We start from the raw sequence: 261,481 nt of genomic DNA, 5'->3' as shown, positions 1-261,481 counted from the left end.
ATTTTTTTATTTTTAATAGAGACAGGGTTTCACCACGTTAGTCAAGCTGGTCTGGAACTCCTGGCTTCATGATCCGCCTGCCTCGGCCTCCCGAAGTCCTGGGATTACAGGTGGCATTCATTTTTTTTTTTTTTTTTTTGAGGCGGAGTCTCGCTCTGTCGCCCAGGCTGGAGTGCAGTGGCGCAATCTCGGCTCACTGCAAGCTCCGCCTCCCGGGTTTACGCCATTCTCCTGCCTCAGCCTCCCGAGTAGCTGGGACTACAGGCGCCGCCACTACGCCCGGTTAATTTTTTGTATTTTTAGTAGAGACGGGGTTTCACTGTGTTAGCCAGGATGGTCTCGATCTCCTGACCTCGTGATCCGCCCGTCTCGGCCTCCCAAAGTGCTGGGATTACAGGCTTGAGCCACCGCGCCCGGCCAGGTGGCATTCATTTTTAATGTCCCTCTAGCACACTCAGACTCTCCCTCTGTATTTTGAGATGTCGATTTTGCTGATTTTTCACCTAAGAGTTCTTCCTGTGGCATGTGAATTTAGGGCTATCAAGCTGAAAATTGCCTAGGACAGTGAAACAGGTTATCAAGAAATTGGAAGTTTAGGCCAGGTACCGTGGCTCAGGCCTGTAATCCCAGCACTTTGGGAGGCTGAGGCGGGTGGATCACAAGGTCAGGACTTCCAGACCAGCCTGGCCAACATGGTGAAACCCTGTCACTATTAAAAATACAAAAATTAGCAGCCAGGCGCGGTGGCTCACGCCTGTAATCTCAGCACATGGGGAGGCCGAGGTGGGTGGATCACTTGAGGTCTGGAGCTCGAGACCAGCCTGGCCAAGATGGTGAAACCCTGTCTCCACTAAAAATACAAAAATTAGCCGGGTGTGGTGGCGTGCACCTGTAATCCCAGCTGCCCAGGAGGCTGAGGCAGGAGAATCTCTTGAACCCAAGAAGTGGAGGTTGCAGTGAGCTGAGATTATGCCACTGCACTCCAGCCTGGGTGACAGAGTGAGACTCCATCTCAAAAAAAAAAAAAAAAAAAAAAGATTGAAAGAAAGAAATTGGAAGTTTAAAATAGTAAGAACAAAAGGGTCTTAGGCATCTTCTGTGTGTCTAATACAACTGTGAATCTATGAGTCATGTGTACAATGTTTCACTACCAAAAATATATAAAAGGGTTTTAATTAATTCGGTTAAAGGAAAAAAAGCACTTAAATACTGTATCAGGAAAATATAAACTTTTTTTGAGGCAGAGTCTCGCTCTGTCACCCGGGCTGGAGTGCAGTGGCGCAGTCTCTGCTCACTGCAAGCTCGGCCGCCCGGGTTCACGCCATTCTCCATTTTTTTTTGAGACGGAGTCTCGCTGCCGCCCAGGCTGGAGTGTAGTGGCCGGATCTCAGCTCACTGCAAGCTCCGCCTCCCGGGTTCACGCCATTCTCCTGCCTCAGCCTCCTGAGTAGCTGGGACTACAGGCACCCGGCTAGTTTTTTGTATTTTTCAGTAGAGACAGGGTTTCCCTGTGTTAGCCAGGATGGTCTTGATCTCCTGACCTCGTGATCCGCCCGTCTTGGCCTCCCAAAATGCTGGGATTACAGGTGTGAGCCACCGTGCCCGGCCTATCACAGTTTTCTTAAGTAATCTAGGTGAACTATTTTTAAAAGTTAATCAGGTAAATATAATGGAATATATACCTGTAAATAAGCTTGTAATAATTTCAAATCAAAAGTTATATTAAATAATAGACACCCATTAAATGTCTAGGTCATTTCTAATTTTCCTTAAAAACAATTATATTTTAGGAAAAAATGTTTCTTAAAAAATGTTCTTATGAAAAGGAAACAGGCCAGGCGCAGTGGTTCAAGCCTGTAATCTCAGCAGGTTGGGAGGCCGAGGCAGGTGGATCACTTGAGTTCAGGAGTTCCAGATCAGCCTGGCCAACATGATGAAACCCCATGTCTACTAAAAATACAGAAATTATCCAGGCATGGTGACATGCCTGTAATTACATGCCTGTAATCCTAGTGGTACTTTGGTAGGCCAAGCTGGGTGGATTGCTTGAGCACAGGAGTTTGAGACCAGCCTGGGCAACATAGTGAGTTGTCTTTAAAAAACAAATATATGGCCAGGCGCGGTGGCTCACGCCTGTAATCCCAGCACTTTGGGAGGCCGAGGCAGGTGGATCACGAGGTCAGGAGATTGAGACCATCCTGGCTAACATGGTGAAACCCCATCTACTGAAAATACGAAAATTAGTCGGGCGTGGTGGCGGGCGCCTGTAGTCCCAGCTACTCAGGAGGCTGAGGCAGGAGAATGTAGAACCCAGGGCGGAGCTTGTTGAGTGAGCAGAGACTGTGCCGCTGCACTCCAGCCTGGGTGACAGAGCGAGACTGTCTCAAAATAAAATAAAATAAAAAAAATTACAGATGTAAAGATAGTTTATAAGGGAGGAATTATTTTTATTTTTTATTTTTATTGGCGGTCGCTCTGTCGCCCAGGCTGGAGTGCAGTGGGCAGCGATGCCGGCTCACTGCAAGCTCCGCCTCCGGGTTTGCAGCCATTCTCCTGCCTCAGCCTCGAGTAGCTGGGACTGCAGAAGCCATCCTGCGCCCGGCTAATTTTTTGTATATTTTTAGTAGAAGCCGGGGTTTCACTGTGTTAGCTGGGATGGTCTCGATCTCCTGACCTGCGTGATCCATGCATCTCGGCCTCCCAAAGTGCTGGGATTACAGGCTTGAGCCACCAGCGCCCGGCTTGGAGGTATTTTTAGTAGGAAAAGTTAAAAGGAAAATAATTTCATATGGGAAAGAATCTTGTATGCTAAATTTTTGTTCTAAAATGGCTGGTTATTTTGGAAAGAGGGATGTTCAGGATAAAACAGGAAGACCAAGTATATTATAAATGGTTTGTGTAAGTTGTGATAAAGTTTGTAAAAAGATTTATATATACACATATATGTATATTTTAGACGGAGTCGTACCCTGTTGTCTGGGCTGGAGTGCAGTGGTGCAATCTCGGCTCACTGCAAGCTTTGCTTCCTGGGTTCATGCCATTCTCCTGCCTCAGCCTCCCGAGTAGCTGGGACTATAGGCGCCTGCCACCACAACTGGCTAATTTTTTGTATTTTTAGTAGAGACGGGGTTTCTCCATGTTGGCCAGGCTGGTCTTGAACTACTGACCTCAGGTGATCCACCCGCCTTGGCCTTCCAAAGTGCTGAGATTACAGGTGTGAGCCACCACGCCCAGCATTACAAATTTTTTTATTTTTTTTATTTTTATTTTTTTAGATAGAGTCTCGTTCTGTCACCCAGGCTGAAGTGCAGTGGTGTGATCTCGGTTCACTCAAACCTCCTCCTCCCGGGTTCAAGCGATTCTCCTGGCTTAGCCTCCCAAGTAGCCGGGATCACAGACGCACACCACCATGCCTGGCTACTTTTTGTATTTTTAGTAGAGACGAGGTTTTGTCATGTTGGTCAGGCTGGTCTAGAACTCCTGACCTCAAGTGATCTGACTGCCTCGGCCTCCCAAAGTGCTGGGATTACAGGCGTCAGCCACCATGCCTGGCCTGAAAAGTATACCTTATGGTCACGATGATTACAATTTAATAGATTTGTTTATAAAAGTTTAGAGATTTAATTGACCTTATGCTGTCTTTATCATTTGAGAAATTCTCTCAAAGAATAAAGGTTTCTACATTTTTTTTTTTTTTTTGAAATCTTTTGAGTTATTTCAGCACCATAAGAAAGGTAAAAACAGGAAAAAAATAAGAAAATAAAAAAAGAGGAATCTGTGAGTTACCACTGTGGCTAAGTGACTTATTTTTCAGTGTCCTGTGATCCTACTTAGTGATAGCAACTGTTTTAAACTTTTTATATTTGACAAACTTTCCAAAATCAAATTCTTTCTTCAGTCCTCATTAATTTTTATTTTTCTTTTTTTTGTGATGGAGTCTCACTCTGTTGCCCTGGCTGGAGTGCAGTGGGCAATCTCGGCTCACTGCAACCTCCACCTCCTGGGTTCAAGTGATTCTCCTGCCTCAGCCTCCCGAGCAGCTGGGACTACAGGTGCCTGCCACCACACCCGGCTAATTTTTATTTATTTTTTCTTTTTGAGACAGAGTCTTGCTGTGTCGCCCAGGCTGGAGTGCAGTGGCAAGATCTCAGCTCACTTGAACTTCCGCCTCCCAGGTTCACGCCATTCTCCTGTCAGCCTCCCGAGTAGCTGGGACTACAGGCGCCCGCTACCATACCTGGCTAATTTTTGTGTATATTTTAGTAGAGACAGGGATTCACTGTGTTAGCCAGGATGGTCTTGATCTCATGACCTTGTGATCCATCCACCTCAGCCTCCCAAAGTGCTGGGATTACAGGCGTGAGCCACCGTGCCTGGCAATTTTTTGATATTACATCCCCTGATGTCCAAAAAGAGATATATGGCTTATTTGGTATAACGAAATCATACAGGAAGCATTTTTAAATGTGAAATGGTGTTTTTCTTGGGATTATATTTATAAATGTGTTGTTAGTGTGTGTTCCAAAATTGTATGTCTGTGATTCTGATGTCTTAGTATATGGGATTAGCAGTAGTTATGATTATTATGTAAAATTATTGTGTGCCACATAAGTAACCAAATTTGCTTGCCAATTATGTCTTTTTTTCTTTTTTTCTTTTTTCTGAGACAGAGTCTTGCTCTATGGCCCAGGCTGGAGTGCAGTGGTGCAATCTTGGCTCACTGCAACCTCTGCCTCCTGGATTCAAGCGATTCTCGTACCTCAGCCTCCAGAGTAGTTGAACTGAAGGTGCATGCTACCACGGCCAGCTAATTTTTGTATTTTTAGTAGAGACAGGTTTTTTTTTTTGAAACAGAGTTTTGCTTTTGTTGCCCAGGCTTGGAGTGCAATGGCACGATCTTGGCTCACTGCAACCTCTACCTTCTGGGTTCAAGCAGATCTCCTGCCTCAGCCTCTCAAGTAGCTGGGATTACAGGCATGCACCACCATGCCTGGTTAATTTTGTATTTAGTAGAGACAGGGTTTCACCATGTTGATGAGGCTGGTCTCGAACTCCTGACCTAAAGTGATCCACCCACCTCAGCCTCCCAGAGTGCTGGGATTATAGGTGTGAGCCACTGTGCCCAGCCAAGACAGGGTTTTGCCATGTTAGCCAGGGTGGTCTCAAACTCCTGACCTCAAGTTATCTGCCTGCCTTGGCCTCCCAAAGTGCTGGGATTACAGGCATGAGCCACTGTGCCCGGCCTCAATTATGTCTTTTTTTTTTTTTTTTTTTTTTTTTTCAGGCGGTCTCGCTCTGCGCCCAGGCTGGAGTGCAGTGGCCAGATCTCCCGGCTCCCTGCAAGCTCAGCCTCCCGAGGGTTATACCATTCTCCTGCCTCAGCCTCTCCCGAGTAGCTGGGACCACGAAGCCCGCCACCTCGCCCGGCTAGTTTTGTATTTTAGTAGAGGCGAGGGTTTCACGTGTTAGCCAGGATGGTGCGATCTCTCTGGCCTGTTGATCGCCGTCTCGGCCTCCCAAAGTGCTGGGATTACAGGCTTGAGCCACCGCGCCCGGCCTTTTTTTTTTGAGGCGGTCTTGCTCTGTCGCCCAGGCTGGAGTGCAGTGGCAATCTCGGCTCACTGCAAGCTCCGCCTCGAGTTCCAGCCATTCTCCTGCCTCAGCCTCGGTAGCTGGGACTACGAGAGCGTCGCCACTGCGCCCGGCTAATTTTTTCTATTTTTAGTAGAGGCCGGGGTTTCACCATGGTCTCGATCTCCTGACCTTAATGATCCATGCCTCGGCCTCCCAAAGTGCTGGGATTACAGTGAGCCACCTTGACCTCAATTATGTCTTTAACTGTGGCTAAGATTTTGTCATCCACAATTGTTGTTTTACTCTGATCCTTTTATAGAAATTTAGTTTATAGTCAGCTATAGAACTCCAAGGTACTCTTCAATATAAGTTTCTGATCACTTTAGAGATTGTGCCATTAGAATAGAGTGAAAACTTCCAAGACTCTCATTGACAGCTGCTATATTCATGAAAATTGTTCATCCAGTATTGGGCAAAAGAGTTAATTTTGGACTAAACTAATATAAGACTGAAATAATCTTTTACATTTTTTGCTTAAAAACATTACTGATCCTGGCGGTGGCTCAAGCCTGTAATCCAACTTGGAAAGCGGTGGTGAGATCCACAGCGTCAAGACCGAACCATCTAACTATGGTGAAACCGTCTCTATAAAATACAAAACAGCGGTAGGTATTATGTAATCCTTTCTTCTTAATTTCGGGAAGTGACTTCAATCGAATCGCCACTGCACTCCAACTAGAGGAATGACCTAGCGGATCGATCTCCACTTTTTTTTTTTTTTCTGATCCCTTTCTGTTCTTTCCAAGAACAAAGAAACTTAGCTTTGAGCTATTTGCAGCTTTAGCAATTGGGTAAGTACACTCCTGTGAAAAATTTGGAACATATATATATATTTTTAAAATTTTGCTTGAGTAGCATATCTCTTTCTGATTTCTCCAAAAATTGGGAACTATTTGTGAGCACTATTTAAAAAAAAAAAAAAAGTTTTCCTCTCCCTTCCCCTATCTGTATTCTAATGTCAATAGAATTATGTGCACAAGTGCAGTACAATCTGTTTTCTCTTGTAATAGGACATAATTAGAGACCCTGCATATTTCACCGAGGCTTTGACTGGAATGGTACGCTTTCACATATAAACAGGCTGCTTTAAGCAATCCAAGTTGACTTATAGAGCCCATAAAAGCCCTTGGGAAAACTGGCTTCATACTGTATCCGCCCGGCAGGTTCTTCTTGCCCAGATGGAGTCAGTTGATCAAGGTAGGGAAACTGCAATAGAGAAAGGGTTTAATTCACACGGACAAGTGATTATTACTGAAATCAGTCTCCCCAAGAACTCAGGGACAGGTTTTCCAAAGGTCGTTTGGGGGAAAGGGTATGGTAGCCGGGCAGTGGTGCTTGCTGCTGGCTGGTTGTGGTGCTTGCTGCTGGCTGGTTGTGGTGCTTGCTGCTGGCCGGTTGGGGGGGCCATCGTAAGGTGAGACAGGACCCTCCTTTGCTGAGTCACTTCTGGGTGGGACTCTAGGAGTAGTTGGCAGGTCCAGAGAAGCCATCATCAGCCAGTGGGTCCTGTTGGAACCCTAGGTACGAGACATGCAAAAAACCCTTGAGAGATATTGCAAAAGGCCAGTCTTAGGTTCCAATAGCATTGTGATCTGCAGGACCTCTGGAATAATGGCTGACAATTGTTGATGTCTACATCTTAGCAGAATTCAGGCTCCTTTCCTCTCCCTAGCCTGGTGGCCCCTCATTAGTTTTACAAATACAGTTGAGTTTTGGGGAGGGGCTATTATCATTTAAACTATAAACATCTCCCAAAGTTAGCCCAAGAATAACTGAAGGCAGCTTGAAAGCTAAAGGTCAAAGGGGGTTTGGCTAGATCATATCTTCCCCAACTGGCATAATTTTCTCAATGATATAATTTTTGTGCCCAGTCACAACACCCGCATTTTCTTATTTCTTTTTTTCTTTTTTGAGACGGAGTCTCTCTCTGTTGCCCAGGCTGGAGTGCAGTGGTGCAATCTCAGTTCACTGCAAGCTCCGCCTCCCAGGTTCATGCCATTCTCCTGCCTCAGCCTCCCAAGTAGCTGGGACTACAGGCACCCGCCACCATGCCTGGCTAATTTTTTGTATTTTTAGTAGAGACGGGGTTTCACTGTGTTAGCCAGGATGGTCCCAATCTCCTGACCTCGTGATCTGCCCGCCTTGGCCTCCCAAAGTGTTGGGATTACAGGCGTGAGCCACTGCGCCCGGCCAACACCCCCATTTTCTATACCACACTGAACTCCCCCATTTTCTACATGCTGATCAAAACCAATCTGAATGGAGTCTAGGTCTGGCTGTGGGCTGTTGGGAACAGGGCCCCAAACCTGGCCACAAACTGGCCCCAAAAGTGGCCATAAACAAAATCACAAAATTTCTGCAGCACTGTGACATGCTCATGATGGCCATGATGCCCATGCTGGAAGGCTATCCGTCTACTGGAATGAGGCTCATCCAGGGAGGAAAACCGCTCAGAGGCGTTCCTGAACTTAGCATGAGCGATCTGTGCCTTAAGGACGTGCTCCTGCTGCAGATAACTAGCCAGACCCATCCCTTTATTTTGGCCTATCCTTTTATTTCCTGTAAGAAATGCTTTTAGTTAATCTATAATCTATAGAAACAATGCTCATCACTGACTTGCTGTCAATAAATATGTGGGTAAATCTTTGTTCGAGGCTTTCAGCTCTGAAGGCCGTGAGACCCCTGATTTCCCACTCTACACCCTGTATTTCTGTGTGTGTGTCTTTAATTCCTCTAGTGCCGCTGGGTTAGGGTCTCCACGACCGAGCTGGTCTCAGCAGTGGGCAGTGGTTTAGGCCCTGCTTGCTCAACTGGATTTCAACAGTGAAGCCAGATTAGTGGACATGCTGGCTGCCCCTGATCCTGGACCTGGACCAACGGCACTTCCTAAACGTTCCACGTCGACTTTTCTTTCTCCACCTTCCAGGGCTGGGTTGTGAGATTGAAGAGGAAGGTGCCTGTGAGAATGGCTTCTATCAGCTTCAGAGGTCAGGTCTTCCATGAGTGAGGGAGGTATCTACTTTGCAGCACCTTGTTAGGGAATGCTGACATAGCTACCTCTTCCCGCCCAGAAGCTAAGCTTAAATGCCACCCCTCAACGGAGCTTCTCTCCTGTCTTTCACTTGCTGCTGCTTATTTCTGTCACAGAACTTGACAGCATCGACATCAGCGCTTGTTTCCTTCAGTCTCCCGGAGTCCCCATGTCCTGAACACAGAGGAGGCACCCAAATGCGTGCTGAAGCCCACAACCCTGGACCAAGTGACCTGACCCTCACCTGGAGGACCTTCACCTGCTTCACCTCTCACCTGGAGGACCCTCTGACTTGGAGGACCCCTCACCTGGGGGACCCTCACCTGGGGGACCCTCTCACCTGGAGGACCCTCACCTGGAGGACCCTCACCTGGAGGACTCTGACCTGGGGGACCCTCTGACCTGGAGGACCCCTCACCTGGGGGAACCTCTTACATGGGGGACCCCTCACCTGGGGGACCCTCTGACCTGGAGGACCCCTCACCTGGGGGACCCTCTCACCTGGGACCCTCACCTGGAGGACCCTCCACCTGGAGGACTCTGACCTGGAGGACCTAACCTGGGGCCCTCTCACCTGGAGACCACTCTCACCTGGGGGACTCTCACGACCTGGAGGACCCCTCACCTGGGGGACCCTCACCTGGAGGACCCCTCACCTGGGGGACCCTCTCACCTGGAGGACCCTCACCTGGAGGACTCTGACCTGGAGGACCCCTAACCTGGGGGACCCTCTCACCTGGAAGACCCTCTCACCTGGGGGACTCTCTGACCTGGAGGACCCCTCACCTGGGGGACCCTCTCACCTGGAGGACCCCTCACCTGGGGACCCTCTCACCTGGAGGACTCTGACCTGGAGGACCCCCTCACCTGGGGGACCCTCTGACCTGGAGGACCCTCACCTGGAGGACCCCCTCACCTGGAGAACCCTCTCACCTGGAGGACTCTGACCTGGAGGACCCCCTCACCTGGAGAACCCTCTTACCTGGAGAACCCCTAACCTGGGGGACCCTCTCACCTGGAGGACCCCCTCACCTGGGGGAACCTCTGACCTGGAGGACCCTCACCTGGAGGACCCCTCACCTGGGGGACCCTCTCACCTGGAGGACCCTCTTACCTGGGGGACCCCATCTCACCTGGAAGACCTTCATCTGAATAATCGCCGTGGCCTCCCACTACGGCGCAGCCGGGTCGGGTGCCCAGGCTTCACCCTAAAATAAGGCCCGAACTGCAGCAGTCGGAGCGGGTCCCTGGGGCTGAGCGCCTAGGGCGGACCCGCGGGAGCGTCTCTTGGTAACCGTTGGTAAGGAGAGGAAGCCCGGAAAGGAGCTTTCGCGCACGCGCCGCGGGGCCGTCCGGTCTGCGCCTGCGCGCACAGGAGGCGTGGCCAGCGCTGGGCATGGCGGAGCCAGACCTAGAGTCGGAGCAGATCCGCCTGAAGTGTATTCGTAAGGAGGGCTTCTTCACGGTGCCTCCGGAACACAGGGTGCGCGGGGGGCCACCCGGGCAGCTCTGCGCGCTTCTCTAGCGGCACTGCTTGGCCGGAACTGGGGAGTCTCGTGTCGCGCTGCCGCGCCGAAGCTTCCGGCACGGGCAGGAGCGACAGTCCCAGCGTTCCCCGCGGCGCGGGCGGAGGGCGGGGCGGGCTCGGGACTCGGACGGGCAGTCCCCGGAGATCTCGGGGGGCCGGGGCGGGCTCGGGGATGCCTCGCGCCCGCAGAGAGACGGGCCCGCGCCGTGGGAAGAGCAGGCTCCGGGCTCCAGCTCAGCGCCCGGGCCGGGCTTTGCAGGCTGAGCCGCGAGCCGCTTGCTTCTGGGAAAAATTTACTCGCGCGACGAGTTGGGGCTTGAAGGCTCCCGCTGGGGTTGGGCTGCATCGAGCGGGCTCCGGTGCTGCCTGGCGGCTTCACGCGAGCCCTGGCGCGCGGCCCTTGCAGAGGTGCCGGTGCCTCTGTCTGCAGAGACCAGGAGGGAGCCTCGGGGCGTTGGGCGATGTCGCCCAGGTGCACGGCTGGTGGGGGCGGACAGGCTTGAACTTTGGCCGCTGGTTTGTGTTTTAACTGCTGGCTGGTGCTCTGAGAGGACAAGCCACGTGTTCAGTAAGAATCATTAACAGATCGTGGCTGGATGACAACAGGAGCCACACTTGGCTCATTCAGACGCGCAGCAGGCGCTCACCGCGTTGAGTTCCGTGCTGGACTCGGGTGAAGTAGTGATTTGGCCTTACCCTTTTTTTTTTGAGACAGAGTCTCGCGCTCTCGCCCAGGCTAGAATGTAGTGGCATGATCAGGGCTCGGTGCATCGTCAGCCTCCTGGGCTCAAGTGATTTTCCCGCCTTGGCCTCCCAAAGTGCTGGAATTACAGGCGTGAGCCACCGCATCCGGCCTGGCATGGCCTTTCTTTGAGTTCAGGAAATGTGACAAGGATTTGGACACCCAGAAATAAGAAGGGTGTGGAGAAGAGCACAAGCAGAGGATGTGAGAAGGGGGATTAAGGCAGGAAAGGGAGGTTGAGGCTAGGCCATCAGTGAGTGCCAGGCCAGATGCTTCTGACTCGGTCTCCAGGTGTCAGGAAAGAATCAGAATGAGAACAAAGGCCAGCCAGTGGCTCACACCTGTAATCTCAGCAGTCTGGGAGGCTGAAGTGGGAGGATTGCTTGAGCCCAGGTTTGAGACTGAGGGTTAAGAGAAGGGAAGCCGGGAAATGGGGCCGTGAGGTTTCAAACTTTGGTACATGTGCTTTTTTCTTTTTTTTTTTTTGGAGACGGAGTCGCTCTGTCACCCAGGCTTGAGTGCAGTGACGCAGTCTTGGCTCACTTCAAGCTGCACCTCCCGGGTTCACGCCATTCTCCTGCCTCAGCCTCCCGGGTAGCTGGAACTGCAGGTGCCTGTCACCACGCCCGGCTACTTTTTTATATTTTTAATAGAGTTAATGGGGTTTCACCATGTTCGTCAGGATGGTCTCCATCTCCGGACCTCGTGATCTGCCCGCCTCGGCCTCCCAAAGTGCTGGGATTACAGGCATGAGCCATGTCCCCCCCGCCTACATGTGCTTCTTAGATCCATGGAGAACGGCACAGACTCTACTAGGACAGAGACCCCGAAATACAGGGCCTGAAGATGATGCCTTTCTTCACTCTCCCCTGACATTCTGGAGAGAAGCAGTTGTTTTGCACAGGTGGGCCAGGCGTTCTGGTTCAGTTTGTCTTCCCGTCACTGAGGCGAGGAGAGGTGAACGCTTCCTTTCACCTGGAAGTCACAGTCCCTTCAGCTCACATCCCAAGGCCACATGCCACTGGGTAGCGTTTCATATCTTACAGGAGGTAGTGACATAGGGATGCTGGGACAGCAGCCTCTGCCGCAGATGTAGTTTTGAACATGGGATTGAAAGGGAGTATCTGAGTGGCCGCCTCTGATATTTCTTGCAAAGCATTGGCCCAGTATCGTCACCACCTTTTCTCATCAGAAAAACCCAAGAGGCGAGGCACGGTAGCTCACGCTTGTAATCCGAGCACTCTGGGAGGCCGAGGCGGGTGAATCAGTGTCAGGCCTCTGAGCCCAAGTCAAGCCATTGCATCCCGTGACTTGCACCTATACGCCCAGATGGCCTGAAGTAACTGAAAAATCACAAAAGAAGTGAAAATGGCTGGTCCTTGCCCTAAGTGATGACATTACCTTGTGAAATTCCCTTTCCTGGCTCATCCTGGCTGAAAAGCTCCCCCACTGAGCGCCTTGTGACCCCCACTCCTGCCCACCAGAGAACAACCCCTTTTCTACTGTAATTTACCTACCCAAATCCTATAAAACGGCCCCACCCTTATCTCCCTTCGCTGACTCTTTTCGGACTCAGCCCGCCCGCACCCAGGTGATTAAAAAGCTTTATTGCTCGCACAAAGCCTGTTTGGTGGTCTCTTCACACGGACGTGCATGACAATCAGGAGATCGAGACCATCCTGGCCAACATGGTGAAACCCCGTCTCTACTAAAAATAGAAAATTGGCCGGTTGTGGCACGTGCCTGTGGTCCCAGCTACTCAGGAGGCTGATGCTGGAGAATCACTTGAACCCGGGAGGTGGAGCTTACAGTGAACCAAGATCTTGCCACTGCACTCCAGCCTGGGCAACAGAGCGAGACTCAGTCTCAAAAAAAGAAAAAAGTCCGGGCGTGGTGGCTCCCGCCTGTAATCCCAGCACCTTGGGAGGCTGAGGCGGGCGGATCATGAGGTCAGGGGAGATTGAGACCATCCTGGCTAACACAGTGAAACCCCGTCTCTAGTAAAAATACAAAAAAAAAAAAAATTAGCTGGGCAGGGTGGTGGGTGTCTGTAGTCCTAGCTCCTCGGGAGGCTGAGGCAGGAGAATGGCGGGAACCCGGGAGGAGGAGCTTGCGGTGAACCAAGATCACGCCACTGCACTCCAGCCTGGGTGACAGAGTGAGACTCGGTCTCAAAAAAAAAAAAAAAAAACCGGCCCGAGCATGTGGTTGCCTTTCTGCTTGGTGAGCAAGACGTGAGTGGGCTCCCTGGTACAAATTCTATTTGAAATTTCCTCAGTTGTTCCATCAGCTGCCAGATTTCCACACTGGCAACACCGTTCTTTTTCAGCTGGGACGATGCCGCAGTGTGAAGGAGTTTGAGAAGCTGAACCGCATTGGAGAGGGTACCTACGGCATTGTGTGTGAGTGGCCAAGGCCAGAGCGTGTAGCCGCAGCTCGTGGCTGTGACAGTGTGGGATGAGACTGTCGAAGCAGCAGCTGCGTTGGGCTGGATGGGACTCAGACCCTGTACTCTAAACCAGGGCAGAAACTTGTTCGCAACTTTAATTCCTGGTGTAGTCATCACAAACGTTACACCATTTCTGGATAAATGGAAGCGTCCAGTTGCTAATGCCCATAAACCAAATGTGTCACGCAGAGTAGAGAGAACTGTCAGAGAAATCAAATACAGAACTTTCCAGAAGCGGCAGGAGCTGGACACGATGCTCATGTCTATAACCTCAGCAACTCTGGAGGGGTCACCTGAGCCCAGGTGGTTTTTCTTGTTTGTTTGTTTTTGAGATGGGTTTTGCTCTGTTGCCCAGGCTGGAGTGCAGTGGCATCACCACAGCTCACTGCAGCCTCGACCTCCCAGGCTCAAGTGATCCTCCCACCTCAGCCTCCTGAGTATCTGGGACCACAAGAGTACAGAATCACACCCGGCTGATTTTTTTATTTTTGGTAGAGATGGGATCTCCCTATGTTGCCCGGGCTGGTCTTGAACTTCTGGGCTCAAATGATCCTCCTGCCTCAGCCTCCCAAAGCACTGGGATTACAGGTGTGAGCCACTGTACCCGGCGAAGCCTAGGAGTTTGAGACTGCAGTGAGCTGTGATTGTGCCACCGCACCCCAGCCTTGGCAACAGAGGGAGACCCTGTCTCAAAAAAACCAAAACCACCACACACAACTGAAGCTCATAACAGCTGTGAAATTGGCGTAGATCATTCTGGAAGCTGCACACATTGGCACAGTGTTGTGTAGAGCCATCTTCACACAAAATAAGGTTCACTTTTTCTACATAGAGTACCTTACTTGCTTTTAGGACATTACAAGAGCTCAAAGCTGTGATCTGCGTGCCGAGGAGGCGCACAGGGAGAGCCTGGAGCCACAGAACTGAGTGGCTGGAGGCCAGGGTCCAGCACAGAGCAAAGCTGGGCACCCCCTGCGCAGTTCGAATGAGGAAACCCCCCCAGGGAGCAGGTGTCTCGGGCTGCAGGCGTTGCACAGAGTGAGGATTGAGTGTCACGGGCAGGAGGTTGTCAGAGGAGAGAACGGGGACCCCTGTGGCTCACGGAGAGGTTCCTGTGCAGCACTAGGGGGCCCACGAGGGGCATCGAGATGGACGTCGTCACCGACGCGTTTCCATTGCAGATCGGGCCCGGGACACCCAGACAGATGAGATCGTCGCGCTGAAGAAGGTACGGATGGACAAGGAGAAGGATGGTGAGCAGGAAGATGGGGTGCTGGGACCCCACGCTGGGAGAAGGCAGAAAGGTGTGACAAGGAGGAGGATGGTGAGCAGGAAGATGGGGTGCTGGGACCCCACGCTGGGAGGAGGCAGAAAGGTGTGACAAGGAGGAGGATGGTGAGCAGGAGGATGGGGTGCTGGGACCCCACACTGGGAGGAGGCAGAAAGGTGTGAGTTACCTGAAGTTTCCTCAGAGCGACTGCACGGTGGCTGTAGGGGGCCATCCTCTGGGCGGGTTCTGGCGTGGCCCAGCGCGTCACCCCCAGGTCCACACGCGGCCTCAGCTGTCTGCCGGGAGGGCTCTGCGGTCTCCATCCCCTCCTCCCCCTCCTGTCTGGTGAGCCCCCCTCCCTGCAGGCTCAGCTCTGCTGTCCCCTCCACCCCCAGCACCTGCCTGTGTAGGCAGGGCCCTGCCACGCCCCAGACGGATGTCCATGGTGGCTAGAGGTGCTGATGCGTATTTGGTCAAGAAAGAGTTAAAAGTGCTTATTGGGGTCGCCCTGATCCTCCCTGAGGTGGGGACAGCTGCAGCGACTGGCATCAGGTGTCCATGAAGCCCCGGGAGTGGCTGGGGTCGGGGCGTCCCCGTCATCACTGGGGTGGGGCTCGCTGAGGCCGCCTCCCTCCCCAGGCATCCCCATCAGCAGCCTGCGGGAGATCACACTGCTGCTCCGCCTGCGTCACCCCAACATCGTGGAGCTGAAGGAGGTGGTTGTGGGGAACCACCTGGAGAGGTACGCGGTCTCCTGCTCTGTGCATCGGGCCCCAGGGAGCATGTATCTTGGGCTAGAGGTGTCGCACAGAGTGAGGACTGAGTGTCACTGGGCATGAGGTTGTCAGAGAAGAGATGGCCCCACCTCACTGCCTGGCCCAGCCCGTTGTCAGAGGCGGACACAGGTTGTCCTGCCCATGTCCCCTCCTGCAGCAGGGGAGGGTCCACTTTGACCCCTTAGAAGGCCGGAGGGTGGTATGCATCTTCTGTTTCTTCTAGCATCTTCCTGGTGATGGGTTACTGTGAGCAGGACCTGGCCAGCCTCCTGGAGAATATGCCAACACCCTTCTCGGAGGCCCAGGTGCGTGGCAGAGGGCCTGGGGTGGGGGAATGGGCTTCATTGGCCCTTGTGGTGCACATTTATAACAAAACAGGGCCACCTGGGGATTTGCAGAGCTGCTGCTGCCTCTGCCTCCGCCTCCCAGTGTGTCAGTGAGCTTCAGTGAGGTAGAATTCCTGTGGTGGGGGCATCTGGTGGGAGCATGCGGCCCCGGGGCCGAGAGCCTTGCGAGGGCACTGGTTTCCTGGGCTGTTGTGACTGCCAGTCCTGCTGGCCACTGTGGGTGTGGCAGGGCCGGGCCGGGCTTCCCTGCAGGCTCAGCCTGACTGGCACCTCTGACCCTCTACACAGGTCAAGTGCATCGTGCTGCAGGTGCTCCGGGGCCTCCAGTATCTGCACAGGAACTTCATCATCCACAGGTGGGTGACAGCTTGCCAGAGTCGGAAGCACAGATTCCGCTGAGGCCTGACTTTGCTGCCTCCTATGGAAAGTTACTAAAAGCTCAAGGGTTCCCAGCTGCAGCAGCTGCCCACTGCCCACTCCATTTGTGTTTTATTCTGTTTTTTTTTTTTTTTTTTTTTTTGAGGCGGAGTCTTGCTCGGTAGCCCGGGCTGGAGTGCAGTGGCCGGATCTCAGCTCACTGCAAGCTCCGCCTCCCGGGTTTACGCCATTCTTCTGCCTCAGCCTCCCAAGTAGCTGGGACTACAGGCGCCCGCCACCTCGCCCGGCTAGTTTTTTGTATTTTTAGTAGAGACGGGGTTTCACGGTGTTAGCCAGGATGGTCTCGATCTCCTGACCTCGTGATCCGCCCGTCTCGGCCTCCCAAAGTGCTGGGATTACAGGCTTGAGCCACCGCGCCCGGCCCTGTGTTTTATTCTGAAACAGAGAAGGGGTCTCTCTGTGTTGCCCAGGCTGGTCTCAAACACCTGGGCTCAAGTGATCCACCCACCTCGGCCTCCCAAAGTGCTGGGATTACAGGTGGGAGCCACCGTGCCTGGTCATGCACTCCCATTTTTAAAAGGCTCAAACATTAAGAGCATGTATGGGTTCATGAAAAAAAAAATAATAAAGATACTAGGCCAGGCGCGGTGGCTCATGCCTGTAATCCCAGCACTTTGAGAGGCCGAGGCGGGCGGATCACGAGGTCAGGAGATTGAGACCATCCTGGCTAACACGGTGAAACCCCGTCTCTACTAAAAATAAAAAAAAAAATTAGCTGGGCTTGGTGGCGGGTGCCTGTAGTCCCAGCCGCTCAGGAGGCTGAGGCAGGAGAATGGCGTGAACCCAGGAGGTGGAGCTTGCAGTGAGCCGAGATCGCGCCATTGCACTCCAGCCTGGGCAACAGTACGAGACTCTGTCTCAAAAAAAAAAAAAAAAAAAGATACTAAAAAGCCCAAACATGAGGAAATGTGCAGGAAGTCTATGGACATCGGTGCTGTGGGAGAGGTCTTATCCCCCGGTGGCCCTCGCCCTCTGGTGTGGGCATCAGTGCCGTGGGGGAGGTCTCATCCCCCCGGTGACCCTCGCCCTCTGGGAACCACCTGCCACTGTTTTTCTATCACAGGGACCTGAAGGTTTCCAACTTGCTCATGACTGACAAGGGCTGTGTGAAGACAGGTGGGTGCAACTTGTGCCAGGCCCTGTCCCTAGATTGTCAGCTCTCACTTGGTGACACACACTCCCCTTTCTGCTACAGCGGATTTCGGCTTGGCCCGGGCCTATGGCGTCCCAGTAAAGCCAATGACCCCTAAGGTGGTCACTCTCTGGTAAGTCCTTCTGAAGCGTGGTGGCCCCTGGGGACCAGGCCTGCCTGGTGGAGGGCTCCTTGCGACGTCAGGCTGAAGCTGCAAATGGCCTTGGGAATGTTAAGCTGTAGGGTTTGTGCAAACTCATAAACGCTGGGTCTAGGACAGCCTCCAGGACACAGCAGGGCTGTCCCACAAAATGGTGAGAGCCGGGCTCAGTGGCGTCAAGGGACCTGCCTAGCTGAGACACACCTCGCCCTGAGAGCCAGAAACGCACTGCGGCCGGGAAACCGTCTCTGGAGAGAAGGCCGCTTCCAGACTGAAGGATGGGCAGCTTGCATGCTTTCCCTGGTTCTTCCTCTTGGATACTTTCAGCCAGACAGGGTCATGCTTAGCAAGGGCTGAACATCAGAGTTGGTCAGACACAGGTCAGGACGCCACATGTCGTGTCGTCCCCATCTGAGAACAGGTTGGTGGTGGCTGGTGTGGCTGTGTGCTGAGGGTCTGTGGTCCCTGCGACTCTCAGGACGCCGCTGCACGTGCCGCCACCGGCAGCCGTTGCTGTGTGCGCCATCTAGATCTGCAGGGCTTGGGGCAGAGGGTGGTCCCAGTTGGGACAGGTTTCCAGGTCACCACAGGCTCTCAGGGAGGCTGTGTCCTGTGGAGGCCTGGGCTGGGGGAGAGGAGCCGGCCGTACTGAGGTGGGTGCCGCTTTGTGCAGGTACCGAGCCCCCGAACTGCTGTTGGGAACCACCACGCAGACCACCAGCATCGACATGTGGTGAGGAGTGGTTACTACTCCCGGGTCCTCTGGAAGGGCTGGGACGGGAGCTGGGGCACCTGGTTCCTGAGCTCAGCCTCAGGGAGGGGCAGGACTGCAGTGGGGTCTTTGCCAGCCTCCCACTCCCAGGGAGGTGGGCCTGAGCCTGGGAACCCAGGAGGAGGTGTGAGAACTTAGCTTGCTGTGGAGCACAGAGGTCTGCAGGAGGCACGCCTGCCCCTGCCCTTGTCACCCCGGGAGGCCTGCGGGGCCCGCGTGGGGAGCCAGTGGTCCCTGCCTATCCTTCAGTGTCCCTGACCCAGCGTGCCTCGCGCTGGCGGGGTCAGCAGAGGTCTGGCCGCAGTGAGGTCCGCTGTTCTCCGCAGGGCCGTGGGTTGCATCCTGGCCGAGCTGCTGGCCCACAAGCCCCTTCTCCCTGGCACTTCTGAGATCCACCAGATCGACTTGATCGTGCAGCTGCTGGGGACGCCCAGTGAGAACATCTGGCCGGTGGGTGTCCTGGGCAGACCCGCAGCCCCCTGCCCGTGCCCATGCCCTCAGCGCCTCAGCTCCTGCCTCCCATAGGGCTTTTCCAAGCTGCCGCTGGTCGGCCAGTACAGTCTCCGGAAGCAGCCCTACAACAACCTGAAGCACAAGTTCCCGTGGCTCTCGGAGGCCGGTCTGCGTCTGCTGCACTTCCTGTTCATGTACGACCCTAAGAAAAGGTGCTGTCTCTGCCCAGGGGGCAGGGCCCCCACCACCCGCACTGTTGAGACCGTTTCCCAGAGCCCAGCCTCACTGCGGCGGAGAGGCCGCTCCCCAGGGACAGCCGCTCAGCGGTTTCTGGCCACCAGGCTTCCTTTGAGAACTTCAATCACAGCTGCTCAGCTGGGTGGGAGATGAGGAAGCCGGACTCACGAGTCGCACTAATGCAGGCTGCCTCCTCCAGGGCGACGGCCGGGGACTGCCTGGAGAGCTCCTACTTCAAGGAGAAGCCCCTACGTGAGTGTCCAGGGTTCCTCAGACTCGCTCTGCGGGGAGCAAAAACGGCTGGGAGCCCGTTTCGCCGGGGGTGGGTGGTGGAGAATTGGCCTGGTGCCCTCACTGACGGCACCCCCTTTCTAGGGTAAGAGGACAGGGGCATGTGGAGGCGCAGACAGCCGAGGGCCAGGTCCAGAGGCAGAGCTGGACTCAGACCTGGGCCTGCTTCCCCTCTCTGGGGCCCTGCCCCGCCCAGCACTGAGCCGCCCTTCTCCCTGCAGCCTGTGAGCCAGAGCTCATGCCCACCTTTCCCCACCACCGCAACAAGCGGGCCGCCCCGGCCACCTCCGAAGGCCAGAGCAAGCGCTGTAAGCCCTGACGGTGGGCCTGGCATACGCCTGTATTCCCACACCATGTCTTCCGGGCGGCGGTGTCCGTGAAGGGTGCTAGGAGCTGACGAGGTGCCTGGGACCCAGCTCATCCCCTTGACTGACTTCCTCCATTGACTTCCTCCCACTGTCTGCCCTGAACCCACTACTGCCCCCAAAAACAGGCAGGGCATGGATGCAGGGTGACACGGGGGCACCCTGGAAGGGCGGGTCTGGTGGCCCCATCCATGGCCGCAGGGGTCCTGCTGTGTTGGAAACATGGGACCACTGAGGGGTCTCGTGCGGCTCTCCTCGCTGTACTGGAAGCACGGGACCACTGCTTCTTGGGAGGAGTGGCGGCTGCAGTCCCCCCACCGTCTTCGAGTTGTGGTGGACGCTGGCCTGGGATCAGCGGGCCCAGAAGACCTTTGTATCCCCCCTCAGTTGCCCAGGGTGCCCTGTGCATGAGTCGGCTGTGGTGACCCCAGGTGGGCCTGGCAGGACTCCAGATGAGGACAGGAGGGACAAGGTGTGGGGTGGGAGCCACAATTGAGGATGCCCCAAGACCACCGAGAGCCCTGGGCTGGGGGCTGAGCTATATCTCTGCTCCCCACGGGGGCCCCAACGAGGGGTCATGGCTCAGATGCTGAGCAAAACTGTAGGCTCTTGTTGGATAAAAGCTTTCTTAACAGACATGGTTTCACCAGCGTTTAATGTGCTCTGATGCTGACCATCCCTCTGTGTGCTGGGGAGGAAGGGGGTGGGGAGGAGGGTAGGGAGAGCAGGCTCAGCTTCCAGTGGATGTACCCTGCCCCCTCCCTCGCCAGAGCCGAGGTTAGGGCAGAGCCATCTTCTCTCCAGCCTGTGGGCTGCACCCAAGGGGAGGGGAGGGGCATCGTTACCACTGGACTGACCAAGACCCAGCCGCCTGGGTGTCCTGCCTACAGCCCCTCCGCCCAGCAGCAGGGACGCTCAGGCCTTCCCAGCCGTCTACTGCTGCCTGTTCCTGCAGCTCTCGGGCACCTCCACATCTGGTTTGAGGTCAGGTCCTTTCCTGTCTGTGGGCCCAGCTGCTGAGCCACCCAAGGGGAGGGCTGGGGTCCCTGAAGCCAGGTCAGCCATGCACCCAGCAGAGCTTGGTGGGGGGACCTCAGTGTCACCAACAGGCCCTTGAGGACACCCGTGTGGAGAATCCCTGGGACACATGGAGGACCAAGTCCTGAGCCCCATACTGCAGGGAGCGGGCCCGGAGCCGCAGGCCTTGGGGCACAGGGTCCTTCTCAGAGACAGGTTCAGGCACTGGCTGGAACAGGCTGGACCCCTCTGCCCAGCACATGTGGACATCTGGGTTCCGAGGGCGGGGAAATGTGGAAAGGCTCCTGCGGGCCAGCTTAGGCCTGCTGCCCTTGGAGCTTTCCATGGACAGAGTCCCACCTCCAGCAGGGGTTGGCCTGGACTCTTCAACCCCCTGCTGTGCCCAGAACTCCCCCAGGGACAAGGCGACCAGAGGCCCAGACCCCTCGCCAGCAAAGAGAAAAGCACCACGGGAGCTGTCTCCCAAGAGCCCTTGACCTGGGGCCCCACTGGCCTAGGGCCGGGCCCCGGGACTACTGTAGAGCAGAGTGTCCATCTGTGCACGCTGCAGCCACAAGCGCCGCTGGGCGTCGCCAAGCAGCACACGCAGCGAGTGGCCCGGGCGGCAGGCGGGCAGGGCTGCACAGTGGGCAGCATGCAGCTGGCGACAGGTGTCACAGCAGAGGGTGGGCAGGGCACCAGGGGACAGGCAGCTGTGTGCCTGGTAGCCTGGGGGCTCAGAGACAGACCTGTAGGCTGAGGCCGGTACCCCCTCTGCCCGAATACGCCTCGGGCTGGCCCCTGCAGAGCTTTCAGGGGTGGCCAGGTCCCCAGGCCTACTCAGCTCACGGCGCAGAGAGACGAAGGAGAAGGCGGAGGGTTCTGGTTCTAGCCCCTCCTCCAAGGCCCCATAGGGTGGGCTGCTGGCCTGTGGCAGCTCCTCAGCTGGGGGCTCCCAGGCCCGGCCCCCAGTGCCCCACAGTTTGGCACTCTGCTCCCACAGTGGCGGCCTGTAGGCCACCTCTGCCGAGGGCGAGTCAGGGCCTGGTGACGGCTCCCCATACAGGCTGGCATCCTCCGACCCCTCGTCCTCCTGCAGGTCCCGATATAAGTCCAGTGGGGCCCTGTAAGCAGCAGGGGAGCCTCGGGGGGGCAGGGGTGGAGGCTCCTCATCCTGGGCCAGCCGCTGCTGCAGCCAGGCCACACAGGAGGCCACGTCCCCGCTGGCACGCCGTGCCTGCAGCAGCTCCTCAGCTGGTAGTACACTGGTGCCCAGCTGGGCCAGCACCTCGCCCAGGATCTCACACTCCAGCCGGAGAGCGAAGCAGCCCAGGGCCACCTGCACCAGCTGGCAGGCGGGGGGCAGGGCGGTCACCATGAGCCGGTGGCTGTCCCTGCGCACGTAGCCCATCTTCTGGAAGCTCTTCAGGAGGAGGTCGTCTGAGAGCACACCCTTCAGCACGTGCACGTAGCCCCCGGAGAATGTCTGCAGGGGAGCAGCCCGGTCAGTGCTGCCCACCCTCCCATAGGCCGGACCCTAGGATACAGTGGGTCCGGGATCTGTCGGCTCAGGCCTTGGCAGCTTCTGATGCTCAGGCCCAACCCCGGAGACTAGGCTTAGTCAGTCTGGGCCAGGCCCAAACACGAGAATTTGTTGTTGTTGTTGTTGTTTTTTGAGACAGAGTCTCAAAAGTGCAGACCACTGGTGCACTGTCTGGAGTGCAGTGGTGTAATCTCAGCTCACTACAACCTCTGCCTCCCAGGTTCAAGCAATCCTCCTGCCTCGGCCTCCCGAGTAGCTGGGATTACAGGTGCACACCACCACGCCCCGCTAATTTTTGTATATTTAGTAGAGACGAGGTTTCACCATGTTGACCAGGAAGGTCTTAATCTCTTAACCTCATGATCCGCCCGCCTTGGCCTCCCAAGTGCTGGAATTACAGGTGTGAGCCACCACGCCCGGCCGAATTTCTTAAAATTTAATGGAAAAAACAACTAATACATTAACCTGGCTCACGAATCAGAACAAACTAAAGAGCTTACTGAGCAATTCCACTGTTCTGGGTTCCCACTACTCCCTTCACCCGTGGAGATGGCCTAATCTAGTTTTGAATGTATTTGCCCATACAGATTTTGTTTGCCCCTCTTATAAGGTAGCCCACCCCCGTTTTTTTTCACCTCTTTTCTTTGTAAGGTTTCTAACAAAAGCTAGACAGGTAGCCTCTTAAATGTGTTGTTCTGAACTTTGTTCTTTTCCATTATATTCTAGAAGATCAGGACGGAAGCTGTAGCATTCATTTCCCCACTGTGTAGTATTCCACCACGGGGGTGTAGCATCTGTTTTCAGAGCCCTACAGAGGCTGTCCGTGCACTGGGCTGACAGCCATGGGATAGCAGAAGGGTGAGTGCTTTCTTTTTTTTCTTCTTTGAGACGAAGTCTCGCTGTCACCAGGCTAGAGTGCAATGGCACAATCTTGGCTCACTGCAACCTCCACCTCCCAGGTTCAAGTGATTCTCCTGCCTCAGCCTCCTGAGTAGCTGGGGTTACAGGCGTGAGCCACCGCGCCCGGCTAATTTTTGTATTTTTTAATAGAGATGGGGTTTCACCATGTTGGTTAGGCTGGTCTCGAACCCCTGACCTCATGATCCGCCCACCTCGGCCTCCCAAAGTGCTGGGATTACAGGCGTGAGCCACCGCGCTCGGCCAAGGGTGAGTGCTTTCTAGCTTACAGTTAAGTGAAGAACTAAAGGAACCTCAGGACAATCACTGCGAGCGTCTCCTGACTAAGATTCCCTAACTCAGGCACTCCCAGCATCTAATGGCATGACACGGCCCATGTGTGGAGCACCCAGGGCCTGCAGCACTCAGCTCGGGGCTTCGATTCATTCCTCTGGCCCCATGAACTGGACTGTTCTTGTGTCCCTGTCTCAGGGGAGGAAAGGGGCTGAGATTAGCTAACTTGGCCAAGGCCTCGCGGCCAGGAGGCAGCAGGACTAGGTCCAAACCAGGGCTGCCCAGCACTGAAGCCGGTTATTCCCCTGCCCTGCCCCGCTGGGAGGCCTCAAGGGCGGGCCTGTCCGTCTCTCTCATGAATGAGAGTCCTGGCCCCTCCGACCAGCAGGTGTCCCCGGGGAGCCGCGGAGAGACGGCCGCTGCCATGGCAACCGGCGGAGGCGTAGCTCGCCCACGTGCGCCGTAACGTCATCGGCTTCCTACTCTTCCGAATTAGCTCAGAGCTCCCGGCGGCCCTGCCCCCTCCTGCCGCCAGGAGCTCACCTAGAGGGGCCAGGCCAGCCCTAGGGCACAGCCTCCAGCCCTGGGCACAGCCTCCGGCCCCAGGCCGAGGAGTTCACTAGGTCTGTGCCAGCCCTGAGACTTCACAGGGATGCACCCATCTGCTGTCCTCCTCTGCAAATGGGATTGGCCCATATCCTAGAGGAACTAGGATGACCACGGGACCTCAAGTCCCTTCTGTGTCCCTTTCCTAATATTTCCATGGCAACTGGGGCCGCGAGGCCTCTTAGGGAAGACACTGACGCAATCTCTCAGGGCAGGACCCCGTAGGCAGCACCCAGCCTGCCCTCGCCCACCCCATGATCTCAGCCCTAGGAGTGGGTGCCCCCACACGCCCACGACCCCTCAGCGCTCGGAGCCTTGAGAAGGCCACCGGGCACTGAGGATACCTCTCCCCCGAAAGGCGTGGTCCCCCATAGTCGACGGCCCCGCGACCCGCAGGCCAGGACGAGGGGCAAGCTCCTCCTGACCTGGCGCCTACCTTGATGGTGGTGAACTCCTTCCTCCAGGGCAGCAGGTACAGGTGCACCGCGGCGAGTTCCAGCAGCTCGAAGGCGCGGGCCAGGCCGCGTAGCGCGGGCGCCAGGTCGGCGCGGCCCCACAGCCCGTCGGTGAGCAGCGCCAGCGCGTCGTCCTGCAGCGCCCCGTGCAGGTCGAAGTCCTCCACCAGGATCTGCCAGAGCACCGCGCGCAGCGAGGGGTCCCCGCACACGCCCGCGCGGCCCCGTCGCAGCTCGCGCTCCAGGCACAGGCGGTAGTCCTCGGACAGCGAGCTGCTGCCCATCCTGCGGGGGGCGGGGGTCAGGGACCTACGGCCGCGCCCCGCCAGCCGCTCTCTCCCCGAGCCCCCACCCAGCGTCCCCAGGACCCCTCGAGCCTGGAGACCCCGCCCCCACCGGCTGGGCGCCCCCGGTACCTTGGGCACCCCCTACCCTGGAGACCTCGGCCCCATCAGCTGTCCGCCCACCCAGCGATCCAGGTCCCTCCAGCCGGGCGCCCCCGCACCTCCAGCCCCTCCCTCCAGCCTGGGTACCTCGGCCTTCCAGGGGCGCCCCCGGTTATCGACCGCACCCTTCTCTAGACACGCGCTTCCGCCCGTTGAGCCCTCTCCCGACCAGAGCCCCTTCGCCCGGCAGACAGAGCTGCGGACCCCGCGGGTGACGGCGCTACCTGTCTGTCCCCAGCGCTCTCCAGCCGCCGCCGCTCAGTTCGGGCCTCCCCGCGCGCCGCGCGCTTCCGCCGGGAGCCGGCTCCGCCCGGGGCCCGCGGCCGTGACGCTAGGGGCGGGGCTTGGCACAGGCCCCGCCTCTGGCTAATGCCGGAGGGGCGGGGCCTGTGCGCCTGGGCGGGGCCTGGTGGAAGCAAGGGAGGAGGAGGCGTCCCGCCCGGCCGAGCACCTGCGCGAGGCACCCCGAGAGCCTGCTGTCACCGCGTCGCCCGTCCCCTTACGGGACCGATATCGTTCACGACGCCCCTGGGTCGAGGGCTGCGGGCTCATGGCAGGCGCTCAGTGAACGTTGTGCCTGGGCCGCTCCTCCCCACGAGACGGGGACCCAGCCCCGGGCGCCTCGGCCGCGAGGAAGCAGGTGCGCGGGCTCGTGCCCTGTGGGGCGGAGCCGCGGGCATTACCTGACGGGGATTGGCTGGATCCTGGGAAGAGCCGTCCTGTGGGGCGGGGCCACCTGCACTACCTGGCGGGGATTGGCCGGACCCGGGGGCGGGCCTCCCCTGTCGGGCGGGGCCATCCCCTTGCGGGAGGGGCCCGCGGCGCGGAAGGTGGGCGCAAGCACAAGCCTTTCAGCCTCGTCTGAAACAGCAGCCTCAGGTGGGTGCGGGGACCTCAGATTCTATTTCTGCTGGCTCCGCTTCCCGGCCTCCTCCTGCACTTGCCCTCTGCCGCCCTTAAGAGCATCGTCTGGGCGGGTCTCTGAGGCAGGGCGAAGCCGCCCCCTCTCTAAGCTAAAAGCTGACCTGGGCCCCGGATCCATCCAGGCTAAATCTGGGCCACGACTTGCCGGGGACGTTTTCTTCGCTCGGGTTCCTCTGTTCTGTGCTAAAGGCACTTTCTCGCATTGCCCAGAAGTAGAGGAGGATGAGGGAGACCCTTGGAGGTCCCAGCCGAGACCCCCCCCACCCCACACCCCCGCTTTGGACAGGCTCTGCTCCTTCACGTCTGTGTCCCTCACCTCTCCAGGCCACCAAAACGAAGACCCAAGTTTGTTGAAACTTTCTCTGGGCCTGGGCGGCGAGGTACCCGCTTTTTCTTAGAATTTTTATTTGGCAGTTAGTTCCCTGCTGGCATCTTAGAAATATTGTGATCGTGGCGCGGTGGCTCATGCCTGTAATCTCAGCACTTTGAGAGGCCGAGGCAGGCAGATCACCTGAGGTCGGGAGTTCGAGACCAGCCTGGCCAACATGGCGAAACCCCGTCTCTATTAAAAATACAAAAATTAGCCAGGCGTGGTGGCTCATGTCTGTTATCCCAGCTACTTGGGAGGCTGAGGCAGGAGACTTACTTGAACCTGGGAGGCGGAGGTTGTGGTTGTAGTGAGCCAAGATCGCGCCACTACACTCCAGCGTGGGCGACAGAAGGAGACTCCGTCTGCAAAAAAAAAAAAAAAAATTGTAATGGAGTCGGTGGATCTCCCTATGTAGGTGGCCACCTCTGGACAGGGAGTTCTTTTACTTACAGTTTACTGAACCCAGCCTTGGTGTCCAGTGCCACCATGAGTCCACACCAGTTCTCGGGGCAGCTAACTTCGTAAGCCTCAACTCCTTTATTTTATTCTTCTTCTGATGTGGAGGAGGGTGGAGGTAACTGCCCTACCTTCGTCCTCCCTGAATTTGGTGGCACCAGCCCATTCATCAGCAGTGGGCCTAGCTCTCCTCCCATGGGCCTGGGCCGGTTTTTGCACCTGCCTCAACCCATGGAATAGAGCTGGAGTGAATTCCAAGGCTAGATCATAAACACGTCACACCCCGGCCTTGTGTTGAGATACTTAGCCTCTGATATGGTTTGGCTGTGTCCACACCCAAAATCTCATCTTGAATTGTAATCCCACAAGTCACGGGCAGGACCAGGTGGAGATAATTAAATCATGGGGGCAGCTTCCTCCATGCTGTTCTCGTGATAGTGAAAGGAACGAGATCTGATGGTTTTATGAGGGGTTCTCCCCTTTGCTTGGCACTCGTCTCTCCCGTCGCTCTGTGAGGAGACGTCTCCTGCCATGATTGTGAGTTTCCTGCGGCCTCCCCAGCCATGCGGAACTGTGAGTCAATTAAACCTTTTTTCTTTATAAATTACCCAGCCTCAGGCAGCTGTTTACAGCGGCATGAGGACAGACTAACACATACCCTCAGAACCCAGCCACGAGAGTGAGAAGGCCACAGCCGTGTGCGGAGGTTTTGGGCTGCAAACTTCCACCTGCAAATTCACATTCACCTGGAGCCTATTCCTGGGACTTTTTTGGAATAGTTTTTCCAGACAGAATCAAGATAAGATGAGGTTGTTCTGGGTTGGCATGGCCTCTAAATCCAATATGACTGGTGTCCTTATGAGAAGAGGGAAACTTAGATATGAACGCACTGGAGAGAAGACCGCCTAAAGACAGAGGCAGAGTGGGACGAGGGAGCGTGAGCTAAGGTAACACAAGCTATGTTAGAGCCAGCAGAAGCTGGAGGCAAAAGGAATTCTACCCTAAAGCCTCCAGAGGGAGTCAGCCCTGCTGACAGCTTGATTTTGACTTCAGGCCTGTAAAATGGTGAGAGAGAACATTTCTGCCGTTGTAAGGCACCCATTTTGTGGTCGTTTCGGCAGCCGCTGGAGACCCATCCAGTCCTCAGGTCGTTGTTCTGACAGCCCTGAGGTCCCAGCCGACAGTTGGCACCAACTATAGACAGCAGGTACCCTGGTGACCTACTTTAACATCATCACCTCTGTAGACAGCCTGTCTCCAAACACAGTCCCATTGAGGTCCTGGGGGTTCAGATCTCAACACTGGAATTTAGGGAGACATGATTCTGTCGCCCAGGCTGGAGTGCAGGCGCGATCTTGGCTCACTGCAAGCTCCGCCTCCCGGGTTCACACCATTCTCCTGCCTCAGCCTCCCGAGTAGCTGTAGCTGGGACTACAGGCGCCTGCCACCATGACCCGCTAATGTTTTATTTTCAGTAGAGACATGGTTTTACCTTGTTAGCCAGGATGGTCTCGATCTCCTGACCTCGTGATCCGCCCACCTTGGCCTCCCAAAGTGCTGGGATTACAGGTGTGAGCTACGATGCCTGGCCAGCTTCTGCTGTTTTTCTAATTGGGGCTCTTAGTTTTTTCTTTATTTGTAGGATTTCTAAAAGGAATTATATTATTAATTCCTGTCTGATGGGGGAGCCGCAAGCTCAGAGAGGGCAAAGTTGCACAGCAAGCAGCAGCACCTGAACACGTCTGCCAGCTCTCAGTGCCAGGGAGACAGCCGAGCCGGGACGTTCCCGGCCCCCAAAGTGCCGGCTCTCAGTGCCAGGGAGACAGCTGAGCCGGGACGTTCCCGGCCCCCAAAGTGCTCAGGCTGCAGGTGTGGCCCGATGCCAAACCAGCAGGTGCTCCCACGCCAGGATTTGTTCAAGACAGAGCTCATCTCCACCATTCCATGAAGCAGGCTTTAAAATCCCATCTTCTAGACACCCAACACTGAGGCCGGAGCAGGGACCCTACCCAAGCTCCAAGGCACCATGGCCAGCTGGGGTTCACATCGAGGGCTAGGACAGATGCTCCAGCTCTGCCCCCACCCAGAGACACTTCTTCTGTCTCCCCATGGGGTCCTCGGGGGTAAACCAGCCACTCCTGAGGGTGCAAGCACAGAGCATCTCAGCGACGTCCACAGCTACTGCTTTTAAGACTGTTTCCGAGGACAGCGACACTGCCCCACAGCCAGCTCCTGGTAGCATCGAGGGCTGGGACCTCCACCCCACCAGCCCTGCCACCTGCCTCCTCATGTCATCTCAAGCTGCTGGCGGTGCCTTTCTTGAGGAACACTACATCCTGATCTGCCCACACCCCCCTGGCAGATGCTGTTCACGGCGGCCTTCTGTGCACCTCAGAGCATTTGTGTCCCCATGCACAGAACGGTGATGATTCCCAAGACCCTCGGGTGACTGCTCTGGGCTTAGGTCCCCAGTGATGACCTAGGACCCCAGCCTCACCTCCCTCCTTCCCACCCACTGATGCCCTGCGGAGCTCTCCTGTCCAAGAGGGTGAAGCCCACACCTGCCTGGCCAGGAACAGCCCCAAGAGGATCCTGCTTCTATCCAGAGGGTCTTGGAGGCTGACAGATGCTCAAGAGGTGGGGCCAGGCTTGGTTTGGGGCTGGGCTGTGGCTCCTTCCCCCACATCCTCAGTGGCCTCTGCCGTGGGCAGCAGGGGTGGTTGTGCTGCCTGGCCAGTGGGGTGGGGATTCAGGGAGCCACACGGCAAAGCACAGCAGTGACCTCTTTATTTCAGGCTGGGTGGGGGCAGCATGTGACAGTTAAAGAGGGCTGACCCTTGGGCTGCACGGACCTGGAGAAGATGCCCAGGGTCCCGGAATGTTCACGGCCCACAGACAAGGTGAGCAAGGGGCAGGGAATGTCCTGGGCTCAGAGCCCTGGACCTCGCAGGGATGTCCCTGCCCATCAGCAAACAGCACAGCCTCCCACCAGGTGCACCCTAGGCACCAGCCGGCCCTTGTTCCTGATCCAGACAAGAAACTAGTTCATGGGGCTACAACTCCCCTTCTAGGGGTCACAGGGGACAGAAACTGGACTGCCGTCTCCACCGCTGGCTGGCTCAGGGACCCCTCTTCCCTGACGCTCCCCAGGAGCTGCCCCAGTGAGGCTCTGAGCAAACCCAGCCAGATGCTCATCACTGAGCCCGCACCCACCGGAGCCCGCAGCTTCCCTTCTCGGGGCCTCTCTGAGGCCTGCACAGGTGAGCAGGTTCCTCCTGTAGCTGATTCAGCCCCACTCTATTGGGGCAGAGGTGCCAACCCCAAGCTCCAGGGTTAGATGTGAGGTGGGGAAGGGGCAAGAGCTGGAGAGTACACCACAGTGGACAAGCCCCCGCCGTGTGCAGAGCAGCGTGAGGCTCCAGAATGGTCCTCAGTAGACCCCGTGGCTCTAGGTGCAGGAGAGATGGCCCTGGGAGGCGAGGCCGGGCCCTGCAGGGGCCCTGGGGTCTGGCTCTACTACTTGGCCAGGCCTCCCTGGGGCAGCAGCTCCACGTAGCTCAGGGCACTCTGCAGTGATGTCAGGCAGTAGCCCTCCTCTCCGATTAGGTACCTGCACGGATGGCAGGGGCAGCCGGTGTCATCTGGAGGAACAGAGGGACACCCCCGGCCCTCCAGATGGCAGTGTCTGCCCTCCCAGTTCAGGATCTGGGTGCTGAGGGTGCGCAGGTGGGGCTGTCAGGGCGGCTGGGCTAGAGGGGGCCTTTCCCAGCCACTCTGTGCTTGTCCTTGGACGGCAGAGCCAGGGATGCCCCTCGATCCCCTGACCGTTGCCTCCCCAGGCAGATGTTGCTTGGGGCAGCCCCCAGCTCCTGCTGTTGGGGAGAGGCTGAGCTAAGCGAAGGCATGGGACATGTGGCAGCAGGCACTCTGCACAGGTAGACCCACAGGGGCTGTCCAAAGGCGTGGCTGTGACGGAGCCACACGCTGCCCTCCCAGATGCCACTGACAACCACCGTTTAGGTTGAGGGATGAGGTCCCTGCTCTTCCCACAGAGACCCCCGCCCTGCCCCCGCCGGGCTCTACCCCTCATGGATGAACTCCTCCAGGGCCGCGCACTCTGACACCAGCTGAGGGAGGCCGCTCCTTAGCACCACGAAGGACAGGATGGGCAGCAGGTCGTCGGCACCACTGTGGGGAGGGCACAGTGGCCGTGGTTTGGGGCCAGGGGCCTCTCACTCCACAAACCCAGCAGCTGTGGAGCCATCCTGGCCGTGCTGGCCGCAATCTCTGTGCCCTCCTGTCCCGAGGCACAGGAAGCCCCCTGGGTGTGGTGAGGCTGTCCCTAAACTGCACTGCGGAGCCAGGGCTGGGCCCACACGGCCCCTCCTGCTTGTACAGTGCAGCTGGCTGGCACGAGGCTAAGGGGCAGGAAGACAGTCCCTCCCGTGACCATTGCCTTTCTATGGCCCTTCCTCCCTGGCCACACCTCACCCTCCTGGGACTCACATGGCAGCTGCAGCGATGGGCTGGGGCCCGGCCTGGGGCCCGGCCTGGGGTGTGGCCTCCGGCGTGGGGCAGTAGTCTTCTGCGCAGACACAGATGAGCCGCAGGGTCCGCACTGCGCCACAGGCAAGGTTTCAGGGGCAGCCTGAGCCACCCCTTATACCTCGCCCACCCACCTGCCCACATCCTGGTGTGCAGGGCTGGGAAGAGCTGGGGTGACCCTGGGGACACTGCTGAGACTGGGAAGAGCTGCGGTGACCCTGGGGACACTGCTCAGACTCCACTTTTGTCCTGGTCTCCCCCCTCCCCACCGGCACGTGACAAGAGAAGCTCAGTGGTGAAGACACAGGCTCCAGGTCACCTACTGGGATGGGAGCCTGCCCCTCCCCCTGCTGACCTATGCACTCCAGCTTCTTCTGGGGGCAGCTCTCCAGGACCAGCAGTCCAAGCTCCTGGGCCGCGGCGCAGTAGGGGTAGCCAGTGGCCCCCTTGGCCTCAGGGTTCTGGGGGAGGAGCTTGGTGGGGATGCCAATGGCGGTGGGGGGTGCATTCCTGTAGAGCTCCATGCTCCTGCTCAGGGCAGCCTCCCGGGCTCGGTGCACACTCCTGGGGCAGAGAGAGACCAGGCTAAGCTGCCCCAGGGACCTTGCCCCGGGGACAGAAGCAGGGCTGTGGCTGGAGCTCAGGTCTGGAGAAAACTGACGATGTATCCCAAGCAAAGAGCCCCAGTGTTCGCAAGACGCCAGGCACGGGAGGGTGCCCACAGTCCTACCTGCAAACTGGAAGCGCCTGAGGATGGCCTCATGGAAAGCCACAGGCTAGGGGGCATTGAGGGGAGCAGACAGTGCCAGGGAGCAGGGCAGGCCTCCTGGGAGACACCAGGCCACACGGTTGTACGGCTGGACCCATACCTGTACAGGGCCAGCAGCAGAGGCCACAGCGGGGAGAAAAAGGGCTCCTCAATGCATGCCAGGCAGCGGTCCTTGGAGGCAGCTGTGTTTAGGCCTTCAAAGGCCAGAAGGGTCAGCGAGAGCAGCCTGTCTGCTGGGAACAGAGCCAGACACGTCCACATAGGTTCCTCCCCTGCCGGGTCAAGTGGCTCTAAGCCATGGGGCCTTCTTCCGCCCAAGTAAGCTCTCTGAGAGGCAGACCAACTGGCAGTGTCCAGGAGCAGAGGGGAGAGCGCCCTGTCTGGTCCTCTTTCCACCGCCTTCAAGCCTCCTGCACCCACCCCTGACCCTCCTGGCCCAGGGCAGGGAGTCTGGGACCAGAAACTGTCACCTACGGCTGCTGCCCTGTTGGGCCAGCAGCCTGAGAAAACACTGGAGAATGATCCCTTTCTCAAAAGGGCCTTTACCCAAAACCGCAGGGACCAGGGGAGACTTTAGAATCAACCCCTGTGGGTGGGGACCCTGGCCAAGTTCCTCAGTGTGTGGGCAGCACAGCGAGATCGCTGCCGGGGAGGCTGTCGGGCCGCCCTCACTGGTTCTTAGAAAACTCTAGGCCGGGCCGGGCGCGGTGGCTCAAGCCTGTAATCCTAGCACTTTGGGAGGCCGAGACGGGCGGATCACAAGGTCAGGAGATCGAGACCATCCTGGCTAACACGGTGAAACCCCGTCTCTACTAAAAAGTACAAAAAACTAGCCGGGCGAGGTGGCGAGCGCCTGTAGTCCCAGCTACTCGGGAGGCTGAGCCAGGAGAATGGCGTAAACCCGGGAGGCGGAGCTTGCAGTGAGCAGAGATCCGGCCACTGCACTCCAGCCTGGGTGACAGAGCGAGACTCCGTCTCAAAAAAAAATCGGGAGTCACCATAAAAAAAAACTCTAGGCCGGGCGCGGTGGCTCACGCCTGTAATCCCAGCACTTTGGGAGGCCGAGGTGGGCAGATCACCTGAGGTCATGAGTTTGAGAACAGCTTGACCAACATGGTGAAACCCCGTCGCTACCAGTCTATTTCCAAAATGAGAAGGGCTGAGGCATAGGCTGGGTGGACATGAGTCTGATCAGAGGCTCTGATCGACAGACCCTTTCCCAAACAAGCTTGAAATGGACCAGCAAGCAGGGGTGAAGAGCTGCGGCCGCTCTCCCAGTGAGGGCCTGGCCTCACCGATGGCGTTGTGGATCTCCTCCACCGCGCTCTTCAGCTGCTGCAGCTGGGGCTCCGGCTGCACCCCACGGCCCTGGCCCTGCCGCTCAGACGTCCCCAGGAACTGCTCCAGGTCCTCGAATGAGCTGTCCTTGTCCGGCAATCCAGATGCGGTGTCCCCCAGGGGCGAGGGAGGCCCCACGGGGCCGGGCTGGAGTGGGGGCGTGGGGGGGCAGTCCTGGGGCCGCGGGGCCGCCATGGGCTCGGGCGGGGACAGCATGCAATGGAGGCTCTGCGAGGGCCGCAGCCGTCGGCTTCCGGGGTTGGGGGTCTGGGGGCAGCAGCCCGGGGCTGGCGCGGCTGCTCTGCTCACGGCGGGGTACAGGGCGCTGTACACGGCGCACTGCAGCCGCCTCAGGAGCTGCGCGATCGGGTGGTCGGGGAGGCTGCGGGAGAGGAGGGCGTGAGAACGCGGCCAGCCCCGGCCGCCCCGTGGCATCCACAGGCGCTGCGCTACGCCCGGTTTCAGAGAAGTGACTCGCGTTACCTCCTGACAGTGAATGTTGGAAAGTCTGCCCCCGCCCGCGCTGGGGAGGTTAGAGAAGCCGAGAAACGCCCTCGGCGCAAAGGGAGCTGCGGTGTCCACGTGGCCGGGGCACAGGGTCCCTGGGTCAGTCCAGCCCTCTCCGGCACCTGGCACCAGGGAGAGGCGCCCAAGGCCGGTGCGCAGGGGCTCTGCGGGGCCTGAAGGCCCAGCTACCTGAGCAGGTGTGAGACCAGGCTGGTCACGAGAGACAGGTCCCCCGGGCTCCTCTTGAGCTTGGCCTTCCAGTGCTTCGGCCAGTCCTATGGGACAAGTGGCCTTGAAGGAAAGCACGGTGGGTCCGCCACGACCGGACGCGCCTCACCTCCCACCAATGCCGACCCCTAGAGACTGTGGGAGCCCGTCCCGGGTGCAGGAAACCCAGCGCCAGCGACCCGCCCCCGCCCCCACCCACACCTGAGGGAGACCTTAGGTGAACCTGGCCCTGCTCCCTTGCTGGGACCCTCCCACGCTGGGACCCTCCCACGCGACCCCTGGTCCGGCCCCCTCGCTAAACCCCGCCTCCACGCAGCCCTGGCCCCGCCCCTCGCTGGGCCCTCCCACTCTACTCTGGCCCCGCCCCCTCGCTGAGCCCTCCCACTCTGCTCTGGCCCCGCCCCCTCGCCGGGCCCTCCCACTCGGCTCTGGCCCCGCCCCCTCACTGGGCCCTCCCACTCGGCTCTGGCCCCGCCCCCTCGCCGGGATCCTCCTACAAAGCCTGGGCCGGAGGGGGACGCACGTGGTCCTGCTCGTACTCCAGGACGGCGGCGTAAAGGGCCCGCTGCTCCCGTTCCTCCGGGGTCAAGGCGACCTGGCTGCAAAACCTCCTGGGGAGAAAGGCACGTGGTGGGTCCCCGGGCCAGGCCCTCCCCAAAGCCGCCCCAGGGGCGGGCAGGAATCCCACCTGTTGGCGGCCTCCTGGAGCCGCAGCCGGCGCTCCTCCATCTTTCTCTGGAGCTGGGTGCAGAGTCAAGGGGCCGAGCGTCGGATCTGAGCGGGCCCTCGGTTCCCAACCCCGTCCCACACCCCGAGAGGCCGAGACGTCACAGGGACCGCCCCCCTCAATGAGGAGCTGTCCCCAGGTGAGGCTTCTGGGGCAGAAGGCAGCCTGCGCTCCAGCCAGGAGGGCCGAGCCAGAGAGCCTGGGGGATGGGGGTGAGGACCTTCCCCTGAGGCCATGCCTCTGCAAAGCGGGAAGCCCCTCAGCCCTGTACCCCGACCCTGGAACCTCTGCCCCCCTCGCTGTCCCCTTCTCTGCCCTTGGCTCAAAGCCACACCGAGTTTCCCCTCGGGTGGTCAGAAAGGGTGCTGTCTCCTCCCGGGCTTTGGCGATCACTAGGTTCTCCATCATCTGCCGCTGTAGAGAGAGGGTCTGGGCGGGGAAGGAGGGAGTAAGACCGACGCCCCACACACACCGCGCCGACGCACCCCCAGGCCCTCTGTAGCCCCCACTCACCAGGGATGTCTTCTGCATGGCCTGGCTGGGGTCTAGCCGGGCCATTCGGGCCTCATAGGCAGCCTTCAGCTTCTGATTCTGCAGGGAGGCCTCCTCCAGTGGCGTCAGCTCTCTGGAAATGTGACAGAGCTGCTGTCTAGACCTCTAGACCCCAGGAAGCCCAGTGGTGTCTGGCCACCAGAGGAGCCTCTCTCATCCTCCCGGATTGCTCTGAGGCCAGGAGGTGAGGAGGAAGAGGAGGGGAGCTATCTGGCCTGGGCTGCAACATCTGCCCCTTCTTGCTTCCTCTTCCAAAACCCAGATTTTGGCCAGGTGCAGTGGCTCCTGCCTGTAATCCCAGCACTTTAGGAGGCTGAGGCCAGGCGGATCACCTGAGGTCAGGAGTTCGAGACCAGCCTGGCCAACATGGTGAAAGCCCATCTCCACTAAAAATACAAAAATTAGCTGGGCTTGATGGTGCACACTTGTAATCTCATCTACTCGGGAGGCTGAGGCAGAACTGCTTGATCCCGGGAGGCGAGGTTGCAGTGAACCGAAATCTGGCCGCTGCACTTGAGCCGGGGTGATAGAGCGAGATTCTGTCTCAAAAAACCAAAACCAAAACAAAAAACGTTAAAAACAACAACAACAACAAAAAAAAACAGGTTTTGGTATTGCCAGGACTTTTGGCTTTTCAAGAGAAGCTGGACCACTGGACTTCTATGGAGATCAGTTATATGTGTTTGGCAACAGCATGAATCTTGTTAAAGCATGCTTGTGCAACAACCCGAGGGCTGGATGACTTTGAATGTGGCCCAACACAAATTCCTAAACTTCCTTAAAACATCACTGGGGGCCGGGCACAGTGGCTCACGCCTGTAATCCCAGCACTTTGGGAGGACAAGGCGGGCAGATCACGAGGTCAGGAGATTGAGACTATCCTGGCTAACATGTTGAAACCCAGTCTCTATTAAAAATACCAAAAATTGGCCGGGCGTGGTAGCATGTGCCTGCATGCCAGCCTGGATGACAGAGACTGTGTCTCAAAAAAAAAACCCAAAAAAACAAAAAAAACCTGTTTTTTTGCAATTTTTTTTGTTTGTTTTTTTGAGACAGAGTCTCATTCTGTTGCTCAGGTTGGAGTGCAGTGGCACAATCTCGGCTCACTGAAACCTCCGCCTCCTGGGTTCAAGTGATTCTCCTGCCTCAGCTTCCCAAGTAGCTGGGATTACAGGTGTGTGCCACCATGCCCAGCTAATTTTTATAGTTTTTAGTAAAGATGGGGGGTTTCATCATGTTGGCCAGGCTGATCTCGAACTCGTGACCTCAGGTAATTCGCCTGCCTTGGCTTTCCAAAGTGCTGGGATTACAGGCATGAGCCACTGAGCCCGGCCTTGCAATTTTTTTTTAAACTCATCGGCTATCGTTAGTGTTAATGTATTTTATGTGTGGCCTAAGACAGTTCTTCCAGCGCGGTCCAGGGAAGGTAACAGATTGGACACCCCTGCTTTAAAGGCACTATATGGGTCAAACGGCTAGAACAGTCTGTGACCCGTGAAAGGAAGAAGTGTTCTACCTCCTTTAGACAGTTCCTAACAGCCACTCCACCTTGAAAGCTTCCGTCCCTCTTACTTTCCTACTGTCAGGGACAGTAGAGGGTGGTGGTGGGGACAAGGAGGAGGAAAGACAGAGCCTGGCTCCTGGCCACCCTGCCCTGAAGCCACACTTGCAGAAACGAGGTGACTGGGAAGCCAGGCGCCACCACAGCAGGGACAGAGTGGGCCCTTCTTGTCTCTCCCACTTGGGATTCATTGGGCTTTTTGCATTTGTGTCTGTATTTTTCATCATGATGTTCTAGACAACTGTCTGCCATTCTAACGTCTAATAATGCCTCTCTCCCATTTTCTTTCTGGAACTCCAGTGAACACGTTAGGCTTCCATCTCTCTCTTTTTGTGTGTGTGTGACATAGTCTCACTCTGTCACCCAGGCTGGAGTGCACTGGTATGATCTAGGTTCATGGCAACCTCCACCTCCTGGGTTCAAGCGATTCTCCTGCCTCAGCCTCCCTAGTAGCTGGGACTACAGGCACCCGCCACCACGCGCGGCTAATTTTTTTTTTTTTTTTTTTTTTGAGACAGAATCTCGCTCTGTCGCCCAGGCTGGGAGTGCAGTGGCCGGATCTCCAGCTCACTGCAAGCTCCATACTCCGGGTTTAGGCCACTCTCCTGCCTCAGCCTCCCGAGTAGCTGGGACTACAGAAGCCCATCCCACCTTGCCGGCTAGTTTTTGTATTTTTTTTTAGTAGAGACAGGGGTTTCTTTTTTTTTTTTTTTTTTTTTTTTTTGAGACTTAGTCTATCGGCTGTGTCGCCCAGGCTGGAGTGCGGTGGCGGGATCTCAGCTCACTGCCAGCTCCCACGCCTCCCGGGTTCACGCCATTCTCCTGCCTCAGCCTCCCGGTAGCTGGGACCACGAAGCCCGCCACTTCGCTTGACTAGTTTTTGTATTTTTAGTAGAGGCGGGGTTTCACCGTGTTAGCCAGGATGGTCTCGATCTCTGACCTCGTGATCCGCCCGTCGGCCTCCCAGATGCTGGGATTACAGGCTTGAGCCACAGCCCGGCAGGCGGGGGTTTCACCCGTGTTAGCCAAGATGGTCTCGATCTCCTGACCTGCGTGATCCGCCCATCTCGGCCTCCCAAAGTGCTGGGATTACAGGCTTGAGCCACCGCGCCCAGCCTTGTATTTTTAGTAGAGACGGGGTTTCACCATATTGGCCAGGCTGGTCTCGAACTCCTGACCTTGTGATCCGCCTGCCTTGGCCTCCCAAAGTGCTGGGATTACAGGCGTAAGCCACCGCGCCCAGCTCCATCTCTTGTTTTCTGTCTTTAATTTTTGTTTCTGTGATTCATTCTGGATATCTTTTGACCTTTTTTCCAATACATGAATTTGCTCTTCAGCTATGTCTGCTATGCTATTATAAACTTGTCTGCTCACTTTTGTACGTATGCATGTACTTAGACATATATATGTAATTTATTCTTGTTCCCAGCTAATTTTTTTTTTTATTAGAGTCTCGTTTTGTTGCCCAGGCTGGAGTGCACTGGCACCATTACGGCTGCACCCTCAACCTGTCAGGCTCAAGTGAGCCTCCCACCCTCCCACCTCAGCCTCCCTAGTAGCTGGGACTACAGGGGCACACCACTATGCCTAATTTTTTTTTCTTTTTTTTTTTTTTTGAGATGGTGTTTTGCTCTTGTTGCCCAGGCTGGAATGCAATGGCGTGATCTCGGCTCACTGCAACCTCCACCTTCCAGACTCAAGTGATTCCCCTGACTCAGTCTCCCAAGTAGCTGGGATTACAGGTGCACGCCACCACAGCCAGCTAATTTTTGTATTTTTAGTAAAGACAGGGTTTCCCCATGTTGGCCAAGCTGGTCAGGAACTCCTGACCTCAGGTGATCTGCTCGCCTCGGCCTCCCACAGTGCTGGGATTACAGGCGTGAGCCACCGTGCCCAGCCTGCATTTGGCTGTATCAGGCAAGAGGATATTCCCATTCCGGGACCCATTTAAAAAAATTCACTGTGATCACCTCATCTTCCTCAGCCTCAAAAACCCAATCCCAGGCTCAGCCCAACTCCCGTCTTGCCCATCTTACTTCTTAGAGCTTTGTGATTCTGCCCCCTGAAGCTTCTGGAAGATCTCGGGTGGCAGAAAAGGAGAGAGCTTCCCTCCCTCGTCGGAGTAGACGCGGCGGTGTCTGCCGGCAGGCTGGGGGATGGGAGCAGCGGCAGGCATGGTTGCCTTCAGGCGTGTTTTCCCTGCAAGCCATTGGCAGCCAGAGGTCAAGCGGTGGGCTCACATCCCACAGAGGAGATGCAGGCTTGGGGGATGCCCCAGGAGAGCCGCCTACTGCAGGAGACCCACCAAGCTTGGTGGCCGTTGACTGGGCCCTCTCCAGACACTGCTGTGCTAGCTTCAGCATCTTGGAGGTGTCCGGGGGCACAGTCTCCCTAGCTTCTGGAGGAGGGACAAGAAGGCTGGTCACAGTTGGCTCTATCACCGTTACCTATTGCTGAGATAAAATGAGGCAATGGAAAAGCCAGGCAAGCCCACTGCCCCCGGGCAAGCCCACTGCCCCCTCATCCCCCACTGCCCCCCATGGACCCTGGGCAAGCCCACTGCCCCTTCCACTCCCCACTGACACCGGGCAAGCCGACTATCCCTCATGGACTCCAGGCAAGCCCCCTGCCCCACCGTGGACCCCGGGCAAGCCCCCCCACCCACTCATCTCTAATCATCTGCCCTGGTTTTGCCTCCTGAGCCTGCTAAGTCTGTGTGTCCCTCATCAAGGCCTGTCAGAGCCTAGACCCTAAATGGGAAGTGGCTGTTTTACAGAGACAAGGATGTGCTGAGGGGAACTGTCTCACCCGTCTCCCACTGGCTGTGTCCCTAAAGTCCTGCCTTCCTGTAGGCTTGGCATGGAGCACCTCTGCATGTGACCACGGGCCTGCTCACGCAACCCTTCTGCACACGTGGGAGCTGCCTCTGTGACTCACCCCTGGACCCACTGCCCCAGCGCCTGACCCACCTCCCTGCTGCCTTTCACAGAAAACTTCTCACAGACTCCCATTTTCTTATCTGGCCCTGATTTCGGAAACTGCCCTTACCCATCCCCACCTTGCCAGATATGGTGGGCCACAGGCGCTCCTCTGTCTTCTGGGACTTTGCTCTCCCCAGGGGATCCTCTGCCACTCCTCCACCCAACTCCTCAATCTTGGAGCGCCAGAGCTCAGCTGAGCTCACTGGCTCCCTAGGGAGCTGGGGCAACTGTTAGCTCCACCTGACCTCTGTGCTCCTATGTCCAGTGGCTGGTGGCCCCCTCAAAGTTAATGTGTTCGTCATGGAACTTTCTGTTCCCCCCCTCGCCAGTCTGCTCCTGTCACCATGTGCCTCCTGCAAGTCTGTTCTGTTCCACCCTCAGGACACATCTCCAGACCGTTTACTGCTCCCGTCCTGGGTGGTCCGGCCACTGCCATCTTCAGTCCTCACCTGAGGCTCCGCTTCCAGGCTGGTCTCTCCCTCAAAGCCTCTTCAAGTTTCCCTTCACACCAGAACAGCCCCAGTTCCACCCAAGGCATGCACACAGCCCCACCCCACCCACTCCTATTTCAGGGCCTTTGCACACCCCACTGTTGGAATGCTGCCCCACCTCTGTGCCACTCACTGGACCCAGTGTCTTGCCACACCCCAATCTCCATCCTCTTACCCACAACACTCATCCCTTCCTGCCACTATATCACACTGAGTCAGGCTGGAAGGATACAGGAGACCCCCCTGAAGCCTGGCACTCATCAATGGCTAGGCTGCCCACAATTTTTTTTTTTTTTTTGAGATGGAGTTTGGCTCCATCGCCCAGGCTGGAGTGCAGTGGTGTGATCTTGGCTCACTGCAAGCTCTGCCTCCCAGGTTCACGCCATTCTCCTGCCTCAGCCTCCCGAGTAGCTGGGACAACAGGCGCCTGCCACCACACCCAGCTTTTTTGCATTTTTAGTACAGACAGGGTTTGACCGTGTTAGCCAGGATGGTCTCGATCTCTTGACCTTGTGATCCGCCTGCCTCGGCCTACCAAAGTAGTAGGATTACAGGCGTGAGCCACCACGCCCGGCCTAGGCTGCCCACAATTTGTCCAGCGTGAGGGAGCAGCAGGCCTTAGCCATGACTTTTTTTTTTTTTTTTTTTTTGAGGAGTTTCGCTCTTGTTGCCCAGGCTGGAGTACAATGGGGTGATCTCTTGGCTCACTGCAGCCTACGCCTCCTGGGTTCAAGTGATTCTTCTGCCTCACGCTCCCGAGTAGCTGTGATTACAGGTGCCCGCCACCACGGCCAGCTACTTTTTGTATTTTTAGTAGAGACGGGGCTTCGCCACGTTGGCCAGGTTGGTCTCGAACTCCTGACCTCAGGTGATCCGCCCGCCTCTGCTTCCCACAGTGGTGGGATTACAGGCATGAGCCACCACGCCCGGCCGGCTGAGCCGTACCTTTAGTGGTTTCCACTTCTTCCAGTAACGCCTGGGAGATATAGTGGATGGTCCTCAGGTATTCTGTGTATGCCTCCTGTGTCCAGGAAAGAGAACAGTGGGGTCAGGCCTGTGGAGGGAAGTGACTCCATCATTCCTTCCGGGTCCCCTTGTGGGATAAGCAAGGAACACCCACCACCTGCTTATCTCTGAGATACACCAGAGACATTGAGCCTGCAGTGGTTGGCTGCAGCCGGAACACGGTTTTCTGCCTGGGGCACAGGCAGCATCACTGCTCTGCAGACTTGGAAAACACATCAGAACCTGAGAGAGAGAGAGAGCCAGGGACAAGCTGGACCTCACTTTCTCCTCTCACTGCCTTTCTCTCCAGCACAGGAACTGATGTTCTCATTCAGTGGGCCTGGGGAAGTGACCTCAGCAGTTTGCTGTCATTTTTCACTCTGTGTGGCGTTTCCTTCTTGTGCAACTCAAGGGTGATTCACTCAGTGGCTTAAAAAAATACTTCCTGAGAGGATAAAGGGAGTGATACTGGAAGTTTTCAAATCACTTCCCGGCTTAAGTTCTGAGAAATCCCTTTCCCAGAACCCCTGAGTTACGTATTCCCAGTGTACACAGGAGCCTAGAACATGTGAATGTTACGTTTCAAGGCCGTGTGACCCCTCTGACAAGGTGCAGGTCATCGGAACCACAGTATGGTGGTTTGTTTTGTTGAGACAGAGTCTCACTCTGTCGCCCAGATTGGAGGACAGTGGCAGGATCTCGAGTCACTGCAACCTCCGCCTCCCGGATTCAAGTGATTCCCCTACTCAGCGTCCCAAGTAGCTAGGATTACAGGTGTGCACTGCCACGCCTGGCTAATTTTTGTATTCTTAGTAGAGACGGGGTTTCACCGCGTTGGCCAGGTTGGTCTGGAACGCCTGACCTCAGGTGATCCGCCGCCTAGGCCTCCTAAAGTGTTAGGATTACAGGCGTGAGCGACCGCGCCCAGCAATATGGTGTGTTTGTTTTATCCCTAGCTGTTAAGTTACCTATCTTTAAGTCTACGCCTCAGAGAAAAAGACAAAATACAATCCAGGCAGGATTTCTGACTTGTGGGGGCACCTGCTGCCCTAAAAACCAACTTGGGGAAAGCGGCAGATTCAGGAACGAGGCCTCTCCTAGGCACAGGCAGGCTCCTTCCCTCCGTGGGCAGCCGGGCGTGGCTGAGCCGGCTTCTCTACCTGGTCGCCAACCTTAGATTCGGCCCCATCTCAGAAACGGGCCACACCCCTCCGGCCTGCTTTTCCTTCCTAAGGCGACTGCAAAGTCTCACAAACGAGCGGGCATGTGGCCTTCTCTGGATTCCGTCCCCTGTGGCAACCGGATTAAATCTACCATCTCTGCCCAGAAAAGTGCACGAACGCATGGACCTGCTCGTCACACGGGTTTTGGAAGGTGGCCTGGGGACTCTCCCGCTGCATCTCCTCAACAGCTGGAGCCCAGGCTCTCATGCGCCGGCTCAGCGAGCGGACTGCAAAGCCGAGGCCGGCAGGATCTGAGCTGTCCAAGGTCACTGCACGCCCGGCTGCGCCCCGCCCCCGTCCTCGCCCGGGAACCGCGGGGGGTCCCCGTTGGCGCCTGCCCCCGCGTCCCCAGCCCGAGCCGGCCCAGTCCTCGCCCTCCCGGGGCGGGGGTCCCTCCAGGGGCCACCCTCGGCGGCCAAGCCCCGCCCCCGCCCCGCCTCACCCGGGGCCGGTTGCCGGTGTCCAGCTCGATGGCCCCGTTGGCCAACTTCATGGCGCTCTGCAGCGGCTTCACCGTGCCGTCCCCGGCCGCAGCGGCCATGGCGCCGGGCGGGGGAGGCGGCGGCGGTAGCCGAGGGGCGGGGCGGGCGCCTGGGAGCCCGGAACGCAGCCGGCGCGGGTGCGGGAGCCGCCCGAGCAGCGGACCGCCGGAAGGGACGCGGCCGCACTTCCGGCGACGGGCCCCCTCCGCGCGTACTTCGGGCCCCACGGGTGTTAGTGGCGGGGGTGGCAGAGCTAGGGCGGGTTGTCGCGACGGGGCCGGGCCCCTTCGCCGTCTCTAGATGGGGCTGGCGGGAAGGGCCCCTCACGGAGTTGCCAAGGGCGTCTAACCGCGGCAGCCAGGCCCCTGTCTACGTGAGACCCCGGCCCCCGTCCCCTCTGCAGCCCGCCCGCCACCTGCGCGCCGCGTGGCCTCCGCCGGCGCCTGCCCGCCCCGCGCCTCCGTCTCTCACGGTAAGAGGCGGGGAGGGCCGCGTCGCCTCTCCCTGGAGGGCTCGTCGTGAGGTCTCGGCGAGCCCCTCCGCCCAGCGCCCCGCCCCAGGCCAGCGCTCCATTGGCGGCAGCGGCGGGCACGGCCGCCCTCGGGCCGGAGAGGGGAGCGGGGACGAGCGGGGGCGCTGGCACCGCGCGTGGAACCTCGGCCGCGGGGTCCCGTCCCTGGCCCCTGGCCCGCCCCGCCCGCCTCGCTTTGCTTCTCGCTCCGCCCCTCGCCCGCCCCGCCTCCCTTCCAGCGCGCCGAGCGGAGCCGAACGCCGGGTCCTCCAGGAACCTCGAGCCGGGCCGAGCGGGGCCGGGCAGCACCCGCGGGGTTCTGCTGGCGTCCTCCGCTGCCATGAAGCGGGACCGGCTGGGCCGCTTCCTGTCCCCTGGGGCGGCCCGGCAGCGCGGGGCCTCGGGCGGCGGCGGCGGCCGTGCTCGGGGCCGCCCTTCCCTCAGCGGCGGGTCGAGGGTGGACGGGGCGACGGCGCGGCGCGCCTGGGGCCCGGTTGGGCACTGCGGGGACGCGGGTGAGGACGGCGTGGACGAGGCAGGTGGGTCCACGGCCCGGGCGTGGCGGGCGGGGGTCGCGGCGGGGGCTGCGCGTGGGCGGAGCTGCACGGACGCCCGGAAGCGGCGCGGCCTCCCCTCCACCCGGCCGAGCGCGCAGCGGACTCGGGTCTGCGTCTGGATAGGCGCTGGGCGGCCGGCTCGGTTTTCCCCGCGCTCCGTGGCGCTGGCGTCGCCGGCCCGGCCTCCCCGGCCGCGGGCTCGGTCAGAAGGGACCCGGCGTGAGGAGCGCTGTCACCGCGGGCAGGTCGCCCTTGGGCGCCCGCGCGTGGGAATCGCCCTCTCCGGCTTCGTGTTCTCCGGGAGCAGGAAAGGAGGCGGCACCTGCACTTGCAGACAGGAAACCGCGGCGTTTCCTGGAGGGCGCAGCGCCGTCCCCGGGTCTCGCGGTCGCTGGGAGGAGGGTGCAGTTCCAGGTTTCACTCGTGAAGCTGTTTCGCTGGGAGGCTTTCAGAGGCCTTTGAAATTTGAAAGATTTCTTGGACCAGCGGCCGCATCCCCCACAGGGCGGCTTGTCCCGCCTAGAGCCGCGCGCCCGAGCCGCTTGCTGTGTCCGGGGGCCGCGCGGAGGGCGATGCAGGCGCTGCCCTCGAACCTGGAGTCCGGGACGCCCCGGGCTCGGGAGCCTCCGCCTTTGCTGGCTGCTAACACCTTCTGCCGCTCTGTGCAGGAGCAGGCCGGGCTCTCGCCATGGGTCACTGTCGCCTCTGCCACGGGAAGTTTTCCTCGAGAAGCCTGCGCGGCATCTCTGAGAGGGCGCCTGGAGCGAGCGTGGAGAGGCCGTCCGCAGAGGAGCGCGTGCTCGTCAGGGACTTCCAGCGCCTGCTGGGGGTGGCTGTCCGCCAGGACCCCACTTTATCTCAGTTTGTCTGCAAGAGCTGCCACGCCCAGTTCTACCAGTGCCACAGCCTCCTCAGGTCCTTCCTGCAGAGGGTCAACGTCTCCCCGACGGGTCGCCGGAAGCCTTGTGCAAAGTACGCCCTAGTCTGTTGAGGGCACGTTCAGGCTGTCAGCACTGCAGTGTGACGGGTGCTGAGAAGGGACAGGGCATGCCTTGGCGGCAGCCTCTGGGTGGCGGGAATGGGCCATGCCCAGGCTCGGTGTGAATAGCCCTGGGATTGGTGTGGAGAGACGAACTGGGAGGAGCTGGGGTGAGGGAAGAGAAGGTTACCTATGGGGACCGCTGAGGTTTGAGACCTTGAGAGGGTCCTGTACCACACGCGCTGTGAACCTGCGCCTGCTTGTCCTGCTCATGGCCACACTGATCCTTTGCAGGGTCGGTGCCCAGCTCCCAACAGGGGCAGAGGAGGGAGCCTGTCTGGGTGAGTCCTCCCCCGGTGGAGGGTGGGCTGGGTGCCCACCAGCGGTGGAGCTGACATCTCTGTTGACTCTCTGCAGTGGATCTGATCACATCAAGCCCCCAGTGCTTGCACGGCTTGGTGGGATGGGTGCACGGACACGCGGCCAGCTGCAGGGCCCTGCCCCACCTTCAGAGGACACTGTCCTCTGAGTACTGCGGCGTCATCCAGGCCGTGTGGGGCTGCGACCAGGGCCACGACTACACCATGGACACCAGCTCCAGCTGCAAAGCCTTCTTGCTGGACAGTGCGCTGGCGGTCAAGTGGCCATGGGACAAGGAGACGGCGCCACGGCTGCCCCAGCACCGAGGGTGGAACCCTGGGGACGCCCCTCAGACCTCCCAGGGTAAAGGGACAGGGACCCCAGTTGGGGCTGAGACCAAGATTCTGCCCAGCACGGATGAGGCCCAGCCTCCTTCGGACAGCGACGCGGTGGGGCCTAGGTCGGGCTTCCCACCTCAGCCAAGCCTGCCCCTCTGCGGGGCCCCAGGTAGGAGGCACCTCTTGCTGGTGCTAGACCAGGATCTGTGCTCCTCAGCCCGGCAGGGTTTTTGGCAGAAAGTGGATGTCTCCACTGCTCTAGGTGGTGGCCGGAGCGTGGTGTGAGAAGGAACAGAGCTTGGGGCTTCGGCCTGCGGCTGCTCACCACAGCCAGAGAGCAGGGAGGGGTGGCCGGCCTGTCTCAGCCTCTTGCTCTGTGAGCAGGGCGTTGTTCCAGCAGTTTCTGTGGCTCATCAGCCATCTAGTCTTCCTCTAAGCTTGTGCTTGGGGCTGAGGGGACTGAGGAAGAAAAGAATGGAGCCTTGTCTGTGGACGTGGGAGAAGAGAATGGCCATTGCCTCTGTGGCTGCTGCCCTGGGCCAGCTGCAGGTCATTTCCTGGCGCTCAGCCAGCCGCCTGGTGACACCCTGGCGTGGGCCAGTGTGGCGCAGCTTTCTCTGCTGACAGGCTGAGGGGAACACAAGGCCCTTGTTTGGGCCCCAGAACCCTTAGCACTGTGGGCTGGTGCAGCTGCTTTTGGATGTTGTGTTAGGAGGGCTGGGGCCAGTTTCCCTCCGGCCTCTTGTCGTGCGTGTGCTCTGCATACCTGTCCCCACCTGGGCACTCAGCTCCCACCTTGAGTTCTCAGGGGAGCTTCCAGAAAACGTAGCTACCTGTTATCCTAGACTTTGGGAGGCTGAGGTGGGCGGATCACTTGAGGTCCGGAGATCAAGACTAGCCTGGCCAACATAGCAAAACCCCATCACTAATAAAAATACAAAAACTAGCTAGGCATGGTGGTGGGCACCTGTAATCCCAGGTACTCTGGAGGCTGAGGCATGAGAATCACTTGAGCCTGGGAGGCAGAGGTTGCAGTGAGCCGACATCGCACTGCTGTACTCCAGCCTGGGCGACAGAGCAAGACTCCGTCTCAAACAAAAACTCAGCTACCCAGATAGTTCAGAAAGATACGGGTGCACAGATGAGACAGTGTGGTTTGGGGGCCTTGGGTAGGAACAGGATTGTGAGTGTCACGTCTTAGAGCTGCTTGGTTTTTAAACCTGTATGCAGTATGTTGACAACAATACTACCTCTTTACCTATCTGTGTATGTATTTTTGTGACAGTCTCGTTCTGTAGCCCAGGTTGGAGTGCAGTGGCGCGATCTTGGTTCACTGCTACCTCTGCCTCCCGGGTCTTGGTTCAAGCATTTCTCCTGCCTCAGCCTGCCGAGTATCTGGGACTACAGGCACGCATCACCACGCCCAGCTAATTTTTGTATTTTTAATAGAGACGGGGTTTCACCAAGTTGGCCAGGCTGGTCTCGAACTCCTGACCTTGTGATCCACCTGCCTCGGCCTCCCAGAGTGCTGGGATTACAGGTGTGAGTCACTGCGCCCGGCCAAGAACAATACTGTTTAAAGCTTATTTTAGGCTAGGTGCAATGGCTCACGCCTGTAATTCCAGCACTCTGGGAGGCTGAGGCGGGCGGATTGTGAGGTCAGGAGATTGAGACCAGCCTGGCTAACATGGTGAAACCCTGTCTCTACTAAAAATAACAAAAAACTAGCCGGGGGCGCGGTGGCTCAAGCCTGTAATCCCAGCACTTTGGGAGGCCGAGGCGGGCGGATCACAAGGTCAGGAGATCGAGACCACAGTGAAACCCCGTCTCTACTAAAAATACAAAAAACTAGCCGGGCGTGGTGGCGGGCGCCTGTAGTCCTAGCTACCCTGGAGGCTGAGGCAGGAGAATGGCGTGAACCCTGGAGGCGGAGCTTGCAGTGAGCCAAGATCGCACCACTGCACTCCAGCCTGGGTGACAGAGCGAGATTCCGTCTCAAAAAAAAAAAAATTAGCTGGGCGTGGTGATGGGCACCTGTAGTCCCAGCTACTCGGGAGGCTGAGGCAGGAGAATCGCTTGACCCTGGGTGGCGGAGATTACAGTGAGCTGAGATCCTGCCACTGCACTCCAGCCTGGGCGACAGAGCAAGACTCCATCTCAAAAAAAAAAAAAAAAGAAACTGACTTTAAGTAGAGATGGAGTCTCACTGTTTTGTCCAGGCTGGTCTTGAATTTCTGGCTTCAAGTGATTCTCCTGCCTTGGCCTCCCAAAAGCCTGGGATCATAGGCATAAACCACCAGGCCTGGCCGAGAGAACAGTAATAGTATTTATTTATGGAGTCTTGCTCTGTTCCCCAGACTAGAGTGCAGCGGCACGATCTCAGCTCACTGCAACCTCTGCCTCCTGGGTTCAAGTGATTCTCCTACCTCAGCCTAATAAGTAGCTGAGACTACAGGCTCGTGCCACTACACCAGTTAATTTTTTGTATTTTTGTTTTTAGTTTTTTTTTTTTTTGAGACGAAGTTTCACTCTGTTGCCCAGGCTGGAGTGCAGTGGCGCGATATCAGTGAGCCGCAACCTCCGCCTCCCAGGGTCAAGCGGTTCTCCTGCCTCAGCCTCCTGAGTAGCTGGGATTACAGGCACCCACCACCATGCCTGGCTAATTTTGTATGTTTTAGAAGAGATGGGGTTTCTCGAGAACATGGTGGTCAGGCTGGTCTTGAACTCTCGACTTCAGGTGATCCGCCCGCCCCAGCCTCCCAAAGTGCTGGGATTACAGGCATGAGTTACCACGCCCGGCCCAATTTTTTGTATTTTTAGTGGAGACAGGGTTTCACCGTGTTAGCCAGGTTGGTCTCGATTCTCCTGACCTTGTGATCCGCCCGCATCGGCCTCCCGAAGTGCTGGGATTACAGGCGTGAGCCACCGTGCCCGGCCCAGTAATTGTTTAAATGTCTCAGAACATCCACCAAGTCCAGGCTGTCCTAGAATGACTGGATTGGAGTCTGTGAAGGACTGGGCTTTCTGGTTCTGCTGTTCCTGAGGTTCTGATGCTTGTTGCTGCCTGTGTGTTTCTGGACGTCGGGCTGGCGGGACAGGATCGGAGGCCGCGTAGCACTCTTGGCAGGGATGGGGCCGAGGTGGGGGAAACTTGCGGGTCAGGGACCCCAGGCTCCCTTCTGGTCATCAGTAGTGGAGTCGTACCTCCTGGCAGGTGAGACCTTTCTGTGCTCCACGTTGGTGACAGGACCTTGTTCTTTGTTTCTCAGGGCAGTTGGGTGAGAAGCAGGTCCCATCTTCAACCTCGGATGATCGGGTAAAAGACGAGTTCAGTGACCTTTCTGAGGGGTGAGAGAAGAGTGGGTTTAAATAGCCTAACATTTCTCCTTCAAAAACCAAACAGCCATCGTAGGGCCAGCTGCCCGTGCCCTGGTACCGAACTAAGCCGTCACAGGGGCCGGCTGTCTGTCCCTGGCTGGGACGCGCCTCCTCTCGAGGTGGGAGGAGAGGAGGGCTGGGGAGCTTCTGAGGCTTCTTGTCTCTGATTGGTGGTTTCCTGGGAGCCAGAGGGCACCCCCAGACCTGAGGCAGCTCCAGAGGGAGCTCGATAGGGTTTCTGACCTGGAGCAGCCTAGAAGTGAGTTTGTTGAACCACTCTGTGGCTGGGTCCTTTGTTTCTGCTGCTGTTTTCTCTTTTAGGGCTATGGTTTTGTGTTCACTCCAGCTGTTTCTGGAGTAGAGGAAGCCTGACTTTAGCCCTTGACTATGACACTGTTCTGACTTGAAGCAGAGGCTCCGTGAGGAGGTGTTGGAGGAGGACAGTCCTCAGAAGGGACCCCATCAGTGTCTGCAAACTCCCTGGGCCACCCCTGCCTCTCAGCCAAGCGCCACTCAGGGCAGTTGTGCCAGGCTGGGGTTTGCACCATTTCCACCCTCTCCTGTCAACCTTGGCTGCAACACAGACGCACCTCATCCAAATGAGGACAGCCCAGTTTGGGGGGCAATCCCAGTGGGGTGTCCAGTGATGAAATCGGGCAGGTGCCAGGAGGCACCTGGGCTGGCTAAGGCTGTCCTCAAGACCACCAGGAGACGAAACCACAGCTCAGGTTTCAGCATAAAGGCCACAGTCTTTTTTTTTTTTCTTTTCGTTTTGTGAACTTTGTTTTTAGACTGAGCCTCACTCTGTTGCCCGGGCTGGAGTGCAGTGGCGCCGTCTCAGCTCACTGCGACCTGCACCTTCCGCTTTCAAGCGATTCTCCCGCGTCAGCCTCCCGAGTAGCTGGGATTACAGGTGCCCCCCACCACGCCCAGCTAATTTTTGTATTTTTAGTAGAGACAGGGTTTCTCGGTATTGGCCAGGCTGGTCTTGAACTCCTGACCTCAGGTGATCCACCTGCCTCAGCCTCCCAAAGTGCTGGGATTACAGGTTGAGCCACCACACCCAGCCACTTGCATCAACTTAGAAGTGGCTCGTGGCAAACCCATCAGCTGCATAGGGGTTCGCAGTTACGGGGTGAGGTGGTTGATTTTTCAAAGTCTGCTTAGCAGGAAGCCACCTTTGAGAGCCTCCACCCCTTCTGGGCTGCTGTGGAAAGTGCTCTTTCCAAGTCCAGTGTCCTGGTGCCCGGAGCACATGGCTTGTGGGGGTTGCTGGCTTGTGAGCCTGGTCGGTCCTTTGCATTCGGAAATGAGATTGGAAATTTGGGGATTTTAGATTTAAGACATTTTCAGAAGAACTCGAACGTGGGACGTGGGGGTCCGTGTGCTAATCTTTAGGCAGGGGTGTTGTTGGAACTGTTACTGCCCAGGCCCAGGGCTTTGCTGAAGATTCTCTCTTCATTCCTAGAGACGTCTTGAGTGAAGACGAAAACGACAAGAAGCAAAACGCCCAGTCTTCGGATGAGTCCTTTGAGCCTTACCCAGAAAGGAAGTAAGTGGGCAGCCCGGGATCTGCTGGAGGCATCCGCTGGGTGACCTAGACACCCGCCTGTGCCCCAGGGGGTCTCACTCCCCGCTGTGCGTACCCTCCTGGTGGTCTCAGCGCTGTGAAATGACCAGCAGGCCGGGGTAGGGCTGCCTCAGCGTCCCAGCAGTGGACGGCAGGTGTCTGTTGACAAAACCCAGCCTCATTTGAGAACGAGGCTCTTAGGTCCCTTCTGCCAGTCCTGCTCTGGGTTCACACCCCAGTGTCCCCCCTGGAATTCCCCAACCCATCGCTTCTGCTTTGTGTGCATCCTGAGGCCCAAGGACCCAGCTCTGTCATCCTCACAGTTATGACCCCATCACTGACGTCCACGGCCAGGCAGCCACGGTCCACTTCCTTGTGGAGTCACTTCTGTGGCCTTGTTTTGACTTTGTTTTTAGGGATTTATGTTTTCTCTCTGGTTAGAACACAGGCCTTGGTGGTGAGGGCTGGTTTTCACTTGTGCTGTCTTCTTTGCAACCCTGTGCCCAGGAGTACCCAGAACACTGCCAGGTAGTTGGCGACTGACCCGGTCCCTGTCCCTGAGCATTTCAGTCCAGAACAAAGGTCCAGAGGGCCGGCGGCTCTGAGTACCACAGTCAGCCGCTGGAACCCTGCAGTGCAGACTGAGAGGTCAACTGCCTTTTTCATTGAAGTTCTGATGCTGTTAAGTTCTGAAAAGAGGAACAGGAGCAGAGGAGGAGGCCGGAGAGGGGCTGCAGGGGCCTCAGCATGAACAGAAAACTGGTCAGGCCCAGAAAAGGTGCCCGGGGGTCCATACCCTCAGGTTTGTTCCCAGGAATCATGGCTGGGGTGCCGCCCGAGGCTGCTGATGAGAAGCCCCCACTCCCTGTGACCCCCCCGGGTTGAGTCCAAATCCCAGGACACCTGAGAATGTTTCTGTGCCTTGCTGCCCAGAGGGTCTGGGGATGCTGGTGAGAGGAGGGCTGGGAGCTGGGATGGGAGGGGCCAGGTGAGCCTTTTCCAGAGAGGCAGATTCAGGAGGGGAGGGTCCTCTCTGCTGGGCTCCTGCTGCTGTGACAGGGACAGCACATCAGACTGTGTCTCTAGTTCCTCTGGACCCCAGGAGTGCAGACAAAGACGTGCTTTGGGACAGAGACACAGGAGACATGTTTTCAGAGGCCTCTAGTTAAAGGGGTGACTTTAGTGGGACCCGCGGCGTAGGAGGCAGGACTGGGTGGTAGCAAGCATGGCCTCCTGACTGCGGCAAGTGCCAGGGGCACTTGGTTCCTCAGCTGCTACAGTGAGACCCCCCTGAGAACCCAGAAGGGCCTCTGCACAGCCCCCAGCCCATGTGCTGCCTCGCAGTCTTCTTGACTCGACCTTCGCGTTCTAGCAGGCAAGCTCGCCTGCACCCTCAGCTGGGGGCAATGATGTGTTAATGAGGGGTCAGTGGTTCCAGCCAGAGGTGAAGACCAGGGCCTGCGCCCTCGTGGGGAAAGAACTGACAAGCAGCAGTGAGGCCTGAGCCCAGCCCACCCCGTCCGCAAGGATCCCCGTCCCAGACACAAGGGCACAGAGACTGCGGGTGCTCCGAAGCCGCCTGTGCTGAGGAAGAGAGCGGTCAGTGTGGGAACCGTATGGCCAGCCACTCCACAAACAAGGGGCCACCCAATCCAGGCAGGCAGGGCAGGTGGCCAGATCATGAAAACCAGTTATCAGGGACAGGGAGAGAAGGTGCAGCCTGTGCAAAGTCAACACAGTTCTTTTCAATGATTTTTTTTTTTTTTTTTGAGACGGCGTCTCGCTCTGTCGCCCAGGCTGGAGTGCAGTGGCGCGATCTCAGCTCACTGCAAGGTCCACCTCCCGGGTTCAAGTGATTCTCCTGCCTCAGCCTCCTGAGTAGCTGGGATTACAGGCATGCATCACCATACCCAGCTAAGTTTTATATTTCTAATAGAGACGGGGTTTCCCCATGTTGGCCAGGCTGGTCTCAAGCTCCTGACCTCAGGTGATCCGCCCACTTCAGCCTCCCAAAGTGCTGGGATTACAGATGTGAGCCCCTGTGCCCAGCCTCAGTGCACTCTTTAAAGAGAAGGGCAGTTAGCGACAGGGTCTCATGCTCTTGCCCAGGCCGGGGTGCATTGGTACGATCATGGCTGATGGCAGCCTTGTGCGCTCAAGCGAGCCTCTCACCTCAGCCTCCCAGAGTGCTGGGATTGCCAGTGTGAGCCACTGGACTTGGCAGCGTAAATTACTTTTTTCATGCTTTTGCATATGGATTTTTCTTTTAATTTCCTTTTTGGATTGTTCATTGATAATACAAAGAAACATAATTGGGTTTTGTGTATGGATTTTACACTCTGCAGCTTTGCTGAAATCATTTATTCGGGTTTTTGTGTATGTGGATCTTTAGGGTTTTCTACACACAAGGTCATGTCATTTGTGAATAGGGAGAATTTTTCTGTTTTCCTTGCCCAGTTACTCTGGCCAGGGCCTCCAGTGCTGTGCTGAGAACAGTGGTGAGAACCCGTGTCTTCCTCGTCCTGGAGGAAGAGCTTTGTCTTTCACGATCGAGTGTGGCATGTGCTGTGGGTTTCACGTCGAAGCTTTATCATGGTGAAGTTCCCTTCTTTTCCTGAGGGATTTCCTTCCCTATCCTCATCTGGATCCAAAAAGGAACCACAAGTGTGTCTCTCCTCTAAGTCTCCAATAGACACACACTGGACGCTGCTGCATTTGCTGGTCCCTCAGGGACTTGCCAGACCAACTAAAATGCGCAACCCCAAAGTTCTGGAGGACAAGGTCTCCTGCCCACCATGGTCCCAGTCAGCAGCTCCAGGAACACAGGCTGGGCTCCCTGCAGCGGGGGCAGGGCTGAGGAATGCGGGGATGGCAGCTGCTCACCTTGTGCTTCCGGGGGAAACAGCACCTGTTCCTCCAAAGCCCAGGCTGGGGCTTGAGCTTGGAATCAAGCTGTCCTGGTTTCAGCGAGTGGATTCTGAGCGTTTTCCTAGCGTTTAAGGTCATTTTGATGAAGGGGTAGCCCCTTTGTTCTGCCATCTTTCCTGATATCTCCAGTGTTGGGTTTTATGTGTAGCACAGGATGAAGCTTCAGTTCTCAGAACTCACCCCTGCTGTGCCTGCGCCTTGCCCTCTGCTGTGTTCGCCTCTGAGGCCTCCTGTCCAGAGTTGCTCTGGCTGTGGTGGCTTCAGGTAGATTTTGAGGGTCAGTCAGCACAGAAGCAACTCAGGAAAGCTTCAGAAACATGTCTCCTGTTAGAGACAAGAAACCTTTTTCAGATGGAGATCGGAAACCACTGAATCTGGGAACCTCTTTTTTTCAGGGTCTCTGGTAAGAAGAGCGAAAGCAAGGAAGCCAAGAAGTCTGAAGAACCAAGAATTCGGAAGAAGCCGGGACCCAAGCCCGGGTGGAAGAAGAAGCTTCGTTGTGAGAGGTGAGGCCTGGAGCTCGAGGCTCGCCCTGCCTGTCGGGGCCGGGCTCCATGCGTGCTCTTTGTTGCAGGGAGGAGCTTCCCACCATCTACAAGTGTCCTTACCAGGGCTGCACAGCCGTGTACCGAGGCGCTGACGGCATGAAGGTGAGCACGGGCTGTGCCGGACCAGGCCCCGCAGCTGTCCGTGTGAGCCTGGGGCCGGCACCGGGTGTTTCCGCAGAGCCTGACGCAGACTTGTGCCCAAGGTGACCGGGGACCTGGGGTAGATGTGGGGCCAGACTTTCACTTGAGACACCCCCTGGGGGTCTAGAAGTGTCTTGGAGTGAAGCTGTGGAGGAACCAGTGGTGGAGCTGGAGGAGCTGGATCTGCCTTCCTTCCAGGGGCGTCAGCTGCCACCCGCTGAGGGTGCGTGCCGCTCGGCCCGGGTGAGGCTCTGCGGGTCTCTCACTGAGTCTCTCCTGCAGAAGCACATCAAGGAGCACCACGAGGAGGTCCGGGAGCGGCCCTGCCCCCACCCTGGCTGCAACAAGGTTTTCATGATCGACCGCTACCTGCAGCGGCACGTGAAGCTCATCCACACAGGTACTGCCGTCGTCAGCGTCACCCGCGCGGTGACAGCCAGGGGCACGTGACCTGCTTTCCTGTCTTCCTGATACCCATCCCCACCCCAGGAGTTGGGGATCGCGTGCAGGTGGCTGATAGGGCCTCGGGTACTCACAGTCGTGTAGGTGGAGGAAGGCTAGAGGAGGCATCAGTGTCCCAGGAGTTGGGGGTCGCGTGCAGGTGGCTGATGGGGCCTCACAGTCGTGTAGGTGGAGGAGGCTAGAGCAGGCGTCAGTGTGAATCTGCCCTTCCCTGTGATGGGAGGGATTCCTGACTTCCCCAGGATCTAGGCAGTTTGTCAAGACCGATCGCCAAGCAATCTTGGTGTCCCTTTGCAAATTGGTCACTTTAGTTTTTAATTTTTTCGGAGACGAAGTCTTGCTCTGTTGCCCAGGCTGGAGTGCAGTGGCACCATCTTGGCTCACCCCAACTTCCGTCTCCCGGGTTCAAGTGACTCTTCTGCCTCAGCCTCCGGAGTAGCTGGGATTATAGGCACCTGCAACCACGCCTGCTAATTTTTGTAATTTTTGGCAGAGAAAGGGTTTCACCATGTTGGCCAAGCCAATCTCTTAACTCCTGGCCTCAAGTGATCCACCTACCTCGGCCTCCCAAAGTACGGAGATTACAGGTGTGAGCACCACACCCAGCCCAAACAAGTGTCTCTTAAAAGGTGGAAGGCATGAAGGCACGCCAACTCTGGGGCGCTGCCCGTGTGGACAGGCGGGAGGCATGTGTGGTTCTGCTGCTTCACGTGTGTGTAGCTCGTCTCATTAAGACCGGAGGTGGGCCGGGCGCGGTGGCTCACGCCTGTAATCCCAGCAATTTGGGAGGCCGAGATGGGCGGATCACGAGGTCAGGAGATCGAGACCAGCCTGGCTAACACGGTGAAACCCCGTCTCTACTAAGAAATACAAAAACTAGCCGGGCAAGGTGGCGGGCGCCTGTAGTCCCAGCTACTCGGGAGGCTGAGGCCGGAGAATGGCGGGAACCCGGGAGGCGGAGCTTGCAGTGAGCTGAGATCTGGCCACTCACTCCAGCCTGGGCGACAGAGCGAGACTCCGTCTCAAAAAAAAAAAAAAAAGACCGGAGGTGGATGGGGGAGTTGTGACTGAGGGTGCTGTCTCTGTCCCCGTCTTATTTTTCACAATTCCTATAATGTACAAGTTACTTTTATAATCCAACAATGATATGTTTTCAAAATGACAAACTTGGCTGGGCACGGTGGCTCTCACTGTAATCCCAGCACTTTGGGAGGCCAAGGTGGGTGGATCACCTTGAGGTCAGCAGTTCGAGACCAGCCTGGCCAACATGGTAAAACGCCATCTTTACTAAAAATGCAAAAATTAGCTGGGCGTGGTGGCGCATGCCTGCAGGCACAGCTACTTGGGAAGCTGAGGTGGGAGAACTGCTTGAACCCAGGAGGTGGAGGTTGCAATGAGCTGAGATCACACCACTGCACTCCAGCCTGGGCAACAGGGAGACACTGTCTCAAAAAAAAAAAAAAAACTTGTTTGAACTATGTGGACCCACGTATACGTGGTCAGGGACTCGAATCCCTGGTATTCAGAGGGCTGCCTTTTCATAAGTGCAGGTTCTGTAGGGTCTCTGCAGGGCTAACTTTGGGACTTGAGTATGAGCAGATTTTGGTAAGGGTTGGGGTGCGGGGGGAACCAGCTGAGGACAACTGTATATTGATCCTTAAATAGTTTTCCTTGGTTTTGAACTTATTACAGAATAAGAATTATTTATTCTTATTTGAATTTACTACAGAAAGTCTTTTTTCATTAGGATTGATTTTTACTGCTGGATCATCTCCTGACATGCGGGTTATTTTGTTGTTTTTTTGGGTTCTCCCACATCTCTCCTGATGGCAGCAGTTCCTTGTGTTTGGTTCTTCAGACTCTGCATCTGTCCACTCACTGATGGTCATAACCAGCAGTTCCTTAAAAACCTGAAATCAGGCCGGGTGCAGTGGCTCACGCCTGTAATCCCAGCACTTTGGAGGCTGAGGCAGTAGGATTGCTTGAGGCCAGGAGTTTGAGACCAGCCTGGGCAACATAGTAAGACTGTCTCTACCAAAGATATTTTTTTAAATTTAGTGATTGAGACAGAGTCTGACTGTTATTGCCCAGGCTGGAGTGCAGTGGCGCGATCTTGGCTCACTGTAACCTCCGCCTCCCTAGTTCAAGTGATTCTCCTGCCTCAGCCTCCCGAGTAGCTGGGACTACAGGCATCCGCTGCCACGCTGGGTTTTTTTTTTTTTTTTTTTTTTAACGGAGTCTCGCTCCGTCGCCCAGGTTGGAGTGCAGCGGCACAATCTCAGCTCACTGCAAGCTCCGCTTCCCGAGTTAAAGCCATTCTCCTGCCTCAGCCTCCTGAGTAGCTGGGACTGCAGGCACCTGCCACCACGCCCGGCTAATTTTTCGTATTTTCACTAGAGATGGGGTTTCACCATGTTAGTCAGGATGGTCTCGATCTCCTGACCTCGTGATCCGCCTGCCTTGGCCTCCCAAAGTGTTGGGATTACAGGCGTGAGCCACCTTGACGCCCAGGTAATTTTTATATTTTTAGTAGAGAGGCGGGTTTTGCTGTGTTGGCCAGGCCAGTCTCGAGTTCCTGACCTCAGGTGATTTGCCCGCCTCAGCCTCCCAAAGTGCTGGGATTACAGGCATGAGCCACCATTCCCAGCCCCATTTTTTTTTTTTTTTTTTGAGACAGTGTGTTGCCCAGGCTGGAGTGCAGTGGTACAGTCTCGGCTGACTGCAACCTCCGCCTCCTGGGTTCATGCAGTTCTCCTGCCTCTGCCTCCGGAGTAGCTTGGATTACAGGCACCCGCCACCTCGCCCATCTAATTTTTGTATTTTTAGTATAGATGGGGTTTCACTATGTGGGCCAGGCTGGTCTTGAACTGATGTCATGATCCGCCTGCCTTGGCTTCCCAAAGTGCTGGGAGTGAGCTGTGAGCCACTGCCCCAGCCCCCCATGGTGGAGCACACCTGTGGCCCCAGCTACTTGAGCGGTCGAGGCAGGAGGATCACTTAAGCCTGGGAGTTCCAGGCTGTGGTGAGCCATGATTGTACCATTGCACTCCAACCTGGGCAACAGAACAAGACCGTCTCAAAAAAAGAAAAGTTGCTCGAACCTGGGAGGTGGAGGTTCCAGTGAGCTGAGATTGGGCTATTGCAGTCCAGCCTGGGGAACAGACCAAGACTCACGTCTCAAAAAAAAAACAACAACAGGGTAGAGTAAAATGTCAAGGTAGAGTTTCCCTCTGCAGGGAAAAGTCTGTCTTGTGAAGTGTTTTGGGGCTGGACAGCTGTGGAGGCAGCACAGGGAGAATGGGTCTGACTAGAAAGTGGTATCTCTTTGTTCAAGGGGGCAAGAAAGGTTTCCAGAGCGAGTACAGCCTTGCATAACCCCCAGCCCTTGGGTATGGACCCCTCTCATATGGAGATGAATTCTAGAGAACAGCCATAGCTGTGACAGTCAGTGATCTGTACAGCCTTAGTGATACGGCGTCCTTTAATAATTTGTAGGCCAGGCACAGTGGCTCATGCGTGTAATCCCAGCACTTGGGGAGACCGAGGCAGGCGGATCACGAGGTCAGGAGTTCAAGACCAGCCTGGCCAATATGGTGAAACCCCATCTCTACTAAAAATACAAAAATCAGCTGGGCATGGTGGCGGGCACCTGTAGTCCCAGCTACTCGGGAGGCGGAGGTTGCAGTGAGCCGAGACTGTGCCACTGCACTGCAGCCTGGGTAACAGAGCAAGACTTCATCTCAAAAAAAAAAATTTGTGTTTAAGGAAATAGATTTCTGAAGTTTCTTTAAAAATCATCGTCACATGCACATGGCTGATGAAGCCATATGATAGTATATCAAGCGGTTTAGAGATCTTAATAAATGAGGCCCTCAGAGGCCCCTTGCTTGGGCCCACTGTATGGTGTGCGGAAACTTCTTCCTGGCTGTGATGTTTTACATTCCCGTCGGCGTCCCCCCGGGAGGTTGGAGCATCAGGGCCTGGACTCACTGGACTCTCCTCTCGCAGAGGTGCGGAACTACATCTGTGACGAGTGTGGACAAACCTTCAAGCAGCGGAAGCACCTTCTCGTCCACCAGATGCGACATTCAGGAGCCAAGCCTTTGCAGTAAGTGTGAGCCAGGCCCTCCCCAGGGCTGTGGCTGGCCCACGCAGCTTCTTACCTGCCTCTGTCCCCCAGGTGTGAGGTCTGTGGGTTCCAGTGCAGGCAGCGGGCGTCCCTCAAGTACCACATGACCAAACACAAGGCTGAGACTGAGCTGGACTTTGCCTGTGACCAGTGTGGCCGGCGGTTCGAGAAGGCCCACAACCTCAACGTACACATGTCCATGGTGCACCCGCTGACACAGACCCAGGACAAGGCCCTGCCCCTGGAGGCAGAGCCACCACCCGGGCCACCGAGCCCCTCTGTGACCACAGAGGACCAGGCGGTGAAGCCAGAACCCACCTGAGGACGGCAGTGGGGATGAGCACCTCTAGCAGCCTGGACTCTGCAATGGCCGTGTCAGCCTCACCCTTCGTGCGCACCTGCATGGGTGCGCACCTGCCTGCCCTCAGTGTACAGCTCAAGTAGCCTCCCCTCTGCTCTGGGACCAGTGGTTTATTTTCCTACAAACACTGAGTGACTTGGGGCCAGACAGTTTATAAACAATTGATTCCTTTTCCCCACTAAAGCAATCGAGGAGATTTGTAATCCACTTTTTAGTGCAACAAGAGCTCCATGTTATGCTTGTAATAAATTATTTACAAAGGAGCTGGGCTGGTGTGCAGTGGCAGGTCCTCTCAGAAGAGATGAGGCTCCTGGTACAGGTCAGCGTCAGGAGCAGCCTGCTGCCGGCTCCGGAGGGCAGTGCTCACCTCTGGGTCGCAGTCCCCACGATCAGCCAGCAGCTGTGAGAGAGGAGCAGGTCCTCAGCCCATGCCGTCCACTGGGCCTCAGACCACAGGGAAGGGGCTCTGGCAGAAACAGTGTCGTCGCATTGCCAGCCGGGCGGGCACGTGGCCCAGGCAGCTGTGATTTGTCACATCCCCCACGTGGCCCAAGGTGGGTGTCTTGACGTTACCTCTGCTATGTGTGAGAAGCTCTTTTTCGGGCACCGAGGTATTAACTGCAGCAGAAAAAGACGAGCTTTTGTTATCAATTCCACAGGGTTGCCCTAGAGAGAAAACAGGCAAAGTCACAGGTTAGAAGACACTGAAACAGGGCTGGTGTGTCCCCCCCATCTGCATTCTGTGTTGGAACGTTCTCTGGCAGAAGGAGCCTCAGGCTGCGGGGAGCTCCCCTGGAGATGGGACTGGCCCTTGCACCTGCCTGACCCTGGAGCTCCAGGCTCCTGCTGGCTGGAGGTGAAACTGTGCTTGTGTCCCCAGCCACGAAGAGCTGGACCAGCCTCAGGTACATGTCAACAGCAACATGCAGGAAGGCCTCTTCCCTGATGGCCGCGTCGTCGTGGAAGTAGGAGAGAAGACTAGAAGTAAAGACATGGTGACGAGTGGCTACAGACTGCTGGAAAGGTAGCAGGTGATGCCAAGGGATGCTGCTCATCTGTGCGTCAGAGGCACAGGCAACCCTTCCCCTCCGGTGGGAGAGCCAGAGCTGCTAAGACGGGGGTCTGGGAAACACTGACCATGCACGGCTGTGCCCTGCTCCCTGAGCAGCCTGTAGGTGAAGGTACCTGTAGAACGTGAAGGGCAGCAGCCTGGTATGCTGATCCGGGGCCACGCGGAGGAGGAGTCGCCCCAGCCTGAGGTCTGCAATACCAAGAGGTGGCTCAGGCAACTCTGGACGTCTCTGCCTATGTTACCAGTGCTGGGGGACACCCCTGGGGGTTGGGACGTGTACCCTGGGAGGCCTGGCTGTGGGGGTGGTGCGGGGCAAACAGCCTGAGCCAAGGATACCTGGGCACCCGTCAGCAGCTGGGAGAGGAAGGGGGTGTGGGGCAGAGAGAGGCAGTCCCCATGATAGGCCATTGGTCCTGGGGTTGACCAGTGACCCAGTAAATTATCTTACACGTTTGTACTTAAAATCTGTCCCAACTGAAACGGAGCTTATAAACTTAGCAGAAAGATAGTCATGAAAATGAATGAGTGAACCTCAAGGAGGGCACGTTCTTAACCATTTGAAAGTTGCGTCTGAAAAGAGCAGCCCTCTGCATCCGCGCCTCAGCAGTGTTTCTCACCACTCTCTGTCAACTGGAAGAGCGCCAGCCAGGATATCTTCCTCTTCTCTAAACACTCGAGGACTGCAGCACAAACATCTAAAGCCTTCGATGGGTCCGTGGCACTCTGTAAACCGCAGGAGAGCAGCCCTGAGAATGGCCGACCTGCTGTGCTCCCGCGAGTAGGAGGGCACAGTCCTCAGCACACAAGGCATTTCTTCTTTGCTTACTGAAAGTCTTAAAACTGGTGACAACCGGCCGGGCGCGGTGGCTCAAGCCTGTAATCCCAGCACTTTGGGAGGCCGAGACGGGCGGATCACGAGGTCAGGAGATCGAGACCATCCTGGCGAACACGGTGAAACCCTGTCTCTGCTAAAAAATACAAAAAACTAGCCGGGCGAGGTGGCGGGCGCCTGTGGTCCCAGCTACTCGGGAGGCTGAGGCAGGAGAATGGCGTAAGCCCGGGAGGCGGAGCTTGCAGTAAGCCGAGATCGCGCCGCTGCACTCCAGCCTGGGCGAGAGCGAGACTCTGTCTCAAAAAAAAAAAAAAAAAAAACTGGTGACAACCTATGGAAGATAACACTGGGCCTCTGGCCAGAAGAGGCTCAGGTAGGAGGCCAGGGACTTCAAGCACCCACACCAAGGCTGCTGCACCACGTCCTGAAATAAGGCATTGAAAGAAAGGCCCTGCCGGGCGCGGTGGCTCAGCCTGTAATCCCAGCACTCTGGGAGGCTGAGACGGGCGGATCACGAGGTCAGGAGATCGAGACCAGCCTGGCCAACACGGTGAAACCCCGTCTCTACTAAAAATACAAACAAATCTAGCCGGGCGAGGTGGCGGGCGCCTGTAGTCCCAGCTACTCGGGAGGCTGAGGCAGGAGAATGGTGTGAACCCGGGAGGCGGAGCTTGCAGTGAGCCGAGATCGCAGCACTGCCACTACGCTCCAGCCCGGGCGACTGAGAAGACTCTGTCTCAAAAAAAAAAGGCCCACAGGCTGGATGCAGTGGCTCATGCCTGTAATCCCAACCCTTTGGGAGGCCGAGGTGGGCGGATCGCTGAGGCCAGTTCAAGACCAGCCTGGCAATATGGTGAAACCCCATCTCTAAAAATACAAAAATTAGCCGGGCGTGGTGGCGCACGCCTATAATCCCAGCTACTTAGGAGGCTGGTGCAGGAGAATCGCTTGAACCCAGGAGGCAGAGGTTGCAGTGAGCCGAGATCACACCACTGCACTCCAGCCTGTACAACAGAGCGAGACTCCCATCTCAAAAAAAAAAAAAAGCTCACGGTGTGGGAGTTCTCACACTTCCGCAAACACAAGGAGCTCCTGAGCCACTCTGGAAACCCTGACTTGGAAACTGGCTGCCCGGTTCCCCCTGCCTGGCCACAGTGGGAGAGGACACCTTGGCTGGTAAGGTCTGACTTACATTTGAGGTCAGATGTGACGAGAGCAGGCCCATCAAGGAGAAGAAGAAAAGGAAAACCAATAGCTGCAAATAAAAATGTGCACTTCTTACTACATTAAAATTACCTGTGCTCTGTCATTCTAAATAAGGCCGAAACGTTCCTCTTTAATTGAAATTTTTTACATCTAGGCCATAAATCCTTTAAGTGGATCTTAGAAAACTTTCCAATCACTTTTAGAGAGACAGCTTGATTGAGAATTAATTACTGCTGGCTGGGTCATTTCATACTTGCCTTTAAACAAAGCTAGAAACAGTTTGAAAAAGTAACAAGAGCCAGAAAGAAGACTGCTGCAGTCTCCTTGGCTGTGTGCAGTCCCAACTCACCATCATCTCCCTGCAAGGCCTCCTGTCAGAAGTGTTTGTAAAATCCTTGAAGATAAACCCACAGGCTCCATCCTAATCCAGGGCTTGACTGTGGACACTGTCCTCTCCACACACTAGGGCCTTAAGGCCCTGGAGCCACTAAAATCCCTTCTAACAAAACTACACAAGAAACCTGAAGACACATCCAGAAGAATCCCTGTAGGGTTGTTATAATCACCAAAACCCTGGGCACTGCTGTTGGCACAGCTTTCAGCTGGTGTAAGTCGTGTGCTGACATGGCACCTATGCGTTGAGGATCTCAGGCTGGGCACAGGTTCTCGGGCTGCAGCTCTCCTGTGGGATGCTTGTTTCCGTGCCTGTTCTATACACACCGCCCTGGGCTCCCTGCACAGAGGGCTGTGGGTGTCACTGGTCTTGTGGGGGCTGTCAGGCTTCCCAGGGTGCAGCAACCAGGTGGGTCTTAGCCCAGCGTGGTCCCTGGCTGGGAACTCAGAGCAGCCTCCTCTCCCACTCCTTTCCCCATGCCTGTGGCTGCAGACAGTCGCGTCCTTGCTGCCTCTTGTCCCCAGCACCCCAGCTCTGAGCTGTCTCACTGCAAGCTTATCTGGGGCTGTCCCTCGGCAAGTGAATCGAGGCTACTGCAGCATGAACGCAGAAGGCACCACTTGAAGCTGACAGTTTTTACACTGGGCTGTGATGAGGACAAAACTAAGCTGAAGAAAAGCACTTCAAGCCTGGGCAACATAGTCAGACCCCCATCTCTGTTTTACTTTCTATTTATTTATTTATTTTTTTGAGCCGGAGTCTCACTCTGTCGCCCAGGCTGGAGTGCAGTGGCGGGATCTCGGCTCACTGCAAGCTCTGCCTCCCAGGTTCACGCCATTCTCCTGCCTCAGCCTCCCGAGTAGCTGGGACTACAGGCGCCGCCACCACATCCGGCTAATTTTTTTTTTGTATTTTTAGTAGAGACGGGGTTTCACCGTGTTAGCCAGGATGGTCTTGATCTCCTGACCTCGTGATCCGCCCGCCTCAGCCTCCCACAGTGCTGGGATTACAGGCGAGAGCCACCGCGCCCGGCCTACTTTTTAAAATTATTTTTTTTGAGACAAGAGTCTCGCTCTGTCACCCAGACTGCAGGGCAGTGGCATGATCTCGGCTCACTGGAGCCTCTGCCTACCGGGTTCAAGCGATTCTCCTGCCTCAGTCTCCTGAGTAACTTTACAGGCTATGGGATTACAAGCATGCACCACCACACCGGCCTAATTTTTGTATATTTTGTAGAGATAGGGTTTTACCATGTTGCCCAAGCTGGTCTCGAACTCATGACGTCGTGATCCACCTGCCTCAGACTCCCAAAGTGTTGGAATTAGAGGCATGAGCCACCGTGCCCGGACTAGAGACCCCCATCTCAGAAAAAATTATAAAATTAGCCGGGCATGGTGGCACACACCTGTAGTCCCAGCTACTCCACAGGCTGAGGTAGGAGGATGGCCTGAGCCCAGGAGAACGAGGCTGCAGCGAGCTGTGATTACACCACTGCACTCCAGCCTGGGCGACAGAGTGAGACCCTGTCTCAAATACATACAACCATTTAAAAAAGTGGAATTATTATTACTAGTAAACTTGAGAGTCAAAGTCTTACTCCAAGCCTCATATTTGTCTTTAGAAAAACGCAGCTCATCAGGCAGGCCCAGAGAAGCTGCACGGATTGAAACCAAGCTTGCGAGAAAAGAGTCAGTAAAAGAATTTCCTGTCTTGCCTCCTCTCTCTCGCAGTCCAGCTTCGTTAGCTGCTTCCTGACGTTTTCTTCCCTGACTTGTTGAATCGCAAAGTGCAGTGCAGCAGCTGAGAGCCAGGCCGGGTTAGGTGCCGGGGAGGCGGCATCAGGGGAGAGGAAACTGGGACAGAGAAAACGGGGTCAGTGCAGGGCCTTACAGCCAAGTCCTTATTCCCACCTGTCGCCTTTGGGGCTTGCCTTTCCATCAGAGGACACAGAGGGCTTCAGGACCATCAGAAACTAGGTCTGCATCCCCCAGCACCCCCAGGTCCACTGAGAGTCTGGGCAGGTGCTGGTACTGCCCCTAGCGCATCCTGGCGTTCTGAGAGCTCCTGCTGACAGGAGGCAGCCAGCCGGGTCCTGTCCACCTTGCCCTGTGCTCTTGGGCCCCAGCTGCGTAAGTTTTGGAAGAAGAGGACTTATTTCCCTCAGTTCTCCCTGCCTGGCCCTGTGACTGGATCAGGCAATTCCCTCCCAGAACGGAGAACAAAGGACTACCTGGGTAGCTGGGATTACAGGCGCCCACCACAAGAACTCGGTTCTTTTCTCCCTGCTCACACAACACGCTGCCCACACCACTTTCCTCAAGCAAGCCAGGGTGTTTAGGAGATGACCTCGAGCAGGTCCTAAAGTGCATCTGGGCAGGCACACCCCGTCCTCACCACCCACACGTACTCGCTGGCAAACTGCCGGCCTTCTTGCAGCTTCTGCAGTTCCCGGGGCAGTGGGCTCTGGCAGTGTCTCCTCCACTGGCAGAGCAGCACAGGCTCCAGGCTCGGCCACCACAACTAGAGAGAGAGCAGGACACAGATGAGGGGGGCTGGGGTGGACACACGTCCGCTGCCACAGCTATGACAAGCCCACAGCGCTCCTACAGGCCACCACGGGCCCACACTCACCCTGCGCTCTGGAACTCCAAAGCCAGTATCTTTACCTCAGTTAAGGCTCAAAGCAGTTCCATGAGGCATTATTACCCACACTCATGGAAGACGTGGAATTTGCAGAAGGAAGAGCCTGGCCTAACGAAACAGTGAAGGGACCACACTGCCCCTGAGCTGGGAATGCCTGGTCCTTCGATGTCCTCAGCTGAGAGCTGGCGTTCTAAACACGGAAGAGTTCATTTATCGTGAATTCCACTAACTGAGCTACAACTTGGTGCAAATGCAGCTTGGGGAGCTCCTTGGGGAACATGCTGTGCTGCGGGAGAAAAAGGCCCTCGTGTCCCTGATAACTGAGAAGGGAGGGCGACAGCTGTGGTCTTCAGGACTAAGTGAGCCGTCACGGAAGTGAGGGAAATGCTGCCCCCACCACTCCCGGGACCCTGGGCTGTTAGGGGAGCCTGCTGAGCTCTGGCGGGAGCTGAGGTGAAGTCTCTGCTGTGAAGTCCCACGAAAGCGTAGTCGGGCGCCAGTGGGCCACGGTTATGCTCTCGTGAGGGGCACAGGCAGCCGCCGTACAGCCTCCAGCCAATTCGTAACCCAAGACAGTGAACAAACAAGCCCTGCACCCTGTGGACACGAAGGTGCCGTGGGGTCTGAGCGGGGTCCACAGGGGAAAAGTCCTGAGGGTGCCCATGGCCAGGGCGGTGGGGGCGGGGACAGTTCTAGGAACTCAGGACATGCAGCCCCCATCTGCCGCGAGCTGGCATCTTTAACTGTGGCCTCCATGTCTCCCGACGCATTTTCTCTGAGATGGTAACACCCCGATGGAGAAGTGCTGCAGAGACGCCAGAGGCAGCCGTGGAGTCTCCCGCTCATCCCCAAAACAAAACTCCCGACAAGACAGCTGGCCTACCAGAGCAGAGGTCAAAATTAAGGGGCATTTTGTCTGGCACTTGGCCAATATGAAGTCGACCATCAGGGAGGGGTCTCTGCTCCGCAGACAGGCGTTCAGGAGGCCCTGCAGGAGAGAACGCACCAGGAGGTCGGCGGTTTGCGAGGACCCACAACCAGCGGAGTGCAGGAACTCGCAGGAAGCTGACAGGAGGACCCACCCCCAGCATTCTGAGAAGGCCATGGGAGGGGCTGAGGGAGCAGCTTACCCTGAAGAAGTGGGCAGTGATGTCCTGTGTCAGGGCACCTCCGTGGGAACAGAAGTTTCTCTGCAAGAGAGTTCAAGGCAGGTAAGAAAAGGCTACGGGAAGAGAGGCGAGACCAGCGTGCAGAGTGGCTGCTGTGCAGATTCTGTTGTGAGAAAAACACTCACTAAGGCTTGGCGTGGCCACCATGGATGGTGCTCCTGGCTGACCGGGCCTGGAGCCCTGGCTGTGCGGTCCTGAAACTTAACGGCTTCCCTGGGCAGCCAGATCCTGCAGCTCAGCAGCTCTGGCCCAAACAGTCTTGTAGGCTCCAGGAAGAAGCCAGGGAGGCACAAGCGGCCACAGGGAAGGGGACGCACCCGAAGCCCAGATCTGTGGTGAGGATGACACTAATACCACGGCCCGACCATCCTCTGGCTCCTCTATCCTTCACTAACCAAGTGCCGTCCATGGTGTTTTCCTGTCTGTCGGCTGTCACGTGCCATTCTGAGAGCTTTCCGAAAAACAGCCTTTCGTAAGAATTCAGAGGAAACCATAGTGATTTTCTTTTTTTTTTTTTTTTTTTTTTTTTGAGAGGGAGTCTGGCTCTGTCGCCCAGGCTGGAGTGCAGTGGCCGGATCTCAGCTCACTGCAAGCTCCGCCTCCTGGGTTCACGCCATTCTCCCGCCTCAGCCTCCCGAGTAGCTGGGACCACAGGCGCCCGCCACCTTGCCCGGCTAATTTTTTGTATTTTTTAGTAGAGACGGGGTTTCACCGTGTTAGCCAGCATGGTCTTGATCTCCTGACCTCATGATCCGCCCATCTCGGCCTCCCAAAGTGCTGGGATTACAGGCTTGAGCCACCGCGCCCGGCCTAGTGATTTTCTTAAAGCTTTTGCTAGTCTCATGTCCTCTGCTCTCCTTGTCACATTTTAAAGTGCTACACAAGGCCGGGCACGGTGGCTCGTACCTGTAATCCCAGCACTTTGGGAAGAAGCCAAGGTGGGTGGATCACGAGGTCGAGTTCGAGACCAGCCTGACCAACATGGTGAAACTTCATCTCTATTAAAAATGCAAAAATTAGCCGGGTGTGGTGGCGGGCACCTGTAGTCCCAGCTACTCAGGAGGCTGAGGCAGGAGAATTGCTTGAACCCAGGAAGCGGAGATTGCGGTGAGCTGAGATTGCGCCGCTGCACTCCAGCCCAGGCAACAGAGCAAGACTCTGTCTCAAAAAAAATTTCTTCTTAAATAAATAAATAAAAATATAAAATGCTCCAGAGCTGGCATGGAACCTGAATTCCATCTCTCACATTTGTGCATTCAAAAACAAGCATCTGTCTCCCCTGCTCTGACCAACTGGGTCCCTGACACTGACCCATCCCCATAGCAAGGGCCACTTCGTTTTTTTGAGACAGTCTCGCTGTCACCCAGGCTGGAGTGCAGTGGCACTGGCTCGGTGCAACGTCTGCCTCCTGGGCTCAATTAATCCTCCTGACCCAGCCTCTCAAGTAGGTGGGACTACAGGCATGCGCCACCATGCCCAGCTAATTTTTCTATTTTTTGTAGAAACAGGGTTTTGCTGTGTTGCCCAGGCTAGTCCTGAACTCTTGGGCTCACGTGATCCCCCCGCCTTCCCAAAGTGCTGAGATTACAGGCGTAAGCCACTGTGCCCGGCTACTGGTTAACATCATTCTGCAACTCACACTGGGCAGTGTCTAAAACGGAAGACAATGGGGCTGCCTGTCAGGCAACAGCAGTAGTCAGATCACAAGGCTTTTTCACACGTGAAGCATGTTGAGATTAGAAATAAATGAACTGAGGTGCGTGGCACACAAAATGGTCTGTACGATTCCATGCGTCAAAATTATTAAAACTTGAGGGAAACTGAAGGAACTCAAACTTTGGAGAAGGCAACCTACAGCTGGTTTGGTGACGTGCTGGCCGCCGTCCTGGCTGTGGGTAGGGGCCCTCCCTCACACGGCATTCCAGACATTGTTCCCTATTTGACTTTGAACCCTTTCTTCAGTCATTTGCACGGTGAATTCAGGATACGCATGGAGGCTGCAAGAGCTGCTGCCAGTGCCACAGGCACCGACAGATCAGATGGACACATGCACACGGGGCACCTACCATCTCAGAGTTGACCAAGTGGAAGAACTGCTTGCATCTGGCAGTGATGGGCTGTTCGGCCTGGAAGCTGCTGCCGCAGAGGACAGACGAAGGCAGGCGGAGGAGGATCCTGGAAAGAAGGGGCTGTATCTGTGGCAACCGCACAGCGAGTAGCAACCACACCCTGAAACCCAAGGCCACTGTTGGAACCGGAGCCGTGGCCTGTGTCCTTCTGTCCCATCCAAAGCCTGCACTCTGAGCCCAACTCCCCTGTACCGTGCTTGGCCCACTGCACTCAAAACGTGTTACCAAACAACTTTTAACAGTTACATAATAACCAAGTGGATGATGCGCCAGTCTGTCTAGTGAAGCAATTCCCTACGACTGTAAAAGTAAATGACTTCGATTTAATGACTTCACGCTTATTATAAATGCAGCTGCCATGGGCATTTCTGAACAGTTTTCCCTACTTTGACAGGAGCTCCTTCTGCGACGTCCCTCCACATCTGAGCAGGAAGGTTTTTTGTTGTTGCTGAGACAGAGTCTCACTCCGTCGCCCAGGCTGGAGTGCAATGGCACGATCTCGGCTCACTGAAACCTCTGCCTCCCACGTTCAAGCAATTCTCCTGCCTCAGTCTCCAGAGTAGCTGGGATTACAGGCGTCCGCCACCACACCCAGCTAATTTTTGTATTTTTAGTAGAGACAGTGTTTCGCCATGTTGGTCAGGCTGGTCTCAAACTCCTGACCTCAGGTGATCCACCCACCTCAGCCTCCCAAACTGCTGGGATTACAGGCGTGAACCACCTCGCTCAGCCGGAAGGTTTTAATCAGAAGTACTTTAAACCCTCTGGATCCTCTCCGTGGCAAGTGCTACAGAGAGGGACAGGCTTGGGATGGGGACACACAGACAAGTAAGTCATGGGAAAGGAACTCGCTACAAAGAAACTCTAGGACCGTCATGAGATGTTGCCCTGCCCAGGTGGTAGTAGGTATTACCGTTTGTACATGAGCAGCTCCCTCTGTCTCTGAAGGCTGGCAGCCACGTTCCAACCGCTCGTCAGAGCCTGGAGTCGTCGGCCAAAAATCCCAAAGAGGAAGTGCCCCTGGGAAGGGGTGTGGCCGAGAGGCACCGAGGGGTCCTGCTGCAGCTCCAGGTCAGCTACCATCTCCTGGAAAAGAGGAGGATGCTGGCACAGGAAGGCCTCGGGGCTCACTGCCCAGCCAGTCGGGTACCCTGACGGGGGGTGGCGCGGTGTCAGGGAAAGGTCTCCACAGGGGACAGGGCAAGAAGGAACAAGTGGGGCAAACTATTTCAACTGGAAATCACTTTGAAATTGAAATTGTAAATATAGAACAGTGCAGGCCGGGTGCTGTGGCTTACGTCTGTAATGCCAGCACTTTGGGAGGCTGAGGCAGGCAGATCCCTTGAGCCCAGGAGTTAGAGTACTGCTTTTCAATTAAGAAAAACAGCCGGGTGCTGTGGATCAAGCCTGTAATCCCAGCACTTTGGGAGGCCGAGGCAGGCGGATCATGAGGTCAGGAGACAGACCATCCTAACACGGTGAAACCGTCTCTACTAAAAATACAAAAAATTAGCTGGGCGTGGTGGTGGGTGCTTGTAGTCCCAGCTACTCGGGAGGCTGAGGGAGGAGAATGGCTTGAACCTGGGAGGCAGAGCTTGCAGTGAGCTGAGATCACACCACTGCACTCCAGCCTGGGCGACAGAGCAAGACTCCATCTCAAAAAATAAAACTAAAAGAAAAAACAAAAAAAAGACCAGATATGGTGGCACATGCCTGTAATTCGGCACTTTGGGAGGCCAAGACAGGTGGATCACCTGAGGTCAGGAGTTCAAGCCCAGCCTGGCCAACAAAATTAGCCATATAAAAATTAGCTGGATGTGGTGGCAGGTGCCTGTAATCCCAGCTAATCAGGAGGCAGAGGCAGGAGAATCGCTTGAACCCAGGAGGTGGAGGTTGCAGTGAGCCAAGATCCCACCACTGCACTCTAGCCTGGGTGACAGAGCAAGAGTCTGTCTCAAAAAACAAACCAACCAACCAAAAAAACCAGCACAAGGACACCCATGTGCCCTCCACCCAGATTAACCTCAGGCTAACATTTTACCCCACACATCATTTTTGCCTCACAAGTCTTTTTTTTTCCTTTTTTTGAGACAGTCTCAGTCCGGTTGCCCAGGCTGGAGGGCAGCAGTGCAATCCTGACCTCTCGAGCTCAGTTGATTCTCCTAAGTCAGTCTCCCGAGCAGCTGGGACTGTAGGTACACACCACCAAGCAGCTGGGACTGTAGGTACACACCACCATGCTCAACTACTTTTTTGTATTTTTAGTAGAGACAGGGTTTCACCATGTTGGCCAAGCTGGTCTTCAGCCCCTGACCTCAAGTGATCTACCCGCCTCAGCCTCCCAAAGTGCTGGGATTACAGTCCCAAAGTGCTGGGATTACAGGCACAAGCCACTGTGCCCGGCCGGCTGTGTTTTTTTTTTTTGAGGTGGAGTCTCGCTCCGTCGCCCAGGCTGAAGTGCAGTGGCCGGATCTCAGCTCACTGCAAGCTCCGCCTCCCGGGTTCACGCCATTCTCCGGCCTCAGCCTCCCGAGTAGCTGGGACTACAGGCGCCCGCCACTTCGCCTGGCTAGGTTTTTGTATTTTTTAGTAGAGACGGGGTTTCACCGTGTTAGGCAGGATGGTCTCGATCTCCTGACCTCGTGATCTACCTGTCTCGGCCTCCCAAAGTGCTGGGATTACAGGCTTGAGCCACTGCGCCCGGCCCGGCTGTGTTTTTTAAAGAAGAATAAAGATCAGGTGCAGTGGCTCATGCCCATAATCCAACAATTTTGGAGACTGAGATGGGTGGTTCATTTGGGCCCAGGAGTTCGAGACCAGCCTGGGCAACATGGCAAAACCCCAGGAAGTCAAGGCTGCAGTGAGCAATGAGCGCACCACTGTACTCTAGCCTGGGAGAAACAGCAAGACCGTGTCCCAATAATAATAATAATAATAATAATAATAATAATAATAATGATTAGAAGGAGCCAGGTGGGTCTAGGGAAAGCATCTGGCTAAGGAGTTAGGAGGCCCCAGTGCTGGGGGAGGGGAAGACAGGGGCCTGGCACAGAAGACACATGGGTGGCCAGCACCAGTAAACACCTGTTGACTGACAGTGAACACACACAGGTACATGCTGTCTACCTGTATAGATCTCAAGTGATCCACCAGCCTCGGCCTCCCAAAGTACTGGGATTACAAGCATGAGCCACGACGCCTAGACTATAATAAACATCTTAATAGGATGCAGCCTAAATGAAGTGAACGCACTGAGTTGTGGCATCCTCAAACTCACCTGCAATCTGGAAATAATGTCCTCATTTCCTGTGCGGCCACCAAAGACCAAATCGGAATTCTCTGAGTGGTCATAACTCCTTGAGCTGAAAACAAAATACAATAAAATCTTCCTCAGTATCGCCTAATAGTGCTGGAGTTCCCAGTTCTCCTCCTGCCTCCCGAGTTGAGTGATGGCTGTGCTTTTCTGACAGTGTGACCTCACATTAGTCGACAATAAACAACAAAAACTGCCACAAAATACTACCAACCCCAACCCAGGAAATACAAAAATTATGTACCATGACCAGGGGGGTTTATCCCAAGAATGCAAGGAGAGCTTAACATCCCCAAATCAATATAATGCAGTTATCAATAAAATAAAAAGCAAAAACCACAGGATTACCTTAACAGATGCAGAAAAAGCACTTGATGGAATTTAACATCCCTTTGTGATAAAAACACTCAATAAACTAGGAACAGAAGGGGATCTTCTCAATCTGGTACCTGGCATGTATGAAAAACCCACAGCTAACATCAAATTTAATGAGGAAAGACTGAAAGCTTTTCTTCTAAGATCAGGGGCAACAAGGATGTGCTCTCTACACTCAAAGCAGTGTCGCTGCCTCTACTCAACACTGCACTGGGGCCGGGCGCGGTGGCTCACACCTGTAATCCCAGCACTTTGGGAGGCCGAGGCGGGCGGATCATCTGAGGTCAGGAGATCAAGACCATCCTGGCCAACATGGTGAAACCCCTTCTCTACTAAAAATACAAAAATTAGGCCGGGCACAGTGGCTCACACCTGTAATCCCAGCACTTTGGGAGGCTGAAGCAGGCGGATCACCTAAGCTCTGGAGTTCAAGACCAGCCTGGCCAACGTGACGAAACCCTATCTCTACTAAAAATACAAAAAATTAGATGGGTGTGTTAGCAGGCACTAGTAATCCCAGCTACTCGGGAAGCTGAGGCAGGAGAATTGCCTGAACCCGTAAGGCAGAGGTTGTAGAGAGCTGAGATCCTGCCATGGCACTCCAGCCTGGGAGACAGAGTGAAACTCTGTCTCAAAAACAAACAAACAAACAAAAATTAGCAGCCAGGCGTGGCAGCGGGTGCCTGTAATCCCAGCTACTGGGGAGGCTGAGGCAGGAGAATCGCTTGAACCCGAGAGGCGGAGGTTGCAGTGAGCCGAGATCACACCACCACACTCCAGCCTGGGTGCCAGAGCAAGACTCCGTCTCAGAAAAAACAAAAAACACTGCCCTGGGAGTTCAAGCCGGGGCAATTCAACACGAAAAAGGAAAGCATCCAGATGGGAAAGGAAAAAGTTAAACTATCTCTGTTCACGGATTATATGATCTTCCTTTTGTTTTTTTTGTTTGAGACTGAGTTTCACTCTTGTCGCCCAGGCTGGAGTGGCAGTGGCATGATCTCGACTCACTGCAACTTCTGCCCACTGAGTTCAAGTGATTCTCCTGCCTCAGCCTCCCAAGTAACGGATTACAGGAGCCCATCACCGGCCCGGCTAATTTTTGTATTTTTAGTAGAGATGCGGTTTCACCATGTTGACCATGCTGGTCTCCAACTCCTGACCTCAGGTGATCGCTCACCTCACCCTCCCAAAGTGCTGGGATTACAGGCGTGAGCCACCGTGGGTGGCCCAAAATGTTTTTTGATCCATCAAAATGGATCAAAATCCTAAAGAGCTAAACTAAAAACAGATGATCTGAACTTTATAAAAATTTAACACCTTTGTGCATTGAAGGATACGATCAAGAGTGTGAAGAGAATTAACAGAATGGGAGAATATATTTACATATCATATATTTGATAAGAACTTTATCTAAAATATATAAAGAACTCATACAACTCAGTAAGATAAATACAGTCATGAACTGCTTAATGACAAGGATCCATTCTGAGAAACACATCTTTAGGTGGTTTCCTCACGTGAACATCAAAGTGCACCGACACAGACCAGAGCCCTCCGCACACCGAGGCCACACGGCACGGCCTGCTGCACAGACCTAGACAGCAGACCCCCCGGACGCCTAGGCCACATGGCATGGCCCGCTGCACAGACTTAGCAGACCCCCTTGCGCGCCCTAGGTCATGGCATGGCCGGCTGCAGACCTGAACCAGCAGACCCCCGCTTAGCCCACAGGTCACATGGCATCAGCCCAGCTGCACCAGACCTAGACAGCAGACCCCCGCACACCTAAGGCCACATGGCCCACTGCACAGACCCTAGACAGGCGGGCCCCCCATACCTAGGTCACATGGCATGGCCCTGCACAGACCCTGAACAGCAGACCCCGCCTTGCGCCTAGGCCACATATGGCATGGCCACTGCTGGGCAACCCAGACCCCGGACGCCTGACCCACCACGGCCTGACCTGCTGCACGGACCTGCGGCAGACCCCCGGACCAGCCTAGGCCACATGGCATGGCCACTGCACAGGCTTGTGACCCCAGACTGGGCCGTGGCCCAGCTGCACAGACCTAGACAGCAGACCCCCAGCACACCCTGGGTCCACATGGCCCACTGCACAGACCCTAGACAGCAGACCCCCACTTTTACAGGCCTGGCATGGCCAGCTTTCACACAGACTTAGCAGACCCCCGCACACCTAGGCCACATGGCATGGCCCACTGCACAGACTTAGCAGACCCCGGACGCCTGACCCATGGCATGGCCGCTGCCACAGACCTGACAGCAGACCCCAGCACACCTAGATTCACACAGCATGGCCGCTGCACAGACCTCGACAACCAGACCCCCGCACACCCTGGGTCACATGGCGCTGGCCGCTCACCAGACCTAGACAGCAGACCCCTTTTAGGTCACACATGGCATGGCCCACTGCACAGACCCTGAACAGCAGAGCCCAGCACACACCTAGGTCTGGCGCTGCAGACCTGAACAGCAGACCCCCGCACACCTAGGCCACACGGCATGGCCCGCTGCACAGACTTAGCAGACCCCCGCACACCTAGGCCACACGGCATGGCCCACTGCACAGACCTAGACAGCAGACCCCCCGCACACCTAGGTCACATGGCATGGCCCGCTGCGCCCAGGTTATGAACCGGCACAGCATGGAACTGTACTGAATACTGCAACTGGAACACAACAGTATTTGTGCATCTAAACATAGAAAAGGTACAGTAAAAACACAACTTAAAAAAAAAGTGACAAAACAACTATGGCTTTATGGGATTAGTGTCATATATGTGGCTCGTTGTTAACCAAAACACTGTTATGCAGTACATGAATGTAACCCAGTTTTCAAATGGGCTGAGGATATGAATAGATATTTCTCCAAAGAAAATCTACAAATGGCCAATAAGAAAATAGAAAGATGCTCAAAATCACTACCCATCAGGGAAGTACAAATCAAAACCACAATGAAATAGCACTTACTACCCACTAGGATGACCACCAACAAGTCCGGCCTAGCACAGAGGCTCACACCTGTAATCCCAGTACACTGGGAGGCCGAGGCGGGCAGATCACCTGAGGTCAGGAGTTCGAGACCAGTCTGGCCAACATTGTGAAACCCCATCTCTACTAAAATTACAAATTAGCCACCAGGGCCGGGCACAGTGGCTCAAGCCTGTAATCCCAGCACTTTGGGAGGCCGAGACAGGCAGATCATGAGGTCTGGAGATGGAGACCATCCTGGCTAACACGGTGAAACCCCGTCTCTACTAAAAAAATACAAAAAACTAGCTGGGCGAGGTGGCGGGCGCCTGTAGTCCCAGCTACTTGGGAGGCTGAGGCAGGAGAATGGCCTAAACTCGGGAGGCGGAGCTTGCAGTGAGCTGAGATCCGGCCACTGCACTCCAGCCTGGGCAACAGAGCCAGACTCCGTCTCAAAAAAAAAAACAAACAACAAATTAGCCACCAGGTGAGGTGGTGCCTGTAGTCCCAGCTACTTGAGGGGCTGAAGCAGGAGGATCACTTGAGCCCAGGAGGTCGAGGCTGCAGTGGGCTGAGATCTCGCCACTGTATCCCAGCCTGGGTGACAAAGTAAGACCCTGTTTCAAAATAAATATATCAGACAAAGTAAGACTCTGTCTCAAACAAACGAAGTAAATGGATAAACAAAATATGGCTGATCCTTCTGTTCTGCAGTGAGCAGCTCTGTGCAAACCTACCCATAAAGGCTGGGGAAGTTGGGAAGCTGGAGAAAGAGGCTGAACAATCCAGTTTCTCAGACAGAAATGTTTAAGGGCTTACAGACAGAAGCCATGTCTTGGGCAGCCTAGAGAGATGATGCATCCCTGCAATGTTACCCCCAGGCGGGGCTTCTATACCACAGGGAAGGATTATTGAAGTCAACCCCTCAGGGAAAAGCAAGAATGCTCTGTGAATCTAACCGCTGGATTTAAGGTGGAAAATTTGTTTTTTTTGTTTTGAGATGGGGTCGGTCACCCAGGCTGGAATGTAGTGGTGTTATCACAGCTCACTGCAACCTCTGCCTTTCAGGCTCAAGCAGTCCCACCTCAGCCTCATGAGTAGCTGGGACCACAGGCACGCATCACCATGCCTAATTTTTTTTTTTGTGGAGATAGGGTTTCACCAGGCTGGTCTCGAGCTCCTGAGCTCAGATGATCTGCCTGCCTTGGCCTGTCAGTGCTGAGATTACAGGCATGAGCCACTGCGCCCGGCCTCAAGGTTGTTTTGACCTAAGAGTGGGATTTAAGGTAACAGCAGATAAATGGGAAATCTCAGGAGGCATTCTTGGAGTAGGGTTAACGGGAAGTCACCCACGATAGAGGTGCGTCAGCTTCCACACCTTCTGTGAGTGTCAGTCGGCCATAAGAAGGAAGGGTGTGCTAATATGTGCTACAACACGGATGAGCCTCAGAAACATTCTGCTCAGCCAAGGAAGCCAGACACAAAGGGCCACATACTATGTGATTCTGTTTATATTAAATATGCAAAAAAGGCAAATCCATGAACAGAAAATGGATTCCTGGTTGCCACAGGCAGGGGACATGGAGGGAAGGTGCATACACACTTGCCATCTGTACTGAATGCTGAAGCTGTAACACAATAGTTTGGAGCTGCAGGCAAGAGCCGCTGGGAGCGAAGCCTGGACAGCCCCAGGTCCACTCCGTCCATCCTTCTGGTCCACACGCAACACCTCAGGAACTGCTCTGTCCTGAGAATCCCTCTCAGATGGAGAGAGGCCCAGTATCTGCTAGGCCATTTGTGCCGTGCTTCACACTTGCTCACCTTGAATACCAGGTGACAGAACAGGAAAACGTTGTTGCCATTTTTTTTTTTTTGAGACAGGTCTTGCTCTGTCGCCCAGTCGGCTCACTGCAACCTCTGCCTCCTGGGTTCAAGCAATCCTGCTGCCTCAGCCTCCCAAGTAGCTGTGCCTACAGGCGCACGCCACCACGCCCAGCTAATTTTTGTATTTTTAGTAGAGATGGGGTTTTACCATGTTGGGCAGGCTGGGTCTCGAACTCCTAACCTCAGGGGATCCACCCACCTCAGCCTCCCAAAGTGCTGGGATTACAGGTGTGAGCCACCACGCCCGGCCCAAAGTTGTTGCACTTAACAAGTCTATACACATAAAGAAACAACCGATTAAGGAAGCTTGCCTTTATTTTGTACTGACTTAGATTTGCCATGTGATATGCTCGAGTGTACTTTGCATAACACAATTGGAGTGAGAGAAAAATGTATTCTTAGAGCTGCCATGATTTCAAGTAAGGCCTCATTGGTGTGTGACGGTTAACACTGAGTGTCGGCTGGACTGGGTTGAAGGATGCAAAATGTTGATCCTGGGTGTGTGTCTGTGAGGGTGTTACCAAAGGAGATTCATATTTGGGTTTGGGCTGGGAAAGGCAGACCCACCCTTAATCTGGGTGGGCACCATCTAATCGGCGGCCAGCAAAGCCAAAAACTCCCCTTTGTATATATCCTATTAGTTCTGTTCCTCTAGGGAACCCTAATACGGTGTGTGCTGCTAACCTTTGGTGGAAATCCATCAGAGCGTTGACAAGAATGGTACACGCAGCCTCCAGGTCTCCGTCACAGCCTCCTGAAGCAGAGGACTTAGGGAGAAAGTGCTCATAGATCGCCCACTGGTGGAAGTCCTGCCTGGAACAGCAAACACTGACATCAATTCTGAGAAATGCTTCGCGACCAGCAGTTCCCCATAACCAGGGAGTAGGCCCACAGTAAGGAACACACAGCACTAGTGAGAGCTGGGTTGAGACTGGCAGCTCGGGACCTCGGAATAGGAATGAGACCTCACTGTCTGCAGGGTGGGGTGCCTGGGACTGTGGGAAAGGCCTGGTCTCAGGAGTGGCCTTTGTGAACCGCCCCCCTTCCACTGATCAAAGGCCACTCAGGATGACATCCTCCTGGGTAACTGCTGGCCACATAGCGGATGAGCTTGGTGAACAGAACAGGTAAGCACAAAAATGTAGGCTGTAAAGTCACCTGAGGGCACCTGAGCTACTCACAGGCCCACCGGCAGGGGATGGTGAAGCAACCTGCGTCCAGACTGTGGGCTCTGTGCATATGGACAGGAAAGGGCTCAAGGACACACTCACTCAAAACTGTGGTGGCTACACCTATAATCCCAGCACTGTGGGAGGAGGCCAAGGTGGGAGAATCGCTTGCGCCCAGGAGTTTGACATCAGCATGACCAACATAGGGAGACCCCATTCCTACCGAAAATAAAAAATTAGCTGGGCATAGTGGTGCCCGCCTGTGGTCCCAGCTACTGAGGAGGCTGAGGCAGGCGGATCGCTTGAGCTCTGGAGAGGGAGGTTGCAGTGAGCCATGACTGCAACACTGCACGCCAGCCTGGCCAACAGGGTGAGACCTTGTCTCAAACAAACAAACAAATCTGCAGTGCGCAGAACCATCAATACTGCAATCCATTTACACAGAAAGAGCCAAAACCAGGAAAATGCAACCATGCAAATGTGAGTGCTAAGGGGTGTGTGCTCTACCCACACTGTCTGGAACTGGCACAGAATGTATCTAAGTATCACTTAAGTAATTGAGAAAAGAAAGAAAATCCCAGGAACACATCTCAACACGACTTCCACGTAGCAGTGACCTGAGTGGTAAGGAGAGGTCCTCACGACCCCACGTAGCAGACCAGTCCCTCCCTCTGACCTCCTTAGATTCCACCCCAGAGAGGAGCCAGGAGGAGAAACGGGAGTGTGTGGAGGAAGCACCTGCAGAGCGGGCTTGGCACAAACCCCGAACCATCGGCACCCATTTTGCCACAGGCAGCAGCGAGTTGTTGTTTTTGTGGCCCCCGTTTTCCTTTTCCTATTACTTCTATTGGTTTCATCCAGAATCTGATGCCAGGATCCAGGCGCAGGAGACAGTGCTGCATGTGCCTGGAGGGCCCCTGACGGCCAGAAGGACGAGGAACACAGGGTGGCTGATGCCAACCCTCTCCTGAGTCTGGGTGTGGCAGGCACCCCGAGGCTCATGTACCCAGCAGGATGCTCCCTGTCTGCAGTGACCACATTCCCCTCTCCCTGACCTCCACCCTAAACTCCACAGCCTCAAACCCAAGGGCCCTCTGGGCTCCCTACTCCTATGTCCAGAACAGCACAACTGACCTCTCCAATGGTCTCAGTCATCAGCCCTGGGACCTAGGGGGGTTCAGTGTTTCATTTACCCACTTCCTGGTGCCCCCATGTCAAGGCCAGCACCTCTCCTCAAAGTCTGCACCACCTGCTCCACACCAGCCTCTTCTCCTCCCTGGTCATTTCCTCTCACACGGCCCTGTCTGGTATCTCCAGAGCTCATTCCTACCTTTAATCTACTTCTGTGTCTACCTGCGTGTTGCCAGGGCCAGGACGCAGGTGTACAGCTCCTGGAGAGCAGCCACAGCCCAGCCAGGGCAGGGTGAAGTCTAAGTGGGTGCCCTCAATGTGCCACATCTGCCCTCGATACACAGGTGCCATATGAGCAGCCTTGTCTCTTTCCCTCTATACTCGCTGCTTCTAGAACACTCTAGAAGTGTCTACCACATGGTAGGAGCTCAGTAAATGTTTCTTAAATAAAGGAATAACAATTGAAATTGGGCACCCCTCCCGGGTGCCCCCACCACGTGGAAACTTTACGTTCAATTTTGCTTTAATAAATCTTGACACCAAAAAAACAAACAAACAAAAAAACAATTAAAATTGTGCTCAAAGATTAACAGTTAAACAAAACATTAAATTGAGGATAAAATGTCAAAACATAGGCTTTAAGACAGTGTAGAAAACTGTAACACTTTAAAGGGAAGCTCCTTTTTCTTTTGAGATTGGATCTCACTCTGCTGCCTAGGCTAAAGTGCAGTGGTGTGATCTCAGCTTGCCGCACCCTCTGCCTTCCAGGCTCAAGCAGTGTTCCTGCTCTGCCTCCCAGCTGGCTGTGATGACTGGCATGTGCCGCATGCCCAGCTGATTCCTTTTCTATTTTTTGTAGAGATGGAGTTTCCCTGTGTTGCCCAGGCTGACCTCAAACTCCTGGATTCAAGAGATCCTCCTGCCTCAGTCTCCCAAAGTGCTGGGATTATAGGTGTGAGCCATCACGCCCGGCCAGGGTAGCTCTTTTCAACACATACCGTTCAGTATTTGAAAGAGCATCAGCTTCAGGTTTAATTTCCAGCTCCAGGTGTAACCAGTCTTGGTAAGTTAACTGAGAGAAAGGGAGCAGTTCAATACAATGAGGACAGAACACACAATCCACCGCAGGTTTATAAAACAGTTTGTCATTTCATCTCATACGCAGCCCTCCGTGTCCCTGTGTTATAATGAAATTGCAGCTGAGAGTTCTACAGGAAAGAAACTTTAGTTTTGTCAAGAATTGTTTCTTACAAGATTTCCCTAGCACAAAGATGTTAGCGCTGTAATCCTTTATTTCCAAGTATAAAAGGGCTATTTTAGTCTGGGCAACATAGTAAGACCCCATCTCATTTAAAAATTGCCTGGGTACGGTGGCTCAAGCCTGTAATCCCAGCACTTTGGGAGGCTGAGGCCAGCAAATTGCTTGAGCCTAGGCAACATGGCAAGACCCCGTCTCTATAAAAGATTTAAAAATCCGCCAGGCATGGTGGCACGTGTGTGTGGTCCCAGCCTCTTGGGAGGCTGGGGCGGGAGGATCGCTTGAGCCCAGGAGGTCAAGGCTGCAGTAAGCAACAGAGTGAGATCTATAAAAAGGAAAAAAAAAAAAGAAAAAAGAAAACAACAACATTCTACAGCTATTCACAGTAGCATACCTTCATTTATTTTTGGAAACAGGGTCTGCTGCCCAGGCTGGAGTGTGTGCAGTGATACAATCGTAGCTCGTGGCTGGCTCTGCCTCCTGGACTCCAGCATCCTCCCCCTCAGCCTCTCAGATGGCTGGGACTGCAGGTGCACATCACCATGACCCAGTAAGTTTTTTAAAAACATTTTTAGTAGGCCAAGCGCGGTGGTTCATACCTGTAATCCCAGCACTTTGGGAGGCTGAGGCAGGCGGATCATGAGGTCAGGAGATCGAGACCATCCTGGCTAACACGGTGAAACCCCATCTCCACTAAAAATACTAAAAATTAGCTGGGCATGGTGGCGGGCGCCTGTAGACCAAGCTACTTGAGAGGCTGAGGCAGGAGAATGGCGTGAACCCGGGAGGCGGAGCTTGCAGTGAGCTGAGATTGCGCCACAGCACTCCAGCCTGGGCGACAGAGTGAGACTCTGTCTCAAAAAATAAAATAAAATAAAATTTTAGTAGAGACAAGGTCTCACTATGTTGACCAGGTTGGTTTTGAACTGAGCTCAGGTGATCCTTCCGCCTCGGTTTACCAAAGTGCTGGGATTGTAGGCATGAGCCATGGCGCCCGACTTGTGTTAACATGTTTCCTGTTTGTAAATCTTAAAACAGTTCCAAGAATCAACAGGGACTAATTTCAATATGTTGATTTGTGGACTAATCTCCAAACCTCACATTGCAGGAAAAGCAGCAACACTCCTGCCGCGCACTCCTATCTGGGTAAAGGCCGAAGCTGCCGAGCTCCGCACAGGGACACCCACAGATGCGGCACAGCCAAGGGAGCAATGCAGGAAGATTCCCTCCGAGCTGCTGGTGGGCACAGAGCTATTCACTGCCTCCTTTTCTTTTTCTACTGTGCCTGGTCATCATTCCTCACATCAAAACACAGCATCATACTTACTTTTGTGTAGCTAACATAGTTAACAATAAAAAAAGCAGAAAAAGTAGTACAATAACCTTGAGGCTTTTGTACTACTAACCTAGAGACGCCACTCAGCGTCTCTAGGCTCACTCCTGTGCGCCTGGCGGGCGCCTGTAGTCCCAACTACTGGAGAGGCTGAGGTACGAGAATCGCTTGAACCTGCAGAGGCTGCAGTGAGCCAAGACTGCACCACTGAACACAGCCAGACGTTGTCTCAAAGAACATTATCACTAAAAATAAAAAAAAGAAGTTTGTGTTGGGAGAAACTCAGAAAGTATAGCAGGGTTTCTCTGTATTTATTAATTTATTTTTTTGAGTCAGGGTCTCGCTGTGTCATCCAGGCAGGACTAGAGTAGCGTGATCTTGGCTCACTGCAACCTCCACCTCCCAGGCTCAAGTGATTCTCCTGCCTCAGCCTCCCAAGCAGCTAGAACTACAGGTGCACACCACTGCGCCCAGCTAATTTTTGCCTTTTTTGTAGAGATGGGGTTTCACCATGCTGCCTGGGCTGGTCTCAAACTCCTGAGTTCAGGTGATCCACCTGCCTTGGCCTCCCACAGTGCTGGGATCACAGGTGTGAGCACCGTGCCCAGTCTCTGTGGCACGTGAGGCCACAATGATGTCAGTCAAGGTTCCAATCAAACCACCTAGGTGCTGCTGTTCTTGCCTCTGAGGAGACAGTCTGCACACACAGGATGTGGCACGATGCAGGGGAAGGAACGGTGACCTACATGAACATCTTCCTCTTTCAACAGCTCTCGGAAGGTTCTGTGTGTCCAGAGAGAGAGGGCAGCTCTCTGCCAGTCTGCGGAAGGAAGGTACAAGGGTCTCCAGGAAAGGCTGGCTGCGTCCTCTTGAGAAAGAGGCTGTCGGGCCTCTGAGAACAATCTGAACACAAGGAACTGAAACTGAAACAGACAGTGTCGTGCAAGTTTCACTGGGAGCGGCTGAGCCGATGCTCAGGTGGAAACAGACCAGCAACAGCCAAGCCACACACACAGCCCCACGTTCAGGGGGCCTCAGTCCAGCCCCTGGGAGGGGGCAACACACAGCCCCACGTTCAGGGGGCCTCAGTCCAGCCCCTGGGAGGGGGCAACACACAGCCCCACGTTCAGGGGGCCTCAGTCCAGCTCCTGGGAGGGTGTAGAGCCCCTCAGTGGTCATGGCTGTGCACAGCACTCCAGGGAAGAGACGTTCCTGCCATCTGACTGTTTCCTTGAGCTAAATGTCTGGAAGCAGAACTGCAGGAACAAAACTGCCTCCCAGGGGTAGGGCTGGTTTGGTCCTGGGTCGTGAAACCGCCCATCTCTAGGCCTTTACCAGGAATGGCGTTGCCACCAAAAGCGCACACCACTGGACAAGCGAGACACACTATCGGTGCTGCGTGACCTGTCCATCTCTGCCTCTAAGGAGACGAGAGCCTCCCATGTTTACAACCAGACTGCTCCAAGGACGGGACCGTGTCCATCTCTGCCCCTGAGGAGACGAGAGCCTCCCATGTTTATAACCAGACTGCCGTCCCTGCCCAGCGCGCTGGGTGGGGACCATGCTGCCCTCTCCTAAGCTCCAACACCATGTTTTCTTTAAAAACTTGGCACCAGAGGCAAAGTTCCTCAGAGGAAATAACTGGAAATATGTGCACCCTGGATCCTCAGGGGCTGCTCCCAGATTCTGACTTAATTTATCTGGAAAGGGGCCAGGAATCTGTAGTTTCAAAAGCTTCTCAGGTGATTCCCATGTGAAGTCTGCAGTTGAAAACCACTATTTATTTATTTATTTATTTGAGGCGGAGTCTCACTCTGTCGCCCAGGCTGGAGGGCAGTAGTGCAATCTCAGCTCACTGGCAAGCTCCGCCTCCCGGGTTCACGCCATTCTCCTGCCTGAGCCTTCCAAGTAGCTGGGATTACAGGCGTGCGCCACCACACCCAGCTAATTTTTGTATTTTTAGTAGAGATGGGGTTTCACCATGTCAGTCAGGTTGATCTCAATCTCTCGACCTGATGATCCACCCACGTTGGCCTCCCAAAGTGTTGGGATTACAAGTGTGAGCCACCGAGCCTAGCCTAAAAACCACTATTTTATACTTGAGGCGTTCATTAAAATCCTATAAAAGGACAACACTGGTTTCAGTGTCATTTCACCTTTGCTTTTGACATTCAGGGTTTCCAATGCTCATCTTTAAATTCCTTTGTCTGGGCCGGGCACGGTGGCTCATGCCTGTAATCCTAGCACTTTGGGAGGCCAAGGTGGGCAGATCACTTGAGGTCAGGAGTTTGAAACCAGTCTGGCCAACATGGTGAAACTGTCACTACTAAAAAATATACAAAACAATTAGCCGGGCGTGGTGGCAGGTGCCTGTAATTCCACCCACTTGGGAAGCTGAGGCAGGAGAACTGCTTGAACTTGGGAATTGGAGGCTGCAGTGAGCCGAGATCGCACCACTGCACTACAGCCTGGGCTACAGAGCGACACTCCATCTTTAAAAAAAAAAAAAAAAAAAAATTCCTTTTTCTGAACAATGTAAGGAACATTTACTAGACGAGACGAATGAGTATTCTTCTTTCCAGAGAAAGATACTTTTTATGAATACTGATCTTTTAATTCATCTTTCCTATAAATACCAACATCTATTTCCTTACAACTACAGACGTGTAGCTGTCCTCATACAATTTCACTTTACACTCACAGAACAGAAGAAAAGGCAGCGCTCAGCAGTCAGGCTGCCCAAGCAGACAGTAGAGGTGGCCACAACAGCCAGCCTGACGCAGGAGCTGCCCTGAGATGGGCATGAGGCGGCAGCAGACCTCGGCCTTCCGGTCTGAAAGCTGCGTAAACCTGAAACGTACAGCAGAATGGAAAAATAGGAAATGACTGAACCCACCTTTTTAATAAGGCCTGGAGATAAGCAGCTGCGCAAAATATCTCGTGACTGGGAAGAAAACTTGCACAGAGAGTACGAAATTGCCGCTGTACAAAATCTGAAAACAGAAATTATAACATGTAAATGTTATCCATACAAAATAAGGGATGAAGGAAAAAGTTACTTTCAACTTCACAAAACTGAGTTTAGTGCATTCTAAACTGGATGACCTGAGCATTGGTCCTTGGTTTTTTGGTTTGTTTGTTTTGAGACTGAGTCTCGCTCTGTTGCTCAGGCTGGAGTGCAATGGCACCACCTGGGCTCACTGCAATCTCTGCCTCTGGGTTCAAGTGATTTTCCTGCCTCAGCCTCTCAGGTAGATGGGATCACAGGCTCTCCCACCGTGCCCAACTAATTTTTTCGTTGTTGCTGTTATTGTTTTTTGTTTTTTTGAGACGGAGTCTCGCTTTGTTGCCAGGCCAGAGTGGAGCGGCGTGATTTCGGCTCACTGCAAGCTCTGCCTCCCAGCTTCAAGCAATTCTCCTGCCTCAGCCTCCCGAGTAGCTGGGACTACAGGCACCCGCCACCATGCCCAGCTAATTTTTTGTATTTTTAGTAGAGATGGGGTTTCACTGTGTTAGCCAAGATGGTCTTGATCTCCTGACTTCGCGATCCGCCCACCTTGGCTTCCCAAAGTGCTGGGATTACAGACATGAGTCACCGCACCCAGTCAATTTTTAGATTTTTTTAGTAGAGACGGGGTTTCACCATGTTGGCCAGGCTGGTCTCGAACTCCTGACCTCAAGTGATCTGCCCACCTCAGCCTCTCAAAGTGCTGGGATTATAGCGTTAGCCACTGTGCCTGGCCCAATCTTTGGTTTATTTTTTCTTTGATACAGGGCCTTACTCTGATGCCCACGCTGGAGTGCAGTGGCACAATCACAGCTCAGGGGATCACTTAAACCCAGAAGTTCAGGACCAGCTTGGGCAACATAGTGAGACCCTATCTCTCACTAGCTGGGTGTGCGGGTATGTGCCTGTGGTTTCAGCTACTAGGAGGCTGAGGCGGGAGGATCACTTCAGCCTGGGGGACTCAGCAAGAAATGTCTCATTTACTCAACATACGTACCTACAGTAATACCCATGTGAAAAATTCTCACTTGTAACCAAGAACGTCAGAGAGATTCCATGAGGCAGCGGAGATAATGCTTCTGTTTTTCAGATGCATATCTGAGCTGGGCGTGACGCTCACGCCTGTAACCCTAACACTTTGGAAGTCCAAGGTGGGCAGATCACCCGAGGTCAGGAGTTTAAGACCAGCCTGGCCAACATGGCAAAATCCCATCTCTACTAAAAATACATAAACTAGCTGGGTATGGTGGTGCACACCTGTAGTCTCAGCTACTCAAGAAGCTGAGGCACAAGAACTGCTTGAACCCGGGAGGCGGAGGTTGCAGTGAGCCAAGATCATGCTACTGCATTCTAGCCTAGACGATAGAGTGAGACTCTGTCTCAAAAAAAAAAAAAAAAAAAAAACTAAAAACACCAAATATATATTTCATTCTCCCTTTCTTATGCAAAAAGTAGCATCTGAGACAGAGTTCAGTATTTTGCTTTCTTCACTTGGATATATATCCTGAGGCATCTCTGTGTTCCTGAAAGGGGATGGCCCTGTCTCCCCCAAGTCACCTAGACGCCTCCCTCCTCACCAGCTCCCAACTTCTCCATCGGCCGTGTGCCTCTCATGCCAATACCCAGCACTCAGTGTTTGGGGCCTGGGGTGAGTGGGGACTATTTGGTGGGGCCAAGCGCCTGGGAGGGGCTCTGAACCCCCGGAGTACCCACTGCCTGCTCCCCATGGCCCACGTCTAAGGGTGTGGGATCCACACAGCTGCCATCTGACTTCCTCTCCTTGCTCCACGTACATTTCTTGAGCCTCTTCTAAGTTCTCTGTTGTTCAGACCCTGTCATAATGCCAGCTCTCCCCTTTCCTCACAGGGTCTCCGGCATCACAACAGGGCTTCTGTCCCAACCTCGGCTTCCTCTGCCCAAGAGACCCAGGAGCTGCAAGCCAAGCTCCAGAGAGCAATGACCACTGGAGTCTCCCAGCCTTCTGTCCTGGCCTCTGCCTCTGCGTGGCAGCTGCAGGGGTGCCCGTCCTGGCCTCTGCCTCTGCGTGGCAGCTGCAGGGGTGCCGTCCTGGCCTCTGCCTCTGCGTGGCAGCTGCAGGGGTGCCGTCCTGGCCTCTGCCTCTGCGTGGCAGCTGCAGGGTTCGTCCTGGCCTCTGCCTCTGCGTGGCAGCTGCAGGGAGCCCTTGAGGCCCTGAGCAGACCATTCTCGACCACAGGGTCCTTCCTCACCTCAGCACATGGCCCCATCTGCTGAGCCCTAGAGACATAGCCTGAAGTGTACATGTACACACTGGGAAACTGCTCACCACGGGGTGCCGAAGAACCTGACCAGAGGAAGCTGGTCCAACCAAGGGCCAGACAACCCCAAGACAAAACAAAGCAGCTCTCACCAGGACATCAAAGAATGCTTAACGATGTAGACAGTTACTATCTACTATTAATTTCAGCAGTTTAGTATAGTATGATCTCATTTTTATGAACAAAGAAACAAATGCATACATATTATAAACATATGACAGATAAAATTCTGGAAGGATATACACCAAAATGCTAAAAAGTGGTTATCTTTGGGTGGTATGTCTGCATGTCTGTCTCTTCAATTTTATCAAACGAACATGCATCACTTTTCTAGAGAGAGGAGAGAAGACACAACTGTGGAAGAACAGCTCACTTCAGGCAGAAGAGCAAGGAATCCCTCGTCCTACAGGTCAGGAGGCTGTCAAAGAGCGCAGGGACAGGAAGGCCAGCATCAGGGGCAGGAGGACCCACATCCACCTCCGGGAGTGCAGACCTGGACTCACCCAGGTGCACGGCCAGGGCAGCCAATCCCAGCACATGTGGGGCACTCAGGCTTGGGCCCTGCAACGAGAACGAGGGTGGCAGAGCAGACTGCCCTCTTCCCAGCTGGAATTTTCCAAGGCACTGAAGACAAGCCGGGAAGCAGCAGCCTGGCCCTCAGAGTGGGCCCCCAAGGGTGGCCCTGTGAAGCAGAGCCTCACCTGGTGATGGAGCAGCTGGCAGAGCCGGGTGAGCACTGCAGGGAGCACACGTCCACACATGGTCCTCATGAAGAGGGTAGCCCAGGGGCCCTGCCTGCAGGGACAGCCGCAAAACCATCAGTACTGGCCATTCAGTCCTGCACATCCCTACAACAGCTAACCCAGGCACCAGCGGCCCAAGAAACAGCCAAGTTGTTCCCCAAAATAACGGTCTTTCTGGAAGACAACCCATCTTCTGCAGCGCTTCCCGACTTCTGCCGCGACCTATTTGATGAAACTCAGCCTCGCCGCGTGCTCCCGCGGAGACGAGTTCATGCATCCCTGGCCTGCAGCCTTGGCCAGCAGGAGGCGGCACCCAGGGGAGCCCCACCACCCAGGAAGCCGCCTGCGCCTTCACCTCTCCGGGGGAGCGACACTGGAGGCTGCCATCAGGTTCTGACAGAAAGACGTCAGCAGGAGGTCCACAGCCTGTGGAGACACGGTTCTTGTGAGCGCAGCATCCCGGGGACGGGAGCAGCAGGAAGGAAGCCGGCCAGTTCTCCCGCCACAGACATCGCAATTCCGCTTTGCAAACAGAACTCCAAAATAGGCTTATGTTTGGAGGGCACATTACCATGCAAACTGGTATCCAGGCCCCCATTCCCCAATCCTGGGAACAGCAGCCCTCATGTAATTGCCAATCACAAAATTCTATAGCAGCGGGCAGGGTTGGCAAACCTTGTGTGTAAGGCACCAGAAAAATATCTTAGGTTCTGGGGCCACAAACAGCCTCTTTTGCATGTTCTAAAGAGGCAGCTGAGCCCAAGCTGGTCAACAGGATGAAACCCATCTTTTTTTTTTTTTTTTTTTTTGAGACGGAGTCTTGCTCTATCACCCAGGCTGGAGTGCAGTGGCCGGATCTCAGCTCACTGCAAGCTCCGCCTCCCGGGTTCACGCCATTCTCCTGCCTCAGCCTCCCGAGTAGCTGGGACTACAGGCGTCCACCACATCGCCCAGCTAGTTTTTTGTTATTTTTTAGTAGAGACGGGGTTTCGCCATGTTAGCCAGGATGGTCTCGATCTCCTGACCTCGTGATCCACCCGTCTCGGCCTCCCAAAGTGCTGGGATTGCAGGCTTGAGCCACCGCGCCCGGCCGAAACCCATCTTTACTAAAAATACAAAAATCAGCTGGGCATAGTGGTATGCACCTGTAATCCCAGCTACCCAGGAAGCTGAGGCAGGAGAACTGCTTGAGCCCAGGAGGTGGAGGTTGCAGTGAGCCGAGATCACGCCACTGCACTCCAGCCTGGGCAACAGAGCAAGACTCAGTCTCCAAAAAAAAGCCAAGCGCAGTGGCTCATGCCTATAATCCCAACACTCTGAGAGGCCGAGGCAGACAGATCACTTGACCTCAGGACTTCTACACCAGTCGAGGCAACACAGAGAAACCCCATCTGTACAAAAAATGCAAAAATTAGCCAGGTGTGGTGATGCACGCCTTTAGTCCCAGCTACTTGGGAGGCTGAGACAACAGGATCACTTGAGCCCAGGGGGTCGAGGCTGCAGTGAGCCATGATTGTACCACTGCACTCCAGCCTGGGCAACAAAGCAAGACCCTGTCTCCAAAATTAAATAAATAAATAAAATGTAAAAGGAGCTCTTCATACACAAACAGACTAGGGTGGCTGACCCTGGTAGACTGCTGCCTGGCCCTGAACACCTGATACCACACTAACTGAGCAAGTCAAACAGAAAATGAGAGAAGGCTCCTTGAGTCTAATGCTTCTGCCTAATGGAAAATGGTGAAGACCCCCTGCTTTGTTCTGAGCCCCCACACCTACCGTGTATTCCCGTGGCTCCAGTCTCGGCGCGTTGATGCTGAGCTGAATCTTTGATATCTCAGCGCTGCTGTCATCCTCATTGTGGCCCAGGGCAGCCCTCAGTCTTTCAGAAATCACTGCCACCTGTGCCGATATAACTGCAAATGGAGAAACTAGTTAGGGATGATGGGAACCCTGAGAGGAGGGAGGCAGCTGTGGCCTAGAGAGCTCCGCCTCCCATCAAGTGCGATTCCACGGACCCTGCTGGCTGCACACATCCCCCAGTCGCCCTGCAGGTGGCTTGCAGTCCTTGTGGTGGAGCATGTGTCATGGCAAACGCGGCAGAAGCCATCCACTACCTTCTGATCAGCTGAGAGGGGGACATGTTCGTTCACCAACATGAACCTCCACTTTCTATGCTCCCCATCTGAAATCCCATGCCAGCCCTCCAGACACCACGTCTGTCTAAGCACGTGCCGGAGGCTCCATGTTGGCCCAGGGTAATGGGCCACACACAGCCCAACTCCATCATTTGAAGGTGAACACCGCTTTGCTTTTAGAAACAGGACTCACCTGACATTTATCAACCTCTTGCTTAAGCCCTGGAACTTTTCCTCAATGTCCCCCACACTCTGCACAAGCACATCACTGAAAGGCTACACTTAGGAATTGGTGCACTTGGTCTGAGTAAAGACTATCGAGGCACTGCAGCCCCAGCCAGTTCTAACAGTTTTGTGAACATTGCCTCCACGCAGAGCTTGCAGTGAGCCGAGATCGTGCCACCGCACTCCACCCTGGGCGACAGAGCGAGACTCCATCTCAAAAAAAAAAAAAATGCCGGGCACGGTGGCTCACGCCTGCAATCCCAGCACTTTGGGAGGCCGAGATGGGCGGATCACGAGGTCAGGAGATCGAGACCATCCTGGCTAACACAGTGAAACCCCGTCTCTACTAAAAATACAAAAATTAGCCAGGCGCGGTGGCGGGCGCCTGTAGTCCCAGCTACTCGGGAGGCTGAGGCAGGAGAATGGCGTGAACCCGGGATGAGTGGAGACTGCGCCACTGCACTCCAGCCTGGGCGACAGAGCGAGACTCTGTCTCAAAAAAAAAAAAAAAAAAAAAAAATATATATATATATATATATATATAGCCTCCATGTAGGCTGGGCACAGTGGCTCACACTGAAATCCCAGCACTTTGGAAGGCCAAGACGAGTGGATCACCTGAGGTCAGGAGTTTGAGACCAGCCTGGCCAACATAGTAAAACCCGTCTCTACTAAAAAATACAAAAAATGAGCCAGGCATGGGGGCAGGGGCCTGTAATCCCAGCTACTTGGGAGGCTGAGGCAGGAGAATTGCTTGAACCCGGAAGACGGAGGTTGCAGTGAGCCAAGATTGCGCCACTGCACTCTAGCCTGGGCAACAAGCATGAGACTCTGTCTCAAAAAAAAAAATTGCCTCCATGAGCTTCTCTCAGTTCAAATGAAATCAATTCATAATAAAAATCTATGCAAGTTACTCAATTAAAAATATGGCTTGCGGGCCGGGCGCGGTGGCTCACGTCTGTAATCCCAGCACTTTGGGAGGCTGAGGTGGGTGGATCACGAGGTCAGGAGATCGAGACCATCCTGGCCAACACGGTGAAACCCCGTCTACTAAAAATACAAGAAAATTAGCCGGCCGTTGTGGCAGCGCCTGTAGTCCCAGCTACTCGGGAGGCTGATGCAGGAGAATGGCAAGAACCAGAGAGGCAGAGTTTGCAGTGAGCCAAGATGGCTCCACTGCACTCCAGCCTGGGCGACAGAGTGAGAGTCTGTCTCAAAAAAAAAGAAAAAATAAACTGCATGTTCTCAATCCATGATGAACATTTCACAGAAAACTGTCACACGGAAGCAGGATCACAGGGCAGAGAGCCCGTGTGTCCATGTGACGTCTACCCTGGCAGTTAGGATACGGGAAAACACATATCCTAGCCACTGCAGTTTCTTCTCCATCATCATCCGTCCTACTCAGATGCAACTAGCAGAATGTTCATCTTCTGCCAAGGGTCTGTGACGGCCTGAGTAGGACTAGCCTTCCACCTTGTCTCAAAAAAGGTTCCACACCCACCAGCCCCGGGTCAGTCTTCACAACCAAATACTGGACTACTAGCCTGACATCACTACGGGGAAAATGGCCCAGCCACAGAGCCCTAACCACGGGCTGTGCACACGAGGCACAGCGTAAGCCCCCATCCGTCCTCACCGTCACTCTGGCTGGGGTCTGTCATGGAGGCTCTGAGCTCTCCCAGTGCAGCCGTGAGCTGTTCCAGGGGCTCCTCAGCAGAGCTGGGTTCTGCCCTCACTCCCAGGGCTGCATCTGTGAGAAGAAGGAGGAGACCAGATGCAAAGACACTCAACAGGACTCTTCACTGCAAAAACAGAAACTTCACACAGTCAAATACAGAGCTGTGCACTTCCAAGCTGCTGTGTGTGGCAGACAGAGTGACTGGGAGTCTCTGAGGAGGTAAATGCTGTGTTCTCCCTGATGCTAGATGCCACCACATTGGAAATTACATGTATAAACAAGTTTAATAAAAAATTACATTTATAAACAAGTTTAAGAAAAAAAGTGGTTCTGTGTGCACCATTAATACCACTCCACCACTGTGAAAAGCATACACATCGAGGAAAACAAGGAGGGTTGGGGGCTGGAGAGGGTGGGGACAGGATCACGGATAGGTGACCATTTAGTCCCCTGGTTCCTCAATCCCCTTTTTTTTTTTGAGACAGACTCTTCCTCTGTCGCCAGGCTGGAGTGCAGTGCGCGATCTCGGCTCACTGCAACCTCTGCCTCCCGGGTTCAAGCCATCCTCTTGCCTCAGCCTCCCGAGTAGCTGGGTAATATTACAAGCACGTGCCACCATGTCCAGCTAATTTTTTGTGTTTTTAGTAAAGGCGGGATTTCACCATGTTGGCCAAGACGGTCTCCATCTCCTGACCTCATGATCTGCCTCAAAGTGCTGAGATTACAGGCATGAGCCACTGTGCCTGGCCGCCACTTTCAATATAAAAAGGAAGATACACGGCATGTGTTTTTACAGTAAAAAACCTTCACGTTCTGGGCTTGCTGGAGAAGACACAAGCATGACAATGCACTGCTATGCAGTCACACCCAAAATGAAACCAGAAATCATAGGCTCTAGAGCCTGTGCATAAGCCCTATCAGACAAACCATTAGAAACCACCTGGAAGCCACCAGAAGCTAAGAACAAGTGGAACCCAGGGGAAGGAGAACACCTCTTAGGAGAAGCAGACGCCTCACAGCGCAGGGTACACTGCCCTGCGGCCCCTGTAGCATCCCCCGGCACGACTGAGAGCGGTTTCAATGCTGGTAAAAACGGGGAGGGGTCGGACGGGCACCGTGGCTCACGCCTGTAATCCCAGCACTCTGGGAGGCCGAGACAGGGGAATCACAAGGTCAGGCGATCAAGACCATCCTGGCTAACACGGTGAAACCCCGTTTCTACTGAAAACACAAAACACTAGCCGGGCGAGGTGGCGGGCGCCCGTAGTCCCAGCTACTTGGGAGGCTGAGGCAGGAGAACGGTGTGAACCCGGGAGGCGGAGCTTGCAGTGAGCAGGGATCGTGCAACTGCACTCCAGCCTGGGCGACTGAGCGAGACTCCGTCTGAAATAACCAACCAACCAAAAAAAAAAAAAAAAAAAATGGGGGTGGGTCAGGGACCTTTGTTCTTTGCCCATTGAAGTTTCCTGGGTCTCTATGGCTGCTGGAAATTTTCTAAGCTTATTGAAAAAAGGAGCTTTGGCAAACAGAACTTAAAACAGGCCTGTAGCTCATTACAAGAGTCTCATCCAGCCTCCCCGGCCCTGCAGGTGGAAGGGGAGCTAGAAGAACACACAGGGGGCCGGGCACGGTGGCTCACGCCTGTAATCCCAGCACTTTGAGAGGCCGAGGCAGGCGGATCACTTGAGGTCAGTTCGCGACCAGCTTGTCCAACTTGGCGAAATCCCGCCTCTACTAAAAATACAAAAACTAGCAAGGCGCAGTAATGCGCGCCTATAATCCCCGCTATTAGGGAGGCTGAGGCAGGAGAACTGCTTGAACCCAGGGGGCGGAGGTTTCAGCGAGCCGAGATTACTCCGCTGCAGTCCACAGGCCACAGAGCGAGACTCTGTCAAAAAAAAGAAAAAAAAAAGCCCACACGGACACAGCAGCCTCAGATCTAGGCCTTCAGCGCCGAGCGGCTCCCACAGGCAGGTGCTGGCTTCTGCTGGAGACAAAGCCACACTGCAAGAAAAACCAGCCTCGTGATGGCGCCTCCCACTGCTGCCCGTGCAGCCTTCACGGATTCCCAGTGAGGGCCTGGATCTGACCCACAGCTGCACCGCTGCTCCCCAGAGGCCAGAGCCTGCCTTCTGCTCCTACCCGAACTGCGCAACAGAAAAGTGCTGCGTGACTCTCCCCGCAACAGGCTGGAGCCGGCGCTGCGGGCCCCGCGGTGGCCGCCGAGAGCGCACCCGAGTCTGAAGCCCAAACACACCTCCGCGCGGCCCACGGAAAGACGACGAACGACAAAGTGGGGCTGCGCAGGACACACACTCCTTTCCAGAAGGTGCTAAGGGATTCTTCAGGACCCCCAGGTAAGAGCCTGAGCCACGGCTGGCCCTGGGCGTCAGCATGGTGGGCGGACCCTGTACCCACAGCAGCAGCCCGAGCCGGCACAGCCACCCCGCAGCTCACTCGGGCTTTGCTGCACGAGAGACGCTCAAGGTCAGGAAAACGGAAAAGCACGAGTCCCAGCGGGGCAAGCGGCCCAGGAACTCACCTTCCGGCTTCTCTTCAGCAGCGGAGCAGGCCTGGCAGTAGGTGGAGTACAGAGATGGGGGGATTTTATCTGCTCTGGACCACAGGAAAACAATAAAACCAAGTCAGCTATGGCTTAAACTAATTCAAGATTACAATCCCCAAACCTATTATAAAATAAAAACATATTAAATTTAAATAAATTATAAATACTGTGTACACTGAGTCTATGTTTAGAAAAGATTAAAAAATATATAGATTTAAATAGCACTGTTTCAAAATATGTCGTATTAATCACCTATTAATATCTAAAGCGCTAGACCACAAAATACCACCGGTGATTATCCCTGCCAGTGAAATTATAAATTATATCTATTTCTCCCATTCAATTTTTGGTGATTTCCAAATTCGAAACATGAATCTTTGTTAATTTTAATGAATAATACTAAGAAAAATGTTTAGTTCATGTCATTAAAAATAGGCAAAATTGGGCCAGGCGTGGTGGCTCCTGCCTGTAATCCTGGCACTTTGGGAGGCTGAGGCAGGCAGATCACCTGAGGTTGGGAGTTTGAGACCATTCTGGCCAGCATGGCAAAACCCCGTCTCAACTAAAAATACGAAAATTAGCTGGGTGTGGTGGTGCACGCCTGTAATCCCAGCTACTGGGGAGGCTGACGCAGGAGGATCGCTTGAACACGGGAGGCGGAGGTTGCGGTGAGCCGAGATAACACCATTGTACTCCAGCCTGGGCAACAAGAGCAAAACTCCGTCTCAAATAAATATATATATATACATATATATAAATTGGCCAGGCGCGGCTGCTCACACCTGTAATCCCAGCACTTTGGGAGGCTGAGGCAGGTGGACCCCAAGGTCAGGAGATCGAGACCATCCTGGCCAACATGGCGAAACCCCATCTCTACTAAAAATACAAAAATTAGCTGAGTGTGGTGGCGTGCGCCTGTGATCCCAGCTACTCAGGAGGCTGAGGCAGGACAATCACTTGAAACCAGGAGGTGGAGGCTGCAGTGAGCCAAAATTGTGCCACTGTACTCCAGCCTGGGCAACAAAAGAGACTGTCTTTAAAAAAAAAAAAAAAAGACACAGCACCAGACTGCTTTGCATCCAAGATTTATCAAACCTTAAAACACTGAATTCCTCTACCAAACAAAATGTTTCAGAGATCACAAAAAGGAAAGCTGCTCGATTCACTGTATGAGGCAATAAGACCCTGATGTTGAAGCAGCCAAGATGCTACAGGGGAATCACACTGATGCAAAAACACGCAAAATACCAAAGCCAGTAGTTTATTTATTTATTGTTATTTATTTATTTACTTTTGAGATGGAGTCTCGCTCTGTTGCCCAGCCTAGAGTGCAGTGGTGCGATCTCAGCTCACTGTAAGCTCCGCCTCCCGAGCCTGGGTTCACACCATTCTCCTGCCTCAGCCTCGTAAGTAGCTGGGACTACAGGAGCCCACCACCATGCCCGGCTAATTTTTTTATTTTTAGTAGAGATGGGGTTTCACCGTGTTAGCCAGACTGGTCTTGAACTCCTGACCTCAGGTGATCTGCCTGCCTCAGCCTCTTGAAGTGCTGGGATTTACAGGCGTGAGTCACCGCGCCCGGCCAGTCAGTAGTTTGTAAAACAAAAAATTATTACCAAGCAGGAGATATTTCAGGAATACAAGGATATTCCAACAGTAGGAACAAATAAACGTAATCAATCACATTCACAGATTAAAGGAGAAAAGCATGATCATCTTAAAAAGAGGGAGAAAGCATTAATTCAGCCCTGAGTGGTGGCTCACTCCTGTAATCCCAGCACTTTGAGAGGCCAAGGCGGGCGGATCACTTGAGGTCAGGAGTTAAAGACCAGCCTGTCCAACACAGCGAAACTCCACTAAAACACAAGAACTGGCCAGGTGTGTTGACGGGGCCCCTGTAATCCCAGCTACTCGGGAGGCTGAAGCACAAGAATCATTTGAACCTGGGACGCAGAGGTTTCAATGAGCCAAGATGGTGCTGGTGCGACTGCACTCCAGCCTGGGCAACAGAGCGAGACTCTCAAAAAAAAAAAAAAAAAGAAAAGAAAAAAGGGTCAGGCACGGTGGCTCATGCCTGTAATCCCAGCACTTTGGGAGGCTGAGGCGGACCGATCATGAGGTCAGGAGATTGAGACCATCCTGGTTAACACAGTGAAACCCTGTCTCTACTAAAAATACAAAAACAAAATTAGCTGGGTGTGGTGGTGGGCGCCTGTAGTCCTAGCTACTCGGGAGGCTGATGCAGGAGAATGGCAAGAACCCGGGAAGCGGAGCTTGCAGTGAGCCAAGATTGCACCCCAGCACTCCAGACTGGGTGACAGAGCGAGACTCTGACTCAAAACAACAACAACAACAACAACAGGCATGAGTTCATGCTAAAAATCCTTAGCAAATTAAGAGGGAACTTTCTTAACAGATAAGGGTAAGCCAGGTACAGCGGCTCCTATTTGTAATCCCAGCACTTTGGGAAGTTGAAGCAGGAGGATTATTTGAGGCTAAGAGAGAGAGATAAGCCTGGGCAACGCAGCAAAAATCCATGTCCTCAAAACATTTAAAAAATGGCTGGGCGTGGTGGAGCACGCTTCCAGACCCAGCTACTGGGGAGGCAGAGGGGAAGGACTGTTGAAGCCCAGGAGGTCAAGGCTGTAGTGAGCCATGACTGTACCGCTGTGTTCCAGCCTGGGTGACAGAGTGGGACCCTGTCTCAAAACAATTCAAAGAAATGATCCCAGAGAATAAACTTATTTTAAGATTAAAGACATGATTTTTGCAGGGCATGGTGGCTCACGCTTGTAATCCCAGCACTTTGGGAGGCCGAGGCGGGTAGATCACAAGGTCGGGAGTTTGAGACCAGTCTGGCTGACATAGTGAAACCCCGTCTCTACTAAAAATACAAAAATACAAAAAAAGAAAAAGAAAAAAAGGCTCTTTCTCTTTTTGATCTTTTTTTTTTTTTTTTTTTGAGACAGAGTCTTGCTCTGTCACCCAGGCTGAGTACAGCGGTGCAATCTTGGCTCACTGCAAGCTCCGCCTCCCGGGTTCACGCCATTCTCCTGCCTCAGCCTCCAGAGTGGCTGGGACCACAGGCGCCCGCCACCATGCCCGGCTAATTTTTTTGTATTTTTAGTGGAGACGGGGTTTCACCGTGTTAGCCAGGATGGTCTGGATCTCCTGACTTCGTGATCCGCCCGCCTCCGCCTCCCAAAGTGCTGGGATTACAGGCGTGAGCCACCGTGCCCGGCCTCTTTTTGATCTTCTTATAGGTCCCAGAACTTTAAAAATTTTGCTGGAATATAGGACTTATACTTTCCTATTTCTTCCAAGAAATAAGAAGATACTTTTGTGATAGCAACCAACTTTCTAGATAGCAGCCTGCAATGTAAGTGACCCAGGGATACCTTATTATTCTAAACAAGAACTTCTAGGTCTACCCTAAAGGTGTGCAGCATGAGGCTTTCCCAGAGCTCTCTTTGATTTTCCTTCAGTTCTCCTCTTTGCACAATCATTATGTACTGAAACATTTTCTTTCTTTTTTTTTTTTTTTTTTGAGACGGAGTCTCGCTCTGCCGCCCAGGCTGGAGTGCAGGGGCCGGATCTCGGCTCACTGCAAGCTCTGCCTCCCGGGTTCACGCCATTCTCCTGCCTCAGCCTCCCGAGTAGCTGGGACTACAGGCGCCCGCCACGTCGCCCAGCTAGTTTTTTGTATTTTTTAGTAGAGACGGGGTTTCACCGTGTTAGCCAGGATGGTCTCGATCTCCCGACCTCGTGATCCGCCCGTCTCGGCCTCCCAAAGTGCTGGGATTACAGGCTTGAGCCACCGCGCCCAGCCCGAAACATTTTCTTTCACTGAAGAATGACACAGCCGGGCACGGTGGCTCATGCCTGTAATCCCAGCACTCTGGGAGGCCGAGCTGGGTGGATCATCTTCTGAGGTCAGGAGTTCAAGACCAGCCTGGCCAACATGGCAAAACCCCGTCTCCACTAAAAATACAGCAATTACCAGGGCGTGGTAGTGCACACCTGTAATCCCAGCTACTCAGGAGGCTGAGGCAGGAGAATTGCTCCAACCCAGGAGGCAGAGCTTGCAGTGAGCCAAGATCGTGCAATTGCACTCCAGCCTGGGCTACAAAGTGAGACTCCATCTAAAAACAAACAAAAAAAATTAGCCAGGCACAGGCTTGTAATCCCAGCTACTCAGGAGGCTGAGGCAGGAGAATCGCTTGAACCTAAGAGGTGGAGGTTGCAGTGAGCCGAGATCTCGCCTCTGTACTCCAAGCCTGGGTGACAGAGCGAGTCTCCGTCTTAAAAAAAATAGTAACCAACTAATTTTGGAGCCAATATTTTATATCAAATTTCTCTACAGAAGAGCCACAAATCTTCGCATTGTCAGAAGAAACCTGGAAGCACAGCTGTCCCCTTCCAGCCGTGGCTGCATACCTCTTCAGAGACTCTATAAACGCCACACGGGAGTCAGGGACTTTGGGGAGCTGTGGGAAGAGAAGAGCCCTGTGAGAGGCTGACAAGCAAAGTCCTTGCTTTCTACACAACTGGTCATGAACTCATGGAGACGCATACTGACCACTCGAGGTGTGAGCAGGGCAGGGAGGAAGTGGGACACGTAGTAAGGCCTCCTGAATATGCTGCAAAACAGAGAAGCAGACAGTGCATAGGTGAGTGCAGCGAAAAGGCAATTCCCACAGACAGTGACTGGTGTTTCAGAGAGTGGACCGCGAGGGCTTATTCCAAAGCCACGATGCATTATGAAGCCTTCTTGCGCACAGTTCTGAGACAAGGCATGTGTGGGGCAGGACCACATTCCGCCTGCTCCCCGGGCATGAACGTGGAGCCTGGATCAATCTGAGGCCATGAGGACCATGTAAGGTCCATTTGGGGCAATTTCCTTGGAGCTAATTTCAAAACGCTGGGAGCTGCAATCAGCTCATCCACACGGGTAACCACCGGAATTCCAGATGTTTTGGGATCACAACAAATTGAATAAAGCTGTGCTATTCAGCTCTCTATTACTGACTCCATATTGGTCACGAAGAAGGCATTGATAAAAAAAAATCATCAGGGCCCCACTGTCTTCCCTCCCAGTGCAAGCACTTCCTGTCAGCTGTTTCAGCATTGGGGGGCATCACCTGCTTTTACAGAGGAAAACATGTTTCGTGGCAAATGTATAGCTCTTGACCTCAGCCCGTATCCCCTCACGGCAGGATCCTCGATGTGACATTTACAGCCCTGACTCCTGTCTCTCCATGAATAGACAGTGGCCAACCTGCCCCATGTGGCTCTGAGCAGACCTGGGACACACTCAGAAGAGCCCCAAGACACTGACAGGCATCAGAGCGGAGTCTGCACACATTGCAGCCACCAGCGGCCCTTTGGGCAGCCCAGCCTACCTGGCCTCCATGACGGTAACTGGGATTTTCCCCGTATGCTCAAACACCATGACGGCCTTTTCAACATCCTGAAGAGCTTGGCTGTGGGGCTGGTTCCCACACAGGGAGGAAGGGAAAAAGAACAGAGGACTTTAAAGAAAAGAAAGTGAGCAGTGAAGGCCACACTCAACCTGTGCTTCCTTGATGCAAAGACTCTGTACAAATTAAAGGTAAAGGCCCACATGGTGTGTCCACAGCAGGGACCCTGGAGCACTCCACAATGTCCCAAAATACCAGCAAGACAGGGGAAGGAACAACACTGCCGCTTCCACACACACAAAGCTCAGACCCGGCGATGTGCAGCGCTCATCAAGACAGCTCAGCTCTGCTGAGAGCCTGCCGTGAGCCTCTTTCATGCCTCTAGGAGACTAAAGAGTTGAAAGTAAAGATTTCGGCCGGGCGCAGTGGCTCATGCCTGTAATCCCAGCACTTTGGGAGGCAGAGGCGGGTGGATCATGAGGTCAGGAGATCGAGACAATCCTGGCTAACACAGTGAAACCCCATCTCTACTAAAAACACAAAAAATCAGCCGGGCGTGGTGGTAGGCACCTGTAGTCCCAGCTACTTGGGGGGCTGAGACAGGAGAATGGCGTGCACCTGGGAGGCGGAGCTTACAGTGAGCCGAGATTGGGCCACTGCACTCCAGCCTGGGCGACAGAGCAAGACTCCGACTCCAAAGAAAAAAAGTTCACTTTTCTGTGATTCAGAGAAAAACATGAGCAACCACCTCTCCATTCAACTCCACATGAACCAAGGTCTCCTGAAAGGACAAATTTACTGCAGCGTGAGGTGCTTCATTCCCACACACAGTAACTCTTTCCACACACACAAGGTGGGACAAGGCAAAACAAAGGCCCCCAGAGCCTAGTCCCCAGCTGTGCCCAAGGCAAGACTAGACGTAAAAGCTCAAGCTCAACTCAAGAGTCAAAGGAAACTGGACTTTGCATGGTGGGCGTGACTGGCTGAGACCCTGCAGGGCTCAAGCAACGTTACCTCAGTAATGTCCCCAGCTGATGACAAATCCTCATAGAGTCCCATGCTTTCTATAGAAACCTTCAGAGAAGAGACAGAATGAGAACAAGAAAACAAAGCAGTTTCTGCCGGGACAGGTGTGAGGAGTGGGCACGGAGGGGCAGCTTGCCTTGAGGTCGGCCAGCCGTGTCTTGGCCAATGAGATGTAGTCTGTGAGGAGGGAGCGGTACTTGCTGGGAACGAGGGGAGGGTGGAGAATGTGCACCTGAGGATAGATGGCAGAGTGCAGCACCATTAGTCTGGGAACTGCCTGGACTCCAGGGAGGCCACAATTCACTTCCAACATCCACAGTGCTGAGTAGAGAAACACGGCCCTTTACAGACTTACGAGTATGCAAAGCAAACCATTAGTAAAATTAAAACACAAGCCAGGTGCAGTGGCTCATTCCTGTAATCCCAGCACTTTGGGAGGCCAAGATGGGCGGATCACGAGGTCAGGAGATTGAGACCATCCTGGCTAACATGGTGAAACCCCATCTCTACTAAAAATACAAAAAATTAGCCAGGCGTGGTGGCGGGTGCCTGTAGTCCCAGCTACTCAGGAGGCTGAGGCAAGAGAAAGGCGTGAACCGGGGAGGCGGAGCTTGCAATGAGCCGAGATCATGCCACTGCACTCCAGTCTAGGCGACACAGCGAGACTCTGTATGCTTCCCCAGGTGAAAAACAAAGAAATTCTAATGTAGTTGGTCCTCCAAGTCCTGGGTGGCTCACTGGGGAAACCAGGGATGTACAATCCTAGCAGCAGCAGGAACTGGCTGGCCCACCTGCAGCTCCACGCCTTTGGCTTCCTGGTCAAAGGGGACAGAGGAGACACTGCATTTTTTTTTTTTTTTGGAGAGGGAGTTTTGCTGTTGTTGCCCAGGCTGGAGTGCAGTGGCGCGGTCTCGGCTGCAACCTCCACCTCCCCAGTTCAAGCGATTCTCCTGCCTCAGCCTCCAAGTAGGTGGGATTACAGGCATGTGCCACCACACCAGGCTAATTTTGTATTTTTAGTAGAGATGGGGTTTCTCCATGTTGGTCAGGCTGGTGTCGAACTCCTGACCTCAAGTGATCTGCCCTCCTCAGCCTCCAAAAGTGCTGGGATTACAGGTGTGAGCCACCACGCCCGGCCAATTTTCTTAAAAGATGAGGGTCAGGCTGGGCACAGTGGCTCATGCCTGTAATCCCAGCACTTTGGGAGGCCAAGGCAGAAGGATCACTTGAGCTCAGTTCAAGACCAGCCTGGGCAACATAGCAAGTACTCCATTTGTACTAAGAAAAAGAAAAAACACCAGCCAGGTTTGCTGGTGTGCGCCTAGAGTCCCAACTACTCAGGAGGCTGAGGTGGGAGAATTGCTTGACCTGGGAGGTGTAGGCTACAGTGAGTTATGATGGCAACACTGCACTCCAGCCTGGGCAACAGAGTGAGACTGTCTCAAAAAAAAAAAAAAAAAAAAAAAAAGCCAAAATGAGTCCCTAACACCTCACTGCAGTACAGCTTCCTCCTCCTGCATCATTGGGCGCTGAGAATGCCTCTCCACGTCACCACTCAGACCTGCTCGCTGTTTTGAGGGAGGAAGGGAAAAAGAACAGAGGACTTTAAAGAGAAGAAAATGAGCAGTGAAGGCCACACCCAACTGTGTTGAGCGGGTCTATCTACCCACCTCCTTGGCCTAGAGGAGAAAAGAGTTTCTGAGAGTTTGCCATTACTGGCACACATGCCCTCACTTTGTGTCCACACGGATACCCCCAGCTGCAATGTTTGTGTTGTTTCACCATAAACTGCTTGGGGAAGGGGAGGGGCCTGGCTGAGAGGCTCAGAGCAGATCTGCAGGAGGCTCTTGGGGAGGCCAAGGCAGTCCTCAGATTGAGTAGGTGAGCAGAAGCACCAGAAATCATGGATATGGCAGCCAGCTTCTCACCTGCAGGTACCGGGGGGACTCAAAAGGCACGAGGTCTGACAAGAACGTAAACAGGAAGACCAGTGCCTTCTTGCTGCAGCCATGGTAGCCTCGCGTGCTCCCAAAGGAGGCCTGTGTGGAGAGAAGAGCGTGAAGCCCAGGACAGCCAGGCGCGGCTGCACCACCTAGGCAGTGTCTGGGCTGCTTCTCTAGTCTGTCTCCTGAACAGAAAGGAAAAAAGAGAAACAACCAAAAGTCACTGTGGCTCACACATTTACAGATGGCATGGCTGTGCTTTGATTAAACAGAAGATCTAAAAGTTATTCAAAGAAAAGCAGTTAAAAATAATTAGCTATAACAAACACTGATGGTATCCTTTTGGGATCCTTGGGGTACAATTTGTTAAATGCCCTAAGAAGTGTTTATGCACAGCAAACAAACTGATTTTGTGGGATGAAGCCGCTTCTGAACACACTTTAACTTCTAACCTCATCCATCAGTGGACAGATCACTGCAAGAGAGGTGCATAAGGAAAACAGGCCAAGGAGGGCCACCCCTCAGACAGTGACACTGCAAGACCCCAGCAGAGCAAGCATGGAACATGAGCAAACCCTTCCAGGAACGAAGGGGGCTGCAGCAAGGTCCTGGGGGCTGCAGTCAGTCAGGGAGGGAAGGAAGATTTTAAATGGGCATGGCCCTGAACGCATCACAAGTGAACCTGCAGAGAGAATGTGTACCTCTGTGAAAACGGAGCCACTTACTGCAAAACCGCACGAGCTCCTGCTGCCCTGGCCCCGGGTGAGAGCACAGGAGATCCTGGTGGCCCCGTGAGAGCACAGGAGATCCTGGTGGCCCCGTGTGAGAGCACAGGAGATCCTGGTGGCCCCGTGTGAGAGCACAGGAGATCCTGGTGGCCCCGTGTGAGCACAGGAGATCCTGGTGGCCCCGTGTGAGCGCACAGGAGATCCTGGTGAAAGCTCAGCGAGTTAATATCCATCAGGAAACCTGAACTGCAACTGGAACTGAAGGCTCACCTTGGTCTTTCTGAAAGCGTGCAACATTGTGTACTTTTTTTTTTTTTTTTTTTTTGGAGACAGAGTCTGGCTCTGTTGCTCAGGCTGGAGTGCAGTGGCGGAATCTTGACTCACTGCAACATCTGCCCCCCAGATTTGAGGGATTCTCCTGCCTCCCTAGTAGCTGAGATTACAGGCATTTGCCACCACTCCCAGCTTTTTTTTTTTTCTTTTTGAGAGACAGTCTCGCTCTGTCACCCAGGCTGCAGTGCAGTGGTGCAGTCAGGGCTCACTGCAACCTGCACCTCCCGGGTTCAAGCGATTCTCCTGCCTCAGCCTCCTGAGTAGCTGGATTATAGGCACCCACCACCACACCCAGTTAAATTTTGTATTTTTGGTACAGACGGGGTTTTGCCATGTTGCTAAGGGTGGTCTCGAACTACTGGGCTCAAGCGATCTGCCTGCCTCATCCTCCTACAGTGCTGGGATTTGCCCTCAAAAGTAAAAAGTAAAACAGATGTTCAGGCCAGGTTCGGTGGCTCATGCCTGTAATCCCAGCACTTTGCGAGGCTAAGTGGAGCGGATCACGAAATCAAGAGATCAAGACCATCCTGGCCAACATGGTGAAACCCCATCTCTACTAAAATTACAAAAATTAGCCAGGTGTGGTGGTGTGCACCTGTAGTCCCAGCTGCTTGGGAGGTTGAGGCAGGAGAATCACTGGAACCCAGGAGGCGGGAGTTGCAGTGAGTCGAGAACACGCCACTTCACTCCAGCCTGGTGACAGAGAGGGACTCCATCTCAAAAACAAAACAAAACAAAAACAAATGTTCAAAGACTGAATATGCATATATACATTTATCAAAACTCATATAACTGTCGGGACATGGTGGTTCAGGCCTGTAATCCCAGTGCTTTGGAGGTTGAGGTGGGGGGATCGCTTAAGGCCAGGAATCCAAGACCAGCCTGGGCAACACAGTATGATGTATTTACAAAAAAAAAAGTTTTTTAATTTGCTGAGTGTGGCGGCACACACCTGTAGTCCCAGTGACTCTGGAAGCTGAGGCAGGAGGACTGCTTGACCCCAGGAAGTCAAGGCTGCAGTGAGCTATGATCATGCCACTGTACTCCAGCCTGGGCAACAGAGCAACACCCAGTCTCTTAAAACACAAAAAGAAACAAACAAAAAACCTCATTCAATGGTACACTTACATTGGATACATTTTATTATTTCATTTCAACTATATTTTGATAAAGTTGATTTGAAAAGGTAAAAGAAAAAGCAAACAAAACGAAAACAAAAAAAAAAAGCCAACAAAACGAAAACAAAAAGAAAAAGCAAATAAAACCAAAACAGCACCATCAACACAGCACTCCAGAGTGTCCTCTCCCAACGGTCGCCGTGGGAACCGAGGAACGAGAGACCCTGGGAGACCCATGAACTTGTGACCTGAGCACCAGGTGGACCCAACTGTCGCCGTGGGAACCGAGGAACGAGAGACCCTGGGATACCCATGAACTCGTGACCTGAACACCAGGTGGACTCTGGCACAAATCTCTCAGCACCTCACTAAGGACAGAGCAAATGCCTCTCCTCTTAGTTTAGTGGAAGCCCCAGGCCAACTCGGCAGAGCTGGGGAGAGCCTGAGGGCAGGTGAGAAAGAACTTTAAGGAATAAAAATGAGCTGATGCCGCACCAATCCCCACCTTCTCCCAACACGAACAGATGCAGCTCAGCCTGCTGTGCAGCCTCACCTCCTCAGAAGGCCCCAGGGAGGAGCAGGCACTAGCAGTCATGATGGCTATGCAGGCATGTGGCTCTTTAAAATTTCAGGGAGCTGAGACTCCTACAAAGAGGCAACTACTTCACCAAGGTGGTGATGGCCGGCAAACTGAATCCTTTTTTTTTTTTTTTTGAGACAGAGCCTTGCTCTGTCTCACAGGCTGGAGTGTAAGTAATGCAATTCCAGCTCATCGCAGCCTCAACCACCTAGCCTCAAGCAATCATCCTGCCTCAGCCCGTAAGCAGCTGGGACCAGAGGTGCTTACCATCACACCCAGCTAATTGTTACATTCTGTAGAGACGGAGGTGTTACTGTGCTACCCAGGCTGATCTTGAACTCCTGGGCTCAAGCAATCGTCCTGCCTAGGCCTCCCAAAGTGCTGAGATTACAGGCATGAGCCACTGTACCTGGTCCGAACCCAAAACTTCTACAAAAAATACAAATATGAGCCGGGCGTGGTAGCGCACGCCTGTAATCCCAGCTACTCAGGAGTTTAAGGCAGGAGAATTGCTTAAAACTGGGGGGTGGAGGTTGCAGTGAGCCGAGAAGGTGAGCTTTCTGCACCACTGCACTCCAGCCTCGGTGACACAGGAAGGCTCCGCGTCAAAAAAAAAAAAAAAAAAAAGGGAAAATAAGAGACACTGTATAATGTGCAAAAAGCAATAGCCACGTCTGTGTCCCCCTTTCCTGATTTCAGTAATTTTCTTCTTTTTCTTTTTGGGATGAAGTCTCCTTCTGTCACCCAGGCTGGAGTACAGTGGTGCAATTACAGCTCACTGCAGTCTTGATCTCCCAGGCTCAAGTAATCCTCACATCTCAGCCTCCTGAGTAACTAGGACCACAGGTATCTGCGACCACACCTGCATAGTTTTCTTTGGTTTTTTGTGTGTGTTTTTGGTGTTTCTTGGTGGAGATGAGGTCTCCCTGTGGTGTCCAGGCTTGACCTCACTAATTTTCTTATAAAAGACAGTAGGAGGCTCCATCAAGTAAGTGAGACAGAAACCAGGGGAAGGGGCCAAGGCCCCAACAGGGAGAATCCAGGCCCTTCAGCACACACAGAGGAAGATCTGCTGAGGCCACTTGGCAAAGTTGACAGCAAGATTGTTCACTCTCATGACAGAGTTAGGTAGGGACAGCATGGTCTCCACTCCCAGGCCTTCTGGGAAGATCAGGTGTTAGGTAGCCGAGTGGCAGGTCACTTACCTTGAACCAGTCTGCATATGACTGGAACGCAGAGGGGCCCTCCAGTGCTGCCTGGCGCACAACCAGGAACGCAGTGACCATGCTGTCCAGCTGGCAGCTCTCGAATGCCTGGGCCATCAAACGCGCCACCCAGTCTAGTTAAGAACCATGACATAGTCACAGCAAGGCAAGGGCAGCCAGCAGAAAGACAATGTGAGCTGTGCTGGGTGATCAGGTATTCCAGTAGGAGAATGTGCATACCCAAACACCAAGTTTTAAAAGACTAGACAGCAATCACAGCATGTCAAGCACAAACCACTAGAGACTTGAATGAAGCAGCAGTGCACACTCTGGCCTGTCAGAGCAGCAGTCAGTGCTTATGGAAGTGTCCAACGAAGACCGTTCCATGGACATGAGGCACTACAGGTTCCGGGCAGGTAGGGAAGGGCTTCACTGAGAGGCTCACCCACAGTCAGCTGGGACTCTGCTGACACCAGTGCTCAAATCGCACCCCCACACACTCTGACCAGCACCACCGGGCTCTCGTGAAGGCTCACCTTCAAGTAGCTGCTGCGCTTCTGGAAAGCAGACAACCAGTGCAGATACAAAGGAGAGCACTCGCTGCCAGTGAACCTCTTGCGTTTCCAGAACTTCTTGCAAATGGCCAACCAACTCCTCTGGACTCAGCATCACAAAGAGCTGAAATAAAAGTGTCCGCTCCCTTCAATATCAAAGCAAACCAGTGTGGGACAGATGACCCCTCACCTCCCTCCCAGCCGGTAGCCACCGCAGCCCCCTCACTTCCCACTGCAAAGGTAACACGTGGAGCTGTGACAGCTCACACAGTGACATCTCTCCCCTCACAGTGGCGTCTCTCCCCTCACTGTGCTCAGCACTGGTTGGAGAGAATCCTCCTTATCTCAAGGAGGAGGTGCTCAGCCCAACTGACAAGTTCAGTCTCCTGAACCGATGGTGGCCTCAATGAGGACAGCCATGTCTCACTAGACATCCCTGAACCTCCCGATGTGCCGTCCGCGGCAGGCAGCATGACACGGACTCGGCAGATCTTAATCCCCCACCACGAGCTCGGCAGCAGGTCTCATACCACCTCCACTCACCCTGCGGTACAGTGCGGTGAGCAGAGGGTGCGTCCGCGCAAAGCTCCACTCTCTCTGCATCTGAACAGCATCAGATGCTGCATGGGGAGAAAGAGACAAAAACTTCAAGTCAGAGATCAAGAAGCTGTGGGTTTTGTTTTTGGACAGGGTCTCACTATCACCCAGGCTGGAGTGCAGTGCTCACCACAGCCTCAACCTCCCTGGCTCAAGCCATCCACCTGCCTCAGTCTCCCAAGTAGCTGCGACCACAGGCGTGTGCCACCATAACCCAGATACTTTTTGTATTTTTTTGAAATTTTTTGAGATGGAGTCTCGCTGTGTCGCACAAGCTGGAGTACAGTGTCACAATCTCCACTCACTGCAAGCTCCACCTCCTGGGTCCAAGTGATTCTCCTGCCTCAGCCCCCCGAGTATCTGGGACTACAGGCGCCTGCCGCCACACCCTGCTAATTTTTGTATTTTTAGTAGAGACGGGGTTTCATTATGTTGGCCAGGCTGGTCTCGAACTCCTGACCTCATGATCCGCCCGCCTCGGCCTCCCAAAGTGCTGGGATTACAGGCATGAGCCACTGCTCCTGGTCAAAAAGTTGTATTTCAAAGCTTCAGTGTGAAAACAGATATTAATATGTACTTTTTCAATTATTAAAGTTCACCATCTCCCTGTTTGTTGCCTATTTGTTCTATCATCAATTCTGTTTATCAAGCCCAGTCAGTTACTTGTAATGCTTTGTCATATTCACAATCAATATTTCCCAACGGACCAACTGCATTTCAACCTTCCTGCTTCTAAACTGTCAATAAGGCCAGGAACGGCAGCTCACGCCTGTAATCCCAGCACTTTGGGAGGCCAAGGTGGGTGGATCACGAGGCCTAGACCAGCCTGGCCAAGATGGTGAAACCCTGTCTCTACTCAAAATACAAAAAGAAGCCGGGCATGGTGGCAGGCACCTCTAATTCCAGCTACTCGGGAGGTTCGGGCAGGGAACTGCTTGAACCCGGGAGGCGGAGGTTGCAGTGAGCCAAGATCGCGCCACCACGCTCCAGCCTGGGTGACAGAGCAAGACTCTGTCTCAAAAGCAAAAAAATTGAATACATAAAATAAAATAAACTGTCAATAAACCAATCATGGTGGGGATAAAATAACTGTCAACAACCCAATTATGGTGGGGATGCTGTTCAAAGGAAGCTCAGCTCAGCCAAGTGATGACAAAGCCCCGAGCACCTCACAGCACCTGTCGGGAGCCATCCATGCATCCCTCGTCCTCCCCCCGTCACCCACTTCCTGCCTGAGCATCTACCCTGGGGATATGCCAGACACAGAGAAAGCTCAAAGTGTCCATCTTGGCCCCACTCGTAAGAGTGGAATCTCAGAAACAGTCTGTCATACATGGGTGACAGGACACCCACTGGGCAGACAATGCCCGGGCCATCAAACGCGACACCCAGTCTAGTTGAGAACCATCACACAGTCCCAGCAAGGCAAGGGCAGCCAGCAGAAAGATAATGTGAGTTGTGCTGGGTGATCAGGTATTCCAGCAGAAGGTGCATACCCAAACACCAAGTTTTAAAAGACTAGACAGCAGCTGGGCACAGTGGCTCATGCCTGTAATCCCAGCACTTTGGGAGGCCGAGGCGGGTGGATTACCTGAGGTCAGGAGTTCAAGACCAGCGTGGCCAACATGGTCAAATCCCTCTCTACTAAAAATACAAAATTTAGCCAGGCATGGTGGCACACGCCTGTAATCCCAGCTACTTGGGAGGCTGAACCAGGAGAACGTTTGAACCCGGGAGGTGGAGGCTGCAGTGAGCCGAGATCACACCACTGCACTCCAGCCTGTGCAACAGAGCGAAACTCCGTCTCCAATAAAGAAGTAAATAAAAAGATACTTCTATTTTAGGCTGGGTGCGGTGGCTCACGCCTGTAATGCCAACACCTCAACACTTTGGGAGGCCGAGCTGGGCGGAGCACCTGAGGTCAGGAATTTGAGACCAGCCTGTCCAACATGGTGAACGGCCACCTCTACTAAAAATACAAAAAATTAGTCGGGTATGGTGGCTGGTGCCTGTAGTCCCAGCTACTTGGGAGGGTGAGATACGAGAATTGCTTGAACCTGGGAGGCGGAGATTGCAGTGAGCTGAGATTGTGTCACTGCACCCCAGCCTGGGCAAGTGAGTAAGACTCCGACTCAAAAAAAAAAAAAAAAAAAAGAGGTATTTCTATTTTAGTGACAATTATTTTGTCCACTCATAGTTCTGAATTTTCTTATAAGAATCTGTTCCTTTCAGATGAAAGGATATTCAGTAACAATCTCAGGCACCTCAGGACCCAATCTCTGCTTGAGGTCCCAGAGCTCCTGGCGTCTCCCGTCAGCGTCACCAAGGCAACAGAGCAACAGCAATCCCCAAACTGGGCAGCAACTGAGCAGCCTCCGCTCGGGGCCCACCTTTCAGCAGAGGGCTGTGAGTGAGTATCTGAGTCAACGTGTGACTGAAGAACCTCTTCGGAGAAGCTGTGGAGATGACACCGCCGAGCATGTGTCCACTGAACACGCCGAACCTGCCAATGCAGCAGAAAGAGGGTTCAGGAAAGGGAGGGTGCCCTGCACGCCACTCATCGATCCCAGCACAAACCGTGGCTCAGGCTCGCCCCTTCTTTTTCTTTTTTTTTTTTTTTTTTGAGACAGAGTCTCGCTCTGTGGCCCAGGCTGGAGTGCAGTGGCCAGATCTCAGCTCACTGCAAGCTCCGCCTCCCAGGTTCATGCCATTCTCCTGCCTCAGCCTCCCGAGTAGCTGGGACTACAGGCGCCCGCCACCTCGCCCGGCTAGTTTTTTGTATTTTTTAGTAGAGACGGGGTTTCACCGTGTCAGCCAGGATGGTCTCGATCTCCTGACCTCGTGATCCGCCTGTCTCGGCCTCCCAAAGTGCTGGGATTACAGGCTTGAGCCACCGCGCCCGGCCCTTTTTTTTTTTTTTAAACAGGGTTTCCCTCTGTCGGAGTTTCCCTCTGTCACCCAGGCTGGAGTGCAGTGGTGCGATCTCGCCTCACTGCAAGCTCCGCCTCCAGGGTTCACACCATTCTCCTGCCTCAGTCTCCTGAGTAGCTGGGACTACAGGCGCCTGCTACCACGCCCAGCTAATTTTTTATTTTTGTATTTTTAGTAGAGACGGGGTTTCACATGTTAGCCAGGATGGTCTTGATTTCCTGACCTCATGATCTGCCCGCCTCGGCCTCCCCAAGTGCTGGGATTACAGGCGTGAGCCACTGCGCCTGGCCCAGGCTCGCCCTTTCTTTAAGGAAGGAAGGGGCTTTCTTGGCCAGGCCACTATAACCATGGATGTGAAACTGAATCCAAGGAGGTGGCAATTCAACGATAAAGGAGACAAGGCAATGGCGAAGCCCACGGAGCAGAGCAGCGGAGGCAAGCAGAAGGAAACAGGTTGGGAAGGGCAGGCTGCACCGCACCCAGGAGTGGAGCAGCAGGAGCCAACCCCATGGGGCCTCAGCGGCACTCTCTGCGAAACAGAACTCCCCCAGAGGGTCGTGCCAAGCCTGCGAGAAGAAGAGCCCAGCACACCAGGGCCTCAAACACTGCAGTCACAACAGGGGCTGAGGCCAGCTCTGTCCATGAAGATGAGGAAGGAATGGAAGGGACTACGGTTTCCTGGGCCATCTGTGTGAGAGAACAGGACGTTCTAGGGGGGAATGGGGTCACAGAGCCAGGTGGCAAGGGCACTTGAGGTCTATTAGCCTGCCATATCCCAGTAGGCCCATACAGACCACCAAAGCCCAGCCCAGACCCCCTGAGGCTTTACAACCTGCAACCAGCAAGGGGTACTTTATGCCGACTCCCCAGGTAAGAAAATCAAGGGTCCAGCCGGGCGCGGTGGCTCACAATCCCAGCACTTTAGGAGGCCCAGGTGGGTGTATCACTTGAGGTCACGAGTTCGAGACCAGCCTGACCAATACAATGAAACCCCGTGTCTACTAAAAAATACAAAATACAAAATTACAGGCTCGTGCTAGGTATGGTGATGCACACCTGTAATCCCAGCTACTCAGGAGGCTGAGGCAGGAGAATCGATTGAACCTGGGAGGCAGAGGTTGCGGTGAGCAGAGATCACACCATTGCATTCGAGCCTGGTTAATAAGAGCAAAACTCTGTCTCAAAAATAAATAAATTATTGGCAACTAATTACAAAATTTAAAAAGCAGCAGGTCAGTGGTTGTTATCTGCCGCTCAGGACGTCAGTGTGAGTAATCTTATCATGCAGATTATTTAAAAAGCCCTTGCCACAGACTAAACTGTATCCCCACAAAGTTCCTCTGTTGAAGCCCAGCCTCTCCAGGTGGGTGCTGAGAAGGCCTAGGTGATGATGAGATAAGCGCCCGGAGAAGACACCAGAGGGCTTGCTCCCCCTCTCTACCGCATGAGGACACAGAAAAAGGAGGTCTCCTGCAAGCCAGGAAGAGGGTCCTCACCAGAACCCAACCTCGGGGGCACCCTGACCTCCAACTTCCAGCCTCCACCACTGTGCGTCCACACTGCAGTCTCTGGCACTTCATTACAGCAGCCTAAGCTAACCGATGCACACACAGACATTCAGAAAATCACACAGTGCTTTATTCACTGTTTCACTAAAAGTACCGAATGGTACAACACATTTAATTGAGCAGTTAAACAGTTACTTGTGAGGGATGCGAAATAAGGAGCAAATTAATCAAAGAATGAGAAGGTTGACAAGGCCTGGAAACAGGGGGGAATTCTACGGGTTTCTCAAGACTTCACTTCAAGGTCCCCTGACCACATTAGAGGGAAGCAAACCCCAGAGCCCCATTTCCACCAAACCCCGACGTCCACCTTCCACCCAGCCCCCACTCCTCAGCTTCCGCCTCCCCACCTATAGAGGTCTCCGCACATCTCCACAGGGCTGTGGAGAGAAAAAGCAAATAGGCCCAAGCTTTGCCTACTGGTGAATCTGAGCAGGACCTGTGGAGGGCAGGCAGCGGGAGTCTGTAGAGGCGCGGCTGCCGTGTGTTCTGGAAATGTCGGGGGCTGAGAGGCAGGGCCAGCTCTAGAGCCTGGACCACACCCAGGGGAGGAGGAGCAAGGGGAGACTCCATAGAGGGGAGGAGGTCACAGTGAGCGGGACAAAGCACTGGTGCAGGACTTCCAGAGGCGGAACAGGATCCTGCAGCGGGAGCACCTTCCGACCTCATCCTCACGGGGAAAAGGCTGACCGGAGCATTCCCAGGGCTTTCCCACGGTCGCCTCCCCCTCACGCACGTTATCATAACTGGCAGAGGAAGTGTGCTCAGGAGTGGGCTGCCGAAGCTCTGGAAGTGTTTAAAATGTCTTGGCTCTTTAATTTGGCAGGAACCCCCCTGCAGCACACTCAGGCAGGCCACCCTCAAGAACATACCAGCACCTCACGGTCTTGTGAGTGGAGGACTCCTCTTGTACTCCAGCAGCCAAAGCGTCAAGTGCAACTGACGACAGAGCCAGGAACAGAAAACAGATGTCAGCATACAGTGGCAGCCCCCCAGAGACAATCCCCAAGTGCTTTCGGACATGGGACCCACTTCCAGTCCTCCAGAGGGCCCACATCCATCAAGATTTCTACAATCTGGAAGCCATTAATCAAAACACAGACAATAAAACGCTTCCCTGTTACCCACACATTAACGTGGTATCCCTTCACAGCTCTGAAAATTAAATCTAAAGCCGCTAGGAACTGGAAACCAGAATAAGAATGGGAAGGTAAATCCACACCAAATTACAACCAAAACAAGGGCATTCCAGTACCAGGACTCTACACAGTCAAACATACGGGGGAGAAACACTTCAAATGGAAAGGCAGAAAACTGACAGCTTGCTAATAAGCAAACTAAGTCATTTACAGTCTGGGCCACAGGGCAATTAACTTACAAATCAGCATTCTCTGCAGTACATCAACCGCGACCTGTCAGAATAGAATGTGAATTACCATCACATGGTACTTTTCTGTAATTTGTGTGATACCTGCATCACACAAAGAATTATTACTTGTTACTCTAAGAAACGGACTTTACAAATTAAAAACCTTCATAGGTCTAGAAAGTATCCCAACACTGAAGGGACCCAGACAGAGTCAGAAGGCTGAACTTTCTGGAATTACCCTAAGGCTGCTCTCAGCATGGCCTGCGGCTGTGAGCCTAGGACTGGGCAGGACACTGGCTTTCGCAGGCACAGAGTTTTGCTGCAGTACTTCAGTGGAGAGAGGAAGCACACGCCTTGAATCTGGGCTGTGGAACTAAAGACTTCACCCTTGATGCCTCTAGAGCCAGAAGACGGTGAGAAGGTGCCACTGTCCATTTCCCTTCTTCCCATCTCCTGGGCTTAAAGCACACCGCTCCTCAGGGAACAACTCATGGTAACAATAAAACAGACTTCCTCAAACAAAGCCCACAGACTGCAGTATAGAAATGTCAGCCACTGGCTCAGGAACCTCCAAAAGGGAATGAAAATTTGGGACGTATCCAAAGCAATCTACAGATTCAATGCAATTCCTACCAAAATACCAATAACAATTGGCCGGGCGCGGTGGCTCAAGCCTGTAATCCCAGCACTTTGGGAGGCCGAGACGGGCGGATCACAAGGTCAGGAGATCGAGACCATCCTGGCTAACACGGTGAAACCCCGTCTCTACTAAAAAAAGTACAAAAAACTAGCCGGGCGAGGTGGCGAGCGCCTGTAGTCCCAGCTACTCGGGAGGCTGAGCCAGGAGAATGGCGTAAACCCGGGAGGCGGAGCTTGCAGCGAGCAGAGATCCGGCCACTGCACTCCAGCCTGGGTGACAGAGCGAGACTCCGTCTCAAAAAAAAAAAAAAAAAATACCAATAACATTCTTCACAGAAATAGAAAAAAAGATTCTAAAATCCACATGGAACCAAGAAAGAACAGAGATAACCAAAGCAATCCTGAGGAAAAAGAACAAAGCTAAAAAAAAAAATCACACTGCCTGAGCTCAAACCATTCTACAAGACTACAGAAATGAAAAGAGCATGAGGTTGATACAAACACACACACAGAAATGAAAAGAGCATGAGGCTGATACAAACACACACACACAGACCCACGGAACAGGACGGAGAACCCAGAACTAGGCCGGCACGGTGTCTCGTGCCTGTAATCCCAACACTTTGGGAAGTCGAGGTGGGTGTATCACCTGAGGTCGGGAGTTCTAGACCAGCCTGAAAAACAAGGTGAAACTCTGTCTCTACTAAAAATACAAAAAAATGGCCAGGGGCAGTGGCTCACGCCTGTAATCCCAGCACTTTGGGAGGCCGAGGCGGGCGTATCACGAGGTCAGGAGATCTAGACCAGACTGAACAGCAAGGTGAAACTCTGTCTCTACTAAAAATACAAAAAAGATTATCCAGGCGTGGTGGCGGATGCCTATAGTCCCAGCTACTTGGGAGGCTGAGGCAGGAGAATGGCGTGAACCCGGGAGGTGGAGCTTACAGTGAACCGAGATGGCACCACTGCACTCCAGCCTGGGTGACAGAGCCAGACTCTATCTCAAAAAAACGGAAAAAAAAAAGGCCAGCACAGTGGCTCATGCCTGTAATCCCAACACTCTGAGAGGCTGAGGCGGACAGGTCATGAGGTCAGAAGTTCAAGACCAGCCTGACCAACATGGAGAAACCCTATCTCTACTAAAAATACAAAATTAGCCAGGCATGGTGGCACATGCCTGTCTGTAATCCCAGCTACTTGGGAGGCTGAGGCAGGAGAATCGTTAGAACCCAGGAGGCGGAGGGAGGCTGTGGTGAGCCGAGATCATGCCATTGCACTCCAGGCTGGGCAACAAGAGCGAAACTCAGCCTCAAAAAAAAAAACAAAGACGATGAAAAAATAGGCCGGGCACAGTGGCTCACACCTGTAATCCCTACACTTTGGGAGGCCGAGGTGGGTGGATCACAAGGTCAGGAGTTCAACACCAGCCTGGCCAAGATGGCAAAATCCCGTCTCTACTAAAAACAAAAAATTAGCCAGGAGCGGTGGCAGGCGCCTGTAATCCCAACTACTCGGGAGGCTGAAGCAGGAGAATCACTTGAACTCAGAGGGCGGAGGTTACAGTGAGCCAAGATTGCGCCACCACACTCCAGCCTGGGTGACAGAGCGAGACTCCGTCTAAAAAAATAATAATAAATAAATAAATGAAAATAAGAAAAGGCCAGGCACAGTGTTTACGCCTGTAATCCCAGCACTTTGTGAGGCTGAGACGGGTGGATCACGAGGTCAGGAGATCGAGACCATTCTGGCTAACATGGTGAAACCCCAAATTAGCTGGGCATGGTGGCGGGCGCCTGTAGTCCCAACTACTCAGGAGGCTGAGGTAGGCGAATGGTGTGAACCCAGGAGGCGGAGCTTGCAGTGAGCCCAGATCGAGCCACTGAATTCCAGCCTGGGCAACAGAGAGAGACTCTGTCTCAAAAAAAAAAAAAAAAAAAAAAAAAAAAAAGGCAGTATCACTAATCATCAGGAATATGCAAATCAAAGCCACAATGAGCTATTATTTCACTCCAGTTAGAATGACCATTATCAAAAAAACAAAAGATAACAAATGCTGGTGAGGATGCAAACAGGACTCATATATGCTGTTAGTGAGAATGTAAATTAATACAGCCATTATGGAAAATAGTATTGAGGTTTCTAAATAGTTGGGTAGTTCTATAAACAGAACTACCAGCCCAGAGGGTCTCACTTTTGCTTGGCGCGGAGGATCACACCTGTAATCCCAGCACTTCGGGAGGCCAAGGCAAGCAGATCACGAGGTCAAGAGATCGAGACCATCCTGGCCAACAGGGTGAAACTCCGCCTCTTAAAAAAAAAAATACAAAAATTAGCTGGGCATGGTGGTGCACACTTGTAATCCCAGCTATTCAGGAGGCTGAGGAAGAAAAATCGGTTGAACCTAGGAGGCAGAGGTTGCAGAGAGCTGAAATCTCACCACTGCACTCCAGCCTGAGCAACAGCGAGAGACTCCGTCTCCAAAAAAAAAAAAAAAAGAACTGCCATATGATCCAGCAATCCCACTACTGGGCGTACAGCCAAAGGAAAGGAAATCAGTCGGCTGAAGAGATCTGCACTCCTACATTTACTGCGGCACTATTAACAATAGCCAAGGTATGAAATCAACCTGTGTGCCCAACAAGAGATGACTGGATACAGAGAACGTGGTATATACACACAATGGAATACTAGTCAGCTTTGATGGAGTCTCGCTCTGTCACCCAGGCTGGAGTGCAGGGCGCAATCTTGGCTCACTGCAACCTCCACCTCCTGGGTTCGAGCAATTCTCCTGCCTCCACGCCTGTGGCTGGGACTACAGGCATGCGCCACCACGCCTGGCTAATTTTTTTGTATTTTTAGGAGAGACAGGGTTTCACCACGTTGATCAGGCTGGTCTTGAACTCCTGACCTCAGGGAATCCACCAGTCTCAGCCTCCCAAAGTGCTGGATTATAGGCATGAGCCATTGAGCCCAGCCTCAGCTATTCTTTTTTTTTTTTTTTTTTTTTTTTGAGACGGAGTCTCGCTCTGTCGCCCACGCTGGAGTGCAGTGGCCGGATCTCAGCTCACTGCAAGCTCCGCCTCCTGGGTTCACGCCATTCTCCTGCCTCAGCCTCCCGAGTAGCTGGGACTACAGGTGCCCGCCACCTCGCCCGGCTAGTTTTTTTTTGTAGTTTTAGTAGAGACGGGGTTTCACTGTGTTCACCAGGATGGTCTCGATCTCCTGACCTCGTGATCCACCCGTCTCGGCTTCCCAAAGTGCTGGGATTACAGGCTTGAGCCACCGCGCCCGGCCTTCTTTTTTTTTTTTTTGAGACGAAGTCTCACTCTGTCACCCAGGTTGGAATACAGTGGCGCAATCTCAGCTCACCGCAAGCTCCGCCTCCAGGTTTCACGCCATTCTCCTGCCTCAGCCTCCCAAGTGGCTGGGGCCACAGGTGCCTGCCACCACGACTGGTTAATTTTTTGCTTTTTTTTTTTTTTTTTAGTAGAGAAGCGGTTTCACCGTGTTAGCCAGCATGGTCTTGATCTCCGGACCTTGTGATCCACCCGCCTCGGCCTCCCAAAGTGCTGGGATTGCAGGCGTGAGCCACAGCGCCCGGCCGGCTATTCTCTTTTTTTAAAGTGAAATCCTGTCATTTGCGGCAACAGGAATGGAACTGAAGGCCATTATGTGAAGTGACATAAGCCAGGCACAGAAGGACAAGTATTGCACGTTATCACTCATATGGGGGAGCTAAAAAGTGGATCTTGTGGAGGTAGAGTAGAATGAGAGATACCAGAGATGAGAAGGGTATATGTGGTGGGGAAATGACGAGAGTTGGTCAACGGGTACAAACATACAGCTAGACAGAAGTTCTCATGTTCCACAGCACAGTGAGGCGGCAATAGTTAACAACTGATTGTATATTTCAAAATAACTAATATTTGAAATGTTGACAACACACAGAAAGGATACATACCGGAGGTGACGGATACTCTACATAAAGACTTGATCATTACACTCCATGCACATAAGAGTATCACACGTACCCCATAAATACTGCAAACCGCATGTTTCAAAAGAGAGACACATAGATACATTTCAACACTTGGAATAAGGACGGCTCCTTCCGCTGCAGTCTATTTTCATGAGGCCGATTCTCCAAACTCTTCACTTGACTTTTCCTCTTACCTGCGGCATTTTTTCAGGCTCCACAGTTCTTCTCAGATCTGAGTTTTTCTGAAATCCCCTCAAAACAAACATTTGCACAAAATCTGAAAAACCACAAAACCAAAGTATTTATGAACATCGTGGTCTCCAAGCAACTGTGAACGGCACAGACCATCCACTTCAGAGGAGCATACGGCTTGGGCCCACCAGGACCCCTGTGAGCAGCTCCTAGCCTGAGAGGAACCTTACAGAAGTTACTGCTCACCTGACCACAGCCACACTAGCATTCACAAGACCCAATCAGAACCCTTAGATGAGCCAGATGCTTTCCTGTTGCAGTTCTATTTGAAAGGGAACAAATTGCCGGGCGCGGTGGCTCAAGCCTGTAATCCCAGCACTTTGGGAGGCCGAGACGGGCGGATCACGAGGTCAGGAGATCGAGACCATCCTGGCTAACCCGGTGAAACCCCGTCTCTACTAAGAAATACAAAAAAAAATAGCCGGGCGAGGTGGTGGGCGCCTGTGGTCCCAGCTACTCGGGAGGCTGAGGCCGGAGAATGGCGTGAACCCGGGAGGCGGAGCTTGCAGTGAGCTGAGATCCGGCCACTGCACTCCAGCCTGGGCGGCAGAGCGAGACTCCGTCTCAAAAAAAAAAAAAAAAAAAAAAAAAAAAAATGAAAGGGAACAAATTTATAGGAAGATTTTTTTCCTTTCTTGTTTTGTGAGACGGAGTCTCCCTCTGTCGCCTGGGCTTGAGTGCAATGGTGCGATCGCTCTCACTGCAACCTCCGCCCCCCGGGTTCAAGCAGTTCTCTGCCTCAGCCTCCCAAGTAGCTGAGATTACAGGTGCCTGCCACCACGCCCAGCTAATTTTTGTACTGTTAGTAGAGACGGGGTTTCACCCTCTTGGCCAGGTTGGCCTTGAACTCCTGGCCTCGTGATCCACCCGCCTTGGCCTCCCAAAGTGCTGGGATTATAGGCATGACTCACTGCACCCAGCCCAATTTTCTTCGCTTAAATAAAAGTGGTTTCCAAGGAAGGTCTCACGGCTTCTCTCGCCCACCAATCTCCAAGACTAGAGGACTAGAGGGACCCAGAAGCATCCTATTCTCAGGAATGTGATGGGCGAGGAAAGGGATTCTCAGCTTTTTAAAAATTAAGATCAAAAGGACTGAAATCCGAAATATTTTCTAACTTTGATTTAAACTTAACCTATCTGGGACCAGGTCACAGTAGCTCAGGAATGCTAAGGCGCTCATGCCACCAAAAAGCTTTAGGAAAAAGGAAAAACCCACAAGCTACCTGTATGGATCAGTTTCTCATCAATTTTTTTTTTTTTTTTTGAGACGGAATCTCACTCTGTCGCCCAGGCTGAAGTGCAGTGGCGCGATCTCAGCTCACTTGCAAGCTCCGCCTCCCGGGTTCACGCCATTCTCCTGCCTCAGCCTCCCGAGTAGCTGGGACTACAGGTGCCCGCCACCACGCCCGGCTAATTTTTGTATTTTTTAGTAGAGACGGGGTTTCACCGTGTTAGCCAGGATGGTCTCGATCCCCTGACCTCGTGATCCACCCATCTCAGCCTCCCAAAGTGCTGGGATTACAGGTGTGAGCCACCGCGCCCAGCCTAATTTTTATTAGTAGGCGTCATTTGTAGTGGGATGGGTCTCCCAGCAGGTGTCCCTGAGAACCCAAATATCCCAGAGAGGATATGAGAACTCACCAAGGAAAAGAGTCTCATCACTCAAACACAGCAGGCAAAGAGCCGGAAATTGAGCTTAAATGCACCTTCGAGATGGGGGTGGGGCAGCTCTCTAGGGCTGTCCTGCCGCCATCCGGGAGTGCACTGAGTGTACGTCCTCGTCAGGCTGGACTGGTCCGAGCCATTCTCGGTCTCTCAGCACCTTCTTAGTTTGTGGGGGAACATTACAGTCCCAAGTTTTTCTCGTAATATCATTCCTCAGGAAGGCCAGGCATGGTGGCTCACGCTTATAATCCCAGCACCTTGGGGGGCCAAGGCGGGTGGATCACGAGGTCAGGAGTTCAAGACCAGCCTGGCCAACCTAATGAAACCCCGTCTCTACAAAAAATAAAAAAAAAAGTTAGCCAGGCATGGTGCCGCATGCCTCTATTCCCAGCTACTCAGGAGGCTGAGGCAGGAGAATCACTTGAACCTGGGAGGCAGAGGTTGCAGTGAGCCAAGATCATGCCACTGCACTCCAGCCTGGGCAACAGAAGGAGACTGTCTCAAAAAAAAAAAAAAAAAAAAAGGAATTACTGGCAAAGCAGGGGTCTGCTGCTTCAGAGGACAGAAGCAGCTGCGGTCACTCTATGGGAAAGGTGCATGGGAACACTTAAACACATGTCAATGGGCCAACTTACTATTTCCACACCAGTCAAGTTAAATGTGAACCCACAACAGGCTAAGACTGGGAGCCGTGTCCATGGGGACCCTCTCCCCATGGCCACAGGGAGAGAGGCTGTTCTGTCTCCCAGAGCACTTGAGAGCAAAAGGCATTATCACAGATCAAAATGAGTTTTACCCAAAAACCCGCGTGTTGTCATGAACGTACCAGAAAGCATGGCCCTGGCGACGTCGGCATGCTGGCAGGATGCTTCTATCTGTTCACAAAGGCAGCACAGATTCCTGAAGAGCCATGCTCCCACGGCACGCATGTCGGGATGGCTGGAGGCACACACAGAGACAGACCTATGGCTCAACTCGGTGCCATCATCAGGGGATTCAGCTCAGCCATATGTCTCAATTTCTTTTTTTGAGACAGTTTTTTTGGAGGCACACACAGAGACAGACCTATGGCTCAACTCGGTCCCATCATCAGGGGATTCAGCTGAGCCATATGTCTCAATTTCTTTTTTTGAGACAGTTTTTTGCTGTCACCCAGGCTGGAGTGCAGCGGTACAATCACAGTCACTGCACCCTCAACCTCCCAGGCTCAAGCAATCCTTCCATCTCAGCGTCCTGAGTAGCTGGGACAACAGGTGCGGACCACTACGCCCAGCTGGAGGTCTTACTACTTTGCCCAGGCTGGACTCACACTCCCGGGCTCAGGAGTCCCACACCTTGCCCTCCCCAAGTGCTGGATGACTGGTGTGAGTCGCCGCGCCCGGGACGGCTGGTGTGAGGCACCTCGCCCAGGCTCAAGTTATTTTCTAATTTCCCTATCGACTTCTTTGACCCATTATGTTGTTCAACTTCCAAATATTGTGGATTTTCCCAATTCCCTTATGTTGCTGATTCTAATTAAATTCATTTGTGGTTAGAGAACATATTTTGAATGATTTCAACCCTTCTAAATGTATTCCTATTTGTTTTATGGCCTGAACCTTTTTTTTTTCTTTCTTGAGACAGCTTCACTCTTGTCATCCAGGCTGGAGTGCAATGGCACAATCTCAGCTCACTACAACCTCCGTCTCCTGGATTCAACCGATTCTCCTGCCTCAGCCTCCTGAACAGCTGGCATTACAGGCACCTGCCACCACGCCGGGCTAATTTTTGTAATTTTAGTAGAGACGTGGTTTCACCATGTTGGACAGGCTGGTCTTGAACTCCTGACCTCAGGTGATCCGCCTGCCTTGACCTCCCAAAGTGCTGGGATTACAGGCGTGAGCCACCGCAACTGGCCTTGGCCTAAACCTTATGCTCTGTCCTGGGGACTGTTCCATTTAAACTTATGAATACGCATTCTGCTACCAGGTGGAGTATTCCACAGTCAGTCAGGTCAGCTGGTTTGTAGCATTCAACTTCTACATCATTCTTTTTTTTTGAGACGGAGTCTCGCTCCGTCGCCCAGGCTGGAGTGCAGTGGTGCGATCTCGGCTCACTGCAAGCTCCGCCTCCTGGGTTCACGCCACTCTCCTGCCTCAGCCTCCCGAGTAGCTGGGACTACAGGCGCCTGCCACCACGCCCCGCTAATTTTTTGTATTTTTAGAAGAGACGGGGTTTCACTGTGTTAGCCAGGATGGTCTCGATCTCCTGACCTCGTGATCCACCCGCCTCGGCCTCCCAAAGTGCTGGGATCACAGATATGAGCCACCGTGCCCGGCCTGAGCCACTGCGCCCAGCCCGTATCACTCTTAATCTGGCTTGTTCTATCCATTACTGAAAGGGGGGTATTGAAATCTCTAATGATTATTGCTGGAATGTCTATTTCTCCCTTTAATTCTGGCCATTTTTGCTTCATAGATTTTGGTGCTCTGAGATTAGGTGCATATATCCTAGGCAGCAGGATTTTCTTTCTTTTTTCTTTTTTTTGAGATGAAATTTTGCTCTAGGCCAAGGCGGGCATATCCAAGGTCAGGAGTTCAAGACCAGCCCAGCCAACATGGAGAAACCCCATCTCTACTAAACATACAAAAATTAGCCGGGCGTGGTGGCGGGTAACCTGTAATCCCAGCTACCCGGGAGACTGAGGCAGAAGAATCGCTTAAAACCAGAAGGCATAGGTTGCAGTGAACCAAGACCACACCACTGCACTCCAGCCCGGGGAACAAGAGCAAAACTCCATTTCAAAAAAATAAAATAAAAAATATTATTCCGGTTGGGCATGGTGGCCCATGTCTGTAATCCAAGAACTGTCAAGAAATCAAGACCATCCTGGCCAACATGGTGAAACCCTGTCTCTACTAAAGATACAAAAATTAGCTGCATGTGGTGGCACACACCTGCAGTCCCAGCTACTCAGGAGGCTGAGGCAGAATTGCTCGAACCTGGGAGGTGGAGGTTGCAGTGAGCCCAGATCGCACCACTACACTCCAGCCTGGCAACAGAGTGGGTCTCCACCTCAAAACGAAAAAAAAGGCCAGGCGAGGTGGTTCACGCCTGTAATCCCAGCACTTTGGGAGGCCAAGGCAGGTGGATCACCTGAGGTCAAGAGTTTGAGACCAGCCTGGCTAACATGGCGAAACCCCATCTCAATTAAAAATAACAAAAATTGCCAGGCACAGTGGCTCCCGCCTGTAATCTCAGCACTTTGGGAGGCCAAGGCGGGCAGATCACAAAGTCAGGAGATCAAGATCCTGGCTAACACGGTGAAACCCTGTCTCTACTAAAAATACCAACATTGGCCGGGCACAGTGGCTCACACCTGTAATCCCAGCACTTTGGGAGGCCGAGGCGGGCGGATCATGAGGTCAGGAGATCCAGACCATCCTGCCTAACATGGTGAAATTCCGTCTCTGCTAAAAACACAAAACAATTAGCCGGGCATGGTGGCGGGTGCCTTTAGTCCCAGCTACTCCAGAGGCTGAGGCAGGAGAATGGCGTGAACCCAGGAGGTGGAGCTTGCAGTGAGCCGAGATCGTGCCACTGCACTCCAGCCTGGGAGACAGAGCAAGACTCCGTCTCAAAAAAAAAGAAAAAATACAAATACAAATACAAATATTAGCCGGGTATGGTGGCGGGCATCTGTAGTCCCAGCTACTTGGGAGGCTGAGACAGGAGAATGGCGTAAACCCGGGAGGCGGAGCTAGCAGTGAGCTGAGATCCGGCCACTGCACTCTAGCCTGGGCGACAGAGCGAGACTCCGTCTCAAAAAAAAAAAAAAAATAATAATAATAATAATAAATAATAACAAAAATCAGCTGGGTGTGGAGGTGGGCGCCTGTATTCCCAGCGACTTGGGAGGCTGAGGCAGAAGAATCGCTTGAAACCAGGACGCAGAGGTTGCAGTGAGCCGAGATTGTGCCACAGCACTCCAGCCTGGGCAACAAGAGTGACACTCTGTCTCAGAAAAAAAAAAAAACATAAAAAAGAAAAAAAAAAAAACCACACACACAAAAAAACACAGATGTTCTCTTGAAATAATGAAACAACAGTTCCTCCAGGTCTAGTATAAACATGCGATGCAATCTAGTCTAGTATAAATTATATTTCAAAGCCAAAAATGAAACCCATCTGATTTTGGGCTTATGAAATATAATTTATACTAGACTAGATTGCAAAAACAGTAACACCGAATCATCGTTAGTACGCTACCTTTCCAGCAGCTCTTCCAGGCTCACGATGCCTTGTACATGAAGATGCCACACCACTTCAAGCAACAAAGAATTCTGAAAAAAAAAAAAAAAACAGTAGTTTGAGTCCTTTATGCGTGCATTTTCCTAGAAAATGTTTAGCCTAGGTTCTTCAAAACCATGCTGTATTGAAAATTAACATCAAGCAAAAATCAGAGCCTGAAATACATCGTTTTTTACAAAACTGTCCCTGTTTTCAAACCCCCTGGCCTTTGGGCACGCACATACCATTGCCCAACACTTGCTTCTCCTTCCCTTTTCCTACTGCTTCAGCCGGGGCTCCAGTGAAGCCTACTTCCAACTCTTTCTCCACACTGCAGCCAACACAGTATTACAAACACCTGACATGACAATCGCTCCTTCAGAAGCCTTCACTGGCTCCTCGTAGCTGCCACGACAAAGGTCAGCCTTCAGTGTGCCCTGCGCGTGTCCCTTGTCTTTCTCACTCAACCCTCTCCCATTTGATAACCCTCCATGTAGCTCAGACCCTGTGCCACTCACTGAACACTGTGTCCCAGTCACAGTGCCCTGATCTCCCTGTGGCCTCCCCTTCTCATCCCCCTAACTCACACTCTTCAGTCTGTGCAGGAAGGCTTCCCTAACTCTCCAATCTGATAGGCATGTCTATCTTCTTCTTCGTAAACCTGTGAGCACCTGTAGCATCGCACTTCTTGTGGATTTAGTGGCTTGTTTCCCCAGCTAGATGACAATGAGAGCAGGGACCAAAGCAGTAACTGAAAAATCTAATGAACCCTATAATGTATGCTGGATAAAAGAATGGGAAAGGCTGGACAGTGGGTCACGCCTGTAATCCCAGCACTTTGGGAGGCCAAGATGGGCAGATCACCTGAGGTCAGGAATTGAAGACCAACCTGGCCAACGTGGTGAAACCTCATCTCTACTAAAGATACAAAAATTAACTGGGCATGGTGGCACGTGCCTGTAATCCCAGCTACTCAGGGGGCTGAGGCAGGACAATCGCTTGTACCTGGGAGGCAGAGGTTGCACTGAGCCAAGATCGCTCCACTGCACTCCAGCCTGGGCGGCAGAGCAATATCCTGTCTCAAAAATAAAAAAATAAAAAAATAAAACACCAGGCGCAGTGGCTCACACCTGTAATCACAGCACTTTGGGAGGCCGAGGTGGGCAGATCATGAGGTCCGGATACTTGAGACCACCCTGGCTAACACCGTAAAACTCCATCTCTACTAAAAATACAAAAAATTAGCTGGGTGTGGTGGTGGGCGCCTGTAGTCCCAAGTACTCAGCAGGCTGAGGCAAGACAATCACTTGAACCTAGGAGGCAGAGGTTGCAGTGAGCCAAGATGGTGCCACTGCATTCCAGCCTGGGCGAGAGAGCAAGACTTCATCTCAAAAAAAAAAAAAAAAAAGAAAAAAAAAGAAAAAGAAGAAGAAAAAAGAATGGGAAAAAAATGACGAACCAAGGTGAATAAATGATCACCTTTTTCTTTGCTTTTTCTGTGTATTTACTAATTTTGTTTAGTACCACCAAATGTTTTGCATTCTTTCCATTCATCGAAAGTCTATAATTCTACTAAGTTCAAAATGCTTCAAAAAAGAGCAGGTAAGAACCATTTGTATATTTTATCATTAGGCTGGGCATGGTGGCTCATCCCTGCAATCACAGCACTTTGGGAGGCCCAAGAGGGAGGACTGCTTGATGCCAGGAGTCCAAGACCTGCCTGGGCAATATAGCAAGACCCTGTCTCTGAAAAAAATTACATACTTTTTTTTTTTTTAATAGTTTACTATACTGCCCTGGAAAATTCTTAATAATAAACCCAAGAAAGCTAAACATGTTTTATAATATATTTTATTCTAATAAATATTACTGATAGGTAAATAGTGACAAAAATGGTAATTGAAGGTACTTTCTTTCCAATCCACAGATGATTTCTAAACCCTTTTTCATCCACTCTCTGTAATTAATGAGAAGCTTGGCAGAATTCCCGAGAAAACCCAGGTACTCTGTTGCCTCCATCTCGATCAACAGAACATTGCCTAGAACACTGGAGAGCCAGATTTGCAATCTCAAATTTACCTGTATTTTCCATAATTCTTGACAGAAGGAAAGACGGGAGAACATACTGTGTGCCAGTAAATACTGAGCAAACTCTAACAGGGAAGACAGCTTCTTCTGAAAAGAAAGATTACATTTTTAAAATAACAGATTACCTGAAACAATATTAAAGAAATGTCCTGTTTTCCCAACCCGCTTAAAAGTAACAATGGGCAGGTCTCCTCATCCTGGCTGGTGTCTTACTCTCTGCTCCACAGTCAGCAGCACAGGGTGACTGGTCTCCGCTGCAGCTGTGCAGACCTGTCCCACGCTGGAGGCAACCATCCCGGCTGAGAGAACACCCACTGGAACCCCCAGCCTTGAGGCCTGATCCTGCAAAGCAGAGCCTTAAACACAAAACAAAACCACAGCTTTCTCTTAACACATGAGACAAAATCTAAAACCAAAGACTTGCTGTTTCAAATGCCTTATTTTTGGCCGGGTGCGGTGGCTCACGCCTGTAATCCCAGCACTTTGGGAGGCCGAGGCGGGCGGATCATGAGGTCAGGAGATCGAGACCATCCTGGCTAACACGATGAAACCCTGTCTCTACTAAAAATACAAAAAATTAGCCGGGCGTGGTGGCAGGTGCCTGTACTCCCAGCTACTTGGGAGGCCGAGGCAGGAGAATGGCGTGAACCCGGGAGACAGAGCTTGCAGTGAGCTGGGATCGCGCCATTGCACTCCAGCCTGAGCAACAGAGCGAGACTCCGTCTCAAAAAATAAATAAATAAAAATAATAAAATAAAATGCCTTATTTTAAGATGCAGCACACACACACAAAAATGCCTTTTAAAGGGGGAAAATAGATACAAAGGGAAAAACGTGAGATAAAAATTAGAATCTGATGACCCAAGCAGCACACAATAAACATGGTGGCAACACCGGAACCCAGAGTTACGCATTCGTATTCCTTATGTTCCCACGACACAAAAGGAGCAAGGTAAAGAATACATTCTGACCAAGAACTTTATCATCTTTTTCCAAAGGAGCACAGTCGAGAACTCCAGCAGGCTCTTTCAATTACATTGTTTTTCCAATTACTTCAGAGATAACCCTGCTCCTGTTGACTCACATTGATGGTTGTGTCAAAATCAGGCAGGGATTTCCCAGTGCTCTGACATGTACCTGGTAGGCAGGTATAGTCACAGCTGTGCTCGGTCCACAGGCCACCGAGTGGAACCTCACTAACAGCCTGCAGCAGCCACCATTCTCCTGAGCAGCCACTGGTCTGCGTTCAATACAGTGAGAAATGGTGAGCAACCTGGAAGCAGGCAATGCCAATAAGCTATTTTCTAATTTATTTGCCTTCCAAAATTTTTTCTTTTTCGTTTTTTTGCAATGGTGTCTTGCACTGTCGCCCGGGCTGGAGTGCAACAGCGCCATCTCGGCTCACTGCAACCTCCACTTCCCAGGTTCAAGCAATTCTCCTGCCTCAGCCTCCCAAACAGCTGGGATTACAGACATGCATCACTATGCCCAGTTAATTTTTTGTATTTTTAGTAGAGATGGGGTTTCACTATGTTAGCCAGGCTGGTCTCCAACTCCTGACCTCATGATCCGCCCACCTTGGCCTCCCAAACTGCTGGGATTACAGGTGTGAGCCACCACGCCAAGCCAAAACTAATTGCTTAAAAAAACTGGGCCGGGTGCGGTGGCTCACGCCTGTAATCCCAGCACTTTGGGAGGCCGAGGCAGGCAGATCACGATGTCAGGAGATCGAGACCATCCTGGCTAACACGGTGAATCCCCGTCTCTACTAAAAATAGAAAAACAAAATTAGCCAGGTGTAGTGGTGGATGCCTGTAGTTCCAGCTACTCAGGAGGCTGAGGCAGAGAATGGTGTGAACCTGGGAGGCGGAGTTTGCAGTGAGCCGAGGTCACGCCACTGCATTGCAGCCTGGGCGACAGAGCCAGACTCCATCTCAAAAAAAAACAACAACAACAAACTGGAGGCCAGCCTCGGTGGCTCACGCCTGTAACCCCAGCACTTTGGGAGGCCGAGGCGGGTGGATCACCTGAGGTCGGGAGTTTGAGACCAGCCTGACCAACATGGTGAAACCCTATCTCTACTAGAAATACAAAATTAGCCAGGCATGGTGGTGCATGCCTGTAATCCCAGGTACTCGGGAGGCTGAGGCAGGATAATCGCTTTAACTCGGGAGGCAGAGGTTGCAGTGAGTCGAGATCACGCCACTGCACTCCAGCCTGGGCAACGAGAGCAAAACTCCATCTCAAAAAAAATACAAAAAACTGGAGACTGCAATACGTGCCTGTTTTTATAACGTACTGAATCTAAAAACACATTATCAATACATAAGTTAAAACATTTACAGGCCGGGCACGGTGGCTCATGCCTGTAATCCCAGCAGTACGGGAGGCCAAGGAGGGTGGATCACGAGGTCAGGAGTTCGAGACCAGCCTGGCCAAGACGGTGAAACCCCGTCTCTACTAAAAATACACAAATTAGCTGGGTGCAGCGGCGGGCACCAGTAATCCCAGCTACTTGGGAGGCTGAGGCAGGAGACTTGCTTGAACCCAGGAAGCAGAGGATGAAGTGAGCCGAGATCGCGCCACTACACTCCAACCTGGGCAACAGAGCAAGACTTGGTCTCAAAAAAAAAAAAAAAAAATTTACAATAATTATAGAAGCTTAAAATTATAATGTGAGAAATCATCAACTGTTGGTGAAATTCTCGGTAGAAAAGTAGACACATTGGGCACAGCGGCTCAGGCCTGCAATCCCAACACTTTGGGAGGCTGAGGTGAACGGATGGCTTGAGCTCAGGAGTTTGAGACCAGTCTGGGCAACTGGCAAAACCCTGTCTCTACAAAAAAATTAGCCAGGCATGGTGGTGCACACCTGTAGTCCCAGCTACTCAAGAGGTTGGGGTGGGAGGATCACTTGAGCCCAGGAGGTCAAGACTGCAGTGAACCGTGATTGCACTCCAGCCTGGGCAACAGAATGTTTTAAAAAAAAAAAAAAGCAGACAATTCCTCTTTTTTTTTTTTAGACGTAGTTTTGTTCTTGTTGCCCAGGCTGGTGTGCAATGGAGGGGTCTCGGCTCACTGCAACTTCCGCCTCCCAGGTTCAAGTAACTCTCCTGCCTCAGCCTCCTGAGTAGCTGGGACTATAGGCACCCACCACCACGCCCAGCTAATTTTTGTATTTTTAGTAGAGACAGGGTTTCACCATGTTGGTCAGGCTGGTCTCAAATCCTGACCTCAGGTGATCTACACGCCTCAGCCTCCCAAAGTGCTGCGATTACAGGCGTGAGCCACTGTGCCCGGCCGACCATGCCAATTTCTAGTCGTTTGTTTCCAATGTATCTCCACGGGAAAGTCTGTTTTTATCTACAAGGCTTTTACTCTGTGTGTGTGTGTGTGTGTGTGTGTGTGTGTGCGCGCGCGCGCACGCGCGCACTAGCTCTATCTTTAGCAGAAAAAAACTGAAAAATTAATGAATCAAAGGTTTATCTGTGCGGCTAGTCTGGATCCTTGGAATGATAATATGTAATTTGTGAAATTCAAATATAATTGTGACAGTGAAAATCCGTATCATTTGCCAATGACATTCAGTGTTCAGTGGTCAAGGGAGCGTTATTACTGAAGGTTATTTTAATAGAAACAAGTCATTACATAACAAAGACGTGAAGGATCAGAAAATAACTTACTGTTGTTGACCCAGAACTTTCCCCATCTCCCACTCTCAAACTAGGGGGAGAAGGAGGTACCTAGAAAATTGCCTTCCCGTCTACTCTCCTGGTACACCACAACCGGTCTCAATGAGCAAGGGGCAATCTCTGTTGCTGCTATATCCCATGTTTTTCCAAGGGACACTCTGGGTCCTACTGCTTCTGAGTTGCAGGTTGACTCAAACGCTGCTTTTAAACACAGCATCATAAGACACCCAAGCACAAGTCACAAAAACATCACATAGAATTTGTGACCACACAAAGTGGAAATCCATCATCTGAGGAAATTTAAATTTCTACTTAATTTAGCAAACCATGGTTACTATATAAAAACTCTTCTGCAATTCAAAAGAGAGAAAATGAAGCTGTAACTTACCTATAAAGGAACTAGAATGATTAGCACAGGCCTCAGAACTGTCACAGTCAATCAATTTGCTGAGAGACAATTTTTTACACGGTGGACCTTCTACCTAGAATCCAAAACAATGAACTCCATTTAAAAAGTTCAAGCTCCAGGCCGGGCGCAGTGGCTCACGCCTGTAAACCCAGCACTTTGGGAGGCTGAGGTGGGCCGATCACGAGGTCAAGACCAGCCTGACCAACATAATGAAACCCTGTCTCTACTAAAAATACAAAAATTAGCCGGGCATGGTGGTGTGCACCTGTAGTCCCAGTCACTCAGGAGGCTGAGGCAGGAGAACTGCTTCAACCCGGGAGGTAGAGGCTGCAGTGAGCCGAGATCGCCCCACTGCACATCAGCTTGGGCAACAGTGTGAGACTGTCTCAAAAAAAAAAAATTCAAGCTCTGTGCATAAACACAAGCTGTGTGTAAGTAATGCTTCCCTACTGGGCTATTTTTTTTTTTTGAGACGAAGTCCCCCAGGCTGGAGTGCAGAGGCAGGATCTCCCTCATTGCAACCTCGGGCACATTACCGGTGCCCGCCACCACACCCGGCTACTTTTTATATTTTAAGTAGAGACAGGGTTTCACCATGTTGGTCAGGCTGGTCTTGAACTCCTGACCTCAAGTGATCCACTGGCTTCGGCCTCCCAAAGTGCTGGGATTACAGGCGTGAGCCACCACACCGGGCTTTTTTTTTTTTTTTTTTTTTTGAGACGGAGTCTCGCTCTGTCGCCCAGACTGGAGTGCAGTGGCGCGATCTCGGCTCACTGCAATTTCTGCCTCCCGGGTCCAGGTTCAACCAATTCTCCTGCCTCAGCTTCCCGAGTAGCTGAGATTACAGGCTCCCGCCACCACATCCAGCTAATTTTTGTAGTTTTAGTAGAGACGGGGATTTCACCATGCTGGGCAGGCTGGTCTCGAACTCCTGACCTAGAATGATACACCCGCCTCGGCCTCCCCAAATGCTGGGATTACAGCCCTGAGCCACCGCGCCCGGCCTGTTTTTTTTTTTTTTGATTGTTGTTTTGTTTTAATAAAGCGAGGTTCTGGCGAGGCGCGGTAGTAGCTTGTAATCAGCACTTTGGGAAGGCGAACGGCGGATCACGCAGTTCAGGAGATCCGGGGCCATCCCTGGCTAACTGCGACCGTCTCTACTAAGCCTCTAAAAATTAACCCGGCAGTGGCGGTAGCCGCCTCCCTTCTTTCGGGAGCTGAACAGGAGAATGGCGTGAACCGGGGCTGAGGAGCTTGCAGTGGTGAGATCCGGCCACTGCACTCAACCCTGAACAACAAATGAACTCCGTCTCAAAAATGGCGCAAGCCTGTAATCAGCACTGAGAGCGAATGGCCCGGTCGAGGTCAGAGATCGAGACCATCCTGGCTAACTGCCAGTGAAACTTTCCGTCTCAACAAAAATAAAGAAGAGTGGCGAGGCCGAGGGTGATGGGCAGCCTGTAATCCCAGCTACTTGGGAGGCTGAGGCGGGAGAATGGCTAAGCCGGAGGCCGGGCTTTGCAGTGAGCTGAGATCCGGCCACTGCACTCAGCCACAGAGGCCCCTGGCTGAACTCCGTCTCAAAAAAAAAAAAAAAAAGGCGAGCTGGTGGCTCAAGCCTGTAATCCCAGCACTTTGGGAGGCGGCGGGATCACGAGATCAGGAAGATGAGACCATCTGGCTAGCCGGTGAAACCCCGTCTCTACTAAAAATACAAAAAGAACTAGCCGGGCAGGTGGCGAGCCTGTAGTCCCAGCTACTCGGGAGGCTGAGGCAGAATGGCCTGAACCTGGGAGGCGGAGCTTGCAGTGAGCCGAGATCGCGCCACTGCACTCCAGCCTGGGTGACTTGTGCGAGACTCCGTCTCAAAAAAAAAATAAAAAAAATAAAATAAAAAAAAAAAAAAAAGAGGCGGGTTCTCACCCTGTTGCCCAGGCTGTTCCAGAACTCCTGGGCTCAGGCCACCCTCCCCTCTGCGGGCCAGGCCACCGCGCCCGCCGCCTCGCGTGTTTTCTTAGGAAAGCTGTGCCGTGGCTGGGCTCAAAACCCCGAACCTAAATCTGCCCGCAGACCGACACCAGCTTCCTCTTACCTCAAGCAACAGGGCAGTCAGGTCCTGGTGGCTTCGCAGGAGGCGCACAGCTGAGTCCTTTAATTTCTGTGCCCTTTCAGGATTGTATTTCTGCCTCTTGAGCCTTCCCGCTACGGAGAGAAGTCGGTTCCAAACCATCACAGCCCCGTTTACACCCGGGGTCCCGGGCCCGACGCGCAGGACGCCGCGGGGAAACCCACCAGGGACACCCTCCCAAGAGCGGCCGCGGCTCCTCCCCAGGGCGCAGGTGTCGGGAAACTAAGGGAAACGGCGCCAGCGCGGACGCCGCGGAAGACGGCCCAGGAGAGCCCGAGTCAGGGGAGCCCGGGAAGGCTGGCGAGGGGCGGCCTCTGCGCTGAGGGGACCCACGCCGCCCACCCCAGGCCCGGCTCTGGCAGGGCGGCCGGCGGAGGCGGCGTTCGGGAAACCAGGGCGCGCCCCGCGGGCAGGGCCGGAGGGCGTCGGCCCAGGCGCAGGAGGGGCCGGGTTCGGGCCGGGTCCGAGGCAGCCGCGCCGCCCCAGCCTGGCGCCCGCCCCGCGCAACCCCCCGGGCGCGGCCTCCCGGGATCAGACCGGCGGAGGTTCGGGCGGGAAGGGATTGGGCGACCGGCGAAACCGTCCCGGGCCCGGCGCCGCCCACTCCCGCGGCCTGCCGCTCCCGCCTACCCAGCAGCTCGGCCCAGGACCTCCGGTGGCCCCCTAGGCCCTGGCCCGAGGCGGAGTTCGGGACCCGCAAGCCGGCCATGGAGTCAGCGCCTAGCGCCCCGGCGGCGGCGCCCTGCGCCCGAGCCCGCGCTGCCTTCTTATTGGCTGCGGCCAGGCGCGCGCGCCCGTTGGCTGGCGGCGGCCAGGCCACGCCCCTCAGGTCGAGGCCTCGCGTGGCGGCCATGTTGGTCGTGGCGGAGGCGCCTGCGCGGTGATGTCCGGATTGGGTTGGGCTGTGAGGCCGCGGTGTAGTCCGCTAGGGCGTCTCGCGCAGGGAGGCTGCGGCCCCTCAGGCGTGGTTCCTGCCGGGAATGACTGGGGTTGGCCCTGAAGAGACCACCTGGCCAACCAAGCCGAGGCAGGCGCAGAGCCCCGCGGGGAGCGCGGAGCCGCGCGCGCCTCTGAGCTCGGGGCGGCCGCTGTTCTTCCTCCCGGCGGCCGAACGGTCCCCGCGCTGGGCGGCGTTTCGGCAGCCGGAGACCTCGCGGTGGCCGCGCCTGTGCTCCCAGCGCTTTGGGAGGCCGAGGCGGGAGGGTCGCTTGAGCCCAGGAGTTCCAGACCAGCCTGGGCAACAGAGCGAGACCCCATCATTTTTCTTTGTTTTTGTTTTTTTGTTTTTCCTTTTTTTGAGACGGAGTCTCCCTCTGTCTCCCGGGCTGCAATGCAGTGGCGCGATCTCGGGTCCTCAAGTGATTCTCCTGCCTCAGCCTCCCGAGTAGCTGGGATTGCAGGTGCGCGACACCACGCCTGGCTGATTTTTGTTATTTTTAGTAGAGACGGGGTTTTCTTTTAACCAGCCTGGGCGGCAGAGCGAGACCCTGTCTCAAAACAAAACCCAACGTAAGAATTGGTAAAAGCGAGTGCCGGCCGGGCGCGGTGGCTCAAGCCTGTAATCCCAGCACTTCGGGAGGCCGAGACCGGCGGATCACGAGGTCAGGAGATCGAGACCATCCTGGCTAACACGATGAAACCCCGTCTCCACTAAAAATACAAAAAATTAGCCGGGCGTGATGGCGGCGCCTGTGGTCCCAGCTCCTCGGGAGGCTGAGGCAGGAGAATGGCGGGAACCCGGGAAGCGAAGCTTGCAGTGAGCCGAGATGGCGCCACCGCACTCCAGCCTGGGCCACAGAGCGAGACTCCGTCTAAAAAAAACAAAAAAGAAAAAAGAGCGAGTGCCTAGGGGAAGCTAAAATGCCTCAAAGCCCTGGGGAAGTAGAGGCTCTGGAGACCCGTCCCCATCCCCCCGCAGTGGCCGCGGTCCCCAGCAGGCGCCTTTATTGTGTTGGTTGCTTCGATGACGTTCAGCACCACAAATGCTCTTTGTGAGCCGAGGCACTGAGTGGGGCCTTGGATTCACCAGCGGAGAATGGAGCAGGAATGAGAATTCAGAGTCCATGAAACCCCCACAACGACTCCTGCATGGCCCTACTCGGACACTTCGCAATCCATGGTGAGTACTCAGGGAACAGCCTGAGATCACGCTGCCGCACTCCAGCCTGGGCAACAGAGCAAGACCCTGTCTGAAAAACAAAAACAAAAAAAAGACAAAGCAATTAACAGAACTAGACTCAGAGGTGACCGAGAAATTGAAACAGGCTGGAAATTTAAAATAGCTATGATTAATATGTGGAGGTCTCTTGTATGAAGGGTGAACAATATGCATGAGGAGGAAACTCATCAGATGGTAAGAAAGAAAGAACGCGGTAACAGGTGATGCTTCTGATGGGGCGGTAGTATCATCAACACAGCTGAAAAAAATAGGAATTACTCACATTGGAAAACAAAGAGGAAAAAAGGTTTTTTGTGTTTTTTTTTAAAAAGAGCATCCAAGAACTGTGGGAAAATACCAAATGATATAATATGCTTGTAATAGGACTCCCAAAAGAAGAAGAAAGAACAAATTAGAAAAAATATTTGAAGAGAAAATTACCAACAATTTTCCCAAAATAACAAAAGACAACAAAATACAGAGCTGAGCCCAGAGCACACACAAAACTTGATAAATATGAGCCCCTGCTTCACACATACACTGTGTTCAAACTGTGGAAATCAGAGAGAAAACCATGAAGATGGCCGGAGAAGAAAGATACGTTAAATACAGTAACAAAGGTAAGAATTCCAGCCTGGGCAATATGGCAAGACCCCGTCTCTACAAAAAATATTAAAATTAGCCCAGTGTGCTGACATAAGCCTGTAGTCCCAGCTACTGGGGAGGCTGAGGTGAGAGATCACTTGAGCCCAGGAGGCTGAGGCTGCAGGGAACCATGATCGTGCCACTACACTCCAGCCTGGGTGACAGAGTGATACCCTGTCTCAAAAAAAAAAAAAAAAACGGCAGGGGCACCTGGTACAGTGGCTTACACCTGTAATCCCAGCATTTTGGAGGGCCGAGGCCCGTGGATCACCTGAGGTCAGGAGTTCGAGACTAGCCTGGCCAACATGGAGAAATCTCATCTCTACTAAAAATACAAAAATTGGCTGGGTGTGGTGGCTCATGCCTGTAATCCCAGCACTTTGTGAGGCTGAGGCCAGCAGATCATCTGAGGTTCAGAGTTGAAGACCAGCCTGACCAACATGGAGAAATCCCCTCTCTACTAAAAATACAAAATTAGCCGAGTGTGGTAGTTCATACCTGTAATCCCAGCTACTCTGGAGGCTGAGGCAGGAGAATCGCTTGAACCCAGGAGGCGGAGGTTGCGGTGAGCCGAGGTCGCGCCATTGCACTCCAGCCTGGGCAACAAGAGCAAAACTGTCTTGGCAGGGTGCAGTGGCTCACGCCTGTAATCCTAGCACTTTGGGAGGCCAAGGCGGGTGGATCACAAGCTCAGGAGATTGATACCATCCTGGCTAACACGGTGTAACCCCATCTCTACTAAAAATACAAAAAATTAGCCGGGCATGGTTGCAGGCACCTGTAGTCCGAGCTGCTCGGGAGGCTGGGGTGGGAGAACGGCATGAACCTGAGAGGAGGAGCTTGCAGTGAGCTGAGATTGCACCACTGCACTCCAGCCTGGGCGACAAGAGCAAAACTCCATCTCCAAAAAAAAAAGTTCACCTGTCCTTTGATCTGGCACATCTTTTGTAATGGCCTGTTCTGCCTCTGCTTTGCCACACAGCAGTGTGGAGAGAGTTATCCCTATCAGTTGTAAGGAACTTCCGCATTCTTTTTCTTTTTCTTTTTTTTTTCCCCGAGACGGAGTCTCGCTCTGTCGCCCAGGCTGGACTGCAGTGGCCGGATCTCGGCTCACTGCAAGCTCCGCCTCCCGGGTTTACGCCATTCTCCTGCCTCAGCCTCCCGAGTAGCTGGGACTACAGGCGCCTGCCACCTTGCCCAGCTAGTTTTTTTGTGTTTTTTAGTAGAGACGGGGTTTCACCGTGTTAGCCAGGATGGTCTCGATCTCCTGACCTCGTGATCCGCCCATCTCGGCCTCCCAAAGTGCTGGGATTACATGCTTGAGTCACCGCGCCCGGCTTCCGGCCTTTTTTTGTGTGTGTGTGTGAGACAGGGTCTCACTCTGCCACCAAGGCTAGAGTGGTACAGTCTCGTCTCACTACAAACTCTGCCTCCTAGGCTCATGGTCCTCTTGCCTCAGCCTCCCAAAGTGCTGGGACAACAGGTGTGAGACGCCACACCCAGTCTCTTTCTGTCATTTTACAACGTTCAGGCCCCTGGGCAGGCACTGGAGGTGCTTTCACCATCTGAGACAATGTTTGCTGTCGAATGTGGGGAGGAGCTTGTCCACCTCATGTTCACGCAGGAACTAGTGTCTAAGTGACACATCTCAGCATGTCCCTTTCATTTTTTTGTTTTGTTTTTGTTTTTGAGACAGTTTCACTCTTGTCACGCAGGCTGGAGTGCAATGGCGAGATATTGGCTCACCGCAACCTCCACCTCCCAGGTTCAAGAGATTCTCCTGCCTCAGAATGGGGTAAACTGAACCCGGGAGGTGGAGCTTGCAGTGAGCCAAGATCGCGCCACTACATTCCAGCCTGGGTGACAGAGCAAGACTCCGTTTCAAAAAACGAAACAAAAAAAGAGACTCTCCTGACTCTCCTGTGTCAGCTTCCCGAGTAGCTGGGATTACAGGCTTGCGCCACCACACCTGACTAATTTAGTATTTTTAGTAGAGATGGAGTTTCTCCATGTTGGTCAGGCTGGTCTTGAACTTCCAACCTCAGGTGATCCACCCGCCTCAACCTCCCAAAGTGCTGGGATTACAGGTTTGAGCCACTGCGCCTGGCCAGGACCCATTCATTTTTAACCACCTTGCTTTATCTATTCAAAATGAAACAAATTCAACAGTGTAAATAACTCTGACCACCCTCAATAGGAAGCAGACAGGGCCTTGAGTATTTCCCTCATCTCCTGACCCCGAATCACAGGGTGATTGTCTCTCTTCACCATACTGCACGGGTCCTGCTCGCTGACCCAGCCCTCCTGCTGTCCAGGGCTTCCTCTGTCTGCGCTCTGGGACCTCCCCATGGCTACACATTCCGCCCCATGGTCTGGATCCCTCACAGTGTCTGGGTTCAGCCATGCTCAGCCTCCGTGTCTGCCTAGTCACCAGCCTAGAAACCTTGGAGCACCCCGGGCCGGAACCCTTCCCTCAGAGCTGTCCTGGGTTCCCTTTCAGAGATCAGGTCCAGCCCGGCTCAATCTTGCACCCCTTGGGATCCACAGCCTTTATAGTTACCCTAAAATAAACTGAAAGCACAAAACCAGGGCTCTCAAATGTCTGCTTTTCCTTCTGGGCCCCTGAGCTCCGACCCTGCCTGGCTGCACAGACCGTGACAAAGAGAGTATTCAGGGGCCTCGGGGGTGCAGGAGGCCTGGCTGCTCACCCAGACAGTGTACACAGAATCCCTTGGGAGGAGCCGACCTTGTTTTTGAGTCTGAAATGGAATGAGTAAGGCGTGGCCAAAGAAACCTCTGCACTCCACTGGCCACAGGCAAAGTGGCTCTGCCTGCGTCTAGATGGTGGAGGAGGCCTTTGACCTGAACTTGACTTTGTGCCTGACTTGCTCTGACTTCTGTCACAAGGCACTTAGGGCTTTGCTATGCCACTTGGGACCCTGGGGCCCCACACTCCTCCCCTGGAGTTCACTGGGTAATTAGAGCCACAGAACACCTGGGGACCCCCAACTCACCTTCTCAGCCTCCGGGAACCCACAGTTGAGATCTAGGCTCTGTGTCTGTAGGATGCCCAGAGGTATAATTCCTAGAGCTGTGGCCAGCTGCAGTCATCAGCCACACAGCCCCTCTGACGGCACTGCTATGGTGTGGAGAAGATTCACAGCCCCTCAAAGGCTTCCTCTGATATTTTTCAAAGCACCAAACACAGAGCATGGGAAAAAGCAGACATCACCGGTGGGTTCCTGATGGACGTTGGCACCGGGAGCCCTTCCCCACCTGCCAGCTGGACTTGGTTTCCTTGTGTACCATTACTCTGCCTGTAAGAACAGAGGGGCAGGCACCTACCTGGGGTTGCGCTGCTCTTTCCCCGGGCGTAAGAAATCAGTGCCTGGTAAATTTGCATGAATGAGCAGGTTATACCGTAAGATAAACATTCTGGGAGTGTTTCTGCTCCTGCGATAACTTGATAAAGTGATTACCCAACCCCAGGCACTGGTGGGTTAATCACCACACTAAATGTCAAGTTTGTCCCCAAGCAGAGCAGCCCGATTACTGATCATTTCCCTCTCCCAGGATTTCCTAATCTACTGGAAATGAAGGATAAGGAGCACGTTTTGGCCAGGCGCAGTGGCTCACGCCTGTAATCCCAGCACTTTCGGAGGCCAAGGTGGGCGGATCACAAGGTCAGCAGTTCAAGACCAGCGTGGCCAACATGGTGAAACCCCATCTCTAGTAAAAATACAAAAATTAGCCAGGCATGGTGTCGGGGCCCCTGTAATCCCAGCTACTCCGGAGGCTGAGGTAGGAGAATCGCTTGAACCTGGGAGGTGGAGCTTGCAGTGAGCTGAGACCACACCATCGCACTCCAGCCTGGGCGACAGAGACTCCGTCTCAAAAAAAAGATCTGTAACCCCAGCACTTTGGGAGGCTAGGTGGGCGAATCACAAGATCAGGAGATCGAGACCATCCTGGCTAACACGGCGAAACCTCGTCTCTAATAAAAATACAAAAAATTAGCCAGGCGTGGTAATGTGCACCTGTAGTCCCAGCTACTCGGGGGGCTGAGGCAGGAGAATGACGTGAACCCGGGAGGCAGAGCTTGCGTTGAGCTGAGATCGCGTCACTGCACTCCAGCCTGGGTGACAGAGCGAGACTACGTTCAAAAAAAAAAAAAGGCCGGAAGTGGTTGCTCAGGTCTGTAATCCCAGGACTTTGGGAGGCCAAGGCGGGCAGATCACCTAAGGTCAGGAGTTCGAGACTAGCCTGACCAACGTGGAGAAACACTATCTTTACTAAAAATACAAAATTAGCGGGGCGTGGTGGCACATGCCTATAATCCCAGCTACTAGGGAGGCTGAGGCAGGAGAATCGCTTGAACCTGAGAAGCAGAGGTTGCGGTGAGCCGAGATTGTGCCATTGCACTCTAGCCTGGGCAACAAGAGTGAAACTCTATCTCAAAAAAAAAAAGCATGTTTTTAGAAGTAGGCAATCCATAACTGTAGAAATGGCCTTGGTCTAAAGCAAGCTTGTCCAACCAGCGGCCTGTGGGCTGCATGCAGCCCAGGAAAGCTTTCAATGCAGTCCAACACAAATTCTTAAACTTTCTTAACACACTGTGAGATGTATGCACAGAGCTATTGTTAGTGTATTTTATATGTGGCTCAAGACAATTCTTCCAGTGTGGTCCAGAGAAGCCAAAAGATTGGACACCCTTGCTCTAAAGCTTTCCAAGCTGAGTTAACGACTGACCTGCATCAATCTCTACGATGCTTCTCGTTGAGTCCCTTTTTGTTTGTTTGTTTTTTGAGACAGAGACTCGCTCTGTCACCAGGCTGGAGTGCAATGGTGCCATCTCGGCTCACTGCAACCTCCACCTCTCAGGTTCAAGCGATTCTCCTGCCTCAGCCTCCTGAGTAGCTGAGACTACGGGCACGTGCCACCACATCCAGCTAATTTTTATATTTTTATTTTTTTATTTTTTTGAGACAGAGTCTTGCTCTATTGCCCAGGCTGGAGTGCAGTGGTACGATCTCCGCTCACTGCAAGCTCCGCCTCCTGGGTTCATGCCATTCTCCTGCCTCAGCCTCCCGAGTAGCTGGGACTACAGGCGCCCGCCACCACACCCGGCTAATTTTTTGTATTTTTAGTAGAGACGGGGTTTCACCGTGTTAGCCAGGATGATCTCGATCTCCTGACCTCGTGATCCACCCTCCTCGGCCTCCCAAAGTGCTGGGATTACAGGTGTGAGCCACCGCACCTGGATAATTTTTGTATTTTTAGTAGAGATGGGGTTTCACCATTCTCCTGACCTTGTGATCTGCCTGCCTCGGCCTCCCAAAATGCTGGGATTACAGGTGTGAGCCACCGCACTCGGCCTTTGGTGTTTTTAATAGAGACGAGGTTTCACCATGTTGGCCAGGATGGCCTTGATCTCCTGACATTATGATCTGGCCACCTCGGCTTTCCAAAGTGCTGCGATTAAAGGCGTGAGCCACTGTGCCTGGCCATGTTTTCTTTCTTTCCTTTTTTTTGTTTTTGAGACAGAGTTTTGCTTTGTTTCCCAGGCTGCAGTGCAGTGGCGCCATCTCGGCTCACTGCAACCTCTGCCTCCCAGGTTCAAGCAATTCTGCCTCAGTCTCCCAAGTATCTGGAATTATAGGCGTGTGCCACCATGCCTGGCTAATTTTTTTTTTTTTTTTCGAGACGGAATCTTGCTTTGTCCCCCAGGCTGGAGTGCCGTGGCCGGATCTCAGCTCACTGCAAGCTCCGCCTCCCGGGTTCACGCCATTCTCCTGCCTCAGCCTCCAGAGTAGCTGGGACTACAGGCACCTGCCACCTCACCTGGCTAGTTTTTTGTATTTTTTAGTAGAGACGGGGTTTCGCTGTGTTATCCAGGATGGTCTCCATCTCCTGACCTCGTGATCCGCCCGTCTCGGCCTCCCAAAATGCTGGGATTACAGGCTTGAGCCACCGCGCCCGGCCTTTTTTGCATTTTTCTGGTAGAGACGGGGTTTCACCATATTGGCCAGGCTGGTCTTGAACTCCTGACCTCGTGAACTGCTCCCCGCCACCACCCAACCTCCCAAAGTGCTGGGATTACAGGCATGAGCCACCGTGCCTGGCCCTAACTTTTAACATTTTTTAGTAAAATCTCAGTGTTGTAAGTACTGCTGGTGAGTCCATAAGGATCCCAGGTAGGATGGCTGATGCCAGTTCAGAGAGAGTCACTGTTCATCCAGGTGAGTCAGCACTAGGTCCTTGCCAGGACGCAGCAGCGGCTGGAGGACTGAGCTCACAAATTACATCCTAAAACCTTGTGGTCGGTAAGGGACATGTGAGGCCCTTTGAGGAAGAGAGAAGGTCCCCTTGTGCCCCAGCCAGCTTCCCATTAGGTTAATTACCATCTTCTGCTCAGACGTCCCCAGCCAGTGCTGCACTGTGGCAGTGGTAAGGCTGCAGCTCCAAAGAGTGCTCTGGGGGTGGTGGGCCAGTCGTGGTGAGAGCAATGTCCCCCAACTTGACTTCTGGCAAGAAGTGGTGAGAGCTGCTCAGTGGGGTGTTGCAAATGGAAGTCTCTATTCCCATGCATTCTGAAGGGAGAAACCACCCTGTGTGTGGGCCCAAGGATCAGCCTCAGACGTCAGCAGAGAACAATTCCCCATCGTCACACACCTGGCAGTGTGTGGCCCAGGGCCTTTCGTTACCACGAATGTAGAGACTGCTGCTTCTGCGTAAATAAGATGCTCATGGAAGGTTTTCTGCTGTCGCTCTTCTAAGGCAGAACTTGAGATTCCTAACTTATCCTTTGTTGGTACCTATGCTGGGGGCGGCAGGGGCAGATCAGGAGGGGAGATCTGCTTGAGTGCCAGGTTTGTGGCACACTGTATTCAGGGCATGGCACCCCACCCCCACCCCGCTCATCTCCAATTTTCCTTCTACAAAACCCCAGTGCTTCTGTTAGTCTTTATGCATTTATTTACTAGAGATGGGGTCTCACTGTCACCCAGGCTGGAGTGCAATGGTGCAATCACAGCGCACTGCAGCCTCGACCTCCCAGGCTCAAGTGGTCCTCCTGCCTTACCCTCCCAAGTAGCTGGGACCACTGGCACACACCACCACACCTGGCTAATGTTTTTAAAGTTTTGTAGCAATAGGGTCTGATGTTGCCCAGGCTGGTCTCAAACTCCTGGGTTCAAGCTATCGGGTCGCCTCGGCCTCCCAAAGTGCTGGAATTACAGGCATGAGCCACTGTGCCCGGTCCACTCCTGTTACTTTTGGTTGTGTTTTAGTTTGGGGAATCAAAGAAAGACGTGAACGTTGCCCCGCTGTTGACTATAAAAACTTTAGGCACAGTTCGTGATCATCAGACTCCTTTCTGCTTACAGATGAAAAGTCCAGCTGGACCGGGCGTGGTGGCTCACACCTGTAACCCCAACACTTTGGGAGGCCGAGGTGGGCAGATCACCTGAGGTCAGAATTTTGAGACCAGCCTGGCCAACATGGCGAAACCCTGTCTCTACTAAAAATACAAAAAATTAGGCCGGGTGCGGTGCCTCAAGCCTGTAATCCCAGCACTTTGGGAGGCCAAGGCGGGCGAATCACAAGGTCAGGAGTTCGAGACCAGCCTGGCCAATATGGTGAAACTTCGTCTCTACTAAAAATACAAAAAGTAGCCGGGAGTGGTGGCAGACGCCTGTAGTCCCAGCTACTCAGGAGGCTGAGGCAGGAGAATCGCTTGAAACCGGGAGGCGGAGATTGTAGTGAGCCGAGATCAGGCGACTGTACTCCAGCCTAGGAGACAGAGCGAGACTCTGTCTCAAAAAAAAAAAAAAAAAAAAAAAATTAGCTGGGTGTGGTGGCAGGCACCTGTAATTCCAGCTACTTGGGAGGCTGAGGCAGGAGAATTGCTTGAACCCGGGAGGCAGAGGTTGCAGTGAGCCAAGGTCGCGCCACTGCACTTCAGCCGGGGTAACAAGAGCATAACTCCTTCTCAAAAAAAAAAAAAAAAAGGAAAAAAAAAAGTCCAGCTGGACTGGCGCGGTCGCTCATTTTTGTAATTCCAGCACTTTGGAGACCAAGGTGGACTGGACTGCTTGAGCCCAGGAATTCAAGACCAGCCTGGACAACATGGTGAGATCCTGTCTCTACAAGAAATAGAAAAAATCAGCTGGGCCTGGTGGTTCATGCCTTTAGTCCCATTACTCAGGAAGCTGAGGTGGGAGGATCACTTCAGCCCAGGAATTTGAGGTTATAGTGAGCTACGATTGTACCATTGCACTTCAGCCTGGGTGAGAACTAGTCTCTGAAAAAAAAGAAAATAATCATTGTGGAACTTCTCTTTTGGGATGGGATCTCACTGTGTTGTCCAGGCGGGTCTGGAACTCCTGGGTGGTCACCAGGAGTTGTCCAGGTGGAGTCTAGAACTCCAAGTGCCCCAAGTTTCACCTCGGACCCGCACCAGAATCTCCATCCCTGGAGCCCAGGAATCTGCATGTCATGCCCTGGTGGTACTGGCAGCACCCAGGCTTGGGAACGGTTATGCCCCAACTGCATTTTCTTGCCCAGTTACTCAGATCTGACACAGCTATGGCTGAAGAGGTCTCGGGATAAGCCCCAACGGAGCTGTCGTCCCTCAAGCGAACACCCAGTCTCCGGGAGTGACCCGGCCTGAAGACACAAACGCCCCAAATGGGATGCACGCCATCCCTGGCCAACCATGCGTGTTTATTTTTCACGGACACCCTGGAGACGTCACTGCAGGCACATTCCCTGCTAGGCAGAGGCATTTATTAAGGGCTTCATACCTGAAGGCCGGATGCGGGGAGTCGCCATCACCCCAGCCACCCTGCGACAACCCCTGGAGGTCACCTTGCCCGGGGCTCGGGGAGGCCACTGCGGGCTTTGTCTGCTCAGCTCCTCCGGGCTCCCTCCCGCGTTCCCAGTGGCAAACCTCCCAGGCCCCCGCGGTCACCGCAGTGTCCCCGGCTGGACGCCGGCCTGGGCTTGCGTGGGCATCGGCCGTCTGGGTCTGCCGGGCAGCGCCGGGGGTGTCACCGCGTGTCCGAGCGCGCGGGCCCCGGCCCATGTCTGCGCCCCCCACCCCTGGCCCCGGTCCTGCCCAGCACCCGGCCTCGGCCCCGCGCCCCCGCGTCCCCAGCCCTGAGCCGCCAGCCCCTCCGCACCTGCCCGCGTCCAGCCCCCTGGGTCCGTCCCTCTCCGAGCCCCTCCCGCTCCGCTCCACGCTCCTCCCGCTCCACGCATCCCCCCACGCCCCTCCCCCTCCGCTCCCCCCCCCCCCCCCCCCCCCCCCCCCCTCCACGCATCCCCCTCCCCCCACGCCCCGCCCCCTCCACGCCCCTGCAGGCCCCTCCCCCGCGCCCTCCGCGCCCCGCCCCCGGCGCCGCCCCGCCCCCCACCTGAGGCGCTCGCGCGGGGCGGGGCGGCCGGGCTGACCCTGCGCGGCGGAAGGCGCGGCTGCATGGACGCGGGCCCGGCGCGCGGGAGGCGATGACGGCCCCGCCATGGCCCGGGCGGGCAGCTGCGGTGGCGACGCGGCGGGCGCGGGGCGGCCGGAGCCCTGGGAGCTGTCCCTGGAGGAGGTGCTGAAGGCCTACGAGCAGCCGCTCAACGAGGAGCAGGCGTGGGCCGTGTGCTTCCAGGGCTGCCGCGGGCTGCGGGGCTCGCCGGGCCGGCGCCTGCGGGATACCGGGGACCTCCTGCTGCGCGGGGACGGCTCGGTCGGGGCGCGGGAGCCCGAGGCCGCGGGTGAGGCCGGGGGCGGGGCCAGGCGGCGGGGACCGCGCTCTGGGGCGTCCGTCCCGCCCTCGGGGGCGGGGGTTGTCCCGGCGGAGGGGCTGCCACCGTTTCTGGAGCGGGGGACCCCCTCTCTGCGGGACCCGGAGCTCCCTCCCTCCCCTCTCCCTCCCTGCTTCCCTCCCTCTTTCCTCCCTGCTTCCCTCCCTCTTTCCTCTGCCTCCCCGGCCCTGGACGTTCCCCTCCCGGACTCCCCATCTGACGCCTCTCCCAGGGCGGGGCGGGCTGCTCCCCGGTGGCCTGGCTTCCTCCGGGAGAGGGACTTGGGCCGGTGGCTCAGGGAGCACGGAGCTGGGCCTTTGCTGGGGCGACTCCTCCTCTGCCTTCGGGAGAAAGGAGACAGAGGCGTCCCCTTGGGGCACTTTCTCCTGGGTGGGAGGTGGGGCCTGCGCCTCTCTTGGTGTCTGAACTGACACTAAATCCCGGGGTTTAGCTGGGAGAGGACGGGGTGTGTAAAGTTGGGGAGACAGCCTCTGCTGGGTGTTTCTGTTCTTAACCATCAACCAGAACCAACAATTAGGCCCTAGAAAGATACCTGAAGTTAGTGAGAATGGTGAGCTTAAGTGATTATTTACCCTTTACAAAAAAAACCAAAAGTGATTTCTTCCCTGGGGAGCTGGAGTGCTGGCTTGGAGCATGGGGTAGCACCCCAAATGCTGGTACCGTGCTGTGGGGTCGAGGCAGGCTGTGTGTTTGCCGGACTCTCCAGGCCTGAGCTGTGGGTTTGCATGAGGAGGCCTCTGTGGAGGACCAGGAAGGGCCAGGGCAAGGGCAAACAGAAGCAACCGACAGAGCCACGTGGGGTGGGGGCCGCTGTGCCCCACCCAAGGGCCCTTCCGTGTTCCTTCACCAGGTCCTGCTCATCCTGGAGCCCCCCCAGTGCCTCCACACTCCTGCCATTTGCAGTATCCCACACAGGTGACAGCAAGAGCAGGCCCTGACAGTGTTCCTCCCTCTGGAGAAACCCGAGGCGCAGGCTTGCGCGGGCACTCAGACAGTGGCAGCCTTCGGATTCAGTGTGGCGCCCCTCAGGGCTGTGCCCACTGCCGCCCAGAGGATGGGCTGAGACGGCAGGTGCACGGGGCCCAGGAGGCTGCATGCTCACAGAGCCTCTGTGAGAGGGTGCCTGGACTTCACCCCATCCCTGGAGATGAGTGCAGAGCAGGAGGGGGCTGTAGGCAGCCTGGTTGGTCTGACCCTCTGACTGTAAAGATGGGGAAACCGAGGCACACAGTGGTAAGTGGTTAGAATCCAGGGCTCCTCGTTTGTCCCTGAGCTGTGCGGGAGCCCAGCCGCCTGCTTCCTGTTGGTGCTGTACAAGGCGTCCTCAGAGCAGTGATCTGATTCTCTCCACCTCCATCCCCTGGGTGGTGTGGCCCCTTCCCAGTCATCACAGCCCTGGCAGCAGTTCCTGGCTGGGGTTCAAAGTTCAGGCAGGGCACCGTGTTGAGCTTAGGGGGCGGTACCCGCCTGTGGTCCAGTTCGTTTTTTATTTGATACTATCTTTGGTTTCCGTTCATAATCCTGTCTCATAAAGGTGAATGAGGTTTATGACTTGCTGTCTCTTTAAGGTTTAAGAAAAATCTATTACCCTGAAGTTTCTCTGCCATCTTTGTGGGGCTTCTGAGTCAGCTGAGACGGCAGGCCAGCTGTCTCCTCAAAGGTGGCCAACCCAGCCTTTCTCTGGGACTTAAGTGATACGTAAATACATTAAAAGATGCGTATTTATTTCTCCCTGTAAATACCAACAGGAAAACATCCGCATCTCACTTGTTGGCATTTTAGTTTCAGTTTTTTACGCCAGTTGAATTTCTCAACCTGTGACCTTGGGCCTTCGATACCCACCCTCTCACACAAACTGAAGATGGGTAGTAGGTGTGTAAAACAACTGTGAAAAAAAAAACAACAAACTAAACCATATTTAGGAGGATGAATAATAATATCTTAGCACACAAGGAGTAATACTTTGCGTTTTTAAGCTCAGATTAGAAAAACAATTACTAGAAGAGACTTCCTAATCTTTACTCTGAAGACTTTATAACTGCTTGGAAGCTTTTTGTTTAAATGGGGGAATGGAAAATATGTTACCGTGTGAAGGTAATTTAAGAGGCTTTTTTATTTCTTTATTTATTTTGAGACGGAGTCTGGCTCTATAGCCCAGGCTGGAGTGCAGTGGCGCCATCTCAGCTCACTGCAACCTCTGCCTCCCGGGTCCACACCATTCTCCTGCCTTAGCCTCCCGAGAAGCTGGGACTACAGGTACCCACCACCACACCCAGCTAATTTTTTTGTATTTTTAGTAGAGACGGGGTTTCACGGTGTTAACCAGGATGGTCTCAATCTCCTGACCTCGTGATCCGCCCGCCTCGGCCTCCCAAAATGCTGGGATTACAGGCGTGAGCCACTATACCCAGCCTTTATCAGGCCATTATTAAAACCTCATGATGGAGAGTTACTTCGTACAAATTGAGGCAGGAAACTCTGTCAGGCTTCACTGCTGTGTGGGGAGCTGTTCCCTGAGACAAAGCCAATTTCTCTTTTTTTTTTTTTTGAGACTGACTCTCCCTCTGTCGCCCAGGCTGGAGTGCAGTGGTGCGATCTCTGTTCACGGCAACCTCTGCCTCCTGGATTCAAGTGATTCTCGTGCCTCAGCTTCCCAAGTAGCTGGGATCACAGGCACCAGCCACTGTGCGTGGCTAATTTTTGTATTTTTAGTAGAGATGGGGTTTCACCATGTTGGCCAGGCTGGTCTTGAACTCCTGACCTCAGCTGATCTGCCCGCCTCGGCCTCCCAAAGTGCTGGGATTACAGGTGTGAGCCACCGTGCCCAGCTGGCTGGTTTCTCAAATACATCTCAGACATGGTGCTGATGTGGGTCTGTGTGGTCTACGTGTGGCGAGGTGGGTGAGACGGCCCTTCCTTCTGTCACCTGCCCTCTTCACCCTGCTTGGCTGCTTTACATGTGACCCTATTTTTTGAATGTTTTTTCTTGTCAACTTTGGACGCTAAACTTTTTTTTTTTTTTTTTTTTTGAGATGGAGTATTGCTCTGTCGCCCAGGCCGGAGTGCAGTGGTACGATCTTGGCTCAGTGCAAGCTCCGCGTCCCAGGTTCATGCCATTCTCCTGCCTCAGCCTCCCCAGTAGCTGGGACTACAGGCACCTGCCACCACGCCCAGCTATTTTTTTGTATTTTTAGTAGAGACGGGGTTTCACCGTGTTAGCCAGGATGGTCTCGATCTCCTGACCTCATGATTTGCCCACCTCGGCCTCCCAAAGTGCTGGGATTACAGATGTGAGCCACCATGCCCGCCTGGATGCTAAACTTTTTTTTTTTTTTGAGACGGAGTCTCGCTCTGTCACCCAAGCTGGAGTGCAGTGGCGCGATCCTGGCTCACTGCAAGCTCCGCCTCCTGGGTTCACGCCATTCTCCTGCCTCAGCCTCCCGAGTAGCTGGAACTACAGGCGCCCGCCACCGCGCCCGGCTCATTTTTTGTATTTTTTTTAGTAGAGACGGGGTTTCACCGCGTTAGCCAGGATGGTCTCGATCTCCTGACCTTGTGATCTGCCCGCCTCGGCCTCCCAAAGTGCTGGGATTACAGGCGTGAGCCACCGCGCCCGGCCGATGCTAAACTTTTTCACAGGCAGGCCCCACTCTTTATGCCAGGATGCCCCACATTGCTGGTCCTCCAGATATCCCCTACCCTTCCTCCTGCCCCTCCCCCTTCTGCCCAGCTCTGAGGCCATCTGCCCCTAAGGCACCCCTCGGGCACTGGCTCTGGGGTTCTGCTGTTTCACAGCCCCGCCACACTCCCAGATTCCTGAGCCTTCCCAACCCATTCATCTCTCAGCCTGTGTTCCACACAGAAACACCCATAGTAATCCAGGCAGCACTGGGCACCACGTCCGGGTCTGAAGCTCTGCAGAGTGCGAAGCTCTTTCTTCCTCTGGTTCCCTCTCCCTCCTGTGCTGCACTGATGAGCAGGCCCCAGCTTCTTGTCTCCATTCCTTCTTAAGGCAGAGTGATGGCAGTGCATGCCCGGGTGAGGCGAGAGAGGGGCTCTGGGCCCAGGAAGCACCCCATGGTTACTGCCTGTGTGAAGGGGCATCCTTTTCACCCACGGAAGCCCCTTTGTGTGTCTGTGCTGGAGTCCACCTTTGCCGAGGAACACCGTGGCCTCCAGCCCGCAGCCAGCGTGCCCGTTCTGCCGCTGGATCTGGGCTGGCTGGGCCTCCTCAGTGGCCAGGACTGTCTGCACCCTGCAAACGTGTGCATGTGAGCGTTTCGTTGTTTTCTGGAGATGGTGTCTGCAGTTGTGCTGGAGAAAAGCAAGAACTGACTGGAAAGATGAAATTCTGCTTCCAGAGGAGATAACATTTTCCTCCTCCTGACTCTCCCCTGGAAGCCAGGACACTTGTGGTTGGGATGCGCTCCTCAAACCAGGTGGCTTCTGTCAGCAGCTTCCTGACTCCTCACCGGAGCTGAGGGGCATCACCTGCCCTTACGGTCCCCGGGCACCCTTGGAGTTCAGGCTCTGCTTCTCTTGCACTCTGGGAGGGGCACTCAGTCAAGACATGGTGTGGAGATGAGGCCAGGTACCCCTGACAGGAGGGAACGATGTTTCAGCACCCAGGGCATCTGCAGGGCCGGGTCAAGCAGTGCCCTTCCGTTCTCTCGTTTGCTCCTCTGACAAAGGACACAGTTTGTTGTTGTTGTTGTTGTGGTTGTTTTCTGAGACGGAGTTTCGCTCTTGTTGCCCAGGCTGGAGTATAGTGGCATGATCTCGCCTCACTGCAACCTCAGCCTCCTGAGGTCAAGCGATTCTCCTGCTTCAGCCTCCCAAGTAGCTGGGATTACAGGTACCCGCCACCAAACCCAGCTAATTTTTTTTTTTTTTTTTTTTTTCTGAGACGGAGTTTCACTCTGTCACCTGGGCTAGAGTGCAGTGGTGCGATCTCAGCTCACTGCAACTTCCACCTCCCCGGGTTCAAGCGATTCTCCTGCCTTAGGCCCCCGAGTAGCTGGGATTGCAGACACCCGCCACCACACCCAGCTAACTTTTGTATTTTTAGTAGAGATGAGGTTTCACCATGTTGGCCAGGCTGGTCTCAAACTTCTGACCTCAGGTAATCTGCCTGCCTTGGCCTCTGAAAGTGCTGGGATTACAGGCATGAGCCTCCGCGCCCAGCCAAAGGCACTGTTTTGATTCCCATTTTACAAATGAGAAAACTGAAGTCCACAAAGGGAAATCATCCACCCAGGCGGTATCAGGGGCAGGCTCAGCTCAGGCCTCCACGGCCTGCTGGGCTTGAGAAGGTTTGCTTTTGTACCTCAGTTTCCTTCTCTGTGAAATGGGAGGGAGGAGCCGCAGCGGTGGTGTTAGCGTCTGTGCAGCCCTGGGGCACGCCCAGCTCCAGGAGCACTGGCCAGTGGGGGTGGCAGCCAGGGATCCTGCACCTCTGCGCTCGCCGGACCCGCCGCGGGGAGCAGCACATGTGGGTCCAGGATCCTGCACCTCTGAGCTGGCTGGACCCGCCGCAGGGAGCAGCACATGTGGGTCCAGGCTGCGAATCCTGACTGGATTCTCAGGGAGGGGTTCTGCAAAGTGCACCTGGTGGGGGCTGGGCACTCCTCCGTGCCCGTTCTTGGTGATGTAAAATGACCTCCGTCGCGGAGCCCCTCCATGTAGAAAGCGGGAAGGAGGCTGGCCGCTGTGTGTGGGTGTGGGCCTGAGCTGGGTGTGTCTCTGTGTGAGCTGGGTTTGTTTGTAGATGGCATTCCCGATTTAGTCTCACCTCTGAGCAAGGATTACCTCACAGGAAGGCCGTCCTGCAGCAAACGTGTTTTCTTTATGGGGACGTCTGCGAAGCTGCCTGTGCTCGCGGCTGGCTGTGGTAGGCGACCCCAATGAGCACAGCCCAGTGACTGTTCGCTGAGTCCTGGCTTGGGCAGTTGTTGCAAGTTCTGCCTTGTGCTTTCAGGCAAAGGCTTGGGATCCCCGTGCTACTGTTGAGATTCGATTAAAGGTGGGGACGCGGCCCCGTCCTCACTGCCACCTTCCAGGCCCTCCTACACCGAGTCACCACCAGCCTGATGTCCACAGAGAATAGTTTCTCTGCCCCAGATAGGAAAGAATCTGCTGTTTTTCTAATTCAGCAACAGAGGTATTGGAGTGCCGGTGAGAGCCAGCTCCCACAGCCTGTAGGGACTGGTTGGTCTGGTCCTGGGATGCGGCCCGTTTAAGCAAACATACCAGTGGGTCTTAGCACAGGAAGAAGGTTTCGGCCCTCGTCATTCACTCTGACTCCTCAGAGGGCGTTGGGACTCCAGATAAAGTTGAGGCCCCATTTAGGAGGAAGGCGGGCTGGAAACACACCTGGTAATTAGGCAAATCAGCTCGTGCCCAGGGAAGTCCAGGACACCTGGAGGAAGGGCCCAGCCTCGCCTGGCTTCTCTCTCCTCATTCCAAAGACCCCTTCATTCCAGCACGTGTGTCTCTCTGGGACTGAGGAGCAGGAGGAGTACATGGGAATAGTTTAAAAGGAGTGTATGGGCCGGGCACAGTAGCTCACACCTGTAATCCCAGCACTTTGGGAGGCTGATGCAGGTGGATCACCTGAGGTCAGGAGTTCGAGACCAGCCTGGCCAACATAGTGAAACCCCATCTCTACTAAAAATAAAAAAATTTGCTGAGCTTGGTGGTGGGCGCCTGTAGTCCCAGCTATTTAGGAGGCTGAGGCAGGAGAATCACTTGAACCTGGGAGGCAGAGGTTGTAGTGAGTCGAGGTTGCGCCATTGCACTCCAGCCTGCGCGACACAGTGAGACTCCATTTCAAAAACAAAACAAAACAAACATCGGTTATTCTCTTACAGTTTAACGGGTTGGGAACCCAGGATGATCTACCTTGTCAGGGGTCAGCACCTGGACCCTCACCTGCCGCCTTCAGCGCCTCTCAGTACATGCTCACAGGTTCTGAGGTTAGAACACAGACAGCTCTAGGGCCCGTGATTCTGCCGATTGCGGCAGGCTGGGGGTTGAGAATCTCAGGGAATGCCCACTACCCACTTCCAGATTCCTCCTCCAGTGTCTCCACGTATTGCCTTGTGTCTCCCTCCATCCTCCGTTCCATCTCATTTTAATGCATTTCAGGGAAGTTGTGGACAGTAGGACAATTCCCCTAAATACTTCAGCCCGTGTGGGATTAAGCAGACGCCAACATTTGTTTATAGTTGTTTTCTTTTGAGGTGAAATTTACATACAGTGAAATGCAAGAATCCGGAATGTACATTCACCCAGAACCACACGACCTCTTCTGTGAAGGCCTCGCCACACCTGGAGAGCTGTTAAAAATATCCCCGGGCTGGGCGCGGTGGCTCATGCCTGTCATGCTTTGGGAGGCGAGGTGGATCCACTGAAGTCGGAGATCGAGACCATCCTGGCTAACCGCGGTGAAACCCTGTCTCTACTAAAAAGATACAAAATTAGCGGGCATGGTGGCAGGTGCCTGTAGTCCCAGCTACTCAGGAGGCTGGGGAAAGGCAGGGGAATGGCGTAAACCCAGGGCTGAACTGCAGTGAGCCAAGTCAGCACCACTGCACTCCAGCCTGGGCAGGCGAGACTCGTCTCAAAAAAAAGTGTATCCCCTGGCCCAGGCTTACGGTGCCTCCAGCCTGTCATCCCAGCACTTTGGGAGGCCGAGAGGTGGTAGTCACCTGAGGTTGGGAGTTTGAGACCAGCCTGACCAACATGGAAGAGCCCTGTCTCTACTTAAAAAAAAAAAAAAAAAAAAAAAAATGCAGAATTAGCTGGGCGTGGTGGCACATGCCTGTAATAGCTACTCAGGAGGCTGAGGCAGGAGAATCACTTGAACTCAGGAGGTGGAGGGTTGTGGTGAGCGAGATCAGCCATTGTACTCAGCCTGGGCTAACAAGAGTGAAACTCAACTTAAAAAAAAAAAAAGAAAAGAAATTCCCGCACCCCAGATTCCAGCTCTGTAGGTCTTTGCAGGCCCCAGGAATCTGTGTTTCCAAAGCTGCCCAGGCCCGGCCCGTCGTGTGGGTTCCGGAATTCTACAGGTCTTCTCCCTCGAGCGGGACTCGAGGCTCCCTTATCGGGCCTGTTAAATCCAGATCCCAGTCCTGCCCCGGAACATCTGAATCTGACCTTCCCAGGTCAGCCAGAAAATCCGCACCTGTAGCAAATTCCCTGGTCTGCTGCTGCAGGGGTGAGGCACTCCACCCTCAGGGGACTCGGTTGGTGGTGAGGGGAAGAGTTGAGGTCTCCGTGTCAGCCCTGGAGCCAAGGCTAAGCCCAGGGTCAGACTCCGCTGGGTGGCCTTGGGCCAGCTCCTCACCCGAGTCTCTGGACCTCTTGGACTGGGATTAATGGCATGGCCGCATCGTGAGGCCTGTGTGAGGGGTGCTTATTAGCCGGGAGAGAGGGCACCTTCTCAGGTAGAATCTGATGCTGTCACCTCTCAGCTGCTGGCTTTCTGCTGTGACCAGCAGTGGGGTCCCCTTGGGGCTCACCTCGAGACACGCCAGGCAGGGGCTGGGTCGGGATCCCTGCAGGAGCGGAGAAGCTGGGGGTGTGGGGCACTGCTGAGGGCAGTTCTTTGGCCGAGACACATCTGCCCGACTTGGGTCTCCACACACGCCGATGCCTGGCGTCCCAGGTTCTTGTTTCAGTGGGAGGACGCCCTGTGTCGGGGCTGTGTGAGTTTAAGGAAGGAGTGGGTCGGTCTCAGCCCAGGGATCAGCCACCGCCTCTGAGATGGGCACTGGTGGAAGTGAAACGCAAGAGGAAGCACATGGGTCCCGCGGACCCAAAGAGCATGCTCTGTTTGCTAAACAAACTCCCTGGTTTCGTGAGGGCGTTTCTCCCTCTGGGTTTCCATTTGCCTTCTCTCAGCGGCTTCTTTTTCTGTTTTCCTTTTTTTTTTTTGAGACAAGTCTTGCTCTGTCGCCGAGGCTGGAGTTCCTTGGCGCACTGCAGTCTCCGCCTCCGGGGGTCAAGCAATCCTCCCACCTCAGCCTCCAGAGTGGCTGGGACCACAGGCGCATGCTACCACGCTCAGCTATTTTTTTTTTTTTTTTTGAGACGGAGTCTCGCTCTGTCGCCCAGGCTGGAGTGCAGTGGTGCGATCTCGGCTCACTGCAAACTCCACCTCCCAGGTTTACGCCATTCTCCTGCCTCAGCCTCCCGAGTAGCTGGGACTACAGGCACCCGCCACCTCGCCCGGCTAATTTTTGTATTTTTAGTAGAGATGGGGTTTCACCACGTTAGCCAGGATGGTCTCGATCTCCTGACCTCGTGATCTGCCCGCCTCAGCCTCCCAAAGTGCTGGGATTACAGGTATGAGCCACTGCGTCCGGCCTTTTTTTGTATTTTTAATAGAGACAGGGTCTTGCCATGTTGCCCAGGCTAGAGTTCACTGGTGCAATCTCAGCTAAGCACAACCTCCACCTCCTGGGTTCAAGCAATTCTCCTGCCTCAGCCTCCTGAGTAGCTGGGATTACAGACATGCACCACCAACCCAGCTAATTTTTATATTTTTAGTGGAGGCGGGGTTTCACCGTGTTGGCCAGGCTGGTCTCAATCTCCTGACCTCGTGATCTGCCCGCCTCGGCCTCCCAAAGTGCTGGGATGACAGGCGTGAGCCGCCGCGCCCGGCCTGCAGTAACTTTTATGGTAGGCGATGTATCTGTTTCATCAGCGGGAACCAGGGAAGCACCGTGAGCCACACGGGCTGTTTGACAGCAGGTCCGTGTTTGCTCTGGACCGCCAGGCCCCCACCCTGAATTCTCAGACTGACGTGGGTGCTGCAGGCCTGCTCACTCTCATACCTTGATTTCTTGACACTAGCACACCTACATGCTCCAAATCGAGGTGCTGAGTGCAACCAGGGAGCGTCTTTTGTCTGTGCGCAGGCAGACGGCTCTGTCTCCTCCCGAGCTCAGGGGCCGCCCTCTCTTTCCCTCAGTGCGGGCCTTGGGTTTTCTCCGCACAAAGGGCTCTCCTTCTCTTTCACGGCTGCCCGGTGTCCCCGTGTGGGCGTCTCCCTGTGTCTCAGGTGGACACGTCTGTGTTTCGAGTGTTAAACTGTTGGGAGGGGTGCCGTGGGTGTGTGGCCGGGTGCCTGTGCCTTCCACGAGTGTTGGCAGTGGGGGCTGGGGACGCGTGATGGGAAAGTTGCTGCAGGGTGCCCGCTTTGGACTGTTGCCAGTTCCTGTGTCTGCCAGGAATGGGTGTGCTGCGTCCCCCGGTCTGCCCTGGCCCTGGTGCTTCTGAGAGCACTCAGCCTGAGACCTGGGAAGGCGGGAAACCCCTCGAGGCCGGAGAGATCAGAAATGGACTTCACTCACTGTCAGCATTTAAACCCCCTGGGGGCCACGCGTAGGGGTGGGCCCGGTGGAACCAAATGCTGTGGCCGCCTCAAGATGTGTGAGGTCTTCCTCTGGGGGTGGGGTGAAAAGGGGAGTTGTACCCCTTCCCATGCCGAGAGCATGGGCTCCCCCAGAGCCATCCCTGTCCTGACTCCAAGCCTAAGAGAGTCAAGGGCAGGTCACCCTTGGGCCGAGCCAGGGGCCCTGGTGGCCTCACTGCTCGTCACTGAGGATCGTGCCTGTGTTGTGTGTTGTGTCTGCCACCTGACTTGTTATTCGAGGTAACGTCATGCGTGAGATTGAGTAGGAGTTGCCTCTGTCCTGCAGGTGAGGAAGTGAGGTCACAGGGGCAAGACAGCCAGCGCCAGTAGCCACAGGTTGGTCAGGATCCGACCTCCTCCTTTGTGCCTCATTCCCACCAAGCTCCTTGCCGGGCTGGGCTGGTGCCCCCAGGCAGATGGAGGCTGAGGCTGCCCGGTAACCTCTGTCCACTACCCACCTGCCTGCAGTGTGGGAGGACCTTCCTCTCAAAGCTGCTGGGGCATCTCCAGGCAGCAAATGTCCCATAGACATCTCCCTTCCGAATGAAACCTGTCGTCTTTCACAAGCACACACAGGTTGTTTCAGACTCCCTAGCATCTTTGTTCCACTCATTTGTTGTTGTATACAAAAGAAACCTGAGTCAGGTGCAGTAGCTCACACCTGTAATCCCAGCACTTTGGGAGGCTGAGGTGGGAGGATCGCTTGAGCCCAGGAAATCAAGGCTGCAATGAGCCATGATTATGCCACTGCACTCCAGCCTGGGTGACAGAGCAACACCTTGTTTCCAAAAAAAAAAAAAAAAAAAAAAAAAAGGAAGGCCGGGCGTGGTGGCTCAAGCCTGTAATCCTGGCACTTTGGGAGGCCGAGACGGGTGGATCACGAGGTCAGGAGATCGAGACCATCCTGGCTAACACGGTGAAACCCCGTCTCTACTAAAAATACAAAAAAAATTAGCCGGGTGTGGTGGCGGGCGCCTGTAGTCCCAGTTACTCAGGAGGCTGAGGCAGGAGAATGGCGTGAACCCGGGAGGCGGAGCTTGCAGTGAGCTGAGATCCGGCCACTGCACTCCAGCCTGGGCGGCAGAGCGAGACTCCGTCTCAAAAAAAAAGGAAAAAGAAACGCAAGTGGCTTTTCTTCTCTCACTGAGGCTGTGCTTCCCTGCCGGGAGAAAGAAATAGGCTCTTAGCTCCTAGAGGTGGATGGAAACCAGGTGTCCTGGTTCTGGCTCCCACCTCAGCGTGGCACTAACAGACTCAATGAGAACTCGGGAGTCCTCACTGCCTCCGTCTGCTCGCCTCTGGAGATAATTTTTTAAATAAGCAAAAGATGGTTTGTATAATCCTATGTGGCCACATTGGTGACGTGGTTGTGGTAGCTCTATGTGCACTTATATCTGAGTGTTCGGCTGTGTTGCTTGCTGTGGTCTGGCCGTGCTTCGTGGCCCGGCTGCCCCATTTATTAGGGGTGTGGTCTTGGGTAAGTTTCTCAACCTGCCTGAGCCTTGGTTTCCTCATCTGTAACAGAATCATGGCACCAACCCTTACGGGATGGCTGTGCAGATTGAGGCCACAGTAAATAAATTTTTTTTTTTTTTTTTTTGAGGCTGAGTTTTGCTCTTGTTACCCAGGTTAGAGTGCAATGGCATGATCTCGGCTCACTGCAACCTCCGCCTCTCGGGATCAAGCAGTTCTCCTGCCTCAGCCTCCCAAGTAGCTGGGACTACAGGCATGTGCCACTACGCCTGGCTAATTTTGTATTTTTAGTAGAGACGGAGTTTCTCCATGTTGGTCAGGCTGGTCTCCAACTCCTGACCTCAGGTGATCCACCTGCCTGGACTTCCCAAAGTGCTGGGATGACAGGCGTGAGCCACCGCGCCCCACGGTAAATAATTTTTTAACACCTAGTTTTATAACATCTGAGCAGAGTCCTAGGCTAGGGCTCTGACTGCAAGGCCTCTGTCAGCCCCCAAGTCTCCCCCAGATAATCTCTCATCTCAGAACCAGAGACACCCCAAGTCTTTGCAGCTTAAATACAATTAGATTCATGAACATATAATTTTTTTTTCTTTTTTTTTTGGCGATGGAGTCTCACTCTGTCACCCAGGCTGGAGTGCAGTGGCACCATCTCGGCTCACTGCAACCTCCACCTCCTGGGTTCAAGCAATTCTTCTGTCTCAGCCTCCCGAGTGGCTGGAATTACAGGCATGAGCCACCATGCCCAGTCATGAACATTTAATTTTGGTACAACTTTTTTATTAACATATGGAGTATTTGAACCAGGGGCTCAAACATTGAATTATTCCAACCAGAAGCTCCCCACGCACTGAGGACCTCGCCTGACATGGGCTTAGTCTGTGAAGGGCACTGAAGGGCCAGCTGGCCACCAGTCAGCCCTTCCCTACACGAGTAGCCCAGGGCCCTGGTCTCTTCCAGGGAGCACCTTTGTTTGGGTCCAGTGTCTTCCACCTTCCCATTGCCTCGGCCCAATCACAGCTGCAAACTTGCCGAAAGCCCAGCTTGGGGCCAGGACTGCCCAGGCCCTGGGGACGTACCCCCCCACTGTGGGCTGCTCGTTGTTTTATTAACTCCACTGATGCTGGGGGCGGATTGCTTTCCATCATTTCAATGGATCAGACTCCCTGTATCTTTGGCAATCTTCCTGGTTCTTGGTGGCATTTTGAAAATATTTGCAGAGTTAGCAGGTCCACTGAGCAGACAATTCCGTGGCTTATATATACATACACATACATATCTTACCTCATTCCAGAAAGAATTTCAGGCAGCTGGAGCTCTTGTTCTAGCACAGTTCCACCCGCATGCCCAGTTCAAGGAAAGCTACAGAAGTGGGTGGATTTTTTTTTCAAATTTCACCCAGCACAGTGTCTTGGGAACCCCGGGGGAGGAGGGTTGGGGAGCACGGACCCTGGGGTCCCACAGCCTGGCCCCACTCCTGGCACTCATCAGCCTTGATACCTTGGAGCAAACAGACTCATCCTCCGGACCTCTGTTTCCTCATCTGTGAAATGGGAGTTGTAAGTAGGCACCTGCAAAAGGCAGGTTCGCTCCCCGGCCTCCCTCAGGGCCAGGTTTAATAAACAGAATACGTGAGATTCCGGCCTCCACCTGCATTTCCTGTGTTTCCACTCGGACTTGGTTCTCAGAAATCCCCAAATCAGGGTCTCGGTCAGATGCTGACTCACCCGCTCTGCAAAGTCACTCCCTCTGAGCCGGGGCTTCTCGTCTGACTGCTGTGATTTCGGGGGTGCACAACCTCCGTCCAGGCAGGTGTGTCTCCTTTCAGACACGGGATCTTTCCTGAAGACGTGCCCCAGTGGATGCAGCTGCTGCCTTGCTGCCATCTTTTTTTTTTTTTTTTTTTTTGAGACGGAGTCTCGCTCTGTCACCAGGCTGGAGTGCTGTGGCACGATCTCGGCTCACTGCAACCTCCGCCTCCCAGGTTCAAGCAATTCTCCTGCCTCAGCCTCCCAAGCAGCTGCGATTACAGGCGCCTGCCACCGTGCCCAGCTAATTTTTATATTTTTAGTAGAGACGGGGTTTCGCCATGTTGGCCAGGCTGGTCTCAATCTCGGGACCTCATGATCCGCCCACCTTGGCCTCCCAAAGTGCTGGGATTACAGGCGTGAGTCACCGCGCCCGGCCTTTTTTTTGTATTTTTAGAAACGGGGTTTCACCGTGTTAGACAGGATGGTCCCGATCTCCTGACCTTGTGATCCACCCACCTCGGCCTCCCAAAGTGCTGGGATTACAGGAGTGAGCCATTGTGCCTGGCCTTCCCAAAGTAATTTTAAAATGTTTTGTAGCCACAGGGTCTTACTGTGTTGTCCAGGCTGGTTTTGAACTCCTGGCTGCCAGCAGTTCTCCCAGCTCAGCCTCTCAAAGTGCTGGGATTATAGGTGTGAGCCACCACATCTGGTCTCCTCCTCCTCCACTCTTGCTCGCAGCCAAGTTTCCCTAGGGGCAGCCTCCTGCTTTGCCCGGGACAGACTGGGACCCATTAGCTTCTCTCTAGCCCTGACCCCCCTCTGAGTGGTCACCATGGAGCGGGGCTGCTGCGTGGGGCACTGGGGGTCTGTCCACCAGCTGACCATCCTCCTTCTGTGGGCAGGGGCTGCCTTGCTCTCCTGGCCCCCATACCTGGGTGTCCTGCTTAGAGCCAGCTCGAGCTGGGCCTCATAGGTGCGTGTCCAGATGACTGAGTGGCTGGGCCTGCTGTGAGCTTTCTGGTTTTCTGGCAGAGACTGGGGATGTGGCGTGTGTTCCTGAGGGGAGGTGGGTGGACAGCTATGTTTATCGGGGTCCTGGAGATGCTGACAAATACCTTAACTCCCACTTCTCTTACAGAACCCGCAACCATGGTGGTGCCACTAGCCAGCTCGGAAGCCCAGGTACTTTTTAAAAAATTCCAAATATTACTTGATGTGTATTAAAACATACCTGCATCTTAAAATGTAAATTATAAAGCGTACATAGTTATACAGTTGTTTCAGCGAGGCAGGGTACAGATAAAATACCCAACAGGCTTAATTGCAGGGACTCGATGAAACTCTGCTCACAGAAAGCAGACGGGGAGGAGACCACCAGGGTGGGGAGGGCCCCCGTGGGTGCTTCTGGCTGGGAGAAGAGGCAGTGGTATTGCCTCTTTCCATAGCTGGACAGATGAGGACCCCAGGTGATGTCTACAGGGCCGGCCTCCCAGACACAGAGCCAGAGTCAGGGTGAGGACTTCAGGTGCAAACAGGAAAAAATCAGCCTGATGCCCAGTGCCCAGAAACCCCACCCGACCAAAACTCAGACCTCAGCACGGCAGTGCCTTCCTCTCCCACTCACCTGCCCTGAAGTCACATCTGCACCTTCATGTTTTATCTTTCTACTGCCTTTTTGGTTTTGTTTGTTTTTTTGCTTTTGTTCATTTTATTTTATTTTTTAATGAGCTGAAGTGTCACTGTGTTGTCCAGACTGGTCTCAAACTCCTGGGCTCAAGCCATCCTCCTACCTTGGCCTTCCAAAGTGCTGGGATTATAGGCATGAGCCACTGTGCCTGGCCTCTTCTTTTTTTCTGGAAACGGAGTCTCCCTCTGTCACCCAGGCTGGAGTGCTGTGGCGTGATCTCAGCTCACTACAACCTCTGCCTCCCGGTTCAAGCAATTCTCCTGCCTCAGCCTCCCAAGTAGCCGGGATTACAGGCGCCTGCCACCATGCCCAGCTAATTTTTGTGGTTTTTTTTTTTTTTTTTTTTTTGAGACAGAGTCTCTCTCCATCACCAGCCTGGAGTGCTGTGGCGCGATCTCAGCTCGCTGCAACCTCCGCCTCCCAGGTTCAAGCAATTCTCCTGCCTCAGCTTCCCAAGTAGCTGGGACTACAGGCACCCATCACCATGCCCGGCTAATTTTTGTATTTTTAGTAGAAATGGGGTTTCACCATGTTGGCCAGGATGGTCTCAAACTCCTGACCTCGTGATTCGCCCACCTTGGCCTCTCAAAGTGCTGGGATTACAGGCTTGAGCCACCGCGTCCGGCCTTTTGTTTTTTTAAGACCTATACTCTTGTTGCCCAGGGAGGAGTCCAGTGGTGTGATCTTGGCTCACTGCAACCTCCACCTCCCAGGTTCAAGCGATTCTTCTGCCTCAGCCTTCCAAGTATCTTCTTTTTTAAAACAGTTTTTCATACCCAAGTGAGATTAATTGTTTAAAAAAAAAAAAAGAAAACAGGTTTATTGCAAGACCTATTTATATATTATTAAACACAGTAGTATACCCAGCGTGGGTGTGACACAGACTAGAAGAGGCTATATGTTCTGCTGTTGATCATTTAAAAATAATAATAAAACCAAAGTCTATGTCACCACCTGCAATGCTTGACAATTCAGTGATAAGACGCCTTCCACCGTGGAGAAGCTCGGGGCGCTGATGTTTAGACAGCATCCCGTTCAGGGTTGCTTGGTAGCTCTGTGGAGATGGCGTTGTGCTACACGCAGTTTCCTGGGACGTGAGTGGGGGCCCGTCTGGGTGGCTGTGTCTGGTTGTTCGTCATTTGTCTCACTGTTGCATAATACGCGGGACAGTTTACCTTTCCGAAGTCCAGGACTCCAGGGCTGGGGGGCAGGGCTGGCCCTGCTGTCCTGAGTCTCCAAACAGAGGTGCAGCTGCTGCCTACCGCCTGGAAGATGTTCCAAAGGGGGTCTGCCGTGGCACCTCTTAAACGTTTGGTATGAGAGAGCTTGGTAGGCGGAGATGCAGCCTAGACTGTCTGTCTCAGAGGCGCACACATGAACTTGATCGCCCTGTCCCCAGGAAGAGGGCAGAGGAGCTCCTTAACGTCTCGCTCCTGGATTCCATGAAATGACCACACAGCCCCTCAGTTACTGGGCAGGCGTCCTGGGCTAGCAGTGCTGCCCACCGGCTGCCCCAGGCCTGTACCTGCTGTGGGCGAGTGGAGGTGAAAGGCCCTGAGACTGGCTGCCCGCCCAGAATTTTCCTTACGGGAAAGCAAGCTTTTTGCTTTTCAGAGAAAGTTTCCAGTGACCTGGGCACAGAAGAGCTTTTATGGACGCAGCCTTCAGATAAGAGGCTCGGGTTGAAGTTAACCCTTTTGCCAATGTGGTCAGGAAAAGCAGGGAGTGGCCCAGAGGGGCTGGGTGCCGCTCTGGAGTTAACCCTTCCCCCGACGTGGTCAGGAAAAGCAGGGAGTGGCCCAGAGGGGCTGGGTGCCGCTCTGCACAGGGTGGCGTCGGGGGCTCTGCTGCTTCCTCCCTCTGTCTGTCCTGCGCCACGAGGCAGAATCGGAGCCACATGACCAGGGACAGCAGGAGCTGAGGCCAGCCCCACCCGGAGCGGGTGGGAAACGCACTTCCTGCCACGCTGTCCTTCCTTGCCCTTCCCTCTGGGGCCCAGAAAAGAACTGCTGGGAATTTGTGTTAACAGAGGCTGTTGCCAGTCGGCTTCCTCACACCCCGCCCTCTGTTTGTCACTGTGCCCAGGAGGGGCCCTAAGATTCCTCTCTGGAGATCCCTTGCCCCAGGGGACCCCCCGAGCCCTGGCCAGAGCCCTGCTGTCACTGGTTAGGCCTTGGCTGCTGCCGTGCCCTCTGACCTTGATTCTAGGATGAGTCTTGTCCATCTACAGTGGAGATGAGACAACAGTGAGCTCCCAGGGTGGGCTGGGGCTCCACTCCCACAGACACACACGCTTCCTGCCAGTGCCCCTGCAGGTTCCAGGGCCTTCTGCGGCGTTTCTACAGGACAGACTAGACAGGTTCTAGGACCTTTTGCAGTGTTTCTGCAGGACAGACGAGGCAGGTTCCAGGGCCTTCTGTGAATTTTTGTTTTTTTTTTTTTTTTTTTTGAGACTGAGTCTGGCTCTGTCGCCCAGGCTGGAGTGCGGTGGCCGGATCTCAGCTCACTGCAAGCTCCGCCTCCCGGGTTCACGCCATTCTCCTGCCTCAGCCTCCCGAGTAGCTGGGACCACAGGCGCCTGCCACTTCGCCCGGCTAGTTTTTTGTATTTTTTAGTAGAGACGGGGTTTCACCGTGTTAGCCAGGATGGTCTCGATCTCCTGACCTCGTGATCCGCCCGTCTCGGCCTCCCAAAGTGCTGGGATTACAGGCTTGAGCCACCGCGCCCGGCCCCTTCTGTGAATTTTTGCTGCAGGCTCAGGCTCAGGTTTCCTGGGCTCCCAGCAGTGGGTGGGAGGGGAGTGTACACTAAATGAGAGACCAAAGGGCCCCCTGCAGGGCCGCTGAGGCAAAGTGGCCCCAGGAAGTGGACAGTGCTTGGGGGAGGTGTGGCTCGATCTGCCGCATCATGGTCCCCCACCCTGGCAACGTGGCACGGAGCTGAGGGGCCATGAGCAGCACCCCCGTCCTGATCCAGCTTGGCCAGTCGAGACTATGGTCAAGGGGACCGACCTCTCCACGCCTCCGTCCCTGTCCCTACGTCAGTGTGGCTGGAGGTGAGGTTGGTACGTGCTGTGCCGGGCCAGGCACAGCATCTGACATAAGGAGTGCTGTAGTTGTGTTTGTGTGTGGATCTTTCTTAACTTGTAAAGGGAAACTATGAGAACCCTTTAAGACATGGAACATAGCGCGGTGCAACTTAGAGTGTCCTTGTAGTTGTCATCGACCTCCCGTGTCCAGCTGTGCTGCCTCTGCCTCCCTGTCCTAGCAGACCTGACCACCTGGGGGCCACCTGGGCCTGTGGGTCCCGAAGTCGGCGCATGTCGGCCCGCCGCCAGGTCACGCCACAGACGCACTGGTGCCCTTTGTGGTAGATGATGGAAATCAGGTCTCTAATGTGAAGCTTCACTGATTTTTAATGTGCTTTTTAAAAAACTTCAATTTCTTTTTTTTTTTTTTGAGACAGGGTCTTGTACTGTCGCCCAGGCTGGAGTGCAGAGGCCTGATCTCGGCTCCCTGCAACCTCCGTCTCCCAGGTTCAAGTGATTCTCCTGCCTCAACCTGCCGAGTAGCTGGGATTACAAGTGTGCACCACCACGCCTGGCTAATTTTTGTATTTTTAGTAGAGACGGGGTTTCATCATGTTGGTCAGGCTGGTCTTGAACTCCTGACCTCGTGATCCGCCCGCCTCGACCTCCCAAAGTGCTGGGATTACAGGCGTGAGCCACTGCGCCCAGCCGGGCACATCCTTTTTGTCCGGTCCGTATCTTGCTTGTGCCTTAGTCTCCGGACCGGACCGACAGCTGCTGTCTCCCTGGCCGGGTGCTGGGCCCTCTACACCCACCGGCCGCCTTCTCCCCTCCCCGCCTCCCCGCCCCACCCCCCTGCAGTACCGCCCGGTGACCGCGCCCCTGTCCCGCAGACCGTGCAGTCCCTGGGCTTCGCCATCTACCGCGCGCTGGACTGGGGGCTGGACGAGAGCGAGGAGCGCGAACTCAGCCCGCAGCTGGAGCGGCTCATCGACCTCATGGCCAACAACGACAGCGAGGACAGCGGCTGCGGTGCCGCGGATGAGGGCTACGGGGGTCCCGAGGAGGAGGAGGAGGCCGAGGGCGTCCCCCGCAGTGTGCGCACCTTTGCCCAGGCCATGCGGCTGTGCGCGGCGCGGCTGACCGACCCCCGGGGCGCCCAGGCGCATTACCAGGCCGTGTGCCGCGCGCTCTTCGTGGAGACGCTGGAGCTGCGGGCCTTCCTGGCCAGGGTCCGGGAGGCCAAGGAGGTGAGCGGTGCGTGGGGGCGACCGTGGGGTGCCGGGGGGCCGAGGAGGCGAGCGGTGCCTGGGGGCGACCGTGGGGGGTTCGGGAGGCCAAGGAGGTGAGCGGTGCGTGGGGGCGACCGTGGGGGGTGCCGGGGGCGTGGCGGTGCCTGGGGCGACGTGGGGGTCGAAGGAGGCCCAAGGGCGATGCGTGGGGCGACGTGGGGGTGCCGGGGGCCAAGGAGGTGCCTGCGTGTGGGAGGAGACTGGCAAGGCCAGGCTCTTGGTGGACAGAAAGTCAGGTCCTCGGTGCGACTGCTGCTGGCGTTATGTATTCCCACTTAACCCTCACACTTCCTTGTTTTTTTGTTTTGTTTTGTTTTTTGTTTTTTGTTTTTTTGTTTTGTTTTGAGACAGGGTCTCACTCTGTCACCCAGGCTGGAGGGGCAGTGGCTGGATCTCGGCTCACTGCAACCTCCACCTCCCAGGTTCAAGCAGTTCTCCTGCTGCAGCCTCCCAAGTAGCTGGGATTACAGGCACCACCACCACACCTGGTAGTAGAGACAGGAGTTCACCATGTTGGCCAAGCTAGTCTTGAACTCCTGACCTCAGGTGATCTGCCCGTCTCAGCCTCCCAAAGTGCTGGGATTACAGGCGTGAGCCACCGCGCTCGGCCTCACACTTGCTTCTTACCAGAGAAGTTAAGCGATGGGCTCAGCCCCTTCCCCAACTGCTCTCTCCTGTTGCCTCTAAGTTGTTATCCTGTCCCGGCACCCATTGTGCTCTCTTTTACATCTGCAAGAGGGCGTCCTTCGTCCTGCCTCCCCACCAGCCTCTCCAGGCCCTGGTTCCTTCTGAAATACGATGCCAAAGGTGGCCCCCTCTATACTCAGGAATCACAGAAAGGCTCAGCGACTTGCTTGGAGCTTTGGGTGGGAAAACCCACCTGCTGGTCCTGTGACAACCCAGCCTCACTCCCCTGCCCCTTACAGCTGGAGGGGCCATTTGACAGCTGAGCAGGTGCAGGCTCGGAGGCTGGGACCGTTGCCCAAAGCCACAAAGCAAGAGTCGGGCAGTGCTGGCTCTGACATGGCTCCCAAGCCAGAGTTCTCCCCTGGGCCTCCTACCTCTCTCCGTGGACTCAACCATCCCTCTCTGACTCTCCCAGCCTCTCCCTGGGCACGGCTGCTGCCCCAAGGGAGCTGATGTGTTTCTGTATCATGGGGTCTCTGCACATGTGGGCTCTGCCTTTTCTCCCATCAGCATCTCACAGAGGAGAAAGCCAGGCCTTGGAGAGGCAGGGGATCCCTTCTTGCCTCGGTGGCAGATGTCTTCAAAGTCAACTGATGCTGGTCCTTCATTCCTCCCTGACCCTTTATGATGCTGTGTCTCTCTTGTCCTCTAACCAAGAAAGGTTCCCTCTGAGCCGTAGCAGGTGGTTTTGACACCGGGCGGCAGCCTGAGCTGCTTGGCCTCATCTGCAGCCCAAGCGTGCACCACGGTTGGACGGCTCTCTTCCCACCCCCGGATCCCATGGTCCATCTTCCGTCCTCCCCCTCAGCTCCTGCATCCCATGGTTCATCTTCGCTCTCTCCTAACCCCCCAGGCCCCATGGCCCATCTTCTGCCCTCTCTCTCACCCCCCAGATCCCATGGTCCATCTTCCATCCTCCCTCTCATCCCCCAGATCCCATGCTCCATCTTCTGTCCCTCTCTCACCCCATAGATCCCATGGCCCATCTTCCGCCCTCCCTCTCAGCTCCCCCTTGGCCCCCTGGGACATGCTTCTAACGTTCCCCACAATTAGCAGATGGTCCTCATGCTGTTGTGTCTCTGTCTCTGATCAGGCTGTTTTCTGCTGCTCAGATCAGTTTCTTACTCAGACAATGAAAGCTCTTTTATTCTTAGAGACAGGGTCTTACTGTATTACCCAGGCTGGTCTCAAACTCTTGGGCTCAAGTGATCCTCCTGCTTTGGCCTCCCAGAGTGCTGGGGTTACAGCTGTGAGCCACTGTGCCCGGCCAGGAAGCTCTTTCTTTAGGAGGAAACGGCTCTGCATGCAGGCAGTTGACCGAGGCGAAGTTTGGGGAGTTCGTGGTGGGACGAAGCGAGAGAAGGGTTACTGCATGGGGTGTAGCTGTGTCTGCTGGCATTTTGGCCAGGAGCGGCCTGCTTAGGAATAGGTACAGGTGTTCCGGGAAGGACAGGAGTGCCACCCTGTGTGCCCTTTGCCCTGGGCTGGCATACATGAGGCCTGTGGGCAGACTCACACCTTGTGCTGCCCAGAGAGTGTCCCAAAGCAGCGTGGCAGGTACCTGGGGCAGAAGCCAGGGTGACCGGTTCTGTCTTGGTTGTGGGGGCTGTGCCAAAGGGCAGGTGCTTCTCTAGGGTTGGGACTTTGTGAGAGCAGATGCTCTGTGCCACCGAGATCGTGCGTGACCCAGGCAGCAGGTGCCGCACCTTCTTCCCACGTTCTCAGCACAGAGCACTTCCCAAACAGGCCCTCACCACAGGGTTGGCACCTTCCCCAGTTCACAAAGCACATACCCATGTCTGTTTCCCTGGACTTACTGGGAAGCAACTCATCCACCCTCCCATCCACCTTCCACCATGTGTCCATTCACTCAAGCCACGCACAAAAACTGGCCTGTGCCACACTGCACCGAGCCCCAGACGCTGCTCAGAGAAGCAGCTCAGCGTTAAGGCCAGGCTGGGACCTAGAGCAGCTACAGGGGCCCGGGGGTCGGCGGAGTGCGTGGCCCACCTGAGGAAGCGCCGTGTGAACTGAGAGCTGAACGAAACGGGGAGAGTGGAGCCTCCACACCTGTGTCCGCCACCTGTGGCGATGACTCGGTTTCCCCAGATATCTTTTCGAGTCCTGAAGCCTGGGCCAAAATGCCCACTTATCTCTTTTCTGGCTGGTTGAGTGGAGCCCCCGTCACGTGGCCGTGTGCCTGACGGACGGGGCCTGTCCTGCGTTCGCCATTCTCATCCTTCCCCTGGACTAATGAGCGTGTGTGGGCACAGATGCTGCAGAAGCTTCGGGAGGACGAGCCGCAGGTGGAGACGCCACAGGCAGAGCTGGACAGCCTGGGTCACACAGACTGGGTAAGACCCGCTCCTGCCTGACCGGGCCACTACGCCGCCCAGCCTGCCGGGGGTCTCTGCCTGGAGGGCTGTGGAGCCTTACCTGGGGCTGACAGCCGGTCTCTTTCCTCGGGGCCCAGGCCCGGCTGTGGGTTCAGCTCATGCGGGAGCTCCGCCACGGAGTGAAGCTGAAGAAGGTGCAGGAGCAGGAGTTCAACCCCCTCCCCACCGAGTTCCAGCTCACGCCCTTCGAGATGCTAATGCAGGACATCCGGGCCCGGAACTACAAGCTCCGCAAGGTCATGGTGAGGGGGGCGGCCGTGGAAGTCGTGGCGAGTGGGACGGCCGCCGAGGGGCAGCCTGGCCGTTGGGCGGCCCACCTGGAAGAGGGGCCCAGGGTCCCTGCTCTCTGTGCTGGGTACTGGGTGGTAGAACATGGATTAGGGAGATGTGGCCCCAATTCCCACAGCTCTTTGGGGACAGTAATCAGGCAGGGAAGGGAAGTGCGGAAGGTTCTGGAGGACCAGGGATGGCCCCTGGAGGCCACAAGAGCCAAGGCTGTAGGATTTTTTTTTTTTTCTTTTTTGAGACAGAGTCACTCTGTCGCCCAGGCTGGAGCGCAATGGCGCGATCTCGGCTCACTGCAAGCTCCGCCTCCTGGGTTCAAGCGATTCTCCTGCCTCAACCTACCAAGTAACTGGGACTACAGGTGCCCGCCACCACGCCCAGCTAATTTTTTGTGTTTTTAGTAGAGATGGGGTTTCCCTGTGTTAGCCAAGATGGTTTTGATCTCCTGACCTTGAGATCTGCCCGCCTTGGCCTCCCAGAGTGCTGGGATTATAGGCGTGAGCCACCTGCCTGGCCTGGCTATAGGATATTTTTGCTTTAACAAAACTCATGGAGCCCTTAGGATGCGCTGGCATGGCTCTTTTTTTTTTGGGTTTTTTTTGGGTTTTTTTTTTTTTTTTTTTTGAGACGGAGTCTCGCTCTGTTGCCCAGGCTGGAGTGCAGTGGCACCATCTCAGCTCACTGCAAGCTCCGCCTCCTGGGTTCACGCCATTCTCCTGCCTCAGCCTCCGAGTAGCTGGGACTACAGGCGCCCGCCACCTCGCCCGGCTAATTTTTTGTATTTTTAGTAGAGACGGGGTTTCACCGTGTTAGCCAGGATGGTCTCGATCTCCTGACCTCGTGATCCGCCCGTCTCGGCCTCCCAAAGTGCTGGGATTACAGGCGTGAGCCACCACGCCCGGCAGCATGGCTCTTACGATGCCCCTGTGAGGTGTGTGCCACCCCACCCCACCTCCAGATGAGTCCCAGGTGCTGGAGACTGGGGCAGCCAGGAGGGGACACATCAGACCGTGGATGCTGTGGCCGCCCAGAGCATGGCCTGTGGGTCTGCCGTGCGCTTCCTAGGGAAGCAGCTGGGTCCCCACGAGCTGAGAGTGGGAGGATGGGTAGGTGTGAAGACCAGGCTGAGCGAGCCTCTCCCAGTCCCCCTGCTCTAGCGGATGGTCCCTGCAGGGCCTCAGATCAGCCATCCTCCCCGCAGGTGGATGGGGACATCCCACCCCGGGTGAAGAAGGACGCTCACGAGCTCATCCTGGACTTCATCCGCTCACGGCCTCCACTGAAGCAGGTGCCGCCCCGCCTCCTCCTCCTCAGGGGCCGCCCGGGGCCTGGTGCTGTCCTGTGGCCAGCCTGGGAGGTGTCCCAGCGCGTCTGTGTCATGGGTGAGGCGGGCTGGCTTCCTCTTGCCTGTGGGCCAGCCTGGGGCTGCGTGGCCCTGGGCCCTCTTTCTGGGAAGGGGCCATGTGAGCCATGCCCACCCCACCCCAGGTGCATGCAGAGCCCCCGGGAGCAGCACTCCCTCTGGGTGGGCCTGGCCGGCTCTTCCGACTCCAGAGTGGGCCCGTGTCATGGCCTGCTTCCCCACTGCAGGTCTCTGAGAGGCGGCTGCGCCCGTTGCCACCGAAGCAGAGGTCCCTGCATGAGAAGATCCTAGAGGAGATCAAGCAGGAGCGGAGGCTGCGCCCAGTGCAGGGCGAGGGCTGGGCTGCCCGCGGTGAGCGAAGGGATGGCGGGAGAAGAGAGACCCTTGTGCCCCTGGTGGGGCCCCCCATTCCCCTAGTCAGGTTGCACATTGGAAGGTGGCATTTCCCTGAGGGCGCCTGAACCCATGGAAGACACAGAACATCTTTTTTTTTTTTTTTTTGAGACGGAGTCTTGCTCTGTGCCCCAGGCTGGAGTGCAGTGGCGTGATCTCGGCTCACTGCAAGCTCCGCCCCCCGGGTTCACGCCATTCTCCTGCCTCAGCCTCCCGAGTAGCTGGGACTACAGGCGCCCGCCACCACGCCTGGCTAGTTTTTTTTGTAATTTTTTAGTAGAGATGGGGTTTCACGGTGTTAGCCAGGATGGTCTCGATCTCCTGACCTTGTGATCCGCCCGCCTCAGCCTCTCAAAGTGCTGGGATTACAGGCTTGAGCCACTGCGCCTGGCCCAGAACATCTTAATTTTTGAGGCACACAGGCTTTTGAAACTCAGATTACTTGGGGATAAAAAAAATTAAACTAAATTAAAATAATATGTATATATTTGTTTGAGATGGAGTCTCGCTCTGTTGCCCAGGCTGGAGTGCAGTGGTGCTACCTCGGCTCACTGCACCCTCCGCCTCCCAGGTTCAAACGATTCTCATGCCTCAGCCTTCTGGGTAGCTGGGATTAGAGGCACGTGCCACCACGCCTGGCTAATTTTTTGTGGTTTTTTTTGTAGTTTTAGTAGAGACAGGGTTTCACCATATTGGCCAGGCTGGACACAAACTCCTGGGCTCAAGTGAACTGCCTGCCTCGGCCTCCCAAAATGCTGGCATTAAAGGTGTGAACCACTGCACCTGGCCAAAAATAAGAAATTTTGAGGCTGGGCTCAGTAGCTCACGCCTTGTAATCCCAGCACTTTGGGAGGCTGAAGCAGGAGGATCACTTGAGCCCAGGAGTTCGAGACCAGCCTGGGCAATATAGTGAGACCTCATCTCTGCCAAAAATTTCAAAGAAAAATTAGCCAGGTGTGGTGGCACATGGCTGTAATCCCAGGTACTCCAGGGGCTGAGGTGGGAGGATTGCTTGAGCCTGAGAGCTTGGTGCTGCAGTGAGCCATGATCGTACCACTGCCCTCTAGACTGGGTGACAGAGTGAGACCTAGTTTCAAAACAAAAAAAAATCACTTTTGGCCGGTATGATTGGCTCAAGCCTGTGTCGCAGCACTTTGGGAGGCCGGTGTGAGGATCCAGTCAGGAGATCGAGACCATCTGGCGAACACAGTGAAACCCGTCTACTAAAGAAATAAAAATGGCGAGGCCGAGATGGCGAGCCTGTAGTCCCAGCTACTCAGGAGGCTGAGGCGAATGGCATGAACCGGGAATGGAGCTTGCAGTGAGCTGAGATCCGGCCACTGCCTCCAGCTTCGGGTGACCTGTAGCGAGACTCGTCTCAAAAAAAAAAAAAAAAAAAAAAAAATCACTTTTTATGCATCTCATTAAAAACTTCACAAGGCCATTGGAATTTCCTATGTCTTTTTTTTTTTTGAGACCCCGGCTGGAGTGCAGTGGCACCGTTATAGGTCACGTAGCCTCAACCTCTCAGGCTCAAGCGATCCTCCCACCTCAGCCTTTCGAGTAGCTGGGACAATAGGCATGCACCACAACCGGCTAATTTTTGTGTTTTCAGAACTGCGGTCACTCTGTTGCCCAGGCTGGTGTTGAACTTGTGGGCTCAAGTGATCCTTCTGCCTCAGCTTCCCAAAGTGCTGGGATTATGGGTGTGAGCCACCACGCCTAACATGATCTTATACCCTGTTATCCTGGACTTGGCTATGTATTTGCCAGTCTACATAGTTTGCAATAGTACATGGCCACATTTCAGCATTTAGAAGAAAAATAGGGTAAAAAGCAATATTAAACTTTTAAAATGTTTTCTTTCTTTTTTTTTTTTTTGAGACGGAGTTTTGCTCTAGCCGGGCTAGAGTGCAGTGGCGGATCTCAGCTCCACTGCAAGCTCCGCTCCAGGGTTCCGCCATTCCTCCTGCCTCAGCCTGGAGTAGCTGGGACTACAGGCGCCATACCTCGCCCGGCTAGTTTTTTTGTATTTTTAGTAGAGGCGAGGGTTTCCCGTGTTGTAGGATGGTCTCGATCTCACGGCACCAGTGATCACCAGTCTGGCCTCCCAAGTGCTTTGGGATTACAGGCTTGAGCCACTGCAGCCGGCAAATGTTTTTTCTTTTCTTTCTTTTTTTTTTTTTTTTTTTTGGGGGCGTTTCGCTCTTATTTGCCCAGGCTGGAGTGCAGTGACGCGATCTCAGCTCACCACAACCTCTGCCTCCCGGGTTCAAGTGATTCTCCTGCCTCCGCCTCCTGAGTAGCTGGGATTATAGGCACCTCCCACCATGCCCGGCTAATTTTGTATTTTTAGTAGAGACGGGGTTTCACTATGTTGGCCAGGCTGGTCTCAAACTCTCAACCTCAGGTGATCCGCCCGCCGCAGCCTCCCAAAGTGCTGGGATGACAGGCATGAGCCACCGCGCCCGGCCCCAAGACAGGCATTTGTTCAAATGTCTGAGACCTAATTCTCCTTGTGAAAGGTCACTGAGAGCCTTCAGTGCTGCACCATTCCTTACATGAGATGGCAAACTCCAATCCTGCATCTGCTCTGCCTCTGAGACACTAGGCAGATCTCTAGGCTGGAGTTCATTTTCCTTTTTTTTTTTTAAGATGGAGTCTTGCTCTGTCCCCCAGGCTGGAGTGCAGTGGCACAATCTCGGCTCACTGTAACTTCCGCCTCCCGGATTCAAGTGATTATCCTGCCTCAACTTCGTGAGTAGCTGGGATTACAGGTGTGAGCTACGGCGCCCAGCCTAGTTCCTCCTTTTTTTAAATGGCTGGCTAGCCCTCAGTTTTCCCTTCTGCGAAGTCAGGGAATTTAGCCAGCTGGTGCACACAAAGCTGTCAGCTCCTGCCTGCTGTCTCCCCGTTCACTGGCCTGTCCTGCTTGGCTCCCGTCTCCCCAGGGTTTGGGTCTCTGCCCTGCATCCTCAACGCCTGCTCTGGAGATGCCAAGTCCACCTCCTGCATCAACCTGTCGGTCACAGATGCTGGGGGCAGTGCCCAGCGCCCACGGCCCCGTGTGCTGCTCAAGGCACCCACCTTGGCGGAGATGGAGGAAATGAACACATCTGAGGTCAGAGCCCGTGGGTATTAATGGGAGGGTGGGGGCCAAGGAAGTGAGAAGGGCTAAGCTAAGCTGGGGGCAGCAGCGAGTGTGGTGTCCCCTGTCCAGGGGCCCTCCCTTGAAACTGACGTCCTGTCCTAGGAGGAGGCCTGTGGGGCTCGGGCACCCTGCCATCTTGGCCGCTCAGAAGGGTGACTCTGGGAGAGGGCCTGGGCTGCCTCCTCCCACAGACGATGGAAGGCTGACGGCGGAAGTGCCTCGCTGTCTCAGGCCCAGGAAACTGAGCCCCCCACTAGTTGATGTGAAAAGGTGGTCCCAGCGAGGCTCCCTGCCCACCCTGGCTGCCCTGTGAATGGAATGCTTCTCTCTTCACAGAAGGGCTGGTGATGGCCTTGTTGGGGGCCATCCCAGAGGGCTCTGCCTCCATCTGACACTAGACCTGTCAATTTCCAGGACTTTCTAGAAGGCCTTGGGGAAGGGCTTGGTTATTAGGGTGCTTGCCATGAACTGCCCAGAGGCGGGCAGGCTGGGAAGTGGGTGCAGGCTGCCCCACATCGCAGCAGACCCAGCGGCACCCCTGGGTCCTTTGCTTCGGTCCAGGCATGGGCAGGAGGCACTGGTGGGCATTGTTAGGGCAGGGCTGCGTCTGGTGTGTCTGCAGGAAGAAGAGTCTCCGTGTGGGGAGGTGACGCTGAAACGGGACCGCTCCTTCTCAGAGCATGACCTGGCCCAGCTCCGAAGTGAGGTGGCCTCTGGCCTGCAGTCGGCCACCCAGCCCCCAGGAGGGATGGAGCCACCACGGCCCCGAGCTGGCAGCGCACGTGTGTGGAGGCCTGGCGCCCGAGACCAGGGCAAGTGCTGCTTCTCACCCCCGTACCCACCTTCGCCCCCACCCCGACCCATCCTGTGGGCACCCATCCCTCCACCTCAGCCCACGTCTTCCTGAGCAGGCAGCTCCCAGGGACCAAGGGAGCTTGTGCCTGTAAGAGGGCACCACCTCAGGCAGGCATCTCCCTTTAACTTGAAAACTTCTTATTAAGTAATGTATATTTATTGTAAAAATATTTTTTAATATTTAAAAGTAATTCTCATGATTCTATTACCTAGACATAATTATTATTAACATTGGGATATAGAAAGATAGCTAACTAGATGAGTTGATGAGTGATGGACCCTTCTAGTCCTCTGAGAAGGGAGCAGTGTGTCCTTAGTGAACCAGCTGGGCTCGCAGCACATGGCTCTGGAACCTGCGCCATGGTTCCTTCAACTGCTTTTCGCGCTGCTGAGCACAGAATGATTCTTGCTGGCTGTACAGGGCTGCTCCTACCATCGTGAGAGCTGAACTTTACAGAGAGCCCTCGCAACTCAGGGTTCTTGTCACCCCACCCACCACATCCCACCAGGCACGGCCAGGCCTCCTTGTCTGCCTGCGAGGCCAGAGTCTTGGGACAATCACGTTTGGTGGTTATGGCTCCCTTCCCAGTGTTAGGAGGTCCAGGCCAGGCCACTTCCAAACCTCTCGCTTAACCTAGGTCTCCCCCACCTGGAGCTGTGCCTCAGCCTCTTGGAGCTGGTGGAGGGAGGGAGGTCGACCTCCAGCTCCAGTGTGAGGTGTGGACTGTGGGAGGAGGGTCCCGCCCCACGCATCTGTAGTCTGCCTCACTGGTGCTGTAGAACTGCCCACGCCAGCTTGTTCTGGGGCTCAGACACAGGCCACTGGTGCTGTGGGACTGCCCACGCCAGCTCGTTCTGGGGCTCAGACACAGGGACCCTTCGGGGGTCCTGTGGACCCTCTATACCACATGGGCCCCAACGAAAGTCCCAATGTGGAAGCCACACTTTTCACCCTTCACTCTTCTTCTTTTTGAGACAAGGTCTTGCTCTGGTGCCCAGGCTGGAGTGCAGAGGCACCATTATAGCTCACTGCAGCCTTGACCTCCTGGGCTCAAGCAATCCGCCCGCCTCAGCCTCCTGAGTAGCTAGGACTACCAACGTGCTCCACAACACCTGGCTAACTTTTATATTTTTCTCTAGAGATGAGGGTCTCGCTACGTTGCCCAGGGTGGTCTCGAGCTACTGGGCTCAATGTTCCACCCGCCTCGGCCTCCTAACTGCTAGAATTACCTGTGTAGCTACTACGTGGCTGCTTCTCCACTTGACCTTTTGCTTGGTTCCCCTGGAGCCCTCCACAATCTCTGTCATCCCCTCTGCACAGTCCTCCTTACCACAGCTCCTGTCAGGCAGTCCTGACGGAGCCTCTGCTCTCCCCTAGGTACCTGTCCTGCGAGCGTCTCTGACTCCAGCCACCCCCTACTCAGCAACCGGGGCTCCTCCGTGGACAGACCCGAGGCCTCCATGACCCCCGATGCCAAACACCTGTGGCTGGTGAGTGAGGGTGCAGTTGTCATCCAGGGCGACCCAGGAGGCGTCTTTGCGCCCACCTTCCTGCTGCCAGCCAGGTGTTCAGTACTGAGGCCCTGCCTGAGGCATAGTCTGAGCAGTGTCTGGGGGGCGTGGTCCGAGCACCTGTCTGGGGGGCGTGGTCTCAGCGCCTGTCTCAGAGGGCGTGGTCTGAGCGCCTGTCTGGGGGGCGTGGTCTGAGCGCCAGTCTGGGGGGCGTGGTCTGAGCGCCAGTTTGGGAGGCGTGGTCTGAGCGCCTGTCTGGGGGTCTGAGCTCCCAGTCTGGGGGCGTGGTCCATGACGCCAGTCTGGGAGGCGTGGTCTGAGCGCCAGTCTGGGGGGCGTGGTCCGAGCGCCTGTCTCAGAGGGCGTAGTCTGAGCGCCTGTCTGGGGACTGTGGTGCGACTTGATCTGGGGGCGTGGTCCTGGCGCCGGTCTGGGGGCGTGGTCTGACACCTGTCTGGGAGGCGTAGTCTGAGCGCGCCTGTCTGGGAGGGCGGGTCTGAGCGCCTGTCTGGGGGGCGTGGTCCGAGCGCCAGTCCGGGAGGCGTGGTCTGAGCGCCAGTCTGGGAGGCGTGGTCTGAGCGCCTGTCTGGGAGGGCGGGTCTGAGCGCGTCTGGGGGGCGTGGTCCGAGCGCCAGTCTGGGGACTGTGGTCTGAGCGCCGGTCTGGGGGGCGTGGTCTGAACGTCTTCGGGGCGCCAGTGGTGGGGCTGCTGGCCTGCGGCGGTGGTCTCTGCTGCCGCCTGCTGGGGCCGAACTGCACTGCGACCCCGGAGCCTGGAGCCACCTTGCAAGGGACGTCCGGAATTGAAGGGTTCAGTGTGGGGTTAGGGCAGGCGGCGAACCTGCGCGCCCTGTGTGCCTGGAGGTCAGTGTGACGGGGCTTCACTGGGTCGCGACCTTGACTCTGGCCGTGACGCCGCCAGGGTACTGCTCAGCCCCTCTCCCCTCGGTTTCATATCTGACCTGTAATTGTGAGGAGCTCACTTTTGCTGACATCTTGAGGCCACGTGGACGTGAGTTCTAGTGTATGATTTAATCAACTGAGGTAAGGCGAGTGTGCGGCCCGTGGGCCACGCTGGCAGCATGCAGGTGTTGGAGGGATGTGAACGGTGTGGTTGCTGCCACTATTTGAGGTTTTATCAAGAGGCTCAGATGAGAACAGATGTTAAAATGCTTTGAGAACTATGAGCCTTATATAAACGCAAGGCACTGTTCGTATCCCCCACCGAAACGCAGGGCTTGCCCCCTTAGTCTAGGTCGCAGGCCCCGCCGAAATGCAGGGCTTGCCTCATTAGTCTAAGATTAGCTATATATCACTGCATCAAAAGTTACCTCACAATGTAGCATCTTAAAAAAACAAACATGTATTATCTCACACGGTTTCTGAGGGTTGGGACTCCGGCAGTGTCTTCGCCGTGTAGCTCTGGCCCAGGGTCTTCCATGAGGCTGCAGTTAGGATGGCAGTGGGGCCTGCAGTCTCGACTGAAGGCTCAAATGGGAGCTGGAGGAACCACATGAAGTGGCGTCCTCAGCCAGCTGTGAGCAGGAGACGCGAGTGCCCTGCTGTGTATACAGGCCTCTCTCGGGGCTGCTTGGCGATCTCCACAGGGTGGCGGCTGGCATCCCCCAGAGCATGTGGCTCAAGAGTGACCGCCGTGAAAGCCACTGAATATTTGTAGCCAAGTCCAGAAGTGCCACGTTGTCCCAGCTCATTAGGAGCGAGTCACGAAGTCCAGTCTATTCTCGGCCGTGCGCGGTGGCTCAAGCCTGTAATCCCAGCACTTTGGGAGGCCGAGACGGGCGGATCATGAGGTCAGGAGATCGAGACCATCCTGGCTAATACGGTGAAACCCCGTCTCTACTAAAAAATACAAAAAAAATAGCCGGGAGAAGTGGCGGGTGCCTGTAGTCCCAGCTACTCGGGAGGCTGAGGCAGGAGAATGGCGTGAACCCGAGAGGAGGAGCTTGCAGTGAGCTGAGATCCGGCCACTGCACTCCAGCCTGGGTGACAGAGCAAGACTCCGTCTCAAAAAAAAAAAAAGATGACCACAGGTCACATGAGTGGCTCTTTAGCTCTGAAGTCTCAGAAGTGCTTTCTGAGGCGGGGGCTACTGAGCATCACTGAACCTGGCCTTCCATCTGCCCTGGGCTCACAGCCTCACCTGGGGGGCAGGCAGCTGTTCTCTGCACCCGACGTGAGGTCTCCTGGCCACGGACGTTGTTGGCATAACATCTGTGACATCTCAGGTGAACTGTTCAGCTGGAAACAGCACCATCAGGCAACTGGCAACAGAAGCCCAAAGCTCTGGGTGCCTCAGGTCAGAGTGAGGAACAAATGCAAGGGCCGCAGCTCCCCCCAGTACCAGACAGGAGCATGTGTTCCCAGCTCTAGACAGGATAACCCACTGCAAATCCAAAGCAGAGCCCATGGTCCAACTCCATCCGTGTGGCACCTTCATAGATGGTGCCCACCTGCCTTGGCAGAGTAATGACTGACACTGCAAACGCGATGCCGGCATGAGTCATCTCGATGGAGCTGAAATCCAGCCCCGTTTTACAGAAGAGAAAACTGAGGCTTAGAGAGATCAGGTGTCAAGTTCTATGCCAAGCACAGGGAGGCAAAAACAGGACACACTCATCATAATGTGGCCCCAGGAATTGGTGGTCAGGACACAGGAGGTGTGCTGAGTGCAGATGGGCAGATGCAAGCTGGGCCCCAGGAGTGAGGTGGTCTGTTGGAGGCTCCTGGACCTCCCGGATGAGAGGACATCAGCTGCTCAGGGAGGGAGGATTTGAGATGGACTCTGGCTGGTGTGGATCCGCCCATAGTGTGTTTGCAGGGAGGGACACCTTGAACAAACATGGGCTGAGGCGAGTGTGTGTGGAGCGTGGCCAGTGAAGGCTGGGCTGGCTGGCAGGGGCCGCTGGTCATGGGAGGCCTAGCCTGCAGCAGCAGCGCCTCATCAAAGACACGGGGATGGATGGCTGAGGGACAAGTGTTTTAGAAGGTCGCGGGCTTGTTTAGGCTGAGGCCAGGAAGGCGTGAGGGTCCTCAGGGAAGGAGAGCAAGCTGGGGGAGGCTCCCGCGTGGAAGACTTTCTACCTGAGGCCGAGTGAGCACAGCCCCTTGCCCCGTCCCCCAGGAGTTCAGCCACCCCGTGGAGAGCCTTGCGTTGACCGTGGAAGAGGTGATGGACGTGCGCCGTGTGCTGGTGAAGGCCGAGATGGAGAAGTTTTTGCAGAACAAGGAGCTCTTCAGCAGTCTGAAGAAGGGGAAGGTGAGGCTGCCTAGACGTGGGGCTGCTCTCTTGCCTGCTGCGTCGGGGGCGGATCCCGGGACTGTTTGCTCATGATCTGGTTGGGAACCCTGAGGGGCAGCAAGGACAGGGCAGGACCCAGGGAGCTTTGGACAAAGCCGGGCTCTAATCAGGTCTTTCTTGACAGATTTGCTGCTGCTGCCGGGCCAAGTTCCCGCTGTTCTCGTGGCCGCCCACCTGTCTCTTCTGCAAGAGGTGAGCCTTCCCTTTAGCTGCCAGTTCACAAGGGGAGGAGGAGGTGAGAAGCCTCTGGGCAGTGCTGCCCACAGAACTTCCGGTGACTCCAGGAATGTTCTAGCATGTTCCATGGCTGATGAGTCCACAAATATCGTTAGTTGAATGAGGAGTTAAATTTTAAATTTTATTTAAATTAAATGAAACTTAAATAGCTAAGCAACTCCCAGTTTCAGCCAAGATGGGGTAATCGGCATCTTCCACAGCCCCAGAACAAACAGGATATGAAACAATGTTTTGTTTTGTTTTGTTTTTTTGGTTTTTTTTGAGACGGAGTCTGGCTCTGTTGCCCAGGCTGGAGTGCAGTGGCTGGATCTCAGCTCACTGCAAGCCCCGCCTCCCGGGTTCACGCCATTCTCCTGCCTCAGCCTCCCGAGTAGCTGGGACTACAGGCGCCGCCACCTCGCCCGGCTAATTTTTTTTGTATTTTAGTAGAGACGGGGTTTCACCGTGTTAGCCAGGATGGTCTCGATCTCCTGACCTCGTGATCCGCCCGTCTCGGCCTCCCAAAGTGCTGGGATTACAGGCTTGAGCCACCGCGCCCGGCCGAAACAATGTTTTTCAAGACTTTGGACAGCAGGCAACAAAAAGGAAACACAACAGGGCAGGCCTGCCATCACCGCAGTCATTGTCTGGAGAGTTTCTAGGCCATGAGCCACAGCCGCCAGACTCCCGGAATGGAGGAAATCAGGGATACCACAGCAGCTTGAATCCCCCATGCAGAACTCCAGAGGAGAGGGCTGCGTGGAGAAAGCCTCAGAGAAGGCCCTCTCTCTGAAGGAAATGACTGAAGGCTGCAAAACATTTCTCCTAAAGCAGAGATTGACAAACTATAGCAGAGATTGACAAACTATAGCCACGGGCCCAATCTGGTCCTCCGCCTGTTTGGCGAGTAAAGTCTCGTTGGAACACAGCCACACCCATTTGTTACTCGCTCAGCCACGCCTAAAAGGTTTATTCTCTGGCCCTTTACAGAAAAAATTTACCTTCCCTTGTTATAAAGATCTGAAGGAACAGTGCTCAGGGCCAGGAATGAATAACATCCGTTTCCACCAGCCACAGCCAGAAATGTCGTGATTCACATGGCACTAACCGGAATGCACACGAAGGCCTGGCCTCACTAATGTGGAATAAGTAGCCCAAAGTGAGTGTTGCTCCAGGCCTGACTGATAAATCATAAAAGCAAGACCTGAAAGGATCAAACTGTTCACAGATATCTTAACTGATTCTGAGAACAAAGCTCAAGAACAAGACTTTTTTAAAAACAAACAAAAAAACAAAGCAGTACTCAGCAAGATAAAATGTCTGGCATCTGATCAAAGATTACCAGGCAGGCAAAAAAGACAAAATTAATTACAATGTATTGTGGGTTCTGTAACACACGTATAAGTAGTGTTGACAACAATAGTTAGCATTAAGGCCAGGGAGAGGAGAAAATTGGAAGTATACTTCTTTTTTTTTGTTTTTGAGATGGAGTCTTGCTCTGTCGCCCAGGCTGGAGTGCAGTGGCGCAATCTCGGCTCACTGCAAGCTCCGCCTCCCGGGTTCACGCCATTCTCCTGCCTCAGCCTCCCGAGTAGCTGGGACTACAGGCGCCTGCCACCTCGCCCGGCTAGTTATTTGTATTTTTAGTAGAGACGGGGTTTCACGGTGTTAGCCAGGATGGTCTCGATCTCCTGACCTCGTAATCCACCCGTCTCAGCCTCCCAAAGTGCTGGGATTACAGGCGTAAGCCACTGCGTCCGGCCAGAAGTACACTATTTTAAGGTTCACTATGATAAGGTGAATCACTATGATAAGGTATAGTAAGGTGTTATATATGCAATACAAATATTACTTAAAGGTAGACTGTGATAAGTTAAAGATGTATACTGTAAGTCCTAAAGCAACCACTAAAACAAAACAGTTACAGCTAATAAGCCAACAAAGGAGATAAGATGGAACTATAAATATTAATTAATCCAAAAAAAGGTAGGAAAAGAAGGGGAACAAATAAATGAGTCAAAAAGAAAACAAATAGCAAGATGTCAGACTTAAACACAACTTATCTAGCATCACATTAACTGTAAATGATCTGAACAACCCAAGTAAAAGCTAGAGTTTCCCAGACTGAATAAAAAAGTAAGGCTGGGGCCGGGCGTGGTGGCTCACACCTGTAATCCCAGCACTTTGGGAGGCTGAGGCGGGCGGATCACGAGGTCGGGAGGTTGAGACCAAACTGGCCAACATGGTGAAACCCTGTCTCTACTAAAAATAGAAAAAAATAGTCGGGCGTGGTGGTGGGCGCCTGTGGTCCCAGCTACTTGGGAGGCTGAGGCAGGAGAATTGCTTGAACCTGGGAGGTGGAGCTTGCAGTGAGCTGAGATCGTACCACTGTACTCCAACCTGGGTGACAGAGGGAGACTGTCTCAAATAAATAAATAAATAAAGTTAAGGCTGGGTATGGTAGCTCATGCCTATAATCCCAGCACTTTGGGAGGCTGAGGTGGGAGGATCACTTAAGCCAAGGAGGTCAAGGCTGCAGTGAGCTATGATGGTGTCACTGTACTCTAGCCTGGGTGACAGAGCAAGACCCTGTCTGGGGGAAAAAAAAAATCACCTCATTTTATCTGTAAAATTATGTATATTTCTGTTGATATATGCTTGGAAAAGCCTGGAGGATGGAAACCATTACTAGCAGGGATCATTTCTGAGGATGTAGTGTCCAAATTTTAATTCTCTCATGTTTGAATTTTTTTTTTTTTTTTTTTTGAGACGGAGTTTCGCTATTGTTCCCCATGCTGGAGTGCAATGCCGCAATCTCGGCTCACCGCAACCTCCGCCTCCCAGGTTCAAGTGATTCTCCTGCCTCAGCCTCACGACTAGCTGGGATTACAGGCATGCGTCACCACACCTGGGTAAATTTGTATTTTTATTAGAGATGGGGTTCCTCCATGTTGGTCAGGCTGGTCTCCAACTCCCGACCTCAGGTGATCCGCCCGCCTCAGCCTCCCAAAGTGCTGGGATTACAGGGGTGAGCCACTGCGCCCAGCCTTGCAATTTTTTTTTTTTTTTTTTTAGACAGAGTCTTGCTCTGTCACCCAGGTTGGAGTGCAGTGGCACGATCTCAGCTCACTGCAAGCTCCACCTCACGAGTTCACACCATTTCCTGCCTCAGCTTCCCGAGTAGCTGGGACTACAGGTGCCTGCCACCAGGCCCGGCTAATTTTTTTGTATTTTTAGTAGAGACGGGGTTTCACCATGTTAGCCAAGATGGTCTCCATCTCCTGACCTCGTGATCTGCCCGCCTCTGCCTCCCAAAGTGCTGGGATTACAGGTTTGAGCCACCACGCCCAGCCTTGAATTTTTCATAAGAAGGTATTTATTTTTGAAGTCAGATACGGGGATTAAAACAAAATTGACTCACCTTTTAAAACTGAGCATCTCAATTGAGGCCCCTCTGGCTTCCATGGTGCTTTTACGGTGAGTAGTGTCAGGCACACATCAATGTCTACGCGTCATCTTAGAAGGAATCTTAGATGTCTTTCCGAGACAATGTGCAGGTTTTTTTTTTTTTTTTGAGACAGAGTCTCTCTCTGTCACCTAGGCTGAAGTGCAGTGGCATGATCTCGGCTCACTGCAACTTCCGCCTCCTGGGTTCAAGCAATTCTCTGCCTCAGCCTCCCGAGTAGCTGGGATTACAGACACCCGCCACCACGCCCAGCTAATTTATTGTATTTTTAGTAGAGACAGGGTTTCACCATCTTGGCCAGGCCGATCTTGAACACCTGACCTCGTGATCCACCCGCCTTGGCCTCCCAAAGTGCTGGGATTACAGGTGTGAGCCACCGTGCCCGGATGACAGTGTGCAGTTTTTAAAAGACCCTTATAGGTTTTTGTTTTTAAACATTCCAAAAGTATGTGACCCATCATGCCTCAGTTCAGAAACAAAAATCTGCTTAAAAGGGACTTTTACCACCACTATTTTTCTTTTTTTATTGAGACAGAGTCTCGCTCAGTCCCCCAGGCTGGAGTGCAGTGGCATGATCTCAGCTCACTGCAACCTCCACTTCCTGGGTTCATGCCATTCTCCTGTCTCAGCCCACCAAGTAGCTGGGATTACAGGTGCCTGCAGCCACGCCCAACTAATTTTTGTATTTTTAATAGGAACGGGGTTTCACCTTGTTGGTCTCGAACTCCTGACCTCAGGTGATCCACCTGCCTTGGCCTCCTAAAGTGCTGGGATTACAGGCGTAAGCTACCACGTCTGGCCCAACACCACTATTTTTCAACCTTACTCTATATCCTGCCAGTTGGCAACAGAAAACTTGGTAGGAGAAAGCTCCTGCAGCCAACCTTCCTAAGAGAACGCTGAGGGGCACATATATTTTGGGTGGATACCTAAGTATAAAGAAAAGCAAGATTTTGGAGTAAAATAAAGCACTGAAGTAACCAAGCATCAAGCAGAAGGCAAGGACGGTTTGAACTGGGATGTGTGGAGGCTGGAATGTGAGTTTCTCAGCTGTTTCTTCGTGGGTTTCCTCCCTGCTGACACTGCATTTCCTCTGTTCCCTTCCAGAGCTGTCTGCACTTCCTGTAGCATAAAGGTGAGGACCACGTGGGATCTGGGTTCTGAGCTAGGTAGATGAGGGGCTCCACTGGCTTTGATTGGAGGTGTTGGATGATGCTGCCCTCACCAGGCACCTCATTCATCTCCCTTCAGCAGAATCCATTCCCATACTTTCCAAGATAGTGTGCAGTTTTTAAAGACCCTTATAGGTTGTTTTTAAACATTCCACTTTAGTAGCCTGGTACCAAAAAACCCTTCACTTCCCCTCTAAAAGTCCTAGCTTCTTACATTCTATAACTTTTTGGGTGTTTTAGGAGGGGCTCCTTATTGCAGTTGGGGTGTGTGCTCACGTGCAGGTACACAGAGGTAAAGGGATCCTAACATTTAAAAGTATGTCAGCTGGGCATGGTGGCTCATACCTGTAATCCCAGCACTTTGGGAGGCCGATGAGGCTGGCAGACTACTTGAGACCAGCCTGGCCAACATGGTGAAACCCTATTTCTACTAAAAATACAAAAAAATTAGCTGCGTATGGTGGCACGCACCTGTAATCCTAGCTACTCAGGAGGCTGAGGCTTGAGAATTACTTGAACCCGGGAGGTGGAGGCCACAGTGAGCTATGACCGCACCACTGCACTCCAGCCTGGGTGACAGAGACTCCGTCTCAGAAAGATAAAATAAAATACAAATAAAAGTATGTCACCAGCCAGGTGCGGTGGCTCATGCCTGCCGTTCCCGCACTTTGGGAGGCTGAGGTGGGAGGCTATCTTGAGCACAGAAGTTCAAGGGTGCAGTGAGTGTGGCTGTGCCTCTGCACTCCAGCCTGGGCAAGAGAGCAAGACCTTGTCTTAAAAAAAAAAAAAAAAATTATATATATGTATGTTACCCCTCAGGCCTCAGTTCAGAAGCAAGACTTTTACTACCACTATTTTAAAAGTCTTACTCTATATCCTGCCATTTGGCAATGGAGAAGCTTCCACCGCATCCATGTTAAATGTGGATTATGTGCAGTGCATGGTGGTAGATCTGTATGGTATAAAAAGGGACGGTTTGTGCCCTCTAAGAAGCCCCTGCCCAGATGAGCAGCAGGCAGGAATCACGTGCCAGTCTTCAGACAAAAGGCACAGAGGAGACATCGGAGAGCGTAGGGACAGCAAATACTCTCCAGGCAGCTCTGGCTGCCACGCAGGTCCCAGATTGGGGAGGTTCCTTAGCACTGAGTGCACCCTGAATGTGTCTGTGGGGATGCCTGGCTCACACCTCCTCCCTCTGTGCTGCAGATGAAGATGCCTTCTAAGAAGTTTGGACACATCCCTGTCTACACACTGGGCTTTGAGAGTCCTCAGAGGGCATCAGCTGCCAAAACCACGCCAGTCCAGAGAAGAGACACCTTTCAGTGCGTTCTTTGCCTTGTGCTGAGTCGCTGCGGTGGTCGAGCGTGGACAGGAACTTGGGAGCTGGGGTGGAGGGGCTGGCTTTGTCTCTGTGTGCTAGGACACCCCAAGGAAATGGAAATCCAAGGCAGAGACAGATCATTTTGTAGGGCTCTGGGAGGCTGAGTCGTATGAGATGGAAACTGGCCTTGGGTGGTCAGGGAAGTCTTTGCTGAGATGAACGCTGCTAGCTGTGTTTGCTGCCTGAGGGCCAAGGGGAGGCCTAGGGTGAAAGGCAGCCAGGAGGGGGCTGTGGGATGCACAGTCAGGGAGGGGGTGTTGCACTCTGGCTGGCTCCTCTACCTGACTGCCCTCTGCCGCCCCCCAGATCTCTGCAAGGGCCACAGTGGCAGAGCGTGGAGGAGGCGTTCCCCCACATCTACGCCCACGGCTGTGTCCTGAAGGATGTCTGCAGTGAGTGCACCAGCTTTGTGGCCGACGTGGTGCGTTCCAGCCGCAAGAGCGTGGATGTCCTCAACACTACGCCACGACGCAGTCGCCAGACCCAATCCCTCTACATCCCTAACACCAGGACTCTTGACTTCAAGTGACAGCCCCAGCAGGCCAGGCCTCCAGGAGGCACCAGGCAGGCCCTGTACCAGGCTAGGACGCTCTGAGCTGTGCATGTACATATATACATATATAGATACATTTATAATATATATACACAGCCTATATATTTATATACACCGTTTCCTGGCCCCAGAGCTCATTTGGGTTCAGGCGCACTTCAGAACCCTCCCTGGGGGAGGCTGTTTCTTCTCAGGATTCCTTGCCAGGGAGGAAGGGGAGGGAGGGGGTGGGTTTTCTCACTGAGGGGAGAGAGCAGAAGGTTCTAGATCCCAGCACAGACTGCATCCCATGTTCCCATTCTCTTCTCCATCCCCAGGAATGAGAACAGCAGCTTTCCCTCCACAGTGAACGTCTAGGTGGGGATAGGGTATCTTGGCTCCCAGCTGGACCAGAGCGCCCTGCCTGCCTCTGCTCTCCCTTTGTGGGCACTCGGGCAGCAGAAGCACCTGGAAGTCTCTGAGTGGGCGGGGTCCCCGTGAGAGGCACCCCCCGCCTCTGTTTGAAAGGTCTGGCCAGGCTCACGCCTATAATCCCAGCACTTTGGGAGGCTGAGGGAGGATCACCTGAGGTCAGGAGTTTGAGACCAGCCTGGCCAACATGATGATATTTCGTCTCTACTGAAAATGCAAAAATTAGCCAGGCATAGTGGCAGGTGCCTGTAATCCCAGCTACATGGGAGGCTGAGGTAGGAGAATCACTTGAACCCAAGAGCTTGCAGTGAGCTGAGACTGTGCCACTGCACTCCAGCCTGGGCAACAGAGGGAGACTCTGTCTCAAAAAAAAAAAAAAAAAAAAATCTGTGCCACGCTGCTCCCTGCCCTTTCCCTGGGGTCCAAACCACATCTGTCCTGCCCCTCCTCCCCTCCCACTCTCTGGTGCTGTCCTCACTCGCCTCTGGCCCAGAGGCTCCTGAAGACGCTGGGTGGTCCCAGTACAGGGAGGAGCGGCTGTCAATCTGTGCACGTGGCCACTCTTGGCCTAATAAAGGATGTCTCACAGTCTTCTGTCTGGGATGTGCACTGAGGATTCACCCAGCATGGCAGTGGGCATGTTCTCCGAAGGCTGAAGCTGGGCTTGAGGGGCCACCTGCCCTCAAGGACGAGGAAAGGCACAGTCAGGTGCCCACCAGGTGAGAGCTCCAGGCCTGTTCTGTCCGTGCAGCCCTGGCTGGCTCTACCAGCTTCATAGTCCTGCCCACCTCAGTCAGGGCTGCATGCGGACAGCACAGACTACTGCCCATCAGCTCCTCGGGCCACACCTGCTGGCCTGGGGGACGCTTTGGTCTCATTTCCCAGATCCCTGTTGTTCTTCAGGGTGAGGGCTCCCAGGCCGGAGGTGTGACTGCAGGCTCTAGACGGGCCCTGTGCTGAGTGCTGTCTGCTCACCTGTGCCCGGCTCCGCCTCTTACAGGGCCCTGCCCTGCTCCTCCGGGAGGTTCTGCCATCATCTCACCTTACAGATGAGGGAACTGAGGCTCAACGAGGTGAAATAATTTGGCCAAAGATACAGCTCACCCAGGAACTTTGACCCCAGGCTAAAATGCTGGCTGTGGAGCCTGGAGGTCAGGAGGGACCTGACTTGCAACAGATGGCCCAAGGGAGTAGTAATATCAAACAGCTGGGTCCAGGAAATCCAAACACGCAAAATTAGAGCCCCCAGTAAAAATAGCCAGCTTCGGGCCGGGCACGGTGGCTCAAGCCTGTAATCCCAGCATTCAGGGAGGCCGCAGGACGGCTGATCACGAGGTCAGGAGATCGAGACCATCCTGGCTAACACGGTGAAACCCCCGCTCTACTAAAAATACTTAAAACCAGCCGGGCGAGGTGGCTGGCTTCAGAAGTCCCAGCTACCGGGAGGCCGAGGCAGGAGAATGGGCGTAAACCCGGGAGGCGGAGCTTGCAGTGAGCTGAGATCCGCCACTGCACTCCCGGCCATGACAGAGCCAGACCGCCTCAAAAAAAAAAAAAAAAAAAAAAAAAAAAATAGCCAGCTTCGGCTGGGCACTGTGGTCAAGTCAATCCCAAAGACTGAGTGTCGGCATGGCGGGATCACAAGGTCATCAGAGATTGAGACCATCCTGGCTAACACGGTGCCTCGGCCTCTACTAAAGGCGAAAATTAGCCGTGAGGTGGCGGGCGCCGTAGTCCCAGCTACTCGGGAGGCTGAGGCAGGAGAATGAGCAACCCGGGAGGCGGAGCAGTGAGTCGAGATCGGAAGACTGCACCCAGCCTGGGGCACAGAGCAAGACTACCAAAAAAAAAAAGCCAGCTTCTCTAGCACATGTGTAAGTACTTCATGGACTCTCTGGCCTATATTTTTATTCCTGTTTAAAAATAAGACGCACAGAGAGGGTCAGCAATCTCCTCTGGTCACACAGCCAGCAATAAGCTAATGTGTAGTGCTTGGTAAGGACGACTGTTGTTCTGGTTCTACAGGGGCTCACACTGCCTATCATGGGGAGACTGGGTTCTAATTCATACAGCAACACTTGGAAATGAAAGCCCACGTTAAAACCCTAACCAGTGCTGGGTGCGGTGGTTCATGCCTGTAATCCCAGCACTTTTGGAGGGTGAGGCAGGCGGATCACTTGAGGTCAGGAGTTTGAGACCAGCCTGGTCAACATGGTGAAACCCCATCTGTACTAAAAGTACAAAAATTAGCCGGGCATGGTGACGCATGCCTGTAGTCCCAGCTACTCGGGAAGCTGAGGCAGGAGAATTGCTTGAGCCTGGGAGATGGAGGTTGCAGTGAGCCGAGATCGCGCCACTGCACTCCAGCCTGGGAAACAGAGCAAGACGCCATCTCAGAAAATAAAATAAAACCCTAACACCCTAACCCATCCTGGGAGGGGCCAGGGCGGCCCACCAGGGCTGCTTCCTCGGTTCATGAAGCCGCGGTAAGTTGAGCAGCAGGCTGCTGGTACCTGTCTTCTCTGTGCCCTCCTGCCCCCGTGTCCCCAACCCCCGGCACAGGAAGCTGTGCCATCCGCCCACTGAACCGAGCCCTATCTCAGCCTCATCTACTTTATTTTTGTTTTTCTTTTTTCTGAGACAGGGTCTGGCTCTGTGGCCCAGACTGGAGTGCAGTGTCACGATCTCGGCTCACTGCAGCCTCAGCCTCCCGAGTAGCTGGGATGACAGGCGTGCCCGGCCACACCCGGCTAATTTTTGTATTTTTAGTAGAGACTGTTTCACCATGTTGCCCACGCTGGTCTCGAACTCCTGACCTCAGGTGATCCGCCCACCTCGGCCTCCCATAGTGCTGGGATTACAAGCGCCAGCACCGCGCCCGGCCCTTAGATCGTGACAAACGCGGGCGGCCTGTCCTGGAACTGCTCAGAACCACTGTCGCTAACGAGGCCTCAGGCGGGCAGCGAGGGCCGCGTCCCTCACTGGTGCCCGAGGGGCGGCGGCTTCAGGCCAGGGCAGAGGTGGGCATCGACGGCTAGATCACTCGAATGACACCGTGACACGAAAAGACCAACTAGCAGCGTCCGGGACGCAGCTGAAATGCTCCAGGCCCGCAGCGGGGACAGCCCCTGGCGGGTGGCCCTGGCGGGCCGAACGCGGCTGCGGGTTCCGGACCACACGGATGGGCAAGGCCGGGCAAGGCCGACTGTCGCCGGCTGCGCGCCTCTTACCCCGCATCAAAGCCCGTCATCCCCGCGAGGCACCTCGCCAAGCCAGAGGCCCACGGCGCGCAGGCACCCGGCTTTCCCGAGACCTGGCCCGGACCCACCGGCGCCCGCCCCGTCGCCGCGGCTGAGGCGGGGAAGTTCCGGTGAGTCGCAACGCGCAGGCGCCGCACGCCAGGCCCCGCCTCCAGCCCGCGCGCCAGGAGTGCGCAGGCGCGCCGACCGCCGAGTTTTCTGCGCTTCCTTCTCCCTCTCTCCAGACGTCCTGGTCGTTCGGTCCTATGTCGCGCCGGGCCCTCCGGAGGCTGAGGGGGGAACAGCGCGGCCAGGAGCCCATCGGGCCCAGCGCCCTGCAGTTCGACCTCCGTGATGACGATGACGCGGAAGAAGAAGGGCCCAAGCGGGAGCTGGGTGTCCCGCGCCCCGGGGGCGCAGGGAAGGAGGGCGTCCGAGTCAACAACCGCTTCGAGCTGGTGAGGAGCGCGGCGACCCGGGTGGGGGCGGGGTGGCCCGTGACGTCGCGGGGCGGGACGAGCGTCCAGTCGGGTCGGGGAGCGGGGGGTCGTCATGCCAGGGGTAGGTCTGGTGACGTGGGTCCCGGCTGCAGTGGGGAGGGCGGGGCCGTGCGTCGGGGCCGGGACGACGCGGGTGGGCGGTGGCGTGAGGTCAGGACGGCGGGCCGCGGCGTTAAATTGTGTTGTAACCCCGGTGAGGTGGGCGGGATCATCCCGCCCTCAGGGGCGGGGCAAAGAGATGGGGCGGGGCCATGTCGTCGGGGCGGGGCGACCGAATGGGCGGGGTTAAGCGGGGTCCGGGCTGTGGGGAGGGCGGGGCCTTAATGCCAAGGGCGTGACCAACGTCAGCGGGGCCGGGCCACGATGTGGGCGGGGTTAAACGGGCCTGCAGCCACGTGGCTGTCGTGGGGCCATGACGCTACAGGGCGTGGCTAAGGACATGAGGGCGAGGCGATGGCATGGGCGGGGTTAAATGGGGCCTCGGGCCACCGTGGGGATGGGGCCTTGGTGTAGGGGCAAGAGTGGGGTTCTTTCAGTTCCGGAGTTGAGGACTTGCCAGGCCTCTGCGAGCATTCTCCTTTAATCCTCGCAACAACCCTGCCTAACCCAGGACCTTGCTCTTCTCCGCTGCATCCCCATCAGCCTAACCCAGTGGGTTAGTCTTACTCTTCGTTGCATCTCCGGCAGCACGTTTCTGGCACGGGGAAGTAACCAGTTTGACTGCATGGTTTGCACATGTGGTCCTGTGCCGTTTTCTCCTAAGCCCTGGCCTCCGTCTGTAACTCTGCTTCTGCGGACTCTGCGATCCTCCCACCTCAGCCTCCTGGGTATCTAGGACTACGGGTGGGTGTCACCATGCCAGGCTAATTTTTTTTTTTTTTGGTAGAGACGAGGTTTCACCTTGTTGCCCAGGCAGGTGTAGAACTCCTGCGCTCAAACAGTCTGTTCACCTCAGCCTCACAAAGTGCTGGAACTACAGGCGTGAGTCACCATGCTTGGTTGACTGCCCTTCTCACATCAATTCCACCTTTACGGGTCCGCAAGACCACCGTCAAGGTTCAATAATTTGCTAGATTCACAGCAGTTACTGAAAGTGGTTTTTTTTTGGTTTTTGTTTTTTTTTTTTGAGATGGAATCTTTCCCTGTTGCCCAGGCCGAAGTGCATTGGCACAGTCCTAGGTCACTGCAACCTTGAACTCCTGGGCTCAAACAGTCCTCTCACCTTGGCCTCTCAGAGTGTTGGCATTACAGGCATGAGCCACTGTGCTTGGCCCCCATAAGTCTTTAAATTTTTGTCAATATAATTTGTCAAAAATGATATCACGTTATTTTATTTTACACTTCTTTGTTAGTGAAATGCAGCACCTAGCTATGTACTTGTTGACCATTTATAGTTCTCTTTGTGACAACCTGTTTATATCCTTTGCCTTTTTTTTTTTTTTTTTTTTTTTGAGACGGAGTCTCGCTCTGTCGCCCCAGGCTGGGAGCGCAGGGCCGGATCTCGGCTCACTGCAAGCTCTCCCCGGTTTACGCTTCATTCTCCTGCCTCAGCCTCCCAGTAGCTGGGACTACAGATCACCACCACCTCGCCTGCTAGTTTTTTTGTATTTTTACTAGAGACGGGTTTCACCGGTTTAGCCAGGATGGTCTCGACCTCCTGGACTGCATCCGCCTGCCTCGCCTCCCAAAGTGCTGGATTACAGGCTTGAGCCACGCGACCTCGCCCCTATCCTTTGCTCTTTTTTTGAGGGCGGAGCGCCTGGCGCCTGTTTTAGCTGGGACTGGCAGTGGCCGGATCTCAGCTCACTGCAAGTCTGGCCCTGGTTCACGACCTCCTGCCTCAGCTCTCCTCCTGAGCACCTGGGACTACAGGCCTCCCGCCCCACCGTACCAGCTAGTTTTTTGTATTTTTTTTTTTAGTAGAGACGGGGTTTCACTGTGTTAGCCAGATGGTCTCTCATCTCCTGACCTTGTGATCCTACCCGCCTCGGCCTCCCAAAGTGCTGGGATTACAGGCTTGAGCCACCGCGACCGGCCTCCTTTGCCTTTTTATAGGGAGTTTAAACAATCTTTTTGTTCGTGAAAGCTTGCTATCAATTGTCTTTAACGTATTTTCTCTGTTTGTTTGTTCTTTAAATTCTTTAATTTCTGCGTGCTGAAAGAAACCGGAGCCACTTTTCTCATTGTTACACATCCATCTCTCTAGTGTCTTCACATAGATCTTCCCCTGACGGTGATCCTCCTGCCTCAGCCTCCTGAGCAGCTGGGACTACAGCATACCCTACTGTGCTCAGCTTGTTCTTTTAATGCTTTTTTGGTTTTTCCATTTAAATATTTAATCTTTTTGGTACTTATATTTGTGTTGGTGGGAATTGGGAAACAGTGTGGTTCATGAGTTGACAGAATAAGAGTCTGTAAGGTCAGAAACCACACACACCCTTTTGGACTTTCTGGAATGAGTTTGGAGTGTCAGTAACACCAACAGCCTCCGTGGATGAGCCGTCTGCTTATCGTGCTTGTGTTCTTAGGAATTTCTTTTTTTTTTTTTTTTGAGACGGAGTCTTGCCTGTTGCCCAGGCTGGAGGCAGGGCGCAATCTCGCTCACTGCAAGCCTCGGCCCCTGGTTCACGCCATTCTGCCTCAGCCTCCCGTGAAAGTAGCTGGGACTACAGGCCTCACCATGCTCCGCTAATTTTTTTTCTATTTTAGTAGAGACGGGGTCACCATGGCCCCGCATCTCCTGGACCTTGTGATCCACCCGCCTCGCCTCCCGTGCAAGTTGGGATGCAGGCGAGCCACCGCCTCGCCGTGTTCTTAGGGAATTTCAAAGAATTTTTATCCAATGGCACACATCGATCTTAATTTAAGCATTCTATACTTTTTTGCCCTTACAACTCATATTTGGAAATAATATAATAGAAATGCTTATTACGCTCTGTTAAATAGCTCTTAATAAACAGAAGTATGAGACACATTAAACAGCCACTAGGACTGAATTTGGTTTTGAATGTGAATGCACTCAGTGAGAGATATGGTGTGTCTCTTTTAAAATTTTATTTATTCAAAGACAAGATCTTCATAAAGTTATTTTGTTGGGGTCTTTGAACTCCTGGCTCACGATCCTCTGGCTTGGCCTCCCAAAGTGCTGGGATTACAGCTCCCAGTACTTTGGGAGGCAGAGGTGGGCAGACTGGCCTGAGGTCAGGAGTGCCCGAGACCAGCCTGGCCAATATGGTGAAACTCCATCTCTACTAAGAATACAAAATTGGGCCAGGCATTGTGCGGCTCATGCCTGTAATCCCAGCATTTTGGGAGGCCCAGGCAGGCGGATCACAAGGTCAGGAGATCAGACCATCCTGGCTAACACGGGTGGAAACCTCGCCTCTACTTAAAAAATACAAAAAAGAAGCTGTGGTGGTGGAGCCTGTAGTCCCAGCTACTTGGTATGAGGCAGGAGAATGGCGTGAACCTGGGAGCCAGAGGTTGCAGTGAGCTGAGATCGCGCTTACCTCGTGGCCTCCAGCCTGGGTGACAGAGCTAGACTGGCCCTGAAAACAAAAGAATACAAAATTAGCCAGGCACGGGTGGTGTGGGTGCCTGTAATCCCAGCTACTCGAGGCTGGAGGCAGGAGAATTGCTTGAACCCTCGGGAGGTGGAGGTTGCAATGAACTGAGATTGTGCCACTAGACTCCCCAGCCTGGGTGACAAAGAGAGATTCCGGCTCAAAAAATAAATAAAACAAATAATAACAATGATTGGATTTGTCTATTTCTACATTCAACTGTGTCTGTTTCTTGCTGTGTGTGGGTATGTGTTTTGGTTTTTAGAGACATGGTTCATTTCTATTGCCCAGGCTGGAGTTCAGTGTCACAATTATAGCTCACTGTAACCTCGACTTTTGGGCTCAAACCATCCTCCTCCCACCTCAGCCCCTCCTAGTAGCTGGAACTACAGGTGCGCATTACCACACCTGGCCTATGTTTTCACTTTTTTGAAAGCCAGTGTGCTGGGATTATAGGTGAGCCACCAGGCCTGGCCTAGAATATTTTTTTGAACTGATTGGTAACGAAAAATAACAGCCTATCAAAATTTCAGGGATGCAACTAAAACAATGGTTAGAACTTTATAATTGTAAATTTTAAATTAGAAGTGTTTAAAAATCAAGAAATTTTACCTGGAACTTCTACCTTAAACTAGAAAAAGAGCAAATTAAACTTAAAATGTGTAGAAGGAAGAAACTAATCAAAGAGAGGAATGCATAGAATAGAATATGGACAAAATGGAGAAAATGAGTAAGACCAAAACTTGGTTCTCTAGAAGCTCAGCTAAGAACTTTAGATTGACGACGGAGGGAAGAAGGAAGGTCCAGGTACAGAACCGCTTTCATGGATGGGAGAGGTTCACAGGTACAGATGGTGCAGCTTGGCACAGAGCGAGACTCCGCCTCAAAAAAAAAAAAAGATCGTGTCATCACCAAAACTTCACTGAAGAAGCAAAACCTGGGCCTATCACACGCAGCTGCCCGGTGGTCCACACACAGGCTCCTGGCCTATTCACACATAAAGGCTCCCAGGTCCACACAGGCTCCTGGACTAACACACGCATGTCTCGTGTCCACACACACAGGCTCCTCTGGGCCTATCACACGGCTGCTCCGCGGTCCACACACAGGCTCCTGGGCCTAACACACGTGCTGCCCGTGTCCACAGACAGGCTCCTGGGCCTATCACACGTGCTGCCCGTGTCCACAGACAGGCTCCTGGACCTAACACACGTGTTGTCCGGTCCACACACAGGCTCCTGGGCCTATCACACATGTTGCCCGTGTCCACACACAGGCTCCTGGGCCTATCACACATGTTGCCTGTGTCCACACACAGGCTCTGGGTCAACACACGCGGTCCACACACAGGCCTTGACCTAATACTAATGCGGCGCTCCGTGTCCACACACAGGCTCCTGGGCTCATCACACGCGGCTGCCCGTGTCCACACACAGGCTCCTGGGCCTAACATCGCAAGCGTCTCGCGGTCCACAGACAGGCCTTGCCTATCACATCGCTGCCCGTGTCCACAGACAGGCTCCTGGACCTAACACACGTGTTGTCCGTGTCCACAGACAGGCTCCTGGGCCTATCACGCTTGCTGTCCGTGTCCACACACAGGCTCCTGGGCCTGTCACACTTGCTGTCCGTGTACACAGGCAGGCTCCTTTCCACTGAAGTTCAGCTTGGCATAGAGCTTTTTAGGAATTTGATTTGTCAAACACCTCAAAATAAGATTTTTTTTTTGTTAGGAAGTCAGCATGAGTCAATAAAAGTACATTGGGTGTTGGCCGGGCGCGGTGGCTCACGCCTGTAATCCCAGCACTTTGGGAGGCCGAGGCGGTCAGATCATGAGGTCAGGAGTTCGAGACCAGCCTGGCCAACATGGTGAAACCCCCTCTCTACTAAAAATACAAAAATTAGCCGGGCATGGTGGCAGGCGCCTGTAGTCCCAGTTACTCGGGAGGCTGAGGCAGGAGAATTGCTTGAATCCAGGAAGCAGAGGTTGTAGTGAGCCGAGATCACACCATTGCTTTCCAGACTGGGCAACAGAGCAAGACTCCATCTCAAAAAAAGGAAAAAAAAAGTGAATTGGGTGTGGTGGCGCGTGCCTGTAGTCACAGCTCCTGGGGAGGAGGATCCCGCGACCACAGGAATTTGAGGCCAGCCTGGGCAGCATAGTGAGACCCCATCTCTAAAAACAGAGAAGTAAACCAGCACCCAGCTTCACTAAGAGACATCATCATCAGCTGAATGTTGGAGATGGTGTAGATCCAATTTACCAGTGACTGCCCACAAGTTAGAAACATTTCAACAGGACGCTTTGTTTCAGCTTTCTTCCTTGACTGCAGGGTGCAAAGCAGCTGGTCCATGCCTAGGCCCCAGCTTCTCCAGCGAAGGCCAGGCAGAAGGAGGTATCACCGTGAGAATCACCGTCATGGTGCTGCTGGGATGGGACAAGCCTTGTTTTGGTGGAGTTTCAGTGTTTTCAAATCAGGGGCTCTTTTTACATAACACGTCTATACTGCCATGGATTTTCTCGACGGGCGTAAGAGGCTTCTGAATTGTATCCTTGTCATGTGGGAGCCTCCACTGGAGAGAAAACTGACCGGCGAGCACAAACCTGCCTTGTGCTTTCTTCTCTTCAGCAACCATGGCCTGGGTGTCTGTCTTGTGCTCCCGCCAGGGAGAGTCCCCAGGTGCAGCCGAGTCTCAATCTGTTTCAGAAACTATCTCAGGGCTGTGGGGCTTGGAGCTGATTTTGTTTTGTGAGCTTTGTGGTTTTCAAGATGTTTTAAATTAAACAGGCAGTTTTATTTCTTTTTGAACGTTAGTGCATTACATTGAATCAAACAATCTCCTAGTTCGTAAAGAATGGTTGATGCTGGTCTCTGTTAGCTTGTTTTTTTTTTTTTTTTTTTTTTTTTAGGCAGAGTCTGGCTCTGTCGCCCAGGCTGGAGTGCAGTGGCCAGATCTCAGCTCACTGCAAGCTCCGCCTCCCGGGCTTACGCCATTCTCCTGCCTCAGCCTCCCGAGTAGCTGGGACTACAGGCGCCCGCCACCACGCCCGGCTAGTTTTTTGTATTTTTTAGTAGAGACGGGGTTTCACCGTGTTAGCCAGGATGGTCTCGATCTCCTGACCTCGTGATCCGCCTGTCTCTGCCTCCCAAAGTGCTGGGATTATAGGCTTGAGCCACCGCACCTGGCCTGTTAGCTTGTTTAAAAAAAAATTGAGAGCTAGAGTCTTGCTCTGTTGCCCACACTGGAGCACTGTTGCGTAATTGTGGCTCACTCCAGGTTCCAGACTCCAGCCGCTGGGCTCTAGCAGTCCTCCTCTGCCGCCCGAGTAGCCGGGACTCGACTTGCGTGCCACCACGCCCTGCTGATTTTTTGTAGAGATGTGGTCTCGCTGTGTTGCCTAGGCTGGTTTCAAACTCCTGGGCTCAGATGATCCTCCTGCCTCAGCCTCCCAAAGCGCTGGGATTATAGGCGTGAGCCACCGCACCCAGTCTGTTAGCCTTTTTTTTTTTTGAGATGGAGTCTCGCTCTGTTGCCCAGGCTGGAGTACAGTGACATGATCTCAGCTCACTGCAGCCTCTGCCTCCCAGGTTCACGCCATTCTCCTGCCTCGGCCTCCTGAGTAGCTGGGATTACAGGCACACACCACCACACCCAGCTAATTTTTTTATTTTTAGTAGAGACTGGGTTTCACCGTGTTGGCCAGGCTGGTCTCAAACTCCTGACCTCATGATCCACCTGCTTCAGCTTCCCAAAGTGCTGGGATAACAGTCATGAGCCACCGTGCCCAGCCAGCCTCTTTTATATTTGTCTTTTTTTTTTTTTTTTTTTTTTGAGACGGAGTTTCGCTCTGTTGCCCAGGCTGGAGTGCAGTGGCACGATCTCGGCTCACTGCAAGCTCTGCCTTCTGGGTTCACGCCATTCTCCTGCCTCAGCCTCCCGAATAGCTGGGACTACAGGCACCTGCCACCACACCTGGCTAATTTTTTTGTATTTTTAGTAGAGACGGTGATCTGCCCGCCTCAGCCTCCCAAAGTGCTGGGATGACAGGCGTGAGCCACTGCGCCCGGCTGTTCTTTTATTTGTTTAGTCTTTCACGAGCTGAAGAGCTAGAACTTTTCTAGTTCTTACCCTTCTCCCACTGCGTGTCTCCCCTCCCATCTGTATGTGAATGTATGTTGTGAGGTTTTATCCATTTAATATTATGCTCCTAAGATTCGTCCATATTGTGTGTGCAATGGTGGTTCATTCATTCATTCATTCTCATTGTATAAAAGGTTCCAGACTTGGCGCGGTGGCTCACGCCTAAGACTCCAGCTCTTTGGGAGGCTGAGGCAGGAGGGGATCGCTTGAGGTCAGGAGCTCAAGGCCAGCCTGGGCAATGTGGTGAGACCCCATGTCTACAAAAAATTTAAAAAATCAGCCAGGCATGGTAGCTCATGCCTGTAGTTCCAGCTACTTGGGGGACTGAGGCAGGGGGATGTTTGAGCCCAGGAGGCCAAGGCTGCAGTGAACCGAGATCACACTGCTGCACTGCAGCCAGGACGACGGAGCGAGACCCTGTCTCAAAAAGAAAGAGAGAAGTTTCCATTGTATGAATTATTTTTATCGTATGTCATTTTCGTTTTCTATTTTGAGATGGAGTCTTGCTCTGTCGCCCAGGCTGGAGGGTAGTGGTGTCATCTTGACTCACAGCAACCTCTGCCTCCCGGGTTCAAACGATTCTACCACTTCAGCCTCCCAAGTAGCTGGGATTACAGGCGCCCGCCACTATGCCTGGCTAATTTTTGTATTTTTGGTAGAGATGGGGTTTCACCATAGAGACAGGGTTTCGCCATGTTGGCCAGGCTGGTCTTGAACTCCTGACCTCAAGTAATCTGCCTGCATCGACCTCCCAAGTGCTGGGATTACAGGCGTGAGCACCTCGCCTGGCCTATCATTTTCATTAGGAAAAGTTTGTAGGTTGATGGGTCCTTGGTGCCTTTTTTTCCTGCCTTCTTCTGGAAAGAAGCTGAGGCTTGAGGAGAAAGGAGGAAGAAGGAACTTTAATGCTTTGGCTGAATATATGTGTTTAACATTTTGTCCTGCAGGTGATCCTCTGTAAATGGGGTGAATTACAATATTTGAGGAGTCTTCCTTACATCATCTCTGAAGGCAGAGATATCACACAGCCTCGGGGCCCCGGCTTCCCGGAGAGCTCACTGACAAAGTCCCCCTGAGCCAGAGCTGAGTCATTGCTGTGTCCAGCGGTCTCCGGTTCTTGCATTCTCTCCCATCCAGCCTCTCACACTGACCCTGGGTGTCCCCAGCGCAGGCCCGTCCACATCTCACTATTCATATCTCAGCATCAGCGTTCACACTGTGAGTGACGCCCTGGCTCTTCTCCAACCTGTTTTTCCAGATAAACATTGATGATCTCGAGGATGACCCTGTGGTGAACGGGGAGAGGTCCGGCTGTGCGCTCACAGACACTGCAGCACGAGGGAACAAAGGAAGGGCTCGGCGTGGAAACACGGAGAGCAAGACGGATGGAGATGTTGCCGGGACAGCGCCCCCAGAGCAGGTGGGGGGCTGAGTGGTGAGGAGGGGGAATCAGACGGGAGGGTTTCAAGGCACCCAGCCACATGTATCCCGTGCTGTGATTTTCCTTGGAGGTGTAATTTTCGGAGTTCAATTTTGGTTAACAGCTAGTTACCCCCAAATTTACTTGGGAACCTTGATGAGATTTGTATGAAATGTGTAAAGATCTGAGGCCTGTCTCCTGCGTTCAGGAGAGTCTGCGCCTGCCCAGCAGTGTGTGTAATGACACGTGTGTTCTTCCTAACTGTGCCTGAGTGTCTGCTTGGCTGAGTTGTGGATCTGGGTGCTGGTGTAACTTTGAAGAAACGTGCAGGTCAGGTCAATGTGGGACGGGCAGAGATGCAGACAACCTGCTGCTGCGCTCCACAGCACAGGAGAGGGGCCCTAAAAGGAGAGCTTGTGTTCATTTCTCCAACATGTGTTCTTGGGGGCCTTCCTGGGTGCTGGGAACGCGCCTTCGCCCCCCAGGAGCCTCTGGTTGAGAGGGCAACGTAGAGGTGAAGTGACAAGTGGGTCCTGCCTTGAGGCTCGGGGTCCTGGGGGCTTCCCGCGGAGGCTTTATGCTGTTAGAAGGGGTTGGCCAGGTGCGGGTGTAGGGGACCACAGGTGCAGGTTCAGTGTGAGGCGGCGGGGGCACAGCAAGGCCCTGGTCTTCAGGGAGTGGCCGACAAAGTGAGAAATGAGAGCTGGACCAGGTCAGAGCCCTGTGAGCCATTGTGAGGCTGGACACTAGAGGGCCCTGGGGACTCCTGTAGCACAGCCCAAGGGACGTGAGAGCAGGGGGCTCGGAGAGGTGGGAAGGTGTCTGCTGGAGGGAAGAAACTGAGTCGAAGGGACTTCCAGGACACGGAGGGAGGGGGGACTGCTTAGGTGAGGGTGGAGTCACGCTTGCTGCTTTAATTCTCAGTTCTTAAGATTTACTTCTCGTTCCACTGATTAAAATGTGTTCCTATCATTAGTCTAATGCAAGTGGCAAACTCCGGAAGAAGAAAAAGAAACAGAAAAATAAGAAAAGCAGCACGGGAGAAGCATCGGTATGTGAGTCGGGCCGGGCTCTGCTTTCTCCCTCTGCCTGACTCCCTCCGCGTTCTCTTCTGGCATTTTTCAAGGTGGTGTTGAAAGAAGTTTACTTAGTATTTTTATTCCTTCCTATTAGGAGTATAACTAATTAAGAGATCAGAGAAAAAGAAAAGGAAAAACTGCTTGCTAAATTCTGCTTCCTGTTTTTACCCTTGTTCCTTGGGGTCGCGCTCTGCTCTGTGTCTCTGGGGGAATGTGTGATCTTGTGAGGACGTCCCTCCTTGTCCTGGTGCTCCTGTGGCCCGCGGGGCGCTTGCTGTTTGCCCTGACATCTGTGCCATGCTTACGGGTTAATTGGATGGTGGGCATAAAGCCCACCACTGGAGCTAGTCTGTCATCAGAAAAAAATACGTTTTCATCATTGCCCTTCGTCCCCGTCTGAGTGTGTCCTGAGACGAGAGTGTCGCTAAGTCCCAACCCTGTTCGCCTGAGGAGGCGAGCACACCGGGAGGACGTGGGATGCCCAGTTTTTTCTAGGGTCCTTCTGGCTCGTGATTCTGTCTATGCTGAGCGCCTCTTAGAAAGCATCTCCTCTTTTTTCTAAATGCGTGTATGGTACATAGTGTTTGACTTACGCTGTCCTTTAGGAAGGAAATACAATATAATAGGTCTCTTTTAAAATAAATAATTTTGTTATTGTTACAACATTTAAAATAATGTCAGTGTGGTGATTAAGAGGTTGTTTTGGGGCTTTTAGGAAAACGTACTAGAAGATATTGATCGCATCCTGGAGAGGATTGAGGACAGCACTGGGTTGAACCGTCCGGGCCCAGCTCCCCTGAGCTCCAGGAAGCACATTCTCTACGTGGAGCACAGGTGTGGCCCCCGCCCTTCTCTGCCCCCGCCCTTCTCTGCGGCTGCCACAGAGACTCCGTGGGAGGAAAAGGTTCTCTAAAAAAGGAAAAAGAAAATGTACTATCTTTATTTTAAAATAATATGAGTTTATTGGCTGGGCGCAGTGGCTCACGCCTGTAATCCCAGCACTTTGGGAGGCCAAGGCAAGCAGATCACGAGGTCAGGAGATAGAGACCATCCCAGCTAACACAGTGAAACCCTGTGTCTACTAAAAATACAAAAAATTAGCCAGGCGTGGTGGTGGGCGCCTGTAGTCCCAGCTACTCGGGAGGCTGAGGCAGGAGAATGGCGTGAACCCGGGAGGCAGAGCTTGCAGTGAGCCGAGATCGCACCACTGCACTCCAGCCTGGGCGACAGAGTAAGACTCGTCTCAAAAAATAATAATAATAATGAGTTTATATTAATCATTTAGGAAATAGACTGGGCCCCGTGGCTCACGCCTGTAATCCCAGCACTTTGGGAGGCTGAGGCGGGCAGATCACCCGACGTCAGGAGTTTGAGACCAGCCTGGCCAACATGGAGAAACCCCGTCTCTAGTAAAAATACAAAAATTTCTGGGTGTGGTGGCTCACACCTGTAATCCCAGCACTTTGAGAGGCTGAATTGAGTGGAACACCTGAGGTCGGGAGTTTGAGTCCAGCCTGACCAACATGGAGAAACCCTGTCTCTAGTAAAAATACAAAATTAGCCAGGCATGGTGCACACCTGTAATCCCAGCTACTGGGGAGACTGAGGCAGGAAAATTGCTTCAACGTGGGAGGCAGAGGTTGCAGGGATCTGAGACTGCGTCACTGCACTCCAGCCTGGGCAACAAGCAAAACTCTGTCTCAAAAGAAAAAAGAAAAAAAAAATACAAACATTAGCTGGATGTGGTGGTGGGTGCCTGTAATTCCAGCCACTCAGGAGGCTGAGGTGGGAGAATCTCTTGAACCCAGGAGGCAGAGGTTGCAGTGAACCAAAGGTCATGCCACTACACTCCAGCCTGGGTGACAGAGCAAGACTCTGTCTCCCAAAAAAAGGAAATAGGAACAAGGAGGAAAGGAAGTCATCCATATTTCAGAGGACTTTTAGCTGAGAGAGTTCCTTCTTTTTCTTTAAGAGACAGGATCTCTCTGTCACCCAGGCTGGAGTGCAGTGTTGTGATCATAGTGCACTGCAGCCTCCACCTCCTGGGCGCGAGAGATTCTCTTGCCTCAGCCTCCCAAAAGGCTGGAATTAACAGGTGTGAACCACCAGGTCTGGTCAAAAAGTTCCTCCTTATCCTGTCATCCTTGGATGACTGTTCCTCTCTTGGTCTTATAGATGCTTAATGAATTGCTGTCTCTGCTTCAGACATTATTGCCAGCTTAAAAAAGACAGTGCCCTGGGGTCAGTTAAGACACAGTAATGTGGTCTCAGGGTGCGTGTGCTGCCCTGACCCAGCCGCAGAAACAGATGTGTGTCACACCCAGGGCCTCTTGACACAGCGCTCACCGAGCGCCGTCGCAGCAGAGTAACCAGCGGCTTCCCTGTGGTGCCCACAGTGGCGAGGCCTCAACCATGGATGGGGTGGTGATTTGAAAGAAAGGAGGCCTGGAAGCTGCCTTTCAAGCCAAAAATCCGTTTTCTTTCCTTGATTATTAGGTGGCTTTCTGAAATTTTTGGAATCATTGTAGAACATAATTTCATGTTTCTTTCTAAAATTTTCAATTCCCTAGACACTTGAATCCAGACACAGAACTGAAAAGGTATTTTGGTGCCCGGGCAGTCCTGGGGGAACAAAGGTAAGGTCCACACTAAACTGTCTTCTCACAGCTGCTTCATTCCTTCTTAGACTCTTGACGGGGTGGTGTTCCCGAAGCCAGTTAACCCCTGAGGGAGAATATTGGAAGCCAGAGTCACACATAACCCTTAGAATTGGGATCTGAAAGGGAGTCCACAGATTGTGTATAACCTTGTCTGTGACTGTGGGTTGTGGAGATACCCAGAGTCCTTGGTCTCCATCCCCAGTGTAAGATTTCAAAAGCCAGACTGGATGTGGTGCTTACGTCTGTAATCCCAGCACTTTGGGAGGCTGAGGCGGGTGGATCACCTGAAGTCAGGAGTTCGAGACCATAGTGAAACCCTGTCTGTACTAAAAATACAAAAATTGGCTGGGCATGGTGGCGCATGCCTGTAATCCCAGCTACTTGGGAAGCTGAGGCAGGAGAATTGCTTGAACCCAGGAGGCAGAGGTTGCAATGAGCTGAGATCACACCACTGCATTCCAGCCTGGGCCACAAAGTAAGACCCCGTCTCAAAAGTTTTCAAAAGCTGTTAAATTTTGAGATTCTAGTTTTGTTGCGGTGGCTCATGCCTATAATCCCGGCACTTTGGGAGGCCGAGGCGGGCAGATCACCTGAGGTCGGGAGTTGGAGATCAGCCTGACTAACATAGAGAAACCCTGTCTCTATTAAAAATACAAAAAATTAGCCGGGCGTGGTGGTGCATGCCTGTAATCTCAGTTACTCGGGAGGCTGAAGCAGGAGAATCGCTTGAAACCGGGAGATGGAGGTTGCGGTGAGCCAAGATCGTGCCATTGCACTCCAGCCTGGGCAACGAGAGTGAAACTCCATCTCAAAAAAAAAAAAAGATTCCAGTTTTGCTTCTCAGAGCAAAACTAACGTGAAGTTCAGGTTCTGACATAAGTTTCTTTCTTTCTTTCTTTTTTTTTTTTTTTTTTTGGAGACAGATTCTTGCTCTGTCGTGCAGGCTGGAGCTCAGAGGTACGATCCCAGCTCACTGTAACCTCCACCTCCTGGGTTCAAGCAGTTTTCCTGCCTCAGCCTCCCGAGTAGCTGGGATTGCAGGTGCACTCCACCACGCCCAGCTAATTTTTTTTTTTTTTTTTTTTTAGTAGAGATGGAGTTTCACCATGTTGGCCAAGCTGGTCTGGAACTCCTGACCTCAGGTGATCCACCTGCCTTGGCCTCTCAAAGTGCTGGGATTACAGGCGTGAGCCATGGCGCCCGGCCAAGATAAATTTCATCTGTGTCCATTCAGTAGTTCTTAGTGGTTGGGCAGCCCTAGACGAGGATGGCCGGCTGTGATGAGGAGCGCAGGGTCTTACGCTCCTTATAGGAGGAAAAGCAGGGTGTCTGCTTCTGGGAGTTTACGTAGGAGGCCTGTTCCGCCTCTGAACTCTCCATTGAAGTGTCCAGAAGGCTTTGTCTTTTTTTTTTTTTTTTTTTTTTTTTTTTTAAGAGACCTGATCTTGCTGGGTTGCCCAGTCTGGTTTTGAACTCGTGGCCTGAAGTGATCCTCCCATCTCAGCCTCCCAAATAGCTGGAACTACAGGCACATGCCACCGCTAATTTATTTTATTTTATTTTTTGTAGAAACAAGGTCTTACTTTGTTGTCCAGGCTGGCCTGGTGTCAAACTCCTGGTTTCAAGCGGTGCTCCTCCCTCCGCCTCCCGAAGTGCTAGGATTACAGGCATGAGCCACCACGCCCAGCCAGACACATCCTCTTTTATTTGCACGTCTGAGTTCTAAGCATTGTTTTCTTTTGTTTGTTTTTTTTGTTTTTTTTTTGTTTTTTTTGAGACGGAGTCTTGCTTTGTCACCCAGGCTGGAGCTCAGTGGTGCAATCTCAGCTCACTGCAACCTCCGCCTCCTGGGTTCAAACGATTCTCCTGCCTCAGCTTCCTAAGTAACTGGGATTACAGGCACGCGCCACCATGCTCGGCTATTTTTTGTATTTTTAGTAGATACGGGGTTTCACCACATCGGCCAGGCTGGTGTCAAACTCCTGACCTCAAGTGATCTGCCCGCCTCTGCCTCCCAAAGTGCTTGGATTAACAGCACTGAGCCACCGCACCCGGCCTCCCAAAGTGCTGGGATTACAGGTGTGAGCCCCCATGCCCGGCCTAAGCCTTGTTTCTGCACCATGGTATACCCCGGTCATTTCCTTACCCCAGTGGTAGCATGTGTCCAGATGTTGGCTACAGTCCCCCTTGTCTGCAGGCATTTCTGTGAATCTGCCCAAGAATGAGTTTTCCCATCTCGAGTCACCTGCCAGTGCCCTTCGGTAGAGTCACCAGCTCACACGCAGCGTCTGCCTGGGTCCTTCAGCTTCCACTCGTGTAGATGATAGGGGTCTGGAAATCCGTCATCGTGTGTGGGCAGAAGTGTTGGTGTTTTGATTCTGGGTAGATTGAGGATGTTTTCATATGCTGCTGTTCACACTTTCCCTGGATTTCTAACAGGTTTTGCTTTATATTTTACTTTACATTTTTGGTGTTGGTGTGTTTCCTTGGGAATGTTAGTGAAAAATTGACTTTAAAATGTCTACTTTATTATCTGTATTTCCCTGAGCTGAGGGTTCTGCCTCATCCCCCTCTTTGTTTGCATCTGCTTGGTCTGTCTTTGCCATTTCTTTACATTTTTGCATGGTTTTATTTCTGCAAATTATAATTATTAATGGTAATTTGTTGACAATAATTGCCTTTATTATTTTTATAGTAGTATTATACTTTTTGTTACATTATTTCTTTAAAAATTTAATTCCTACCAAAAGACTTCCGTGGAGAAGCCACAGTTCCCTTTTTATTCATTCCTTGTCCTGCTCCTCCAAGACAAGGCCTGGCCTGTTTCTGTTTCCGCTTCTGGTGGTTCTCTCAGCGTCTCAGAATAACACACGCACCGCTTTTCTTGGGCCCCTGACTTCCCACTATGCCAGCCGGGCCAGCTCATTGCCCTGGCACCTCGGCACTACTCCTGTTGCTCAGGGTGCCTGCCCGCCTTCAGAGCTCCTCCGGACTCCTGTCCCCTGCCCGCTCCCAGCATCTGCCCAGGCTGCCTCGTTGGGTCTGTTCTGGAGGCCTCCTGACTCGCTTTGTGGGACGGCTGACCTGGGGTCAGGCTGTCCCTGGGATTCTGTAGACCTGGCACAGGAGAGTGCTGAAGGGCTGACTCTCCTAGGCCTGGGCGTGTGCTGCAGGCAGGAGAAGCAGGCTGGGGCCACCTTCACGTCAGGAGGGCCCACCACGCTGGCCTCCACTCTGCAGTGGCTGATCTGGGGGGGCCTGGGGCCAGGGCAGGGATGGCCCCATGGGAAGGGAACGGCATTGTGCTGACGGTGACTGTGGGCATGGCTGCTGCTGTCCGTGCTGCCACAGCTCCCACGCCCCACCTCTCCTGCGCCTGTGTGTTCAGGCAGAGTGCCCTGAGCTCTGTTATGTGGGGCACTCTGTTATGTGACCCCTGCCACAGGGGTCAGGCCTACCCTAAGCACTGGTCGGGTGGTATCTGAGCGGGGCGGGTAGGGCAGCATGGAAAAGGCACGGAGCTGCTGTTACATCAGAGATGGTTGGTTTCTTAAGTTGAGTGATGGGCATGTGGAAATATTAGCATGTTATTCTCTTTCTTTTCGTTTTCTTTTTTTGTTTTCTTCTTGAGACAGGGTCTCGCTCTGTCGCCCAGGCTGGAGTGCTGGGATCACAGGTGCAGACCATCACGCCAGGCTAATTTTTAAAATCCTTCGTAGAAATGGGGTTTTGCTGTCTTGCCCAGGCCAGTCTGGAACTCCTGGGTTCAAGAAATCCTCCCAGCACTTTGGGAGGCCGAGACGGGCGGATCACGAGGTCAGGAGATCGAGACCATCCTGGTTAACACGGTGAAACCCCGTCTCTACTAAAAAAATACAAAAAACTAGCCGGGCGAGGTGGCGGGCGCCTGTAGTCCCAGCTACTCGGGAGGCTGAGGCAGGAGAATGGCGGGAACCCGGGGGGCGGAGCTTGCAGTGAGCTGAGATCGCGCCACTGCACTCCAGCCTGGGGCACAGAGCGAGACTCCGTCTCAAAATAAATAAATAAATAAATAAATAAATCCTCCCATCTTGGCCTCTCAAAGTGCCGGGATTATAGGTGTGAGCCACCGCGTCCGGCCAGAATTGTTTCTCTCTCTGTGGGGCCCTCCCTGCTGCACCCGTCCCGCAGCAGTTGCTGAGGCTTGTTTGCATCCTGTCCCTATTGCACCCCACCCTGCCACACATGCCTTCTCCGCCCCTCAGTTTTGCTTCCACAGCCCCTGCAGGGATCAGGCAGCCAAGCCTTGGTCCCCACACACCACAGGAAGTAAAGCTGTACCTGTGTCCCGTTCTCCCCAGGCCACGGCAGAGACAGCGCGTGTACCCCAAGTGCACATGGCTGACCACCCCTAAGAGCACCTGGCCCCGGTACAGCAAACCAGGTGAGGGTCTGCAGAGGCTGCTGGGGGTGGGTCTGGGCACTGGCCCGCGTTGGGCACCGGGGGTCATCAGTGCCCCTTGAGCCGAGCCTCTCGCTCCAGGAGCACCGGTGCGCACTGTGTGACTGTTTGTTGCCACACTGAGGGCTTGAGTGCTGGAGGCCTGGCCCAGGACCTCGACACAGAGCCTCCCAGGCACCGTCTTTGTGTGACTGTCTTTTCCTGCAGGTTCTTCCTACCGTTCTGCCATCGACCTTTCCCTTATGGAAGCAATCGAGTTCATTTTAAACTGCAGTATTTTGTATATTATTGCAAACTAATAAGTGCACGTGATTTTAAGATAAATTGCAGCAATGAAGACAGGCACGGAGTGTTGGGTGCTTGGTGGTGTGTGCGGGGAAGTGTCAGGAGGCCCTCAGGGGCCAGGGCAGGGATGACCTGTGGGAAGGGAGCGGTGCGGTGCCCTTGGCGATTGGCTTGGCTGCTGCAGTCAGTGCTGCCGCGGCTCCCATGCCTGCCTCTCCTGCGCCTGTGTCTGGGGGGTGCCAGAGATTGCCTGCGTGCATTCTGTAAGGACGCGTCTAAGAGCGAGGCCTGTGCTGTCCAAAGGTGAACGCTGCTGCTCACGGCCCCTTCCCTTCCTAGCAGGAACCCCTGAGCACTGCAGACAGGGGCTCCATGGCCATGTGTTCCTGCAGGACTCGGGCCTTGGGCAGGGCCACCAAGAAGGTATCACTGCAGGGGACCTATTCCATGAGGTCCTGGGAGGCTGAGCTTTTCAGGTTTATCAGAAGAAACTGGGCCCCGTGCACCCAGTCAGACGGGAGGAGCAGAGGGAGAGGGTGGCCACACGCTACAAAGCTCTGTGGCTTCCGAGGCCTGGTGCTGTGGCCGACTGTGCCACCGCACTGCACCCCGCCCTTCCACGGCCACCCTGGACATTCACCTCAGTCAGACTTGGTCTGGGGACAGTGCTTGGCCTGGTCAGATCTGGTGACCTGTGAACTGTGTGTGTCCTTGTCCCTGACATTCCCTCCAGGCCAATGGGGCTTGAGCTATATCTGAGTTCTGGGGGGAAACACGTCTTGATAGGAAACTAAAGCAGACAGGATGCCGTCTCCTGGTGTAGACCACACGGCGGGTGTTCTGGGAGGGTGCCCGGACCTGGGTGATATGCATGAGTACACACTCAGGTCAAGTCTGTTGGTATCACAGGGGCCTCGTCAAGAACATGAGGGTGAAGGCTGTGCTTGGAGCTGCCCACGTCCCTGCTCCCGGCACACCCTCCCTGAGCACTCTCCCCTCCCAGGTCTGTCCATGCGGCTGCTGGAATCGAGAAAAGGCCTCTCCTTCTTTGCGTTTGAGCACAGTGAGGAGTACCAGCAGGCTCAGCACAAGTTCCTGGTGGCCGTGGAGTCTATGGAGCCGAACAACATCGTGGTGCGTGGTCCTCGCAGCCCCTGACAGGAGCAGGGGCCATGTAGCCACCACTGCCCTCACAATCCCCGGGAAGCCCATCCACCTGTCAGTGATGGAGTCCTCTCTTTACAAACCCCCAGGCTTGGTGCCCCAGGGTCACGAGACCCTGACCAACCCCGTCTTCAGAACCAGAGGGAGCCCGTCCTCACCCTCTCTGGCCACCCTCACCCCGTCCACGCTGCCTCAAGGCTGTGGTCAGGGGCAGGATGCTTCTGAGAGCTCAGCGTCGTCTCCCCTGTGGGAAAAGCTGCTGCTTTCCATTCCTCTTTCTTGGGGTGTGGTGGGGAGTTAGGTGGCCCTGGCCTGGGCACGTCAGGTTTGAATTCTTGCTTTAAGTCGTACCATTGGTTCAGCTTAGCAATAATAACTAGCCTGTTTTGAGTTGGGGGATGTTGTGAGTGTCGACCCTGGTAATTCCCGTTTGTTTTTGGAGTCGGAGGCTCACTCTCTTGCCTAAGCTAGAGTGCATTGGCGCAGTCTCGGCCCGGGTTCAAGCAGTTCTCCTGCCTCAGCCTCCCAAGTAACCGGGATTACAGGCACACGCCACCACACCCGGCTAATTTTTGTATTTTTATTAGAGACCAGATTTTGCCACGTTGCCCAGGCTGGTCTCAAACTCCAGATCTCAAGTGATCCTGCTGCCTCGCCCTCCTGAAGTGCTGGGATTACAGGCGTGATCCACTGTGCCCAGCCTCCCCTGGTTTTAAATGCCTGAAAGAAAGGCGTGCCTGGTAGCTGGGGCCTTGCTGGGTGTCTGTCCCCAAGAGGGCTGCGTGTGCCTTTCCTCCAGGGCTGTCCTCCCTTCTGGTAGGTTCTGCTCCAGACGAGCCCTTATCACGTTGACTCGCTCCTGCAGCTCAGCGATGCCTGCCGCTTTCAAGAGGATCAGGAGATGGCTCGAGACCTCGTAGGTAAGGCAGAGCCCCCACCCGTTCCCGTCAGCTGTGGGAGCATCTCAGGCCATCAAGACAGATGCGGTGGTGTAAGATGATGGGGGTTGCCAGGATATCCATGACAGCTTTATTGAGACACAACCCACATAGCACAGAACTTACCCATTGAAAGCTTTTGTTTGTTGTTGGTGTTTAATATACGCCTCAGCCTCCCGAGTAGCTGGGACTACAGGCAGCCGCCAACACACCCGGCTAATTTTTTGTATTTTTAGTAGAGACGGGTTTCACCGTGTTCGCCAGGATGGTCTCGATTTCCTGACCTCGTGATCCGCCCGCCTCGGCCTCCCAGAGTGCTGGGATCACAGGCGTGAGCCACCGCATCTGGCCCTCTGGCTTTTATTTACAATAAAGTTTTCAGGGTTCATCCTCATTGTAGCATGGACCAGAACATTGTTCGTTTTTACTCCACCGTGTGGACGGACCACGTTTTGTGTGTCTGTCATGAGTTGACAGCCATGTGGGCTGCTGTAAACAGTGGTGCTGATGTCAGTGTGCACGCGCAGCCTCAGGTGGACACGCCTGTGCTGCACACATGGACGGCGGGTTCTGTCAGGACGTGGCGGCAATTGTGCTTCATGGTGTTTAAGATGTTTCCGTCTCAAGCTGACAAGTTCTGTGGTTGAAATAAATGCAGCCTGGCATCCAGGGTACCCAGGGTCATGTCTGCCCTCTCAGTGTCCAGAATTCTAGTTTCATGACCTTCCGTCCAGACCTTTCCTTGTTGTCCATCGTCAGAGGAGGGGCTGTGGTTGCTGTGTGTGGCCATGACACCTCCCCTGGCGTCCCTGTGCCTGCAGAGCGAGCGCTGTACAGCATGGAGTGTGCCTTCCACCCCCTGTTCAGTCTCACCAGCGGGGCCTGCAGGCTGGATTACCGCAGACCCGAGAACAGGTGAGTGCAGCCGCCCTGGAGGGGATGCAGCTCCCCCTCCCTTCTCCTGCGAGTGAGGCTGGGGGAGGTGCAGCGGGCACCGCATGACTGCCCTCCAGGGTGGACCAGGGCCCACAGGTCCAGAGTGACCCGCCTTGCTCTCTCTGGGCCCAAGGATGGAGGGATTGGATTGGCTCAGCCCAGGTTTACATTTGTCTGTGGATATGCCTGATGCCACTCTGGAGGTCAGAGTGGGAGGTCTGCTGAGCCCAGGAGTTCAAGTCCAGCCTGGGCACCAAAGTGAGACCCCATCTCTTAAAAAATAAAAATAAATGTTTGTGTTAGAAATGAGCCTGGCTGGGCACAGTGGTTCACGCCTGTAGTCCCAGCACTCTGGGAGGCTGAGGTGGGAGGATTGCTTGAGCCCAGGTGTCAAGACCAGTCTGAGCACCATGGCAAGATGCAGTCTGTACAGAACTTTTTTTTTTTTTTTTTTTTTGAGATGGAGTCTTGTTCTGTTGCCCCTGCTGGAGTGCAGTGGCACGATTTCGGCTCACTGCAAGCTCTGCCTCCCAGGTTCAAGCAATTTTCCTGCCTCAGCCTCCCGAGTAGCTGGTACCACAGGCACGTGCCACCACGCCCGGCTAATGTTTTGTATTTTTTAGTAGAGAGAGTTTCACCGTGTTAGCCAGGATGGTCTGGATCTCCTGATCTTGTGATCCACCTGCCTCGGCCTCCCAAAGTGCTGGGATTACAGGCGTGAGCCACTGCGCCTGGCCACTACAGAACATTTTAAAAACTAGCTAGGCCTGGTGGCGCGTGCCTGTGGTCCCAGGTACTTGGGAGGTTGAGGCAAGAGTATCGCTCAAGCGAGCAGGAGGTTGAGGCTGCAGTGAGCTGAGATCGTGCCAGTGCACTCCAGCCTGGGCAACAGAGTGAGACCTTGTCTCTCCAAAAAAAAAGGAAGTGAGACTGACAAACCACATCTCCACAGTGGGCTCTGCAATTGCATTTCCTTCTATGTCTGGCTGAGAAAGCCTGTCCCTGGCAAGTTTAGAAGCTTTGGAGGGCTTTGCAGGTTTGAGCTTAAATCAGTGAGGAGCTTAGAGTCAGCCTGACCCTTGCTCCCCTGTGCTGAGCGGCCACATGTGCAGGACTCTCTTCTTTCAGATACTTCTGCCCCTAAAGCCATCCCTCTGGCATCAGCCCTCAGTGGTCAGACCTGGACTGGCTTCCACCAGACCTTCCCGCAGCCTGTCCTGTGGGCCTTTTGTGGAGCAGACCAGCTTCTGTCCGCTGTCCTGCCTCTCCTGTGTGCAGCGCCCTGTTTCTCTGGACGCCCTGGGTTGTCTCCAGTGTGGGATCCACTCCTCCCCTCGGCCCTCCTGGGCCAAGGTCCACTGACCCCTTCTGCACGGATTGTCTGCACTGTGTGCTGGGTCTGAGTTTCCCCCACTGGTTTTCTTTATGTTAGTTTTATCTCTTCCAATGAAATTCTTAGTTCTTTGAAGTAGATTATAAAATATTAATATTTCCAGGCATAGAAAGGGACAGAGGGTGGGGTGGAGTGGGTACTGGCCGGGGCGCTGAGCGGAGGGTGGGGTGGAGTGGGTGGTGCTGGCCAGGCTAGTCAGGTGAGGTGGAGTGGAGTACTGGCGGGGCTGTTGGAGGATGGGGTGGAGTGGGTACTGGCCAGGGCGCTGAGCAGAGGATGGGGTGGAGTGGGTACTGGCCAGGGCGCTGAGCAGAGGATGGGGTGGAGTGGGTACTGGCCGGGGCGCTGAGCGGAGGGTGGGGTGGAGCGGGTACTGGCCGCAGCGCTGTCCACAGGGCGTTCTCCTTTGTGTCGCTGTAATTCATGTGGAACTATTTTGGATCTAGGAGCTTCTACTTGGCCCTCTACAAGCAGATGAGCTTCCTGGAGAAGCGAGGCTGCCCGCGCACGGCGCTGGAGTACTGCAAGCTCATTCTGAGGTGAGTGTCCGCTCAGGGCCAAGCCCGCCCGTGCTCCCTGTCCTGGCTGCAGGCCAGCCTGATGGTGCCCGTGGTCCCCTTTGCTCTGCTCTCTGTGCTGCCTCTGGAAGTCTGGAGCCGGACGAGGACCCCCTCTGCATGCTGCTGCTGATCGACCACCTGGCCTTGCGGGCCCGGAACTACGAGTACCTGATCCGCCTCTTCCAGGAGTGGGAGGTAGGTGCGAGGCTGGTGAGGTCCCGTGGAGGGACGGACATCTGCTTCTTCTGTTTTCTTGGTTTGGTGTCTGTGTGCTCAGGGGACAGTTTGGGGATGAAATGGTCACCGTCCGAGGGAGAACCCCGTCCGCCTGCCTTGTTTTCTCCCTTGCTGCCTGCAGGGAGTGGAGTCCGGTTTTCCTAGGGACAGCGCGGCAGCCTCATGTCAGAAGCCTCACGGGTGTGCACAGCTGCACAAATGTGTCTGCAAGGACCGTGATGCTGGCAAAGACGAAAAACTGGCGAGACCTGAGCTCCTCGTGGGCAGTTCGGGAGGCTGCAGCGCAGCTGGGAGGCAGAGGAAGGGCTGGCTGCGTGGGGCTGGCTCAGGGGCCCCTAGCACGTCCGTCCTGTTCCGTGGCAGGAGTGTGAGCACAGCAGGAGAGGCTTGAGCTCTGTCCCCGTAACTTACACAGACACGTGTTGGAATAATTGAGGTGCATTGGGTTAGAGATACTGTATTAAAGTGAATATCACCGGTGTTCTCGTTAATGCAGCTCCTAGGAAATTTAAATTGACACCTGGGCTCCCATCATGTTCCTGGGGTAGCGCTTCTGTAGGTGGACACGTGGGGCTTTGTAATGCTAACCTCCAGCAGGGCCTGGGGTGGGGAGAAGGCGTGACAGCTCTGGACTTTCTCTGTTGCTGTGTTGAATGTTTTCATTGCGCATGTTCATGGATGATGAAAGTGGGTACATTATTCCGATTTTTTAGCATTTGGCATAGTTGGCCAGGAAGTCTCCCCCCCCAGGAATATGGTTTATAGAAATTCCTGGGCCGAGCGCGGTGGCTCAAGCCTGTAATCCCAGCACTTTGGGAGGCCGAGACGGGCGGATCACGAGGTCAGGAGATCGAGACCATCCTGGCTAACACGGTGAAACCCCGTCTCTACTAAAAAAATACAAAAAACTAGCCGGGCGAGGTGGCGGGCGCCTGTAGTCCCAGCTACTCGGGAGGCTGAGGCCGGAGAATGGCGTGAACCCAGGAGGCAGAGCTTGTAGTGAGCCGAGATCGCACCACTGCACTCCAGCCTGGGCGACAGAGCGAGACTCCGTCTCAAAAAAAAAAGAAATTCCTGGAGCTCACAGAAGTGTAGGTGCAGGGAAACCTCAGGGAGGTCCTCAAAATGGGTCTGCAGAAGAATGTTGATGATGGTGTTAAGGTCACAAAACTGAGTCTGTGATCCCATTTTGATAGAAAATGCTGTGAGTATGGCCGGGCGCAGTGGCTCAAGCCTGTAATCCCAGCACTTTGGGAGGCCGAGACGGGCGGATCACGAGGTCAGGAGATCGAGACCATCCTGGCGAACACCGTGAAACCCCGTCTCTACTAAAAAATACAAAAAACTAGCCGGGCGAGGTGGCGGGCGCCTGTAGTCCCAGCTACTCAGGAGGCTGAGGCCGGAGAATGGCGTGAACCCGGGAGGCGGAGCTTGCAGTGAGCTGAGATCCAGCCACTGCACTCCAGCCTGGGCGACAGAGCCAGACTCCGTCTCAAAAAAAAAAAAAAAGAAAATGCTGTGAGTCACGTGGCTATGATAAGGCTGAGAAGGGCAAGAGAAACGCGCGCGTGGTCGTGGGCTGCTCCCGGAAACTCGCGCCCGGTGGGCTGCTCTCGGAGACTCGTGCCCGGTGGGCTGCTCTCGTCTTTGTAAATTTTCCACGTTGAGAATATTGACGCTGAGCTTCGAAGAGGAGCGCCTGGGGCAGGTGGGACCCTCACTCCCCACAGCCTCCGCACTCCCGCGCAGTCTGCTCCTTAGGTGCTCCCACGTCCTCTGTCTCTTCTTCACGGAAAGCCCCCGGGTGGATGTTTTAAGTTATCTTCATGCTAAGTTGGAAAAAGGCCCCCGTGTTGCCCGCAGAATATACCTGCTCCGGGTACGGCTCATTGGTGTCGTCAGCGCGTCTGCAGACTGACGTGTTTTGTCTTTGACATAAGGCTCCCTCCACACTGTTGCTTCATCCCCTGTAGGCTCATCGGAACCTGTCCCAGCTCCCAAATTTTGCCTTCTCCGTTCCACTGGCGTATTTCCTGCTGAGCCAGCAGACAGACCTCCCTGAGCACGAGCGGAGCTCTGCCAGGGAGAAGGCGTCTCTCTTGATACAGCAGGCGCTCACCATGTTCCCTGGAGGTGGGTGCCGCATCTGGCCTGGGGTAGGGGTGTGTCCAGCCGTGGGGGAGGCCAGGTCCCAGTCCTTCCCCACACCTACAGAAATATGCATTCTCTGGTAGGGCCTGCAAACCTGCCCTACCAAACCTGAAAGATGATCGGCTCATCTCAGAACCCGCTGCATGCCACGCCAGGCGCGAGGAGGTGGCAGGCATCCTGACCCCCGTGGGGCTTGTGTTCTAGAGCGCAGAGACAGAGCTGGCTGGGCGGTGCCGGGCATGGGATTGTGCCAGTGCTGGGGAGGAGAACAAAGCAGAGGAAGGTCTCGGCAGTGCCCAGGCATGGCCGAGAGAGTTGTGCTCAGTACCATGCTGGGATGCAGAACGGAGGCCTGTGCCGTCCACACAGACTCAGCCTGCACAGCCCCTGAGCCCTGACTGCATCTGGGTAGCCTCGATCCACACACATGTGGCGGGCACAGTGAGGCTGCCACCTGGGCAGACCTCGGGGGCTGACCCTGCCTGACAGCGTGTGTGAAACCCGTCTTTAAGACGGGGCTCCTCTGAGGGGCTGTGAGGGGTGAGGGTTCTTTGCATGCAGCTGGTACACACACACTGCGTGGCCACTCATCATCTATTAGAACGCCTTGGAAGCATCAACCCGTCCCTGGTTCTGTGGGTTTCTAGGGCTCTGTCTGGGCCCCAAGGAGGCCCACAGCATTGGGTTGGGCAGCTTCTAGCACAAGCAGAAATGTGCCCACCAGAGGGGCCTGGCCAGGCCTCAGTCTGCTCACTGACCCTGAAAGCTTCATCTCCTGTGTGTAAGAAGCACCTTTGTCCTCCTCTGGGGCCGCATGCAGCTGGCCATGTGCTGAGGTCCACCAGTGCAGCCATGTCTGGGAGTGGGGCTGGGAGGCCCTGTCCTACAGGGCAGCTGTGCCGCTGTCTCACACGCTGTAGTGTCAGCTCCTCCCTCGAAGGCAGGTGGGCTCCCAAGAAGCCACTGCCACTTACCTCAGAGCACTGGAGATCACTGCAGGCATGGGGGTGGAACGGACTCTGCCCTGGGGCCCATTCCTGGGGGTGGAACGGGTTCTGCCCTGGGGCCCATGCCCCCACATGGCGGCCTCCGACCTCGACACAGCCCTGCAGTGCTGGCCCTTCCACTGGGCACAGGTGGCCTCTGCTCCCACCAGCCTGCCGTGGGGTCCAGTGTTTGAGATTAAAACATCCAACCCTGACCAGGTGCAGTGGCTCACGCTTGTAATGCCAGCACTTTGGGAGGCAGAGGTGGGCAGATCACCTAGAGAATAGGAGTTTGGGGCCAACCTGGTCCGATGGTGAAACCCTGTCTCTACTAAAATACAAAAATTGCGGTGCAGTGGCTCCGCTGTAATCCCAGCACTTTGGGAGGCGAAATGGCGGTGGATCCGCGGCGAAGGTCAGGAATTGAGACCATCCTGGCTAACACAGTGAAATTGTCTCTACTAAAAAGCTCAGCCTTTTAAAATTAGCGTGGTGGCGTGACGCCTGTAGTCAGCTACCGCGGGGAGGCTGAATAAGCGGCAGCTTCCGGGGCCGGAAGAAGCTTCAGTGTAGTGGAGATAGCCCTGCACACTCAGCAGGAGCCTATGAAGCGAGAACTCTGATCTCAAAAAGGCCAGGCGGTGGCTCAAGCCTGTAATCCAAGCACTTTGGGAGGCCGAGAGAGGCTGGGAGGTGGGATCCCGCAGTCAGAGATGAGACCATCCTGGCCAGTGCCTGCAGGCAACAACCGAGGCGTGGTGGCCCGAGGCCTGTAGTCCCAACTCACTGGAGTGGTGGAAGGACTCAGTGAGGCAGGAGGTGGAGCTTGCAGTGCGCCGAGATGGCGCCACACTCCAACCTATGGGCGACGACAAGAACTCCGATCTCAAAAAAAAAAACAAAAAAAAAACAAAAAAACAAGAGATAACCCGGTGTGATTGTGACTCACCTCCAGGCATTCCTGGGAGGCTGAAGAGACAGGAGGAGTAAACCCAGGCCCTGGGGAGTGGAGGCCAGTGAGCTGAGCTCGGCGCCACTGCACCTCCAGCCTGGGCTGAGAGTGGGGCCTGTCTCGAAGAAAGCAACCCGCGTGTGTGGAGGGTGGTGGTGAATCTTCTCTTGGATGCAGATATAGGGGCGCTGGGAGGCTCCTGGGGCTTCCAAGTGAAGGAGACCATGCCTCAGACCCTGAGCGCCAGCAGCTTGGCAACTCAAGACCACTCAAAATGACCGGCTGGCCTGCACTTCCACACCTTGGGCAGCTGTGTCTGTGACCAGGAGCCTCTGTATGGGCCTGAGGCTTCCAGGAGTGGCGAGGGTTTGGCTGAGGCCCCGAGCACTCAGCACCAGTCCTCCTGCCTCTGCCAGGAAGTCCTGCAGCGTGCTGACCCGACATCATGGGTTTCAGTCACAGCTACTTTGGACCAGCAGAAGCCGGGTGAAGAAGGCTGGCAGAGGCTCATCTGTGGGTGCCTGTGGGTTGGAGCCTGGGAGCTGTGTTCGCTCATCCGAGAGGCAGTGGGGACCTGCTCCCGGCGTGGGAGGGAACTGTGGCCCAGGTGGCCTCAGGGGACTATCATTTGACATGGGCTGAGGGCCCCCTTCTCTGTCAGAGAGAAAGCAGGTGGGCCAGGTGATCAGCCTCCGGCTTGTGGGGCTCATAAAGAGGGTGCGGTGGTGACGGCTGTGATCAGCTTTGGGAGCGAGGCAGGAGGGTGGCAACATTGCCTAGGAGGTCAGAGCTGCAGTGAGCTGTTGTTGCTCCTGCACTTCAAGCTTCAAGAAACAGCGAGACCCTACTCAAAAACAAACAAACAGAGGGAACAAACACAGAAGCTGCCCGCGGGAGGTCACCCCTGGCTGGGGTGGAGCGGTCGCGGACCTCAGGAGCTGCGCCTGTGTGCCACACAAGGTGGACCCTGGTTGCATTTCACATTTCTGTGAAGTCCGATGCGTGCTTCCTAAAGGGCTCACAAACATACCAATGTGCCCCAGCCCCGCCCTCAGGCCAACCCAGGGGCCCTTGCAGGGGGCCACAGGCACTCCCTGGACCACCCCTCTCTGCTTAACCCTGGGACTCTGCTGGCCTCGAGGCAGGCCCACAGCCTGGGGTTCTGCTCATGAAGCCTTAGCTCTCCCAGCCAGCCCCTGCCTGCGGCCCAGGCTGGTGAACTCTGTACCTCGGGAGGTCACCTCTGGAAAGAGCACACACCCATGAGCTGGCTGGGAAGCGTCATGGGTTCTGCAGACTGTGGGCCGGGGACCCTGCAGTGAAGCCTGTGAGAACCCCGGTGAGCTAGGGGTTTGCACAAGGCCTACTGCGCCCCCCTCAGGGACCCTCATCCCAGACTGCCGGGGGCCTTGGCCTCCCGGATTCCGGCAGAGGGCTGTGAGCAGCTGGCCTCTCTGCTGCTGTGGGGCCTGTGTGTGGAGCCTCGCGAGAGATGGAACAGCCTACAGCCTGTGCAAGAGGCTGGGAGGCAGCCGTGGTCACTGGCAGAGTCGAGCTGCTGTTCCCAGTGCCCTAGGGCTGGGCGGTGGCTTCTGGTCATGCAGTGGTTCCGCAGGCTGAGGTGATGGCCAGTCTGTCACGCACCGGCATGTTGAGGGTAAACTGTGGCGGGAGATGAGAGTCTCCCATTAGCCCAGACATTTTGGAGGCTGTGCCCTGATGCATCTGCATCGACGAGGCAGCCCTTACCTGTTTTTTTGGGATGGTCTGGCTCTGCCAGCAGCAGGCTACAGTGGCTCAACCTCAGCTTCACTGCAGCTTTCCGCCCTCCCATATTCATCCCAACTGGACCATCACTTCTAATTTGTATTTCTTCAGAAACGGGGTTTCACCGGCTCGGATGTCCCTCTCAGGATGAAGCGCCGCGCCCGACCCCTGATCTTGTCTCTACCGTTCGCCTGTGGCCCCGTGCTAGTTTGAGCGTCAGCACCGTGGCTCTGCGCACGATGTGGCCGGGCTCAGTGAGGACCGCGTGGGAGTGGCACCCATTTGCATCTCCACAGTGAAGGCTGTGTGCTGCAGACGTGAGGCTGTGCCCGGGGGGCCCAAGAGGTGCTGGTGCCCCCAGCCACTGGCAGTCATGGGTCCTGTCCACGTATCTGCTTCCTCACTGGACCGGGCTTTCTCGTGGACAGGAGTGTTTTGTTCCCTGTACCCGCTCTCTCCGAGAGCGATTTCCAGCGGGGCCCAGTGTCTACCTGTAGCCACAGCGGTGACACGCCGAGGTGTCCTCTCATGTAGATGAGCTCAGTGAATTCCCACCAGAAGCCACTGGCCACGGCTCCCATCGTTCTTGTTCTTTGGATGAAGAGGCTGAGTCACAGGCCCTGCGGCTGGGATTGGCCCCTAGAGGGTCCCTAACCACAGGCCAGGACCAGCTGTGCTGCCTCTGCTTGAGAGTAAAATGGTAAAACGTGCAGTTTTCAGAGCCACCAGAGATGCAGCGAGATGCCCAGTGCTGGGTGGGGGTGGGGACCCTGGTGCTGTGGTTGTTACCATTTCATTTGCTGTGCTTTATCTACTGTGCCTTGTTTCTTCCCGGCCTTAGGCGGAAGGTGCTCTACCAGCGTGCACCCAGGAATATCCACCGTCATGTGATCCTCTCTGAGATCAAGGAAGCTGTGGCTGCCCTGCCCCCGGTAAGGGAGAAAGGCTGAAATGGGAGCTTTGTGTAAGCTGGTCACATGAACGTCCCTTCTGCTCCGGGCGGTCCACGTGCAGACGTGCGTGGTGCAGGCTCCCTCAGCAGCCCAGCTCTGCCACGGCAGGGGCAGGGGCTAGCACAGAGGGCTCCTCCTTTCCTGGCAGCCAGGGTTCGGGTGCTTGTTGTTTTGAGAGAGAAATCCTTTGGGGCTCAGAGCGCGAGCTGAGTCGTCACCTTGGTGAGCTGCTCTGTCCGTGGTCTTGAGTGCTTGGTGCAGCTGCTGGGGTGTAGTCCTGCTCTGACACCTCCCGTGCTGGAGGTGCTGTTTCTATCTCAAAACCTAAGGATTTTATACTGTTGTTAAGGGGTGAGATAGAACGAGTGAGAAAACCAGCAAGTCGGAGGGTCGCAGGACCACAGAGCGTCCGTTGGGGGCAGCTTCGTGCCTCCTGGTTTAACTTTGGCTGCTCTGCGGGCCCTTGTGACCGGCGTGGCTGGCTTTGTCCGGGGCTGTGAGCTTCTGACTCTTCTTAGTTGAGTGGTAGCACGTGGCACTGTGCGTGGGGGCTGAGGGGCGAGGCAGCGAGTGCACCAGGAGCTCTGTGCAACCCGCGGGCGGCTCAGGGTCCCTGTAGCCTGCATTCGCTGAAGTGAGAGCTTCTGACACGTGGTGAAGATCTTGGCAGGCGTGAGCAGCTCGTGACCCCCTTCCTTCCCCACCACATACTCCGGTGTGCAGGGCAGACGCCTCGCAGGTTCACCTCGACTCCCGTGAGTGTCCTGGTGGCAGAAGGACTGTCCCACCCTCACCCAAAGCTCGTTGGTACAAAAAGCACAGCCGTTTCTGTCAGACTCTGTGGCTATCTCTCAGCAGATGCATCCAGTCCACGCTGGAGTCGACTGAAGGACTCTGCTGGGAGAGGCAGAGGCCCCCCGGCAGCATGCGTAGCATCTTCGTTTTGTGTCCCTTTCTGAAGGACGTGACCACGCAGTCTGTGATGGGGTTTGACCCTCTGCCTCCTTCGGACACAATCTACTCCTACGTCAGGCCGGAGAGGTACCTCCCTCCTCCCAGTTCTCACCTCCCAGCTCCCACCTCCCATCTCCTTCCTTCCACCTCCCTCCTCCCATCTCCTTCCTTCCACCTCCCTCCTTCCACCTCCCTCCTCCTTCCTCTCACATCCCCTCCCACCTCCCTCCTCCCTCCTCCCACCTTGCTCCTCCTCCCTCTCACCTCCCCTCCCTCCTCCCACCTCCCACCTCCCACCTCCCAGCTTCCACCTTCTAGCTCCCAACTCCCTCCTCCTACCTCCCACCTCCCCCCCCCCCCCCCCCCCCCCCCCTCCCAGCTCCCACCTCGATGCTCCCACCTCGCTGCTCCCACCTCCCACCTCCCAGCTTCCACCTTCCAGTTCCCAGCTCCCTCCTCCTTCCTCCCACCTCCCCTCCCACCTCCCACCTCCCAGCTCCCACCTCGCTGCTCCCAGCTGCCACCTCCCAGCTCTCTGCTGCAGCTCTGAGGTCGGGGCTTCAGGGATCACGGGGACTGGCTGCCTCCTTCGGACCCAGGTGCTAGGAGACGGGCGCAGGGTTCAGTGGGTCTTCCCCCTCACGAGAAGGGAGAGGAACAGTGTTACTTGGGAGTCACAGCTCTGCGTTTGCAGGCCACGTTCCTTCCCGTCTCCATTGAACGCACGGGTGCTTGCGTGTCAGCCTCTGTAAGGTGCGAGTGACACAGTGGAAGGAAACAGGTGTGCAGTGATGTGGGGAAAACACATTAACTTTAGAATCTAGACATAAACATAAAATCAAAACTGCACCAGCCTGGCCAACATGGCGAAACCCTGTCTCAACTAAAAATACAAATATCAAGGCCGGGCGCGGTGGCTCACGCCTGTAATCCCAGCACTTTGGGAGGCCGAGGCAGTGGATCACCTGAGGTCGGGAGTTGAAGACCAGCCTGACCAACATGGAGAAACTGCGTCTCTACTAAAAATGCAAAAATTAGCCAGGCGTGGTGGCGCATGCCTGTAATCCCAGCTACTCGAGAGGCTGAGGCAGGAGAATCGCTTGAACCCGGGAGGCGGAGGTTGCGGTGAGCTGAGATTGTGCCATTGCACTCCAGCCTGGGCAAAAAGAGCGAAACTCCGTCTCAAAAAAAAAAAAAAAAAATAGCCATCCGAGTGTGGTGACTCACACCTGTGATCCTGTAATTCCAGCAGTTTGGGAGGCCAAGGTGGGCGAATCACAAGGTCAAGAGATCGAGACTATCCTGGCCAACGTGATGAAAACCCGTCTCTACTAAAATACAAAAAAAGTAGCCAGGCTTGGTGGCAAGTGTAGTCCCAGCTACTCGGGAGGCTGAGGCAGGAGAATTGTTGGAACCTGGGAGGTGGAGCTTGCAGTGAGCTGAGATCACGCCCCCGCACTTCAGCCTGGAGAAAGTGACTCCATCTCAAAAAAGAAAAAAAACACTCCAGTAAGGTCTTTGGAGGAAGGAGGGGTGGGTGTGCCGAGACGCAGAGGATGACCGTGCCCTCACCAGGCTCAGGGGACGTGTTCCACAGCAGAGTCACTATGCGCCAAGGCGCTGTGGCAGGAGCAGAGCACACAGCACGTTGAGAGAACAAAAGCAGGGCTTCGGGGCAGGAGGGCCGGGGGCAGGAGGGCCGGGGGCGGGTCCAAGCCGACGCCCAGGCTGCCGGCATGTCTGGCTTTCAGAATCTGGGTCGTTGAAAGGCTTTTTACCTTTCCTTCTGGGCTGGAAAGTACTTGCCTTACCTAGGCCCCATCGCCCACACAGTGGTCTTCGTGGACCGCTCCTGCCAGTAGGGTGTGGTAGCATTGAGGAATTACAGCTCTTTGCTGCCTCCCTCCCCGTGGACCCCAGGCTTTCGCCCTCCCTAGAGCTCCTTAGGCCTGGGCTCAGCGTCCTGTAGAGCCCTTTGCACCAGGAGAGTCTCCACTTAACATGGCCCTGGACGCTTCTGCCTTTGCATAAGGAGTGTGTGCTCTCAAAGCTTCGGTGCTGAAGGAGACATTGAAACTACAGCTTTTCTGAAAAGCAAGGCACCTGTGCGGTGGCCGATGGTGGCTGTGGGAGCCTCGCTTTGGACCCCGTGCCTGCCTTAGCCGCGTCGGTCTCCCTCATCCTGTTCCCGCTGGCCCCGACTCCACCCTAAGCGGATAAGGAAGCCTCCTGCCCACCCAGGGCCCTGATCTCCGCTTTGTAGGACTCCAGGGCCTGTGCTCAGCTGCTGCTGCTCTGCTCCTGGTGGGGCCCCCTGTGTCCCTGCGAGGAGGCAGCTGGCAGGCAGCCCCGTGGGCTGGGTTGGGTCCCACGAGTCTCAGTTCAGTGTCATTTCCGACGTTTCTTGACTTTCTCTTTCAGGCTGAGTCCCGTCAGCCACGGAAACACGATCGCACTCTTCTTTAGGTCACTGTTACCAAACTATACCGTGGAGGTAGGTTGAGCTCGTCCCAGCCCTGCCTCCCAGTGGGCTCGGGCGTATCCAGGCCAGTGCGAATGTCTGGAGCCCTCCTTGAACCAGGACTGTGCCAGCTGGCACAGGGAGCAGGGAAGGACCAAGGCTGCATTGTGCCAGCGGGGTGCCCATTCTGCCGGGGAAATTGGGACCTGCCCAGATGGTAGCACATGCAGGGCCCGTGAGTCAGCCCAGCTTGACCCCACTCTCTGGGCCTGGCTTGGCTAGACGCGATGTTTGCTTTTCAGAGCTTCCTCTCCTCACAGAGACCTGGGGAGGGTTCAGGGCCCGGTGCTAGGCTCCACAATGCCTTCCTGCTTGGGCCCTGGGCCCCTAGTCCCAGCACAGATATTCCCCTGTTCAGACATGTCCCATTGCTGCAGGGGGAGAGGCCCGAGGAAGGAGTGGCTGGGGGTCTGAACCGCAACCAGGGCCTGAACAGGCTGATGCTGGCTGTGCGCGACATGATGGCCAACTTCCACCTCAACGACCTAGAGGCACCGCACGAGGACGACGCGGACGGGGAGGGGGAGTGGGACTGAGCGTCTGCAGAGGTGCCTGAAAGCCGTAATGATGTTGCTGATTTCTGTGCTGGTCAGAATTGGTCAGTTCCCTGAAGTAGAGATGCCGACTGTATCGCTGACCTGGTCGCTGTTTCTCCTATAAATGTAAATGGGTCACGCTCTGCTGTCCGCACGTTCGTCTTTCCCGGGCACTGAGCGCCGTCCTGTCCCTCGGATTCGAATCACACTCAGTCCAGTCTCCTCCCAGTGGCCTGTGGGTGAGGTGGGGCCCAGACCACGTGTTTCCTGTGCTCCCAGAATCTGGGTACAGGTGGAGGAGTCCCACGCCCTGGGTGCACGTCCTCCTTGAACTTGCTCAGGAGTCGTTGACAGAGCTGCCTTCCTTGTTGGTAGAGGGTTTCGTGTTGGGACTAGAGTGGAGGCGTCTGTGTGGCCTTCAGTCTTGTTCCTCCAGCAGGTGGGACGGCCATGTTGGGTCCTATGGCTGGAGGCCACCATCTGTTGAATCTTACAAAATAGTTTTCTTTTTTCTTTTTCTTTTTTTTTTTTTTTTTTTGAGACGGAGTCTCACTCTGTCGCCAGGCTGGAGGTTGCAGTGAGCCGAGATCTCAGCTCACTGCAACCTCCGCCTCCTGGGTTTACGCCATTCTCCTGCCTCAGCCTCCCAAGTAGCTGGGACTACAGGCGCCCGCCACCTCACCCGGCTAATTTTTTTTTTATTTTTTAATAGAGACGGGGTTTCACCGCGTTAGCCAGGATGGTCTCGATCTCCTGACCTCGTGATCCTCCTGTCTCGGCCTCCCAAAGTGCTGGGATTACATCCGCGAGCCACTGCACCCGGCCAAAATAATTTTATTAGAGAACTTGAGGGCAGTGCCCAGAATTGAAGGTGAAGCCCCAGAAGCATGTTTTGCAAAGAAAAGTGCCCAGGGCAGCTCTGAGGGCCCATGTGGCAAAGATCAGGGGACAGTCTGGGGTGAATGGACCACTCAGACCAAGACCCCAGTCTGGGGGGAGGGCTTAGCTGGAGCCAGTCCTAGCACAGCTGACTGATAGTGCACAGAACCGGTGCATCCCGTAGTCCTACGGTGCTGCAGCTGCAGGAGGGGCTGAGGCTGCAGCCAGACAGAATCAGAAGCCAGCGTGGTTCTGGAAGGATCGAGAACACCGAGGTGTTACAGCTGCAGGAGGGGTCCTGTCCCCTGGCACCCTTCACCACCCCGATCTTTTACCCTTAGGGGGCAGCAGACACGAGGGGCTGCCCAAGGCCCTAGGGCGGCCAGTGGAGCAGGAAACAGGTTCCAGCCCCAGCTGGACCCACCTCCCAGAAAGCTCCATCACTGTATAATCATCTAACCTGGGGCTTGCCGAGGCCTCTGAGTTCGTCCTTTTGGCAGTTCCTGGTGTCTCCTGACTCTGCTCAGCATTTCCTGGGCCGGAGCTCAGGGTGCAGGACCCTCCCCAGAACGACGAGGGCCCACTGTCCATGACAAGAGTCGGCCTGAGGGCTGAGCCATGTGTGCCCATCTCAGACGCGGGCCTGAGGGTGCAGCTCTGGCCCTGTGCTGGCCGTTTCTAGGAGTGGTGCACTGAGGTCCCAGCTGTGACAGCCCCAGGCTCTGCAGGAAGAGGTCATGGGCGCGGGGAGTTGATGCTGTGGCCTCGTTCGTCTCTGTAGTGAGTGAGTGATGTTTGTGGTCAGCAGGAGCCTGTGGGGAGCACAGACTGGTCTTCCTGGTGTCCCACCTACCCTTTTTTCCATGCCAACATAACTAGATTTGTTGTGGGATCTGCACTCAGCTTGAGGGAAGATGGTCGGGACAACCCCAGTCTGCCCTAGGTCCCCACCCTCCACAGCCAGGGTGGCCTGTAGTGAGCTTCTCCCATCGAGACGTGGGGTCTGCTAGAGTCTTCAGTCTTTTCTCTGAAAGTGACAGGCAAGCAAGGAGAGCTGGGCCCCCTGCCTTTTCCATTCCAGATGCCTTGAGTCCCCCCAGATGGGGATGTGACGTTTGGAGCTGCAGCAGGCCCCCTACGGTTGGGAGTCAAAGAACAGCTGGTGTTCCAGGGACGGTGCAGCAGAGGCTGAGCCCAGGCCTGCTGTCCTGAGAGACGGCTGGATCACTGACGCCTTGGCAGTGGTGCTGGGGTTTCTGTCACGACCTGCAGCTGAGCCTAGTTCCAGTGACCGTGAGATCTGAAAGACTGAAGACGTAGCCTCTGCCATGCGTGTGGGGAGGAATGCTGGATCCTGCTTCCTCCCTTGGCCCTGCTCAGCCCAGCGAGAGGCTGAGGCACAAGTGACTCCCCAGCTGGGCCCTTTTCCACTGAGCCAGAAGCCCCCAGAGTCTTCAACACAGGTACCACGGGCAGGCCCACGAGAAACCCTGCTTGCCACCTCCCACACCCCCACCCCCAAGGTCAAAGGAAACGGCCCCTAAACCAAGGGCTGAGACCGGCTGTGGGTCCGGCTGTGGGTCCGGCTGTCCTGGGGAAGCTGTACTGGAGCCCACCACGGTGGGACCATTGGTCCGGCAGTGACCTCCGCCTCCATGTCCGTGGCCGCAGCTGGACAGGCCACTCCCTGACCACAGAGATGCTTCCCCCCGCAGCCCTTGGGCACACATTGAGCAGATGTGTCTGCGCGCGTGTGTGTGTGCCTGTGTGTGCGTGCCTGTGTGTGTATGTGTACGTGCCTGCGTGCGTGCCTTTGTATGTATGTGTACATGCCTGTGCGCGTGTGTGTGCATGCCTGTGTGTGCTTGTGTATGTGTACGTGCCTATGTGCGTGCTTGTGTGTATGTGTACGTGCCTGCGCGTGTGTGTGCGTGCCTGTGTGTGCTTGTGTGTGTATGTGTACGTGCCTGTGTGTGCTTGTGGGTGTATGTGTACATGCCTGTGTGTGCTTGTGTGTGTATGTGTACGTGCTTGTGTGTGTATGTGTGCGTGCCTGTGTGTGTGCGCGTGTGTGTGTTGCAGGCCCTGGATGCCAGACACTGAATAAACGCAGGAAAGGCCGGGCGCAGTGGCTCAAGCCTGTAATCCCAGGACTTTGGGAGGCCGAGATGGGCGGATCACGAGGTCAGGAGATCGAGACCATCCTGGCTAACACAGTGAAACCCTGTTTCTACTAAAAAAAAATACAAAAAAACTAGCCGGGCGAGGTGGCGGGCGCCTGTAGTCCCAGCTACTCGGGAGGCTGAGGCAGGAGAATGACGTGAACCCGGGAGGCGGAGCTTGCAGTGAGCTGAGATCCGGCCACTGCACTCCAGCCTGGGCGGCAGAGCGAGACTCCGTCTCAAAAAATAAATAAATAAATAAAAATAAAATAAACGCAGGAAAGCGTCTGTCTGCGTTCTCCTCGCGGGGCGCTGGTCCAGAAGCGCTCTGCCTCAGGTCTGCCAATTTGAAGAGGTCTCCCAAGGCTGGAGAAGGAAGACAGCTCCGTTGGTGTGAGGGCCCCAGAAGGCCCCCAATGTCCACAACACCTCACAGACCCAGACCCCGCTCACCCCTGGCCATGAGCTGGAGGAAAGTGCCCTACAGGAACGGAGGAACAGTGCCTCTGCCCGTGGGGGGACCCTGGTGAGCGGATGGGCAGGCCCCAAGCGTCTTCCGGCCGTTCAACACGCAATGTTTCCAGGGGCACTAAAAGATCAAAATTGAGATGGGATTAGCTGTGGGATTTCATCTAATCACAGATCATCCCGAGGCTAATTTATCTCCCCCATGACCATAACGCATCAAAAAGTTGACTTTTTCCAGCTCAGCTGTGCCTCATCTTCCCACAAAGCCCCCAACAGGCACATCCAGTGAGAACCCACAGTGGGAGTCCTGTGGCAGGGTCACCCCACTTCCGATGCCCTCCAGCTGCCTCTTGGCAGGAAAAAGGCTGCCCAATTCTCATGACCTTTCAAGTCCCGGGTTGGGTGGTGGCGCGGAGGCTGGGGTTAACCGCCGTCTGTCTCAAAGGCCTCATTATGGAGCTGCAAACACGAACGTCCTTGAAATGTGAGGTCACAGTGCTCTGGGGCAGGGGCTGCTCACCGGCTCATGGCCAGCAGTGAGTGGGGTCTGGGTCTGTAGGTGCTGTGGACGTTGGGGGCCTCCTGGGGCCCTCACACCAGGGGCAGGGGCTGCTCACCGGCTCATGGCCAGCAGTGAGCGGGGTCTGGGTCTGTGAGGAGTGCGCTAGCATGGATGGGGGGCTCTGGGCCTCCCTGCAGGGGCAGGGGCTGCTCACGGCTCGCAGCCAGCGTGAGCAGGGTCTGGGTCTGTGAGGTGCTGTGGACGTTGGGGGCCTCCTGGGGCCCTCACACCAGGGGCAGGGGCTGCTCACCGGCTCATGGCCAGCGGTGAGCGGGGTCTGGGTCTGTGAGGTGCTGTGGACGTTGGGGGCCTCCTGGGGCCCTCACACCAATGGAGCCGCCTTCCTTCCCCAGGCAGGCTCGGCCTCCGCACACCCTGGGACCCATCTCTGCCCTGTGTTTAGGCTAGAAGCACAGCGTGAGGGGCAAAGGGCATGGGAGGCAAAAGGCTGGACTGAGGCCGAGGCCATGTGGCTGCGGCCAGGCACCAGGTCCTGTGGCGGTGTGGGCAGAGCGCGCTGTCCCCTCTGAGCAGCCTGGGGCTGCGTGTGCTACCAGAAACAGGTCTCCCAAAGCTGAAGATACGTCCCTGCCCGTGTCTCCCGGGTGCACTCCGCAGATGCGCCTGTGTCCGTCAGATGGTACAAGAATCTCCCAGCAACAGTTGTTGATAGGGAGTCTGAAGCCACCAGATGCCACGTGGTCTGTTCACACCGTGGACACCACAGTCTGAGGCAGAGGATTGCAGCCACCGGCATGGGTGCACCTCAGCCAGAGAGAGTAGCTGCGACACCATTCACGTCATGGGCCAGATGGGCCGGCAGCGACTCACGGGGGCCGTTCCGGGTGGGAACGCTTTGTCTGTTGGTCTGGTGCTACTTATGTGGCTGGTTCAGGTCAGGCATCCCTCACCCTGCATATTTATCATTGGTGCATTTTTATGTATGTTGTACCTCAATTAAAAGATTTTAGGGCCGGGCGCAGTGACTCATGCCTGTAATCCCAGCACTTTGGGAGGCCGGAGGCGGGCGGATCATGAGGTCAGGAGTTCAAGACCATCCTGGCTGACATGGTGAAACCCCGTCTCTACTAAAGATACAAAAAATTAGCCGGGGATGGTGGCGGGCCCCTGTAGTCTCAGCCACTCAGGAGGCTGAGGCAGGAGAATGGTGTGAACCCAGGAGGCGAAGCTTGCCGTGAGCTGAGATCGCGCCACTGCACTCCAGCCTGGGCGACAGAACGAGACTCTGTCTAAAAAAAAAAATATATATATATATTTTTTTTAGGCCGGGCATGGTGATTCACACCTATAATCCCAGCACTTTGGTAGGCTGAGGTGGGAGGATCACGAGGTCAGGAGATCGAGACTATCCTGGTCAACATGGTGAAACCCCGTCTCTACTAAAAAAAAATACAAAAATTAGCTGAGTATGGTGGCGGGCGCCTGTAGTCTCAGCTATTCGGGAGGTTGAGGCAGGAGAATTGCTTGAACCTGGTAGGCAGAGGCTACAGTGAGCCGAGATCATGCCACTGTACTACAGCCTGGGTGACCGCGAGACTTCATCTCAAAAAAAAAAAAAAAAAATTTAAAGCAGACGGGGTGTGGGGGCTCACCCCTGTAATCTCAGCATTTTGGGAGGCTGAGGCGGGCAGATCACCTGAGGCCAGGAGTTCAAGACCAGCCTGTGGTCAACATGGTGAAAACACATCTCTACTAAAATACCAAAATTAGCGGGTGTGGTGGCGGGCGCCTGCAGTCCCAGCTACTCGGGATCGGGAGGCTGAGGCATGAGTATCGCTTGAATCCAGGAGGCAGAGGTTGTAGTGGTGAGAATGCACCACTGCACTCCAGCCTGGAGCATGGGGGAGAAGTGAAACTGTGTCTCTCCAAATAAATGAATAAAATTACACACACACACACACACACACACACTTTTTTTTTTTGAGTCCTGAATCTCTCTCTGTTTCGGGCTGGAGTGCGGTGGTCTTGATCTCGACTCACTACAACTCCGCCTCTGAGTTCAACAATTCTGCCTCAGCCTTCGGTAGCTAGGTTTGCAGGCCATACCACACCTGATATTATTTTATTAGAGATGAGGTTTCACCATATTAGCCAGGCTGGTCTTGAACTCCTGACCTCAGACCCGCCCGTCTCAGCCTCCCAAAGTGCTGGGATTACAGGGGTGAGCCACTGTGCCTGGCAATGATGATTTTTGGGTTTTTTTTTGAGACAGTTTTGCTCTTGTTGCCCAGGCTGGAGTGCAGTGGCACAATCTCAGCTCACGACAACGTCCACCTCCTGCGTTCAAGCCTCAGCCTCCCGATTCTCCTGCCTCAGCCTCCCGAGTAACTGGAATTACAGGCGCCCACCACCATGCCTGGCTAATTTTTGTATTTTTAGTAGAGATGGGGTTTCACCATGTCGGCCAGGCTGGTCTCGAACTCCTGACCTCAGGTGATCCACCCGCCTTGGGCTCCCAAAGTGCTGGGATGACAGACGTGAGCCACCGCACCCATCAATAATAAAAAATTTCAAAGCAAAAATAAAGATTTATAAATTGTAAAATGCAGATGTAACAAGTGAGTAATATTTACTGAATCAGTAAATATGAATGATATTAATGTGCTCATGGAGGTGGCTTGTGAGTGGTGTGAGCATTTCATGGTCAGAGATTGGCAGTCGGGCCAGAGACCGGATGGATTTTAACTCAAACATCACAGATGCAAACACTGAACACCCTGACGCGGGCGGCGCCTGCACCGTTGCCTCCTTCTCTGCACCTGTAAATGGGGTGAATAATTCCATCCCCCTCCCGCTTCCACCTTCAGAAGATTTTTTGTCAGCACAGAGGCTGTCAGCACAGTCTTCAGCGAGGAAGTGCTGGGAACGCCCTGCAGTGAACCCAGGAAGATGCCTGCGCTGGGTGCCGTGGCCCTCCCCACCGCCCCTGCTGGGTCTCGGGCCATGCCCGCCTGCTGTGAACCCCTGCAGAGCACCACGTGCGAGCGCTGGCTGGAGGCCAGAGGTCTGCCTTTGATGTGGCTCTTGGGGCAGGGCCTGTGGTGCCTTCCATAGCGGAAATGGGGCGCCGCGCGGGGAGGGCGGGAGCAGCGTCCCGGGTGCCCCTGTGAGGATGAGCGAGGAGATGACTGGAGGGTCCTGAGAACCTCACCAGGGTGCCCCCAGCCCATCCGCTCCCAGGAAGCGACACCCCCAGCCCCAGGGCTGCAGCTGAGGGGGTCGCTACTCTGGCTGGGCGAGGCTGGGCCCTTGGGGGCAGGGGCCAGAGTGGCCTCAGCCTCTGTGAGATGCCTAAAAGCACCGACTCCTCTGGGGCTCACTAGCATTGGGCCGTTTCACGCTCTGCCCCGGCCAGAAGCCCCCTCACCCCCAGCGATGTGCAGTTCCTGCAGGCTCACTCAGTTTCCAGAACTTTAATTATGGGAAAGTTCTCCCTGGTCCCGCCCCCAAATCTGCCATGAACGTTGACAGCTGAGTTGCTGCCCCATGCATGCTTTGGCTGAGAGCAGAGGGTGCCTCGTCCTCATTGAGCTGCTGACGTGGGGAGGGGTGGGGCCTAGGGGTGCCATCCATGGCCAGTGATTGAGGCAGAGGAGCCTCTGGAGGGGGCAGGTCCCAGGGAAGCCCTGGACTCCTAGAGGGGAGGCCAGGTGGGGTCCCTGGTGACCAGGACAGACTGTGGTGTTTTTTAACGTAAGGGAGATATGCTACCTGACAGACCCCAGGGGTGCTGCGCACCGCCTGGTGGCAGGTGGGCCGTGGTGGGCGCTCACGCCCCTGCCACGTGCCCATCATGTGCCCGCCCTCAGTGGGAGGGGCTCCGAGGATGACTTTTAAAAATGCAGAGAAAGGCTCCATTCTTCCCAGGACCTCAGCCCAACCCTGGCCCAGGGAGGCAGGAGACAGAGGCCAGGAGGGGGCCAGAGGTGTTGAAATGTCCTGGGGACCTGAGCAGCCACCAGGGAAGAGGCAGGGAGGGAGCTGAGGACCAGGCTTGTCCACACTGGTTGTGAGATGCCTTGAGCCCAGAGGGTTGATGCCAGGAGGTGTCTGGACTGGCTGGGCCATGCCTGGACTGACCTGTCCGGCCAGGGAGAGGGTGAGTGTGAGGGCAGATCTGGGGGTGCCCAGATGGACGGAGGCAGGCATGGGGGATACCCAAGGCCCCCTGGCAGCACCATGAGCTAAGCAGGACACCTGGAGGGGGAGACCTGTGGGGACCTGGGGGCCTCCAGTGACCCCTTCCTGCTTCCTGAACAGGACTATGCCTGTGCAGGGCTCCCAGAGAAGACTCCTGGGCTCCCTGAACTCCACCCCCACAGCCACCCCCCACCTGGGGCTGGCTGCCAACCAGACAGGAGCCCGGTGCCTGGAGGTGTCCGTCCCTGACGGGCTCTTCCTCAGCTTGGGGCTGGTGAGCTTGGTGGAGAATGTGCTGGTGGTGACAGCCATTGCCAAGAACCGGAACCTCCACTCACCCATGTACTGCTTCATCTGCTGCCTGGCCCTGTCAGACCTGCTGGTGAGCGGGAGCAACATGCTGGAGACGGCCGTCACCCTCCTGCTGGAGGCCGGTGTACTGGCGGCCCGGGCTGCCGTGGTGCAGCAGCTGGACAATGTCATTGACGTGATCACCTGCAGCTCCATGCTGTCCAGCCTCTGCTTCCTGGGCGCCATTGCCGTGGACCGCTACATCTCCATCTTCTACGCACTGCGCTACCACAGCATTGTGACATTGCCGCGGGCACGGCGAGCCGTCGCAGCCATCTGGGTGGCCAGTGTCCTCTTCAGCACGCTCTTCATTGCTTACTACGACCACGCGGCCGTCCTGCTGTGCCTTGTGATCTTCTTCCTGGCCATGCTGGTACTCATGGCTGTGCTGTACGTCCACATGCTGGCCCGGGCCTGCCAGCACGCCCAGGGCATTGCCCGGCTCCACAAGAGGCAGCGTCTGGCCCACCAGGGCTTTGGCCTCAAAGGCGCTGCCACCCTCACCATCCTGCTGGGTATTTTCTTCCTCTGCTGGGGCCCCTTCTTCCTGCATCTCACACTCATTGTCCTCTGCCCCCAGCACCCCACCTGCAGCTGCATCTTCAAGAACTTCAACCTCTTTCTCGCCCTCATCATCTGCAATGCCATCATTGACCCCCTCATCTACGCCTTCCGCAGCCAGGAGCTCCGCAGGACGCTCAAGGAGGTGCTGCTGTGCTCCTGGTGAGCGCGGCACGGGCAGCTTTCAGCGTGCTGGGCAGAGGGAGGTGGTGATATTGTGTGGCCTGGTTTCTGTGTGACCCTGGGCAGTCCCTTACCTCCCTGGTCCCCATTTGTCAAAGAGGATGGACTGACCTCTGAAGGTGTTGAAGCACAGACCCTTCTGGGACCAGGGAGAGGGGTCCCTGCAAAACTCCAGGCAGGACTTCTCACCAGCAGTCGTGGGTAACGGAGGAGGACATGGGGAGGTTGTGAGGCCTCAGGCTCTGGGCACCAGGGGCCGACCTCAGGCTCCTGAAGAGACATTCTCTGCCCACTCCCGGGGCACTCCACCTGCTCCAATGGGCATCCACCCCACCCCATCTTTGCTGCCAACTCTCAGGACCTGTGCCCTCGTCAGCTGGGATGTGGAGGCTCTGGGTGGAAGAGTGTGCCAAGAGCTACTCCCACAATAGCCCCAGGAGAAGCGACTTTGTGACCAGAAAGCTTCAGCTACAGTCATGCAATGGCTTCTGCAAAAGGAAGTGAAATCCCTGCCTCAGTCCAAGGGACCAGGTTTGCAGAAACCTCACAAGTGGTGTGGGGCTGAGCCCTCCTGAGCGCTGGTTCTAAGGCTCAGACTGGGAACTAGGGCCTCAGCCTGCTTTCCTGCAGCAGTCACCCAGGCAGACAGCCCTGGCAAATGCCTGACTCAGTGACCAGTGCCTGGGAGCACGGGGCCAGGAAAGTCTGGTAATAAATGTGACTCAGCATCACCCACCTTAGCCCCTTCCAGAAAGTGCTTCAAGTTTGCGGGTGGAGGGGTAGGGGAGGGGAAGGTGGGCAGGGATGAGAGTCAAGAGAGGGAAGAAAGGAGTCCTGGAAAACGTGGCTGCCTCCCCAGGTGAGGAAGCCACAGCCCCAGAGGCCCTGAATGCCTGGGGAGTGTGGAGGTCCCAACCAGGCTTGTGCTGACCCTGCTTCTCAGGTTTCTCTCCGTGCTTACAAACCCCAGCCTAGAGGAACGAGGAGCAGGTGCAGCAGGGCCCCAGGCCCTCCACTCTGACACTGTCCCAGCTGCAGGAGAGGTGGGTGCCCAGCCCTCCATGTGACCACAGGTGACCTCAGCCAGGCACACTCCTTTGCTGGCCCGGGCCCTGAGTCCCTCCAGCCGTGATGAGCCGTGAATGGGACCATCCCTGGTCACTCTGAGATGCCTGGAAGGGGGCTCAGTGCAGGCGGGCTGGGGGCTGGGTCTGCTGTCTGTCCAGCACTGCCATTCTGGGAGTGGGCAGGTGGGGTGGGGGTCGGGGGTGGTCTGTGTTGAGCCAGTCCTGGGAAGTGCTGGATGTGAGGCCTCCGAGGATGAGGATGAGGCAGAGGCCCAGCGGCGGACAAGTCCCCTGGGAAGGAACTATGCTGCCTGGTGCTAGGGAGCAGTGGAGCCCCTGGGCCATCCCTCTGCTGAAACCTGGGCATCTCACTGAAGAGACCAACTCCATTTCCTCTGCAGACGCTGAGCACTCAGTCACCCCCTTTCTGGAACAGGCTCAGTGGAGGCTGCAGGGCTGCCATCAGCCAACTCCTAGGCAGGCCCAGTCAGCAGCCCCCTGGCCAGCCCCACCCCTGCGTCAGCTCCAGCCCTGACTGCCGGCCTCAGAACTGGGAGCTGCTTCCTGGCAGGGCCCGCCTGTGCTGGGAGACCGGACGGTGAGTCAGCCTTCAGCCTGGCACCAGAGCTCTCTGAGGATGGAGCAGGGGTTGGCTGGCCTGAGGCTGCAAAACTTCCCTCATGGAGACAGGCAGGCACCCAGACGCTCACCCTGGACTCCCTTGAACAGGGACAGGGAGGAACTCCAGGCAGCTAGACCCCAGCCACAGCCACTTGAGCACACTGTGGGGCAGGGAGGGGCATCTCTTGAGAACAAAAGATCCATTTCTCGACTTTCCAAACTGGAGAGCTTCTTGAGAGAAAAGAGAGAGACAAGGACAAAGCCATGCCACCCACACAGTCCTGTGCACACAGACCGGACACAGGCGTCCACAGGAGGGTTTGCAGCTGCTCATTGTGTGAAGTGAATGCTGATTTGGGGACGGGGGGTCGTCTGTGCATTGTGCACTGTCAGACCCTTCCTGAAGGATTTTTGTTACTGAAATATCAGAAGGTCCTTGTTATAAGGTGGTGTCACTGTAATATCTGGCCCAGGAGGAGGTCAGTGCTGTGCGGGCGAGCCCTTCCCTCCCTCCCTTCTTCTCTGACCAGTAGACGCATCTCCAGTTGTTCCCCTGAGGCCCCCCTGCAGCATTCTCCGACATCAGAGAGTGAGTCAGATAGAAGCCGCTGCCCACCCTCCCCCACCCTGGCCGGGTTCTTGCCTGGCTTGTGCGTCCTTGTGACAATTCCTGACACGGATGCGCACCGGGCAGTGGCACGTCCAGGTGCTGTGCGCGGCCGGGCCCACAAAGCTCCTTTGGCCTTTCACGGAGCCCCCTGGGGGAGGGGGCCAGGTGGCCCCCCCACTGCGGAAGCCGGCGACCCACGGAGCTCGCTCTCGGCCGCCGCCACCCCTCTGTGTCCGCGCCCTTCCGAGCTCTGATCGGACGCTTTGTTTCTTCTCAGTGGGTTCAGGGCCTGCGCCAGCCTTTACCTACCTCCCCCACCCAAAACCGGCAAAGCTCAGAGCACCTTTTCTGCCAAAAGACAGGGAGCTGGGAAGGTGCGGCTTGGTCCCTAAACCGGCGTGGGGATAAAGACCCTCCTTACAAAGCCGCAGGGTGGGGCTGTCGCAAGGGCGGAACCGGCAGGGTAGCCGGGGGCGGGGTTCCCAGGGCCGAGGGGGGCTTCTATTGTCCTCCCCGGAGCCCGGCGCCCCCACAGGCAGCTCCTCTGGGAGGCAGCCCCTCCTTTCGAGTGCGCGGGGGCCCCCAGACCGCGCCCGGCCCTGCGCTGGGGGAGGCTTGGCTGCGGGAGGGGCGCCGCATTGCGCGCGGCGGGCGGGGACGCGCGGTGCGGGGCCTGCGGGCCGGGCGGGATTCTGCGGCGGCGCCTCCCGATTGGCCACCCGCGGTGACATCAGCCGATGCGAAGGGCGGGGCCGCAGCTATAAGATCGCGCGGCCGCGGTCCCCGACCCTCAGCAGCCAGCCCGGCCCGCCCGCGCCCGTCCGCAGCCGCCAGCAAGACGCGCCCAGCATGAGGGAGATCGTGCACATCCAGGCCGGCCAGTGCGGCAACCAGATCGGGGCCAAGGTGAGGCTGCGCGCCCCGGCCTGTCCCGGGCCTCGGGGCGGGAGGAGGGAGGCGCCGTGCCCCGCGGGCCGCACCTCCAGCCGCCCCCGCCCCTGCGAACCTGCAACAAAGGGATGCGCCCAGCGTCGCGCCGGGCGGCCGGGACGCGGGGCCCCCGCCCTGGGACTCTCGCCCGCACCTCTCCTCCCCTGCCCAGGTGACCTCGGGCTGTCGGGGCGCAGCTCACGTCAGTCGCGAAGCCTCAGCCCCCTCCACACCTGCGCCCCCTCCACACCTGCGCCTCCTCCACCAGGCCTCCGCAGGTGCAGCTGGGAGCCCTGTCTGGGCGTGGCCCTCTTTTTAGGGGCCGCAGCATAGCCTTGAGTGAGACGGGTGGGGTAGGCAGATTTGGGTGGGCTGGGGTTCTCCTCACAGCCTTGATTCCCTTGGCCCGAACCCCCCACTGGAGGAACCGAACGTCCCTCGAGAGGCTAGAGCCGCCCCGATGTCCCCAGCCTGCTCCAAGAGCCCTCGGCGTCCTAGCCCCACCCTGTCCCTTTGTTGGAGGGATTGGGCCTGGACTCGAGATGACCTTGGTCCAGGACCAGGCTCTCCATCGGCGCAGCCGCTCCTGGGCAACCCCTGCGGGGCTTGACCGCGCCCACCCAGGGTCTACCGGTCTGGGGATTGGATGTGGGAACAAAGCCGGGCTGTGGGGTGTGGAGGCTGCACCGTGGCGCGCCCCTCCCTCCATTGTTAGCCCACCTCGCAGATGTCGGGGCCAGGCAGGAAGGGGCGTTGATGCAGCTCTACAGGGACCCCCGCCTAAATCATTAAGGGGACGTCTTGTCCCCTGGTCCTGGGAGGCTGTCCCTGACCCAAGGTCACACAGTAGGTGCGAGAGAGCTGGGCTGGCCCTTGGTTCTCATCCCCTGCAGGAGCCAACCTGGGGCTCGGGCGGGGCGGGTGGGGGTTCTGCTTGCCAAAGGGTCTACCCTCCGAACAGTGTTGGAGAACGGGGGATGGGGTGAGGCTGGCTTTGTCAGGACCAAGGCCAGGGACCCAGCTCAGGGCTGGTGCAGCGCTGATTCTGGGAAGGAGGGGGTGGAGGAGACGGTCCTGGAGGGGAAGGGGCCAGAGAAAGGCTTCCTCGGGAGGCTGTTGCCACGGAAACCAGGCAGGAACAAAAAGCTAATTACAACAGGGCCAGCCACGTGGCTGACATGTAAATTGCAACTTTGGCTCTGGGTGGAGGCGCCTCTGAGGGTGGGAGGCCCAGTAATGGGGAGACTCTAATCACCCAAGGAGACAGCTGTGCCTGCCAAGGAGAGCCTGGGGGAGGGGAGGCCTGGGGGACAGTGGCCTCAAATCAAACCGGGACTCCTGGAGCAGCCTCTGACAGCTGCCCTGGCCTGATGGGAGGGGCTGAGGGCTCATTAATGTGGTCACTGGGGCCAAGCCTGCCCTGAGCATCTGCTCCTGGGAGGGTCAGGGGTCGCTGTGGGGAGGGAGGGCAGGCAGCCCTGAGGCCCACCTGGGGTTTCTCCTTCTATGACTGGGATGGGCCCAGAGCTGTGGTCCCACAAGGCACTTATCAGGCAAGAGCTGGGACCTAGAAGTCAGTTCCACATGCAGACATCCCCTGAGGCTCCATGGGTGGCAGTGGCAGCCCTTGTCCCCTGGACCGCGTCCTTGGCTGCCTTGTGCTCTGCTTCTCAACACTGGAGCCCTCAGTTTGCCCACTACTTTTATTCCTTTTGAGGTTTTTCTTAATTTATTTTGTTTTAAAAATTAATACCTGGCCGGGCACGGTGGATCAGGAATCTCATGTAATCCCAGCACTTTGGGAGACTGAAACTGGAGGATCACTTTAGCAAAGGAGTTCAAGACCAGCCTGGGTAACATGGTGAAACTCCGTTTCAAAAAAAAAAAAAAAAAATTAGCCTGGCGTGGTGGGCGCGCCTGTAGCCCCATCTACTTGGGAGGCTGAGATGGGACATCGTTTCAGCGTGGGAGGTCGAGGCTGCAATTAGCTATGACCGCACCACTGTACTCCAGACTAGGCGATGAGAGAGACCCTGTCTCAAAATAATAATAATAGTATCTGATTCTTTTTAACAATGCAAACAACAGAGAAGTAAATTTTCTCGGGGCGGGGCGCGGCAAGAGCGTATTCCTTTCCTCTGCTGCCCTTGTGGAATCAATGGGAAGCAGCTCAGTGGTTTGCGTCCAGCCGCACCCTCGCCCTGGAAGGTCTCCAGGGGTCACACGCGAATTCCCCCGGGCCAGGGCCCGTGTAGGGGATTCGCCCCCTGACGGGAAGTTCCTTGGCCGTTCTCGGCCTCCACTCCCACAGCTGGTGGGGGGGCAGCAGCTGAAGGCGGGCAAGGCGGCTGCTCCTCTGTCTGGGGTCCTCGGGTGGTGCCTGGCTGGGCAGGAAGGAAGGTGCCCAGAAAGGTGCCCCTCTGGGCAGAGGGAAGTCGGGGTGACTCGAGGCCGGGAGCAAAGCCGGGTCCCGGGCGGTCACGCGGCAGCGCGGACGACTCACCGCGGTCACCCCTGCGCTGGGAGCCGCGCCCGCATCGTCTCGCGGGGATGAGGTAAGCCGGGCGCAGCCAGCCCCGAGGAGCCCCGAGGATGAGAAAACCCGAAGCCCGAACAGCCGAGCGGCCGCCTGCAGTCACCCCTGGGGGGCAGGGGCGGGCCGGGCTGTGCAGAAGCACCTGGGCCCGCGGGACGCAGGACGCTGCCCCGCCGCGGCGCAGAGCTGAGCCTGGGCCCCCGGGGTCTCCTTTCCTGGGGCCTGTGCTCCTCCCTCCCGGGTTCGGGGCGGGGCGGGGCGGGGCAGGCGGGGGCGGGGGGGGGGGCCTTTGTCCTCCGCGCGGGCTTCGGCGCCGCCTCCTCGCTGCTGCTGGGCGGGGAGGGGGCGGGGCCTGGCCCTCGCAGCCAATGGGAGACGGCATCCCTGCTCGCCCCGCCCCCTCGCCTGAACGCCCCCTTGGAGCCGCGGGCCGGGCGGGAACCGCATTCGGGTCCTGCAGGGGCTTGGAGGCCCCGGTCTCGCAGCCCCTTCTGCGGCGGCCGCCGCTCCCACCTCCGCCGCTGCCACCTGCCTGGGCCGCTGCCCGCAAAGCCCAGCCCCGCTTTCCCCGGGACCCAAGCGCGGCGCGAGGTCAGCACCAAGGACAGCGCCCGGGCCGAGAGGCTGGCCTCGAACGCCGGGTTCTGCGTTTTGTTTTTACGTTTCTGTTTTTGCTTTTTGTTTTTGGTTATGAGACGAGGTCTGGCTCTGTCGCCCGGGCTGGAGTCCAGTGGCGCGATCTCGGCTCACCGCATCGTCGGCCTCCCGAGTGGATGGGACCACAGGCGCGCGCTCACCACCACGCCTGGCCACAATTTTTTTTTCTTCCTTTTTTTTAGATGGAGTTTCGCTCTTGTTACCCAGGCTGGACTGCAGTGGCGTCTAAACAGTGCAGCCTCCCACCTCCTGGGTTCAAAAGCGGTCTCTGCCTCAGCTCCTGATGGCTTCCTGGGATTACAAGCTACTACGTAGGCTGGAAATTTTGTGTTGCACCCAAGTGAAGTGACAGAGGTTTCATCATGTTGACTGGGCTGGTCTCCAAACTTCCTGACCTCAGGTGATTCACCACTCACCTCAAGCCTCCCGAGTAGCAGGTGCGGGAGTGTGAGCCACACCTAACCCAACTTGATTTTCCAGCCTATAGCCAGTGATGTTAACAACCTAGTTCCTGCATTGTTGTTTATTGTTTCTTTTTTGAGACTGAGTCTCGGCTCTCAGCCACCCAGGCTGGAGTCCCAGTGGCGGATCCTCATCCACCTCCCGGGTTCGCCATTCTCCTGCCTCAGCCTCCCAGTAGCTGGGACCTACAAAGCGCCACTCCCTCGCCAGCTAAGTTTTTGTATTTTTTAAAATGAGCGGGGTTCCACTATGTTGGCTGGGATGATTGCTCAGTCTCAGGCCATGGTGATCTCACTGGTCTCAGCCAAAGTGTGATTGCAGGCAGGCCCAGGCCTCAGGGGCGGGGTGGCATGTGTGGCGGGGCTGTGATGGTGGCGGATCTCCATTATGCAGGCTCACTCCACTGGGTTCATCCCTTGTTCTCCTTGCCTCAAACATAGTGAAGGGTTTTGGGGAAGCACTTATTGGCTGGTTTTGTTTGAAGTAGAGAGCTGAAGGTTTCACCGGTGGTGGCCAGATGGTCTCAATCCTCTGACCCTCGTGATCATGTCTCAGCATCCCAAGATGCTGGGGATTGCAGGCTTGAGCTTTGCTGCTTGACGCCTTGTTTCTTAAATAACATAAAGCGGGCACTGGTGGCTCACGTGCCTGCTCAGCTCCACTGAGGCACCAGTAGTGAATCTTTGAGCTCAGGAGTTCAAAGTTCAACCTGGGCAGCTCTCTTGAACCCTGTCCTAAAAACAAAAATTAACTGGTATTCCCGTGGCACGCATAGCCTGTGGTCCCAGCCTGGACTGAGGTGAGAGGATCACTTGGGGGAGGTGGGCAGAGGTTAAAGTGAGACTGAGATGGCACTGCATTCCAGCCTGAGCAGCTGAAACAAGACAGCAATCTCAAAAATAAAAAAATAAAAAAATATTTTATTCACTTTATCTCCAAATTACAATTTTAACCTACAAAAACAATTAATATATTCTCGTTAAAAAAGTAAAGAAATATTGATTAAGGCTGAAGTACACATTTAGCCGCTTCTCTCTATCAGTGGAACAAATTTCTTTTCTATCCCTTCTAGTCCTTTTATTTAAGTATTACTTAATGCATATGGTTTTAAAACTTTAAATAGTATCTAAAACCTTTTAACAAATGAAACCAGCATGTGCTGAATGTTTTCTTTTTGAGGCAGTCTCGCTGTATCCCTCCAGGCTACCGGAGTGCAGTGGCCCGATCTCGGCTCACTGCAAGCTCCACCTCCCGGGTTCACGCCATTTCTCCACGCCTCAGCCTCCCAGTAGCTGGGACTGCAGGCATGCCTCCCCGCCCGGCTAGTTTTTTAAGAGGCCGAGTCTCAGCTCTGTCGCCAGGCTGGAGTGCAGTGGCTGATCTCGGCTCACCTGCAGCTCCACCTCGGTTCACGCCATTCTCCGCCTCAGCCTCGGTAGCTGGGACTACAGGCGCCGCCACCCGCCCGGCTAGTTTTTGTGATTTTTAGTAGAGGCCGGGGTTTCACCATGTGTTACAGCCAGGATGGTCTCGATCTCCTAACCTCGTGATCCACCCGCCTCGGCCTCCCAAAGTACTGGGATTACAGGCTTGAGCCACCGCGCCCGGCCTGCTGAATGTTTTCATGTCAAACTTTGTGGTAAGGCCTTGATGTGGGTACCATTCACACACGCATCTCACAGATGAGAAAGCAGGTCCTGCGAGGCACAGTGCCTGGCCCACAGCTGTGCTCATGCTGGGCCCTGAATCTACTCTGGTCCATTGCTCCTGCCGCCCCATGCCTCACTCAGCAGAGGACTTCCCATAGATGTGTTACTCTGTCCACCCCTCCTTTACAGGGGCTGGTGGTGGTGGGTTCCCTGAAACCACAAATTTGGGGTGTCCCAGTGCTTTGGGGAGCAAGGTCCCCGGCTCAAGTGGACTGCCAGCAACTAAATTAATGGAGGATCCTGAAAGACAGTATTAGGGAGGCAAGCAGTACGTGGGAAGCTTGGACGAGCCCTCAAATGCCTCTGTGACCTGTTTTTTTTTTTTTTTTAGACAGGGTCTCACTCTGTCACCTGCACTGGCATGATCTAGGCTCACTGCAACCTCCGCCTCCCTGGCTCAAGTGATCCTCCCACCTCAGCCTCCTGAGTAGCTGGGGCTATAGGCATGCATCACCATGCCCAACTTAATTTTTTTTTTTCGGTAGAGACAGGGTTTCACCATGTTGCCTAGACTGGTCTCGAACTCCTGGACTCAACTGATCCACCTCTCTTGGCCTCCCAAAGTGCTGGGATTATAAATATGAGCCACCATGGCCAGCTGATTTTTTGTTTTGTTTTGTTTTGTTTTGAGATGGAGTCTCACTCTGTCACTCAGGCTGGAGTGCGGTGGAGTGATCTTGGCTCACTGCAACCTCCACCTCCTGGGTTCAAGCAATTTTCCTGCCTTAGCCTCCCAAGTAGCTGGGATTACAGGTGCCCACCACCACACCAGCTAATTTTTTTTTTTTTTTTTTTTTTTGAGACGGAGTCTTGCTTCTATCGCTCAGGCTGGAGTGCAGTGGTGCCACCTCGGCTCACTGCAAGCTCTGCCTCCCAGGTTCACGCCATTCTCCTGCCTCAGCCTCCCAAGTAGCTGGGACTACAGGTGCCCGCCACCATGCCTGGCTAATTTTTTGTATTTTAGTAGAGACAGGGTTTCACCTTGCCAGCCAGGATGGTCTCAATTTCCTGACCCCGTGATCTGCCTGCCTTGACCTCCCGAAGTGCTGGGGCCACAGGCGTGAGCCACTGCGCCCAGCCTAATTTTTGTATTTTTTAGTAGAGATGGGGTTTCACCATGTTGGTCAGGCTGGTCTTGAACTACCGACCTCGTGATCCACCTACCTTGGCCTCCCAAAGTGCTGGGATTACAGGGGTGTGAGCCACCGTGCCCAGCCTTTTTTTTTTTTTTTAAGACAGGGTCTCACTCTTGTCCCACAGGCTGGTGTGCCGTGGCTTGATCTTGGCTCACTGCAACCTCTGCCCCCAGGGTTCAAGTGATTCTCCTGTCTCAGACTCTCAAGTAGCTGAGATTACAGGTGCGTGTTACCACGCCTGGCTAATTTTTGTATTTTAATTAGAGACAGGGTTTTGCCATGTTGACCAGTTTGGTCTCGAACTCCTGACCTCAAATGATCTACCTGCCTCAGCCTCCCAAAGTGCTGGGATTACAGGCATGAGCCACCACACTCAGCCTGATTCTTTTTTTTTTTTTTTTTTTTTTTTGAGACGTCATCTCGCTCTATCGCCCAGGCTAGAGTGCAGTGGTGCAATCTCTGCTTGCTGCAAGCTCTGCCTCCCAGATTCATGCCATTCTCAAACCTCAGCCTCCCGAGTAGCTGGGACTACAGGCGTCCACCACCACACCCAGCTAATTTTTTTGTATTTTTTTAGTAGAGATGGGGTTTCACTGTGTTAGCCAGGATGGTCTCAATCTCCTGACCTCATGATCTGCCCGCCTCAGCCTCCCAAAGTGCTGGGATTTCAGGTGTGAGCCACCGCGCCCAGCCCTGATTCATTTTTATAATGTAAAAGCTTAATGCAAAAAGAATAAAACTTAGCAATGACAAAAATGCCCAAAAGGTGGAAATAAATCCACCCCTGACCTTTGTGGCGAGATGACCTCTGACAACAGTCTCAGGGTGAATTGGCATCGTGAGACTGTTAGCAGAGGCTGTCCATGTCCACACTGTTCATGTTATAATAATTACACTGTGTTTATTCTTAAGGTTTTAAAAACATTTATTTTTAACAAATTTTCTTTGAAAAGCTACACTGTGCACGTGATAAAATCCAACAGGACCATAGGGCACCCCGTGAGAAGAAGGTTCTCCCAGTCTGGGGCCCCTCCCCAGGCACAGCCTTCCATACATCTAACAGAGACACCCACACATAGAGAAGCACCCACAAACCGTTTCTTTCCTTCTTTTATTTGAGATGGCGTTTCCCTCTGTCGCCCAGGCTGGAGTGCAGTGGTGCGATGTAAGCTCACTGCAACCTCCGCTTCCTGAATTCATGCGATTCTCCTGCCTCAGCCTCCAGAGTAGCTGGGACTACAGGCGCCTGCTACCACACCCAGCTAATTTTTGTATTTTTAGTAGAGACGGGGTTTCACCATGTTGGCCAGGATGGTCTCAAACTCCTGTCCTACGGTGATCTGCCTGCCTCGGCCTCCCAAAGTGCTGGGATTGCAGGTGTGAGCCACTGTGTCAGGCCTGCTAGAGGCATCCTAAAACATATCTCCTGTGTCTCCATTCCAAAGCACATCTTTGTTTGCACTCCTGGAGTCCTCCCGCGTCAGCCTCCCAAAGTGCTGGGATTGCAGTTGTGAGCCACTGTGCTGGGCCCCACCAAATTGTTTTCTCACCTGCTGTTTTTTGGAGGAATCTTTTCTGCAGTGCGTGAGTCACGTGTAGAGCCCCTTGTTCTTGAGTCCTTCATGCCCGTCAGCTCATCTAAAAGTCACTCCTGAGGAGTGAGGGCAAGGGGCATTGGGAGAGATCAGGTGGCCCCAGGAAGCCATCCAGCATGTGTCCCAGGAGGCCTGCTGCCTGCAGACACTGCTCCCAGACACAGCAGCCTTGGCCATCAGCGTGTGTCCCACGATGAGGTGGCAAGTTCTCTGCAGGCCTTGCTCTCACCCAGGGGTGTGGGTCTCCGTGTGCACACATATGTGCTAATAGTTCTACGTTTGCCATATACCATTTATATGCCTTATGCAGATTAACCCACTTTAATCTCAAAAAGACCTGCTGTCATCATGCCCATTGTACAGATGAGGACACCGAGTCACAGAATCCTGGTGACCTGTGCAAGGTCACACAGCTGGGAGGGGTGGGGGAGGGGCCTATGAACCCAGCAGGCCCAGCCCCTGAGTCTAGGCTCTGCAGCTGTCTTGGGAGCAGAGTCTGAGAAGCACAATAGGTACCTGTTCTAGGGGGAGAAAGGTGGAGGTGGCAGGTAGAGAGCGGATGACCCCTGGGAGCTGGGACGGCTCCACACAGACAGGCTGGGTGACCTCAGGCAAGTCGCTACCCATTTGGGACCCCAAGGACCCCTCTGCAGACCCAGCTGGGGGTCCCTGATGAGGTTGGCTCTCAGGGTCCCTATGAGTCCCATTGGCTGAGGCCAGTAATGTCCCGGCACCTTCAATGGACATGGTTTGCTCTGACGTGGAGGGGCAGGTGTAGCAGCCAAAAGCGATCCTGAGCTCCGGGCCTCTGAACCCTGCCCTACCAGCTACTGTGGGTGTGTCTACCCTCTCTCTGTCTCAGTTTCCTTTTCTGAGGAGAGGCGGGTAGTAAAAACCATCCCTCAGGCTGTTTATTACCAACACCCTTCGTGGAGGGATCAGCTGGCCCAGGCCCTTGCCAGCAGGTGCACAGCTGGGCCTGGGGGCCTGGGTGTGGGTCTGTTGAACCTTGACCCACCCTGGAGCTGTGGTCGGACTGGACGTGCAGGTGTGGAGGTGCGTGTTTATTAGGGCGATTTCTGACAGATGACAGAGTGTGGGGCTCTCTTTGTGGAGGCCTTGGGTCAAAAGCCCTCATTTTGCACCAAGGGCTATGAGGCTTCACAAGGGCAAGGGCCTGACTGGGGTTATGGGCCACCCGCCGACCCCTCCTCTCCCACTTTGTTTGCAGTTCTGGGAAGTCATCAGCGATGAGCATGGCATCGACCCCAGCGGCAACTACGTGGGCGACTCGGACTTGCAGCTGGAGCGGATCAGCGTCTACTACAACGAGGCCTCCTGTGAGTGGCTGCCTCAGCCTCCCCACCCCAGCCTCCCCACCCCAGCCTCCCCACCTCAGCCTCCCCACCCCAGCCTCCCCACCTCAGCCTCCCCACCTCAGCCTCCCCACCCCAGCCTCTCCATCCCAGCCCTGGACTGACCAGGTTTCCTCAGCATCTCTGTCCTCCCATGGGTTGGCCGAGATGCCAGCAGGCATAAGTGGATGTCGGGCATCCAGAGGCACAAAATAAAGACAACAAATCACAGTCACAAAAGTGAGAGCCAAACGTATTAGTGCCATGAGGGCCTTTGCGTGTCCAGAGGCACAGACAGGGATGGGGTGGGCCAGAGACTTTGGAGGCTGTAAGAGGGTCTAGGGAAGGGGTCACCTGGAGGGCTTAGTCAGGGGCTATTTAGCAACTGGTATAAAGTGATTTCCATATCAAAGTGGTGATACACCCACCTGCCCACATGGACATGTGACTTAAAATTTTATTTAATTTAATAGAGTCAGTCTCGATATGTTGCCCAGGCTGGTCTTGAACTCCTGGACTCAAGTGATCCACCTGCCTTGGCCTCCCAAAGTGTTGGGAGTGTAGGCGTGAGCCCCTGCGCCTGGTGGGGGTGTGACTTGCTCTGTCCTGTCCTGCTCCGTCCTGTCCTGCTCTGTTCTTATACACAGTGAGGCTTAAGGTGAAGAAAGTTGCTCAAGCTTGCCTTTGGTCCAGGACTCTCTGACTTCAGAGTAAAGGCTCTTAGGATGTGAGCAGCAGGATGGCAGGCAGGCAGAGAATTTAGAAAGAATGAGGAGAGGCTCTGGCCCTCTGTAACCCAAATCACTGAGCCCTTCTCTCCCCTCAGCTCACAAGTACGTGCCTCGGGCCATTCTGGTTGACCTGGAACCTGGAACCATGGACAGTGTCCGCTCAGGGGCCTTTGGACACCTTTTCAGGCCTGACAATTTCATCTTTGGTAAGTTTCCCCTGCTCCAAGCTCTGATGGCAGACTGTATGACATGCAAGCCCAGGTCGGTGCACGGGGGCGGCTGTCAGAAATAACGAATGGTCAGCTCCTCACACGATCTTGAAGGGTGAGAACTGGTCTCTCCATTTTACAGCTGGGCATTGGAGGCCCAGAGAAAGGGTTCTGTGGGGAGAACAGAAACCACTCATGCATTTCAAGTGGAATGAAGTGTAAAGCAGACAGAAGCTTACAGAATTGCTAGAGAGCTGGTGAGACGGAATGGGGCCTCCAGAGGACTCCAGGGTCCAGGAGAATGAGGCCTTGCTGCAGCCAAGAGGGCAGGACGTTCTCGTGCCTGTGTCCTGGGGCAGGGCCATAGATGTGCCACACAAACTGGAGGGCCTCGCTTCGCTTCTGCCTTCCCAGCCTCAGCACACCCAACTGGTAGATGCCAGCTCACATCCAGCGCCCAACTGCCAGGGATCCTGGGGTGGCTGTTTAGGCTCCTGGCATAGTCAGTCAGAAGGAAGGTGGGCTGGAGCAGGAGGGTTGATCCACTCGCCCAGGATCCCCTCAGAAGGCAGAGCCTTGCTCTGGTGTGACCTCAAGTTCTCAAGACCCTGTCCAGAGCCCTTGTCTTCAGCACTCAGCAGCATTGACTCAGGGAAGCCACAGCGGGTATGAGAAGGGGTGCTCAGTGGGGTCTACTTTACAGAAATGAGAATGGGCACAGGGCTGCCATGGCTGCCCTGGGATGTTCAGGCAGGGGCTGGAGGTCTGGACTGCAGAGTCCCTGACCCCTGTCCCCTACCCCTCTTCTCCCTGCACAGGTCAGAGTGGGGCTGGCAACAACTGGGCCAAGGGTCACTACACGGAGGGTGCGGAGCTAGTGGACTCAGTCCTGGATGTCGTGCGGAAGGAGTGTGAAAACTGCGACTGCCTGCAGGGCTTCCAGCTGACCCACTCGCTGGGGGGTGGCACGGGCTCCGGCATGGGCACGCTGCTCATCAGCAAGGTGCGTGAGGAGTATCCGGACCGCATCATGAACACCTTCAGCGTCGTGCCCTCGCCCAAGGTGTCAGACACAGTGGTGGAGCCCTACAATGCCACGCTGTCCATCCACCAGCTGGTGGAGAATACGGATGAGACCTACTGCATCGACAACGAGGCACTCTACGACATCTGCTTCCGCACCCTCAAGCTGGCCACACCCACCTACGGGGACCTCAACCACCTGGTGTCAGCCACCATGAGCGGGGTCACCACCTCCTTGCGCTTCCCTGGCCAGCTCAACGCTGACCTGCGCAAGCTGGCCGTCAACATGGTGCCCTTCCCCCGTCTGCACTTCTTCATGCCCGGCTTCGCCCCCCTCACAGCCCGGGGCAGCCAGCAGTACCGGGCCCTGACCGTGCCCGAGCTCACCCAGCAGATGTTTGATGCCAAGAACATGATGGCTGCCTGCGACCCGCGCCACGGCCGCTACCTGACGGTGGCCACTGTGTTCCGGGGCCGTATGTCCATGAAGGAGGTGGACGAGCAGATGCTGGCCATCCAGAGCAAGAACAGCAGCTACTTCGTGGAGTGGATCCCCAACAATGTGAAGGTGGCCGTGTGTGACATCCCGCCCCGTGGCCTCAAGATGTCCTCCACCTTCATCGGGAACAGCACGGCCATCCAGGAGCTGTTCAAGCGCATCTCCGAGCAGTTCACGGCCATGTTCCGGCGCAAGGCCTTCCTGCACTGGTACACGGGCGAGGGCATGGACGAGATGGAGTTCACCGAGGCCGAAAGCAACATGAACGACCTGGTGTCCGAGTACCAGCAATACCAGGACGCCACGGCTGAGGAGGAGGGCGAGATGTACGAAGACGACGAGGAGGAGTCGGAGGCCCAGGGCCCCAAGTGAAGCTGCTTGCAGCTGGAGTGAGGGGCAGGTGGCGGCCGGGGCCAAGGTCAGCAGTGTCTGACCCCCAGAGCCATCTTGCTGCCGACACTGTACCCTGCTTTCCCCCTTGCCCTAGGGCTCCCTTGCCACCCTCCTGCAGTATTTACGGCCTCGTCCTCCCCACCTGGGCCATGTGTGTGCTGCTCCTGTCTGTCTGATTGCAGCTCCAGGCCTGACGTTTTATGGTTTTGTTTTTTACTGGTTTCTGTTTATATTTTCGGGGATACTTAATAAATCTATTGCTGTCAGATACCCTTGCTTGGTGCCAGAGATTTCCTTTTATTCTGGAAAGTTGTGTCCAGTGGGTGGAGGTGTCGACGGAGCCCGGGTGGGCAGGCAAGAGCTCATCCTCTCCCAGGCTGGTGGCTGAGAGAGGCCTGCGCTTGGGACCAGAAGGTGTCTCAAGACACAGCCCATGGGGAGACCCTGGAAACGGGGAACCCGAGAGAAGGAATGGGAAGTACCTAGATAAAGCCTCATTCTAGACCCCGAGATGCAGCCCTCCTGTGACTTAGAAACAAACCCACACTCATCCCCTGGTCTCCCACAGAGCGGCTTGCAGCCCGAGATTTCTCCACCTGTCTGCAGGCTGCACCCCGAGATTTATCCCACCTGCCTGCAGGCTGCAGCCCGAGATTTCTCTGTAGGCTGAAAGTTGGGGTAGGTGGACCCTGCTGGGGTGGAAACTGACATGAGACCTGAAGCCTCGGGTGAGAACCAGGGAGGTACGGAAGGGGGCCCTGAGCGCTGCCTGAAAAAGATGGTGTGTTGGGTGTCTCGGGACTGGGCCCTGAGAGGGGCTGCTGGGGTCAGGGAGATGCAGCCACAGGACCCAGGCCTGGGCTGCCAGGAGGGACATGTCAGTCCACCCGCCCCTGGCAGCCCCTTCCTGGGGTGCACCATACTTGGTGTCCAGCCACACAGGAACCTGGAAGGCATGATCTGTGGAGCTGCTCACCTGGTGCCCCACATCCTCCTACAGGGAAAGAGCCTGGAGCCCAGAGACGCCGACTTCTTGAGCCCTCCACAGCTGCCTCCCTGCCACCCCGCCCCTTGGAACTGACGGACATCAGCGGCCTTAGTCCCCCAGGTTCTGCCCAGTGGTTCCCTGAGAGCAGCCCCTTCTTCTTGAATCACCCTTCAACGTGGCAATGGCCTCAGAGGAAGACAGGCCATGGGCACTGCAGGCCCTAGCTTCAGGTGCCAGGACTAGAAGCCCCAGAGGCCACCATCTCGAGTTCTGGCCCTGACACCCCCAGCGTGGACAGGGCCAGGGATCTGTCTCCTCTGCCAGTTGTTGCTGTGTGACAAATCACCCCAAATCTACCTGAAACAGCAAGGGATCCTTTCTCTAGATACAGTGTATTAGCTTCTCAGTGTCAGGAGGGGGCGACTGCAAGCTCTGACACCTCCACACCTCACTCTTGGGGTTGTCCTCTGCACGGCTGCTCCGCACGGCTGCCCGGCCATCCCTTCACATGCAGGGGTGGTGGCTGGAACCACTTCTTACGTGGCACTGGTTCTTTTTTTTTGAGACAGAGTCTCACTCTGTCGCCCAGGCTGGAGTGCTGTGGCGCGATCTCAGCTCACTGAAAGCTCCGCCTCCCGGGTTCTCACCATTCTCCCGCCTCAGCCTCCCAAGTGACTGGGACTACAGGTGCCTGCCACCATGACTGGCTAATTTTTTTTTGTAGTTTTAGTAGAGATGCAGTTTCACCGTGTAAGCCAGGATGGTCTCAATCTCCTGACCTCGTGATCCACCCGTCCTGGGGACCGTCCGGCTCTCCCTAGATTGTAGAAAGAGGAGCCTCGGTTTGGGGAGGTTTCTCCCCAGTTGCACAGAGAATAGGGGAGCTGTTTAGAGAAATGATCTTTGGATTTGTAATCTGGTCTAGAATCCTGGCTCTGAGGGCCTTTTGTTTGTCTTTACTTTGTTGTGAGTTTGTATACACAGAGGAGATCCCTGAGAGCACTGATGGTAGTTTCTGCAGACTCTCCCTGTTTGGTCCACCATATTCAGGGAGCCCAGAAGGAAGCTCAGCAGGCCTAACTCAGGGCGACTTTCCTTTCTTCTGTTGTGCTCAGAGAGTGTCCAATAAACTCTGGGTCAGAGGTCATCCCACCCACTTTGAGTGAATCAAAGGTAACAGGGGCCAAAGCAGGGCAAGTTTGAGCCTTGCCAGGTCAATATTGAACGCCGAGCAGGGTGACTAGTGTCTGGATTTTGGCGCATGTATTTTGTGATGGTTGGAATGGGAAAGGTTAATTTAGTTTCCCCCATGTAGCCTGTTGCAAAATTGAGAGGCTTTTGCCTGTGGTTCCATTAATTAAAAAAAGATGACTTTCTTTAGTAACACACCTTGGCCCCCACAGCTACGGGGCAGCCAGCAGGGTCACCAAAAACCACCCTGTTTTTCTGCAGCTGAAAGCTACAGAGAAACAGAACCTGGAAACCCAGCGTGCCTGCAAAAGGGAGATAATTTCTTACCAGCCAGGCTTCTGCCTCTCTCTTTGCACTAACCCGGTGGGTGAATGGTAGAAGTAACTGTTTGACTCCTCTGGAAGGTTTTGATTAATAGGAAAAAGGGGCCAGGCACGGTGGCTCACGCCTGTAATCCCAGCACTTTGGGAGGCTGAGGCGGATGGATCACGGGGTCAGGAGTTCAAGACCAGCCTGGCCAAGATGGTGACACTCGTCTCTACTAAAAACACAAAAATTAGCTGGTGTGGTGGTGGGTGCCTGTAATCTCAGCTACTCAGGAAGCTGAGAATTGCTTGAACCCGAGAGGCAGAGGTTACAGTGAGCTGAGAAGCTGACATCGCGCCACTGCACTGTAGCCTGGGTGACAGAGTGAGACTCACTCAAAAAAAAAAAAAAAAAGGAAAAAGGATTTGTGTGACTCGTCTTATTTGTCTTTCTGTGTCATTCTGTCATGAAGGAGATACACAGTTTAGAATGTGGCCAGGACCCTTATAAATCCGTGGTTCAAGCTGCCTCAGCAGACTGGTCAGTTACAAATTTTGCTGTGGGTCCCTGTACAAAAACTGGGTGAGGTTTCCTTCTTGTCTTGTTTTGTGTCCTGGAGGGCTTGACTTCAGGACCATGGGGGGAATTTCTTGGTCTCCGCCAATTCAGAGGGCATGAATTTTTGGGTTCATGTCAGACAACCAGTCTGAAAGAACACATAATAGCATCATGTTCAGCCTTAATAATTCTATTTATTTATTTATTTATTTAGAGACAGAGTCTCACCCTGCTGCCGAGGCTGGAGTGCAGTCACACTCTGTCGGCTCACTGCAACCTCCGTCTCCTGGGTTCAAGCAATTCTCCTGCCTCAGCCTCACGAGTATCTGGGGTTACAGGCGTGTGCCACCACACCCGGCTAGTTTGTTTATTTATTTATTTATTTTTATGTTTTTAGTAGAGACGGGGTTTCACCATGTTGGCCAGGCTGGTCTTGAAGTCCTGACCTCAGGTGATCTGCCTGCCTCGGCCTCCCAATGTGCTGGGATTACAGGCGTAAGCCACCGCGCCCGGCCGTTTTTTTTTTTTTTTGTTTGTTTGTTTTTTGGGCAGTCTCACTTTTTTTTTTTTTTTTTTTTTTGAGACTGAGTCTCGCTCTGCCACCCAGGCTGGAGTGCAGTGGCCGGATCTCAGCTCACTGCAAGCTCCGCCTCCTGGGTTTACGCCATTCTCCTGCCTCAGCCTCCCGAGTAGCTGGGACTACAGGCGCCCGCCACCTCGCCCAGCTAGTTTTCTGTATTTTTTAGTAGAGACGGGGTTTCACCGTGTTAGCCAGGATGGTCTCGATCTCCTGACCTCGTGATCCACCCGTCTCGGCCTCCCAAAGTGCTGGGATTACAGGCTTGAGCCACCGCGCCCGGCAAGTCTCACTTTTTTGCCCAGGCTGGAGTTCAGTGGCGCGATCTCAGCTCACTGCAACCTCTGCCTCCAGGGTTCAAGCGATTCTCCTGCCTCAGCCTCCCGAGTAGCTGTGAGAGGTGACAATGTGCTAGCAGCCCTCACTCTCAGCGCCTCCTCGGCCTCGGCGTCCACTCTGGCGACACTTGAGGAGCCCTTCAACCCTCCACGGCACCGTGGGAGCCCCCCTCTGGGCTGGCTGAGGCCGGAGCTGCCTCCCTCTGGTTGCGGGGAGGTGTGGAGGGAGAGGCGCGGTCAGGAACTGGGGCTGCGCGCGGCGCTCGCGGGCCAGTGCGAGTTCCCGTGGGCGCGGGCGCGGGCTCGGCGGGCCCCACACTCGGAGCGGCCGGCTGGCGCCGCCGGCCCAGGGCAGTGAGGGCCTTAGCACCCGGGCCAGCAGCTGCAGAGGTTGCGCCGGGTCCCCCAGCGGTGCTGGCCCACCAGCGCTGCACTCAAATTCTCGCTGGGCCTTAGCTGCCTCCCAGCGTGGCAGAGCTCGGGACCTGCAGCCTGGCATGTCTGAGCTCCCCACTGCGGTGGGCTCCCGAGTGGCCCGAGCCTCCCCGATGGGCGCCGCCCCCTGCTCCGTGGCGCCCGGTCCTATCACAGCCCAACGGCTGAGGAGGGCAGGCGCGGCTCGGGACTGGAGCGCAGCTCCGCCTGCAGCCCTGGTGCGGTATCCACCGGGTGAAGCCAGCTGGGCTCCTGAGCCGGATGGGGACTTGGAGAACTTTTATATCTAGCCAGAGGATTGTATGTGCACCAAGCAGCACTCTGTGTCTAGCTAATCTGGTGGGGACTTGGAGAACTTTTCTGTCTAGCTAGAGAATCGTAAATACACCAATCAGCACTCTGTGTCTAGCTCAAGGTTTGTAAATACACCAATCAGTACTCCGTGTCTAGCTAACTCTGTGTCTAGCTAACCTGGTGGGGCCTTGGAGAACTTTTCTGTCTAGCAGTGTCTAGCTCAGGGATTGTAAACACACCAATCAGCACTCTGTCAAAACGAACCAATCAGCTGTCTGTAAAATAGACCAGTCAGCTCTCTGTAAAATGGACCAATCAGCAGGATGTGGGTGGGGTCGGATAAGGGAATAAAAGCAGGCTGCAAGTAGCTGCGCTCTTCTTCCGCACTTGGGGAGCTTTGTTACTTCGTTGTTTGTAATAGATTTTGCTGTTGCCTAAACTTTGGGTCTAGGTTGCGTTTGAGTTCAAACACTCACTGCAACGGTCTGCAGCTTCACTCCTGAAGCCAGTGAGACCACGAACCCACCGGGAAGAACGAACAACTCCAGACAGGCTGCCTTTTCGAGCTGTAACACTCATCAGAAAGGTCTGCAGCTTCACTCCTGATAGCGAGACCACGAACCCACCAGAAGGAAGAAGCTCCAGACGCATCTGAACATCGGAAGGAACAAACTCGGGACCCACCATCTTTAAGAACAGTTTAACTCTCCCCGCGAGGGTCGGCAGCTGCATTCTTGAAGTCAGCAAGACCAAGAACCCACCAATTCTGGACACAGCTAGGACTGCAGGCACCCGCCAGCACACCTGGCTGATTTTTTGTATTTTTAGTAGAGACGAGGTATCGTGTTAGCCGGGATGGTCTCGATCTCCTGACCTCGTGATCCACCTGCCTCGGCCCCCCAGAGTGCTGGGATTACAGGTGCCTGCCACAATGCCTGGCTAATTTTTGTATTTTTAGTAGAGATGGGGTTTCGCCATGTTGGCCAGGCAGACCTTGAACTCCTGACCTCAGGTGATTAACCCGCCTCATCTTCCCAAAGTGCTGGGATTACAGGTGTGAGCCATTGTCCCTGGCCAAGAATTATCTGGAGCAGCTAAAATCCTTTGAAAGCTGGAAAATGGCTGTTTTGGACTCTTTCTGGGAAAACCAATGCAACTGCCCCTTTTGCTGTACCTCAGCCACTAAAACACTGCTCTTTTATCTCTAAAAATATATTTATGTCACATACATTATATTATCTATATATAGTATATAGTTTTTTTTTGAGACAGCATTTTGCCCAGGCTGGAGTGCAATGGCGTGATCTTGGTTCACCAAAACTTCCACTTCGTGGGTTCAAGTGATTCTCCCACCTCAGCCTTGCTAGTAGTGGAATTACGGGCACACACCAGCATGCCTGGCTAATTTTGCATTTTTAGCAGAGACGGGGTTTCTCCATGTTGGTCAGGCTGGTCTGGAACTCCTGATCTCAGGTGATTCGCCCTCCTCAGCCTCCCAAAGTGCTGCAATTACAGGCGTGAGCCACTGTGCCCAGGCATTTTTAAAATTTTAATTTTTTTTTTTCAGACAGTTTCACTCGTGTTGCCCAGGCTCTGGAGTGCAATGGCACGAACTCAGCTCACTGCAACCTCTGCCTCCTGGGTTCACGCAATTATCCTGCCTCAGCCTCCTGAGTAGCTTGGATTACAGGCATGGCCCACCATGCCTGGCTAATGTGTTTTTAGTAGAGACAGAGTTTCTCCATGTTGGCCAGGCTGGTCTCAAACTCCCAACCTCAGGTGATCTGCCCACCTCAGCCTCCCAAAGTGCTGGGATTAGAGTCGTGAGCCACTGGGCCGGTCTGATATTTTTATATAATGTATAATATAAATACGTTTAATATAAATATATGTTTATATATTTATAGTTCCTCATAGAGATGAGGTCTCGTCATGTTGCCCAGGCTGGTCTCGAATTCCTGGCCTCAAGTGATCCTCTCACCTCAGCCTCCCACAGTGCTGGGATTATGGGCGTGAGCTACGGTGCCAGTGACCGCTTCAGCCTCCCACAGTGCTGGGATTTACAGGTGTGAGCTGCGGTGCCAGTGACCGCCTCAGCCTTCCACAGTGCTGGGATTACAGGCACTTTGGGAGGCTGAGGCGGGTGGATTGAGGTCAGGAGTTCGAGACCAGCCTGACCAACATGGCGAAACCCCGTCTTTACTAAAAATACAAAAATTAGCCGGGCATAGTGGCCTGTGCCTGTAGCCCCAGCTATTCCGGAGGCTGAGGCAGGAGAATCGCTTGAACCTGGGAGGCAGAGATTACAGAGAGCCGAGACTGTGCCACTGCACTCCAGCCTGGGTGACAGAGTGAGCCTCTATCTCAAAAAAATAAAATAAAATATTTGGGCTATATGTGTACAGGTATTGTTTTAAAGCCCCTGCTCTCCTTGTGTAAAAACTCAGTCAATTGAATTACTTTGCATGGTAAGTAATAGATAGATAAGAGAGAGAGTCTTTGAAGTGACTGGTGGCCACAGTGAGTTTCTCACAGTGAGTGGTTATTACTATGTGTCAATATACCCTTCTTTGCACATTGGTTTTATTTATTTATTTATTTTTAGTGAAAATCTCACTCTGTCGCCCAGGTTGGAGTGCAGTGCCATGATCACAGCTCGCTGCAGCCTCTGCCTCCCGGACTGAAGCAATCCTCCCACCTCAGCCTCCCAAGTAGCTGGGGCTACAGGTTCACACCACTGTCCCTGGGTAATTTTGTATTTTTAGTAGAGACGGGATTTCTCCTTGTTGGTCTGGCTGGTCTCTTAACTCCCAACCTCAGGTGATCCTCCTGCCTTAGCTTGCCAATGTGCTGGAATTACAGGTGTAAGTCACCTTGCCTGGCCTCTCTTTTTTTTTTTCTTTTTTGAGGCTGAGTCTTGCTGTGTCGCCCAGGTTGGAGTGCAGTGGCACGATCTCGGCTCACTGAAACCTCTGCCTCCCGGGTTCAAGCGATTCTCCTCCCTCAGCCTCACGAGTAGATGGGACTACAGGCACATGCCACCGCGCATGGCTAGTTTTTGTATTTTAGTAGAGATGTTCACCATGTTAGCCAGGCTGTTTTTGAACTCCTGACCTCAAATGATCTGCCCGCCTCAGCCTCCCGAAGTGCTGGGATTACAGGCATGAGCCACTGCACCCGGTTAAGGATTTTTGATTTTGAGGATCTGTTTTGCTTTCCAGCCATGCCTGCTTATTTGGGGCTAGAAATTGCTTAAAACAGGGGTCTCCAGCCCCCAGGCCAAGGACCAGTAGTGATCTGTGGCCAATTAGGAACTGGGCCACATAGCAGCAGGTGACCAGTGAGCGGGTGGGCTAGAGAAGCTTCATCTGTATTTACAGCGGCACCCCATTGCTGTCGTCACCACCCGAGCTCCGCCTCCTGTCGGATCAGCAGCAGGATCCGATTCTCACAGGAGCTCGAACCGTGTTGTGAACCGCGCACACGAGGGCTCTAGTGAGCTCCGAATGGAAACCTGCCTCCCACTGTCTCCCATCGCCCTCAGATGGAACCGTCTAGTTGCAGGAAACAAGCTCAGGGCTCCCGCTGATTACAGGTTTGGGTGAGTTGTACAATTATTTCGTTATGTATTACTGTGTGATAATAGAAATAACGTGCACTGTAAATGTCAGGCGCTTGACTCATCCCGAAACCGTCCCTCTCACTGAGTCTGCAGAAAAACTGTCCCACGAAACCAGTCCCTGGTGCCAAAAAGGCCGGGTACCACTGTCTTAAAAGGCTCTACCCTGAAGCCGATAATCCAATCAAGAAACAAACATCTTTAGTGAACCTCCATGTGTAAGCGTTTTTCCTGGCCATCGTGACTGAACTGATAAAATAATATTCTAGTAATCTTTGGTAAATTAAGACAGTTTTAAAGATTATCGGTAAAGTAAAATAAAGAGTCTTTAATATTTAGACATTTGGAGCCAGGCACGGTGGCCGGGCGGATCACCTGAAGTCAGGAGTTCGAGACCAGCCTGTCCAACATGGCAAGACCCTATCTCTACTAAAAATACAAAATTAGCTGGACGTGGTGGCACATACCTGTAATCGCAGCTACTCAGGAGGCTGAGGCTGGAGAATTGCTTGAACCCAGGAGGCAGAGGTTGCAGTGAGCTGAGATTGCACCACTGCATTCCAACCTGGGTGACAAGTGTGAAACTCTGTCCCAAAAAAAATAGAAATTTAGATATTTGGCCGAAATAAGGCAAGTCAGCTACAGTGTTTGCTGGATGATTTAAGCTCTTAAACTGCTTCTGTTACTTTTTTTTTTTGAGACCGAGCCTCCCTCTGTAGCCCACGCTGGAGTGCAGTGGTGAGATACTGGCTCACTGCAACCTCCCCTTTCTGGGTCCCAGTTCAAGCCATTCTCCTGCCTCAGCCTCCCGAGTAGCTGGGATTATAGGCACACGCCACCAGGCCCAGCTACTTTTTGTATTTTTAGTAGAGATGGGATTTCACCATCTTGGCCAGGCTGGTCTTGAACCCTTGACCTCGTCATCCACCTGCCTTGGCTTCCCAAAGTACTGCTATTACAGGCTTGAGTCACCGTGCCCGGCTGACTTTTTATAATTGTTCAACTTACCTGCATTAGAGCCATTGGGTTCTAGGTGAGGCTGGGGACATGTGGAGTTAGCCATGCCCGCTAGTTCTGCTGGAAAGAGTCAGACGTTATCTGTGGTTCTGTTTTGTGTCCTAGACTCTGCACCTGGTACATAATTAAAATTGCTTACACTAGAAATGAAAATTATGTGTTTTTAGTAAAAAGGCATGGGAATGTGTTTTTGTTTTTATTTTGTTTTGTTTTGTTTTTTTGAGACGGAGTCTCGCTCTGTCGCCCAGGCTGGAGTGCAGTGGCGTGATCTCGGCTCACTGCAAGCTCCGTCTCCCGGATTCACGCCATTCTCCTGCCTGATTACAGGCGAGAGCCACCGCACCCAGCCAGGAATGTGGCTTTTTAAGAAAAAGTAATTTTGTCTAATTTAGAAAGTTTAAAGATTGTCTTGGGTTAAAAGAAAGAATAAAACTAAAGATTTAAGCAAGTCGTAGAAGGTTTGTAAAAGATTAATTTTGTGAAACATTCTGTGTGTGAGCAAGTTGGCTACAATGAAGAGTATGATTTAGTTTTTCTGTAAATTGATCTTGAAAAGCACACTGATGCAGAGCCAGAATCTGTGTCTGTGGGTCTTAATAAAGGCTTTTCTTAGAGCATTGATCTCTTTAGCAGAAAATTATAAATGTTTATAAAAGGTATATAAAGGCTGGGAGTAGTGGCTCAAGCCTGTAATCCCAGCACTTTGGGAGGCCCAGGCGGGTGGATCACGAGATCAGGAGATCAAGACCATCCTGGCTAACACGGTGAAACCCTGTCTCTACTAAAAAATACAAAAAACCTAGCTGGGCGAGGTGGCGGGTGCCTGTAGTCCCAGCTACTCGGGAGGCTGAAGCAGGAGAATGGCGTAAACCCGGGAGGCAGAGCTTGCAGTGAGCTGAGATCCGGCCACTGCGCTCCAGCCTGGGCGACAGAGCCAGACTCCGTCTCCAAAAAAAAAAAAAAAAAAAAAAAGGTGTATAAAAATCTTACGTTATGGTCAAACTAATTAAAATTTGACAGCTTTATGAGATTTTATTTATTTATTTATTTATTTTTTTGAGACGGAGTCTCGCTCTGTCGCCCAAGCTGGAGTGCAGTGGCACGATCCTGGCTCACTGCAAGCTCCGCCTCCTGGGTTCACGCCATTCTCCGGCCTCAGCCTCCCGAGTAGCTGGGACTACAGGCGCCCGCCACCTCGCCTGGCTCATTTTTTGTATTTTTAGTAGAGACAGGGTTTCACCGTGGTCTCGATCTCCTGACCTTGTGATTCGCCCGCCTCGGCCTCCCAAAGTGCTGGGATTACAGGCGTGAGCCACCGCGCCCGGCCGAGATTTTATTTAAATTAGCTTTAGCATTAATGATTCACCAATGTAAAAATGGAATTTGGTTTTCTTTATTTCTATTTTTTTTTTTTTTGAGACAGAGTCTCGCTCTGTTGCCCAGGCTGGAGTGCAGTGGTGCAATCTTGGCTCACTTCAACCTCCACCTCCCAGGCTCAAGCAATTCTCCTGCCTCAGCCTCCTGAGTAGCTGGGATTATAGGCATGCACCACCACACTCTGCTAATTTTTGTATTTTTTTTTTTTTTTTTTTTGAGACAGAGTCTCGCTCTGTCGCCCAGGCTGGAGTGCAGTGGCCAGATCTCGGCTCACTGCAAGCTCCGCCTCCCGGATTCACGCCATTCTCCTGCCTCAGCCTCCCGAGTAGCTGGGACTACAGGCGCCCGCCACCTCGCCCGGCTAGTTTTTTGTATTTTTTAGTAGAGACGGGGTTTCACCGTGTTAGCCAGGATGGTCTCGATCTCCTGACCTCGTGATCCACCCGTCTCGGCCTCCCAAAGTGCTGGGATTACAGGCTTGAGCCACCGCGCCCGGCCTAATTTTTGTATTTTTAGTAGAGCTGGAGTTTCGCCATGTCAGCCGGGCTGGTCTCAAACTCCTGACCTCAGGTGATCCGCCCACCTTGGCCTCCCAAAGTGCTGGGATTACAGGTGTGAGCCACCGCACCTGGTCAATTTTTCTTTTTTGAAGAAGATTTTTATATTATATGGAGAGAGAATGAAATATTTTTGTTTGGCTTTTGAGTAAACTGAAGAAAACAAAAAAGGTGAGAATGAAGACCAGATTCCATTGACCTTGTGTTATCCTCATTGGGTCTTGTTTGGAAAGCTGAGTTTCCTAGCAGAGTAAAGTTTTTTGCCTTTCTAAAACTTCTGAGTCATTTTGACTAAATGGATGACTTATGTTGACCTGAGATTCTAATTTGTGATATCCAATGTTTAATGATATTTGACAGCTTTACCAAACACAAATTCTAAATTCTTTTTTTAAAAAAACTAATCTTTTAAATATTAGGTCCCCTAAATTCCAAAAGAGACATATTTGACTGGTATGATGTATTAAAATCACACAGGAAGTATTGTCAAATGTAAAATGGTGTTTAACTTTCTTTGGGTTATATATAAATACGTTGTTCATATGTATTACAAAATTATGTAAGATTTCTATATTTCTTTTTTTTTTTTTTTTTTTTTTTTTGAGATGGAGTCTGGCTCTGTGGCCCAGGCTGGAGTGCAATGGCCGGATCTCAGCTCACTGCAAGCTCCGCCTCCCGGGTTCACGCCATTCTCCTGCCTCAGCCTCCCGAGTAGCTGGGACTACAGGCGCCCGCCACTGCGCCCGGCTAGTTTTTTGTATTTTTTAGTAGAGACGGGGTTTCACCGTATTAGCCAGGATGGTCTCGATCTCCTGACCTTGTGATCCGCCCGTCTCGGCCTCCCAAAGTGCTGGGATTACAGGCTTGAGCCACCACGCCCGGCTCTTTTTTTTTTTTTTTTGAGATGGAGTCTGGCTCTGTGGCCCAGGCTGGAGTGCAGTGGTGTGATCTCAGCTCACTGCAACCTCCGCCTCCCGGGTTCACGCCATTCTCCTGCCTCAGCCTCCCGAGTAGCTGGGACTACAGGCACCCGCCACCATACCGGGCTAGTTTTTTTCTACTTTTAGTAGAGACACGGTTTCACTGTGTTAGCCAGGGTGGTCTCGATCTCCTGACCTCGTGATCCACCCGCCTGGGCCTCCCAAAGTGCTGGGATTACAGGCGTGAGCCACTGCGCCCAGCCAGGGTATTCTTAATTTATGGCAAT

The 261,481-nt window shown here is 54.6% G+C and overlaps 10 protein-coding genes and 3 long non-coding RNA genes across 79 annotated transcripts; 8 read left to right on the top strand and 5 right to left on the bottom strand.

Annotated features, from left to right (window-relative positions):
* Positions 1-6,447: 6,447 nt before the first annotated feature.
* Positions 6,448-9,952, bottom strand: LOC108583596. Its single transcript, XR_001898391.3, has 2 exons — positions 9,799-9,952; positions 6,448-7,151 (listed from the first exon to the last, which is right to left on the bottom strand). It is a non-coding gene; the product is annotated as an uncharacterized LOC108583596 (long non-coding RNA).
* Positions 9,953-10,015: 63 nt separating this feature from the next.
* Positions 10,016-20,261, top strand: CDK10 (cyclin dependent kinase 10). Of its 16 annotated transcripts, none has more exons than XR_002519369.2 (13): positions 10,016-10,110; positions 13,265-13,337; positions 14,237-14,422; positions 14,566-14,637; positions 15,294-15,396; positions 15,654-15,735; positions 16,066-16,133; positions 17,279-17,331; positions 17,411-17,480; positions 18,181-18,240; positions 18,606-18,729; positions 18,805-19,221; positions 19,482-19,553. XR_002519369.2 is itself a non-coding variant. In XM_009197079.3 (13 exons), the coding sequence occupies exons 3-13, from the start codon at positions 14,619-14,621 to the stop codon at positions 19,577-19,579; spliced, it is 870 nt and encodes a 289-aa protein (XP_009195343.1). In that variant the 5' UTR covers positions 10,016-10,110; positions 13,265-13,337; positions 14,566-14,618; the 3' UTR covers positions 19,580-20,261. The 16 variants fall into 16 exon arrangements, 5 of the variants coding, with proteins under 5 accessions (XP_009195343.1, XP_003917384.1, XP_021787998.1 ...); XM_009197079.3 differs by lacking the exon at positions 14,237-14,422 and having other exon boundaries at positions 18,805-18,944; positions 19,169-19,221; positions 19,482-20,261; XM_003917335.5 differs by lacking the exon at positions 14,237-14,422 and having other exon boundaries at positions 10,018-10,148; positions 18,805-18,926; positions 19,169-19,221; positions 19,482-20,261.
* Positions 20,262-20,263: 2 nt separating this feature from the next.
* On the bottom strand, positions 20,264-26,356 carry SPATA2L (spermatogenesis associated 2 like). Of its 2 annotated transcripts, none has more exons than XM_003917337.3 (3): positions 24,971-26,356; positions 24,419-24,722; positions 20,264-22,128 (listed from the first exon to the last, which is right to left on the bottom strand). In XM_003917337.3, the coding sequence occupies exons 2-3, from the start codon at positions 24,719-24,721 to the stop codon at positions 21,157-21,159; spliced, it is 1,275 nt and encodes a 424-aa protein (XP_003917386.1). In that variant the 5' UTR covers position 24,722; positions 24,971-26,356; the 3' UTR covers positions 20,264-21,156. The 2 variants fall into 2 exon arrangements, with proteins under 2 accessions (XP_003917386.1, XP_003917385.1); XM_003917336.4 differs by having other exon boundaries at positions 25,108-26,356.
* A 3,046-nt stretch (positions 26,357-29,402) lies between these two features.
* On the bottom strand, positions 29,403-43,221 carry VPS9D1 (VPS9 domain containing 1). Of its 8 annotated transcripts, none has more exons than XM_009197096.3 (15): positions 43,003-43,221; positions 41,278-41,353; positions 39,166-39,258; positions 38,897-39,059; positions 35,261-35,372; positions 35,114-35,176; positions 34,709-34,761; positions 34,544-34,631; positions 33,982-34,067; positions 33,243-33,667; positions 32,048-32,219; positions 31,534-31,742; positions 31,140-31,251; positions 30,717-30,821; positions 29,403-30,243 (listed from the first exon to the last, which is right to left on the bottom strand). In XM_009197096.3, the coding sequence occupies exons 1-15, from the start codon at positions 43,099-43,101 to the stop codon at positions 30,150-30,152; spliced, it is 1,950 nt and encodes a 649-aa protein (XP_009195360.1). In that variant the 5' UTR covers positions 43,102-43,221; the 3' UTR covers positions 29,403-30,149. The 8 variants fall into 8 exon arrangements, with proteins under 8 accessions (XP_009195360.1, XP_017809179.1, XP_003917388.1 ...); XM_017953690.2 differs by having other exon boundaries at positions 32,048-32,180; XM_003917339.2 differs by having other exon boundaries at positions 32,048-32,177.
* An 8-nt stretch (positions 43,222-43,229) lies between these two features.
* On the top strand, positions 43,230-60,840 carry ZNF276 (zinc finger protein 276). Of its 3 annotated transcripts, none has more exons than XM_003917340.4 (11): positions 43,230-43,514; positions 44,779-45,082; positions 45,384-45,430; positions 45,507-45,956; positions 49,057-49,135; positions 50,634-50,717; positions 54,059-54,169; positions 54,238-54,313; positions 54,635-54,752; positions 58,823-58,922; positions 58,995-60,840. In XM_003917340.4, exons 2-11 carry the CDS (start codon positions 44,799-44,801, stop codon positions 59,263-59,265), a joined length of 1,620 nt encoding a protein of 539 aa, XP_003917389.1. In that variant the 5' UTR covers positions 43,230-43,514; positions 44,779-44,798; the 3' UTR covers positions 59,266-60,840. The 3 variants fall into 3 exon arrangements, 2 of the variants coding, with proteins under 2 accessions (XP_003917389.1, XP_021788014.1); XR_002519371.2 differs by lacking the exon at positions 43,230-43,514 and adding an exon at positions 43,587-44,092 and having other exon boundaries at positions 54,238-54,414; positions 58,995-59,567; XM_021932322.2 differs by lacking the exon at positions 43,230-43,514 and adding an exon at positions 43,762-44,092 and having other exon boundaries at positions 58,995-59,567.
* LOC116271258 lies at positions 53,082-54,389 on the bottom strand. The gene is made up of 2 exons (XR_004179699.1): positions 54,272-54,389; positions 53,082-53,987 (listed from the first exon to the last, which is right to left on the bottom strand). It is a non-coding gene; the product is annotated as an uncharacterized LOC116271258 (long non-coding RNA).
* Positions 59,498-134,115, bottom strand: FANCA (FA complementation group A). 30 transcript variants are annotated; one of them, XM_003917338.5, is made up of 43 exons: positions 133,980-134,113; positions 133,314-133,423; positions 131,201-131,294; positions 127,334-127,476; positions 127,112-127,207; positions 125,012-125,085; positions 121,590-121,702; positions 119,041-119,123; positions 114,238-114,271; positions 113,732-113,798; positions 110,754-110,866; positions 108,310-108,386; positions 107,749-107,890; positions 107,213-107,346; positions 103,234-103,344; positions 101,442-101,537; positions 101,294-101,353; positions 100,262-100,350; positions 99,439-99,499; positions 99,297-99,346; positions 94,836-94,909; positions 92,252-92,365; positions 90,029-90,165; positions 88,606-88,676; positions 88,209-88,302; positions 87,881-88,068; positions 85,100-85,196; positions 82,950-83,126; positions 80,611-80,684; positions 77,997-78,125; positions 72,027-72,111; positions 69,663-69,835; positions 68,687-68,795; positions 66,582-66,641; positions 66,335-66,439; positions 65,216-65,328; positions 64,523-64,661; positions 62,401-62,463; positions 60,994-61,099; positions 60,490-60,565; positions 60,126-60,282; positions 59,878-59,970; positions 59,498-59,704 (listed from the first exon to the last, which is right to left on the bottom strand). In XM_003917338.5, the coding sequence occupies exons 1-43, from the start codon at positions 134,056-134,058 to the stop codon at positions 59,597-59,599; spliced, it is 4,368 nt and encodes a 1,455-aa protein (XP_003917387.2). In that variant the 5' UTR covers positions 134,059-134,113; the 3' UTR covers positions 59,498-59,596. The 30 variants fall into 30 exon arrangements, 19 of the variants coding, with proteins under 19 accessions (XP_003917387.2, XP_009195348.2, XP_009195353.2 ...); XM_009197089.4 differs by having other exon boundaries at positions 59,501-59,704; positions 60,122-60,282; XM_009197084.4 differs by lacking the exon at positions 62,401-62,463.
* Positions 134,116-135,090: 975 nt separating this feature from the next.
* On the top strand, positions 135,091-138,744 carry LOC110742075. Its single transcript, XR_002519372.2, has 2 exons — positions 135,091-136,127; positions 138,402-138,744. It is a non-coding gene; the product is annotated as an uncharacterized LOC110742075 (long non-coding RNA).
* A 6,860-nt stretch (positions 138,745-145,604) lies between these two features.
* SPIRE2 (spire type actin nucleation factor 2) lies at positions 145,605-187,377 on the top strand. 3 transcript variants are annotated; one of them, XM_003917342.4, is made up of 15 exons: positions 145,605-145,917; positions 160,754-160,797; positions 165,224-165,580; positions 168,583-168,663; positions 168,783-168,947; positions 170,192-170,278; positions 170,581-170,704; positions 173,698-173,867; positions 174,520-174,709; positions 176,131-176,243; positions 179,407-179,541; positions 179,708-179,775; positions 184,373-184,400; positions 185,644-185,759; positions 186,125-187,377. In XM_003917342.4, exons 1-15 carry the CDS (start codon positions 145,674-145,676, stop codon positions 186,345-186,347), a joined length of 2,145 nt encoding a protein of 714 aa, XP_003917391.1. In that variant the 5' UTR covers positions 145,605-145,673; the 3' UTR covers positions 186,348-187,377. The 3 variants fall into 3 exon arrangements, 2 of the variants coding, with proteins under 2 accessions (XP_003917391.1, XP_009195365.1); XM_009197101.3 differs by having other exon boundaries at positions 145,628-145,917; positions 168,783-168,941; XR_641758.4 differs by lacking the exon at positions 184,373-184,400 and having other exon boundaries at positions 145,628-145,917; positions 186,125-186,276.
* Positions 187,378-190,187: 2,810 nt separating this feature from the next.
* LOC116271256 (transcription factor 25) lies at positions 190,188-217,900 on the top strand. 7 transcript variants are annotated; one of them, XM_031658004.1, is made up of 13 exons: positions 190,188-190,476; positions 199,483-199,644; positions 200,621-200,695; positions 201,439-201,557; positions 203,294-203,359; positions 207,724-207,806; positions 209,113-209,243; positions 210,094-210,193; positions 211,033-211,126; positions 212,987-213,079; positions 213,190-213,295; positions 215,311-215,470; positions 217,825-217,900. In XM_031658004.1, the coding sequence occupies exons 1-13, from the start codon at positions 190,285-190,287 to the stop codon at positions 217,860-217,862; spliced, it is 1,419 nt and encodes a 472-aa protein (XP_031513864.1). In that variant the 5' UTR covers positions 190,188-190,284; the 3' UTR covers positions 217,863-217,900. The 7 variants fall into 7 exon arrangements, 5 of the variants coding, with proteins under 5 accessions (XP_031513864.1, XP_031513865.1, XP_031513862.1 ...); XM_031658005.1 differs by lacking the exon at positions 217,825-217,900 and adding an exon at positions 215,572-216,108; XR_004179687.1 differs by lacking the exon at positions 213,190-213,295 and having other exon boundaries at positions 217,825-217,872.
* Positions 217,901-219,424: 1,524 nt separating this feature from the next.
* LOC116271257 (transcription factor 25-like) lies at positions 219,425-226,594 on the top strand. Of its 5 annotated transcripts, XM_031658007.1 has the most exons (5): positions 219,425-220,125; positions 221,108-221,187; positions 223,522-223,594; positions 223,999-224,169; positions 226,118-226,594. In XM_031658007.1, the coding sequence occupies exons 1-4, from the start codon at positions 219,925-219,927 to the stop codon at positions 224,155-224,157; spliced, it is 513 nt and encodes a 170-aa protein (XP_031513867.1). In that variant the 5' UTR covers positions 219,425-219,924; the 3' UTR covers positions 224,158-224,169; positions 226,118-226,594. The 5 variants fall into 5 exon arrangements, with proteins under 5 accessions (XP_031513867.1, XP_031513866.1, XP_031513870.1 ...); XM_031658006.1 differs by lacking the exon at positions 226,118-226,594 and having other exon boundaries at positions 219,430-220,125; positions 223,999-224,298; XM_031658010.1 differs by lacking the exon at positions 226,118-226,594 and having other exon boundaries at positions 220,032-220,125; positions 221,005-221,187; positions 223,999-224,298.
* A 5,919-nt stretch (positions 226,595-232,513) lies between these two features.
* MC1R (melanocortin 1 receptor) lies at positions 232,514-233,467 on the top strand. The gene is given in 1 exon segment (NM_001164589.1): positions 232,514-233,467. A coding segment is annotated over 1 exon segment (954 nt).
* Positions 233,468-236,514: 3,047 nt separating this feature from the next.
* On the top strand, positions 236,515-249,292 carry TUBB3 (tubulin beta 3 class III). Its single transcript, XM_021932323.1, has 4 exons — positions 236,515-236,688; positions 246,039-246,147; positions 246,989-247,099; positions 247,921-249,292. Exons 1-4 carry the CDS (start codon positions 236,632-236,634, stop codon positions 248,994-248,996), a joined length of 1,353 nt encoding a protein of 450 aa, XP_021788015.1. The 5' UTR covers positions 236,515-236,631; the 3' UTR covers positions 248,997-249,292.
* The last annotated feature ends 12,189 nt before the right edge of the window (positions 249,293-261,481 follow it).

Source organism: Papio anubis, chromosome 18, assembly GCF_008728515.1.
Source record: "Papio anubis isolate 15944 chromosome 18, Panubis1.0, whole genome shotgun sequence".
Classification (NCBI taxonomy): domain Eukaryota; kingdom Metazoa; phylum Chordata; class Mammalia; order Primates; family Cercopithecidae; genus Papio; species Papio anubis.
This window is presented reverse-complemented; position numbering and strand designations above follow the sequence as displayed.

What these genes read in the sequence shown, in the direction of transcription:
- TUBB3 (XM_021932323.1), top strand. Translation starts at nt 236,632, where the DNA reads ATGAGGGAGATCGTGCACATCCAGGCCGGCCAGTGCGGCAACCAGATC. An exon ending in CTACTACAACGAGGCCTCCT is followed by an intron (nt 246,148 to 246,988) that starts GTGAGTGGCTGC and finishes CTCTCCCCTCAG; the next exon opens with CTCACAAGTACGTGCCTCGG. An exon ending in GCCTGACAATTTCATCTTTG is followed by an intron (nt 247,100 to 247,920) that starts GTAAGTTTCCCC and finishes CTCCCTGCACAG; the next exon opens with GTCAGAGTGGGGCTGGCAAC.
- SPATA2L (XM_003917337.3), bottom strand. Translation starts at nt 24,721, where the DNA reads ATGGGCAGCAGCTCGCTGTCCGAGGACTACCGCCTGTGCCTGGAGCGC. An exon ending in AGGAGTTCACCACCATCAAG is followed by an intron (nt 22,129 to 24,418) that starts GTAGGCGCCAGG and finishes GCTCCCCTGCAG; the next exon opens with ACATTCTCCGGGGGCTACGT.
- VPS9D1 (XM_009197096.3), bottom strand. Translation starts at nt 43,101, where the DNA reads ATGGCCGCTGCGGCCGGGGACGGCACGGTGAAGCCGCTGCAGAGCGCC. An exon ending in AGAAGTGGAAACCACTAAAG is followed by an intron (nt 39,259 to 41,277) that starts GTACGGCTCAGC and finishes TCCCTCCTCCAG; the next exon opens with AAGCTAGGGAGACTGTGCCC. An exon ending in GGAGATCCACAACGCCATCG is followed by an intron (nt 32,220 to 33,242) that starts GTGAGGCCAGGC and finishes TTGACCCGGCAG; the next exon opens with GGGAGGAACCTATGTGGACG.
- CDK10 (XM_003917334.5), top strand. Translation starts at nt 10,062, where the DNA reads ATGGCGGAGCCAGACCTAGAGTCGGAGCAGATCCGCCTGAAGTGTATT. An exon ending in AGGAACTTCATCATCCACAG is followed by an intron (nt 16,134 to 17,278) that starts GTGGGTGACAGC and finishes TTTCTATCACAG; the next exon opens with GGACCTGAAGGTTTCCAACT. An exon ending in CTTCAAGGAGAAGCCCCTAC is followed by an intron (nt 19,222 to 19,481) that starts GTGAGTGTCCAG and finishes TTCTCCCTGCAG; the next exon opens with CCTGTGAGCCAGAGCTCATG.
- LOC116271256 (XM_031658001.1), top strand. Translation starts at nt 190,285, where the DNA reads ATGTCGCGCCGGGCCCTCCGGAGGCTGAGGGGGGAACAGCGCGGCCAG. An exon ending in GCCCCGGTACAGCAAACCAG is followed by an intron (nt 207,807 to 209,112) that starts GTGAGGGTCTGC and finishes CTCCCCTCCCAG; the next exon opens with GTCTGTCCATGCGGCTGCTG. An exon ending in TACTGCAAGCTCATTCTGAG is followed by an intron (nt 213,080 to 213,189) that starts GTGAGTGTCCGC and finishes TGCCTCTGGAAG; the next exon opens with TCTGGAGCCGGACGAGGACC.
- FANCA (XM_009197081.4), bottom strand. Translation starts at nt 134,058, where the DNA reads ATGGCCGGCTTGCGGGTCCCGAACTCCGCCTCGGGCCAGGGCCTAGGG. An exon ending in AGTCCCCCCGGTACCTGCAG is followed by an intron (nt 101,538 to 103,233) that starts GTGAGAAGCTGG and finishes ATCTATCCTCAG; the next exon opens with GTGCACATTCTCCACCCTCC. An exon ending in GGCCGGCAGTTTGCCAGCGA is followed by an intron (nt 64,662 to 65,215) that starts GTACGTGTGGGT and finishes TCTCTGTCCCAG; the next exon opens with TTTCCTCTCCCCTGATGCCG.
- ZNF276 (XM_021932322.2), top strand. Translation starts at nt 43,894, where the DNA reads ATGAAGCGGGACCGGCTGGGCCGCTTCCTGTCCCCTGGGGCGGCCCGG. An exon ending in GAGGCGCTGACGGCATGAAG is followed by an intron (nt 54,314 to 54,634) that starts GTGAGCACGGGC and finishes TCTCTCCTGCAG; the next exon opens with AAGCACATCAAGGAGCACCA. An exon ending in TCAGGAGCCAAGCCTTTGCA is followed by an intron (nt 58,923 to 58,994) that starts GTAAGTGTGAGC and finishes TCTGTCCCCCAG; the next exon opens with GTGTGAGGTCTGTGGGTTCC.
- LOC116271257 (XM_031658007.1), top strand. Translation starts at nt 219,925, where the DNA reads ATGCAGCGAGATGCCCAGTGCTGGGTGGGGGTGGGGACCCTGGTGCTG. An exon ending in TCCTACGTCAGGCCGGAGAG is followed by an intron (nt 221,188 to 223,521) that starts GTACCTCCCTCC and finishes TTTCTCTTTCAG; the next exon opens with GCTGAGTCCCGTCAGCCACG. An exon ending in TACCAAACTATACCGTGGAG is followed by an intron (nt 223,595 to 223,998) that starts GTAGGTTGAGCT and finishes CCATTGCTGCAG; the next exon opens with GGGGAGAGGCCCGAGGAAGG.
- SPIRE2 (XM_003917342.4), top strand. Translation starts at nt 145,674, where the DNA reads ATGGCCCGGGCGGGCAGCTGCGGTGGCGACGCGGCGGGCGCGGGGCGG. An exon ending in GCCTGGGTCACACAGACTGG is followed by an intron (nt 168,664 to 168,782) that starts GTAAGACCCGCT and finishes CTCGGGGCCCAG; the next exon opens with GCCCGGCTGTGGGTTCAGCT. An exon ending in ATGCCAAACACCTGTGGCTG is followed by an intron (nt 176,244 to 179,406) that starts GTGAGTGAGGGT and finishes CCCGTCCCCCAG; the next exon opens with GAGTTCAGCCACCCCGTGGA.